This window comes from Ictidomys tridecemlineatus, chromosome 3 (assembly GCF_052094955.1).
Source record: "Ictidomys tridecemlineatus isolate mIctTri1 chromosome 3, mIctTri1.hap1, whole genome shotgun sequence".
Taxonomy (NCBI): domain Eukaryota; kingdom Metazoa; phylum Chordata; class Mammalia; order Rodentia; family Sciuridae; genus Ictidomys; species Ictidomys tridecemlineatus.
Genome location: NC_135479.1, coordinates 97,751,719 through 98,040,076, shown reverse-complemented (window position 1 = coordinate 98,040,076; position 288,358 = coordinate 97,751,719). Strand labels below are relative to the sequence as shown.

The 288,358-nt window shown below is 45.8% G+C and overlaps 1 protein-coding gene and 1 pseudogene across 10 annotated transcripts; one reads left to right on the top strand and one right to left on the bottom strand.

The window, feature by feature from the left end:
• Positions 1-95,192: 95,192 nt before the first annotated feature.
• Positions 95,193-284,998, bottom strand: Plch1 (phospholipase C eta 1). Of its 10 annotated transcripts, none has more exons than XM_040269972.2 (25): positions 284,880-284,998; positions 253,129-253,246; positions 171,591-171,737; positions 168,407-168,650; positions 161,915-162,044; positions 160,452-160,622; positions 148,442-148,535; positions 146,672-146,875; positions 140,274-140,394; positions 136,981-137,152; positions 131,393-131,500; positions 119,992-120,153; positions 116,930-117,001; positions 113,399-113,478; positions 111,444-111,541; positions 108,646-108,825; positions 108,458-108,565; positions 107,785-107,909; positions 104,805-104,889; positions 102,821-102,967; positions 102,527-102,606; positions 101,534-101,593; positions 100,753-101,107; positions 98,617-98,644; positions 98,237-98,325 (listed from the first exon to the last, which is right to left on the bottom strand). In XM_040269972.2, the coding sequence occupies exons 2-24, from the start codon at positions 253,205-253,207 to the stop codon at positions 98,634-98,636; spliced, it is 3,033 nt and encodes a 1,010-aa protein (XP_040125906.1). In that variant the 5' UTR covers positions 253,208-253,246; positions 284,880-284,998; the 3' UTR covers positions 98,237-98,325; positions 98,617-98,633. The 10 variants fall into 10 exon arrangements, with proteins under 10 accessions (XP_040125895.2, XP_040125899.2, XP_077899653.1 ...); XM_078043530.1 differs by having other exon boundaries at positions 98,239-98,328; XM_040269961.2 differs by lacking the exon at positions 98,617-98,644 and having other exon boundaries at positions 95,193-98,328.
• On the top strand, positions 258,140-258,476 carry LOC101967098 (calmodulin pseudogene; annotated as a pseudogene).
• Positions 284,999-288,358: the final 3,360 nt, after the last annotated feature.

The window sequence follows — 288,358 nt, the reverse complement described above, 5'->3', positions numbered from 1 at the left end:
CAGTCCATGCGACCTTACATTTCACAAAGGAAAGCCCATTTCTAACATTTACAATAGGACAACAGGTGCCCATTTTCCTCAGAATAGCACAGTTCTGACACCCAGTTCTCGGGCTGCCACAGCCTTGGTCTGATCAAGATACAGTAGAGATCCATGGTCGCCAAGTCCTGCATGGGCCACTGCATTCCAGCAAAAGCTGACCCCTGTGGCACTGATTAGGGCATGACTCCCCCCTTAGATTTGAAACCAGGAGTAGCTAGCATACACCAATTTCATAAAGGGGCTATGTCAAGGCAGATTAGATGTCTTGAACTTATGATGCCCATTAATTGGCATTTCCATTGGCAAAAAGCACATTTTCATTATACCAAGCACCAAGAGAGTAATTTCTTAGAAGAATTTTCTTTTCCTTTAATTATTTTTTTCTTTCCTTTTTATGGCCACACTACTGATCTGTTCTTAGTATCATGTAACACGAATGTGGAGGACCCCGGACATCTCCCGTGAAGACAGCAAGTGCTATGGTCCACGGGTGTCTCCATCTGGATAAGTATCCCCAACATTCTGTGTGCTGAAGGCCCAGTGGACAGACTGCAGTGGTAGTGAGAGGGGTGGAGCCTAGTGGGAGGAAGTGAGGTCACTGGGGGCGGGATCACAAGAGGTACTCACCCCTCCCTCTCCTGGGGTCTCCTATCTGCTCTGAGGTGGGCCCTTCCTCCACCAGCATCTCTCACCATACTCCCACTGCCTCACTATGACCCAAAACAGCAGGCAAACTGTCCCTGGGCTGCAACCACCAAAACTGTGAGCCAAAATCAATGTTCCCACTTTCTAAATGGATTATCTCAGGCCTTTATTAAAGTGACAGAAAGTTGGCTAACACAGCAGAAATATCATACCAGTTTTTCTTAAATTTAAGTAAGTGCCCCTTAAGTACTTAACTTTTTATTTCTGTGGAAAGAAGTAAGGGGAGGGGGGGAATGGCCTTTCTACAAAATCATAAAACTATTAAGCTATAAATTATAGAATAAGAACAGAATATCATATGTCAATCACTTTTATTTTTAAATGCTCTTTTGTGGGAATAATTTATTGAATGATTATGTTGTGAATATAGAAAAATTACTTTGCTTTAAAATGCAACAATGTGTTTTTTATAAAAATGGTCAGTTACAAAATATTATTTTATTATATACTATTTTTTTTATTTTTGTTTGCTAACATGTCAGAGCCAATAGTTAGACATAGACTTCAATGTAAAACTTATTGATTATACATAAGTCAACAGTACTCCCCACAGACACCACTGCCAGGTATTATTAATCCATAAAATACTGCTCTGTCAAGCCATGTCATCTAGGGAGAGTTGTAAAAAGAAACTCCCTTGATTTTTTTTATTGGGTTTTGTTAAACAATATTTCCAGTGTTCATGCCCTTCAGAGCATAAGGTAACCAAAATGTGCTAAAAAGGTCTTTAATCAATGTTTATGGCAGCTCAATTCACAATAGCTAAGCTATGGAACCAACCTAAGTGCCCTTAAACAGATGAATGGATAAAGAAAATGTGGTACATACACACAATAGAATATTACAATAGAATATTAAAGAAGAATTAAATTATGGCATTTGCTGGTAAATGGATGGAACTGTAGACTATCACGCTAAGTGAAATAAGCCAGTCCCCAAAAAACAAAGGCTGAATGTTCTCTCTGATATGCAGATGCTAACATACAATCAGGGCCAAAGGGGAATGAAAGGAAGGGAGGGGGAATGAGAAAAGGAAAGACAGTAGCATGAATCGGACATACCTTTCCAGTGTAATGCCACATTGTATACAACCATAAGAGTGGGAAGCTATACTCCATGTATGTATGATATGTCAAAATATAATTCATCCAACATGGTCCCCATAACAACATCAAATCTCATAAAACATGCAGTCTATGCATCCGTTCACTGAGAAGACGGACTAAATTACTGTCATTTCTAAAATCAATGTAACTTTTTAAAGTTTTGAGATATAACTCACATGCCATAAAATTCACTCAATTATTTATTTTTTTAATTTGTATTATGTATTTAATTTTTTTCAGTTTTGTTGGGGTATTACTGACAGATAAAAATTACATTGGAGGTACACAATATGATTTTCACATTGATTTCCTAAAAGATTTATAATTTCATTCTTCCACATGTGGATATGGGCTTTATATATCTAGATTTTCCTCAATGCCTTTATGTTTAAAATAATTAATGATAGGTATATACTTAACTACTGCCATCTGGCTTTTTTTTTCTGAAATTTTTGTAGTTTCTTCCTCTTCCTGTTTCCGTTGTGATTTATAGATTTTTATGTGATGGTGCGCTCAGATTCTTTTCTCTGTCTCTTTCATGTATAGGAGGCCTTTTGTCTTTATGGTAACTGTGAGGCTTATATAAAACATTGTAGAATTATAATGGTCTCTTTGAAGCTGACACAACTTAACTTCGATACATTCAAAAATTCTCTATTTTTACTTCCCCCTGACACCCACATACACATTTTATGCTATTGATGTTCATGCTTTATATATTTTCATCTTGTGTATTAAGAAATTGTTGTAGGTATAGTTATTTTTAATTCTTTGTTAAACTTTTGTACTTGAGATAAAAGCACACCAGTGTTACAGTAACAGAGTATTCTGAGTTTGATCATATATTGACTTTCACTTGGGAGTTCTGTACTTTCATATGTTTTCATATTTGTAACTTAACCATCTTTATCACACCTTTGTTTCTAAATGATGGCTTTGCCCAGCATAATAACCTTGAGGGACCAGGTTTTGTGTTGTTTTTCTTTCAGTGCTTTGAAGGTATCTATTTTCTCTGGCTTTCAAGATTTCTTTCTATTTTTTTTTTTTAGGTTTTAATGTATTATATTATTATTTATTATAACATCATTTCTTACAACAACATTAACCAAGGGAAAGAAATAGGTCTTTGCTTCGAGTTATCTTCAATCCAGTCATTGGATGGAAACAAAATATGTGGTTTCTCAGAAAATATTAAATGTGTAATCAATGAGAAAAGTTGGTCCATCTGAAGGTTTGAGGAGCTTTGAAACACTGAATTTAACATCAAGTTTAAAATACAGTATTTAATGCCAATGGGAGAGTTGCAACAACTTCTGAAAATTTCCTCTTGGATTAGAGTGATCTGGCATGAGGATGGGAAAGAAACTGGAAGGGATTGCAATAATCAGAATATTAATCTTAGGGGTCCTCCCACCAGAAGAAACAGGAAATGTCTTTTCAGTTTTGTGATCAAGTTATTTAAAAAAAAACCCACAGTATTAAAAAAAAAAAAGCACAGCATAGACTCACAATCTCACTTCAATTGAGAAATCTACTAACAGCCTTACAGATTAATCTTGCATGTGACAAATCAATTATTGCTTGCTGTTTTCAAATTTTCCTTTGTCTCTGGCTTTTAACAATTTTATGATAATGTGCCTAAGGATGATCTTGGATTGATCTTGCTTTGTATCCTTCCATCTTCATGAATCCAGATGCCCTTGCCCTTCCTAAATTTGGGGAAGTTGTCAGCCATTATTCTCTGAGTTTTTGCCCCTTTCTCTCTCTCTTCTCCTTCTGAAATTCTTGTAACATATACATTGCTCTCTCTGCCCTTGATTTTTGTTGTTATTGTTTCTCTAACTGGATAATTGCAAATGTCCTATTCTCAAGTTTGATTTTTTCCTATTCTGTATGATCAAGTACATGGCGAAAACTATTGAATCTCACAGTTCTGTCATTAGACTCTTCAGTTCCAGGATTTGGTTTGACTGTCTATCCTGTGCCACTAACACACTGTCTTGATGACCATTGTCTTATAATTCTTTTGCAATCAGGAAATGTGAGCCCTCCCGCTTTGTTATTTTTCAAGATTGTCTTAGCTATTCTGGGTTCTTTATAATTCCATATGAATTTTAGAATCATCTTTCTACAAAGAATTCAGCTACTTGTTTTTAAAAGATAAGTAGCCAATAAACTACATCACACCTCAACACATGAATGACATTTTAAAGTCAGGCACACCAACACCACAGAACAGGACCTTTGCATTTGGGGCAAGGGTATATAAGAAAATGGAATTTTTTTCAACCAGGAAGATATCAGACAATTTAATCTTGTCTCCCTGGACAAAGGATTAACCTATAAGCAATCAGAGAAATGTGCTCAGATCCTGGAGGTAAAGGCCAGTGAGGATCATTTACACTCATTGTCTCCTCCACTGCCCCAAACCCAGTCTCCTCCCATAGGTCTAATGCAGACAGTAGATGTGTCATTTAGAAATGCTCACTCCCTCCCACCAGTCATCTATAATCCCATTGACTCAGGAGGCCCAGTAGGAGATGGCAAGTTCAAGGCCAGCCTCAGCAACTTAGTGAGGCCCTAAGCAACGTAGCAAGACCCTCTATAAAGGGCTGAAGTTGTGGCTGAAGAAGTGCCCCTAAATTGAGTCCTGGTACTGAAAAAAAGGGGGCGGAGGGGGGAGGCTGAAGTAGCTCAGCTGAAGAACACTTGCCCAGAGTGTGCTAGCTAATTTTTACCTATATTTTAAAACTTAGAGATAACACTGAGAAATAACTTGAATGACCTCATGCCTCTAATATACGTACTTGAGGAACATTGTATTGCAGGCTCTTCTGGTTTGGTCTTCTTCAAGGGAGTAGGGGGATCATTACCCAAAATATTTACTTAGCAAAAAAAAAAAAAAAAAAAAAACCTGCATTTCTCGTGACCTGCCACTAGATGGCATACACACACCTAACTAAATGGAGGGATTTCAGGGAGAAACCAGATCTGAGGTGAAAAAGGCCCGTGGTGACAGAGATGGAGGAAGGCAGGGCAGCGGCAAATCAACGTCCTTTTTACTTTCAAGAAATGATTGAGAAAATTATCACCTTGGCCATGGTGCAGTGTATTTAATTCCTAAGGTTGTAACATTACAATTAACTGTACTGTAACTGTAACAATAAAAACCCATTATCCCACAGTTTTGGAGGCTGGAAATCTGAACTCCAGGTGTCAGCAGGGTCTTTCTCTTCCTTGGGCTCTGTTCAAGGTCCTTGATGGGTTCAAGACACACTATGCCAAAACAGGGCGCCGTGGCATTTGTGTTTAAATTGCAGAAGTGTTTAAAGTAAAAGCAAAGGCAGTTCTATTTAGGGGCAGAATAGATTTGCAAATCAGGACATGGGCTCACCTAGACCAGACCAGTGTTGCAGCAAAACTGGGCTTGGGCTATCAAGCCTAGCAATTAGAAACTGACCCCACAAATGGGCCTCGTTATCATAACAAATACCAGAGGTAATCAGCTTACAAAGAGAAAAGGTCTGTTTGGGCTCCTAATTCAGAGGCTGCATCCCAGATCAGCTGGCCTGGTTGCTGGGGCTATGGGGGCACATCATGGGGACAGGGCACTGATAAGCAAGAGCACTCACCTGGTGGCTGGAGACAAGAAGGAGAGAGAGAGAGGAAAGAGCTGGACCCACAGCCCCTGTGGTGGGGAGTGGGCACACCCCACTGACCTGAAGAACTCCCACTGGCACCCCTCTTCAAGGTTCCCCCACCTTCCAGTCACACCACGCTGGAGACCTAGTCAATGCATAGGCCCTTGGGGGACTCCAAACTACAGCAAATGCTGGTCAATTCTGTCAGTCACTGGAATGTCCACTTCAAGAGCTAGTCACCCTGGTACTTGTGAAGCCTCGAGGCTCAGTTGGGCTCCATGGGGTGACTGTGGGGCGGGGGGGCTGTGGGGGGCAGGCTGTCTGTGGGGCCGGCTGTGTGTAGGACAAGCTGTGGGGGGACAGGCTGTCTGTGGGGCAGGCTACCCCAGGCAGTCAGATCTCTGAGGCTCCCGCAGGGCTGTGCTTTCTTGGTTATTCTGCAGCCATCCTGATTTATTGGTATTAGAAGATCCCTCTTCCTCTCCTATTTGCTCCCTAGAAGCAGGTCTAAGACCCTCATTCCAGAGATGCCCTCCCTACCCCCAGAGAAAGGAATACCCAGGGCACAGAGAACCTGAACAAGCAGGCTGGCTACACGGGGCCCTGGTGGGCACCTTAGGTCCTGCTGGCTTCTCCACTCTCTGCCACAGCCATCTGCCTTCCACCAAGCCTGGCACAAAAATACTCAGGTGCACTTCTCCACTGTCACGTAAAACATCAAATTAATGTGTGTTTTTCTCTTTTTAACTTGTCTTTCATTATCAATGTGTAGGGAAGTTTTAACTTCACTCTTATTACACTGGAGTTTGGATAATTTTAATCTGTGAAATGAACTGACAAAATTCAGATTAATAGAAAAAATACAAATTCATTCCCATGCATAAGGACGGGCGCCCTGCACAAAGTCAGACTCCAGGGGAGGCAGGGTGCTGGGTCTGACATGGAGCTAGCACAGGCACAGGGGTCCTGTGTGGGGAGGAGGCAGAGAGGTTGGGGGAGACTGGGGAGACTGGGGAGCACGTGCCCACCTAGTAAGCGATGAGATGCAGGTGAGGTCTCCCAGGTAACAGCCACCTCAGGTCATCTCTGTCTGGTCCTCGAGCTTCTTCCTATGAAAAAATCTTTCCTTGGCAGATAGAAAGGTCTGGCTGCACCCAGTGTTTGCTAACACAGAAAGAAGAGATTTCTTTTCTTTTAAAAAGGGCAGCCATGCAGAGTTAGGCTGGTTTCTACAAAGGGCTGCGATTTCTCTAAATAACCAACTTGAAATATGCCAAATAAATACATCTGGGTGAATATTTTTATCACCCTCAGATGCCTCCACCATACACCCAGAGATGGATGAGGGAAACTTTTTCCCTACCCTGCCTCCTAGCTGCTGGTGGGTGCCTGCACCCCACCATTCCTGGCCTCATAGCCACACCTTCCACTCTGCCTAGGTCTTGGTACAGGTGTCTCCTATCTCATGTGACCTTACTCTAGGACACCAGCCATTTGATTTAGGGGCTGCCCTCATCTTCACTACATCTGCAACAACCAGGTTTCCAAATAAGGTCACCCTCTGAGGTTCCAGGTGGACGTGAACTTGGGGGAACATCTGTCTGCCTCAGGGCATTACTGTGAGGATTAAACAAGTGCAATGCACCAGTGTCTGGCAAATGTCATTATTTATTATCACCATCATCATCACCATCATCATCATCATCAACACTATCATCATCATAGTTCAAAAGTGGGGCTGGGGATGTAACTCAGTGGTGCATACCAGCATGCACGAGGCCCTGTGTATGCACACACACACACACACCAAGTGGGGCCTCATACTTTATGCTTCACACCAGAGCCTGAATGAGGAGCTGTCTGGTAGCATATCCACGCTGTGAATGCTCCTCCTGGAGGACCTGGGCCTCTGTTTCTTGCCCTTCTTCTCTAGGCAAGGCCCAGGGCCCAAGAGCCTTCACTTTGTTCTCACACGTTGCATGATTTTATTGGATACATGTCCAAAAAGGACTTGGTGTGGCGGCATCCTTGTGTTCACCCTTCACCATCTTGGCCCAGAGGAGGTCTGTGCCACAGGAGCCCAGGAAGCAGGGGTGTTTGGGTAGATGATGGCCAGGGAAGGACCAGACGCAGCTGCCATCCTCTCCCCTTGATGAAGAGGCAGGTGGAGTCTCTGGAGGGTAGCAGAGGCTGTGCAGAACAATCCCACTTGGGGACAGAAACCACCAGAGCAGCAGGTGGATAAAAGGACTTGCAAAGACATGTGGAGGGACAGCCAATGGCAGCTGGATGGCCCACGGTATCCAGGCAGAAGCTGTGACTAAAGAAGCAACGGTTGGGGAGAAAAGTCTCATCCAAGCCCCCAGGCGGTGGAGAGACTGAGCAACTCTACCAGGTGTCCCCAAGAGCAAACGCTGCACCCCTCCATGGACCCGCTCTGGCTTCTCCCTCCCCTATCTCAGCAAAGTTTCCACCAGCAAGAAGCAGGGGACCGCTGGGACCCATCCTTTGTCCTCAGGAGAAGTGCCTCTGCCTCTTCCCATTGGCTGCTGGGTGAAGTCCTGGGCACAGGACACAAGGCCTCCACGGTCTGAGCCCTGCCTACCTGTCCATCTGCCTCTCACTCCTAGAAGTCACTTACCCACCCTCTGAGGGAACAACTGAGTGAACATGTGGGTGAATAAATAATGCATCCCCACAAACCCGGAGGTGAGGCACTTCCAAAGGAGCCAGATGTTTTCACAGTCCTGTTAGACACCACCGCTGAGCAAAGCACTCTGGGGCTCTCTCATTAGATGGGCAGCCGGCCGTGGGCTTCCAGGATCCTGTCCCCAGGGAGAGTGAACATTGTTCTCGTCTCTGTCCTGGGACAGCATTTCACACACTGGTATTTGTTACATGATGAGATTTAAGTTCCCAGCCCTGGGGACTTCAGGTCTGCATTTTATTCCAAGTCAGGCTACAGATGAGCTGCCTTGGGTAGGGGAGAAGCAAAAATAACTGATATGGACTTCTGTTCCCGTCTCCCCAGCAAGATCCCCAGGGCAGGCAGCTCTAATGCAGGGGCAGGACCTAGGACAGGGGCTGAAGCTACATGGGAGCAAAGTGTAAGGAAAGGAGATGGGCAGGAACTGGGGTTCCTGTTGCACAAGTCTAAAAGCCAGATTTCAGAGAGGGTGGCCAGGCCAGAAGTCATCAGAAAGGGATATAGGGGCCAGGGATCTAGTCCAGTTGGCAGAGTGCTTGCCTCACACACACAAGGCCCTCAGCTCAACCCCCAGCACCACAAAAAAAAAAAAAAAAAAAAAAAAGCATTTGGGAGGAAAGTAATGTGATTCACATATTTACAGATTAACTTATTTTACAAATATTCCTCTGGCTGCCATGTGAAGAATGTACGAGGGGCAAGAAGCAATGCAGAGAGGAAAATATGGAGGAAGACAGAGTTGCCTAAGAAGGACAGGAGGCTGGCATGGCTGTGGAGATGAAGTAGTGGAACTCTGCAGGGTCTCCCTGTGGACTGAACTGTGTCCCTGACATGGACTCTTGGGGACCTTGGCCCCAGGGTAATGGTGTGTGGAGACGGGTCTCCTGGGACGTGACTGAGCTTGAGTGAGGTGACAGATCGGAAGAGTAGGAGGTGCCAGATTGTTACTACCAACCGCACCTGCCCTCCCAGTGCACAGAGGCAATGACACCGGAGCCCAAGCAAAGCCCCCAGGGAGAGGACACCTGTGGTGTAACATAACCAGCAATGTGTGTTTGTTTTTGTCCCAAGTCCCTGGCACAGAGCTCAGAAAATCCTTAGAACCTCTGGAGCCTTTCTGGAGAGGAGTGATGTCTGTAATTCACAGGTCACTTTCCACCACACCTGAGTTTATGCTAATGAGGTGACCCCTGGAGGATGGGGCTGGTTGCCAGGGTCCTGGTCACGTGATCAGAGGGCTGGCATTTCAGTCTGGTCCTGCTCCTGTGGAGGTCCAGCTGTCAACAGTGGCCAGTGGTGTGAGCCACTTGCCTGTGAAAAGGACCCTCTGCAGAAGCCCTGGTCAGAGCAGCTGAGAGCTTCCGGGTGGTAGAAGCTCTGCCACCAGCCCCACAGGGAAGAAGCCCTGCGCTGGGCCCTTCCAACCTCACATGCATTCTCATCAGCCATTCATCTCTCGACTTTGTAACACCCTTTGTAAGTAAGAAACTGATGAACACAGGTGCTCACAGTCCTGAGTTGTTAGAACAAATTACAGAGCCCAAGGAGAGAGTCAACGGAGCCCATTTGTATCCATGTTGAACAGAAGTGTGAATAGCTGGGGATTTGCGCCCCATACTTGGCATCTAAGCTGGGGACAGGCTGGTGGAACAGAGCCCTTCACCTACAGAGTCAGGGCCAGGACCTGGGAGGTAATGTGGGCTCTCAGCCAGACTCCAGGACCCAGCAGGACTGGAGAGCAGCCCCTGTGGAAGACCCACAAGAGTTGCGTGAGCGAAGGATCAGTGTCTCCTGTTAGCACCCTTTGCAGTTTAGCTCAGCTGACTGCAATTTAATTGAGTTCAATCCTAGGATGCCCAGTTGGATTGGAGACTCGCTTGGTGTGGAAAACACATTTGGTGTCAGAAGAAGTGTTATGTGCACAGAGAGTCAGGGCTATCTTCTTAACTGCCATCTGCAAGTCAGAAGAGAGCCCTCCAGAGACCAAGTTTGCTGGCACCTGGATTTTGGACTCCTAGCCTCCAGAGCTGTGAAAAACAGGGTCAGTTGTTCAAGCCACACCCTCTCTGGTGCTGTCTTAGGGCTGCGGACCCTAGCACAGGCCTGTCCTGAAGGACCACACTCTGCCTGACATTTGGGGAATGCAGTGTCCATACAGAGAAGCCAAAGGGGACACACACAGAGCTATAGACTTCAGCGTGTGAGAAAATCCCAGTACTTTTGGATAAACAGGCTTATGGATAAAAGGTGTGCTGAGGGCAGGAGCCACAGCGAATCATGGTGGCGTGGAAGAACTGCAAGGAGCCCTCATGAGGGTGGGCCAAGCAGACAGTCTTCCCCAGCCTGCCTCCTACCCTAGAAAGTGCAGAACTGCCATGGGGAGGTCCCCAGTAGATGTTCACATCTTCACTGAGGCACATTCTCTGTCTCTCATGTTCCTTAAAGAGGCATACAAATCTCCCTACATGGAAACTTTCAGTTCCTGGAGGAAGGTCGAACAAAGGGCTATGTGTGGACGTGTCACTGAGTAGAGAGAACAGGTGGCCTCCTGCTCTCAACAGATGGGTGCCTCTCACCTGTCGTCTCCGTCCTGTCTGCCGATGGCCTGAGCCCCAGGGGATGTCTTCCAGCTACTTACATGGAACATGGAATCCCAGAAAGAGAGCCATCCACCAGCATGGCATGGCTAGTTAATGACAATAAACGAGTTGTCCTGAGTGCCATCCAGAGCTGAGCCTGGACACCACTCTGGTGTCCACCCAGGGTGAGGACACTGCCTCCCCAGAGATGCACCCTCAGCCAGACTCATCCAGCTTCTAGAGATGGGCCACAGCCATCTCAGTGGCCACGCCCCCTTCCTGGCCTTTCTGCTGGGCATTTGCCACCAAGGTTCTGGTCTCACTCTCCTCCCCCAGTGGTCCCTAGCTCCTCCCCAACTTTCAATAGTAACGTGATCTGCAGCTCTTTACTGATGACAATGCTGCCTAAATTCTGTCCTAGTGCCCTCCTGTAGTTGGGGACAACATGGCCAACCCTGTTGTACAAGTGAGGGTACTGACACACTGTGTTTTAGAAAACTGTCTGCACTTCATATGCCGACCTGGTGGCCCCGTGTGTCTGACCTTGCCTCCCGCCCAGTACTGCAAGGGCAGGGCGCCTGTCCTCATTCACCCTGAGCTGCTGGACCCAGCGGGTGCCGCTGTCTGCTCCCTTCCCACCTCTTCCAAATACACCAGTGCCCCTGGCGTCACGAACTTCCACCGAATGAGTAAACGAGCTTCCAATGAGTGAATGAGCTACCAGCACAGAAAACCAGGGCAGACTCTTCAGCATTACTCCTGGGGAAACTTACTTTCCAACACAACAGGATGATTCACTTAAACTTAATGGAGGATTTTTTTGTTGAGAAAACGTTTGTTGTCTTCGTTTCCCTTTCCCAAGGCCTTACTAGAAACGCCAACCAGACCCTCCTCCCTGTACTGGTTTGGAGGTACAGTGGGAGTCCAGGAATCTAAGTGTTTGAGCGAGTGTTTGTGTGTGTGAGTCCTTGAGCGAGTGTGTGTGTGTGTGTGTGCGCGCGCGCACACTCAGGCACGGGGCAAGTGATAGACAAGGCAACTCTAGAGAGAACAATTCCAGCCAGCCGCCTCCCAGCTCTTCACCACTTGCAGAAGTGGATGCAAAAGCAAATATATTCTGAAAGCTTTGCTTCCAAGGGCAGAGAACAGATTCCAAGATGACCAGGACAGCCTCAGAAAAAAACTCCTGGAGGTCATGTGGCCAAGGGTCTGGATGGTCGTGTGTTTTACAAAAAACCATCATCCCGGCCCTGAGTGTCTCTCTCTGCATATCTACATGAACAATCACTCCAACTTCACCTAAATTGATCCAGGGCAGGACTTCTTAGAGAATTGAACTGTTGATTCTTCATGAAACCTGAACAAAAGCCTCTCAACTTCGTTTCCCACCCCCACTTTATGGATAAGCATCTACTTATCAGAAATTTTTAAAAAACTATTAAAAAATACTCTCTGTTTAAGGGATATTTACAAAAGCATTTTAATAACATGGGGTTCACTCGACCCAAACTGGATGGATCAGACTGAATTCCAAAATCATTTGACAGAGATCAACGGATTTAGATACAAACATGCCTCTTTCACCTTGGCCACTCATTTTTGGTTGGATCCTCTTTGGTCCTGGGTCCCCTACTTCCCATCCTCTTTCCCCACTTCCTGGGTTGAGGAGAGTGACGTACAAGTACAGAGAGCTGTCTGTCTCCTGCCACCCTCTGTTAAGGGACATCTGGATGTGTCCCTGGGGTACAGAGACTCCAGGAGTTAAATGCCACCACCACCCACTGCAGAATCTGTCATCTAGATCGCCTTGGGGAATTGGGCCAAGCTTCTGAAAAATAGGATGAGATTGTCATTTTTAGGGGCCCAAAAAGCATGGTCACTGTTTCAGAGTGTTGTTTAGAACATGCAGAAGTGACATTCCTCACTGCCATCCTCCTGCCACTTCACTTGCCACTCACAGCCTTCCCCAGAGGAGGTGAACTGTTGGTTGAAATGCCAGGTTTGGCCTGTGGTCAAGGTTTTGTTGAGCTGCCCAGTATGTCATATAACCAAATTAGTTGCTATTGTTTTAAAAATTTACATAAAAAATTGGATTTCCAACTCCTTTTAAGAAACAGTAAGGTTTTCCAATACCAGGCCACGTTCCATCACTAAACAAAATCTCCTGAATTGAGTGGCAGGTGCTCTGTACAGACAGCAGGACAGTGACGATTCTTAATACTCCCCATTCTCTACTGTTTTGCACATAATTCATTAATATTCATTGGCATTATCAGCCTGGACCTTTTGCCTGTTTGCACTTCACTCAACAAAGTACTTCTGAAAATGTTACTTTTATTGCTGATTGGAAAGCCACCTTTATTTGTCCTTAGTTTATAAAATATGGTGCATCTATGCCTGATTTATCAGTTAAAAGCATTTTCACGGACCTGAGCTAAGGGTGTCTCAGTGGTGGAGGACCTGCCTGGAATGGTCAAGGCCCTGGACTAGATCCCCAGGACCACACGTGACATAAAGTACACCCTGATGGTGTCCACAGCTCATGCTTTGTCTTGCAACACCATAGGACATGGAGTGGTACTTGTCTCACTGTCTCAGAATTTTCTATTTAAGTCCCAACACTGAGGACATCCAGTGATGTCCTTACGTCCCAAAGAGAAACTGCTGACGCATTCCATGGAAATTACTGGGAGGTACAGTGTTGCTCCCCCCAGTGTCTCTCCCCACAGCGTCACTCCCCATAGTGTCATGGCCCCTTGGTCCCAGTGGGAGAAGGCAGGCAGCCAGAGGGAAGTCAATCAAGCAAAGAGGCCGGGAGGGGGTCAGGCACCTCCACCCCCTCAGACCAAGAAAGTGGGAGCTCAGAGAGCCGCTGCTGGAGACTTTAGGGGTGCTGCAGGGAAGGGATCCTGGCACCAATGACAGGCTGTCACAGGCTCAGCCCTCCAGAGAGGAGCACAGGGAGGGAGCAGCTAGAACTTGTCATGTGTCCTCTTTGGCTTGGGGGCATCATGAACACAGAGACTGGGCCAACTTCTCACCTGGACACTTATTCAGGCACCCGAACGTGACAGCTTGAGCAAAGAGGCCACCTGCACTGTCCCCCCAAATGCTCCAGGCCCCAGAGTCTAGTGGATGCTGTGGAAGGTAATAGGATCTTCCTTAAGATGGAAGCTCACAGAGAACCCCAGCAGCAAGAGCTCGAGGAGAACTAGGCAATGGGGACACAGCAGGAAGCCAGCCAAAGAGGGCACTGACCAGAGCTAAGCAGCACAGAAGCCCAGACCCTCACAGACAGCCCTCCAGACAAAGCCTGTCTCTGGACGTCTCTCACCAGAGGGGGCTGAAGCGGAATGGGTGGGGGGAGCACACAGGGCATTGGCTTCCCTCATCCCCCAGAGACTTTCCCATGTCGGCCTTCCACAGATGCAGTGGCCTTGTGCCCCAACGGGGGACAAGGACATTCCAGAGGCCTGACATTCCCAAAAGAATTCCTGTTAAGCTCTGGTTCCCAAATCCAGACTGCCTGCTGCCAAGAAACCTCTACATGCAGCTGAGAGTGACCTTGACACCAGGTGGTGCTGCAGGGCTGAAGAGCAAACCCACAGTGCAGGCACCCGTGTCCTGCCCGTCCATCTCCCTGCCTGACGATGCAGGACTCAGGGTGCACTGGCCCTCTCTTCTCGCCCATCAGCTTCAGGAAGCTGCCCTCTCCAGCTCTCTTAGTTCCTGCCATATGACATGGTAGAATTTATCAGCCCCAGTGAAGATCCTGAAGGATGCACCTGGCAAAGAGTGGTGACCTTGAGGCCACCTAGATAGCAGGCAGGAGACGTGTCACGATGCGTACCTTTGTAAAATGCACAGTGTACTTCCTTGTCTTTCTGTTTGTTCTGGAAATTGAGAGATTGAAGATTGCTAGAGAGTTTATTCATGAAGATGAGAAAAGTCTTCAGACCTCAAGTGACCACTTTATGGTTGATAGTTGATAACAGGCTACTTTTTTCTCTGTGCTCACCTCCAGACACACACCTCCACCTTCACATACTTCTCTAGGACCCCTACGTGGGAGGCTCTTCTCTAGTACATTTGGAAAATTCTAGCCATCTTTGCTTAGACACCACCTTTTCCATGATGCCTTCCTGCTGTAATTACCCACCACTCTAACCTTTCATCAGAACGAGCCCCGGACTCATCTTCACCTTGGCCTTGCAGTACTTCAGTGCTGATTTTATCTCTTCGTATTATAACATATTTATTACATTGTACATCCATCTCTCCATCCAGGCTGAGATCCCGAAAGAAGGTATTTTACTTTTCTCTATTTCCATAGCACAATATCAGTTGCATTAATGAATTAAAAACCTTAACGTTTTGAGCTGATTCTCTCATATTTTTTATGTCTCCTTTGAGCGCCGGCATAGTTAAGAGTTTTAGGGAGTTCACGCCTGCGCTCACGGGAATGAGCTGGGAGGCTGTCGCTGGGTTGAGCTCCTGGATGTCTCTGAAGGGAAGACAAGAGAAAGGGAATCTGGTTGCCAACAGCAGGTGCAGAAGAGCACCTCCTGGTCACAGGGCTGTATCTGGCTCTCAAGGCACTTAGAGGAGACACACAGTCGCTGGGTCGCCCAATGGCTTCCAAGCAGAAGCACATCTGACTTGCAGAGCCCTGGAGATGTGGGCCTTGGCTGAGTCCAGTGGGAGGCTCACCCACCTGTGTAGAGGGACCCAGTGGACTTGAACACTGCCCCTCCTGAGCCCAAGAGGGCACATCGACTCTATGGAGACCAACAAAGCAACAGGATTGAATGTAGTGAAATCAGATGGCCCTCCCACTATGGTCAGGCACCCCATGCACATTTCCCATCCCCACCCAACACACTGGAGGAGCTGGAGGCAGAAGTGGGAGGCTGGAGGAGGAGGAACAAGCAGACCACAGCCTACCCTGCGGACTTCTCAGCCAGGGCTCCAGTGCGAATGGGTGGAGGTTGAAAGTGGAGTTTGAACTCAACCACTTAGTGTTGTTGTTTTTTTCATGGTACTAAAAGGTCTAAATCCTCATGACATTTGCCAGGGCACAAGTAAGTCACTGATGGCAACAGTATTTTTTTTATTATTATGTAGAAGTGACTGCTATGGTTTGAATATTTGTATCTCCTCCAAATGTCATGTTGAAACTTAGCTGCCATTGTGGTGGTAGTAAGAAGTAGAGCAAGTTATTAAACCGTGCGGACTCTGTCCTCAGGAATGGAATGGTGCCTTCTAAAAGGGCTGGAGGGAATATTCACCCCTTTGTGCCTTCTGTCCCTTCTGCCATGTGGGACAGAGACATCCCCTGCAGAAATTTTCGCATCAGGCGCCATCTTGAAGCAAAGAGAGCAGCTCTCATAGACACCAAACTGCCGGCGTCTTCATCCTGGACTTTCTAGCCTTCTGAGCTGTGAGGAGTGTGTTTCTATTGTGTGTTCGTTATCCAATCTGTGATCTTTTTAATAACAGCACAGATAGACCAACCCAGTGTCCAGACAGCAGTGTGGTATATGCAGGATGTGGTACAGCTGAGAAGGTGCGAGAATGGAAAAGGGCTTCGTGTTTACTCCTGTGGGTTCAAGGCTGCTTAGTCAGTCAGCTACATGTGTTAAGTACAGCCACATAAGGAATAACACAAGAATGTGCAGTGGGACCACTCGACTCCTGCAGAGGGCAAGGGAGGCAGAGGGGCCATGAACCGGGTTCTGCAGAGCTCATCAAGGCAGAGGTGCTCCTCCCTACTAAAAGAAATAAGAGGATGTGGGCAGAGGTTCCACTGTGAGTTCCCAGGAGAGGAGGCTCGAGCCCTGGGTAGCGCAGAAGGAGGGCATGCAGCACAGGGAAGTAAGGTTGTGCAGAAGAGGAGGGGGGGCTACGGTGGGCTCTGTTTTGAGAATGCTGCCTAGACGCACACAGGTGTTGAGACCCATGGTTCCCTGGTAGCCTCTGAAACCCAAACCGCCACCTCCTGGGGACTGAGAATGGGAAAAGTCACAGGTGACTCTCAGACCCCTTGCGATACCGGCAGCTCCCCGAGCTCCAAGGATGGTAGAACCTTGCTGCTGCTGTGGGCCATGGGACCTCCTGTGGGTCAGGATGCTCATGTGCGAATCCTCGAAAACTCTACCCACGTGGAGGAAACCACAAGGGAATTGTCAACTCGCCCAACTAGGAAGTGGGTTCTAATCTAGCAGCTCGGCAGCGTCTCAGGATGCCTAGGGCAAGCCTGGCTCCCGTGCTGCTTCAACCAACCCAGCTCCATCCTGAAGAGAGAAGGTCTCAGTGGCACCCTGTCATGGAGGACCTCAGGTTCACCCCTCGGGCGTGGGCTGAGGGGGACTCCAGCCTGGGTCAAGGGGCAGAGGAGGAGCTGAGACGGCAGCACAGTGGCAAGTCCTTGGGTCCTTCCCGGGCTGTGCTTTTGCCTTTGAGGCTAGGGACGTACAGTTGAATGAAAATCATTTGGCAACAGAAAGCAAACTGAGTAGACAATCAATATTTGTTCCCTACAGACTCGATTAAAGGTGTTTAGTAGGGAGGGACGTGATTGAATTTGGGTTTTGAAGTCATCTGGGCTGCAATTTGAAGTTTACAAGGGAGGAGCACACGCAGAGGGGGCTCTTTCCTAGAAAGGAGGTCTTAGCTGTATTTGAAAGTAAAATCCTGACCTTTGATGTGCTCCTTGGTGCTTATATAAAAACTTGAAGCCATCAGGGAAGGAAGGTAAACATTTTCCTGATATTGTCAAACATCTCTAAGTACAATTGATGTGCTTTCAACCTATTAAAACCAGAGTTCTGAAAACCAACACAAGTATAATGTCTCATCCGAAGAACTGCAAATAAGTCTGTGTCATAACCAGAGCTGCAGAAAGTTGACTTGCCTTCAAATGACATAAATTCCTCAGCTCCTACCTGCACCTAAATGCATACGCATTCACACACAGTCACGTGCACACCCATGGACTCACATGTATTGTAACCGTCTGGGAAAAGCGACTGCCCACGTTCCGGCTTGTCCTGCTCGGCTGGTCTCAGCTGCTCTGCACAAGCTACCATCTCTAGAAGAACGGGCATCACTAGCTTCCTGGGAATCCAAACCGAAGAAAAATGTGAGCCTGCATTTTGACCACTCTATTGAAAGAGGAAAGGGTAAGGGTGATCACAAGTTAGTGACAGAAAGAGCAGAACAATCCGGGAAGAAGTGGGGCATCCCCAGCAAGGCCTGGCAACCTGAGCACGCGCCTGTCTCAGCCCCAGCACTGCTGCTAACTGGCTCAGCGACTTCAGCTAAGTCCTGTGAACACCTGTTTCCTCATTAAGAGATAAGTCCTTTTCAGAGGGTCTGGGCGTGGACGGGTGTAGACCATGTCTGTCAGCCTGACAGTTCCCACCCTGGCCCTCCAGGCTTGGATGGTCACATCCACCTCTGTCCTCAGCACAGATTTCCCTGCGGGAATGCCTCACTGTACAGCAGAGAGGGGCGAGCAGGAAATATGTGGGGCAGCTCTGCATCTGGTTTTCGGTGAGGGACTGAGAGCTCCAGCAGCATCTGCCCTCGGAGACTGGCTTCTCCTGCCGGTGTCGGGTCACAGGACGTTTGGTGTGAACAAAGAAGACTCTCTTATTACTGTTGGAATTTGTCATCCTTGATTTTTTTCTTTCTTTTGTGCTATGGCTTGAATAAAATTTAGCAGGTTAAACATGCCGATGTCAAATAGCAATTTGGCTCCATTGCAGTCTTCAGCGGCAGCCCAAAAAAAACCCCCAGGAGTATGTATGAGCTTGGGGTTCTTCTGTCTTTGCTCTTTGAACCTTTAACACAGGTTCCCAGAGGTTTCCACATGGCCCTTGGTGGTGGCGAAACCCTTTTGTCACCTTCCAGATGCAAGTGTCCTCTCTCCCTCTTCATCTGTGCCCAGCTGTTTGCCAGAAAAGCTATCATTGCCTGGAGGTGTGCATTTTTAACTTGTGCAAATGGAATTATGCTGTTAGAAAAGCAAAAGATACACAAAATTAAAGGACCAGCCTGCCGCAGCTCCTGTGCCACTCGAGGTAACAAACTGACCTGTTGTAAGAGCTTCCTGTTCGACCTCTTAAGAGTCACCTCCTATTTTAACAGGCTCTTCTGTGTTCAGTGCAAAACCGGAGTTGATACAGTTCCTATTACCTGTGGGATAAATAGGTAATGCCAGCAGGATGGCCCCACAGGCCTCGCTCCCAGCCCCCTGGTCTTCTTTCTGGAACCTTCCATACACTTTCTTTGATCTTCTGACCTCATATTTTTTTTTCCATTAAAATAGCACCAACTCATAGAAGTCTGAGTTCAAAAAATACCAAGAAACAGAAGCAACCCCTTTATCTTCTAGATTTTCAGGTGCATAGAGATGAAATCATTCCATATAAACAATCATATTTATCTTTTTACTTTTTCCCTAATACAACAGCATCTGCCCTTCTCCAGCGACTGCCTGGTAAGCACCATGTAAAAGGGCCAGACGACTGTCCATCACATGAGGATTTGGTGGTGCGCCTGGATGCTCAGCACTAAAACTGCTTCTGTCCACTGTGGTAATGGAGAGTGACCAGCGCACTCAGGGCTTCTCTGTCGTCACCCGCCTGTCATGTCTCACAGTTTAGCTCAGAGTTCTGGCAGCATGTGGTGGCAGAACCTTGCTGCTGCTGTGGGCGATGAGACCTCCTGTCAGTTAGGACACCGATGGTGCGAATCCTCGAGTTGCTCACTGCACAGTGACCGGGAAGCAAAGAGAAAGAGGAGAAGGTCGGTACCCCACAATGTCCTCCCTGAATGACCTAAAGCCCTCACCAGGTCCCACCTCTTAAAGGTGCCCCCCCTCTTTCAATAGTGTCAAGCTGAGGACAAAGCCTTTAACTCCTGGGCCTTGGTCTTTTCACATCACATCTTGAAAGCGATTCTGTCTTCTGACTCGTTTTTTTCTTCCCTTTGAAAGTTCTCCAACTTCTCTATTGGAGACCCATGTTGGAACTACCAAGTTCTAGGAACATGAGTAAGAGGAACTTAAAAAATTAAATGCATTGTTTAATCCCAGAAAATTGGGTATTTTTAGAATGCTCCCAAAAATTCTCATGAAGAAAGGAAATGGGCTCAATTGCATCCCCCCAAATTTATATATTCAAGTTCTAAGTTTTGATACCTTACCAAGTGACCATGTTTAGAGAAGGGTCTTCAAAGAGGTCATTAGTTTAAAATAAGGCCACAGGGATGGGACTTAACCTGATCTGAATAGTGTCCTTTTAAGAAGAGGACATTAGGACACACGTACAGAGGGTGGACCAGGTGAGACAGGAGGGGCCCTGGAAGAAGCCGACCCTGCTGGCCCCGATGACCTCGGCCTTGTAGGTTCCAGGTTGTGAGGAAGTGAAGTCTGTGACACCCAGTCTGTGGCACTCTGGTCACAGCCCCAGCACACCTGTACAGAGGACGTTCTGCCACAAATATGACAGATCAGTAGTGAGGGATCTGCAGTAACAAACTGCACTAACAAACTGTGGAGTCTCATCTGTTTGTTGTATTTTTTTTTCCTTGTGCAAAGAGAATGTTTTGAATGCAAAGTTCTCGCCGTTCAACCTCAAGACATTTGACATTTTAAATCTGTTGATTTGTCCAAGTGCATTTGAATATCATAAATAGAATCTGTTAACAGTTTGTGCATAGTCTTTGCTTTTGTATTTGTTTATCCTGTAAGCCAGAGGCCCAGGGAATCAGGGGAAGAGGAGGTGGACCCCAAGTGGGCACCGTGCCTTCTAAATTGCTTGGCTCTCTGACGACCTGTGCACCCGCTCCCACTACCAGAGGAGTAAGAGCGAGTTCTGAATCTGCAGCCATTCTGTCCGCAGGGCTCCTTGTGGCACTATCACAGAGGTGCCTCCCCTCTTGGGCAGTGACTTCCCAGCTTTGCCAACACCTCCCTTCTCCCAAGCCTTCCTGGGAGTCATGCTCTACAGCTGCCACCACAACCTTCTAGGGCCCTGTGGGACCCACCTGTCCCCAGTCATATGCCACCCAGGGAAGAGACAGGAGCTTTCTCCACCTGGCCTTTGCCTGGTTAAGGTAACATGATCTCCAAGCCAAGGCCACCGTGGGGCTTCACTAGCTGCTATAATATCTAGAAGGAACAAGGAAAAGAAATTTCCAAATTTCTTTAAAATAGCAACATAGGTATAAAAGTGGGGCATGCAATCCACAGAGAATGTAGTGAACATCACACATACAGACTCAGGTGTGCTAAAATACATCACAGGGTGCTTTGTGGTCCCAGTCTTGATACTCTCTGTGCCCACAAAGAGGGCCCATGACAGAGGCGGTTGCCTGTCTGTCCTAACAGGCACTCCCAGGATGGTGGGCAAAAGGCCCCTCCCTACAACTCTGAAGTAGTTAAAGAGCCATAGTGGTCTGTCCCAGGCCACTTGGCCGCAAATGTCCAATTTACCCTCATGTCTTGGTAAAAGTCCATCGACTGAAATTCCTTCCTTTATAATCCCACTCATAGCATTTAGCCATAAAAATCAAGGTCATTTAATCAAGAAATAATAAATTCAAAAGATGGTAGGCTAAAAATGTTTTAGGATTATTGGGATGGCAATGTAACTATTCAGAAAAAAGAAAATCATTAAACAAACAAGATGTGGGCACTGGAGGGTGACATAGACTGATTTCTGGAAGTAAATGGAGCAAATTCAATGGACTCATCTTAGCATAGAGCCAAGTCTAGGAATGTGTGACAGAATTTCCCATGTCTACGCTAGGAAGAAGGAGCTATTGTAACCTGCACCCCACTGACCTGGAAAGACAGACATGTACATGTGTGTATATAAACTTTAGTACATTTTTATAAATTTGCACAATTTATTACTGTCATGGTGAGTGCTGGGGATTGAACCCAGGGACTCGAGCATGCTGGGCACAGGCCCGACCACTGAGCAGACCCCAGCTAGATTTATGCAGGTTTTGCATGAGCCTCTGCATGTGAATGAGAGAAGCCTTGTCCCATGAACGCAGGACCAGTAACAGGCTGGGGGTGGCAGGTTGCCAGGATCCCACAAGACGCAAGGCAGTGGGGACCCAGCGCAGCCACAGACGTTTCACATCTGGGCGGGGTACTAGGAACGGAGGACATGGACAGCACAGTGGCAGCCTGTGCTGGCTGCTCAGGCCTGGCATGAAGCTGAAATGAGCCCGCAGAGAGATCTGCAAAGGAGCTGGGGGAAGAAGAACAACTGGTTTGTTAGTGGAATAAGATCATGTAAGAGTTTCCTCCTGCAGGATTTCTCTGCATTGACATCAATGTACAAGACATATTTCAAAACTGTTTTAACAGACTCTCCAGCAGCGCCAGGCACTGGTAGGTGAGAGTCCACCATGCGTCTGTTTGTGGCATGGAGTAGAAGGGGGTCTCTGGCAGCAGGGTGCCCTGGAGTCCACCAGCCAGGAAGGAGTCCTCTGTTGCCATTCAGCACGTTCTGACGTCTCCTGCCTTGTCCTTTCTGCAGCATGGTGTCAGGGCAGGGACTCCCACATGGACGTCTTGTCCCTCCACCACCTTGGGCCTCCTCCCACCATCCACCCTGCTGTGCCACAACCTCAGACTGTGATATGGCCCTTTCTCAAGTCCAAACAGCTGCTTCCGTCCAGGGCTCAAGCCCAGCTATGGGATAGCAAGTTCCTTCTGTGGTCCTTTCCCTTGCAAAGGCCAAAGCATGCCCACCAGCAATGAGGGTCAAGTGCTGATTCTACCAACCTGAGTAGCCCTCTTTCCTTCCAAAATGCCTTGACACAAAAATGAAAACTAATTCAATTACACTCTTCCTGGGTTTTATGTCGATAGCAGGAACAATGAGAGAACAGTCATGCAGGAGGACCCTGGCTGACTGAGAGCTCTCACTAATATTAAAATTCATAAAATACATGCAAATTTTTCATTCAATAAATATTCATTGAGACCTGCCACAGGACTGAGCAGCGGCAGAGCTGGGCCAGGATCCAGGTCTTGCCACTTCCCACACTCTGCCCTTTCCCCAGGTGCCTGTGGGAGCAGGGGCTGCAGCCTCGAGGGTTGGACAGTCTGCAGTCGGCACACTTAGGCAGCTAAGTGTTTTGGCAGCTCCCAGCTGTCCCTGAGGTCTGAGCTGCACAGGGCAATCGCTCCGCAGCCCCCCCACCCCATGCACCCACCTCTCCCTTTGTTTCCTATTTCCATACATTTAGCTGCATCTAAAAAGCTCCCCCTTGAGGAATGTTTTCAGCGACTGTGCTTCTTCACACTTTGAACTGGCTTCTCCTCCACCTGCAGCCGCCTCTCTCCCCTACTGTGAAAGTGACTGAAAACAGCATGAGGCTGACAGGTTTTTGTATGGAGACCGGACACAGCATAAGAGAATGTCTGCTAGATATTTTTCCTCTTCTAACACAAGGCACCCAGCGCATCTCTTTATTATCATCGTCATTATTGCCGTCATTGTTCACCAAAAGCTTTTGTTATCCAAAAAGGTAATTCAGACCTAGGGACTCTGTTCACCAATTGTCCTCAAGTGGAGCTCTCCCAGGGAGAGATTTATACCCTAAAAATACCATTAAGATGTTTTGTTGAAGAACAGAGTAAGTGAAAAATGGATTCTTCTGGTTTTCTTTGCATATTTGAGTTTATTCAGCCCATAGCATTTTTTTTTTTTTTGTAGAAAGTGGCAGGATATCTACCTTGTTTTGCTCATAGAGAAAAAAAAAATCACAGGAGGGGGATGCAGGGCTTTAAAAATAGAGTCAGTGGCAGAAAGAGACACATATCCAACTCAACCTCATTGTCACTGTTAAGGACAAGATCGCTCATGACATTTATTAAAGACAGCAGGCAGGCTTCCCTCAGCACCGTGGTGGTAGATCAGGGGCCATTGCAGTGGGGTTTGCAGCTAGGGAGAGAGGTGTGCTTCACTCTGAGCACAGCAGGGCACAGGAGGATTGTGTAGCCAAAAACAGGGGCGCAGATGGTCACAGGTTGGAAATTATCGAGAGAAACCTCGGGGGAAGGGCTCCCTTATCAGGATTCTCACTGAAGACAGGCCAGGGTGATCAGACATCTCAGGGGAGACGGGAGAAGATGAGGAACTGGCGCAGAGGTGGGGATCCAGGCTACACGCTGGCTCAGCAGCTTTCTTACTAAAATGAGACTGCAGAGATGAGCAGAGATCCCAAAGTCAGGGCAAGTTGAGAAGCATTCAGAAGAGCCTGGTTGGAGGAGGAGGTTCAAGGACAGATTCCTTTACACCAAGCCAAGAACAACACGTGGGCAGGAGAAGATCTGGGAGTGGACCCCTCACTGATGGGTGGACGCCTCCCTGATGGGTGGACACCGTGCCGGGCACCAACACAAGCTCTGAAGCAGAAGCTTAGGTGTCAGTCAGCTGTGCTCTTGTGAGTACTGGGGGGCCCTCTGCGGGAATCTCTGCGAGATATCTTGCTTGGAAAACCACTCCTCCTCAAGAACCCATTTTCATGTCACCTCTCTGGTCAATGTCCCCCATCACCCAGAACTGAGTGCTTTAATCACTTGTGGAGCTTTTAAAATCAAACCCCGGGCCTCCCATCGGTTCTCAACACTGATTTCTAAATCTACCCAAAAGATTCCAGAGATCAGCTGTGTGGGGGACCCAGTCCCAGAAGACTGAGTGTGAGGGCACAGCACCACAGGTAGGACAAGAGCCATCTTCCTCCCTCCAGGGGGACTGTGAATAGATGGACAGACATCCAGAGAATGCTGAGGGAAAGGAGGACATTCTGAGCTCCTTCAAGATTGGGAGGAGCCTAAAGAGATATTCCAAGTTTAGACTGGCTCCTCTGGGGACTGAACCCCAGCCCTTGCTCCAAGGAGCCCTGGCTAGGCTAAGGAGCAAATTGACTGCACTTAACTTCTGGCAGATTCTCTTTTCCCTTTGCACATTCTCCCCATCTTTGCCTGCTTCTCCAAAGGCTCTTGTAGGCTGGAAGCTCCCCCTTGGGTTCCCCAGTCCCAGATCAGCCATCCCCAAAGCCCACAATGCCCGGGCCTGAGCAACATGCACACCAACCTCGAGGCCCTGTGCATGCCTGCGCTGACTCTGGGCAGGGAGTCCAACCAAGCACGGAAGCCAGTTTCCCGAGGGCCAGGAGACCTGAGTTGGAAGTGCACATGGCTGGTTTCTGGCTGTGCAGAGGCAGAAGCCCCCTGAGTCCTGGGAGGCGTACTCTGTCTGTCAGAGGCAGGTGCTTCTCACCTCCTTCCGCTCCCCTGCCCGTCTGGCAGCCTTGGAGCCCCACAGGTACTTTCTCTAAGAGCCATTTGAATCCATAATTCAAGCTCAAGAGCACTTTTGATGTAAAAAGGAAGGATGATTGAGTTAGTTTTATCGCCTTGGGCTTCACCAAGAGAAGGGACCTGGGGAGGGAAGGAGAGACTGCACTTCTTCCTCACAGTGATGACATCTGCTGCTGGTAAAAAAATGCCCAGGGCATGGCCTGTCCCTGAGGTTCCTCCTAGACATAAAAAGAAAACAGCTCTTTCCCTCCTCCGTCTGCCAGGCCCTTTCTCCTTCTGGAAATAAGCTCTCTGCAGCTGGGCAACTTGACAGGCAGCCCTGCTACAGACCTCAGCTGTCATAGGCATAGTGCAACCATCGGGGCTCCAGGGCCAAGTGGAAGCATTCGGCACAGCTCTAGGGACTCTGGGCAACATGAGGGAGCATGGGGTAGAGCCCTGCGGGAGGGTCAGCAGGTGTCTCAATGTCTGTTTTCACATGAAGAAGTCATGGCTCTTTCTACACACAAATCTCGCCTTCTTAGAAAAACAGCAGGGCAAAAGCAGATGCACCTAAACCAATGCTGAAATCCTGAAATCATGCACCCTCCATGTCCCCAGCTCTCCCCTCCTCACATTCCCTAAGCTGAGCCAGGAGGAAGTGCAGGAATCCTGCAGTGGTGCAGCCTGGTGACTTCTGCACCCCTGTCACAGGGCATACCCTTCCATGATCCTGTCAGGGTCACATAGCTCCCAGAGCCCTGGTCTCTGAAGACCAGTGTTTTCTTGGAAGATTAGTGATATGAGTTAATTTGCACTTTGCTGAGTATATCATATTCCAAAGGGAGAGAGTTAACAGTGTAGCAAGTGCCAGCAATGGAGTCCATCAGCTTTCTGCAAAGATACTTGCTGAATGGCCAGGCCCCCTATGTGCCAGGACACTGTCCCCAGGGATTCCAGCCACATCTGCAGTTAGCCATTTCATACCCATCTCCTTGCCACCTGTTAACAGCTGGGTGGACCCAAGAGGCTGATCTGATCCCAGAGCAGCCTAAGAAGCAGCCTGGTTCAGGGACACTGCCAACAAGCTCAGTGGTTAAGCAGATCATATAGGAAAAGAATTACAATTGTTAAAGGGAATGAAAACATTCTGCTCACCAAAATAGGTAAAGTTTGTGCCTAATCATCAGGGGGCCAAAAAATGAGTTTAAAAAGAATTGATATTTGTTTTACTTTATAAAGCATTTTAAAGTGATCATCACAGGGGGAAAAATAGAACTCTTTCTAGACTCATTTATATATTTTGCTTTTTTATTCTTTGAACCTCTTTTATTCTTTGAATCTCTACTATGTGTATCTTTTACGTTTATGTTACTGTGGTTACCGTTTATGTTATTGTGGTTACAACACTTCACGTAAGACTTACCCTCTTAGTTCACTTTTATGTGTTTGCTGACTGGGGTATAAGGTGCTATAGCAGATCTCTGGAGCTTACACCTCGTGCTTTACTGAAATGGATATGAAAACTTCCTAGGGCATTGAGCTTAAAACTCAGGGGAGGGAGGGCGAGTGTGCCATACACATTTTCTGATCTATATGTCAAAATCTGAAAAAATACACAGAAAGGGAGCAGGAAGTAGAAGGCAGTAGAAGGCAGGGTCAAGAGCGAAGGCGATATGGTGCCTTGAGCCATGGAGCTGGAGCCTCCGTAACAAGGCAGCAGAGAAAGAGGGACAGCAGACACCTGCCTGCACCTGTGGCATCATCTGCAGAAACTCCCGAAGCAGTTACTGACCGACTTCTTCACAGAGAAGAAGACCCTGAGCTACTGACCTTCAGTTTGTCTTGATCTCCTGAAACCTAAGGAGCGTAACTAAAGCGCTACAAGATTCAGGTATCATCACCAAAACCCCAGGCCATGTGCCCAAAGGGGGTGCGCAGGATGCGTGTGTGGTTCTATTGAGAGATTCAAATCAAAAAAAGAGCTTTGAGATGAAGGACACAACTTCGCAGAAGAACGTGGGATAAACTCTGGAAGGCAGAGCTGGGAGGCACAGGTGAGCTGTGTCACAGCCAAGCCAGCTGGGGGAGGAGGCCTGGAAGGAGACTCAGGAGGCCCCCGTATGACATTCTGAGACAAGATTGACAGGTGGAGAAGGGTCAGAATTGTTTCACAGGACACAGGAAGAAACGAGAACAGAGCATAAGCATTATAGTCAATATTAGATAAAACTTTCCCCAAATCTGAACTTTGTCAGAAGATGGGCCGGTCCATCCTCACAGGTAATGACTTGTTACCTGTGTAAGGGTCCAAGGAGAAACTGAATGGTTCCTAGGAAGTCATGATTTAAACCAATGCTGAGGAACCTTCTGAATTCTGAGAATGTCCAGAACATCTTCTACCCCTGTCTTTCCTCTGTAGAGAACACCAGCTCCCCAGGCTTGTAAACTGAGTAAGTTACTTAGCCTCTCTGTGCAATTTCCTGACCCATACATTGAGAATTAATAAATAATACAGATGTTGTGGGCTGGAGATGTGACTCAGTGGTAGAGCGTTTGCCTAGCATAGGTGAAGCCCTGGGTTTGATCCTTAGCACCACAAAATATTAAGTTATTAATTAATAGATGTTGCAAAGACTAAATTCAATATAGCATTTAAAACAATGCTATACAGAAGAAGTACTCGATATATGTTGACTGTTGCTGCTAAGAATCTGTTCTTCATTTGAATTCTAAGTGCTCATTGTCAAACCAATTCCAACATCGAGTAGAACACGTTTTTGGTTTGTTTGTTCGTTTTTGTTTTGGTTTGTACCAGGGATTGAACCCAGGGGTGCTTAACCACTGAGCCACATCCCTAGCTCTTTTTAAATTTTTTTATTTAGAGACAGGGTCTCACTAAACTGCTTAGGGCCTCATTAAGTTGCTGAGGCTGGATTTGAACTTGTGATCTTCCTGCCTCAGTCTCCTGAGTCACTGGGATTACAGGTGTGAGCCACAACCATGTACAACTTTAAACACATTTAAAGGAACAAAAAAGGACATTCCCAGGGCTGTGGTCAACTTCCCCTGCTGGCTGGTAAGTAGCTACCTGGCACAGCCTACTCCCAGTGGAGCTCACTTCAGCTAGAGAAGCAGGTAGGCTCCAGAGAGCAGATGTGGCTGCCAGGAACGGATCGAGGCTGAGCCATGCTAGGAAGGAAAAGTCTGTTCTTGGGAAGCCACCAGGTCCTCAGGCCACCGGTGAGGTGTGCAGGCCACCCAAGTAAATCCTTTTCATGCAAAGTAGAGCAGGACTGACCACAGGGAAGGATCTCTGCTCAATGTTCCAGGTTTGTTGCTGTTATTTTTACAGAAAATGAAAACAGACTAGCCCTTTGTATGGGGAAGCGAAGCCCCTACAATGGTTAAGTCATGTGGCTTCAATTTAATTATCTATTCCATTTCTCTGCAGCCGCCTCAAAAATTAAATTTTTGCTTTTCTGATAGTCAATTCTACTTCAAGGTAATAAGATCACATTGGTAAATGAAACTAATACATAAGCCAAAAAATCTCATTGTAGTCAAAGATATCCAATTTCCTCAGCAAGCCTTTAGTAGCCGGAGATCTTCTAATGGGCTAAACGAAAGGAAACCAAAGATTAAAGAAGACATTAAGAAGTGCAAATTATACTGCTCTTGAGCTTTCTGCCCCCACATAGTAGAATCTTCTTGCTTGGGCTGTTTGCTGTTCAGGGTAAGCTTGACTATTCTTATAAAGTCTTAAAAATTCCCAAATCTCAGTGACTTAACATGACAGCCATTTACTTCTCTGCTTATTGAAGTCCAGTGCAGGCCCAGCCATGCCCTGGGGAAATGTTTCCTCCAGGCCTGGAGGCTCTGCCCACCAGGGTTTGTGGACACATGTAGTGGGGGAGAGGGAGGAGCTCTTATGTCTTCTTATTGCTTCTCATTAAAAGAGACACATATCCCTTGATGACCATTGGCCAAAACCAGACATGTGGCTTCAACTCCCCTGCAAGAAGACAAGGAAGTGTAGGGGACACTTGGAATAACTGAAGAGTGTCACTGTCCCTCTACAAATGGAGTACACAGTTCCAACTACAGTGAATGACCTCAGATGCCTTGGAAATCCAACTTCAGACCGATGCAGGTACTACAGCGTCCACATCCCAAAGTTCTAGAATTTTTAACTGGGCATAGTCAAAACTCATCAAAGGCTTCTTCATGTGGAGAGAGCACCTTGGCGGTTGGATGAAGTGTTACAGAGAGCAAATCAAGCCCCAGCTTTTGCAGAAAATGAAAAAAAAAAATCATCACTGCTCTTGTTGAACTTGGTCCTGCACCATGGATGGGGCACTGTGTGTGTGAGCCCTTTATCAGGTCAAGATCATATTGCTGAAATGCTTTGTCTCCCCCAAATTATATCCACAGCAAAAAACACGGAGGCTTTTCCCCCACCATAAGTATTTTCCAAGAACAGTGCAGTTTTGAAAATTGATCACTTTCTAAAATAAAGATGCACTGTATCTTAGCACAAGGTGTTTTGTTTTTCTCTCTTTATTTTCTTTTCCTGAGGTTAAGTGAAGAGAACTTTGGAGTCATTTCTGCCTAAGGGAAGAGAGACCTTGTTTTCTGTCCTAGTAGTGTCCTGCTGGTTGTTCTTGAGAAAGTCTTCAGGCTTGGAGTGGCACTCAGAATAGAGCAGGGTCACAGCCTGAGGGAAGAGGCGTGGGTGGCTGAGGAATGTGAAGTCACCCTACCAGCACCACAGCCGCCACTTGCTGGTTTTCTCACCTCCCTGTGCTTTATGTCTGAGCCGCGCTTGCTAACTTCCAGGTCCCCTCCAGTGTTCATATACTCACTGAATGTCCAGCACCTTCCTACCTGACTGCTGCCCTCATCCTGCACACCCAGAGCCCAGGTGGAAACTCATCCAACATGGCGGCTCCCACCTGGCTGGCCTCCTAGACTGCAGTTACCTTGTGAAGCTGCACTCCACCTCTATCACCCAGGCCAGTGTGGCCTGAATCTGTGAATACGTAGAACAACTCTACCGCTGGAGTTTAAAGCTCTGAATCTCATTTTCAAGCACAATTTCCAGTTATAATATTCTCACTCTATCCAACCCTGAGCCCACATTTGCACACTGATAGATGCATGGCAGGTAGAAAGCTGCTGTGTCTGTGGATATTTGGAAAGTGGCAGGATGGTGCTCTGTCAGGGTGACCATGCCTTTTGTCAGTCTACCCTGTCCTTTTGAGGAGATATGCTATTTCCAAAAGTAGAGGGACTTGGAAACTCGGTGGCGCTCACCTGTAATCTCAGTGGCTCCAGAGGCCGAGGCAGGAGCTTCACAAGTTGAAAGCTAGCCCTCAGCAATTTAGGGAGGCCCCCAAACAGCTCAGTGAGACCCTGTCTCTAAAACAAATACAAAATAGGGCTGGGTATGTGACTCAATGGTCTAATGCCCCTGAGTTCAATCCCTGGGACCAAAAAAAGAAAAAGTGGAAGGACTTTAGAATTCAAGGCATATCACGACTGTGACTTAAATGCCCGATTCTCTAAGTCACAGGGGCCTTCCAATAAACATTCCACTTTTAAAGAACTGAAGTTCCAAAATTTCACACTAATTGATCACAAAATAATAAAAAGGATAAATACTAAAAAAAAAAAATGTAGCATTGGCTGAGAGAATCGTGTATGCCAATTTAAATAAGTGACCACTGCTATGGCCAGTGCTTTGCACACACAAGTGCAATGTCATGCAAGAACACAGAGACTGTCCACATTAATGCAGCAGCCAATCTATGGAAGGAAACAGTGTTGCTGAGGAAGAACAGGCAGTGTTTAAGCTGAGACTTTTTAAGGCTGTATCATCCTTAATCGCTGAGATAATCTGTAACTTGCCTTGATTTTTAGAATCTCAAGTTAGATCAGATTCAATCAGAAGAACTGTATTAGTCTTAATAAAAAAAAAGATAATGCAAGATGAATAATCCTGAAATTGATATTTAAGTGAATGCACCAAAAAGCCAAAGAGACTGAACAAACGTGTGGCATCTGGAGTCTGTAAACAGCCATCCCCAGGCTGCAGCATGGAAAACACGCTTGCCTGGAAACTCTGCATTCATTTGACTTGGCGGTGTGAAGGCTGGTGATCCACCACTGGGTCATTTATGTCAAACCCTGACAAAAGGAGCTGGGTGGCCACAGCCAAGGGTCCTCGCCCAACGTGACCATGATGAGAACTTTCAAGAACTCTGAAAATCAGGTCGGCACGGGACCATTCCACCTTGCACAAGTATTGCTTCTATGATGCCACCTGACCACCAACTGTCCATGCCAACAATAGTGAAACCAACCTTATTTACCGTAATAACCAAGGATTATGGTTTCAAACTACTAACATAACCTTCTGCCTTTTGCCTTTAAAAGCCCTTGTCTTCTCTGCCTCCTGGGAAATGCCCGTGGTCCCCCATGGTATGTACATCCCAGACTGCAGTATCCTGCTGTGCCCAAGAAAACCTAATGCTGTGGAGGGTCCGTGTCTGTGGCTCATTCTAGGGGGATGGGGACTTATTGCTCTTTCACCTTCATGAAGGCAGACAGTCATTAACTAACCATCTTTATTCAGCCAAATGGGGTGATATTTAATGAATCAAAGAATTTCTCAGACACTGGTTACCAACAGATAGAATCAAGGGGTAGAATGTTAGAAGAGTTACCAGGAAATCTTAGGACAACCTAAGAGGAGCGCACAGTGGTTTTTCTCTTCCTCGGTGGAATAAAAGGAAGTTCATAGATCACAACCAACACTTGTAGGCCAAGTTACGGGATCTATGCACCTCTTTTCCTGAAGGTAAATACGCTGCAGAAGGTGAAACACAATGCCTGCTGCATATTTTGCCCCAAGCTCTCAGCAGGGCTGTACTAACTGGCTCTCTAAAATTCTTCCAGAACAGCAAAATCTTCATCTCCGCTGTCCTGATGAGCTACGAAAGGTTACTAGTGATACACACAATGGACCCAAAGTTTTCTTCTCTGAAAAAGGAGTAAAAATACATCCACCCACCTCTCTGTAAGTCCTGCTCCCCATGGGAACAGTGGTCTTCTTTCTGCAAGGGACAGGGACTCCATGCAAGCCCCTTCTGCTACATCCCATCACCCAGCCAGCTCTGCCACCTCCGATTCCCAGACGAGCCACTTCTTAAAATTCACATTGACAGAAAGCTAGAAGCAAAGGAGGGAATAAAGGATATGTCTCAACAACGCACTTGAGAGTGAAGAATGGGGAGACAAACGCTTTGAACTTGAGTCTTGAAAGGTCCCTCTCACTGAAAAGAGAGGTTCAGGGACTTCTACCCCTCGTTTCAGAGACATCCATAATTTTGGAAAAGTCCTTTGGCACCTTATTCGGTGGTTGAATGGACTGGCAACGACTTTCTTGCAACTTAGAAGCATGACACATGTGCTCCTGTGGCCATTGTCACATATGGCCACCAAATACTAATTAATGCAAGCATTTAAAAGGACAGGAAATGCAAGGAGAACAGCATGAGCATTCCACAAGGTCAAGATGGTCTTTAGCCCTGAACGGACTCAGGAACAAAGCACCTTCATCACAGTTTTGGTTTAATCCCCCTTTAAAAAATAAGGGTAGAGCTCTTTCAAACCTGAAAAAAAACCTGGAGGATGATATTTCAGTGTTTGAGGGCCGTAGAGAACTAAGCAGGTATAGAGCTGTTCAGATGAGGGGGAAAGAGTGTGTCCAGCTCATTAGCTTCATGCAGTACAGCCACTATGGCCACAAAATCTTCAAGAAAGTGATACAAGACTAAAAGCCAATTCGAAACCAATGTCACAGGGAAAAATAGTCTTTAAATAAGTTGAGTTTTAAAAGGAGAATAATGATACCACTGTCTTAGAAGCAAAGCAATATTTAAAAGATAGAAACGAGCCGGGAAGAGTCTGCATTTAAAGTGACTGAACTATTTCATTTCAAGTAAGCTGGTGGGTTGTTTATGCAAACCATTAGAAGTTGCCTGGAAAATATGAAATTCTAAGAAAGGCAATAATACATGCTGTGTGATGAATTATACAAAACTTCTGAAAATAAAAGAGCAGGGACAATACAAATTTGAGTTTCGAAGTTTAAAAAAGGAGAGATGACATCTTTGATAGAAGTCATTTTAATAATGGGTCTTTGAAGTCTGTATTAAAAATACAATAAGCAAGTCATCGTGCTTTGGAATGCGTAAGCCCACCTAGGAGACCCTCATTAGCTGAGTGTACCAAATGGCACAGAAATGATGTCCATCCCAAAGCCAGACAGGGGAGGAACCCAGTGTTAATGACTGCCTGTCCCTAGCCCTGTGGAGCCGTCTTTGTGACCTCTCTCTTGATTGCACTGGTCTGCTCTCCAAAAATACAAGCCAGATGCCCACGGGTTCCAGTGTCTAATTGAGCTGCACTGAGCACCAAGTGACCTGGAAACGTCTCATCTAGCTTTTGTCAGAACAAATTACTGGAATATTTTCGTATCCCCTTAGGGATTGATCTATGTTGAATACTAAGGTTCGTGCAAAGTGACGGGCCACAGCTGACACCCTCTTCCCCGCTTGCAAGGGCTCTGGTGTGCCTGCCGCCCTGCTGTGGGGAGGAACCAGTCCAAACTGGCAGGACTCATGGAGACACAGCATGCGTCCTGAGCCTCCGGCCCCCCAAGGGCTCCTTGTGGTGAGGCTCGCTCTGCCACTGCGTCCACGTACCCACCATGGTGCAGAGCACAAACCCAGCAATTCTAGTATTTTTATTATCAAGTGGCTCTCATTTCATAGACATTTCATTCGTATATAGGGCTCACAGAAAGAAAGCGGACAATGGGGTTTGATCTGGGGAGACTTTGGTGTCTGGTAGCACAAGCTCAGCCTGCTGCCACCTCTTGCCTCACCTCCTGCCAGGGCCCTGACGTGGGCTCCAGGCTCTCAGGAGTCTCTGCCTGCCCCTGTGCTTGCTCACCTGCAGACAGGCCTGTGGACATCTGCACACCTACTCGGTCTTGCTATTGTCCCTTGGATTGTGCACGGAGGGTGTCAAGCGCAGCGCGGTTCAGCCCAGTCTCACCATCACCATCCACAAAAGGCCTTCTTGACTGATTTTTATATTTTCCCCATCCTAACTGGCCCACACACTTTTTCCCGGTTGCCCATTTCTCTGACTCATAGGTACTCTTATTAGTAGTATTTTTATTGTTGTGTTTATTACTACTATTATTATTGTACAGGGGATTGAACCAAGGGGCCCTCTAACACTGAAATACATCCCAGCCCTCATTATTATTATTATTATTATTTTTGAGATAGGGTCTTGCTAAATTGCCGAGGCTGGCCTCTGATCCTCCTGCCTCAGCCTCCCTGGTAGCCAGGATTACAGGTGTGTGCCATGTCATCAACTCATAGGCATTAATTCTAATGTGTTTAAGGTCTATGCCTAGATCCATGTGTGTCCTAGGAAGCATATGTGAAAGCGATTTCAATTTACATAAATAATATTGGGCTACACGTGCCAGTTTCCTCCTATTTGTGCCACTCTGGTCTACCAAGAGCCCTGCATCTGTACCGTGTCTATATAAGTAACTTATTGGTCTGTCTCTCTAGAGAACCAGGACTAATAAGTGTCCTATAATTCAATTCAATTCTGACTTGTGTTAGGGCAGACCTGTGGGTTATTACTGTACTGGGGACTGCCAAAGCAGTCCCATACACTGTCCCTGCAGGTCATAGGTTTCCAGCTCACCCACAACTTCTGCTTAACTTGGCTGTGAACAGAAGGTTCCAGCGAGCCCCTATATATGTACCCCTATAGATGTACCTAGGACAAGATCAGGGAGGGTTCTAAGCACAGCACCTTCTGCCCCATGGAGCTGGATGAGCCCCCTTCCCACCACATGGCTGTGTGCACCAACCTAGGCGCCCCCTCCAACCCTGTCATTTAGGAATTTCATGGTGGCCGCATCACGTAGGCATGACTAATTATGAACTAAATCTCCAACTCCTCTCTGCAGGGGGCAGAGCACAGAGGTGCTAAAAGTTCGAGGTTTCTTGTCATGGCTTGGTCTTCCTGATGACCAGTCCCCATCCAGGAGCCCATCAAGAGTCAACTCATTAGAAGAAAAGATACTCCCAACACCCAGGAAACTCCAAAGGACTGAGGAGCCCTGCATTCAGAAGCCAGGCTCAAAGGACAAGCAAAAGATGCACCCAGCACCCCTGTCACTCAGGAAGTTGCAAGGGCTTCAGGAGCTCTGACCAGGATCTGGGGACAAAGATAAATATGAATGTATATTTTATATATTGATATTATCATAGCACAGTATCACAGGCCAAAGCAAGCGTTTCTTGTTTTATGCTCAACCTGTATGCATCTTTACTCACTGATGAACATTGTAATTACTTTGTTCTGAGTGCATCTATAAATATAATTATTTTCAGTATTGAATTTTTCCACTTATTAAGCTCACTCAGATCACAGGCCTCTTGGTGTTCAGAGGTTTTTGGTTTGAGCTTTGATTTTCATTCAATACATGGTTTGTCAGGATCACCATTTTTGCTTGTGACTTTATTTTGAAATCATGTCTATGGGTGACAACACACACCTTTTACTAGCACAGAACTGAAACCAGATAAACCAAGTGCAACATTATATTTTTCTTCTCCCTATTCTTAAATATAAGAGTATGCAAAAAAAAATGCTTATATCTTTAGATTGTAAGAGTTTGGCGTGTGTGACTATTTTGCCACCTATTTCTTTTGGATGTTTGTTGATGTTGACCTATACCAATTTCACAACTGGGGTCCATTTTACTGGACACTGAGGAACAGTGTTGAGCTACCTGCTGGAGATACTTAGGCATGGAGACAGGGAGCACCGAGGGACACTGGCCTCAACCTGCCTGCTGAGCCTGCCCGGCCCTGTGGGCTGGATTGCTTTCTCCAGGTGGGTTTTGGTTCCAGGACCCACTCTCTCTCTTAGCTCCCAGCTCCCCACCTTCCTGGCCTCAGCCAGGCCCACCCCATTCCCAGGCTTCATCCCTGTCCCTGGAAAAATCAGCAGTGCCCAGGCCCCAGGCCCGTGCCCTGCCCAGGAGGGAAGCAAGGCCCTTCAGGTGTGAAGCAAGGTTGGCAGGCTCTCCTGAACCCTGCTGCTGGCTGAGAATCAAAGCATCTCCACTGGTGGGGAGACTGGAGAGAAGCAAGTCCATTCTCCCAGGAATCTGAGGCTAAGGTCCAAGATGCTGGGGCCAGTAAGTCAAATGAGAGGTGGGAAGGAACCATCTGCTTACCGTGCAGAGTAAGCAAAGAGCAGACGTCTGAGGAGACAGGCAATGGGATGGAGATAGAGTTGAAGTGAAATGCTGGGGGCTTGTGTGACTGCCTGGCTTTGCCCGTTGTAACACAGAGTGATGTGGGGGGAGGTCATTTCACCTCAGAGGGTCTCCCTTGTCCCAGCAGCATGTCCAAGTTCCTACAAACTCAGAAGGTGTTCTCATGACCCCAACAACCTCTCTTACTAACAGACACACAGGAAACTCAGCCATTTGCTCATAATAGAGACTCAATAGTCTACATTAAACATTCAAGGGCAGCCTAATTAGGAAGGCAGTGCAGCTGTGGCTATTTTTGACATGACTCCAACACCCTTGAAAAATGTCCTTTGGTCTGCCCAGCCCTGGTCCTCACTGTCAGTGTTAATGTCCTTTTCTGACCTCAGGAGAGCAATGGCAGTACATGTGTTCAAATTCCTCACTGGCCTCACAGAATAATGTGAGTAGTTAATACACTTTACTCCACGTACAGAAAGTTTTGGGTTTCAGTTGGTTTCTACATAAGCTGAATTGGATCATTTTCCCAAAATCATTTCTTATGAGTTTTCGTACTGAGGCGCAAGGAGGAGGGTGGTTTCCTGAGACAGAATAGTATCACCCTCTGGGCCTTCACCAGAGAAAAGCAGAAGGCTGGTCTTAACACTTTTGGAGTCCTTTCAGGAGCCTGAATCCCATGAGAATAAAGCTCATTTTTTTCCACATACATCCACATAGAAGCACAGTAACATCCTTAGAAGTCATTCCCTGAGGATCAACTCACCCAATAAGAAAATTGCTATTAACTTATAGAACAAGGAATATTACCATGACTAAGTTACTAGTTCAGAAACTCTATGCATCTTGCAAAGAAATAAAATAGAGTTCCAAGTAGGATCATCTCAAATGCCATTGACCCAAACAGTTGGTGCCATAGAAACAGTGCAATTTCTATCCTACTGTAGATCAACCACTCAGTAATCTGAAGTGGCATTGAGAATAAAAGCATTTGTTTTGTTCTTTTATTTGGGTACTAAAAGCATGAACAAAATACAAGAAGAGCATCCTTTGAGGATGAGGGGCTGGACTCAGCACATGGTTGGTTAATAAAAATAGTCACTAAAACGAATCCCTGTTGAGAACAATGGTATGTATTTCCCTCTTCCATCTTCTCCTTTTCTATATGTTACGCTATCAAACCGAAATCAAGGACTAACTCAGGTCTATTTTTACATGATATAAAGAAATATAATATTTTTAATATTATAGAACCTTTCCCCAGGTCATTAGTGCTTATTCATTATTTAAGATTCTTCTATCGAATACATTTTTTAAATATACTACACATACTTCATTGAAGAAAGCACTTCAGAATTGAGTCAGTTGAAATAACTATGTACTAGGATGATTTAAACTCACCCTGATGAGTTTAAACAATATACAATTTGATTAAAATTAATTAATTCTCCAAAAGATCTCAGCAATCTAGGCATAAAATTCTTGCTTTGATCATTACATCCAAAATCCAAGTTGTATTTCCGTTTATTGTCTCCATTTAAAATACTTCCTGCACAAGTATGTCAGAATAACATGGAGTGTATTGTAATAAATTGTGTGGGTTTAGACCTTTTGAAATCCTTTATGTGCCTGTGATTTCAGTTACAGTTTGGCCATCAGAGTTAATGGGGCTTAGGCAGAAATCCTAATCCTGTTACTTATAAAATATGCAACTTGAGGCAAGTTACTAGGCCTTTCTGAACCTCAGTTTCTTCAGCTATAAAAGCAGGGCAATTGCATGCCCATCCCTCGGGGCTATAGTAAGTTCTAAAAGCCATCATAAATGAAAAGGCCTGGTACAACACTGGCCACAAGCGGGCGAGGTGGAGCAGTGCTGGAGCTGCCACCTCTGTCCACTCTGTCCAACCTGGTGGTGTGGGCAGCACCTAGGTCCTAACTGTGCTTCTGCCACTTTTGAGCTATGTGACTTGAGTAAGTCACTGACCTATCCTGAGTGTTTCCTGATTCGCCAACAGGGTAGTAAAATCTCCAAGTATCTTACTGCAGCCCTAAAAGGGGCCGGGGAAGGCGCTGCAGGTGGGCATGGGCAGCACTGCGTCCTCCTAAGATGGCACTACCATGATGATCAGGCCCAGGACTCACCAGCTGGTAATAGTTAAAATCCTTGCTCTCCCACAATTACCATAAAATGGCATTCCAGAGCCTTCTAAAGGAGCAGTACTTCTCTCCTCCCACCCTGTGCAGTGGCAGATCCCTGTTCCTAACCCTGAATGCAAAGCCCAGAGGCAGAGTCTTGAAAGCACAGCCCTCCTCCCACCTGGGAGATCCTGAGCCATCCCTTTGGGCTTTGTCCAGGGTTCCTGGCTACAACTCCGAGGCCTTGTTACTTCCTAAATGACTGGCACAGTAATGGTCATATACTTGACCTTCAGTCCTTGGAGCCAGAAGTGGCTGCAGAATGGCCTCTGAGCAATCAAGGCAAAGTGTTGAGAGCCGAAGAGGTTCCAAATGCTGCGCCGGAAGGCAGGGCGCCCTCTGAGGGCGAAAGCAGGAGGGTTAGAAGGGCGTCTCCCTCGTCCTGTTCCTGGGCACCCTGAACTTTCCCCAGACAACGCGGACTGACTTTGATTGGGACCACCAGGCAGAAGGGGCGGCTGTTCGGCCAGCCCGGGCCCTGCGCAGAACCCGCGATGTGAGCAGGTCCGCGCTCACTGCGGCTGGTGCCTCCAGCGCAGCGTTCGCGCCCGTCCCGTGGCGCTGCCATTGGGCATTCCCTTCCGGGTCCCTTTCTGCAGGGAGAGGTTGCCCAGTGACCTGTCCAAGTGCAGGAGGTGAATCCGTGCGCAGGAGCCTCCAGATCCGAGGAGAAAGGGTGGCACGAGTGTTGAGAGCCATGGCTAGTTCAAGATGGTGCCTGGCATTTTGCCAGAAGGGGGGCTCCTGCTGCCTTGGGTGCCCCGCTACTTTTGAGTTCTTGCAGAGTTTCCATGAGTTCCCATGGAGTTTTTGAGAGGTTCCCGTGGAGCTGGCGTGGGTTGGGGAATAAAGTTCTCCCTGCTTGAATCTACAAGTGGCTCCTGACCTCCCGGTTTTTGTGCCCAGCCAGACTGCAGCAGCAGAGGTCTTGTTATTTAGGTGTTTTGGACCACAGAAAGAAAAATCTCCTCTGACCTTCTGCCCTGCTTTCCCCCGCCCCTTTTCCTCCTAAAGCCAGGCCAGGGAAGCTATGAATATAATATTCCCCTGCTTTTCTGTCAGAGCTGGCTGTGGAGAGCAGTGACTTGGACCATAGTCTTTGACTTCCTCTGAGCTGTGGCTGTGCTTTGCCCTGGGGACTTTCTGTCAAAGGTGCAGGATGAGATTGCCCAGGAGCTATGGTGATGCAAAGGTACAACAATAATGGTCTTGACCTTGATCCCAGATACCAGTGCCAGGAGGTAGAGAAGTCTGAGCATAACAGGACAACCACAACATCCTGCAAGTGGTGTGATCTTCAACCCTGCCTGCCTCGCAGATACTTTCCCACAAATAACCTTTTGTGCTGCCCCAGCTCTAAGTCACTGTTCCCCCATCAGAGGTCAGTGTCCCACCTGGTCCCAGCTTTCTCTTGTAAATGTTTGTGTGTCTTCTGGCCATAACAAAATTATCACAAGATCCCTATTTTAGAAGGGTCCTGCGCCCTGGCCAGGAAGAGGGAACAGTGCAGAGAGGGCAGGAGGAATCTGATCAGTCTGGCCTTGCTGAGGTTCCCTACAGTCTGCGACCCCTCCATCCAGTTATGTGTCCACACATCATCCACACATTCCTCACAGTTTGGGACAGCTGGACCTGGGGAGGTCCTGGAGGACAGTGCGTGTGAAGAGGACGTGGAGGCTCTGCACCCCTCTCCCCATACTCGCCCCTATCATCTGTCATCTGTAGCCTTTGTAATGTCCTTTATAATAAACCCATAAATGTGTCTCCCTGTGTCGTGAGCCTTCAAGCCAATTAATCAAACCCAAGGAGGAGGTCGTGGGAACCCTGACTTACAGCCAACTGGGCAGAAGCACAGATCACAAATCAGGGTTTGTGGTTGGTATCTCAAGCTGGGGGATGGTCTTGGGGACTGAGTCCTCAATCTGTGGGACTGACTCTCTCTCCCCTTGAGCAGAATTAACTCATAGTAGAGGGCGCCCAGCAGATGCCTGCTACAGGACTAATTACTCACCCACTGGCGGGGAGACCTCTCCATGCCTTCCAGCCACAAAGTGGTCCACGAGTGGGAGAGACCGAGTCTGAGCTGGTTTGCTTTTCCTTCCTCAGACAGTGTTTAAATGTCACTTTGGAGACTCTGTTATCGGGAGACTTCATTTAGCCTTTTTATCATCAAAGCAAAAGCTTCTTAAAGGGTTTAGCCTTTAACGGAAGCAAAACAAGCCAGACTCAGCCTCCTCTTCTAAAGGAGCGAGGGTCCTTGAGCAGGTGTAAAGGGAGGAAAGGCGAATTTAAAAAGACACATTTCCTTACCTTGACTGCAGCGGCCTGTGTCCTGGTGTCTTAATCAGAATGACTCAAGCAATCAGTCCTCCAAGATGGACTACCCAGTGCCACGAAACTGACTTCAGCAGGTAAGCAGATACTGTCAGCTCAGGAGAATTGGCAGGTGTGAGGTTGGGGTCCCGTTGAGTGTGGGCAGAACAGCAGAGCTCTGAGGGGAAAACCAAGAGGTCGGCCAAATCTGCAGGTGACGTGTGTGTGCTGAGGAGCCACTGACCTGCCTGGCCTGACGGGGGAAGGCAGGGGCTGCAGCAAGGGTCAGAGCACCCACCGTGGGGGATCACAGTGGGTGGAGAGTTGAAGAGGGGCCAAGCTGCTATGGGTAAACAGAGCGTTCAGTTCAAACATAGAGCAAATGGCAAAGGTCACGGTCAAGCAGTTTGAAGTCCCCAGAAGGTTCTGCTAACATCTAACCCTTCCAGAGGGGAGACTGACCTCCAGCCAGCTGCCCACACCCCACACAGGGCACATGGTGTATTGATATGGACTCAATTGTGTCTCCCCCCAGACTGATGTGTGGAAATCCTTACCCCAGAGTCTTAAAATGAGACTCTATTTGGAGATAGATTTTATTTAAAATAAAATCTATCTCCAAAATAAAATCAAATCAAGGTTGCACAAGTTTAAGAACTAGCCCAAGATGACTACTAGCTGCTTTTAAGAAGAGGCCAGGCTGCCTCCATGCAGAGGAAAGAGTATATGGGGCACAGTGGGGTGGCGCCATCTGCACCAGGAGAAGCCAGAGAGCTGACACCTTGAACTTGGACTTACAGCCTTCAGACCTCGAGGACTTTCTGCTACCCCGGCAGTTTGTGGTGTTCTGTTCCGGCAACTCTGGAAAGCCAGTGCAGATATGCAGGTGGAGCTGATTCAACCTCAAAATACCAAGTTTTTTTTTCTATAGCTCCATTACAAGTAATTTCAGAATCTGAGCCCCTTCTCCTCCTACCCCAGGAGTGGAGAACTTAACCCCCAGACTACCTCACTGCCAGCTGTGGGGAAGGGCCTGTGTCCACCATGTGGAGCTCTGCATGAGCTGCCACAGGCCACCACCTGGACGCACCAGTACAGAACTTTCCTTTCCTGCTGTCTCCCACGTACAAAGCCTGGGAAGGGACAGTTCCCTCAGGAAGTGGGGTGCTGGAGAAGTGTCACCCCACTGCTTAAAATAAGGACAGTGCCTCACCACAAACATGCACACATTCACAAACATGCCAACACACACACTAACACACTCTCATACTAACACATTCACACACTCACACTCATACATACACACGCACACACACTCAAACACATTCACACTCACACACACACAATTCACATGCATTAACACATAGTCTCACATACTTGGATGTGCATGCTCACACCCACCTTCACACTCTCACACAAGCATGCACACCAACATTGCCACACAAACATGGACATACAGTCTCTATTCCCCCACATGCTAGCACACTCACACACACAATCACAAAATTGTTACTATGTAGAGTTAATGAATATGTGGTGATCATTTCAAAATGTATACATATATCAAAATATTACAGAGCTGGGCTGGTTAATTTTGTAGTTAAGACTCCAATTAGAACTGGTCAGCTTGGGCCAGTGGGGACCTGAAAGTCTGATGTCATCCTGCCATCAGTCAAAAGTCGAGGTGACCTGGGTGGGGCCCTCTGGAAACTTCTCTGAGATCCCCAATAAAATTGGAGTACAGGAGAAGGACAACTCCACAGTTGTCTCTGGGAGGACCCACTCTCTCCCTTGAAAGTGTCCCCTTCCCTTTTCTCCTCCCTGCAATAAACTCATGCCTGCTACTACTCTGAGCGACATGTCTGAAACCTTTCTGACTTGATTACAAGAATCGGGGCTTGAAGGGGGGCAGGTCTTCCTGCTGCCTCAGTTTCCCAGAAGGCCCCAGCTCTGGAACATCAAGCCCCACCTGACTGACTTGACATTTAAATAAGATTTTGGACTTTAAACTTAGAGTTGGTGCTACAGTGAACCGACTCTGGGGGACTGCTTGAGATGCATTGATTCTCACATACAAGCAATGTGTGAGTGGGGAGCCGGAGTGGGCTGTTATGGGCTGGACATCCTGTCTGCTGGGAGTGGTAAACGAATCCTTGCTTTGAACTGATCCCTGGACAGAGCTGACCCCGCTCCTGGGAATTTCTAGGTGAAATCCTCCAATTGAAAACTGCCCAGTTGATGGTGGCCTCTGTGAATAGGGAGAGTTCTATGCCTGCCACGGAATTCTTTAGTTCATAGCTTTGAGTTCAAATGCCAGCTCCCAGGGACAGAATCAGGGAGAAAGGATTCTGAACATAGCAAAATAACGACAATGTTTCACCAGCGCCGCTTCTCCTGAGCCTGCTCACTTAACAGCGACTCTAGACCATGAGCTTCTTGAGCCTGCACAAAACTCCTGACATTGCACATTGCAACCATAGAAGAGCTACAAGAGTGTTTCTAGCCCTGTAACTTTCTAGTGCACAAGAACAGTGCCTCTAAAGTCCTATACTTCTTGATTATGAGAACCTATGTCAATAAACTTGCTGGGCCAACTCTTGAGACTGTGTTCCTCCATCAGAGAGCAGTGTTCCACCTGATCCCAGCCTCTGATCCTCAAATGTGTGTGTATTTTTTTCTTAATCTCTCACCACCCCTCACCGGTACCTTAGGTTCAGCTGTGAAGGTTGCATGCAGCACGTGCCCCCTAACCCAGAAAAAAAAAATCATATTTTGAAGCCCTAACCCCCAGCATGATGGCATTTGTAGGGAGAGCCTTTGGGAAGTCATTAGAGTTAGATGAGGTCATGAAGGTGGACCTCAGATGCTCGCATTCTCTCTCTCTCTCCTCCATCCCACCCCACCATGTGAGGACGCCGGGAGGAGATGGTTACCTGAGGCTAAGAGGAGGACTTTCTTCAGCAGTCAGCAAGCTTAGACTTCTCATCCTGTGAACTGTGAGAAAATAAATGCTTGTTGTTTAAACGCACTCTATTTTACTGTTCGACATTTCGGGACAGCAGCTTGAGCAGGCTAACACAAGCACCTGCTGGGGACTATCAGAGATGCAGACTCCAAGGCCCTGCCCCAGGCCACTGAGTCAGAAGCTCTGGGGCCGCTGTGCAGCAGCCCATGTTTTAACAAGCCCTCCCAGGTTTATGGTGAGGCTTCTAAAGCTCAAAGCATAGTTTCTATTCATCTATCGTCCTCCATCAGGAATAATTTGGAGACTTTTTTCCCTCCTAAGATTTCAGCTCTGGACTTCTTAGAACTGAAAGTGCTCCTTACTCCGCTATCAGCAGGGTCCCTCTATTCCACATCAAGTTCATGAATATGAAATGAGACTGCTGATGTAAAATATGCTGAATTGTTATACCTGCTTAAAAATGCCCCCAAAAAAGTCCATCAGTATGATCTACCTGCAAGATTTTCAGACACATCCTCTTGTTTCAATTTTTTTTTTTTGCATTTTCATCTCCTTTAAAATTATGGTGATAAGTTTTTACAAAGGGTGGCTAAAAACCACATTTTAGAAAGACATGTCTCTTTGATTTATCAAATTTGTATTCATGTAGGCACAAAATTCATAAGGGAATCTGACAACGGCTTATTGCTTCAACCTCTTTCCTTGGCTTCCTGGGAGAGTCATGTCTCCATAGCAATATTGAAATGGGATGAGTTGGTAAGGAGATTTGGTATAGAAATAATAATTAGTACTTGGTCAGTCTCCTTATGTGTTCCATGAGGAGAGCAGGAGAAGGAAAGGGGTTGTCCTAATCTCCTGGAGGACAGCTTTGCCTGTGCTTCATGCTGCATGCAGCTATCACAGCATTTGAAGTTGGTAGGACTGTCCCCCTTTAATAAATTTTAAAAGGTAAGCAAGGACAGCGTACATGTCTTGCTGAGGCCAAGCCTAGGGTCTATCTCCAAGGAACCCCTCCATTTCCCTTGAGCATCGAGTGTCATTGCACCTGAAGAAGCGGCACCGCACCCTCCAATCTGACCCCTGGGGAACACGGCCAGATGGCAAGAGGCTCCTAAGGAGTGTCCAAGTCTCCAGTCCAAGTGTGTCCACATCAGGCCACTCCCGCCATGAAGGGTCTCTACCTCAGCCTCAAGATGATGCCCGCAGTCCTTATCACACTGCAGATGGCCTTTCCCAATTTGTCATCCACCCTATGGTCAAGTCCTTCTGATATCACCCCCACCAGCTCTGCCTTCCTAAGGCAGCCTGTGCCCGGCCCTCACCAAGCTGCTGCAGTCCTTGCTCAGGTCATGCTTCTTGGTGCTCCACCCCCCACAACCTCTTCCCTTTCCTGCCCTTCCTGACCCTTCTATTTAACTAGCTCCTGCCAGTCCTCCAAGGTCTGCTCTCTGAAGCTTCCCTCAATGGCCACAGCCTGAGTGGAGTACATCTCTGAGGTGTCCCCACTGTGTCTTGTAGCCCCTTCTATGGTGGCACAGAGAGGATACTGGAATCGTATGCTTTACAAGTGCTGTCTCCCAGCCACGCCAGCCCAGAATTGTGATGTGGGCTGTGGTTTTCTGGTGCTGGCTCACTGGGGCAGGATCTCCTGCACCTGGAAGCCAGGGTCCTCCTGGGAAGCAGCACATCTGCCCCTAAGTAAGTTCCACCTGCACCAGGCCTGAAGTCCCGCCTAGACACCTCCCCTAAGCCCTGTCCAGCACCACTTTCCACTGCTATGGCCCTGAGGCACCCAGCCCACCCTCCAGGCCTCGCCTCAAGTATGCCCAAGTCTATCATGTGGAGCAGCCCAGACACACTCCCAATGGCCACCAGCCATGTCTGCATGAAAACAGTCCCTTCATCTTATCTGGCTTCTCACTTCAGCGTTGCCCACTGCCAAAGCTTCAGGCACTGGTGGATGATGAGGTCTGAGCTCTGTTCTCAAAGTCAGCCTTCCACTTTGATGATGGTGGGACCCCAGGACATGCCACTCCAAGTACATTGCTTTGGTGTGTTTCAGGAGGGTTATTCAGAGAAATTGCAGGCAAAAAATGGCTCTAAAAATCTGCTCTTTTGTAAAAGAAATTTACATCTCCCTTACATTATTAGAGTAGGCAATGGATGCCAACAGAAGGTTTTCCTCTCCTGAGCTCCCTCCCCCTTAGTTGCCTGACAACTTGGGAAAGGAAGGACAGACTGCCTGAGGGATTGTTATCTGTGTGCTAAAATGAGCTTGTTCCACCTGCATGCCTCCCCTCGACCTCCCACAACTTGCAGCCACCAGTCTCCTGCCCCTAGTCCTTTCTCTAACTTGGAACCATGTTCAAACTTCAAATGTCTGACCCTTCTTTTGAAGTCTCCTGCTTTGTGTGTGGCTCCCTGCCTTTGCGCATAATGAGTTTTATCTGGTTTCTTCCTTCTGTTTACCTGTCTACTGCAGGTTCATTTCAGAGACTAAGGTTTATTTTATCAAAACTCCAGAGGCAAAAGAGGAGATTAAAACTTCCCTATCTGATTGAGGTTATAAATTTAAACAGCTTGTCCCGGCTCTTTATTCCTTAGAATTTCTTCAGTAGATTTCTCGCTTCCACATACAAATAGACTCCATGCAGTCCTATCCCACCAGTTATCACACTGGCCCAGAAAGTACTAAATCCCAATTTAGGCTCAAAACCGGTACCCCAATACTGTCTCGTCCAAAATGCCAGGCTGGGGTAAAAATGATCAGAGAACGTGGGTGTTATTCCTCTAAATTGAAGATGGGGCCATAATTAAATCCTTCACAGAATGAGAAAAAAATGCAGGTCTTCCAGATCCCTTTTTATGTAAAAGAGAGACAACTCAGGGCTCCAGTGGCCCATGTTCTACGTGGGCTCAGTCTACGACCTGGGCTTTCACCTGTTTTCCTTGTCGACCTTCTTCCTTCTTCCAGCCCAGGAGGCCAGGACTACCGAGGCAGGGATGGCGAGCAGGGCTGGCGAGCAGGGCTGATAGAGTCAGCAGAGGAACACAGAAAGCCACTGTGTGGTCAGACAGTGGTTCACCTCTCTGGAGAAAAGCCTTTCCCAGCTCTAGCCATACCCAGCACTCTCCAATGGCTACACCCCCTCTGCATCTGCTTAGAGTGCTTATGTTTTGGCAGAGTTGATTTGGACTCCTAGAAAAGACATAAAAATTTGACCTTTGATTTCCAAAATAATCGCTTTAAAAAAAAAAGAGAGAGAGAGAGAGAAGGGTGCTTATCACCAAAAATCTTTCTTTCCCTTCAAAACTAGTCTTTGCTAGATCCAGAATATTCTGATGAGTGTCTATCTAGGAAAGTCCTACCCAGAAAGTTCCACCCTGTAGTCTGAAACCACAGACTGTAGTCTGGGGGGGTCATCCACTAACAGACTAGTAACCACCAGATAAAAGTGAGGCCAGAGAACTCTGCGGCAGGGTTCAGGAATGGCCTTTACCCCAGATATGGAAGGCCAGTGCCCAGCTCTTAGAAAAACAAGCACATCCCTGGAGCCAGGAGTGCACTCGTTGCCATGGTACCCGCCCAGCCAAAGCCTCTGGTGCTAGAGAGATTTCACAGAGACCTGGTCCTCAGAGCAGGCAGTGACAGTAAGAGTCACCCACTGATGATACACTCCTCAGCAAGAAAACCCCCTCTGTGATGCCAGGCTCAGGGTAGACTTGACAAGATGGGAGCTGCCATGGCTAACTGCTGTGTGCCCTTTAAAGCTACACAATTCTTGATCACATCTGGGGCCATCAGACCCCATCTATGGAACACTGAGAGGGGGCACCTCCGTGGGTTGTCCCCCCAGTACATACTGGACTCTTCTCCCCTCCCTGGTTTTGTTGTGCTTTCTTTGTTTTTTACCTTTAGCACATTGAGGCACTATCTTTTATTTTCTTGGTATGACCTTAGCATCTATTTATCCAGGTGATGAGGAAATCAATGTTCCAAGATGTATGTTACCTTGCCCAAATTCTCAGGGCTAGTAGATGAGGGATCCAAGATTTGACCCAGGGCTGTCTGGTTCCAAATGAAAGCCATTCTCTGGCCCAGCAGCCTACAGTGCATCCCTGGACTCTATTGTGTCCTGGGTCAATTAGGAAAGACTTGGGCTGCAAGTAACAACAACAATAGAAACTCAGCTTCTCAGACTGTAAAGACATTAATGTAGACACAGGCAATTGCAAAACTGGTTCCAAAGCAGGATAAGGACCTGACCTCGTCCTCTGCAGTTCATGACCTTCCTCATGGGATCCCTGGTGGTTGTTGGAAATGCAGTCTCCAGGTTTTTAGTGAGCATGTGCAAATCCAGGGCCCAGGAGCAGCTGCACAGAAAGACAAGGGGGTAGAAAAGATCTACTGCCACGTTCTGACCGCTCACCAGGGAGTGAAGTCCTTTCCAGAATCCCGCCCTGCCCCAGCTGGCTTTCTCTGAAGTCCCACTGGACAGAACCAGCGTAATGCACTAGTCTGTTAGAAACAAGCATTTGGCTCTTCAGACCTCTGTGGTGGAAGGAAGGTAAGAGGAAGTGACCTGGGAAGGACACAGAGTGGCCTCGCTCTCACGTCTGTCCAGTGTCTGCCTGGCCTCCAGAGAACCACCACTGCCCGGCAGTCCCTGGGGCCAGTGCTCACAGCCTCTTCAGTGTTACCCTAAAAGCCTCCTGGCCAAGGTCCCGGCCGTGATCATCCCTGAGGTGGGAAGAGCTGGCTGGATCCCAGCTGGTCCCCCTCACACCCACCCATCATGCGTTTACCACATGCCCTTGGCAAACAGTGTGTTCCCTTCCCAGAGTGGGCACAGGGGAGGGATTCCCAATGAAGACACAGCAGAGGTTTGCCATGGTTGGGTAAGTGTCCCCCTATGTCCCCGGTGTGGATGGCCTGGTCCTTAGCCATGGTGCTGGTGGGAAGTGGTGGAACCTATACAAGATGAGGCCTAGTGGGGTGTCTCCCGACCACTGGGGGTGTGACCTGAGAGGGGACACTGGGACCTGGCCCCTTCCTCTTTCTCTTGTCCTTACCTTGAGGCCGCAGACTCTGCTCTGCCATGTGCTTCTGGTAACGACAAGCTGCCTGCCAAAAGGCCCAATGGCAGTGGGTCTACCCAGCCTTGGACCAAAAGCTCTAAAACTATGAGCCACACTGTTCCTCTTCATAAGTTGATTACCGGAGGCATCTTGTTACAGCAGTGGAAAGTGGATTCACACAGGATCAATCATATTCCTTTCTTTCCTTCCCTTCCCCCAGCTACTCACTTCTCCATTAGCCACCCCAGGGCCATTTCAAAGGAACTTTCCACATGAGCTAAATCCCAGATGAATTTGAAATGCTATTCCTTGTCTGGAGAGAGAAGTAAGCAAACACACACAGACGCACATTCATATAGACACACAGACGCACACAGTGGACGCAGACCCGCACACAGACCCACACACAGACACACACAGAGACACTTAGACAGACAGACAAGACACACGCTGCTAAAACCAAGAATAAGACTGAGATTTCCTTGCAGACTTACAAATGGACTCCCTGAGAACTCAGAGATTTTCTTTGTTTCTTTTTAATATAATCTATTTCAGATTTATTGACTCGAGAAATTAAAAGACTTTCCTGTGGGACATTTTGTGCTTGCCACTTCATAAAGTCCCACACTCGGAAACCTCATTTGGAAAGCCACCGGAGGATGCGGAATTTATTTTCCATTGGTAAACAAGCTGGAATGAGGCTGCACAGTGGCGCCCCTTCTGGGCTGCGCTCGCAGGTGGTGGTAGGAAGTGACCCGGAGCTGACAGGCAGCGTCCTGACCTCTGAGACACCGCGGGCAGCCTGCTCACCTGCCAGCTGCCAGCAGAGCCAGTCCCCACAGACCCGTCCAGGGCGCTGAGCCTCTGCCTTCTGCCTGTGAAGGTGGCTGGCTGCCCTGCTCCCAGCCCAGGCAGCTGCAGCAGCAGGCCATCATCCCTTCAGTCCCGGTCGAGTGGCCCCTAGCTCTCCTTTTAAAATGACAGACAGGAAAGCACCCCTGAGGTTCCCAGCCCTCCTCCCGTTGTAGAGAATAAACACACAGCAAAGAATCCAGGAGTGGGGTTTGTGCAGGTGACAGGCACAAGTGCCTGGACAAGACGGAGCAAACCTGGGTCACAGGCTGGGGGTCGCAGGGAGAAGTGCAATTTATTTTTCAGTAAGAAAACACGCTGGTTTGGAGGAGCCTGGGTAGAGCGCGCTGGAGCAGAGAAGTGAAACTCCAGCGCAGGTTAGACCCCCAGGGGGCTGGATCAGCAGGCGGAGACAGACCCTGGATTTCCATCATGCTTTTTGTTCACTCATCAACACTATACTGTGTGTCTGGCTTGTGGAGCACAGTCCTGTGGCATTCGGAGCAGAGGCAGACATGGTCCTTGCCCCGCAAGCTTCCAACCTGGCAGCCAGGCAGATTTCACACAAAGAATCACAGGGAGGAGTGTGTGGCTTGAATTGTGATGAGCACCGCAAAGGAAAAATACAGGGCACAAGAAGAAGGTGCACACAGCCAAACAGAAAACGCAGGGAGCGCCTCCAGGGAAGCCAGGATCAAGCCCAGGAAGGATGCAGGTGGGGTGCAGAAGTGGAAAAGGCTCTAGAAGAGGGAGGCCAGGATGGGAGGCAGGCTGGGAGGCCAGAATGCAAGAATTCACACATTTCCGGATAGAAGAAAGGCCAGTGTGGGCAAGAAAGGCTACAGGAAAGCTGTTGTGGCTCAGAAAACAATCCCACTAAGTGTGAGCTTGACCTGCACTGGGGGGCCTGGGAAGCCATCCTGGGGTCTCTCCAACCTCCCTTCGCCTCTTGCCCCTTCTCCAAGCACAGAAGTCCCCTGATCTGCCTGAAGGAGGTGCTTCCAAAATAAATGCATGGTCTTGGCATCCTCTCTAACACCCCCTTAACCAGGGAAGATGAGCTCACAGGAGACTAAAAGCCCTCCACCCATTTCCCGGGTCCTTCTGAGGACTTCCACCAGAGACTTCACTGCATAGCAGGGTGACTTCTGCTCCTCCTGCAGTTCTGTCCCTGGCCTGTCTGCTATTTGTCACCACAGCCCTCACAGCTCAGGATCCCTCCTACTGCAGTCTGTTCTTTGGGCCCATTCATTGCTCCTGAATGTCACTTATAGCCCTCAAACTTCCACAGTGGCCCCTTCTCTGTTCCCCTATGAAGAAGGCATTTAAGCCCCAACCATCCCACCTTTCTTTGAGTCTTGCCTTTGATGTGGACATGTACACATTAATAAATTGCTAATCTGTCTATGGTCAGTTTATTTCAGCAGACTTTAGCCAACCTTCTTAGGAAAAGCTTGCACTTCCCACAGTGCCTTGAACAGCAGAGGCTTTTAGAGAGAATTCTTCCCTTGTTCAGTCCTCAGCCATTTCCATGGCAGGAGTGTCCCACTACAGTTCATCAGCTACCAGGCAGGAAATCACTCAGCTCTGAGGGCACATCCCCTGCCTTGAGCCTTGAGCCAAGTGTGAATTCATCCTGGAAAGTAATTTACAGGTATTAGTAGAGAAAGCACAGCTCAGAGCCGACTGGGGCCATTCAGATTGCTGAATGCAGCACCACGTCATCTTCCCAGGGCCTCCCTGAAATCACACACTGTGACCACAGCAAATCCAGGTGCAGGGGCTGGAGGGACCCAAGCAGTGGCATTCACTGAAGACACCAGATCTACGTGGAAGATGCCACAGATGGCTTGACCCTGGCTGGCTAGCCCCCCGTCCGCCTCCGATCGTGGACTGATGGCATAATGTAGGCTGAGACCTAACATTGTCTTGGCTGTCCTGGGCCTTTTGGTCACCGTTTCCCTTTACTTCTGTGACCTAACATTCTTGGAACTAACAGATAAGCTCCTCAGAACGTAAGGCTAAGCTTAATGGATCTCCAACCCAGAAGCTAAGAATGCGACAAGGTCACACCTGAGATCCACAGATGAGATCCCCCTGCCTGCCGACCAATGCCCCGTCAGCACTTGGTGAATGTTTTGGCTTATGAGTTTCTTTTATTTGGTGACTATAAAAGTCCACGTGACCTCTTCCATGGTGAAACAGGTCACTCAGGGTCACTTGGATCTGTGCTCCTAGGCCATGGTCACTCACATTTGGCTCAGAATAAATGATGTTCTCATTTCCTTTAAAGCAGAGTCATTATTTGACACCAATAGCAAACATGCCTTCCTTTGTCCTCCAGCTGCAGACTATTAACAGCCCCAGGCATCCTGGCTTGCGGCTGTAAGATCTCTTCAGTTTTATTTTCTAATATTTGGGAACAGTTTGTATAAAGTGAGTTTTCAGGATCCTAATTGGGCCAGTCACCTATTGTCTGTTGCATTTGTAAGCCCTCCTCATTGACAGAAGAGGAAAAGATATCTTGCTTGGCAACTGTAATAATCCTGGATGCTGCTTAGAGAGGCGACGAGCTACCCCAAGGAACAGAGAGCCTCCTGAAGTCTCTAATATGCATTGCAAGCTCGGAGCCAAGGGATGAGCAGTCCACTAGGAAACACGGGATAACCTCCAGAGAGAACATGCTCATGTCCATCAAGCAAAAATGGGCAAAAGATTATTCATTCCTTGCATTGTAAAATCTAGGCACAGGCTTGGCATTCAAGGCTTCAAAAGAAACCCACCGCCACCATCACCAATTAACTTCTACTAAAATGCTAATGTGGAACTAGCTGGAGCACTTGAGATCTGGCTATCCCTGAAGGGAAGCTTCCAGAAAATGCAGAACAGCTCTGGGCAAAACAAGAAAGTGGACAGCACAACTCTTGCCAGAGTTAGGATGAAAGCCCCAGTTCCAGGAGCCCCCATGGACTGGTCCAGCCACCTTTCCCAAAACACCAATTGGGGAGCAGCATGAGGTCAGGAAAGGAGCTTTGTACAGCATGGCCACACTGAAGAACCGTGCATTGGAAACAGCGGTGACCTGAGATGTGTCTTGGGGGATACCTACAAGAGCTTCAGGTTTAAATGGGAGAAGGAACAAAAGAAGGGTGCATAGTTCAGCAGTCTTGGTCTAACTGGGGCCTGGTAGATCATGTCTATGCAAGAGCCTGCTGGGTCCTGGGAAGTCAGTGTCCACTTCCCACCATGAGATGATCACTCCTGTTCACGGAGGTAGCCTCAGTTCTGATCCTGTCACTACAGGAAGACTTGAGGACTTTTCTCCAGAGAAAACCATATTTGGCAGAGAAAACCATATTTGACCTTTCTAGGGTCTCAATTTAAGGATATGTCAAGTGTTAGCAAAAAGAGGAAGAGCTTCGGTAGAAAGTGAAAGGAAAAGACACTTTCTTAGAGCAAAATGCAGATCCTTGAGAGCAAGAAACTCCAGGGCACGTAATTAGGTGGGGTGTGTCTAATCCAAAGGGGTGGATTTTGGATTAGAAATAACGAGCAATACTGTGCATCCCCATTGCGGTCCTGGCTAGCACATAGGTGTCAGCTCACATCAACATCTCTAGCCAGCAGGTAGGTGACCAGGCCATGGGCCCATAGGGTCATGGTCCAAGCAAGATTAGCCCTGATTTTCTTGAGTTTACTCGTCTCTTTCTGTCTTGTTTCTGCTTTGCTATATCCCAGAGAGGTAGAAGCTTACAGAGTAACTCACAGGCTGTTGGTGCACTGAGAGTTGGTTTCCTTCTGTGACCCAGGTTCCTTTGCTCACAACCCATGAGTTACACGCAAGCAGCCCTCTCCGGGTTCTGTCTACAAGGCACTTGTCTTGATTTTGTCAGCCTGGAGAGGGGGATTACCAGCCGTAGGTGACAACATGGCTTGTAGGAGGAGAGGGCGCTGCTGCCCCTTTGCACGGCTTGCTAATGCTCCTTCAAAATTGCTGGTTTCTGCTCCAGCTCAGGCCCTCCAGGGAGGCTCATGAGGACCCGGGAAAAACTGCCAAGTCACTCTGATTCACCCTTTTCATGTGGCCTCTAGTGAACTTGCTCATTCTAACACTGAATTCTTTGCCCAGAGGTGTTCTAGCCCACTTCTCAGAGCATGGGACATGCAGGCTGAGCACAGGGACCCCAGGAGGTGGAGTCTCTCCTGCAGGAGTCCATGCAAGCCCCTCTGAAGGCCCCCTGGGTTCAGTGTGGGAGGCTCTGCTCTGAGAACTGCAGGTAGCAGACTGTCTTCCTTCTCATGCCCTCCCCCACTGGTGCCCATGGGCCTTGCCCTCACCAAGGGGCTGTGTGAGGCCAGGAGGGTCAACAGAGGAGCCTCACCCTGCTCGCTCACACCTCCCTGGGCCTCTCTCCTGGTCTTCTTCAGCCACATTTTAAATGCTAACTTCTTCTCCACTCCAGAGATCCACTCATTTCTGCACGGTGGTCTCCCATGTATACCCACGTGGTTTGTTTTTCTGTTGCTAATCTTTGTCACTGGGGTCTGTCCCAACCAGGAGTGATGAAGGATACAGAGAAGCCATGTGCGGGAAGCCACATAAATGTGTTGATTTGAAATGTCACTAATAAAGCCATGTAGCAGTTTTCACCTTGGCTTTGCCCTTTACCTCTCTGCCTGCCCACCCTCTATCTCTCGGGCCCTCTGCTCCTCCACTTAAGTTCCTTCTAAATTATGTCTTTGGGGCCTTGAGCTTCTCTTATTCTTCCCTTTCCTCCCTATTGGTGATTTTTGTTCTCTGGTTTTACATTCGAAGATTTTCAAAATTATGAAATCCCGAAAGTTTTCCCTTATTTGAGCACAAATATTCGTCTAGAAGATCCAAGAACATTCTGAAAGAAATATAGTTTCATTACATCCAAGAACACTGAGATAACCGCAGTTGGAAAGGGAATAAGAAAGTCTTACACTTTAATGGATCTGAGTTGTAATTAGCCTATTCATTGTTTGGACGCAAATTCAGACTCACAAAGAGATGAGCATTTCCCTTGTTTGTGCTCTTAATTCCATTAGCAAATCTTATTTTCTTAGATGCAGAAAGTCCCATTACAGAGTAATATTCATCACAAAAATTAATCCCAGGGTCTCCTATGGTTGCAAATTTTAATCCCTGGGACTGGCCCAATGCTTTGCTGATGTGATTACAAGAAAATTTCCACACACAGCAAATTCGTGCAGTAGACACTGTCAATACAGGTGCTCCTGTAGACCTCCAGCCATGATCCAGGGCAATGGTTCCCAGACCTGAGCCCATATAACAATCTGCCCCTCCCTGAGTTCCTGAGTCAGTACGTGCAACACTTTATGATTTGCATTTCTAAGAAGTTCCCAGATTAATCTGCTTTGCTGATCCAGGGATCAGGCATGAGGACTCCTGCTTTAAGGGACTGGAACAATCTGGAGTCCAGTCAGCCCTCCTGCATTGACACGCTGCCAATTTAAGCAATCCATAATGGGAGCCAAGCCCCTATCCTTGGAAAACAGATGATAATCAAGGTCAAGTTCATGGTAGGGTGCAAATGATTGACATCAGCTGCCACCAGATTTCACCTTGAGAGGGATTTGGGGGAAGGAGGACAACAAGTCAACAGAACCACCAAGGTCAAAGGGCCAGGGAGAACATGAGCACTACAACTGCACCCACACCACTGTGTCTCTCCCCACACAGGAATGCTGGCTTCTGTCATCTTTAGGTGAAATGAGAAAGGACATCTGAAAAGTCAGGGTGTGCTGGAAGATTCCAGAAGCTTGCTGCCCCAACCTGTTGGTGCTCTGTAGCTACCACCCACACAAGGAGCACTTACACATCATTCTAGATGTGGATCTCTCCCTTGGCGATGCTAGAACCAGAGGATGGAGTGGTATTTGATAAGAGGTGTGTTTTGGCTTAGCTGGCGAATGCACTGGAAAGAGGTTCACTGGTGCAGTGGGTTCCCAAAGGGCTTTAGCTCCTTAGCACCACTACACTGTACGCACTGAGCACAATAAAGCAGTTGAGCTGACAATAATTAGGTTGCTACCTCTCTGAGGAACAAGGGAGGAAGAAAAAGGCCCCTGCTGATGTACTAGCTTGGGATAGAAGGACTGTGCAGAGGAGGATCCCACAGGCTTGGAGCAGGCTCCAGAAGAGGGCTGAGTCCAGACAGGATGTCCATTGTCCAGAGGATGGTTTGAGCTCCCCCAACCCCCAAACCCTCGCTTTCACTGGGTGCAACAAGAAAACCAAGTGGTCAAGACATGTGGGCTCAGAGACAAGTGTGGCCCCGAGAAGAGCTACAGGGGACAGGAGCAGCTGGGGAGCAGAGGTGTAGACGGGGAGAAAGTCACTACTCAGGACACTCTCCAGGATCAGGGCTGCATTGCACCTTTTGTAGGCAGTTCTTAGCTAATGACAAAAATATTTAAAAATGAAAGCAAGACTTTCTACGTAGGTTTAGTCTTTCAAGTAACTCTTTGGTTCATTTGTAAGTCACCTAAAGGGGGAATAGGAATGTACACACTATAATAAGCCTCATTTATAGGTTGATTATCTAGAATGCCCAGGAGAGTGGTGAAAAAAGCATAATTTCCAAACCAGATGCTAAGAGTGCAGCTGCCTCTGGGAAGACTTTCAATGAGAATGTAGGCCAGAAGATTCAAGTGCATCACATTTAGATTGGTATGGACTTGATATTCCTGCAAATATGTTTCACTGTGGTCACCAGAATGAGATGATTACTAATATAGAAGTCAATGGTGTATTCACTACTAGTGATTGTATTAAACTATCTTGGGTTTATGTCAAAATAACTGATTTAAGGCAGTATACTATTAATATTCAAAAATAGGCTTCAGTACATGAAGAATACATAATGCATAAAACCGAGAACATGAAGGAATCGTCATACAACATCTACAAAGGGTCCAAGAAGGCATCAGCTTTCATCTGAAGCTCTGGTAACATGTGCAATGGATTTGAGTTGCTGCGGGGGTGGGGGGTGGGGGGTGGGGGGGCTACAGGGCTGTACCGATGTCTGTGTGTCCGCTGACAGCCTCCTTCTCTAATAAGCACTGGGCCATCATGCTGTCAGAAAAGTGAATCTCTCTCTTAATATTCTGAAGCTTGTAATTGACAGGCCTGCTAAAATTCCCTAGCTACTCAGGCCCTTTGTGCTGTCACATGTCTCTACAATGCTTCGTTCTTCATCAAAATGATTTAAAACCCTCAGGCTTAACTGCTTTCATGTCTTCGTTTCCCTAAGAAGGTCCTCATATCATATAAAAATAGCAAATATGTGTTTATGCTTTTCTCTTGTTAATCTGTTCTTCGACATTGTGCCCCAGCCTAGAACTCAGGAAGGTTAAGAGAAGTTGTTCTTCTTCCCTTACATAACGTAAGCCCCTAGAGCCACTCTGATAAGCAGTGCTGTAACATTCTTTGTGCTTTCTCTCTTTTAAACAGTGGCGGCTCTGGTGAGAAGACCAAATGCTGGGAAGATGGAAGCATTAATGGATGCCATTGGAAAACACCAGTAGTTGGACAGCATCGGCCAAGTTCTGATATAGGGGATAAGTTTGAATGATAGAAGAATCAGAAAAATTCTCTGATTTTATACAACTGATGTGTGTTGACCTTGGAAAATACATTTTTGTAGGATGTTTTGTCATTATTGGCATATCACTGCTGTATTAGTGAATAATCCTGGTATTAACAGGGTTGATGAGTGCTGAGGGCCATTACCAAGTAGGAATGACGCATCGAAATTTCCTTGCCAAGCGTACCCCATGCTGCTTAGAGGACATTCGATGGGACATTGCATGCATGCTTTAATAAGGTGACCTTGCTCAAGGACCAAGGCGGATCCGGGTTTAGAGCTGATCAGGTTTGAGGAAGTAACCGGCTCCTTGAGTTTAAGGCGTTGCCAGTTTAAGACAATGGGTTTTAGGGAAGTTGGAAGTTGAAGATTATTGCTGGGATTAGGGTGTTCCTGTTGCTTGTTCCCGTTGAGTTCTCCTGAGATTAAAATGGGATTTGGAGAGAGCCTCGTGGAGTAGGTGAATTGTGCGGGAGACGGGAGAACGCGTTTGTCCCTGGACCTGTGTGGAGGCGGTGTGAGAGCTGGAATAAAGAATTGCTGTTTGAACCTACAAAGCTGTGAGTGCCTCCTAAATCTTGTGCCAAGCCCAGACATTGCCAGATGAGTTGTAATGGAATACTATAATCAATCTCAAGGTCATTAGAGGTGATAGACTCAATACCACTCCTATTAATGGTCCAGGGCTTATGTTTTCTGTATGGTAAGTATACATTCAGTGAATCCTGGGACTTTTTTGTTTTTTGAGAGAGAGAGAGAATTTTTTAATATTTATTTTTTGGTTTTTCGGCGGACACAACATCTTTGTTTGTATGTGGTGCTGAGGATGGAACCCGGGCCGCACGCATGCCAGGCGCTAGCGCGCTACTGCTTGAGCCACATCCCCAGTCCGAATCCTGGGACTTAAGACAACTACTAACTCAAACTATAAGAGGTACTAAAATAATAAGTACAATGGAGAATACCAATGTCTTACTTATAGCAAGACTAAAAATTCTAATTAGGTGCATTAATTGTCCATCTGTAACATTTACTGTCACATTTACTGTAAACTGCATGACAAGAAAGATTAGTTGATCACCAATATAGGACAGAGTAAAGCAGATGTTCCTTAGGTAGAACATCCACCATGAGAGTTTGGTTTTGTAATGGAATCCAGCACTAACTGTTCCTACTAGGAGCAGACTGCAGTTTGCATGGCTGTTGTAATTTCAGTGGTTGGGGAAAATGTCTGGTTTGGCACGCCAAATAGGTTTGTAGTCACAACAACTAAAATAAGTGACATAAAAATTAGAGATCGAGTTTGTCCGCAGGGGCTATAAATTACTTTAGTAGACTTTAAGGCAATTAGACTAAGCACTGCTGGAATATAATTAATTAGGCAGTTGTTAATAAGATGACTTGATGAGAGGAATAGAGTTGTGGAAAACATAATCAAGATGACAACAGGTAATTCCAATACTGTGGAGTGAAGAAGGAGGCGAATACATGTTTGTTTATTTAGTAATTTCTCAAGGGGCTTGATGTTTTGGTTATTTCAAATATTTTGAGTGAGGGTGATAATGGAAAATTGGAACCAGAAAATTTTAATGGAAAGTTTCTAAATGATGGTAGAATTACTGATAAGATGGTGATAATTTCTGGTTCTATACAACAGAATAATATATAATAGGGTTCTATATTTAATTGCGGCACAGAGCATCTAATTAGAGCAATAAAAACTCTCAGTACTTAGCTGAAAAGATGAATGCTATATGAACTCCTCAACGGACATATATTATTAATGCAGATCAGCTTTTCAAATATTCTGTGTGTGCTATTTCAAGTGCTAGACATTGAATCACAGTGTCAAAACACTGCCTGTTATGGTTTGGATATGATGTGTTTCCCAAAATCTCCTGTTAGTGCAGGAAAATTCAGAGGTGAAGTGATTGGATTGTGAGAGCTGTAACCTAATCAGTCCATCATAATTTGAATGGACTGGGGGTAACTGTAGGCAGGTGGGGTGTGGCTAGAAAAGGTGGGTTACTGGGGTGTGCTTTGGAAAGGCTCACTTTCTCTGCAACCCCTTCCCTCCCCCATTTCCTGTCCACCATGAAAGGCGCAGCACTTCTCTACCTCTCCCTTCCACCATGATGTCTTACTTCACCTTGATCCCAGAACAATGGAGTCAGTCCCACCGTGAACTGAAACTGTGAGCCAAAATAAACTTTCCCTCCTCTGAGTTGTTCTTGTCAGGTATTTTAGTCACAGCATTGCAAACCTGACTAACACAGAAATTGATACTGAGAGTGGGGTTGTTGCTGTGACAAACCTGATTGTGGGGTTCACAAGCTTTGGGGGTTGGTATGCAGGAGGAATTTGGAATAGTTTAGAGATGCAAATTGGAAAAGCTTTAAAAATGCTGTAAGCAGAGCTTAATAGGTGATTCTGGTAAGAGTTCAATGGACCAGAATGCCTATAGGAATGTGGAATGTGCTCATGAGATTTCAAGGGGAAATAAGTACTTTATTAAGAATTGGACTAGAGGCCACTTGTGTTACATTCTGGCAGGGAAGTTGTCTACATTTTTCACATGTCCTGAGACTTTGTATAAAGCTAAATTTAAAAGTGATGAACTAGTTAACCTGGCAGAGTAAATTTCAAGGCAGCCCAGCATTTAGTAGTTGGCATAGATAAACACCAGACCTTGGTGTTTAGCCATGTTTACTGTGAGAATAGGAACTAAAGGTTTTTATTACTATTGCTCTGTAGTAGACCAGAAAAGTGCTTGTAAAACTGGAGCCAATGAAAATGTGCTCGTTAAAGAGATTATGGTGACTAAAGAGATGCTGAGTACTTTGCACAGAGGCAATAGAACAGATGCCAGGAGGACATCTCAGGAATTTGCAAGACCACACTCACCGCAGGCTTAAGGGTATAGAAGGAAAAATTCCTTTGAGTTAAGATCATGGGGGTGTCCTAGGAAGTTGTTTCACTGTACTCAGCTACCCAGGCACTCAGGAGCCCCTGAAGTTGTGATCCCAGGAGAACCAACTACAGCACAAGACCCTGGTGTTATCCAGGAGGTACTGGTTCTGCAGGAGTGCAGGATGCTGAAGTTAAGGGGTCATGAAGGTTTCCACTGAGATTTCAAAGGAAGCCCTAGGAGGCCAGGCAAAGTGTTGCAGGATTGGAGTCCCTGCAGGGTGCCCCTAAGGGTCTGATGCATGAAGCCATGAAAGTGAAGCCGAACTGGAATGGAGATTCCAAGTATTAAGAGGTACCAGTAATTAAGAAAAGGTGCTGGCTGCAGGCAGAGCCAGGCCATGTGAGGTACAACTGGCAAGAAGGGTGGCCACCTGAGCCTTCTGGAGATAACATCTCCCAGCCATGTGTCCTAGATGCTATACATGGAGTTAAGAGACCTGTTTGCCCCACTGAGTTTGGCCTTGTTTTGGCCCCACCCCTTCTTGCTATTTCTTTATTCCTCCCTTTTAGAATGAAAATGTTTAACTTGATTTTGATTTTTACATGTGCTCATGGCCAAGTGTTTGCTTTGAATCTCAGACAAGACTTTAGACTTGAACTTTGGGCACTGCTGCAGCTGGGTTTGTTTTGTTTTGTTTTGTTTTGTTTTTGTGCTAGGGATCAAACCGAGGGCCTCACAAATGCCAGGCAAGTGGTATGGAGCTGAGCTCTATCCTCAGCCCCAGTGATGAAACTGTTAAGACTATGGAACATTTGGAGATGAACTAAATCATTCTGCTATTGTGAGATGGACATGAGTTTTTGAGAAACAGAGGTGGAATGTTATGGTTTGCTTATGAAATTTCCTCCAAAAGCTACTATATTAATTCAGGAATATTTAGAGGTGAAATGATTGGAGTATGAGATCTGTAACCTAATCAGTCCACCATGGTTTGAATGAACTGACTGTGTGCTAACCATAGGCAGATGGGGCATGGCTAGACAAGGTGGATTTCTGAGGGCTGCCCTGCAAGGTCTCCTTCCCTGTATCCCCTTCCCCCAGCCCTGCTCCTTGTCCTTCATGGATGCAGCAGTGTTCCTTTACCCATGCCCTTCTGCCATGGCATGGCCAAGATGAGGGCCTCACCTTGGGCCTGGAGCAATGAGGTCAGCTTGCCATGGACTGAAACCATGATCCAAAATAAAGGTTTTTTTCCTCTAAATTGTTCTTGTCAGGTATTAGTTTCATCCATTAAGTACAAAATTAATCCAAGAATTCACAAAAATAAAAACATTACAATATTCGTAGGTAATATTTATTCTGAACTTGATGAGTATCCGTTGTATTTATGGGAGATTATTTTGCACATAATGAAACATAATTATGAGGGTGCAGTCATGGAACCAAAGAAATTTTTCTGTAAGAGGAGAAGATGTGTCTTGAAACTATAGTTTGAGTGGATACACCCTTATAGCATAAGGAATTTTAAGCAATAAATCATTTTGACAAAGATATATAGTAACTTTTATTAATAACTTACCTGTTTTAAAAAAAAAGTCATGGTGGTATCAAAACCAATTTGAGGAACTGAATTCTCAAGGAGTATTTTGAGCACTTAAGCTTTTACACAGGCTGGCTCTTCACTTTTCTTTTTAATATACTCTTATTTATTTATTTATTTTTATGTGGTGCTAAGGATCGAACCCAGTGCCTCACCCGTGAGGGGCAAGTGCTCTACCACTGAGCCACAGCCTCAGCCCAGGTTCTTCATAGTCTTTTAACGTGCACATATCATGTTTTAATTACATCCATGTCCCTATCGCCCCCTCACGTCTTCCCCTTATCCTGCTTCCCTAATAGACTCCTTCTCCTCTTCTGCTTTGAGGTTTTTTTTTTTTTTTTTTTTTTTTTTTTTTAGTTGTCATACATGAGAGAAAACATACTTACTTTTCTGTGTCTGGCTTCTTTTGTTCAATCTCCAGTTCCCTCCATTTTCGGGCAAATGTGATTTCATTCTTTATGGCTGGTTCTACAATTGTTTGATATACTAGAGGAGTTACCTCTTGTTTTTAGGCAAATATTTCTCCAGTTATAAATATCATAGGAATTTGTTGTTGGTGAAATAGATGCTCTTGTAGATGAGTCAGTGTGTCTTGTAGTGGATGCGTGTAGAGGACACATACTACATAGTCTGTGTATTAACATGGCATACCACAAAGATTGAGAAATATATAGGGGAAGAGGTATATCACTACTTAAGACTATCACTGTAAAGTGGCTTCTGGCTCATGTAACATGCAATTTACAACTTGAAAATAAAGTTAATCAGTCCACAAAACCATCTAGACAGACGGTAGTGTAACGGACAAAATCTTCCTATGTATTGTTGTGATATTAATGGTATGTCACTTCGGCTGGGCCACAGTATCCAAATTGTCAAACACACCTAGATGTTGCTGTGAAAGTATTTTTTAGATGCGATTTGCATAATTAAAAGTAGACTTCAATAACCAGATTACCCTACATAATGTGGGTAGGCTTTATCCAATCAGTTGACAGCCTTAGAAAAAAGTCCAAGGCCCCCAAAGAAAGAGGAGATTGGCCAGTCAACTGTCTGGACTAGAGCTGCAACATCAACTTCTGTCTAGCCTCCTCGCAGGGCAGTTCAGGAATACAGGCTGCAGTTAACGTCACAGTCCTGAGGTAGATTGCTTCTCCTATGAGTGCCACAGATTTAATATACTTGCTGGCTTGACATTCATTTTTAGGTCTGACATGAGTCTTTTGGAACTGAGTTATAACTCATCATTTTTGGCCACATGAAAGCGTGCTCCTCCTGTGCGGTTGTGCGAGTTGCATTATTTCCTCATTCCACTGAACCAAAACCTAGTCCATCCCACAGCTGCTGACCACAGTGAGATTTGCTGGTCAACACCAGAATCATCTGGATAAGTCTCTGCTTTCATGCATGCTTTCTTTCGACCAGCCAGGCCACACACTCCATGGGGAGGCCTAAGGGTAACAGGTCTTCTCACTCTTACTCCTGCTCCCCTTCTTTGTGGAGCACCCAGCAGCCCAAGGCTTCCCACTGGCCCTCCCATTGGCACCCCCAAGTCATGCATTCCTGCTTTGTGTGTCTGGGCCTCAATTCCTCATTGTGTCCCACCCAACCATCACATCCAAGCCTATTTCTATCCCAGTCAAGGCTCTCCCAGAGTCCCACCGTCCTGGCACTTGGCACTCTGAGCAGAAGACCTCAAGCTCTCCACACAACAGAGATAAATCCCTGCAACAAAGAACTTCATGTTTTACTCATAAGGCCTTCTAGTTGATGGGCTTAGGCTCACCCACGCTATCAAGGGTAAACTTTACTTAAAAGTCATCTACAAAATATCTGCATGGCAACTCCGATATTAGTGTTTGGTTAAATAACTGGGTGCTATACCCTCATTGAGTTGACACAAAACTATCATCATAACCACGAGCATAAAAAAGAAAAATAAGGCCTAAGACTTTCAGTATGTATCAGAAAGTCATTTCATAGTTTTTCTATGTAAACTAGCAACTCAGCTCATGAATTTTTCCCTTTTTTTTTAGGAAAACAAGGGTTATGTAGCAAATGTGAAGTATGCTATTGTGTTCAGGACAATTTCCTTGGTAAATATCTGATGTTCATATAGAATACATCCTGAAAGTCCACTTGGTGGTTTTGCCCTGTTATTATTGTATAACCAAAAGGTTATTTTGCTTTCCTCCCAGCCATCTTGGAGAGTCCACACCGGCTCTTCAAGACCAGCTTCCAGAAGCCTGGTGACACCTTCTATGTCTCTGTCATGGGCACAACAGCATTTCATCATCCCATCATTTACTGCAAGACTTTTCTGTATTGTCTTTCTACCTGGTAACTAGAGCCAAAAAGGACAGGAGACAGGTTTCCTCTACTGGAGTCAGCGATTTGTCTTCTTTCTCTTGCTTAAAAAAAAAAAAGAAAAGAAAAGAAAAAAAAATACCAGATGCTGGGCACTTTATAAAGTAAAAAGATTTATTTGACTTAGGATTCTTGTGGCTGCAGAATCCAAACACCATGGAACCACAGTGTCTTAGTGGGGTGGCCTCGCTTTATAACAACCCACTCTCATGAAAGTTAACTCACTCCTCCAGACCAGCAGAAATCCCTTCCAAGCACAGCACCCCACGATCTCATCACCCTTCACCAGCCCCTCCTCTTTAAGGTCCCATCCCCTCAGCAGCATCACACTGGAGACCAAGCTTCCTGCACAGAGGCCTTTGTGAGACACACTCAAACACATCCAAATCTCAGCAAATCCTACCCAGAGCTCAGATGTCTCCCCTGTCAGATGACATCCAGACCCTCTGCTGGGGTCCACCTTTGTCTCCTGGGGGCTGGACCAAGACGCATGACATTTTATTCACCTTACTTTCTCAAAAGCACTGTCTCCAAGTAAACCACTGCAGAGTTTGACCATGAACTTGGCGTCTTCTTCATCCCCTGTAAGGCTGAGGACTTGTTCTACAAACTGAGCTTTCCTGTGGGTTGGCACGGGCATTTCAGTCCACAGAAATACCTCTCTGTTGTATTTCTGGACTCTGAACTTGCCAAAGCTATTTCACATGTACATTTACACTTGACCTTCACAAGCATGCTCTGTGAAAATAAACAGAGTGTAGATGGTCGTCCTACTTTGCAGATGCAGAAGAAGAAACTCAGAATTCTCAGCCACTAGTTGAGGACCTTAGTCAAAACTCAATCTCAGATCTTAGGACACCTAGCCCTGTGTTCTGCACACTATACCATGTCCCACACTGTCTCTCAGTGCTGCTCGCTCTATTAACCATTCCCTGAAACTGGGCAAGGAGCATTCAGCCTGGGATGCACACTGACAGCAGAGCATCCGAGAGAGAAACACCAGTCAGCCAAGACCATCGCAGCTAAGGTCAGGTGCTGCTGGAATAGGACACTGGTGCACTGAACGTTTGTTTTTTATTCTCCCTCAACTAAAAATTCCTTTTGTTTTCCTAGTGTCTGTCAAGGCACACTGTGGCCTTCAGGAGATGAGCAGAAGTTGTACATCACTGTCCCCCCAAAAAAGAGATCTCAATTCTGACCATGTTGCTAAGGAACGACCAGAGCCTGAATTTTGTTTTTACAATAACTAGAATTTAACAGTGGGGGAGAATGAGAAATTTACCTACTCCAAACTAAAGTGAATTCCCCCAGTGCTCTCCCCTTGTTTTGATGTCATGATTTCCCTTCTAATTGATCTCTTCCAACACCAGGACTCCATATTCACCACCAGCATCAGCTCCTCCAGTACGAACTCACCACAATCCCTCCCCAGAAACTTCCCTTCTGTGCTGTAGAAACACAGCTAGAGAGGAGAAAGGGCGAATTTCTTCCCCAGAAATCTACAGTAAGGTATTCTTTCCCACAACTCCCCCCCTCGTTTCGATTTTAGTTATTAGAGAAAAATCATCTCAACCCATTCAAAATGAAACCATAAGAATAAATTCATGGAAAGAACACTAATGAATAATAGGCATTATCAAAGAAAAATAAAATACTCTAATGATCATTCCTTGCTTTTAGCAAGATTTTTTTTTTTACTCAAAAGAAAGTTTTAAAAGTATGTGCTTTGCAAAGCAGAAGTGATTCATCTTAAACCTCCAGGGAGAAATGACCCATACCATGTTATCAATTCAAACGAGTAGCCATGCCTGAAATGATGATAAAATGTCTTGGTGAAGCTAAAACCCTAGTGCACCACAGGGAGAAGTCCTATTGTTTACCCTTACACCCAACTGTCCGGCATTTTTCCATCCTTTCACCTCCTATCTTTTCCCCGTTTGCCAGAATGAGACTCCTTTATGAAACCAAGTGGTCAGATGTGGGCAGGTATGCCTCAATTTGCTGAATATGAAAGATAATCAGTAGGGAAAAAAACCCTCAAATATCTACTTTGAACCCCTTGACACCCACTCTCCACAACTCAGGACACTGACCGTGTTGGTAAGGTATGACCAGAGCCTGGATTTTGATTTTACAATAACTATGATCATAACAGTGGGAAGGAGAATAAGAAATTTACCCACTCCAAACTAAAGTGAATTTCCCCAATGCTCTCCCCAATACATTGTATTTTGCAACCTTCTTACACAGGCAATTTAGAATCTTACAGGGATTATTTTTCTGTTTCTCCTTTATTTCTGGATAAATCTAAGGTTTGCTGGCAATGAATTCTCCTGATTATTGTTTGCCTAAAAAAGTGTATTTCACCTTCCTTCTCTCTGGTGATATACAGAATTCTAGGCTGGCAAAAATATTTTGTGGCATACTTTAAAAACATTCTCCAATTATTCTCAGCTTTTATTATTTCTTTTGAGCAGTCTGCTGTCAGTCTTACTGTTGATCCTTTGAAAGGAATGGGTCTTTGGTTCTCTGTTTTTAAGGTATTCTCTTTGTTTTGGTTTTCAACTATAGTACTATGTTACTGAATAAAGTTTGAAAATTTTATTTCATGGAACTAATGGAACTCCATGAATCTATAAATTGTTGTACTTCAAAGATTTTTGAAAACTCTTAATCATTAGATCTTCAAATATTATTTCTGAGCATTTCAATTTTGAAACCATTCAAGAAAATAAATACTAAAGAAATATACTTATTTTTAATTCCTTACTTTTTATTACATGGGTTATTACTCGTGTTGGTACTCATTAACATTTTTCTCTGTTTTCTTATTTTGATGCCATGATTTCCCCTTCTGATTGATCTCTTCCTGAGTCTTCTCATCACCAGGACTCCATCTTCACCATCAGGATCAGGACCTTCTGCTGTAACAATAGAGAACCTGGACGGAGACACCACACACTTACCACCATCTTCAGGACCTTCTTCTGTAACCATAAATAGAACTAAAACATGTTCTAGCATACTCAAGAGCTGTCATAGAAATAGTTGCAATAAAAATGAAAGTCACACATTCATTTCTTTCTGAGAAAGCTTGAAGGGTCCATTATCCCTAAGAAAAGGAATAATAAAATGTGTAAGAAATAACAACCATCTTTAACTCAGAACAGTACTCATTGTTTACCATAAAAAGCCAGAAATCAAGAAACAAAATTTCCTATACTTAAAAAGGTAACATTGTAACCCCCCAAGGGTCTTTTAAAACTTCTATGGAAGAGGTGCTTTTGCAACATATGAAAAATTTATAAAACTGCGATGTGAGAGAATATAAACCCTGCATTTCTGGGTTATTGATATTCCGAGGAGAGCTAGGTTCACTCTGGGCAAGTACATACAAGGTGGCAGCCGCAGCAGTGTTCACATTTATTTAAGTAATTTCTCCCCCTTAAGGAAAATACTCTGCAACAGCATTGGGGCAGTGAGGAAAAATTATGCAAGTTAAAATGACTTCAAGTACAAAAGGGCTTGGGAACTCTCGAGAAGAAAGCATGCATCACTGAACCCACAGCTTAGCGGCCCTGAGGACACCCTTCCCCAACAGGCAATGCCTGCTCCCCTGGCCCTCAAACATGGGCCCAGCCACTGCTCTGCTGCTGTTCTCAAACATGGCCCTACCTCAGGAAAATAAGGCAGAGCCTAGAAAAAGCTGAATTCATCCTGCAGACTGGAGGTCGAGTTGGCAGGGCTCGGGAAGTGGACATAAATGCCTCCATAGAGAAAAACATGGACAAATTTAGTACAAGCTCTCCTCATTGACTCACCAGGAACCAAAAATAATTTTTCCCTTCCTAGTTTCTTGTTAGTGAGCTACAGAGCCCCTTGAATATTAGTATTAACTATCTGCTCCAATTATACATTAAAATACGAAATTGTTTTAGAATTCCTAGCTCCCTGCTATTGTCTCCTCCATGCTCTGCTTTCTGCCAATAAGCATAGCACATTAAACATTAAACATTAACTGAGAAATGAGAAGGTTTCTCTTGAGCAGCCAGCACAGTGCTGGTACTCAGCACAACTTCCTAGGACACGAGAGACTCAGAGTTCCTTAGAAATCCAAAAGAATGGCAAGGTCTGGATATAGTAGCCACTAGGAAGCAAGAAAAATTACTGAGACTCATCTCAAGGTATGTTTACAGCACCAGACTTTTAGCACAAAATGGACAAGCCAAGGAAATGCTGATCTTCTTCCTGAACAGAGGCAAGAATGGCCAGACTGAGATTTTTTTTTTTCTTTCCCCTGTGATGGAAAGGCTTCTTAGCAACTAACATTTCCAAAGGTTTTGTTGACCACTGTTGACTAAGGGAAATTCTGAAAAGGGCAGTCACTGAAACAAACCAAATGGCAAAATAGCAACTTCATTACATGTAGCCATTTGGATTTGGATGTTCACTGAAGGTTATTTCCATCATCTCCCCTTACCCACCCTCACAGCTCTTCCTTCCCTCTTCCAGGCAATAAAATTAGTTGTTTTCAGAATATTCTGCATGAATATTTTTCTTCCTGTGAAGAAAGGAATTGAATAAAATATTATAATTGACAAATCTCACTTGGCAAGAGAGTGTGCACATAAATTACCATTTTTGATGAAAGCCCCCAAATCCTTTTAGTTTCCCACTGAATTCACTCAGTGTTCCGTGTGTGGATACATTCAGAGGAACAATGCACTTTGAAAGTGCCTCTCTTCATGAAGGCAGCTTTTAAAAATAATTCCACCAGATGATTCCAGCTTAAGCCTCCTTTGAGCTTTAGAGCTTAGAAATAAGATCCAGTCATACCACCTTCTCCTAAAACGGCCCAGGCAAAAGCCCGAGGGAGAAAGGACCCAGACCCTAGCCCATAAGTGAGGTCATTCTGCTCAAAGAGAGTCTACACCCTCTCTCTGTGGACATCATAGACATCCTTGGAAACAGTGCAATAAAATGAACAGGGCCTGGATAGGACTTGGGAGTGGACAGAACCACAGTTGAATCCAAGCTCTTCAGCAAGGTCAAATCACTCTTGACCTTGCTCAGACCATTTACCTTACCAAGCTTCAAGTTATTCATGAAGATTTGCTTCCTGGGACGTGTGAGTATGTGAAGACCTGCTGGGGCCTGCGTCCTTTCCTTCCCCCACTCCCCAGCCACGGCAGGCTGGCAAGCAAAATAAAAGACCCCCAAACTCAAATAATGGTTCTTAAATGACACCAGGTCTCTGAAGCTGTAACCATGTGTGTCGGAAAATACACACACACACACACACACACACACACACACATTCTTGAAATTCTAATGCTGGCTTCTGGTGGAAAGGATAAGCAGTACAGTCCAGATCCAAACTGTCTTACTATCATCCCACGAGACACACTGAGTCCAGGAGCATATACAAAACAGACCCTGTCCTCAGACCTGCCTTCTCCTGGGGAGGGCCTTGGTTCCTAACACAACCACAGAGCCACCACCTCAGAGATGGCAGAGACGCCTCCTCTTCCTCTGATTCCACCCCATCTTCCCCAAGGATCCTTGGCGCCCAAAGCAACTGCTCTTTAATTTCGCACTTTTAGAATAAATGTTTTTGTTTTGTGCAAGGAACCATCCCTGCACACCATCAAACACCATCTCAGCAGCTCTGGGGCAGAATAGTCTACTGGCAGAGGCCAGGAGGGAGGAAGGAAAGAGATTTTCATAGACAACCTTAGGTAAGACACATTGTTTTCTGTAGTGAGCACTCACACTGCCCAGAAATCCTGTGGGCCTCTCCAGTGTGGTTTCAGGCAGTTTTCACCAAGAAGAAAGGGTGGAGAGATGCATCTTGCTGTGCCCCAACCATGGAACATTCTCATAGAGGCGAGGTTCCCCCTCAGCCCACTGGGGTGTCTCCACAGACCCTTTGCCTGCACTGTCAGTCCTTAGACTTTTTACCACAGGTGTCCAGGACCAAGAGTGGGTGTGACCTGAGGACTGCTCTGAGGACTGCTCTGCCACCAACCCACTGTCATGCACACTCACCATGGCCCCCCTTCCAGGATACCATTTGCAATAGTATGTGAACACTACTGGCCCCAGATTAAGCTCTTTGTAAAGGGTTCTTGTTGTTCTTACCTAGGAATGGTGGACACCACCATACATCTCAGGAGGAATCACGGAGCCTCCAACTCTCCACTCTGGGGCCAGCAGACTCACTTTCCCAATGCGTATCTCTCCCTGTGCCTAGCCAGAATCATGGCGGGCACTTGGCTTTGAAATCCAGCCTGCTAACCTCCCCGTGGAACATAAGGTCTTCCTCCTGAGACATGGAAGATCCTCCCTCTATCAGCTCCCAGATGAAGAGCAGGAGGGTGTGCCGAGCCCTGGGTTGACCTGATCTTCAAGTAAACTTTATTAACTTGAAGGAATCCAAGCTGGCCTGTTCCATCTGCAAGTTAAGTTCAAGTCACGTTTAGTTCATGTCTATTAAACGTCTAGCTTGCTGACGCCTCTGTAGGTGACAATGCATTTTCATCCCAAATGATTGAAACTCCCTTGGTGGTAAATAGCTCTCAAAATTTCTTCCTGGAGAGAGAAAAGAGAGAAATCTTTAAATTGTCAAGATTTTCTTTTTCCTGAACTGCATTGGTATGAGTTGGGGAGGGGTAAAAAATTGTTTAGGCCTCTATTGCCTCCAGTGTCTTACCAAGATTTAGATATCTACCCCTCAGTCAGCGTGGATGAGTTCTGGGGGCTTGATTTCCAGATGAGCTACCTTTGGGAAAATATCCTCCTCCTTGAGTGCAGCAGACCCACTAGCCACATCTGTCACCTCACTGTCCATCATGAAAAGCGGAATTGCCCTGAGAACCCCAGGCTCTCTCCACTCCTCGTGACTCGAGTCATCATGCACCACCCCAGCACTAGGGGGCACTCTTCACACAGCCCACTTCTGGAGCTGAACCATCCAGATGCTGGCTTTCCCCTTCCTCCACTGCCCACAGCTCTGAGGCTTCCCTGGAGGATCTGCCTGCCCTCAGCCCAAACGTAGCAGTGAGGAGCCTCACCAGACAGATCTGTCTGCAGCCTCTGGGCCTCTGTCCATGGCCAGGCCAGGCCTCCTCCCTTGATGGCTGACTCCCTCCTGGCCTTCTCAAACCAGGCTCTGATTTTCTTCAACAGGAAACAACATCGTGACTCCTTTTCCAACAGCCTAAGGCATTCAGCACCTGCAGCATGGTGTATTGATCCACCTTCACTGGTTTGTTGATATTATGATACTTCCTTTAAAAGCCTGCCTTCCTCCATCATCCCGGTGTTCATTACATGTACAGAGCTAGGAAGGGGAAGGGGATGGAGGAAAAGCACACCCTACCACTCGCAGGATCTTGTTCATCATTTTAAGACATATGCTAACCACATGATTTGGTTTGTACAGCTGCTGTAACAAGGTACCACAAACCTAGTGGCTTCAACTGCAGAAATATTTTGACTCACAGTTCTGAAGATCAGAAACCTGAACCAAGCTGCCAGCAGGCCTGGTTCCTTCTGGCAGCCACGAGGGAAGGAGCTGTTCCAGCCACTCTCCTTGACTTGTAGATGGTACCTTCCCCTACAGCTCCTCACACATCCCCCCTTGATGAATGCCTGTCTCTGGGTCCAAGTCCCTCCTCTGTAAAGACACCATCATATGCAGGTTGGATGCCCTCTAATGACTTCATTTTAACTTGATTACTTCTATAAAGACACAAATAAGGTCACATTCTATGGTACTAGGGTTAGGACTCCCTCCTAGGGACCACACAGTTCCACCTATAGCACTGCGAATTTGCATTCTGTTCAAGAATCCTGAAGTTCTTCCTGCTGCATCCCTAAGACTCTAGTGTCAATTAGAAAAAAAAAATCTGATTCTTATACTGAGAGTCAATCAATAACAAACATGCAACAAAATATACTCCCACCTTCAAACATGCCCTACTGATTCACTGATGTCTGTAATTACATAGACTACAAATGTGCTCCTATTCCCAATTCTAGATTAGATGTGGACTCAGGCATCCTAAAGCTTGATGTTCAAATGGATTAATTTTTTAAATGATTTCAGTGGTTTTCCAATTATTACACTGATAATATTATGCATACTTATGGAAATATTTTTGAAATTTATTAACTCTAATGAATTAACAACATGTGATGAACGGATTGAGTTGCCAGTAGGAGCAAAGCTGCACAGAAAATGAGCTCCACTCCTGCCAATGATTTTCTGTTTTTCATTGCCTGGATAGTTACCAGTTGCTTCTGGATCCAACCAAGACCAGAAAACGACCGTTCATGCATGTACCCACTGGAGCTTAGGGCTGAGAGGGCTATGCTGCTTTACTGACTTTTAAAGTCATATTTAGTAGAAATTGAAAATTTTCACCTGCTATAGAATTGTATTCTTCAAAAACTACTCCTTCTTCCATTGTCCTTTAAACAAATGGCACCATCAGAAAAATCAAGTCAGACAAACCACAAGGCTTTTAGAAGGAGAATTGGTTTTACTCAGATTTGAAATTGGTTTTACTCAGCTCCTCAAGCTGAGTCTCAGAAGATCCTGGAACTATCTTTGACTTTCAGCTTTCAAGGCTTGAGAAAACCTAAATCCCACCCCCCTTCCCATCCCCGCATCCCCTATCCTAGGAGGATAATATTATCTTTTCATAAAAGTCTATTCTTTCAGTTTTCCATAGAGACCTAAAAAATAATTCTGGAGATTACTCTGAAATAAAAGACCAGTGATAAGAATTGATGCTGAGAAGCAGCAGGAGAGTTTTTTCTTAACCTTTGGGGGGACAGCCTGAGCATTTAGTGGCCCAGTGATTCAGGAAGGGCAAGGCCACCTGAGCCTCAGGTAGCCTGAGCCTTTGGAATCAGGTCAATTCTAGGTGGTGAGATGGGTGGGGTGCAGGATACCCCATGCACTCAATCAACAAGGAGGCATCTTGGAATGTCCAATATCACATTGGGATTGACCCCTTTGTGCTTGTGACGTAGGAGGCTGAGACTTGGGCAGTCCAGTCACCTGGGTCCTAAAGAGCACCCTTATTTCTACCCCTCCACCTCTACTCCGGCTCCCCATCCCCAGTTCCTATCTCCTACTTTTCTGGGTTGCTCTGTGGACATGGTCATTAGCATCTCCATGGTCTAGCATCCACTTCTTCCTCTGGAAAGTTACAGATGATGCATAGCATTTAGCAGTTACGTAAGCAATTTAGTCACCTGGATGATTCGGTGAGTGGCCTTTCTAAGGGAATGCTGACAGCACAGAGACATCTCCTCTTGGATCAGGGCTCCATGGGTTCCGGGTTCCCCCTTCACTCCCTGTTTCAGAGGAAACTGGGAAGTGAAATTGGATCCCCAACATCTCCTAAATAAGCAGATCACCCTGGGTTCCGTGACCAGGTTCTGTCCTCTTCTGGTGCTCTTCCTCGGATGCTTATTTGAAGTTGGGGATTGTTTCCTGTGGTCCATGGCCCTGGGACTGCTGCATGAAACACAGGAGCTGACTTCTCATTGACTTGCTCCTTCTCAGTCAGGGAAATGGGGACATATTTCTCATGGGCACACAATCTGTGCATTAATTTAGAAGCCAGCAAGTTTCAAAAATTAGCTGTGCTGGGGACGGCATGTTTGTAGTGAGCAGTTGTGCTCCTTTCAGGTTTTTCCTAATGTCTTTGAGTGATACGAGCCACTCTCGGTTCATTCCCTGACCTTCTAAGGCAAGATGATGAGCAGAGCATTGTGAATCCCCAAGTTTATTTAACTTGTCTGGAGCTTCATTCTTGATGAAGACATGAGTGAGAAGGAACACCAACCTCAGAGAAATGAAATGAAACAAGACAACATGGGGACTCACATTCTTGCAAAAAAAAAAAAAAAGGTCTGATTGCCCTTCCACAATTGCATACAATTTACACCATCACACACAGAACACTGAAAACCCATTCCAAACAGCAACCAACCCTTAAACTACTAAAATGCAACCCACAGCATGGAACACATCCTTCCTGCCTATTCTTCCTCTGCCCCCCTGGTACATCCCACTTGGTATTAGAATAAAGAGTATTCATAAGATTGCCGCAGATGATACTCTTCATCAGATCTCACAGGGAAGTTCTGAAAACAATGGAAACAGACACAGAATTTCAGTCAGTAATACCAATGGAATTTCAGAGACATTTAAAATTTTTATGGGGAGAAGACAACATTAAATCCAGCAGTTTATAATTAAAGTGAAAGATCTACTTATTGTTGTCTCATTTAAGAGTAATTTGTATTAATTACAAAATACTTGGCTAAATTATAATTTTCACATAGTTATTTCACAAAAAAGTCAGACATAAATCATATTATTAAACATTCTTTACTTAGATAGGAACGTGAATATTTTTTCTTAGTGATATTAGAATTTTTTAAAAATCGATCTACACAAAGGTTAATTTAGATATCCACCAGCATCAACGAGAATCTTTTTCGTTCCTAATCACTCTAGTCTTAAAAATAAAGATGTTCTTTATCAACATGATGACTGAAAAGGGGTATTTTATTGTTTTATTTTTAATTTCTTTGATTATAAGTAGGAAAATGTGCTATAAGTTTAATGACTATTTCCTTGGCATATATTCTTATTTGGTGTATTTACCTTCTTCTGATTGATTTGTAAGAGCTCTTTACACATTAAGGATAACATATATATTGCATTTCATATATAGCACTGATTTTTTTCTCTTAGTGGATTAATGTCTGTATATTTTAAGTATTGTTAATATCTTGAAGATAAAATTTTTCATTACGTCTCCTATGGTTTGGACCTGGAAGGTGCCTCAGTGGTTCATAGCTCAAGACTTGTTTGCCAGCTGGTGGCACTATTTGGAGGTATGATAACCTTAAAGAGGTAGGGCCTAGGAGTAAGGGTATGAGTTAATAGGAGGAAGGCCTGGGTTTGATCCTCAACACGACAAAAAACAATCAAAAAAAGAAAAGAAAGAAAAAATATGTAGGGCTTAGGGGAGGAATTGAGGTGATGGGTGCCAAGCCTCTGAAGGGAGGTAGGGACCCCATACCTTCCTCTCTCCGCCCCCTGCTGACATGAGGTGAGTAGCTCTGCTCTACCACAACATCGTGCCTTGCCTCAGGCCCCACGGCAAGGCACCAACCAGCTGTCCACTGAAACCTCCCAAACTGGGGACCCAACCAAGCCTTCCCTTCTAATAAGTCGCTTACTTACCTCTGGTATTTCATCACAAGGATGGAGAGCCAACCCACACAACTTCAAATCTATTTCTTTTACCTTATTGTTTCTACCTTTGATATTTGGCTGAGCTGAGACTTTTCTGCCTTGAATCTATATAGATATTCACCTACGTTTTTTTCTGCCATTTTATGGTTTTATTTTTTTATGTTTTATCTTTAATCCATCTGAAATTTATTTAGAATTAAAATGCAAACGAGCTCCCTGCTCTCCCCGACACTCCCATATAGAGAGTTGGCCGCTGGTCAGTGATTTATTAAATAAGTCATGCTTGTAACATAGACTTGACCCTTCCCATGGCTCCTCTTTAAGAAACAAAACAAAATTTCTCCCCTGAGATCCTTCCTTCAGACCATTCTACATTTTCTGTTGTTTTTCTGTTTTGTTTTTCCTGTGAATCCATCATTATCTGATTGGGATTACGTTATATGCTGGATTTATATGAAAAAAGAGCTTGGGGATTTCACAAAACTGCGTCTTCCCTTCACCGGCTTTCTGATCCAGTCTTTTACGCCCTTAAATAGTCTAGCTTTCTTACGTGGCACTGACTGAACTAGCCTCACTGTTGGGGGTGGCTCTTTGGACACAATGGCTTTTCCCTAGGACTTCCTACTGGAGGGATCACTGTGGAGAAAGGTGTCATGCCTGCTCTTTCTGTCAGCTCTGCTCCTGAAGATAGGCACCTTGGGAAAGGGCTGGGGCTGTGCCTCTGAATCCCAAGGGACTTGTTTCTGTGGCTAGCTGCCAACAACGACTAAGAGAAATGGTACATTTTCATGGAGACTTGTGTCAATAGGACGTGTTTGTTCCCATCCTCCAGGTTAAATGCGCCTGTGGGTCTGGCATCTTCGACTTTGGAGAGTCCTAGGAGCTTTGTGCTGGACCCCTGCCATCGGCTGCAGCACTATAGAGAGGAGCCACTGTTTGCTGGGACACATTTGCTGTCCTTGGTTTTGCCATCTTCCTGAGTTCTGTTGTTTCTGGGCTCCTGCGCACATTACCCCCTGTCTTCGGTCCAGTCTGGGAGTACCTCACAGGGTATCGACCTGCTTCTCTGAGATCGAGCCTTTCCTTAGTGTTTTTGTTGCTTTGTAATTATTTTTTGTTTTCTTTGCTTCATTTTATTTATTTATAAGTTTTGGATGTTTTTATAAAACCAGTTTCCAAAAGTTTAAAAATGCATATGAACTTATTTTCTATCAGTGCTCCCATCAATGGTTTCTTACAACCTGTCAGTAAGTGTGAAGTCCGGCACACCTGAGAGGAGGATCGTTTTCATCTCCCTTCCACCTAATGCTCCTGTTCACCCCCAGAGACCAGGAGGAGAAGAGTGGTGGGTGGGAGGAGCCCCATCACCTTCTTCTGATCCCCGCAGGCACCAAGGGGCAGAGCACATACTATTAATAGAAGAAGACAGAGCAGGCTTCCTCACACTGCTTCAGAAGGTGGGGAATTTCACGATCCATGCAGTGCCCAGGGTTTCTCCTGCCTGACCCTCTCACAGCGCCTGGCCTGGGAGTCCTGGTGGCCAGCTGAGTTCCAGAGCCAGTCTACACACTGCCTGTGCTGTTTCTCAGCCAGGAGCAGGTGGGAAGGGGTGTGGAAATTAAGGTGTCTGCAATGATCTGGGAGAAACAGGAATAAGAGAAGGATTCTTCCAGCCACGTTGGAGAAGTGAATTATCGATTGTTTGGTGGGAGTGGACTCCGGCTCCAGAAGCAGGTGGAGATACAAAGTATATTCCCACTGTTTTTCCATGCAGGCTTTGTTTCCAGAATAAAAGACAGACACTTTCCTCAGTCAGCTCCATTTGCTTTAGATTTATTAGACTTATTTCCAGTTTATTAAAATCATGTTAAGTTTTAGCTATTGATTGTGTTACAAGTGTATTTGCCTTTGATGATTTTTATAAGCGGGTTAAATGGGAGTTATTAGACAATTGCCATTTGAAATAGGAATCCCTGCTATGATCTCTTCTATGTTTTAACTGTTATTAAAGCCTCAGAAAATGTGTATGATCCTAAACTACCATATTCATTTATTGGCCTAGAGTCTGAGAACTCGATTCTTTGGAGAAGAAGCCAAGTTTTAGTTTGCCTTTTTATAAGGGAAAACTTTCACCATCAAGCCCTGTGGCCTCTCAAAAATGGCCTATGCTATTGAATATGCATTCAGAAAAACTCTGTACGGCAGAAACTTCTGTTAAATTGTTCTGAATCTAGAGCGCCATGATTTCTCAGCTGATCCATCAAGGAGAGGCCCTGCGGTCACTTGAAATGGGACCTCGTAAGTGCTCAGATGTTCTCAGGAATCAGCTGCTGTGACTGAGCACAACCAAGCTGTGGGGACTATGGGCTGGGTCCCATGTTACAGAGCCAGTGAGCAGTGTTTCCACGTGTGGTGAACTGACAGTTGTCCATGGACAGGGGGCTGCCGTCCCTGTCTCTTGCTCTAAGCTGACAGAGCCTGCCTGTCACAAGGATGAGAACAGCACATGCTTCCTTGTGGCTGGGGTGTCTATGTCTCCCAGTCCTGTATGGGGAAGGCTCTCATGAGCCGTCTAGGGAAGACTTTCCTCCATGATAAAAGAGAGAGTAGATTTACCCCACCTGATTTTTAATAAATAAAAATAGCAAAGCGACCCCAACCTTCTCTTCCTGCTATTGGATGTTGGTGTGAAGGAACATGACACTGGATGCTGAGGATATTTTATAACAGGAGGGTGTCTTGGAAAATTGGGGATGACTACAGGAAGGAGAGTGTAGGGTGGAAAAAGCTCCTCATCCCTTCCTCCTGTTACCAGGGTCACGGCTGATGCTCCTGTAACAAGACAGGTGGACAAGAGAAAGCTCAACATTCATCTGATAAGAGTTTTATGTGACACAGGGACCTTCAAAGCGAAGAATCAAAGCCACAGGGGAACATGTCTTTATTTTAATTTGGTGGTTCTGGAGTTGACCATGCTCTGCCCCATAGCTCCACCACAGAACCAAACCCACATGCTTTTCCTTTTGAACATCAAGATTTGCTGTCTTCATAATGAAACAACAGACCAGGCTTGGAGCGAGTTGCTCTGCCCCCTCTCTCCTCATCCCCTGCACAATCTTCTTTGGAGTTGTAGCCTTTTTTTTTTTTTTTTTTTTTTTTTAACTGGCGTGGTCTGCCCAGCATGATGGCTCTGTCCTGCCCTAGCTCCACCTTCTGTGCGCATGGGAACCCTGGCCTTTCTGTACCAGGTCTCTCCCCAGGGCTGGTGCCACCAGCTAATGCCGCCACACTTCTCACGAACATCCTGAAGGTTTTAGGAGCGTCCAGCAGGTGCAAGGGAAACAGACAACAGGGCTGCAAACAGAAGTTTATCTCCTTTTCAAGATTTTATTTTATTTATTTATTTATTTATTTAAAGAGAGACTGAGAGAGGAGAGAGAGAGAGAGAGAGAATTTTTAATATTTATTTTCTAGTTCTCGGCGGACACAACATCTTTGTTGGTATGTGGTGCTGAGGATCGAACACAGGCCACACGCATGCCAGGCGAGCGCGCTACCGCTTGAGCCACATCCCCAGCCCTCAAGATTTTATTTTTGAGCCAGGGTCTCACTAACTTGCCCAGGCTGGCCTTGAACTTGTGATTCTCCTGCCTCAGTCTTCCAAGCAGCTGGGATTAGAGGGACATGTGTGTCACTACCCAGAGGCAAAACTGACTGTTTCCTGCTTAGATTCCATGGAGCAGGCAGCCCCGAGGAATGAGACAGAAGGGGCCAACCTGGTGGTAACAGACCGAGTGGGAAACCCAGCAAGGCCTGGGGCAGGACCCCTCAGAAATGAGGGCAGGCAAAGAATTTGTCTGTGGCTAGCTCCTAGACAGAAAGGCAGGCAGGAAGGGTAGAGTCAGAGCTCTGCCCTTTATGGCTGGTTCTGGCTTCCACAGGGGTTCTGGCTTCCACAGCCTGCCTTGGAGAAGAAGAATTCTGGGAGTTTCTACCACTTGCTTAGGAGGAAGATGAGGAGCCCAAGAAGGAGCTTTAGGCATTGTTTTCTGAGCCCCAACAACAGGAAGCACCTGAGTCTTTGGGTATTTGCTGACCCACTGTAACAACCTTGGAACTAACTACCCACAGACCAGGGGCTGGTTCTTACCTCTGGTCAACAATGTCCTCACCTCCACTTGTGGAAACACAGAGAGCACTTCTTACCACGGAAGTGTAGTACCTGACTTCCTTTGACGGATTCGACATAACCAGAAGTGTCGTGTTGTATTTGGGATGTGACTCCTGAATGTTCTTCCCCTGCAAGGTCATCATGGAAGGCTGTGTATTAAGGGATCTCCCCTAAGATCCAAGCAGCCTGGGATGATGAGGCAGTGCCTACAACCAGCCACTGAGGAGAGCTGCCTGAACCCTCCACAGGCTCAATGAATGAGAAAGACACTTCTGCTGGGTAGAGCCATGGGCGGGTTGTTACCCCTGCAGTGATGGAGCCACCTGTGTCCCTTAAGCCCCCTTTAGCTTGATATTCTCCTCCTGGTAGCTGAACACATCCTACTTGCTGCAGTCTGCAGGGCCAATTGACATGCAAACAATTGCTTCCATAAAAGAGAGGGTCACCTTCAGGGTGAAATGACTACCTACCATTTTTGCCTGCCCAGCCTCCAGGCTCTTTCATGCTACAACATCCCAATTTTGCTGAAGAAAACCCCTGGAGCAGACCTGTCAGGCTGTGTGTGTCTTCTCAGTACTTGCTTCTCATCAGGGAGGGCTGCTCACTGCAAACCCCCAGGATTCTCTGCTTGAGAAATTTTGACTGGATGTGATAGCACAGTAGGAGCCCAGAGTGCCCAGGAGTTAAGCCCCATGAAGAAACGGCCCAGCTTCTTTGCCTCCTAGTTGAGACATCTGCAACACATGCTCAGCCTGTTTCCGGGGGAGCACCAGCTGCCTGGAGTGAAGGCTGGCTTAGGAAACCCACCCTCTGCTGGCTCATCTCCCCATTCCCCCACTTACCATTCCTGGGACCCCTCTCAGATGAACCACATGCTCTTGAATCCTTGCTCCAGAGTCTGCTCTGGGGAACTCAAAGCAAGAAAACATCATCCCCAAGTGGACCCAATTCTTTGGGGACTGTCAATCAGTCTTGGCTTCTGGATCTTGAAGAGAACTACACAAAAACTTCCTCAGAGGTTTTCTCAAAGGATCAGCCCTCTGTGTGGACTTCCGCAGCCCCCTCCTTCACTGTCTTTTCTGAGCCAGATTCTTTAGCCTACTCCCCCATTCCATGGGTTACCCCATATCCTTTCAACAAATTCATTTTGGAATAAGATAGCTAGAATTGCTTTCTGTGACTCAAAGTAAAAAAGAAAAAAAAATAATAATGAATATAGATGGTATGTTAGACCTCTTTTAGCTATAAAGTCTTTTGTGATGAAAATGAATGAATTCTAAAAGATAAAAAAGCACTAAATGCTATGCATTTATTATGCATAAAATGAAATCCACAGAGATCACTTTAAGGTGCCAACATTTTCATGTTTCTTCACATTTTACTTGAAATTGTGTCTCTGGCAAAGATGTCTGGGTGACATTCTGGCACAAAGCTCATGAGCAGTCATGGAGGAGGAAGAGCAAAGCAGCCTGGTGGGGGAGGGTCACTGTGGGAGGGAGGGTCACTGTGACTGCCCTTCTTGCCTCATCTTGCTTTGATCCCAGGTGGCCACTAAGTTCCCAGTATCCAGCGGAGTATCTTCAATTAAACATGTGCAGGAGTAAAAAAAGTTCTTAAGAGATTTCTAAGCAAAGAAATCTGTAATGCTGTAACCATACAGAAACTCTGTTTTTTACACTAATCCTACATTCCTGAACATAGGAATTCCTAGGGCAAAGCAGGAATGAAGTATAAGTATGCTGTTTAAGTATACTTTTAAAACAGGTTCCTAATACCCAAATCTGGGACACTCCAAGCAACAAAATAAATAGAATAATGGATTATAGCCCAGAAAATAAAGCATCTATTCATGAATCCATGGTGATATAAATAAATAAATTTAGTAGCATTCTAAACAAAAAATACAAAAGTAATTATGAACCCATAAAATCCTTATTTGGTAAACGTTAGAGTGTTAATAATCCCAGTCAAGAAGCATTAATGGCTTATCTCTTTTGATTTCTAATTTAAATCATTTTCTCCTATGCATTTCATGAAGACATTCTGTGTAATTAAATGGTACTAGAGGGGCTGGGGATGTGGCTCAAGTGGTAGCGCACTCGCCTGGCATGCGTACAGTCCAGGTTCGAACCTCAGCACCACATACAAACAAAGATGTTGTGTCCGCCAAAAACTAAAAAATAAATATTAAAAAATTTAAAAAAAAAGAAGCATTAGTGGACACTAAAATTAGTAGGTAGAAGTGTAATTAGCATCAGCCTATCAGAGAAGGCCAAATGTGTTCTCTGATACTCAGATGCTAATTCGCAATGGGGGGGTGGGGCTAGGGAAGAATAGAGGTGCTTTGGATTAGGCAGAGGGGAGTAAAGGGAGGGGAAGGGTGTGGGAGAAGGAGGATAGTAGAATGAATCTAACATTATTACCCCTTGTACATATATGATTACATGACAGGTGTGATTCTATATCATGTACAACCAGAAGAATGAGAAGTCATACTCCCTATGTAGGATGTGTCAAAGTGCATTCTACTATCATGTATAACTAATTAGAACAAATAAAAATATTTTTAAAAGATTAGGTCAAATGACAAAAAAATGAAGTGGAATAATGGGAAATGGGCTATTTACATAGTCTCAACTATCTTATCACAAGATACCAAATACAAGGAGAAAATATTCATGTCATAGTCCAGAAACATGGAGTACACTGCTTGTCATCAAAGTTAGTTCCACCAGTACTGAGACAAAATGGCCTCGTGAGCCTCCTGACCTGTGGTGTCAAGAGGACGTGACATGACTGGAAAATGGGGTGCCCAAAGGCTTCGTTAAACATTACTTATGGGGTATCCATGTGCATATTTCTGGATAAGGTTGGCCTCTGATTTGGTGAACTCTATGCTGGCCCTCCCCAGTGGGGGTGGGAATAACCAGAAGAAAGGCTAAGAAAGAACTCTTGTGTGTGTGTGTGTGTGTGTGTGTGTGTGTGTGTGTGTGTGTCTCTTCAAACTAACAGTGGCCTTCTCCTGCCTTTGGGCTCAGACTCAAGACCAGAACTTACACCATGAACTCTCTTGGTTCTCAGAACTTACACCATGAACTGTCTTGGACTGCAGAGTCACACTAGCACCTCCACCGGCAGCTTTCCCGCCTCCTGGGTCTTCGGATTCCAACTGGGATGGTACCATCAGCTTTGCGGTCTGCATCTCTCTGCATCATGAGTTGCACAAGCCAATTCCTTATTATGACTCTATCTATCTACCTATTATCTACCTATCATCTCATATTGGTTCTGTTTCTCTGAAGAAGCAAGGCTAATAATTACTCTACCAAGAAAAATTGGCTCTGGGCTTTCTGAAATTGGTTCCTAATCTGGTTACGTTTCAAGAAACTAACAATGCTATTTCCAGCAGTAAAGAGAGCACGGACAGTCCATAGCATAATGTGGTCATAGAGATACCCCAAATCTCTCCACTGGATAATCCTACTCGAGTAGTCTAAGAGACAAGGAGCTGGGTGACTACATATATGATTCTTTTCAACATTTTTGGAAACATAAAGAACATAATGAAGTTGACTGATTGCTCCTAATGTCACTGGCAAAATAGTAAAAGAAAAAAGAAACGGATGAGTTCAGGGATTCAACCTCTAACTTCAAGGGATACACAAATAACCTTGAAATTCATTGTGTATCCTGCAGGAGACCCTTATTTTCTAGAGCCACAGGACAAGGATTCTCCCAAATTAAATGCAGAATCCTTCATCCTGTGATGAGCTAAACTCCATACAAGTTGAATTCCCACAGGGCATCCACCAATAGAGTGAGGGCATTGAGCGGGGAATAAGGGGATCCCATCAGCTGGAATGGGGACAGGTGGGAAGGCCCTGATGAATCTGGGGACACTGAGCCTCTAAGCCCTGGTAAGCTCTCTTTGCTCCTGGAAGACCCATCCTGGCCCCATGGAAGTGCACTGCCTTCAGGTATGTGAGACGTTGGCCAATGGTGTACAACATGAATCTGGCCATGAGGAGACAAGAGCTAAACAGCACTCTTCAGAACCGTCAAGACCAGGAGCGACAGAGCCTAAGGACTGTTCAGAGGTGGGGGAGACCAAGAAACATGTCAAGGGCAAGGTGGAATCCTGGATGAGAATTTGATCCAAAAGGGGGCGCTGCTGGGAAATGGGTAAAATCTGAATGATCCCTGTGAACTAGTTGACAGTGGTGTCCACGTTGATCCTGTTTCTGATCCTTGTGCTGTGGCTGCATAGGACATCAGCACTTGGGGAGGCTGGGGAAGGGGATGTGGGAATTCTTTGTACTATTTGTGCCATTGTTTTTTCTTAAACTGTTTCAGGAAGAAAAGTTCAAAATTTAAAAATAAATAAGTCACACAGGCTGGGTGTGGTCGTATGCACCTGTAGTGCCGGCTGAGGAGGCTGAGGCAGGGGAGTCACAGGTTCAAGGTCAGCCTGGGCAGCATAAGCAACACAGCAAGACTATGTCTCAAAAAACTTTTAAAAAAATAAATAAATTACACAAATGAATACTGAAATACCAACTGGAGGTAGAGGACACGTGGAGGAAATGAAGGTGAAAAATATTCAAAACACTGAGTAGGCCTTCTAAAATCATACTTTGTTCTCAAGCTGTGATATCATTGTAAATAACAAAATGGAAATGAGAAATTAGATGTGAAAAAAAATCACAAGGCAGCACAAAGAACAATGTAAAATGACCACTTATTCAGTGCATAAACGTCAAACAAATTCAGAGTGAAGAACTGATAAAGAAGAGGTTTGAAGTATTAAGAAAATTGGAAATTGGAAATAAGAGAAGGATTTTGATGTATGAGTTATTTATTTTCTCTGTCAATTTCCAATAATAAATACGTAAATAAATATGTATTTCTCTGTAGATGAATATGGATATTCTGTTGCTTCTAATAAGTATGTATCTGCCCATAACTCATAAACAGAAATTTTTCTGCATCCTTACAAGGAGGAAATGGTAATATATATATATATATATATATATATATATATATATATATATAATTTATATAATATATAAATATTCTTCACTTCCACAAAGGAGTAGGCTTTCTCCAATTTTGCTTTTCAGTGCATGGGCTATCATTTGTTTTCCTGACTCTGACAGAGACTCACGCACAGTCGGCAGGACATTCAGTGATGGAAGCATGAAACCAGGGTGGACAAGCCCTAACAGAGAAATAAAGGAAATTGTGCACAAGTCAGAAAACTTGTGGAAAAAATATTGAAATTGTATTCCAAAGAGAAAGAAACTGGTATGCACGTGTGGTCCCAGCTACGGGGCTGAGGCTGCAGAATCAATTGCACCTGCAGTTTGGGGCCAGCCTGGGCAACATAGCAAGTCTCCATATCTTTTTTGTTTTTGTTTTTCGGGTACCAGGGATTGAACCCTGGGGCACTTAACCACTGAGCCACATCCACAGCCCCATTTTTAAAAATATTTTATTCAGAGACAGGGTCTCACTGAGTTGCTCAGTACCTTTCTAAATTGCTGAGGCGGGCTTTGAATCTGTGATCCTCCTGCCTCAGCCTCCCAAGCCTCTGGGATTACAGGTGTGTACCACCGTGCCCAGCTGGCTCCATCTCTTAAAGAGAAATTGATGAGCCCAATAGTCAGACAATAGTTAATAGAAAGAAGACATAGTAGCATGGCATTAAATGACCATAATAATAACAGAAAATAGCAGTAAAAACTTCAGTATTTACTATATAAAAACCACTATTAAGAACTTTTGCCTTTAGGCTGGGGATGTAACTCAGTGACAGACAACTTGCCTACCATGGGCCAGACTGTGGGTTTAATCCCCAATACCTACAAAAAAGGAGAAAGAACAGATGATTAAACAAGCCAACTGGCTCTGCTTCCCCTAGGAGATGAAGCTTCTAATTTATAAGACTATAATGTCCTAATATGTAACCAGTCCCCAGCAGTGGATGCTGTCCACCAGGAGATGATGGAGTGGGTGTGGTGAGGTGCTAGGTGTGGGGGTAAGGAGATGTGGGGCATAGAGCCCACACCTCACCCTGGCACTGATGCTGGGTGCAGTCACCAGAGGGAAGGATTCTCCGAGGCACTAGAGTGAGCTCCCACCATGCAGACCTGTTCCCAGGATGGACTGCAGCATGTGGGATAATTAGAAAATGGTCCTGCAGGCAGAATTTGACTTGAACTAGCATTGCCACCAAATTGGAAGCTGGGAGAAGGGTTAGTGAAGGACAGAGATTCGAGTGCTCCTAAGTTTAGATATTTTTAAAGATCCTCAGTTCATATATTCTGTGTTCAGAAAACTTGGGTTCCAACATGCAGGGCTCTCTGGGGTTAACAGAACAGGAGAAAACAGCATGGTGGAAACATTTGAGAAGGGTTTGATCTGGGCACAGCACTGCAGGTGAATGTGGATCAGGGTCCACTGGAAAGCTACAGCAGCTGGGGGCAGTGAATTAAGACTAAGTGGAACAGGCAGAGCTGTGTTGAACAGGCTTTGTTTCCTCACTGAGCACACAGAATATTCTTCACTTCCACAAAGGAGTAGGCTTTCTCCAATTTTGCTTTTCAGTGAATGGGCTATCTTTTGTTTTCCTGGCTCTGAAGAGACTCAGGCACAGTCTGGAGGACATTCAGTGATGTAAGTATGAAACAAGGATGCACAAGCCCTAACAGGGAGCCTGCAGGAGGGGTGCGGAATGGCGAGCTGCAGAGTGGATGGGCTGAGAAGCTGGCTCTGTGCCCACAGCTGCCTTTGACCTACAGATACTGCACCAGTGAGGTCAGACCAATTGTCCAAGAAAAGCTGAAGATGCACGTTGTTGTGCAAAATACCTCGAACTTCTAATATCTACTTGAAACTTTTAAAGTCCTTGGAGACTTCCTTCTTAAGATGCTTGTGTCTTTTGTTGGGTGGTGCTCCCATGTTTCTTCCTTACTGGGTTCTCTTATGCTTGTCGTCTAAAGCAAGGGGTCTCAGCCCCCTTCTCTATTCCATCTGCACCATCCAACTGGGCAACTGCACCTGATCCCACTGCATTAGCCACCCGGGTAGGATGCCCAGACCCACATCCAGCCTCACCTCTGCCTGCCCCCCCCCCCCAGGCTGTCAAGTGGACATCTCTAAGGAGACATCTCATGGGAATCTCAAATTATGTTCCCTTGTGGCCAAGAGGGGACTCAAGATTCTATGCTGACCTACCCATTCCTGTCCTTCCCATTTCAGAAAATGGAACCACCATCTACCAAGATGTTCACACAGGAAGTTAAAAAAGAAAAAAGCCCCAGGGCTGGGGTTGTGGCTCAGAGGTAGAGTGCTCATCTAGCATGCATGAGGCACCAGGTTCAATCCCCAGCACCACATAAAGTAAAATAAAGACATTGTGTCCACTTATAACTAAAAAAATAAATTTTGCTTTTTTTTAAAGCCCATTTTTATATGGATGGTGAAATTCTATGTTTCAAGTCCTCTTCCCACTCTCAGCCACTTCCCCCCTCTTTCATCTGGAAGATCCCTACTAATCCTCCGAGAGCTGCCAGGCACCGCTGCCTCCAGGCAGAGCTGGCCACATAACTCAGGAGGCCTACAGCCCAGCCCGTGGGCCAGGGGATTTTGCCTGGGCCAGGGAAAATAAGTACTTGGTCCCTGATTTGGGTTTGGGTAAGAAGCCCAAGGCGGGGGCAGCTGCAGCTCGGCCTTCCCCAGGACCTCAACCTCACTGCCAGGAACTGGGGACGATGGCAAGGTGGGCCACTGAGAACTAGAGGGATTGGGCAGCCCAAGGTGGGACTGTACACAGGTGAGCAGGGACGATGGCAAGGTGGGCCACTGAGAACTAGAGGGATTGGGCAGCCCAAGGTGGGACTGTACACAGGTGAGCAGGGGCTCCAGGTGCAGGCACCTGCTCCACTGTCACACTGGATTTCACTTATAAAACACAAATTCAAAGATAAACCAAAATATGTCCAAGGGAGGCCAGAAAGCACTAAGGCCCTGCACAGGTTCCTCTGACAGGGCCCTCCTTGTGTCTGGTCTTGCCTCTAGGAGACCTTCTCTGACCAGTCCCCACCTGAAGCCAGTGCCCTCTGGGCTCCCCATTCGCCCCAGGCCTGTGTTGACCGCTGCTCTGAGCATGTGGTCTTCACATGATCTGCTATGCACACACTTCACAAAAGAGCAACTTCATCAAGTTAAGCGATTTTGCTAAATCTTTTATTTCCTAAATCTTAGTGTTGAAACTGCTTTGTCGTGGTCTTCAGGAAGTGTTAGATGACCCGACTGCCACACTAGAAGAGTTGCACTCAGCCCAGGTCGACCTGGCCCTGACAACACTCCCCTCTGCAGCTGCCTCCCTTGCTCCGAGGCAGAACGTTCAGCTTTGAGTCCACAGTTGCTGCAGTAACTGATGCCCCACTGGCTGGGGAGGGCTCTGGACAGCCCCATGGGCAGGAGAGCTCGCCAATCTCACACTGGCCAGACAGTACCCGAGCTTGGACAGTGGCGTTGCAAAGGTCAAGTCCCAAGAGCCAGGTATGTGAACATACTGCAGAGGTTGATGTAATGACAAGAGCCAGAGACAGCGGACTCAGCCAGTGAATTGCTTGCTTTTCCCCAACAAATGCTGTTGTTTTCCTTGGCCTCCCTGAAATGTCCTCCAGATTGGGCAACCAGCTGTGTTTGTTCTGAAGCCACAGGCAGCCTGGCTACTCTCCACCTCCTATATTCTCTCCCTCCTGCCTTGCCTCCTCTGCTGCATGGACACATCTCCCCAGATGGCCTTCTCCAAGAACCCCAGGCCGAGACTGTCGGTACCAGCATGGGCAGTGACATCTGCTGGCACCCTGTGCGTGAGAACAACTGAAGTCTCACCAGTGACCAGCTGGGCGGAAGTAGGGCTCTAGGGTAGGCCTGGGGATGTCCGGTTGCCACCACCATGGATCAGCAGGAGGTAGTGACGATGAAAGGACTTTTGCAGTGGCTGGCTATTTATGATGGCCTTGAAGTCCTCCATAGCTTTGGGGCACTAATTGCTATGTTCAGACAGTCTGTGAAAGCCAGGGATGACTCTAGGCAGGTGGTGGGATGGACTATGAGTACCTCAAACAGGAACCAGAGAAACATCTGTGGGATAAATCCTGAGGACACGCAGCCAGGGGAGTGTAATTAAAGCCAAATAAGAGAATTTACTAAAATGGATAACTTGGAACTGTTCATCCAGCCAGGACACCTGTCCTAATAGTTTGCTGAGATGAACTGTTGAGGCTTGGATTCATAACGGTTCATTAAGTTGAGGTGAAAATTCCAGAGGCCCTGGGTAGGAGAAAGGAGTCAGGAAGCTTCGAGGAAGGTAATGAACACATAGGGCCTTGAGACCTGTGTTTGTTCTCCAGGGGACCAAGGACACTCCCTTCTCTAGAAATTCACTGACACATCGGGCTCCCTGACACCCGTGGGGATATGGGGATCGACCAGGCTGAGGCCAGATGGCTGCAGTGACCATAATGAGCTGTGTGGCCAACAGGGCAGTCAAGGTGCTTTGTCCCAAGGTGCCTATTACTATAGTGAAAGGAGGGTGGTTTCCCAGAGGTGACAAGGACAAACAGCCTCCTGCAGTAGTGGTCCTGAAAGTACGTCCCACCCATGACAGCACTGGTATCATCCGGGAACTTGGTAGAACAAGCACCCTAGAGCCCCACCCCAGACCACTGACACAGTGTGTGTTCACCAGCCCTTTGGGGACTGGGTGCACACTGGAGTTGGAGGACCAGGCTTTGGCTTGGTTTGTACAACCAGAGATAACAAACAGAGGAGATTAGGTGCCCTGGAAGGCTGCCATTTCCAACTCTTCCCTGGGTCTCGGCCCACAGACCCAGAGCTCACGGGCTGGGAGCGGAAGCTGGCTCCTGGTGACGCCACCACAGCATGTCACATCTATCTCTAATCCTGGCTCACGTGGCCAGTCAGAATTCACTGGAGCAAAGGCAGCGCCTGGACTCCTTTAGTATGGTTGCAACCAGGTCACAGCTGGTGCTATGGTGACGGGGTCTTCCAGTCAGAAACGAAGACTCCTGCGCTCAAGTTTGCTCAGATGCAGAGGGTGGCCCTTGGTTTCCCAACCTCTAAATGAAGGATCGTAATAATAGGAAGTACCTGGGCTTAATGTGGTGCCCCTCCCTTCAGGCCAAGTCAGTAGATCAGAGCAATCTCACTTCCCAGGAATGCCTTCGGTTTTTTTTGGTCTCAGTACCAAGAGAGACTTAAGGGGTTCAGAGATTTGATTCCTATAGTACCCTGAGTCATTGCATCTATCTGGCCTCTGCAGAAAAAAAAATATGAATCGTGACGGGCATCAGTGGACCACTATGAACCTAACCAGGGGGCCCCAGCTGTGGCTTCTCTGCCAGACATGAATTTTATTGGAGCAAATCAACCCCATCTCTGACACTTAATTCAGGGCCATCACATTGCTGAATATTTTATTCCTGATTCTCCTCAGTAAAGAGGCTCAAAAGCAGCTCACCTCCATGTCTGCAAGGCCAGCCCTCACCCTATGTCTGTGTTAACACTCCTGAATACAGTAGTGTATTTGTCGTTGTTGATCCCCGTCATCTTCACATTCCATGGTGCTTCATTCAGATGGACAGAATGGTGTTATGGTGACGGGGTCACTATTGTGTGAAGGAAGTAATACACTTAGAAAAAGATTCACATTGTTCTGAATAAAAAAAAAATGGTTTATTGGCTTGAACCTTCATATGGTCCCTGAGATGTGAAGCACTGACTGGTGCCACTGCCTCAGTTCATAGCTGTGGAGCCACAGAAAGTCCCCGCAACCAGCTGATGGAGAAGGGAAGCTCTTGAATCCAATGAAGACATCTGGTGAGACATGCTGGGCTTCTCCAGAAATTCATTAAATGCGCCTGGCAGCGAGGGGGCTCTTAACAACAAATCCTCTGCATGTCAACCAGCCTCTCTTCTTGGTCAACCCACTGCTCACACAATGGGCTCAGGACACAGCATCAAGATCCCACAGCAGATGGAAAGGCCAGGGCTCCAGGGCCCAAGGGGCGGAGCTAGGAAGAGCCCCTCTCAGGGCCCACCACCACAGGTGCTGAGCACTCCCTCCCTCCAGCCCTGTGTGGCTGCCTACAGATCCACACCAAGTGTTCCCCTGAATGGAAAATTGCAACTGTGTTGCTGGAATGCCTCCAAGCAAGAACAGAACTTTTTTTTTTTTTTTAAACCAGGGGTTGGATCCAGGGGTGTTTAACCACTGAGCCACATCTCCAACCCTTTTTATTTTTTATTTGGAGACAAGGTCTTGCTAAGCTGCTGAGGGTCTCACCAAGTTGTCAGGCTGGCTTTGAACTGGCTTTGATCCTCCTGCCTCAGCCTCTTGAGCTACTGGGATTACAGGCCAAGAGCAGAATTTCTGTACTGGGGGTTTAACTGAGACTGATTGTCATGAGGAGCTATAGCTGAGTTGTTGCTAGGAGCAAAAATAAGTTTGCATGGCATATAGGACTCACGGAGGCACTGCTTAGTGATCTGTGCCTTGTGGAGGTCCTAAATGGGCACTCACAGCAACTGTCATCTGCAAGGAAAAACAACAAGGAAACAACAAGGAAAAACAACAAGGGTCTGTGTCAGCCTCCCATTGCTATGACAAAGTACCTGAGATAAATCAACTTACAAGGAGGAAAGGTTTATTTTGGTTCACAGTTTCAGAGGTTTCCATGGCCACTGGGCCCATTCATTTTGGTCCTGTGGTTGCACAGCATATGATAGTGGGAATGAGGGTAGAAGAGGCCTCACGGCACCTCATGGCCACTGGGAAGTAAAAAGACAGAGGAAGGGACTGGGCCCACAGTCCCCTTCAAGGGAACCCAGATGACCTCACTGCCTTCCACCAAGGCCCACCTCCTCAGAGTTCCACCAGCTCCCCATAGCATGATGGGCAGGGACCAAGCCTTCAATACAGGGACCTCCAGGGGACATCCAAGATGCAAACTGTTAACAAAGAACAGGGGGAGGGCAGAGAGAAGGTAAAAAGAGGAATGGGGACTGAAATCAGGTTCCATGCATGTATGATTTGCCAAAATGAACCAACCTATAATGCTCTAAAAAAAAAAAAAATCCAAACTACAGCTGGTTTCACTCCATCACAGATGAGGGACCGAGTCAAGCCACTGGGAAAGCCATGTAGAGCCACAAATGTGTTGGCCAAGGGTGTGGGAGAGCTGATGGGTGAGGACGAGGAGATGGTGGGTATCAGCTGGGACAAGGACCAGCTGCAGCACTGGGGGCTTGAGCTGGTTGGCACGGCTTCCTGAAAGGCTGAGCCTGACCCCTACCTGGAAGGACGGGCCCAGTGCCATCCCTCTTGAGGAAGTAGTGAAAGTCTCTTGTTCTCATAAAAGATCTGGGACACCAGGGGACCAAACCAGACTGACGCGAGAGATACAGTTGCGACCAGGTCCTCTTGCCCCTACTGGGCCCAAAACTCAGGGTCCTCTGCCAGGCTTTCAGCCACTCTGCTGTTCCTACAGCCACTGGGTCCCAGATGCTGCTGCTGCTGCTGCACATGGAGGGTCCCCAGATACAGCCTCCCCTGAGCTGGCGAGATGGTGATCTGGCAAGGGTCTCCTCTCCCAGTAGCTGCCCGGAAGGCCATACACAGCCTGGGGAGATAGCAGCTGGCGTCACAGGACGGACCACTCCACCAGAGGAAGGAGGAGGAGAGGACACCAGGACCATCTCTCACACGGCTTCTCTGGAGGTTCCTGCACCTCCCAACAGCTGCCTGGCTTTGCTGTAAAGCAGTGGTCACCTCAGTCACTCATCCCCTTGGTGGTCCTCTTTCCTTGGACATCCCTCCTCACCCCCAAGGACCTGTCAGCATGTTAGATTGTGTTGTAGACACTTTCTCAATGACCCTGGGTTAAGATCTTAGCTATTTTAGTCCAAAAAATGAGTGGCGCATGGGTGTCATATACATAGCAACATGCCTCTCTCCTCCCCATATTTTCAGCGACCATATGTGCTATATTTCTGTTTGGACGTTTGTACCAACACCAGTATCTTATTTCTCAGTACCTCCACCAGCTGGTGGCTTCACAAAGATGAGTCCTTCTTGTCATAATCCGAACACCCAGCTGAGTACCTGGCCCAGAGCATATGCTAACTAAATGCTTATTAGAAGTCTTCAGAAAAAGCAATGGTATGCAGGGAAAAGAGGACTCATATAGCAGCTGGAATAACCTTGCTCAGCTCTTTCCTACCTGCCCATGTGATCCTGGGCAAATCACAAACTTATGGAGACTCATTTTCAGAATCTATAAAACAAGGGTAACGTAATCTCTCAATATTGTAAAGACTGAATGAGATGCACTGTATTTAATAGCCTCTTAATACTGCAAAATGTTGTACAAATATCAGCTTCTGTTACTCATAAATGACTAAGTAGATACTAAATTAAAAGGGGGGTGGAAACAGACTTGGAGACCAGAGGAAAATATGAAGAGAGAAATTCAGTCATTACTCACAAAACTACTGGGGGCAAGATCTCGTGCTTCTTCCTCCTTCCAGGCATGTAACCAGCCAAGATATCAGCGTGCTATTTTTTCTTTTTTGCATTTTCCCTAAATTTCTTTATTCATCAATTTGTCAGACATTCACCAAATGCACATAGGTACCAGCTATGTCTTTAGCCAGGAAAAGGGCACACGCATGGGCACTGCACTGGGAGGGATGAAGTCTAGTGAGGAGGCAGACATGCAAGGATTGATAATGGAGTGGAGTCTGGGCCTTTGCAGATGCACTGGAGGACCCCAAAGAGGACTGAGCAATTCTGAATGTTGGGTGCCACTGGGGAAGAGGAGGTGATGACCAGGGAAGGTTCCCTATGGAACGGGATCCTCTGGGGTGGCCCTTGAAGAATGCAGAAGGTAAAGAAGAAACATGCAGACCAAGGCAGGAGCCACCAGGAGCCACCAGGCTGCAGGAGCCAGGTAAGGGCACCAAACCAAGACCCCGCATGCAAGGGTGGGGATATTACTCCATAAGGGACAGGGGCCCACACAGCCATCTTCAGTGGGAAAAGATGGTCATATTTACACTGGAAAACTTTGCTTCTGTCCTCCATGGACATTGCTTCTGCTGCAGACAGCTCTTCCAGCTGGAGAGGAGGCACAGGAGGAAGCTCTGGAACTCCACGGGTTCATCTGAATCAGACCCTACTGAGAACAGTGGCTCCCTGGGCTCAGAGCTCTCAAAGTACAACCATAAGAAGGCCTGTTAATACCTTGATTGAGATCTCACTTTTGTGATGTCCTAGGGACTGGGCGAGTCCCATATCCATTCTTCAAACAAGTGAAAATCCTAATGAGTCTAATCTGAACATCCAATGCTTTTATTAAAATATCCGCTTCCTTGCTCCTCTAGCTCATCCCCAGAGGATTAGCATGGAATCACTTCCCTTCCTACGTGTGATCAGGAGAAGAAAGCCACACGTGTGGGTGACAGGCAGACACGGACGCAGGACTGGTCTGACACCCCCGCCATGTGGCCCCAACCACGTATGTGATGATCACTTTGAGGCTGGGTTGGCATCCCAACGTAAACTAGATTTCTTTTCTTTGTTTTATTTTACTTTTTAAAAACAGAGTCTCCGTTGAATCAGAAAAAGCAGTTAAATTCTGTTCCTTTGCAAATGAATTTCAACAACTTTATGTCAATCTCTTCTAAAATAAAGATACTTTAGGAACAAGACCTAAAGATTGAAGTTTAGGGGCTCAGAACCCCCCCGAGACAAAACTCGAGGGCTCACTAAGGGTATAGCAGTAAGTCTCTCTTCCTCTCCAAGACATTCTTGTCACAACCAGCTTTCCAGTGCCTGTTCAAATAAATGACCCCAACTTGGGGAAAACCAGTGGGGGTCTGTGCTCTCCCTCAACTGACTCCCCCATCACAACATGCCAGATACTAGATGTGCCAAGGACAGCATCTCTCCCCCCCTTCCCCATGTGCCCCCCACCCACCCACCATCATGGCCACCACCACTTTGCAATGGCAATACCAAATGCAAAAGGACTCTTGACCTACAAATACGTTCTTCAAAACATAATGGAAACAAATTACTGCTTAACACTGTGCTCTGTAGCGGAAGTTCTCTATGCTGCTACAAAGACACAGGAAGGAGAGTGTGTCCCTTTGGGTGCTCTGGGTCCCCTCTCAACACTATCACGTCAACTTCAACTGTAAAAACAAAACAACAACAAACACCAAGTATTTAAAAATCTGCTAACTTTTAATCATATTTTCATGAATTCCAGGAAGAACATCATTGCAGTAATGTTACAAAAAAACAAAGAGGGACATCTGAACATGCAATTTTAAAAAATGGATTCACAGTGAAAATAATGTAAATCAGTACTAAAATAGAGTTACTTGGTTTACTGAAGGGAAAAGGATTTTTTTCCTAATAATCTATTCACTTGGATTTTATTATGAGAATTTTTTTTTCTTGAAAGCTTTGAGGAAGTGTTCGATTTGTGCTACTATCGTTTTCAATCTGATGGAAGTCCCTCATTCTGGAAGCCATTATTTGCAATCTATAACTTATCAGAAAATTCATAAGTACGACAAAGAGCTTGGCAACGGGGTTCTTGTTACATACAAAGCTGTTAGCAAAAATATGTAACAAAATTTTTGTAAAACAAACCATTTTGTCCCTATATACAGAAGTTTTGCTGTCTTCCAGCATATTCTAAGGGGGGAGGGGCTTGGGAGCAGCCATGCCCTCTTTGAATTCTCCTTCTGGTTGGGGTGAGGAAGTCTTAAAAGACAAAGGGAACTCTTTTAAACTTCTTTAAACTGAATTATAAAAATGTATCTGGGTTTCTCAATGTAGAAAGAAAAATGATAATGGCTTTGAACAAAGAATCATCCCTTTGTAGTTCACAGTCTCAACCGACTCAACAGTTAAGAGAGTAAAACGAACATCTGACACAATCTGAGGACACAGGAAGGGCATTTTGGGAGTCACAAGCACACTGTAGCCAGGCTGCTGGGGTTTCACATCTAGGGCATGCACGCATCTCACAGGGCACAGTTCACAACACCTGAGGGTGGGCAGCGCCTAGGTACCCCGGAACGTCAGGGAGTCTACGTACAAATCCACACACAGGGGGACATAGGAAGTCAAGTGGAGACCAAGGTACAAGTTTAAAAATACACTGGAAAGTCATTTCAAAGCCAGGGATCACAGAGGTGAACACACTAACGTTCTGCAGGATACCTGTAAACATTGGAAATGCAGCTTTGTGGAATTCACAGTCTCAAAAGAAAATAAATCTCTGGTTTATCGTCATTGCTTGGCTCAGTCTGCAAAACAGAACTATCTGAACAAAACTGGTCCACGTAGCCGTGGCGCAGGGCCGAGCAGGCCCCCTCGGGGATGCCGCGGCCCTCCAGGTCGCCCCCATGGGCGCTGCGCAGGTAACCTGCAATGTAGGAGCCCGTGGAGTGGCGGTTCCCGGCCGGGGCGGGGGCTGCAGGCTTGCTTCGGAGCAGCACTCCACCCCCTGGGTGGCCGCTGGGGCTCACCACCCTCTGCCTGCTGGCTTCCTGCTTCTCCTTGGCACGGCTGGCGATGTTGCGCACTCGGCTCTGACTTCTGGATGACAGTTTTCTGACCAAGGCTCTGGGAAAAGCACTGGAGTCCTGCTTTGAATACAGCACCTGGCCGCTGTCTTCTTGCTCAAAGGACACCAGCTTCCGGAGCTGCTCCGTGAGTGCATCGGAAGGCCCCAAGGACTCTGCCTTCACGGTTATGCCCTTCTTATCTCTAATGCCAGTTGTAATGAAACTCTTGCTAATGCACTGATACTTGCTCTCGAAATTGCAGGCAATGTCCTCTGATGTTAAATCCCCCAGACTTTTGGATTTGCAAGGACTTGGCAACTTTGAAGCAGGCATAGGTGGACGTGCTAACTGCTGGGACACAGGGGCATGCACATCTTGAACACTGGGCGGCTGGGACACCCAGACAGGGTTCATTTTTGCATCTGAATTTGAGAAACAGTTATGAATAAAGCCAGCACCCTGGTAGGTTAGACAAGAAAGACTTCGATTTTTGACCTCTTGAATGTGGTTGACTATTTCGGGGACAGAAGGGTGGACAGTCTCTTTGCAGTAGCCATTTCTCAGACCTCTCTGACAGTGCTCCACCACACCCTGACTAAACTTCAGTTCTAATGGGGAAGCCAATTGACCTGTTTCTTCTCTCCTACTTTCATAGGTTGTTGGAGACAGGACTTCCGTCTCCCCATCAATTTCCACAAGGCTGCTCTCTCCAGAATTCACACAGAGAGTGGGGTCCCCTATTACATCTCCCAACGTCAGATCAGGGGAAAGGACAGGGCTGAAGCTCTTCAGTGGTCCCCAGTCTTCTCTGCCAGTGGGACTTCTTGGAAACCAGCCATGAGGAGCATCAGGGGACCCAAGCAGCTTGCCCTCCATGGCCCTTGTCCTGGTTGTACCAGCAAGGTCATCCTCTGGTTTAACTTTAGAGACTGGAGCACCTGCTGCCTCACAAGCAACTGTCGCCAGTCTGGTGATCTCAGGCCCCGGGAAGGCGATCAGTTCAGGAGACGAGCACAGGAAGGACGACGTGGGCTTTCCCCTGCAAAACCCAGGCTGGAAGGGTTTTTTGAGGCCCTGGGGAGTTTGGCCTGACGTCAGGCTGTTGTTGGGAAGATGGGACGCTGCTGTGAAGGTAGTCTGATTACTGGACTCATCAAACTGGCCAATCAGGGCTGAGATGGAACTGCCTGGCTCATTGTCGTTTGTTAAAGTGACATTATCAATAAGATGGGAAATGTCACTCTCCTGCAGAATGGCAGTTGAGTGTAACTCGGGGACATCAGAACAGAGTGCGGAGACATCCGACAGAGAAAAGGAGGTTGTGGTCCTGCCCCCACCCCGGCCGCCCTCCAGGCTCTTGATCTCCAGGGTGCTTTGAGACAGGGTGCTCCCCCGCAGCGTGCTTCTCCTCTCCCCGAGGCCCTCCATGTCCACCCTTCCTCTGGTTTTCACACCACGCACATCGCCACGCTCGACTTGTGATGGGTGAATGGCAGGATCTGGAGCCAAACGCTGCCTCGGGGAGAGGGACTTGCTGGCACAGTGGCTCTCCTGTCCATCTCTTGTCAGACTTGATTTGCTTCTCCCACCTGTGGGATCCCGTGCGCCTAGCTGCTCTCCTGTGACAGACACGTGGGCAGCAGAAACAGTGGCGGCCCCTTGGCTGGTGTCTTTGTGAAGGAGAGCACTGGAGGAGGAGGACAACTTTTTGTTGAAATTTGGAAAATGTGGGTCTTTTATACTTGCCTTCTCCTTTCTTCTGCCGTCCTTATCCTCTGCTGAATGAAACAAAAAACATTTTAGGAGACACGTATCACTTTATGTACGACTTGCAAACACGTTTGTCTTGAGACAGACAAATGAAGAATGTAAATCTGTTACACTGTGACAATATCAGTATGGATTGCATAGGCTTGCAACAGTGTCTGTGTGATGGATACATGGAAAATATACTGATAGGAACTCGCTGCCGCTTCCCTTTGAATGTCTATTACATCAGCCAGGGATGTAATATGCATTGTCCAAGACACGTCAATGAGTTACCGTACTCTCACGGTGAGGATTACCTTCTGGTGCTTCCTATTCAGATTTGTACTACACAGAAGCATGGCAATAAAAACAGAACAAGACAGCTCTGTTAAAAAAAAGCATTGCAGTACCTGTAAGCAAGAAGCTATAAGCTTTCAAAGTCACACCTGTATCAGCACAGAGTCACAAACAGCAACATTTAAAAACCACCTTGGCAAAAGATGTAATTTAGCCCATTAATTTCTAAGACAAGTGGAAGGTACAGTAAATGCAGGAAGCTATGAGGATCTGTCATAAAGATAAGGAAGTGTTCATCAATTCTATGTCATTACTAATATCTGATATTTTGTTGGTCATATTTTTATTTCTAGTAAGCAGATATTATATGGTGTTCTCCCTTAAGAATGGTAGGAAGATGTCAGGCACAGAAAGGAAAACGGTAAAAACCATAGTTTACAGTAACCTGGGACCTCCTTATGGCCTAGACAGCATTGTGTGAGTAATTATACTTCATCAGACTTTCTATTTTGGTGGAGAGGAAGGCACCAAGGATTGAACCCAGGGGTACTTACCCACTGAGCCACATTCCTGGCCCTTTTTTATTTTGAGACAGGGGCTCACTATGCTGCTAGGGCCTCACTAAGTTGTTGAGGCATGCTTTGAACTCACGATCCTCCTGCCTTAGCCTCCAGAGCCATGGGGATGACAAGTGTGCACCACTACACCCAGTTTGATCATACTTTCTTAATGCCTTCTAAGACTTTTAGAGTCACCATATTCAAGAGACAATTTAACTTCTTATCAAATATTTTCCTAAGAAATTCTTTATCATAAAAATTTCTAAACCCCCCAGATTATAAACAGTTAAATATCCCAGGATGTCACTGTTCAGAGATGGTCACTGTAGCTTTTGCAAAGGGATACAATAATGTCTGGCATTCTATATTCACTTAGTGTTTTTTGCTACAACTTGAATCACTGAATGACTAGGAATTGCTCCAGATTGCCATAAGCCCAATAGATAAGACTAAGTTATATAACTATTTTGAAATGTTGCTTTCTAACTCACCTAAATGGTATTAACATCTCAATTGTAGTATAAACAAGGTAAAATATTACCCATTTCTATTGAACACAATTTTATCTTCCTAAAGATAGGGCTTTGAAATAAAGTTTACAGGACATATTTCATCTCTTCTCTGACTCTGCTCAAGCAAAACTTCAAACATTTAAACTCTCTGTTTCTCCTTCAAATAAATGGTTCAAGAATTGGTTTTTCTCCCTTGAATATCTTACAATAAAAACTGACATAAGTAAAATGAGAAAACAGAACATTAAAATTAATTTGATAAGAGCAAAGGGTTTGCTAAAGTAATCAAGTATCACTTTCTGCTTGTATGAGACAATTCTGATTTAACTAAAATATATTTGTTCCAGAGATATCAGATGGATGTAATTTGGGCCCTTAAGTTACATAGAATGGGACAGAGAGTCACAGGCACAAGTCAAGAGCTCTTTGTCACCTTGAAATACAGTGAACACTCTTTATCAAGTTCTGGAGATGAATCTGTAATGCATTCAAATTAAGGAAAAGATGGTAGTGCCTGACCCTTATGCTTGTGGAGCCTATGACTAGGCAGGAGCCATAGTCAGGCCTCCATCTTGGTCAATACCCAAGATCAGGGAGGTAAGATCCAGGAAAACATTGCTTCAACCACCTCTGGAGGAAGCAAAGATTTTAAGTGAGGAGTTAGTTTGCTTTTACCATCTTGTTTTCTTTCCCCATAAACACTTTCAATCACAGAAGTGTGTATGTGGTAGGGAAAGTAATACAACCATATTCAACCTCAGAAGAGTCAATATAGTTCTATTCAACCTCAGAACCACCAGTACGTATGGTGCCACCTGGAGGTGTTGCCTCCCTCTGTCACAGACCCACAACCTCCAGGCCACCATGTGATGGCTCCCAGGGCCTTCACCGTCAATATCAAATGGCAATGCTATTGTAGGGCTTGAGGTGAGGGGGACATAACACTTTTACTACTGTCCTCCCCAAAGTGTGAAACATACCAAATCATCTACTTTTCAGTATATTGAACTTTGTATGCAGAATGTCAACCCTGTTAAGATGGAATACAGGCTGAAATGCAGGGAGAGAAACCAAAGCCTCTTACCCAGAGAGTTGTCTTTCCCATCAGGGTCTTTTGCCATTTCCGATGCAGACAACGACAAAGCCCCCAGGAGACTTTTATCCACGGGCATAGAGACAGGGCGGGCTTGCAAGCTCCGCGTGGTCCTCCTCAGGACGCCATCCTGCTCTCTTGTGGCCTCCGACACCAAGTCCTTGATCTCCACCACTTCCTGGAAGCCCATCTTGCTCTTCTTCCTGCCTTTGGCTGGGGCGCTGGCCGTGCGACGCAGGATTCTGTCTCCAATCGATCGTTTCCGAACGTACTGGGAGCTGCTCTCTGAAGAGCTGTGCCTGGGATTCTTATTGAACAGCCCCTTCAGGCCCTGCAGCTGCCTGTTCTGAAGACACAAAAGGACCCACCAGAAAGTCAGCACATGTGATCACACCAACCACTCGCTTTTGAAATGACAGCTCCATGAAAAATGAACACAAAACGAGGTTTTACAGCCACTGAAGGAAACTCAAACCAAGAAGACAGCCGCTCACAGCAGGTATGTACACGGGCATGCACATCCCGCCAGCCTCACGTCTGTGGGGGAGGCAGCCTCCAGCTTCACCAACCTCTCCCAGGAGCCTCCTGCCCAGAGATGCGGGTGGGAAGGTTCCCACCATGAACAGCCTGCCACAGACGTCAGCCGCCCTGAAGCAACAGATGTGTGTTTCAAAGTGGGAAGCGGGAAGATGGAGTGACGTGAGGAAGCATGCTATGTGACCGCCCAGAGAGAAACAGGCCCGCAAGAACAAAGACCATGCGGAGCAACTACCTTGGTGGCTCCTAGAAAGTGCAATATAGTGTAACTGGGGTTGAGGATCAGAGGGCTCCACTGCAGGGAAGAACAGAGACACAACAGAACACAGTCTGCGCTCATTCCAGAAGACGAAACCAGGGGACAAGGGAGAAAATGCGCAGGCTTCCGTCAACCCTTCTCCCAGCGCCGTGGTTTCTTCCCTTGGGTTTAGTCACAGTGACGGTAAGATTCATCACAGTGATGGTAAGACTAGCCACACTGCTGCGTAGTCGACACGCTGGTAGCTTTCTAAGGATAACAGAAGCCACGGGGGCCTCTGAGCAGTCGCAGGCCACGCTTTCTGTAAAGAGGAGCACTGGACACACCATGGCTCTAGCCGGTGCTCTTTCAATCCCTCCAAGTCTCGTCTGGGCCTGAAAGTCCACCACGCCAGGCCTCCATCACTGGGAACGACCCAGGGAACTGCCTGTCAATCTGCAGGCCTCAAGTTCCCTCTGCAAATGAGGACAGCAGCAGCTGGATAGAACTAAAATATACTCCTGGGTTCTTTTAAGTACTATGGATGGTTTCAAATCCATTTACAATTTTTAGGTTTTCAGTTAACACCAGCATCAAATGAACGCATCCTGCCTAGGACTGGCCAAGGTCCCAGCCCAGTGAGAGCAGGTGAGGCATCAAGTATCCGAGACTAAACATTGTCCCCTGCAGCTGCCTGGGGCTTTCTAAGGATTAAAATGAAATTCAATAAAATTTACCACTCGACTGATTACCTGAGAATTCAACAGGGCCCTCAGGTGTAAGGAATGCATGCCTGCCCCTTAACAGTGGAGATAGCAAGGGCGGGTGGGGACAGGGCTGGGACAGCAGGCTGGGTTTGCTGGGCTTCCCCACCGTTTTCCATTAAAGAGCAGCTTGTCAAATGTGCATGTTGCTCTGGTGCAATCTGCCAGTCAGTGACTTTGTTCAGGACCATGTTACTGTGGCTTTAAGACCCAGGGTCTTTCTCACCTTTCCATAGATTTCATTGATTGTTATGTGGACAAATATGGATGCTTCTGTGAGTCCTTCCAAATAGACATGCCGATAGCCTAAGAAAAGCAAAGAGAGTTGTCACCTCTTAGTGGAACTTGCATTTGCCTTTCCTAGAACTTGACTGCAGTTCTTTACATTTTGTGAAGCACAGTAATGGTCACAGTTCTCTCATGACACATACGCTATAGGTCCTGTAAACCAGGTCCCATGTTAAATCTTCCAGAGAAAAAGGAATGGTCAGTACAGAGAGAAAAGGCCACTCATACCTACCGGGCACTAAGCTGCTGAAGGTCACAGTCCTTTGTCCCACAAAGTCTCGCCCAATGGGATCGTGATCCCATACCAGGAACCGAACCAAAGCTATTTCCGGCATGTGCACTGTAAATGTCAGGGTTTCTTCCCACACGGGGTTAAATCCTCAAAGAAACAGGGAGAGAGAAATCAGAACAGCTGAGGGCTTTCCTGGAAACGAGCGGCAGCATGTCTGCAGAGCAGACACTGAAAATTGCTTTCAATGGTTATTACAGCCGTGAAGATGACCAAGCCATTCCAGGATGTCCTACCGAAGCCAAGCCTCGGAGTTGACCCCACTGCCAGAAAATAATGGGTAAGAAAATTGCCTGTAAATGATCATATCAATTCCATTAATCTCTGATGCCCAACTGTAGGGGAAGCACTTTAATATTCAGAATGCTTCAGTAAGTTCCAAAATTGTAACAGTGATCTGAGAATATTTTAGCAAAAACAAAAAAAGAATGTTTCCTCCCAAGAGAATGAGGCTTCTCTCCCACATAGTAACCACCAAAGACCTTCGCATGAGGTTCTTTGCAGTTAACACTGTTACACACATACTGTCCCCCTTCATTCCTACAGCAACCCTCAAAGAGTGGCTGGGTAGGATCTGTGGTTCCCAGCATGGTGATATTTAAGAAGTGGGGCTTGGAGAAAGGTCATCAGATCATGTGGGGTATTGCCCTGGGGAAAACCTGATGTTGTTCCCATGGGACCTCGGTCACCAACCTAGAAGGCTGGTATGAAAGAACAAGCCTGGCCCTGCCCTGCTCTCCTACTTCCTGTGCTCCCCTATCACATCTGCCCTGCTCTCTACTTCCTGTGCTCCCCTATCATATCTGCCCTGCTCTCTACTTCCTGTGCTCCCCTATCACATCTGCCCTGCTCTCTACTTCCTGTGCTCCCCTATCACATCTGCCCTGCTCTCTACTTCCTGTGCTCCCCTATCACATCTGCCCTGCTCTCTACTTCCTGTGCTCCCTTATCATCTGCCCTCCTCTCCTACTTCCTGTACTCCCCTATCATCTCCCACTTCTGCCATGTGTGCCATGTGACGCAGCCAAAGGAACTCTTTTGCTATTTGGACTTTCAGTCTCCAAATTTGTGAGCTAAATAAACCTTTTCAAGTAATGAGGCTCAGGCATTTTGTTATAGCAATAGAAAATAGACTATGACAAATACTAAAAGGCAAAAATACATTTATTTGTTGGTGAAATCCTCTCAGATAATTACAAAAAACATTAGAAATTTAAGTACTCTATTAGTTTCTGGTTTTTCCTTCCTAAAAAGTGAAAATAAGTCTTGTTAAATGCATGTATTCAGGAGGTATCAACCACTTTGCCCTATAAAAAACCTCAAGCTAATGAAATAATTATAGGCTAAAAATCACTGAGAGGCTCCTCCTGAACAATAGAGGAGATTCTCCTTTTGTTGACTTTGTAATGACCTCTCAGTTACATCTGTGACTAAGAAAAGAAAGAATAATTTATTGAGCACTAGTAGGAAAATACAGTATAGGAAGATGGCTTTCTTAAGCATGTTACTTGATAAATAAGAAGTGTGACCTGCTCTTAACTGCCACCATCAAGGTCTCCCGATGAACCACAAATTCCTCAAATGTTTGGATGAACGTGGTTTAAAAATTATTTTAGCATATTCACAACTAGAGATTGAGAAAAATAAGCATGTAAAATGTTTACCCAGTGGATGAACAAACACATAAAATTTTAGACTACATAGAGAAAAACTCTTTATGAGAAAAACGTGGCCCGTTGGCCACAGCACACATTGGGGAAGTAAGCTCCCAGCACATCTTTAGTTTCACATCCCCACAAACGAAACTAATGGCAATTGCAGATCCTAGGAATGTGCTGCTCTGCTAAACAGGAAGAATTTTCTCTTTCCAGGAAGATTCTAGTTCTAGAACATTCTTGCCACGAGTGAGCCCAGGTCTTCCCCTTACCATTGTCGTCCACCACTCGAGTCTGATCTTTACAGCAGTCTACTGGCAGTCCGATAATCTCAACCTCAACAAATGGGTCGATGATCTACAAGTGCAAAGAAAGTATCGATAAAAACAATACATGTCAGGCTGGGGCTGTAGCTAGTGGTGGCGTGTTTGCCTCATGGGGGTGAGGCCCTGGGTTTGGGCCTCAGTACCACATCAAAATAAATAAGTAATAAATACAGATATTGTGACCATCTACAACTTAAAAAAGAAGTAAATGTCAACTCGAGGGCTCGTTATTTTGGGAATATTGGCTATAATGTCCACATCTCAACAATAACCAATTTTACTAGGCAGTTGCTAGGTGTAGCAGAAGCAGATACAGGAGGCAGGAATAACAGAAAGGATGCTAAATCATTGTTAGGTGATATTTGTCAATGTTGCATACACTATACCCATGAACCTACAATTTCAGCCCAGGGTCCATACCCAGGAGAAAAGAGGTTTGCCTAAGGACAGATGCTCTTGGTGGCTGTATCCCTAACAGTGGAGCATTGGAAGCCACCTGGATGTACCATGGGAGATGACTCACTGTGGAATAGCCATTCAATAATGTTACACAAAAATTTTAAAACAGAACAAAATACTGCCTTGTGGACATAATGGTGGAAAGTCAGACGTAAATGAGCACTTACAAGGAGAATCCGTTTACATCAAGTTGTCAGTAGGTAAACCTGTTCTGTTGCCATGGGGCTGGCGTTCACTATGGGGTTGGGGGAGATGCCAAGGTGGGAGGTGGGTGGGGGCTTTCTAGGCCCCAGATGTACTCTTGACCTGGGTGGCTTAGAAACCCATTAAGCTATCCATTTATATATATACACAATCAATATATATATATACCTTAAAGGAGTTAAATTGATTGTGTATTTTAATGTAAACTTAAAAGTATTAAGATTAAAAAAGTTAAAGTTTAAACACGTATGCACATCTCATCTGCTGCACACCCTCTGTCCAGGTAGGAGGCTGCTTGCTGGTCCTCTGTGAGTGCTCCTCTGTGGGGCAGGTCCTGGGCGATGAGCAGGGAGGAAACAAAGACCCAAGACCAGGGGGAGCTGCTCTGGGAAGGCCTAACAGGGAGCGCCCTGGACGCCCAGGAGCATTTAGGAGCTCTGAGAGTGCTGTTGTTGCGGGAGTCTGAGGGCAGCCGTTGTGGGGACCAAGGGCTGAGCCATGACAGGAAACAAGGGGACTAGGCTAGGCACAGTCCTTTTCATTTCCAAACACAGGATCATAGTTCACTCTTCGTCTATGACTTGTTTTTTAGGCCACCATGTTTTCCCTTGAACAGAGCTTCGTGGTAACCTGGCTGCTGGGATTCTGGGGGACCTAACGAAAACATTTCTGGTCCAAGAATCCAGCACCGCAGGCCTGGAGAGCTACCTACTGCCTAAGACGGGGGCTCTGGTGCTGGCTTGGGTGTGTCCTGTGACCGTGAGCTTCAGCTTCCACGTCTGTGAGCCTGAGAGCCACGTCTACCAAATCCCCTGTAATCAGGTGAGACCCCCACAACACTGGACTCAGACAAAGGGAGCAAGGCTGGGGAGACTCCAGAGGCAGAAGTCCCCGGAGCCAGTGGCTGCAGAGATGTATGCTACAAGTGGGATAAGTGTCCCACAAAGGCCCCGGTGTTTAGAGCTTGGTCCCCAGGGAGACACTGTAGGGAAGTGGTGGGACCCTTGATGAGGACTTTGGCACAGGTCCTTAGGTCACTGAGGTGTTGCTTGGCAGGGGGCTGTCCCTGCTCCTCCTCTTCCTTTTGGTTTCCTCCTGATAAGGTGAGCAGTGTCCTTATGCCAATTCTCCTGCCAGGACATGCAGCCTCGACAGAGGCTCAAAGCAGAGGGGCCAACCAATCACAGCCTCCTAAGGCTCAGGCAATAACAGGATGGCATCAAATCAAAACGCTTCTGCACAGCAGCAGACAAAAGCATGAACAGAGCCTAGAGAACGGGAGATCCTCAGATAGGGGATTAATATCCAGAAGACACCAAAGAACTCAGAGAACTTAACCGCCAAGACCAGAAATTCCAATCTATACATGGGCAAATGAACGAAAGAGACACTTCTCAAAAGAAGAAAAGACATGGCCAACAAACATGAAAAACTGTTCAATATCTGTAGCAATCGGGGAAATGTGAATCAAAACCATACTGAGATTTCATCTGACTCCAGTTAGAATGGCAGCCCTCAAGAATACAAACAACATGCTGGAGAAGATATGGAGGAAAAGGAGCACTGTAACACAGCTGGTGGGATTGCAAATTAGCACAACCACTCTGGAAATCAGCACGGAGTTCCTCAAAAGACAAGGCATAGACCCATCATATGACCCAGCTGTAGCACTCCACGGCATCTACCCTAAAGAATTACAGTCATCATGCAACAGGGACACATGCACACCCCTGTGTACGGAGCCCAGCTGGAATGATGGACCAGCCCTGGGAGAAAGGACGAGAGCACAGGAAGGGCCAACAGGTGGGGAGAAGACAGACCAAGAAGGCCAGGATCAGCTGTGAGCCTGTGACCCTGTGGAAGGAGGCTGTGGTCACAGAGGGCAGCATTTCCACTGGACCACAGAGGTGCCGCAGGAGACAAGGAGCACGTGGCTGGCAAGAGGTGAGAAGTGTGGGAGGATGGACTGGTTCTTGGATGGTGGCTCTGTCGGCAATGAAACCATCCTCTGTACCTGGCCTCATTGCCAGGGTCAGTCTTGAACTCCGGGAGAGCTGGCTATCAGGGACTCAAGCCCCCAACATAGGCACAGTCCAGCAGGCAATGTGTGACGTGCCAGTGTGTCCACACCAGAGGAGCTGAGGCCGGCGCCCACCTATGAACGCGGCTGTGCGCACACGCCCAACTACGTTTCAGAGGAAACACCAACAGGATGGAACAATCTCACCACGAGCCCTCAGCCACTCAGGGCCCCCCGGCTCACCTCACCGCGGTCTCCGAACATGGAGTCTGGAGGCTTGGGCAGCTGCTGTCCACTGATCACTTTCAGGATGAGCTGCTTTTTGGGGTTGGCAGGAAGTGGATCGCCAGAGAAAGGGTTGAAAGTACCTAGGCCAAGAGAAGCGGAGGCCAGTCAGTGGGAGGAAATACACAGAGTCAAGCTCTCAAAACAAAGAACCAATATGCGCAAGTCATGAGTGTGCCCTAGGACAATAGAGTCATCACATATCTGGGCTCAGCTTGTGCCAGAGGCTGTGCCAGTTGGGTCTCATCAGAACCCATGCCCCAGAGGCTCTGATGGCCCAACAAGAAGCCATGACTGCAGTGCCACCAGGGTGCGCAGGAAGAGGAGCCTTCTCATGTTCTACACAGCACAGCAGGACAACCATGTTGACAACATAAATGAATATTTCAAAATAGCTAGGAGACGATTTTGAATGTTCTCAATACAAAGAAATAAGTCTGAGGAGGCAGATATGCCAATTACCCTCACTGGATCATTACACACCGCACCCCGTCAACATGTACAATTACTATATGCCAATTAGAAATAAAAATACTTTTTGAAGCTGTGTTGCACAACACTGGGGTCTCACAAGGGCATCTTTTGACAGAGTTCACCTGCACTGAGAGACACAGCTGAAGTTCACGCCCACCTTTGCACATTTGCTGGGGCTTGAGGACGTAGCCGCAGTTGCCATTGGTCTTGAACTTGGCGCGGTTCAACTGCATCATTCGCCCTTCAGACTGGTAGTTGAGTGCCACTGTGTAAGTTCAAAGTTTGAGAGAGTTAGGCAAGGCGGGCAGCAGTCAGAGCACAGAGCACGGCTCTAGAGGCACGCACCTAGCTGGCAGCCTGCGTTCCAGTAGGGCAGAGGGTTGAAGTTACTGGAGTCGATGCGGTAGGCCGAGGGGTAGATCCTCGTGAGCTGTTTTTGGTTGTAGATCATGAACTGCTCGGATTTCTGCTGGACCACCTGATGTGCTCTCGTTTCACTGAAGGATAACACATTTCCCGTGGTTCCTGGTGGTTTTCAATAAAGAAAATAGAAAAGTGAGAACTGCAGAAAATAAGCATCCCTCACGAAAGACTACAATTTCAGTGTTCACGGAAAGCAGTGAAAAGGCCGACTCCCCCTGCTCCGTGAAGAACCTTAGTCTTACTAAATTCAACAGAGTCTAGCTGCAAGGAACAATTCGCACATGGTGACACCCCCTAAAGTCAAACCAGGCTCAGCCACCCCACCCATCTCATGGGCAGGTCTGGTTAGAGTCAGAGTAAAGAATGTGACACACAGAAAGGCAACTGAGGCAGGTAGCCCAGGTAGTACAGCTCTCGTTTGTCATGTGAACGGTCACCACTATGACTGGCCAAGACTCGGCTACTGTCACAATGGTAGGTTACAGTCTGTTTGCATATCACGTGAGGATGCAGTTCACTCACTACACAAGGAGAAACCACAGGACAAAATTAAATCATCCATGAAGGCAATTTTAGACCAAAGTCGATTCATTTAACACCAGGGTAGAAGGGATTCCTGGCTAAGAAAGACCCATAAAATTCCATTCCTCTGACTCTTGCCAATCTAAGGCCAAATCAGAACTGTGCACTTGGTATGGCACCTGTCCATATCTGGGTCCCACGTTTTCCCCAGAATTCCATCTTCCAATAACACATGGCTACCTGGTGAGCATGAGAGGTAAGAAAGAAAAACTATTTCTAGATGCATGACTCAAACAGATAAAGACCACAATGGAGAAATAAAAGTACGTTCCTAACTTATTCCTGATAACCATGGACATTCATTTAAAAGGCATGTGTGAAACATGCACTAACTGATAACATCCAGGGTCTAAGAAAGTAAAGGAAAAAGACCATCGAGGAAAAAACTCAAAGTTGAGGTTTAAAGCTGATTTGAAATAGAACTTGGAAGCAAGAAATAATAATGGAAAAAGGACGATCAAAGGGCACTAAAAAGAAACACAGTTTCAGAAACAAGGGTGATCATCTACTTAGCCAGGCTTATAAAATGAAAACAAGACAGGTGAAACCAGGTGCCACCTTTCCCAAGGTCTCTGTGTTGACTATCATGGAAGGTTGGGGTTGAGGGCACTTCGAGTTTGGGGGTCATGATGAAGTAAACCTCCACATATGCCCCACCCTTTCTTCTCAAGCCCACATTCTGAACCGTGTTTACCGTGCCCTATCACCGCTCCTTCACAAATCTCCAAACCCCATCCCTGAACTGACCACTCCTATGTCTTCTGGGCCTGTTGGAAAAGGGCAGCCCAGAAGGAGACCCATAAGTGCCCACAACTCGACAGAGATAGAAAGTCCTTGAAACCAGGAGATGAACTCTGGTCTTGCCGAGCCAAGTGGGCCTGAACCACAGCTAGACTGGACATGTTTGTTGGCACACACGGCCCCTCGGACACCTGCTGTCCTCAGGGTTACTAACAGAATTGTGTCATTTTGCACAAGGATAAGCTACACACTATCTATTGCTTATTTTGTGGCTTAAAAAAAAAGACAAAAACAGCTGAAGTTTAAGAGCTAAACAGCACCAAAGATTATTTTCCATTCAGCTAATAGGTTTATGTTTCCCAAAGGCAATTACCTGAAAGATTCATTCTCTAAGCCAAATGTACCTTTAACTTCATTCAACTGAGTTTATTTTTGAGCTGTGGGCAATTTTAAAAATGTGTATTCACTTGCTGAGAATCTTAAGGTTTCTCATAATCTCACATGTGAAATCAATTTAAATCTTCAATAGCTGTCACCATCTGAAGAAGGAATCAACTCCAAGAGGAAGAAAGACAATTTCTATTCTTCAAATAGAAAAAGACAGACTCATGGAGCACAGCAGAGAAGAAGTCGTGGATGATGAATCCTGAAGATTTCGGAGACCCAAGCCTCATCACTGAGCTGCTGAGACACTGGAGACTCTGATCTACATTCCATTTTCACTAAAATCAAAATTAGTTTGAAGCACCAAGTGACCATAGGCTATTTCAATATGCACTCCATAACTCCATGCAATAGAAGACAAAGGAAAGAAGCAAGCAGAAGGCAAATCAAAGGTGAGAGAAGGCTGTGACTAGAATTTCTCAGCTTAATATGGCAACTGAGAAATTTTAAAAAAGAGTCGGTCCTGCTGAACTTTCTGCTTTGTGGGAAAACTTCAGTCTAAGGATTAAACGACTTTAATCAAAGTCAAAACTTTCAGTGAAAAAATGCAGGGCCTTCCAAAGTGCTAGTTTAGCCAATTAATTTGTTATTTCTTCTGGTCACTCACACTCAGAACAGCCACTTATGACCTATTCTTCCAGGCTGGGTCTCCCCAGCATCAGGGAAAGGCCCTGCCCTCACACACTGATCTTTTTATAATACTGAAATCCTCCTTGGCCCTGTGGGAACCTTCTCTGCCTGCCTGTGTGTCAATCAGGCACCACCATTATCAAGACAGCCCTCCACGGGAGCTCAGAACTATATCAGCAATCATTTTCCTGACACTCAGATCAGATTCCACATAGTCCCAGGAATGCGCAGCAATGATAGGATTAGCAAAGAATTAATTCAGAATTGACAAAGAAAGGTCAAGAGTGTTTCCACGGAGCGGGATGAAAACTCTCCGTCCTTACCGTCGTCCACTATGTCCTGGGCGGCCACGGAGTTTGTGTAGACCACCAGGTCGGAGAGCTCCCGGCACAGCTTCATGGTCTTCCTCCTGCGGCCCAGCCTGTGGAGCACACACCCACGGTCCCGGACATGTTAGAGCTGCAAAGGCTTAACTATGGGCTCCCCCACTTTCTCTGCTTAAAAGAACAAATAAGGACCTTGCCTGGTCCTGGTGGAGCCGAGAGGAAAACCCAGCGTATCCCAGCTGGGCGCCCCTTCCACCACATCGTCCTGCAATGTGTTACCCGCAGCTCTGCCATCCACACCAGCTTCTCCTGCGCTGGTGGGTTCTGTTGTGAAGGGCTTGGACCCCCCACACACACACACACACACCTGGGGTCAACTGCAGGGAGGGCAACAGAAACCCTGCACCGTGGGCCAAAGATGATACATCTAAAGGGGAAGGCACAGCCATTTCCATAGTGATGGCCTTATAAACATGTAATTACAAGTCCTTTTTTTCTTTATACTTTTTTTCATATATATTTTTTCTTTTGGGGTACCCAAGATTGAGCCCAGGGACATTCAGCCACAGAGCCACATCCCCAACCGGTTTTTTATTTTTTATTTTGAGGCAAGATCTTGCTAAGTTAGGCCTCTCTAAGTTGCTGAGGCTGGCTTTGAACTTGAGATTCTCCTGCCTCAGCCTCCCAGGCTGCTGGGATTGCAGGTGTGCACCACTGTGACTGGTTTCTTCATATTCTTTAACTTTCTTAAAACTATGTGAGGTCATGATTAGAACTTACAAGACACCTCCCAGACACCTCATGTATGCATTCTGCATCAAGGGAGGCTCTTTTTAGTCTTCATCTCGAGACTAGACCAGGTTAATGGAGTCCCAAAGGGACACCACCAGAGATGCTCGGGCTCTGGCAGCTGTAATGTGCAACTCCACAACTGACCCAAGAGCAGCATGTGGCATGACTCCAGGTGATGTCCACCATGATGTCTCAGGTCAACATCACGACTGGTGTGGCTCAACACTGTCCCTCCCCTGGCTGTGTTTCAGAGGTAAGCTTTCCTCATTCCTCTGTTCAAGAACATTTATAGCAGAGGTCTTCTGAAAGGTAATGCTATTTGCCTTTATCCTTTATTAGTATCTGATTTCTGTTCCCTCAGGGAACATATTCGTAGGATCACACACGCTTTCTCTGATCTTACTCATTTGTTACTATTTTATGTGTAGATATCCTGTTGGAGCTCAAATATATAGTCTAATTCAGCACCAAAGTTTTATATCTACAGGTCCCTGTGCTTCTAATTTCAACTTTCAAAATAAAGATACAGACATTCATGTATGTATTCATTCTATCTGGCTATGACACAATTTGCATTCCTTCGTGAAACTTGTTGTATAAATGAAACACCAAGAAATCCCATATCAGATCATGTCACAATTTGGGTTCTGAAAATATGGTCATTTCACTCATCACAAAGATTATTGGCAACAATAATTTTTAAAAACTGATAGCTAATATTTTTGAGCACTTATTTTGTGGGGCCAAGGCTGACTACACTATGCACTTAATCATTCTAATGTCCCTAAGAGAGAGACACAAACAAGGACCTCAACTTGCCCATGTGAGAGTTTGGAGAACGGAAACATGACATCTGGCGAGCTCAGGTCCCTGCCTATGAACATGAGGCCAGCACCCGTCATGCCCCTTGTCTCCAGTGGCAGCCCCTGTCCACTCATGTCCATTCCCCCTTCTCTGAAGATGCCTTTCCCCTACAGTGGCCACAGCTAGCACTTATCACCACCTCATTAAAAGCCAGGTCAGGTGAAAGGTTCCCTGCATGTGCTGCTACCTTGAATCCAGTTGACCTCCACCTTTCACCTGAGCACCATGCCCTGGGATTCACTCCTCCAGACACACACAACTGCACAACCAAGCTAGCAGAATAGAGGGCCTCCTACCTGTACAGCTGGCCAGGATTCTGCTGAGCGTCCTCCTCGTCATCAGTGCTGTAGGATTTAGACCGTGACTTTGAGGTTTTCTGTCAAAAATAATCACAGTAAACTTAATAAACTTACCAAATGAGGTGCATCTACAGCATAAAGGAAAATGACTGGAGACACACACACACACACACACACACACACACACACACACACACACAGGGGCTGGGGTTTAGCTCAGTGGTAGAGTACTTCCTAGCATGTGCAAGACCTGGGGTTCAATCCTCAGCACTGAACGCACACCTACACACTAACTTGGAAGGAAAAAAACTGACCAAATATTGCAGCTCGCTTCACTGTAAAATAATAAGCACTATGAAATAATAAACTATATATATAAAATGATGCAGGACTGAGGATTTTGTGTTCAGAAAACTAATTTCTAAGCCACATAAAACTGAAAACTTAGGAAAACCTTGTCAGTCATGTATTTTGAAGTTCTCTACAAGGGTGAGGGTCAAAGTTGCAATATATAGTTAAACAATTATAAGGGGGAAATTTTGTTTCATGTAGGAAGCCCACTATTGATTAATGAGTGATAAAAGGCAGTTTGGGCATTAAAAAAAGAAAGAAAAAAGAAAAGAATAGTTACCATCCCTGGCTTTGATCAGTGCATTCCAGCAACTATCCAAGTCACACTATTGTTTGGAGATCATGACCCATTTTATTTCCAGTAGCACAGTAAATACCGCCGGCCCAGGATGCAGGCTGAACAGCTCCAGATGTGACATAAGGTCTTCTAGGCGGATCAGAGCTCAAACACAAAGCCTCTTGGGTACCATGTGGTTTCATCCCCGCCACTTCAGGGACAGCTCTAATCCTTAGGCAGCACACAGTACAAGTGATGGAGAGGGACCCAGTAGTTGTGAAAACTTTGCCATCAAAAGCAAAAAAGCTTCCAGAGACAAAGGTCAGAACTTCAGAGTGCTCTGGACACCTGGAAGGGAGTCTATCCCACATGACACGACCACGTCAGCTTCCAGATTTTCTCATACCAAATAAAAGAGGCTACATGGGGGACTCGGCCACGGCCACACTGACAGGGACAGGCTGGCTTGGTTGGAACTTTCTTGGAGTTATTTATGCCTGAGCATGTTTGGAAGTGGGCGTCCATGTGCAGCGTCCACTCTCGCATCCAGCTCAGCCCTCCGCTGTGCTCTGGATAGCTGCCTTCCCTGGCTGCCTCCAGTGTCTCTAAGGCAGGCGTGGCAACTCCTGTTTTACAGGATTACAGTTGTGGTAACTTGAGTGAGAGGACACAGAGGCCATCCTGTAAGCCACGCAGACGAGTTTTCAACGCAAGAGGAAACCCTTCACACTGATCCACACAGTCCTGGGGACAACTCTTCACACTCGTGACTTAGATGTGCTAAACCCTCACATTATAGTAGCTCAAGTGCCCTCCTATACACCCATGTTGGGAGAACATCTTAATCTTAATGATATGTTGTTTTCAGAAGTGAAAAAGTCTCAGGAGCACTTCAAGTACAAGGTCAGCTGGGGCAACTTAGCAAGACCTGTCTAAAAAATTTTTAAAAAATAGGCCGGGGATGTACCTTAGTGAAAGATCTCTTGCTTAGTATGTGCCAGGCCCTGGGTTCAATTCCTAGTAACACACACACACACACACACACACACACACACACAGAGTGAAATGAAATATTCTCTAATTCTACATATAAAGGTTAAGCTCCCTTAATCCAAAAATTAAAAATGCTCTAAAATCTGAAATGTTCTGAGTGCTGACATGGCACTACAGGTGGAAGATTCCACACCTGACCCCATAAGATGGGGCATAGCCAGGACACAGGGGCACTGAAAATACTGAGTAAAATCACCTCAAGACCTTGAGTATACAGTGTACGTGAGACAGGGATGGATTTCTTGTTTAGACTTGGGTTCCATCCCCAAGGTACCTCATTATGTATATGCAAGTATCCCAAAATCCTCTCTCCCAAATCCTTAATCCAAAATGTTTCTGGTTGCAAGGATTTCAGATAGAGATATTCAATCTGTAGTTAGGAATCTGAGGTATTGCAATAATAAATCTGTAGTTTTTGTTATAAAAAATAAAAAGCAGAAATGAGAAATGAATCACCAATGACATATAACATCTGGAGATCTGATGATACATTTTTCACACTTTCAGTTTTGATGCATCAAAACTGGTTATTCCCCAAACCCATTTTTCTAAAATGGTTTTTCCAAAAACCCATTTTTCATATTACTTTTTTATTTAATGTTTCCATGTTGAGGTCTTCAGAGAAATCATCTTTCAATGGTTGTATAATTGCCCATTATGCAAATGAATCGTGGCTTACAGTCTTTATGAATGAATATTTTGGCTGCTTTCAATTTGGGGTTGTCCTGACTGATTTGTCCAGCCCATTAACAAATCACCCCACTGACCGGCAGGAAATCCCAGGATGACATTCCTTACAGGAGTAGAAATGGGCTCACAGGAACCCCGGAGGTAACTTGCAGTTCACAATCCCATAACTGATTTCTGGCACATTTTTTTGCCTTTTCCGTGATGTGTAACAGTCATGAGTGCACAAAGGGAAGACACTCCTGCAGGGACATGGACCATCGCCTGTCCCAGAGGCAGCCCAACCCTCCGATTCACCGTCAGATTCGGCTGAAGCAAGGAGGCCCTGGCTCTCCTCATCCTACCCCACAGGGGCCTGCTTGGCTCTGAACTCCTGCACATGGAATTGAGCTGTGGTGCTCTTAGGCCTCGTGCTTATGAAGATTGTCAACTGTTGCAGACAGTGTCCTTTTCATGGCTGTCAAGTACTCCCTAAGGTGAAGTTGCCCCTCCCTCATCCACTCTGCTGTGGATAGACATTGGCCTGCTTCCTCTCAGGACTATTTATCACAAATAAAGCCCTCATAAATACGGGTTCTGTATCTAGACCTAAGCCTGACAGTGGGACTGCTACATGGCAGTGTATCGTCAGCACATACTATGCAACATGAGAGCCTCAAAAGCACGCATGCCCCCTGGCAAAGCAGAGAGCCTGGTTTCCTGGCCTCCTCACTAGCTCTTGGTGCTGCCATCTTTGTGTCACCTCACCCTGTGGGCATGTGTGGAATCGCACCATGGTTGAAACTTGCATTTCCCAGACGGCTGAGAAGGGAGCACCTCTTCCCTTTGGCCATCTGGACAGCTGCTTGTGTGAAGTGTCTGTTGAGGCCTTTGACCCATTTTTTCAAAATGAGTTTGCCTGTCCCTTTTAGTGATTTGTAGAGACTGTTTACATATTCAGGATAGATTCCTTTCTTGGATATGTGCATTCAAAACATTCTTCTCTAGGATGCAACCTGATAACAGATGTTCTTCAGTTTTAAGGTAGTTTGAATTTTGATCTTTCTTCCCTTTTCTGGGTCCTATTTAAGAGAGCTGCACCTATACCAAGGCCACCACAATGGTCTCCTGCCACCCTTCAGAAACTTCACGTTCACTGAATTCTCACTCTTATGCCATACCTTGTGCTTTCCGAAGTTGGTCATGAGGGAGCGCCCATGGGACTTCTTTCCACTCTCCTTCACATCTGGATTCTGAGTAAATAAAGGCATGACACAGTTACCACCTCTTCTTTTTTTCATCCCGAGTTCCAGCAGGAGGGCAGGAGGACCCTTCTCCCACAGGCCCTGCTCATTTCCTCCTGCTCTGCCCCTCCACTGCCCCCATGGATCTGGCTCTGCTGCAGAAAAGGGATGCTGTCGTGGATGCAGCTGGGGCCCACAGCTCCCAGGCTCTCAGCAGGGACCCTGTGCTGGCCCTCACAGTCCTGTCCACCAGACTGTCCACAGTGCAAGTGTGAATGCCTCCTGGATGCCTGAGTGGGGACAAAGCGTCTCTAGTCAAGAGGTTTAACTTTGGAAAATGACCAAGAGTCTTTAAGAGCCAAATCTGTTGAATAAAGAAAACAGTCACACTGAACACAGCTAGGTGGGATTTTAAACTCTGACAATAAGTGAAATGCAAGCATATCTATGAGGTGACAGGCAAACAAACAAACAACAGCAATCCAAAGTGAACCACAGCAAAGCTTCTCTGTTCATGTAAATGATTCCCTTGGCAGTGATCCCGGGAGAGAGCAACAGGTTAACCACTGGACCCTGAGCAGGCGCAGTTCAGAAGAAGAAAGGACCAGATGCAAGAAGTTCTTCAGCCTGAAGGAAAACCTCATTCTTATTTTCCTTCAGGGTCTCAGGAAAAAGCACAAGCAGAACCCTGCATGGCCTAATGATGGTCCAGACAGCAGTGGCTGCTGGCTCACTGGGGCTCTCGGAGTACCCACGGCCGTGCATTTAAGCACATGTGCCTCTGGCACAGGTCTCCACAGCACCCTGTCATTACGTGCCACACAACCAGAACAGCACTGGGAAGTACCCGAGCAGTGCTAAAGACCTCAGCTCCGCACAGTCACGGGGCTCCAGGAATTGTACGTGTCTTCTGGAGCCCAGATTTAAGAGAAAGTGAACCATAAAACACCAGGAGATGGGTTCTGTGCATCTCTGAAACGTGAGGTTCCCTTTCCATTTTACCTGATGGGAAGTTTTCCTTAGGATCTCTTCGATGAATTGAAAAAGAAAGATGGGCTTCATTTACTTCTTCCAGACCTGTGGCTCCCTTTCCAGGGGACATGATCAAGTTAGGGCAAAGGCTTCCAAAGCACATGGGGAAATAATGGGCCCAGATGGGCAGCGTGAGTGCACTAAGAAGAAAAAATCAAGTGGGCCAGCCAATGTCACTTTACAGGCTCTGGGTGGCTGAATATAGATAGCTGGAGAGGACATGGCTGAGCAGTTTCACTATCTATTGAAATTTTAAGAAAGCCCAAAATTACATGAACTGTAAGAGCAGCAGCATCGCAGCTGACCTTTGGGTGGCTTGCCCAGACCCAGCTGCCCTCTAACAGGAAGCAGGGGAGGAGCCGAAGCTGCCTCAATTTCCAGGGTAAGGCTATCCTGCACCCTCGCCACGTTTCAGGAAGGACTCTTACCCAGGCCTCAGGGACTGGCTCAGCACGAAAGCCGATCTGTTGGTTGAGGCAGGTACAGGGCCTCACCCTCCCTGCACACAGACCCAGGGCTGCTGGCAGTCACCCAGCAACCACTAGGGAAAGGGAGCCAGACTTGGGGTGACAGAAATGGAGCAGGCGGAACACAAAGAAAGGTCCCTGATGACACTGCTGAGCCTCTGGATTGAGCCCCCCGGGGCCACTCTGCCAACAGACTTGCCAGGTCCCCAACCCAACAACTCCCTCCGTCTTCTAAGGCATTTTCAAGCAGGTTTTCTACAGAAGTGAAAGAGGCCTGAGGAACACCTTGGCTGAAGGGCTAGGCTTCTGTAAGGTCTGGAGGGCCACCAGCAATGCCAAGTGGTCCTGAGGGCCAAGCTGGTGGCCCTGCGGGGTCTTCCTCCTGCCTGGAGCCCTGCTCTCTGGAGGACAGGCAGCAGAAGCAGGGAGGGCTGTCAGCAGCGCAGCCAGCCACAGGGAAGCCTTCTGGGCCACTTAAATGCCCTCAAGAGCCTGCAATGACATTTAGAATCCCACTGTCCCTCTTCCTTGCCCACTTTTGTGGTATTTTTTTTATTAGGAAGCATAATAAATATCTCATCCAGGACTCAACCATTCAACAACTGTTCACAAAGCTCTCCCTAGGTCCCAGATACTAGATAGGCCAGGAAAATCACAGTTATCAGGACTGACGTGGTTCCTCTCTTCACAGAATCGACAGTCTAGACAGGAAGACAGGCATTAAACAAATAACTGCAAATGTGCAGACAAAACCCTCAGGAAAGAAAAGACATCCGATGACTAGGAACAAAGTAAAGGGGACAGCCAGTCAAGTCCAAGGATCCAGACAGGACTCGCCAATCACACTGAGGCTGGGGTTGGACGTTCCCTCAGAACATGAGGACGACCACAGCACATAGAGAAGGTGTGGCCAGAGTGGCAGTGAGGGAGATGATGGGACGGGGACACAAGGAGATCTGAGACTGGGCAGAGCAAGGACACCGTTATGTGGGACTTCCAAAGTCTGGTTAAAGCATTTGCAATTTATCCCAAGCCACTGAAGTGACATAATCGGATTTGCATTTTTAAAACATCTTGCTGATTTCAGAGCAGAGGTGAGATCAACGGGGCAAGAGGTCCAGGTGGGAGCTGAACTTGGCTTAGACTAGGATATAACCTTGGGAAAGAGAAGTGGGCAGGAAAAGGGCACATTTCAGAGGCGAGCTGAACAGGGTGGGTGCGGCTGCGTGGGGAGGAGCATGAAGCACAGGCACTGCCCTGCTCCCTCACCGGAGCCCAGGGACTCTGGGCTTGTCCTCAGGGTCCAAGGAAGCAGTGCGGGACTCCTCTCACCCCCACCTATCCACTTTCCCTGTTTCTCAGGTCATTTTGGAGTAGGGAATTTTCACTGCTCAAGAGAAAGGAGGATAGAAATGGGAGAAGTTGAAGAAGCATTTTCACAAATCACAGATGAGCTGTGTCTGCCGCCCGCAGAAGAAAAAGGGCAGGAGGAAGCCGTACCTGTTTCAGGTGTGCATTCAAGCCCTCGTGGGTGGCCTTCAGCAGCGCCCTCACGGTGAAGCTGTCGGGATCTTCTTTGTCTCGGATTTGGGATTCTTTCAACAGTGACTCCAGTTTTTTCCTTATGAAAGATTCTACCTGGTGCTCGGTGGTCCCGTTGTTCTGCAAAGGAGGTAACACATATGAATCCCCGAGGCACAAAACCAAACAGAACACATCCTCGGTTTGTTTTTTGGTGACTTCATTTTCTTAGCTTCCTGGAAGAAGCTCCGTGGTACTGTCTGGATCCTCTCCCAACAAATCCTCCAGCAGTCATGATCCCTGCTTATTAAAACTTGTTCCCCAGGTAACTGCATTCAATCCTCAAGAACCTCGTGAAGTTTTATTATGTTTCCATTTCAGGGATGCACAATCTGATGCTTAGAGAAATTAATCAGTTACTCAAAGTTACAAAGCGAGTAACTGAGGCAGGATTCAAACCTCAGGACTCTGAGCCTTTCTTGCTGGGCTTTCATGCTTTCAATAGAGGGAAGGCCAGGGAAATTTTGGAGACTAATTTTTCTAACCCTACATTGGTACATTTGAGCAAAAACGAGATTTTTAAAACAATTTCTTCTTTCCCCAAGGGGAAAGGAATGCTATAGACATTTCTAGAGTTGAGGGTTATTCTAGGATAAAGTTTGTTTCCTCTCTTGCTCCCAGTAGCTATAGAGAACCCAATGCAAACTTGTGCTATGATCTGACATAATTTAGGATCACATTATAGGATCACAGTAACTTCAAGGGTTTTGCATAACAAATCTATGCCCGTGTCCAGATGAGGACAACCCAAGACTAAGACCTACCCACCCAGAGGTGAGGAAAGGGGTCCTCTTCCCCCAAGAACAATTCCCACATTTTTCACCAAAACTTTAAACTGTTTTACCCACTGGAAAATTTTTCCCAAGAGACCATTATATTTGAACCCAGTAGAATGGGTAGCTTTCCAATGATGCATTCATGGAAATGCAAAATCCTGTAAAAAGCAAAGTCATACAAATACTGTGTGGGGAGACCCCACCTAAGTTAGGTGATTAAATTAATATCTCAGCACACCCAATTAACAAGGCCCTCCACCCCACTGGACACCCCTAGGGCCTCAGGGAGACAGAGAGAGGGAAATAGCCAACTCTTGACATCAGAAGTGAAGATCCCATTGTGCTAGGGAAGCCATCTCCCCAGACATCCCATCTGGTCTGCACAGATGCCTACAACAGCAGACTACTAGGCGCAGGCTCATGGAGTGGTGAGAAGGGAACATGGCATTCCTGGCAAAGGGGCCAGGTAGGCCTCCAAGAGAAGTGGGAATTCCGCAGTGGGGGAGGGGATTTACGTGAGCAAAGCTACTATATAAACACAAGCAGCACTTGAGCTCCCCTGGAGGAGCATGATGAGCGCAAAGTCCTGGGGCAGTGGAAGGGCCTGAGAGCAAGAGGTGTGGAGCCCCTGAGAGCCGCAGGTAGGGGAGTACCCTGGAGGGACTTTGAATATCATATGGACTCAAGAGGAAGTACGTCTGCAGATGGGGCAGGAACCCTGGTCTGCCACGGCCCCTGAGGAGCAATGCCCACTTTGTGTAACACAAATATGAACTGCTGTGTGCCAGGGAAGAACCACCTCTGCCAGGCATCCCCTGGCATGGAGAATCAGCCGCCACACACCAGTGGATCTCACACAGGTCCCAGGGGCATAGTGATGGGTGCAAGGGTACTCTGGACATACAGAGGAAAGGCAACTCTCACCTGCCCTGTGGATTCGGGGCAGACTTCAAAAGCAGAAGTCACCTGAACCAAGCCTCAAAGAGGAGAGGATTCATTTCCCAAGGCTACTGGAACTAATTACTCCAGCTTAAACCAACAGAGATGCGCTTTCTCAAGTTGGGAGGCCCAAGTCTGACTGAAGCTGTGGTAGGGTAGGGGAGCTTCCTTCCCCATCCGTCCAGCATGCACCAGTGTGCACCCTCTGGCTGCATCCTTTCCTCTTCTTAGGAGAACAATGGCCACTGGATTTAGGCCCCCTGGGTTAATCCAGCATTATGGCATCCCAAGGTCCTTAACTTAATTACATCTGAAGAAGCCCTTTTTTCAAACAAGGTCTCATTCACATATCTTTTGTACCTATCTTTTGGTGGTACATATCAACCTGCTACAATGAATGGGAGTTGATCCTGGCAAAGGATTCGACAGTATTTCAACATGAGCAAAAGCATGGAAAAAACAAATGGTATCAATAAAAACGACTACGAGAGAATCTGAAACAAAGAGCCACAGAGAACCAGCAGGCTCAGCTCCACGTGAACCTACAGAGCCAGTGTTTCAATAAAGCAACTCGCAGAAAATATTTCAGGTTCCCAGTATATACAAGTTATGTTTATACCAGACTAGTCTATGAATAGCACGGTCTTCAACAACAATGTGCATGCCTCAATCTAAAATATTCTACTGTTAAAAAATGCTAATGATCGGTCTGGGTCCTTGGTGAGTCAGGATCTCTTTGCTGGTGTTTGGCTGCTGACTGACCAGGCGGAGGGGTGGGGGGTTGCTGAAGGCCAGGGGGTGGGGAGTGTGGCCATTTTTTAAAACAAGACAGAAGTCAGGTCTGCCACACTGATTGACTCTTCCTTTCATGAAAGACTCCAGCGTAGCATGTGATGCTGTTAAATAGTATTTTACCCACAAAGGATCTTTTTCCACAATGGGAATGGATCCTCTCAAACCCTGCAGCTGTTGTATGTTTACACCTGTTCTAGTTCTTGGCCATCATCCTGCATCTTCAGTATCTTCACCAGGAGGGGATTCTGCCTCCACCTGCCTTGCTCACCACAAGAAGGAACTTCTCTTCCATTCATGTTTCATCGTGAGCCTGCAGCACTTCTGTCCCCTCCTTAGGCTCCTCGTCCATTCAGCTTCTCTTGTTATTTCCACCATCTCTGCAAGTTATTTCCCCCACTGAAGTGTTGAACCCCCTAAAGCTCTCATGAGAAATGAACTTGGAATGAACTTGAAAACCTATCTTAATGCTGATACTGAGACCTCCTCCCACCAGTCACAAATGTTCTTTTAAAAAAATTTTTAAAAGTTTTAATATGTTATATGATAACAGAATGCATTATAATTCATATTACACATATAGAGTACAATTTTTCATATCTCTGGTTGTACACAAAGTAGAGTCACATCCTTCATGTACTTAGGGTAATGATGACCATCGCATTCCACCATCTTTCCCTCTCTTCCCCTTTTTCTCTAATTGCTAGAGATTTTGAACATTTTTTCATATATTTGTTGATTGATTACATTTCTTCTTCTGAGAAGTGTCTGTTCAGTTCCTTGGCCCATTTATTGACTGGGTTATTTGGTTTTATTGGTGTTAAGATTTTTGAGTTCTTTATATATTCTAGAGTTAGTGCTCTATCTGATGTGTAGTAAGAATTTGTTTCCAATTAGTAGGCTCTCTTTTTCCCTCCCCTTTTCCCCTTTGCCCTATCTAGAGTTCATTTAATCCTCCTATCTGTATTATAAAAAATATACCCTGTAGCATATTATGAATCAGTCTCCTTAAATCAGAGAAATCTTTTGTCATTTTTTTTCAGATTGACTTATTTCTCTTAGCATTATATTCTCCAGTCCCATCTATTTACCTGCAAATGCCATGATTTTATTCTCTTTTACTGCTGAATAATATTCCATTTTCTTTATCCATTCATCTACTGAAGGGCATCTAGTTTGGCTCCACAGTTTAGCTATTGTGAATTGTGCTGCTATAAACATTGATGTGGCTGTGTTCCCGTAGAATGTTGTTTTTAAGTCCTTTGGGTATAGACCGAGGAGTGGGATAGCTGAGTCAAATGGTGGTTCCATTCCAAGTTTTCCAAGAATTCTCCATATTGCTTTGGAGAATTGGCTGCACCAATTTGCAGCCCCACCAGCAATGTATGAGTGTCTCTTTTTCTCCTACATCCTCACCAACACTAATTGTTGTTTGTATTCTTAATAGCTGCCATTCTGACTGGAGTGAGATGAAATATTAGAGTAATTTTGATTTGCATTTCTCCAATTACTAGAGATGTTGAACATTTTTTCATATATTTGTTGATTGATTATATATATTCTTCTGAGAAGTATCTGTTCAGTTCCTTGACCCATTTATTGATTGGATTATTTGCTTTTTGGTGTTAAGATTTTTGAGTTATTTATGTATTCTAGAGATTATGCTCTACCTAACGTGTGTGTGGTAAGATGTTCCCAGGGACTGGTGTTATGGCTCAGTGGTAGCATGTGCGAGACCCTGGGTTCGATCCTCAGCAAGGCATAGAAAAAAATAAATAAAATAAAGGTATTGTGTCCAACTATAACTAAAAAATAAATATTGAAAAAAAAGAATTTGTTCCCAATTAGTAGGCTCTCTATTCACCTCACTGATTGTATCTTTTGCTGAGAAGAAGCTTTTTAGTTTGAATCCATCCCATTTATTGATTCTTAATATTAATTCTTGTACTATAGGAGTCTTATTAAGGAAGTTGGGGCCTAATCCGACATGATAAAGATTTGGGCCTACTTTTTCTTCTAATACACACAGTGTCTCTGGTTTAATTCCTATGTCCTTGATCCACTTTGAGTTGAGTTTTGTGCATGGTGAGAGATAAGGGTTTAAATTTCATTTTGTTGCAGATGGATTTCCAGTTTTCCCAGTACCATTTGTTGAAGAGGCTATCCTTTCTCCAATATGTTTTTGGTGCCTTTGTCTAATATAAGGTAACTGTAATTATGTGGGTTAGTCTCTGTGTCCGCTATTCTGTATCATTGGTCTACAAGTCTATTTTGGTGCACAAATGTTCTTAATGGCATCTTAAACAGTGAGTCCTTTCCCGAAGGTTAACTTACTTGGCCTAGATCCATCAGAAACACAATGACGCATGGCAGTGAAACACTTGTAAAATGTACTTCTTAAAGAATAAGAATTGAAAGTCAAGATTACTCCTGACCCACGTGCTGCAGAACTGATCTGTGCTGTCAGGCATGAAGACAACACTCATCCATGTACCTCCCCTTCAGAGCTCTCGGGTAACAGGTGCATCGCCATTGAGGGGACACATTTAAACCATGCTGCAATCAGATGGGCTGCAGTGTCAACCAGGCTTGGACGCTCCAAGTACAGAGCACAGTAGAGTCAATTCAGTACAATTCTTGGCCCCTGGATTCTCAGAAATACAAATGAGCACTGGCTTTAGGGCCAAGTCACCAGCTGCATCAGCCCTAACGGGTGAGCTAGCCTGCCCTCTGAAACTTGCAGGCAGGCACCGATTTCTCTCTAGCTAAGGAATCTCCAGTGGCATCTTCTTCCACACTGGAGACCCACTGCTTGGCGGAGCCACCATCCCAGGCCCTGGTCACTGGCTCTTCTGGAGGCTGTGCGGCTTTCATATCAGCACTGCTGTTCACCTGCCTTTTATGCTGCAGAAACAGCTTCCGTCCTCCAGCCTCACCAGCTGCCTCTGCTGGCCTCGGATTCTCTGCAGCTTCCTTCCTCTCAGCCTTTACAGGGCTGAAGAGAAACGGGGCCTTGCTCTGGCTGAGGCTCTGGCTTAGGGGACGTCGTGGTTGGCTTGGTTTTTCTGTCCAGGACACTGAATCGTTCTCCATGTCAGCAATAAGGTTGCTGCTTGTTCTTATCCACATGTCCATCTGAGTGGCACTTTTCATTTCCTTCAAGAACTTTTCCTTGCTGACTTTGGCACAAGAGGCCAAGCTCTTGGCTGTCCTGGTTTTCCACATCTGCTCCCTGAGCTTTGTCATTTCTAGCTTCTGATTTAAAGTGCGTGACATGTAACTCTTCCATTCCCCTGTGGGGCTATTAATTGGTCTAATTTCAATACTGTGTCTCAGGGACGAGGGAGGCTCAAGGAGGGGCAGTGAGCTGGGGAGAAGCAGGGGAAACACACACATCCATCAGTCAAGTTCGCTGTCTTATATGGGAGCAGTTCAAAGTGCCCAAAACAGTTACAATAGACACATCAAAGACCAGTGGTCACAGATCACCATATCAGACATAATAACAATGAGAAAGTCTGAAATGTGGGAATTACCAAAATGCCACCCAGAGACATGAAGTAAACACATGATGTAAGGAAAATGGGGTTCAGAGACGTTCTCAGCAAAGTCGCCACAAGTTTCAACTGGCTAAAAAAAATAAAATAAAAAAATAATCTGTGAAGATCAATAAAATGAGGCATGCCTATTTAGAAAAAGCAACTGAAACCGTGTACCCTGCTGTCTCACTAGGCACTGTCACAAACAGTACTACACTTGAACAACCAGGTGCCCTTTACAGTACACACCGGGGCAGCTAAGACTCAAGAGGACAGAGAGGCAGGAAGACTCAGCCATACTCATCTAAACCTGCCCTGTGGGTGAGCAGAGCCTGGAACCTGACACTTCTGTCAGACTCATGTGTGCTTCACCATTCAATGCTTCGGGGATATAAAGAGGGTTAGAGAGCAAGGTGAATTCTTGGGTCAAGCTAATCCTGCACAGGTGAATGTTTTAAGCAACCTTGATTCCCATCATGAATCCTTGGCACACTCTGCAAACCCTCTGCAGGAAATGCAGGCCAACAGAGCCCAGGTCTCCAATCCCCATTGCATTTGCTCAACTGACCAGAGCCCGGTGGGGAGTGTGGGTGATGTGAGGACAAAGGAGAAAGCATGTGAGCACCTGGCGAGCCTGGTAGCACAGAGGGTTTCCTTCCCGCGCCGGGGCCTTGCAAAGTCGGACAGATAAGGAGATGTGCTGTGACACGGCAGAGACCCTCCTTCTGTCAGAAGAGTCAGATCAACTAGGGCAGGAGGTAGGAACACGCACTGCTCCCCCTCCACACCTTCCACACACGGGGTGTTGCTGAAGGAAAGATCTCTGCCTGTCCATCTTTTTTCTTCCCTGTGATTTACAGCCCCCCACCCCCACCCCCACCCCCCAAAAAAACTACAGTCATGGAGAACAAACAACCACATGGCTGGGCTTCATTACTGCATTGTCATTCCATCCCGGAACCCAATAGCACTGCGGAAAGAAAGCGGAGACAGACACTTGACCTTGAGACCCAGCGACCACAGTTGAGAGCTGTGTATCTCACTCTTGTCCCCCTGGCCAGTGAGGGAGGTAGGGCGCGGCCACCAGGGGCGGAGGTAGCGGCCATTTAATACAGTCAAGGGCAGTTTCCATCAGAGAGGTAATCAGGGTTCCCAATTTCCTTTTCTGAGAGGTGAAATTGAGCTAGGAATCTGTCTGCCACGAATCAAGCAACTGAACAGGAAACACAATCTTGTTCTCTCTCCAGCACGGAACTAAAGCATCGCTTGAAGAGCAGAAGGTGCACCTGCTCCTGACCCAGAAGAAGCAGGGAAGGGAGGGCCCAGGTCAGCGGGTGCTGATCTTCACCGGAGCACAGGGAGCTGATCTTCCCATGCACAGGGAGCCCCCAGGGATTATGTGGAAGTCCCAGGTTAGGGGTCTTTTTTTTTTCTTCTGAACATCCAAATAATGTTTATATATATTCCACCTTTCTTATTGGTGTATCATAGTCATACATATTGATGGAAATTTGTTTACATATTGTTTATATTTATATTTTATTTATATTTTTGTAAGTGTACATAATACAGAACAATAAAATTTGGCCAGTGTCACTCCCCAGCATGTCCCCCTCCCTCCCCACATCTCACCCCTTAGTCCCTTACTCTACTGATCTCCCTTTGATTTTCATGATATCCCCCCAACTTTCTTTTCCTTTCTAGCTTCTTCATGTGAGAGAAAACATGCTGAATCTTGATCCTGAGTTTGGCTTATTTCACTTAACATAATGGTTTCCAGTTTCATACATTTTCCTACAAAGGACATAATTTCATTCTTCTGTATAGCCGAGTAAAACTCCATTGGGCATACTTACCACGTTTTCTTTATCCATGCATCCATCAGTGGACACCTAGGCTGGTTCCATAGTTTGGCTATTGTGAATTGCACTGCTAAAATCATGTAGTGTGATGACTTTAATTCTTTAGGACAAATACTGAGGAGTGGGATATCTGGGTCATTCAGTGATTCATGCCTGGTCTTTTGGGACACTCCATACTGATTTCCATAGCAGCTGTACTAATTTACAGTCCCACCAACAGTGTGAAAGTATTCCAATTTCTCCACATCCTCTCCAGCACTTGTTATTGTTTGTATTCTTGATGGCTGCCATCCTGACTGGAGTGAGATGAAATCTCAGTGTAGCTTTGATTTGCATTTCCCTGATTGCTAAGAAGGTTGAACATTTTTTCAGGTATTTGTTGGCCATTGTATTTCCTCTTTTGAGAAATGTCTAATTCACTCACCCATTTATTAGTTGGACTGTTTGGCTTTTGGTGGTCCCAGAGTGGACATTTTCAGTAGCAAAGACCTCACAAACTTGAGGTAACCTACCCCCTCAGTGAGTGCTGATTAAGTTTTAGACTAACAAGATCCATGATTCCTCTGAAAGTAGCTCAAAGCCTGAGAGGACGACTTAGGAAAGAAGATGGAAGGCTTGGTGTTTGGAGTGGATGCTTGTGCCCAAGAGGTCAGCTGAACGCAGGCTCAGAGAGTGCAGGGAAAAAATACTGAAAAACTCAGCAGAAGAGGAAAAGAGCCAGTGATGGGTGGGAAGTCCGTGAGGCACAGCAACACTGGAGTCCCATAAGGATGGATGGTAGAGAGCTGGCCACCCTAAATCAAATCTATGGGACTACTGTACTGTAGGTGAAAGGAAACTGCACCCAGTGTCTTTGAGTCGTGATCCCTGGGTCCCTGGACACAATGCCTTTAGCTTGTGGCTTACAGATCATAAGCCAGATTTTCTCTATGGCTGAAGCTACAAAATAACACGAGGAAGAAGCTTCAAGGACTCAACTAATCCAACAACAGAAAGCACTTGTTGCATGAACAAAAACCTGATTCTGGTTAAGATACAGTCCTGCTTCCAACTTCACCTGTTAAGGTCCTCCTCGTGTACTGGCCTGGCCAACTCTTCACTCCTTTCTAGTCTGTGGTCCAATGTCTCTTCTCAGTGAGGCCTTCCCTGGATGCCTATCTCCCATGTCCACACACCCTTTACGTGCTCACACAGAGGTCTATGAGCTCTCATGCAGGCACGCCAGTGCACACCTCCCCTGGGCACCTAACGCTATTCTACATGCCCCTGTCTAGTCGGTCCTTCTTCCATGAATGTGTGACCCACACAAAGCAAGGACTTTGGCCTGTTCTGTTGATGGGTCTGTCCCCCAACACCTGCAAAGGTGATGAGTGTACTTCCAATAGGAGATGCTCAGGAAAAATACACTGAATGTACAAAGAGTCTTATATAACCTCATGAGAACTGTGTTGCAGGCACAATTGATGACCTCAAATCTTTATTTATTGCAGCAATTCAGATCTCACTTAGAAATCTAATCACACTCTTAACTAAAAACTGAGGTTCAGACCTTTCTACAAGGTAATTTTTGGTTTACGTAAACAATGCACATTTTGTACAGAAATATGATGGGGCATAATTCAATTCACTGCCCCAGAAGACAGCTGAACTCTCTGCTAACAATAGGACTACAGACGGCCTGATTATAAGATAATGTTTTGGCTTTCTGAACACAGAGTTGCCTATCTCCAAAGAGCCTCAGAAACAGAGATGGAAAAGGTGAGTAAAGATACAAAGCTTTATATATTTCCACTAAAAAATGTTGATTTCTTTACAAATTTTCCTTCCCAAAGGAAAATACGAGAAAAAGGCAACTGTAAACCTTTCCATTTAAGGGGATGTGTCCACTTTCATTTAGGCCAAATGAAAGATCGCGCTTACCTTTATGGAATCATGTGCTAAGCTATCTACTGGAAATCAGCTAAAGGACCAAACATGAGGGGAACCCAGATAAGGTGTGTGACCTTAGAAGAAAAATGGCACAGCAGGGCAGATTTAGGAGCGAAAACAACCAATAATGACAATGTTGTGACAGTAAATTTCCTCCACTCACTTTCACAACCAACAGCATTTCCTAAACATGCGACATGGTTGAGCCTGTTTCCTGCTTTTGAATGATAGAGTGGCTGAGGCTGGCAACCCAGGGACCTGGGAAACACCATACAAATAAAACACTAAGAATCAGAGAAAGATCCAGTTTCTGAAATAAAGCTTAAAAAAAAAGGCTAAATTATCCAAGTAATTAATTATAAAAATTGTTAGATAGAAGATCAAATAAAAAGCTATCTAAAATATTAACTGCATTTCAGGTGTGGAAATCTGTTCAGATTTTCTGTGACCATCACCCTGTTAATGAGGGATATAAAACTGAGCTAAACATAAACTATTAAAGGGCAAAAGATGAATGCAAATAACAATTCTCCTTTTTTTTATTTCAAACCGATCTTCCCCAATTCACCCCTGAAAGTGCATAAAAACCAGGAAGGCAGTGTCTACTGAAACCTCAGCTGCTACTGAACTCTTGTCCCTTTAAAATAATGCCAGGTCCCCCTTGACCCTTCAGGTGAGGCATCATGGTGAGTGTGGTCGAGAAGAAAACAGCCTACTGCTAAAAATGGAACGTGTCAGGAGAAAGCACAGGCAATTATCTGTTTTTCTGGGGGACGACACAATAGCCCTGATGTCTAAAGGCACGCCACTTTCCTATAGAAGTGAAATGCTAGGTCCTGCACCAGCCTGTGCCACTCTCGGCCCGTCCTGGCAACCAGGTGAGCTACAGAAGGCAGAGCAGGGCGCATCTCTGAGCCTTCCATCTCCCTGGACCATGTGGGTGAGTGGGACTTTCCTACAAAAGCAGCTTCTTGATCTCAGAAGGGGGTCTGAAGCCCCAGGCAGGTGACTAGCTATTTTGGGCCAAATTGTTTAGGATGTGGCAAGTCACACATTCAGCCAGGAGCCCAGGCCTGGAAGGGGTGGGAAATCCTCTGAGCGACAGTCCATTCTCTTCGGGAGGAGAGGGCCCCCTAGAGAAGCAGGCCAGGAAAGTTGGGGTTGAGGCTGGCCCTGACCAGCAGGAGGAGAGTCACAACTCACCTATTTCACCAAAGACACTGACATTACAACCTGAATGTGACTTTTAACCGTGTTGCAATAGGACAGCCTTTGCCTCTGGAGAGGATCAGGTGAGTGCCTCACATGCCTTCCAGTCCTGAAGCCTAAGGACCCTTGCTCATTCACTAACAGGCCACATGGGCACGTGTCGGACATGGAGGAGTTTCTGCCTTCCCACACCATGAGGCCACGCTTGTGAAGACTGACTCAGAACCACTCTACTGCAGTGCACCGAGGGTGACACGGCCCAGCCATCACTCACACATTGGAGCTTAAACTTGCACTCGTCTTCAATCTCATCCGCACTGTCCTCGTCAGAAACTTCCCCTTCCTCTGCGTCATCCCCAAGGTGATAAGGCAGCTTCTTGCCCTGAAACAGATCAAAATATCCCATTTAGAAATGAAAACAAATTTGCCACAGGCAAAAGGCAGAAAAACGTAATTATCCACTGGCAAATGAACAGATGAAATGTGATTTACACACACAGTGAAATATCATTCAGCCTTTAAAAAGATTGGATTCTGATACATATTACAAATTGGTTGAACGTTGAAGGCAGGGTGCTAAATTAAATAAGCCAGACACAAAAAGACACATATTGTATGATTCCACTTATAGGAGGCTTCAAGAATAGTTAAATTTATAGATACAAAAGTGAACAGTGGTGGCCAGGGCAGCAGGAGCAAGGCTGGGCCCTCGTTGCCAAAGGGCAGAGAGGTTTAGATTTGCAAGTTGGAAAGAGTTCTGGAGACGGGCTTACACAATGATGTGCTTTTAATGTGGCGGAACTGTTCACTTGAAAATGAGTGAGATCATAGGCAGATTTAATGTTATGGGTTTTTTACCACAATTTTCAAAAGTGCAAAATGAAAATAAAATGAAGTATCTCAGGCCAACCGTCACTTCAGACTCATCAGAAGGAAGACAGTTTGAATTGGAGGCAAAATAAGGCAGGACAGGACTTCTAGGAAAATGCAATCATATACTTTCAATGAAATGAAATTAATTAGGGATATTCTACTAAAAAAATTAAAAGAATCAGAACAGCTTCTTATAAAAGGCAGGTGACTGATGGCAAAAAGCCACTGTGCACAATGGCTGGCTTGATCTCCTTAGACTTCAGGACTAGGAGCAATGACATCCACTGCTCACCATCAAACAGGGAGATGTTTTATTGATACGCCCAAAGGGACAAGGCTGAGCCCCCAGAGCAGCTTGTTCTCCTGGGCAGGTAGCAGGTGCCCTCAGCAGTCATACACAGTTAGCAAGCCCCTCTTTCCCAGAACACAGTGAGTCTGCTGAGCAGCCTGAGCACAGCTCTCAGGACAGGCCATCCCTGACTCACTCGGAGAGCACTCCAGACACCAGGGGCTCTGGACAAAGGAAAATCCACACAGGACGGTGAGACACTCAAGTTGTAAAATGGCATCCATCCTAGAGGACCCACAAGAAACGGGCTCCAGAATTGCACTTGGGCACCAAAATCTGAAGATGCTCAAGCCCTTTATATAAAACAAGATAGTATTTGCACATCACCTAGCACAAAATCATCTCTAGGTTGTTTACAATACTTAATACAGTATAAATGACATGGAAAATCACTCTTTAAAAAATGACAGGGATGTCTGTACACGTCCAGGACAGAGACAACTTTTTTGAAGTAATTTTGATCTAGGGTTGGCTGAATCTGCTGATGAAGGGGGCCAATACATATGCACAATATGGCTACAGAGCAGACGACCTCAAATACTGCAGCTCATCAGTAAAGTATGAAGAGTTAGAGGGAAATATAATCAATTGTTAGAAATAATTATCTCTGGGTAAGAGTATTATGAATGATCACAGTTACTTTCTCCTTTTCCACACTTCCTAGTTTATATTCAGCAAGAGTAAGAGTAAATTTTAAAAGAACAGAAGCGGGCTCCCAGGGGTGGGAAGAGGCTCAAGCCCAAGGGGCCAAGGCCCCCAGTGTCCCTGCTTCCTGGGGTCCAGGCCCCTCCTCACCTGGGTTAGGCTAGATCTAGTGACCCACAACACAGAGGAGGGGACACATGTCACTGTGGGATCAGCTTGCTGCCCCAACTCTGCCTTCCCCTGGCCTGCTGTGCTGGCTCCTCTCTCAGTTTCTCTGTCCCCTTCCCTCTCTCCCCACTCCTCACTGTGCTATGGAGGACAAAGGCCTCTCGCCAATGACAGCCACTCAGCCATCTTTGAAGAAGAGCCCCCCCAACCTAGCCTTGAGACATCTGTGGCCCAGCGGATGCCCTAGGGACATCCTCAGGAGAGGCCCAGAGCAGAGGGCCCAGCTAGTCACAGCCAGGCCCCTGTTGAGCTGCGATATTTGGGGTCATCTGCTCTGCAACCGCAGATGCCTACAGTCCTGCACCAAACCTGTGCAGAATGAACCCAGCGAAGGTATATTCTTAACACAGCCCGGGGAGCGGTGGACTTCCATCCCACCATCCACACGACGGACAACGGGAAGATGCCAGAGAGGCTGGCCGGCCCTGCCCACCCCATGGCCTCCTCCCTGACTCCTCCAAGAGCAGCTGGCCTGAGCCTTAGCAGCTCCACTTCGACGGCAGCAGGTTCTCTGGCTGGAGCATCTGGATAGGGCGCCCACATTCCAGGCTAAGAAAGGCTGCAAAACAGAGGCCACCACAGCTGGCCCCTCCAAGGGGACTCCTTCACACCCAGGGAGGGGCTCCCTAAACACGGAGGGTCGGGCCTTGCCTGGCAGCCAGGCACTCTCTCCTCCCAGACCCCGTCCAGGCCGAGGCTGAGCTCAACCCAGCCTCTGCCCTTCACAGCTCAGCCCACTGCCCTCCGCATCTACCCTCCCCTCCTCCTGGGGGCCTGCCACCCAGCCAGTTCTCAGAGAAGTCTCCACCCTCTTTCCCACACCCTCCTCCATACCAGAGCTCTAGACCTTGGGTCTTTAGCACTGCCATGGTTTCAAAGCTGATTAGATAACTTACATAATAAAACTAAAATAAATGCTCACAATCAAAATTATTGAGATTTGGAGACTTAAATTTATTTTCTTCAACTTAAAAAGGGGCATTTAGAAGATTAAAAAGATGGGGAATAGTTTGTGTAATAACAATTACAAGACAGCCTAAAATTTCAATTACAAAACAGCCTAAAATTTCAATTACAAGACAGCCTAAAATTAAGGCATTTATTTCTCTCTTTTTTTTTTTTTTTTGACCAGGGGTTAAACCCAGGGGTGCTTAACCACTGAGCCACATCCCCAGCCCTTTTTCTGTTTTATTTTGAGACAGAGTCTTGATAAGTTGCTTAGGGCTTCACTAAATTGCCAAGTCTGGCTTTGAACCCACGATCCTCTTGCCTCAGCCTCCCTCCTGCTAGGATTACAGGTGTGTGCCCTGGACTCAGCTAAAACATTTATTGCTGTATATTAATTACTTCAGGTCTTATTGATGTAGAAGGCTTCTACAATACGAGTCTCTTTTCCTTTTATTCTAGGGAACATTCTCGAACAGTGGCTATAATCATATGGCAGCACCAGAAATAAGGTCCATAAATTAAGTGATGGTCAGCTCTCCCAGGAAAGGACAAGAATCAACACCTTTCATTTACTCCCCACCACCTTTCACTCAGAATCAACTTTATCTAGGGTACCATGGCAGATATCAAGAGGGACCTCTATACAAGACATTAGAAATGAGGGACAGCAATTTCTCTCTCTCTTTCTCTCTCTCTCTTACACACACAAACACACACACACAAAAATGATTACTTATCAAGCAGACAGGAAAAAAAGCAAAAGGATATTGTTTTTAATGTCTCTTACCAACAGTGCTACTCCTAAAGGTAACTCAAGAATAACCTTTGGTAGAATCTTGTGTAACTTCGTGAATCTGATCATAGACCAGAGGAGAAGTAAATGAGAGTGACCCAGGTGTCTCCTGAATCCCTTTCTGATAATACTCTGGAGTCAGATTACTTCATCCATGCATTAAGGAAATACTGCCAGAGACAGGAGCAAAGGCCACTCTTGGCTTCCAGTTACCTAGCGATGTGAGTCACACCCCTGAAAGTGGGAAACTGGGACCGCAGAGCAGTGGTTACTTTCAGCAATAAAATCCACGAAAAGTTGCTAAGTTTGTTATGATTTTTGTTCAAAAGCAACTCTTGTTACCTTTTCAGGATGTGTGTGTATGTGTGTGTGTGTGTGCATGTATTTGTGTGTTATATGTAATTGCACGTATACGCATGGTTGGAAAATGTATAACAGTCACAACTTGTCGACATACTGTGACTACCTTGCCAGTGAGTGCCACAGACCTGCCACTGGTTCTCCTGGTGCCCATATGACCCACACTTCAACTCATGCAGAAGGGACCCAATTAGTTCACATCAAATACCCACTTAAATCCCACCATCAAAGGAAAGACAATAATCAAATGGGCTCCCTCTACATAATCTCCTGACTGCTGGCTGAAGAATATTGAGGAAACACAGAAACAGTACTACGAAGGTGACATTTTATTTTCTAACCCAGAAATGATTTTTTGTGAGTTTTTTGGTTTTGGTTTTGGTTTTTGGGTGTTTTTTTTGTTTGCTTGAGGCGAGGGGTGGGGTTTACCAGGGATTGAACTCAGGGGGACTCGACCACTGAGCCACATCCCCAGCTGTATTTTGTATTTTATTTAGAGACAGGGTCTCACTGAGTTGCTTAGCGCCTTGCTTTTGCTGAGGCTGGCTTTGAACTCACAATCCTCCTGCCTCAGCCTTCAAGAGTCACTAGAATTACAGGTACAGGTGTGCGCCACCTTGCCTGGCTCAGAAATGGTTTTGTTTTGTTTTTCAGAAATGGGTTTTTAATGCAGGAGTTGGCATTAACAAGACTTGGGCACACTGGCCCAAACAGACTTCCCTCCTGTGCCACTTAGAGCTTTCATTCAAAATGCATTTTCACATACAAATGATGGATGACACCTCTTTAATTGGTTCTTAACCTTTAATTTTCCTTTCATGGATAAAAAACAAGCTTTCTAAAGAGGCACACTTTACATCTTTCCCTTACAGCCCAGTTAAAGATTTGCCTGGAAAGGCAAAGCTACTCGACTTCCCTACTCCGGGATGACATTCAGTGTTTGGTGCACACTGCTTTCAAGTACAGGACCCCATTTGAATATTAACAACCTAGTACTCTCTACTTCAATTTTATCTCAAAACAACACAATGGTCCAAAGTGGTTTTAGAAAAAAATATTAAATTCACAAGAATGGGGCAAAATCACAGAGTGAGGCCGTGGAAACTCGAACCACTGTCCCATGGTGTCCTTTGCATGGACAGATGGCGCCCATCATAGGTGATCTATTGGTGTCACTCATCCACCCACCGTGCCTCCACACAGGCCCATCCCGTGGGGGCAGGATGTCTGGGCCTGCTCCTGCAGAAGCCGGCGTGTCTCACTTACATAACCAAAACTGATCAACCATGAAGATGGGTTTTTTTCCTTTGACAGACAGCTCCTGGAGCTTGAAATGGGAGAAAAGCATCTGAACGAGATGCTTTCAGACGTGGCTTTGGGGAGCCTTGTCCTCTCCTCCATTCCTCCCCTGTGTGAACACTTCCAGACTAAAATGGTGCACACCTGGCTCGAGGTATTGAGTAAAAACCAGCCCAGCACAGGTGGTCAGCCAGCCCTTCCTCGAGAGCATGGCTATAAACTGAAATCAAATGCACGTTCAAGTAGGGCCATCCTTCCTTCACGTACTGCTGCACTTATTATCCCCCTTTTAAACCGGGGTTTAGTTGATGTGGGAACCAGCTCCGTGGGTCATCAGGAGTCTGCCTGCAAACCCTGAAGTACTAACCTTCACTAGGATCTTCCCCTTCAGACTCTGAGGGCTGGGGAGCTGCTTGCCCTCTCCGGCATCCACGGACGACAGGTCCAGCCTGTCCTGGAAGATTCCCTTCAGGTACTGAGCGATCTTCCTCTGCTGCTGGATACTGCAGTGGTTCTCAATAGACAATATAACAGGGAACCTGGGAACGGCAACAGGATCAGAGACAGGCAAGGCAGGGATTGGTGAAAATGGTTCTGTAGTCATTGTGCTCTTACAATCCTGGCGACATGGCCTGCCATAGTGGTGACAATTAAAATGCTTCTAAAAGGGGAGTTAGACATGCATTGAACAAATTCTCCTGAGCAAATGCACTTTTTAGGGGATAATGGCTGAACAAAAGACCAACCCACGTGGGATGACTTGATCTAATATTCTGCACCAGGGGAAAATAATGGTGGGTTTGCTATGTATCTTTTAAAAGAAGAAAAAAAAAAGGTATCTTTTAAAAGAAAAAAAAAGGGTTTTAAAGAAATGAGAAGCCTAAGGAAAGGAAAATCACACAATAGAATTTTTTATTATTTCTTCAAAAGTCTAGACATCAGCTAAGCCATCATATCAGGAAATGCAGTCATTTCCTCTTAAAAAAAAAACATAATCAGTTCTCAGCTTGAAAATTACTACTGAACATAAAATAAGATGATAAACCCTTGTGTTTTATAGCCTCTTATGTCAGGCATCTCAAAATCCTTTTTTAATAGAATTATATGTTGCTCTTTTACTAAGACAAATGGGCAAGCATCATTCTCCACCAACACACGGGTTTCTCTACAGATGTGGAGCCTGCGTACAATGACACCCAAGGACACCCTGGGGGCTGGTGGCCATGGCAGAGGGAGCCAGTGCTCACTGCTGAACTGCACTCCTCTCTCAACATTTTTCTTTTCTTCAGAATGAGAAATTACTCTGAAGCTGGGTGTGGTGGCGACAACCTGTAATCCCTGCAACTCCGGAGACTGAGGTGTCGAGCCTGCACAGTTTAGTGAGACCCTGTCTTAAAATAAAAAATAAAATGGGCTGGGGTGCAGCTCAGTGCAGAAGTGACCCTGGGGTCAATCTTTAGCACAACACACAAAAAAATTACTTTGCTTTCAGATCTATTGATTCTTTTTCTTATTTTGTATCTCCTATTTTTAGAAATAATAGGCAATATTTTTTTTCCTAGAGTATGCCAGAAACGTTTTGGAGGAGAAAAGAACAAATAATCCTGAGATGTCTTGCATTCACAGCAGAGAATTTAACAATAACATTTTAAAGTATCAATCTGTTTATTAAAAGCCTGTACCAGCTCATGCTAGAGTAAGACTGTGCTTTTCAACAGGAGATGAGATGATTTTGTGTCCCCTCCCATAAGGGACATTTGTCAATGTCTTAGGACATTTTTGTGGTCACAATTCAGAGGGTGCCACTTGTCATTTCGTGAGTAGAAGCCATCCTACAATACACAAGACAGTGCTCTACAACAAAAAATCACTCAGCAGAAACCCTGGTGAAGAGATGTGGCCACAGTGTGAGAAAGAAAAGGAGAAGACCCAATTTTTTAAATGTACTAAATAAGAGTATTAATTTTTTTTTAATTTAAAACACATTTCCTATAAGGGTTCCCAAGTTGCAGTGAGCAGTCACAAGGCTGGGGAGTCCTCCAAGGTGCTCAGGAAGCGTGCTGGGAAAGCATGGCTACTCCGCTAGGATTGGCAGAAGTCAGGGTTGTGGAGAAGACCGGTTGGAGTTTACAGCTCAAGATTCTTGAATGTAGAAGACACCATGAATTATACAGCAAGGATCTCGTATTAGAATAGCATTTAAACCTCATGGTTAATTAATAAGACCAAATATTAAAAATTTTAAAGGCTACTAACTTCCAAAATATTAATTTTATGCAACTGTAATTTTAATTTGCTTCTTTAATTCAAAAACCCTTTCTGGTCTGCTGGTACATTGCAGGCACCAGCGAGGCAACAGAGAGTAAATAAGAGGTGGCTGACACAGCGCCTATTTCCCTGAGTTCAGTCTCATGGCAAGTCACCAACCATTGTCACAGGCTGTTAGAAGACGCGGCAGAAATAGGCTCAGGGTGCTAAATACAGGGGGAAAGAAGATTCTATCATCTGGTGGGTCAGTAGTTTGCCAGAGGGACAGTGCATAAGTGACCCTGTAGGACAAGGAAGAATCCAGCAGGTGGACAGTGGGGAAGGGAGTCCAGGCAGAGAGATCTGCACTCACCCGAGTGCCAGGCCTGTGGGGGAGCTGAGGGCTGGTCCCTGAAGGCACAGAGGGCAGGCAGGGGTGCCAAGCACAGTAAGGAGTTTCTGACGGACGTTTAGGTGAGGATCACAGTGTGCGTTACTTCCAAAGGAAGACTAAGGCATGGTGCAGAGAACAAGACAGCAGGTAGGGTGGCAAGGCAGGGCACGGATGATCAGGGAGCAAAACTGAGAGGAGCTGGTTGCCAACAGAAGGACTGGGGGGGGGGGGGGGTCCCGGCCCAGCTGCTAACAGGCAGAGCTGCCCTAGAGAAAAGGAAATGGAGCAGGGGCAGAAGGAGCTGCTGAGTCCGGCAAGGGCCATGAGCCCGAGGTGGCTGAGTCTCACCTTCTGCTCAGCGTGTGGCTTCTGCACTGACAGGTAACTCCAACAAATACTTCCTATGCATTTTCCACATAAATCTTGGACTTAGGAAAGAAGCCTGGGCATATATTAAGTAAACATCCAAAAATAAAGAGTAACACCCAAGGAAAGAGTGACTGTTAAGGGAGCGAGGAAAGGGAGTAGAGGACCAGAGGCCAAAATAGGAGGCCGCACTGGCCCTGGAGAGGAGGCGACGGCGTGGGCAAAGCTCGCACCAGGGAGGAAACGCCACTGTCAAACGCCAATCAGCAGCACAAGACTGTCGGCCCCTGGGGACGTCCAGGTCACTGGTAGTTCCTCAGACCTGGATAGCAGGTCACACCAAAAACATAGATCCTGCACAGTAACTGGTTCCCAGCCTTTACGCACACCTCACACCCTGGGTTCACAGATTTACAGGTCGGTATTTGCAAGGACAACTTCAAGGAGGCCAGATGGAATGGGCAAGGAGTAAACTGAACACAGGAAACCAGAGGCTGAACCCTGTCATCTCTTGGTGACACCTGCTGGGGGAGGAGAAGACCAGGCGGAGGCGATGAGACCTGGAGCCCAGGGAAGGGCGCTGGCTGGCTCTGCGGCTCGGCCCAGGCAGTGTGGCAGCAGGGGAGCCTGGGTCCCAGGCCTGCGGTACTTACTCGTTCTTCACGAAGGCATGCTTGTTGATGGTCTCCACAACGTCTCGGAAGAGAATTTTTGAAGTCAGAGTGTAGCCATGGTGTACCACTGGCTCTCCATCAGGGCCATCCCAGCAGTCCACTGCCAAAAAACAGAACCTCGTATCAACACACAGCGTCTCTGGTACCTACGGACATTTCTGGAAATATCAGACATGTTTTCAGTTTGTCATTTGAAAGTATACCCATTGCAATCATGATTAAGATTTCAGATAGAGAGATGGGTGCTCTGGTGTGTTTATCAGGACAAAGATTCAAAGATAACACATGGTTTGTTGTTAGTTAGTGCTTATAGTTTACAAAGACACATTGCTTTTCAGTCCAGCATTGACCAAAAATTTTGTGAGCAGGTAATGCAAATCTTGCCAAGTGTGCCCCAAGAAATAATCATTGTTAGCAGAAATGTCCGAGTTTCTTCCCCAGGTTTCTGAGGTAAGTCACAGTGACTCTCAAATTGCTAACAAGGCTTTTCATGATTGCTCACTCAAACTCACTGTTTCCATTTGACTTACTCCTGTTTTATTAATTGTACAGTAATAAAAAGTAGCACTGACTCCGTGAGTTCAAATCCTCAGGTTCTTCAAAATCCATGCGACTACCTGCAAACGATCCAAGCATTTGAATCTTGTGAAAGAGAAACAACAACTGCACTTCCTGGTGATGACAAAGTCCCCATAAGGTGGCCATGACGCCGCGGACACAGGGTAACTTACATCCTGGATGTCACTGCTGGGTATACATGGAGGATAATGCTGGTTCCCGGGAGGAACTGCCTCCCTGACCAGGGGGCTTCCCGTGCTTTACCTTGGGCCCCACGTTGATTTCCTAAAACTCTGCTTTTGCCCCGTCACTTATGTGCTCAAAAGCCTCCGTGGCCCACTGCACAGCATCTGGGAGGTGCTGACAAATGTCCTGTGGCAGCTCTGGCTGCTGGCTCCATGTAGTTACATGGCATACTAGAGGCTCCTGGGCACTGGCTAGCCTGTGTCCTCAGTTGCCCAGCACAGCACTGCGCACAGTCTCCCACCTGCCCTTGCACTTGGGTGTGGCCCGAGAGACACGGGCAGAAAGGACAGTGCCACTTCCAGGTCTGGCCAAAGGAACCTCCTTCGGGAGTCATTGTCCCCTTTCCCCTGCTGTGGCTTTCAAGTCATGTGCTGAAGATGGCACGGCACCCGCTGGGAACCTGAGTCCTACATCACTGCTTGGCAGACTCGCACCTGCTTGGGCTCCACGGACACAGGAAGTAACCTCAGCTGGTGAAGCAGAGAGGAGCTCTGAAGGAGCTCGGACCACTTTCGCGTCTCACAAGTCACTTGATACCTCCTGTTCCCTCACAGCCATGCCCTTCCAGTCAGTGGACTCTCCCCAGAATCCCTCCTGCATGCCTCTGTGGTCAGCTGAAGCCCCTTTCACTCGGCTTAGCCAAGCCCATTCAAGGCTGAGCTGGGCCACCCCACCAAGCCTCCCGACCCTCCCTTATGGCAGCAGGTCACAGACAGACACCAGAGACCAGCAGTCAATAGCACCTGAATGGCAGCCCGACAGGAACCAGGCCAACACAAGGACACAAGGTAACTGTGCTCTCAGCACTAGATAGGAGAAAGAGTCCTTGATGGCAGATCTGAGAAAAGTAAAAACTCTAGGTTTCACTACTATAAAATTTCACAACATTTAGATATTGGCAATTAACTCACTTTTAAAAGCATAATATGATCTAAACACACACAGTCTGCAAGCTGGGTTTGGCTAGTGGAATGGCACCTCAACTCTGTCTTCTATCAGGACCACATAGGACCCCCACACCTGCCCTCTGTTTCAGCAGAACCTATCCCACATCTGAACCTACTTCCCTAGGAAACGGGTGACAGCTCCATTTCCTTTGCAGCAGTCAAAAGGCTCACATGACCATAAGGTGACAGTGACAACTTATTCTAGGTGTCAGCTGCACTAGTCAAGGATGGTCACTGTTGAGTCAAAGAGCAGTCGAGACCTGGGTATGAAGACACGTTTGGGTGTGACTGACATCTGAATCAGCAGGCTCTGGGGGAAGCAGATGACTGTGCGGTGGGTGGGCCTCACCCAGTCAGCTGAGGCCTTACTATGGCACTTCCCACAGCTGGAGAAATTCTTCTCAAGGCTGTGGCACAGAAACCTTTCCTGTGTCCCCAGCCTGCTACACTTTGGAATTCACAGCCATAACTACCAGGTCAGCCCTGCCAGTCTCCATCCTGCCAGTCAGCTACACAGGCTGCCAATGCCCACAGTCATGTGAGCCAACCTCTTCAAACCAGTCAACCAATCCCAATTCCAACCTCTTTCTCTAAACCTCATCTAAACTGCATCTCACATTGGTTTTGCTTCTCTGGGCAACCTTAAAGTCACCGGTGTAAATCCACTGAGCACTGGCTGCTCAAATGTCTTCCCCAGGGGCGGGGGGGGGGGGGTGGAGGGGATAAAAGAAAGAACTTCCAAGGTCACTGCACAGGAATCCTGGAAGCAGAATTTAAGGATAAAGAAGCTGTGCGGAAGACCACTGTCCTGTCCCATAGTGTCACAGTGCCCTTGGGGACTGTGAATGCATCAAAGACAGAGGTTGATTTGTTTTGTTATGTACTGGAGATTCTCCAATTTATCTCTGGATATAGGCATGGAAAGAACAGAAGTTTAAAGAATACAGTCATATGACTCATAATGGTGTTTTGATCAATGACAGACCAGCTATGCAATGGTGGTCCAGTAAGATTATTAAAAAAAAAAATTTTTAAGTTCTCCATGAAACAGCATGCCATGTTACACTGGCACAGCCTCAGACATCCAATGTCTACTGCATCTCTTGATTGCAACAAGAGGCCACTCTGGATGGTGGATCAGCACCACCAGGGATGTGTTTTATATGGTTTGATGAACACATTTCCCAGAACCTATCCCATCACCAGGTGATGAAAGATGGTGAATAATTTCAACAACTTTCTACATGATTGACGGTCCCATCTTAGGGATGAATGGATATAACAGGGTCCTCATAAATAACCTCGTGTCATTCCAAACTCCATGTGAAGGGGCAAGTCAAAGCCATGCCTGACCTGTTTTTCACTTCATGCAAGAGAGCTCCTAAAACCACAGCCATCGGGAAAGAGGGAGCGCTTGCTAGCTCCGTCACACGGGCAGAGTATCCCCCATCGACAGCAGCAGCTCTTCCACTGAATGTCTGACTCCATCAACTGTCTGTCAAATGAAGATGATGCCACTCCCGAATAGCACTGAGTCTGAACACACGGGATTCATCGTCAGGTCCCCTGGCCGCAGGGTGTCCTGCAAGGGTTAATGCTGCATGGGAACACCCTCCGCCTAACTCCCCCAGACACACATGGCTACACACTAGTGGCCCCAGAGACACCCTGACAGAGAGCTGGTCATTTCTGAAGCCAAGCTGCCAACCCCACAGCTTTTCATAATGGAACTTAGAGACGTTCCACCCTGGTAGGGCTCCCCAAGATAACAGGAAGAGTCATAAACCAATTACAACAGAACGCAACACTGGCCCCAGGATGAGAGCGAAATCCTTGGACAGAGCAACCATGTTCATTAAGCAGCTCAGGCTACGAAGCAAGGGAAGGAAGGCCAGGCTAGGAATAGCACCTGCTGGGTCTGCTGACAAACCCACCTCACCACCAAGACTTACTGGTCTCCCCAAGCCCCCGAGAACCTTGTTGCCACTGACGTCCTGGGAAACACAACGTTAGTGAAACCAAAGTTTGAAAGACGAGCGACCCTTCAGGTCACAGTACTCTATTTTCTCTATTATACTCAGCAAAAGCTACATCAAAAAACAACCTATGAGACCTATGACCTGCCATCTTCTATAAACCAGGTCTCTTTAAATCCCAGTTGTAGCTATTTAAAAATACAAACAACTTCAGATCTGAGGCAAACAAAGTGCTCTTGGCTGTAAAATACATGGATGTCCCCACCCAAGCTCTAAGTGTGAACTGAGATTTTCAGAACGTGGGGCTCATAAAAATTGTACAGAGACCACAGAGATCGTGTGGCCAAGTTTTTAGTCTGTGGGGAAGTCCAAACCTCAGGGGCGAGGCGCAGTCAGGACATAGCCTGCTCCCCCTCCTGTGCAGCGCTCCATGCTTTTTCTAGCTGTCTTCCAGGACCTGAGGGCCCTCGCTCAGCCCTTAGCCAGGTCACCCAGGGCTAGCTCCTCCGAGAGGTGCACAGGCCCCTGGAGAACAGCAGAGCTGGGGAGTATGAATAATCTGGGTTTAAATCCCAGCTCCCAGGCTGCAGGAACCTGAGTGATTCACCCCAGGTTAACATCCTGAAGAAATGGTTCCATACCCCATGGGGGTGTTGCTGGAAGAAAATGAGAATGTGTGCGAAGCACTTAGCCAGGACCCAACCCAAAAGGGACAAATCAGAGCAGCTCCCCTTTCCCTCTCACAATACAGTTCAAATCTAAGGTGACAACCGTAGTGTTCAACAGGAAATAGAGCAAGCAAAAAGTCTCCCAGAAAAATGCAACTCTTCTTCCCAAGAAAAACTTTCCAGGATAGTAGTTCAACTTTCACTGTCCTGCTACAGATCATTCTAATAGGAAGAACTGCTCTGTGACAAGTTCTGGGAGGGATGTATGGTGCATATTGGTGAGAGAGACAGAGTACTCGGGCGATCACATTTAAAATTGCCCCACAGCTGGGTGGGCATGGTGGAGCATGCCTGTAATTCCAGGGGCTCAGGAGGCTGAGGCAAGAGGATGGCAAGTTCAAAGCCAGCCTTAGCAACTTAGGGAGGCCCTAAGCAATGTGTTCGCAGTCTCTTTCTTCATCTCAGGAAGAAAGAAAGCCTAAGAGCAGGCCCATGTCCAGCATCCTCCGTACACAATCTCCACGCCCCCATTTTAGCACGGTAAGACAACTGAGAATGCTAGCATGAGGACTCATGTGGAACTTACCGTAAATTTAATAATCAGAGAAGTCTCATTTCTCAATACCCCCAACCAGAGCTGAAGGATCAGGAGTTTTGATTTAGAGTAAGGAGCCCATCATAGCAACGTGGTTAGATTTAAGCAGAACTCAGGTTGGGACAGGTAAGAGAAGAAAAAATAAGGCAGGCATCTGAAGAACCCAAAGAGCAGAGAAAACAGGGCAGAGGATGCAGGCCCAGCAAAGCTGCCAGTCATCCCGAGTCGATCGTCACTCATGGAGTCACTGAATGGTTTCTGTTCTTGGCTCCAAGAAAATGGCACAATTTTAAGTGATGGGCATCCGTCCATGTAAATCCAGCAAGGGCCATGTGCTGGACACCTCCATTGCCTGTCAAACATGCAAACCCCACCAAGTGCTGGGCCAGCTAAGGCAAACAACTAGCTGAGAGCAAAGGTCACCTCAAGACTTTTTGCTGCTGAAAGGTTTCTCCTCGTATTAATATTTTATCAGCATCTTCATTATTCAGCCACTCAGGCTGCTCAACTGTCAGTCACTATCGTAGGTTGGTATTTCCTGCAACAACATGGTCATAAAAACTAAAGCTTCAGAGCACTCATTTTGTAGAGGACCTAGTGGTTCTGTGTGCGCATAGTGTGTAAAGCCCGCCCAACTTTTAAACATGTTGATTCACCCTGATAACATTACTGTCACCTTCATAGCAAAAAATCCCTCAAGCTAGCAACTGTGTGACAAAGATAGCTGCCCGGCCAGTTAGCCAGCAGGAAGGCTCCATGCTTTCTTCACTTCCAACTCTGGCCCCCAACTAGAGGACAACCAGTTATCCTGCTGCCATCAGGTCACCTCCACCACAAAGCGATGCCCCTGGGCTCCAGGGCTTCTCTACTCCATCAAAAACAAACACCCTTTGCCTCCAGACCCTTCAGGATTCTCCCTCCTTGGTCAGGTTGCAGTTAGTCACCAGCTTACCTTGGTGCACAGCCGCCTCTGTCCACAGACGCTCTGTGTGAACCACAGAAGCATAGGCATACCCAGCCCCTGCTATTACCTGCGAACAACTGACCTACACTCCCAAAACTCTCCTCTGCCAACGATCACTTTACCCAATGCTGCCTTCTCAGGTCTTTCAAGCACCTTTCCTATAGCACGCTTTTTGCACATCTGGTTTTTACCTCCAACCCACCATCAGTGTCCCTTGTGACTTAAAAGCCCCTGTGGCAGTCCCCTCAGCCCTGACCATGACCCCCTCAGTGCCATCCATCCCTCGCCCTGCTCTATTTTGCCAGGACAGCTTCCCAGTGAACAGCCCAACAGCTCTAATGGGCACCAGGGTGTTTGAGGTCTGAGGCAGCCTGATCAGAGGATGTGTCTCCAACCCTGCGGGGCCCAGCCAGCGGCACCTACCCTCCACACAGCGGCAGCCCTCCTGCAGCACCCGCGCATACATGTCCACCTTGGACTGGGACAGGAGCTGGTCACCGGTCAGGTAGGTGTTGTGGGAGGAGGCGATGTAGTAGTTGCAGAGCGGCTGGTCCATGTCCTGGTACACCTCGTGGTGCAAGGGGTTGAACACATCGCAGGCAGGACTGCGCATGAAGTTCGTGAAGCCTTCAAAGAGAGAGAGTCAGGCGCTGGAATCAGAGCAGATCTACTGACCACTCCATAGACCCAGACGGGTGGAGGACGCTCTCAGCAATTAGAGTAGCCTCTGCAGGAAGGCTGGGCCCCTGAGCGATTTGCCTGAGGTCACAGAGTGCCAGAAAATGGAAATGGGACCAGGGGGAACAGCCTAGAGAGCTGTCATGGGCGGGGAGAACCCAGCAGTCCTCCTCAGTGCCAGAGACCCAGGGGCCCTTGACTGGCCTGCAATAGATAGGGGAGAAGTTGGTCTGAATAGCCATGAAGTGGCCTGTCAAAAGCTAAACATAGTCTGGACTCAAAGAGGGATGATTTGGGTGCTAAACTAGTCTGAGAAAAGGCTGTTAATGGCTAGCACATTTTACAACTCTGAGACAGTGCTCAAGGATTCCGCAGACATTCCCATCACTTTCCTACAACCTCTCAAAGTGTGAGAGGCCTGCAAATGCACGAACAAGGCACAAGTGGCCCAGAGGAATGATTATTAGGGTAAATTCATTCGAGTCTTTGATAATCATTTGGTGAAATCAGATCTGTAAGTCTCCTCTGAGACTTAAGACTAACGCTATGTCTCCCCACTGCTGGTCCACCTCTCTCTCTCCTGACTGGAAGGTAAGCAGTCAGAGAGGGCTGGGAGTTAAGAACAACTTTCCAGCCATCCAGGAAGCTGAGGCAGGAGGATCACAGGTGGAGGCCAATCTGGAAAACTTAGCAAGGCCCCACCTCTTTAAGAAAGAAATAAATAAAAGTAAAAAAAAAAAAAATTAAAACCCTTTTGTCCACACTGACCCCAGGTGCAAGGGAAACCAGGAGATTGGCAATAAGATATGGAAAGCCCAGCTATGGCTCCGGATGCTCGTGGGGTCCCTGGTAGTATCTGGGATTATCTGCTCTGCTCTAGCAAGCCTCCTCTGGGTTCCCACCAGAACTCATGTCCCCATATATTTTAAATGCACATGACTTTCAGATATGGTTAGCTTATTTACACCATGTGTACAATTCTGGGAGCCGATTCTGAGTGCATAACTGCAGCCTATTATTTGAGGGGGCCTCACTTCCTCTGCTATACAATGAAGTGTATTAGCAAGACTTTCGGTTCCAAAAGCTTCCATACTGCCACAAATCAGGAAAAACAAATCAGTTACTAACATTTTGTAAAGGAACATGTTTACTTTCAAGTCACTAGTACTGTAGATTAGGTTTTTTTAGGGCCAAATTTCCCTTCATGTAATCACTGGGAATGAGACCATTTCCAAAATTCAGCCATTTGAGAAACACCCAAATATCTCTTGGCACGCATCATACAGGGTGGCATCAGTAGGCTGCCTGAAGTGGCAAATGCTCATAGGCATTTGAAAGAGAGAGACCAACAAAAGGGCAGCTGCTCTATAGGAAAATGGGTGCTTTGTGGGGTTTATTTGAATCATCTGTAATTTCATTAACATCTCCCAATTTCTTTTTCCTGAAAATTGTTCTGGAATTTAACTCAGCAGATTGAATCAAGAAAGGAGAAATTAGGACTACTGGTTGCTTTACCTTCTATGCCAAGAACATTTTTCGCCTTATTTTCTTCTGAAACTTCGAACTTCTTTATGATGTCAAGACAGTAGTCTGTTGTCACGTTGTTCATCTAAGCAAAACAGAAGGTTAGCAAGGTTCTTGCGATTTCCTGAGGCCCATCCCTCCAGGCTATTACACAATGAGGTCTGATTCCTGCAGCTCTCTGGATACAGTGCAGAGAGCTTAACTGAGCAGGGCTGAGTCCTGGGGGGTCTATTGGTGGTTGACGTTGTTTTTGGAGAATGATCATGATCTCAACCTTCATACCCATCTTTCGGATTTAATAGGCAACCAGTCCTTCAACTATGAGACCAAGGCTCTCCATGAAGCATAGACTAAAATCAATAACCAACGCAACTCCGCTGACAAAATCCTGCTCACTATGCGGCAGCCATTGCAACACACTCCTCACACCAGCCCTGAAGCCTGATCATCATGAACACGGAGGAAGAAAACTGCCCTCTCCACAGCAGAATGGGACTCTACGGTCTCACCTGTGTGTGTGCAGGTACTGTGGTCATTCAGGAGCACAAAGGTCAGCAAGAGAAAAATGAGAACTAGAGAGGGCACCAGTGTAAGACGGGGGCCAGTGCCTGGGCTGGGATAGGGGTAGGTTAACCACAGCGACTTCATGCCAGTCACTCACCCTGGCCAGGGCTGGCCACGGGGCAGCCCTGAAGACTAAGGGAATCCACAAGAGTCAAACCTGTTATCCTACCAGGGAGGCAGCATGTGCTCTTATCATTGAGTCTCTCTCAAGGTCGCAGCATAAACATCACACATTGAGCATTAGAAAAAGTAAAACTCTTCAGGAATAATTTCTCTAAACCAAAACACACAGAACGTGACGTTTGGGTCTGGGGTGCAGCTTGGTGCTAGAGCACTTGCCTCCCAAGCTCAAGGCTCTGGGTTTGATCCCTAGCACTGCAAAATATAAAAGACAAGAGTGCTATTTTGATTTAAGACCCATCCTGCCTTACAATCTTCCCTTAACACTGACATTTAAAAATACTAATGGAGAATGAGAGAGGAGCTGATCTTGTGAGCCAGTATTTCATATTATTTCAATTATATTTCTCATTGTCACTAAGTCAATACTTATGTTTTGGTGAAATCTAAGTTTTCCTAAATAGTCTAATAGCACTGAAACTCTTCAGAGGAGAAAGAAGCTGTCATGTGGCTAGAGTCTCCCAGTGTGAAAGGGAACACAGCATCTTGTCCCCATTTGAATGGGACAATGGCAGATGCATCCTTCGAGTAAAGTTTATCTTCACCTCTCTGCCAGGCGGGGCACCGGAAAAATTCCACAAATAGTGAAAATTGCAAGTGACCTGCCACCATAGACTTAGCAGGTGTGGTCTAAAATGTCAACAATGTCTCACAAAAGAGAAAGAACCACATATAAAAAAATTAAAATTAACAAGAGAGAGAAAGAACCAAATTGATCGATCAGTGCCGTGAGAAGGCTGTTCACGTTCTGTGAAGCCATGTATTCAGGACTACAGGAGACGGGGACTACGAGGAGCCAGAGGATCCAAAACCACCAATCACAAGCCCTCAAGCTGGGATGCAGAAACGGCCAGTGAGCGGGAGAATGTGCTACTAGTTGAAGACACAAAGCAGAGCGTGGTGACAAAAAAAACAACCTATTTGAAAAATTCATCAATTCCATGAAAATATTAGCAAGCATTCTGTGAGTGCTCAGAAATGTCTGGACACTGCACAAGACATACTAAAGACAATACTGATGAATTTCTAGCCAAACTCAAGCAGTAAGGATTGACGCTTAGGAAAACATGGTAAAACCCCTAACAGTGAGAGGTGAAGTGTGAGCCCTACTCAGCTCCCAACCCTCCATCCTCTCCATCCGGGGCTCCTTTAAATAGCATCTTAGCAGCAAACTCCTGCAATCACACACTTGAATGCTGAGGCCCTCCTGGGGCTACGTGGTAGGTTTGCACTGCACTGACAAGTCAACAGAGGTCAATGGCCGCCTGCATGCTTCATCTTGATTTGCCTCCTGTCTGGAATAGGTTGGCAGGGTGACAGGACATAAAGCCCCCTCACTGTACCCTATTTCCTATGGACTTCATTTGGAAATTTTGTATGCTATTTAATATCCAAGCCACCTGCTGTCTTCAGCAACTGGAGCTAAAAGACAAGCCTAAGGTAATGTTTGATTTAGAGGATTCTTACATTTCCATAGTGCTGTTGAGGCCCTGAAGAGCTTTCACACACACCATCCTAAACAGTTCCCACAGTGATCTTATAAACCTAATATTTATCCCCATCCACAGACAGAAAGCCGGTTCTGAGCAGGCTGAATGTTGCCACCAAGACACAGAACTGGGAGAGGCAGCCCCAACAGTCAAGCCTGGACCTTCTCAACTTCAAGCCCAAAGACTTTGCTTTTTCATTAAACCTATTCTGGTTTTTTTCCTTCTATTTTTATTAAAAACATGAAATGCTTAATTGCAAAGATGACCGTTTTTTTCAATAATGCTAAATTGCCTGAATCTTCCCTAAGCTTTTGAACTTCTTGCAACTTTTGAATAAGTTACTACACTTTGATGTTTTTCATTACTCAAGACTAATCTCTGTTCTCTTTTCCTTATTCACTGTCGTTGTTCAATGTCGTCTACAAGAGACAACAGCCATTGGTCCTCTTGCTAAAGGTCGGTACACACCAGATGGGCAAGGTGTAGCAACCAGTCATAGATTGATAAAATATCCACATTGTGATGCTAATTTGTGTGTGTGTGTGTGTGTGTGTGTGTGTGTGTGTGTGCTGGGGATTGAACCAGAGCCTTGTGCATGTGAAGCAAGCACTCTACCACCTGAGCTATAATCCCAGCCCTCTGATGCTAATTTTTAAAAATGTATATTTTAAATTTATTTTTAGTTGTAGTTGGTCACAGTACCTTTATTTATTTATTTGTATGTAGTACTGAGGATCGAACCCAGCACCTCTCGCATCCTAGGCGAGCACTCTACTGCTGAGCCACAACCCAAGCCCTGACGCTCATTTTTATCCCCAGATTTCCTGTCAGTTTTCTTGCAAAACTTTCCCAGTGAGTGCAAATTATAAAACAAATAGAATTGTTTGTAGAGGAGTAAATAATTATATTCCTCAAGGCTATGGTTCTTCTAAACACAAAAAACCTAATTTGCAAAAGAATTTTAATATTGCTAAACTTCTAAATTTATTTTTATCAAGGAAGCTTATCCATGATTAAATAGGTCAAAACTAAGATGCTTATGACTACAAGCAGAATACCCTCCTACTCGCCAGAATCACTGCCCACAGGCAACAAACCAACCTCTCTTTCAGTTCTTCATATTACAAACTATTGCATTTTATGCTATTTTCTGTTTTATATACTTCAAAACTTATCTATTGGCATCTTATTGTGTTATATATTATGTAACATCTTTGGCTGACATAAATAAGATCATCCTTAGGGCCCGAAAACTTTCTCCCTCTGTCCATCTTCCCAGTACATATAGCATAATGTTTACTAAATAAAATAATCTGGGGTCTGGATTATTCCAACTACACAAATGTTGACAGTGCTGAGTCTTTATGCACTATTGCTGTTTCTTCTTTCTTATAGAATTTTTTTTATTATTATTTAACTCTTACAATTCCTATTTGTTTGGTTATTTATTCATTCATTTGAGGAGCCAGGGATTGAACCCAGGACTTTGCACATGTTGGGTAAACACTGTACTACTGAGCTATAGTCGCATTTGGTCAGTTTTTAATGTATCTATCACAAATTCCTCCAGATTATTCTGATGGTCTTTCAGTACTTTTCCCCCCATAACCAAAGGCAGCCAATGATCCATGAATTCCTCTTTCCTTTGGTAAAGGTCCCCTTCTTCGGGCTGGTTGCATTTCTGAGCTCTACCCAGCTCTGTGCTGACTCTATTCTGCACCCCTGTATGAACGCATTCAGGAAGGAAATTAATGTACGTTTGATGTGTTCCGGGTGCTTGGTGCATACTTACTCTGTGGCTTCAATTCCACACACACCTTTTTTGGATGGTTTAGTGAAGCAGAAAATTCTAGGTTGGAATCATTGCTTCTGTTTAGGGCTTTCCTGGTGCTGGGTAGTTCTGGGGCCACTCTGACCCCAATCCTTTTCACAGGACCTGTTGTTGATTATATGTTTGGTGAGTTTTGTTTATTTGCTCTTTCTGAAAGTGTTTAGAATCCCACTTTACTGCTGACATTGTGAGACTTCACTCTGGTTTGCCTCAGGGGATCTTTTCCCATTGGCTTTGAAGGGACTCTGTTTGGCACCATGTATCTAGAGATTCTTATCTTTCCTGCTAATACTTTTTTGTATCATTTGATAATTTCCTTGCTTCTATTTTCTCTAATCTTTTTCCATTTCACATTTCTTTGTTGTTTGTTCTACTTTCTCAACTTTATCTTACATACCCTTTATTAAGTTTCTCTCTCTGCTTTCACACTTTTGATTTCCAAGGGCATATTTTTTTTTTCCTCTGAATCTTCTTTTTTCTGTAGTATCCTTCTTTTGCCTATTGCTATAATTTCTTATCACTGATGATATTAATGACAGTTTTTTAAAGTGTCCACCTTCCTGCATGCCTCTATTTCCACCAAGTTTCTTGTTTCTACTTGCTTGCCTTAGTCTGCCTTTTTTTGGTGGGGATGGGGGGGGTGTGTGCTACGGATTGAACCCAGGGACTTGTACATGCTAGGCAAGCCCTCTACCAACTAAGCTATGTCCCCAGCCCTAGTCTGCTTTTAATAGTACAGGATTTCCTCAAATATGTGGTAGGCCTTGGCTTTTTAAAACCCATCTTTAAAGTTGTCTATTTTAAAACATTGAAAAATCAAGTCAATAATTTATCAGAAGATATGTATTTGTGAGCATCTTTATGGAGCAGTGGGCTCCCTGTAGAATTCTCTGGCTGGCCTAACTTATTGGGAGATTTCTGATATACAGTAAGTATCTTTAGGAAGTTGCCCTGCTCAGCTTAACATGCTAGTTTCCTAGAGTGCGGTAACAAATTACCACAAACTTGGTGGCTTACAACAACAAAAACATATTCTCTCCTAGTTCTAAGGAGTCCAAAGTCAAGATGGCGGCATTACTTCCCCTGGGGCCTTCCCAGGACAGCCTGGGCCCTGCCTCCCTCCCAGCCTCTGATAGTGGCCCGCCCTCGTGGCTCTCCAGGGCTTAGGCTTCCTACCAGTCTCTGCTCCCATCTTGGCCTCCTCCTCTGTGTGTGTCTCTCCTCTTCTAACCCCTGTAAGGATGCTCATCATTATCATTAATTTAATTACATCTACAAAGACTCTATTTCCTAGTCACATTCTCACAAATCTTCGGACAGATCTTTAAGGGCCACTAACCAATCCAACACAGCTCCTAGTATTTCCCAAAGAAAATGTTTCCAAGTTCCTCCCTGTAAGGGAGGCCTGGGGGTTCCTCTGGGGCTGAGTCCTGGGAGAGAGCCCCACTCCCATGCTCCAGTGCCCTTGCTCATTCTCCTTGGCATTCATTCCCTGGTCCTGTGAAACTCACCCCAAACTGGGCCTTACAAGGTCCACTGCTTCCTGGATCCCACTGCCCAGGCTGGCAGGCGGACTGGGCTGCGTGGTCTGCTGCCCCCACCTAGGGTTATCTGTGTAACTGCAGGCCCTGGTCCCATGAGCAGGGTGGTGCAGGATGGCCCACCTGCAGGTCTGTAGCTGTGGTCTGGGCCTCTTTTTCTGTGTGGCCTCTTGTTCTCAGAGAAACCAGCCTGGACCACCCCCGAGCTCTCATATGGGAAGAGAAGAATCCTTGAGGCCCAAGCTCCAGAATTCCTACAGCATGATCACAACTTATTAGTCAAAGCAAGTCATTGAGCCAGCCCAGAGCCAAGGGAAAGGAAAACAGAAGGCACTTGTGGATGGAGGACAGGCAGAGTCACATCGCCAGGGACACACAGAGGGATGTGGGAGCTGCTGTGCCATCCTCACAGTTCCCGTGTTCTCGGTGCCCATGACCAGCCATGCACAGCCTCCTGAGCCCAGCTCTTCCTAGTCCGCCCTCCTCCACTCCTGCTCTCGTCTTATGCCACAGGGGCAGAGTCACCCTGGGCAAGAGCAGGGGAGAGGACCTGGTACCCTGACCACATCTCCAGCCCATTTTCACTCAGCTGCTTCCTCTCCTGTTTCCTGGAAGGTCATGCAACTCTGACTTTTGAGCTTTCCTGGAGGTTCTTCTGGACAAAGAGTTGCTTCATGGCTTCTCACACTACGGGCTTGAGTTCAGGGACCTGGGGCCTCCTTTAGCTCAGACAGGCTTTAGGATCTTGCTGTTCCTCTCCCGTTCTCTTTGTCCCTATGGTTTAGCATGGGGTGCATTTTTGGATAATTTCACAGGGGAATGGTGAAACACTGATACATGAACGATCATGCCATCTGCAATGGAACCAGACAACTACCGTCTCTATGTACCTCCCCAAGCCAGCAACCTCCAGTCCATCCTAAAATTAAACCACACATTTCTCCACATTTGAGTCTATGACTGTTTGATAGACAATGTCATTTTGGAACTATAGCCAAGGCAACAAAACAATCACCAGATCTCAACTGCTTTGATGTCAAATAAGAAAAGAGATGCAGAAATTCAGAAAAGGACATTTTAAAAAATGCTTCCATCACGAGGAAAAGCAGAGAGAGAGAGAGAGAGAGAGAGAGAGAGAGAGAGAGAGAGAGAGAGAGAGAGAGAGAGACCGACCAGCACCTTAAGCGGGGTAGTTATAAGCAAAGAAGAGTTTGTAATTATTTCTTAAGAGAGGACTACCTGGATATCCAGCAATTCAGTGGGGGCTGACACCACCCGCCCAGAAGTGTGTGCAGATGCTACCACCCACCCAGAGTCAGTGTGCGGTCGGTCAGGATAGAGATAGCTCTTGGGTCTTGAGGAACCCCCCACTGCAGATGCAAATAAAAAGGGGCACTCTGGCTGCCCGTGTTTCCACCTGACTGTCAATTTGGAGGTTCTGTCAATGCAAAACCAGAGGCAGATGGTAGTTCAAAAGGTAAAACCAATTTTAATCAGGAACTGCTGGGATGGTGAAGGCCCCTCGGTGTGGAGCCGGGCTCAGGCATGACTACAGCAGGGACAGGTGGAGTGCAGAGGAGGAGCCGGGCGGAGGCCAGTGGGTACAAAAATCATTAGGAGCAAAGGAGGTTCTGGCTCAACAGACCCAACAGGAGTTCTGCTGAAAGCAGACGGAGGTGATCGGCATCACCTGATGGTGGCAATGGGATGTGATGGGCCAGCCCTGGTGGGAGTCCCAGCTGAACTGACTCACAGGATGCCTGCTGTGAGCCTTGAGGACAAGGCCCAGGAGCAGCCTGGCAGAAGAGGCCTGAGAACACCGTCCAGATTTAGAAAGGAGATGGTTTTCTTTAGTCCCTCATGTCCCCATCAGGTGCAGGGGTTCACTAGAGGGACCTGCAGAGCTGGGAAGTGGGGGTGGGGGTGGGAGGTGCTCTGCATGCTGTTGTCAATCCATCATGAAGAACACAACTCAGGAACAGCCAAAGAGGGGCATGCACCTAGCAGTGGGGGCACAGGGCACAGCATCCATGCCTCTCTGACGACCTGCCTCCCAGGACCTTGCTGTGCTCACCAAGGCAGAAACTCCCCAAACCCAGTGGGGCAGGGGGGAGGGGGCGGGTTCATTATGCAATGATAGATCATCGGCCATTAGTTAATATAGCCAGCCTCCTCCCTACCTTTCAGGTCCTGGGGTGGTTCCTCTGCCCCTGCTCCATCATGAAGCTATCTGGGAGTCCACAACAGCTACCTCATCAGCATGGGCTTGGGTCTGGTCCAGAGGGGCTCATAAGCAACAGAAGATTCTCCCATCATACAGGAAATCCCAAGGGCCCCAGCAGCCCTTGGTTCTGTGCCAAGAACGAGAGACGAAGACCAAATAGATTTTTTACTATGCCATACAACAGATATGGGGGAGGGGGCAAAGGAGAAGTAATTTAGAAGAAAAATATCCCAGTCATGTGTAGAAGAGATGGGGTCCAAGAAATGCTGCCAATATACAGCCTCTTGCTGTGCTGTTTCTCGAAGAAACAGCACAGCAAGAGGGTCTCTCTGGCCTCCCCAGCTCCCTCCCCTAATAATTATGCTGTATTGTGTAATTGGCCTTTGACTCCCCTGGAGCTCATCCAGGGACCCTTGCTGGAGAAAGGCCCTTCCTCTACCTAGAGCCAAGACACAGAGACACCAAGGGGAACCTGCCAGCACCACCCAGAAGATCAGACCCTCTGTCCTTTGTGGTCAGCTTCTCCAACATTGCCCATGCTTCCTCACACCTACCATAAAAGCACACAGGTCCCCTGTCTCCTCGGGCCTTCGTTTCCTTATGAAGCTCCCCGTGCCATGTAAACTTATTAATGTGTACACTTTTCTCTGTTGACCTGTCTTTTGTTGTACAGACTCAGCCCATGAACCCACCACGTGAGGGGTGAGATGTGAAGACAATTTTCCTCCCCTGTGTGACTTACAGCAGATGTGTGTAGGGCTACCTGCCCCTCGAAACCCCAAGTGGCCCCTTGGAAGTGGCTGGACATGCGCTATTAAGTCAAACGTCCATTTGTTGAGCAGTGGATCCAGCAGGCAACACATCAAGGCTTTCCATCTACATCTCTTTAATACACCCATTGAGCAAAGGCAGTATCATTAACAGGGCATTTTATGACACCAATCAAGAAAGAGGTTCTGCCAGCAAGTCACAGAGTAGGCACAGCTGTGTGTCCAATTCTAACACACAGTCCAGTAATAATAATAAAAAACCCATTCACATCAAAGCAAATGTTAACCTGCTTGAACAGAGGTGATTAGCACCACTGATAAAGGGAACAAAGAAACACAGTCTCAGAAAACATGTTTAATGCATTTACCTTTGGGGACTGAGGATGTCAAGAACAGCTTTAAAACTACTTCCTACTTGGGTACAACCATCTCTCCAGTCAGAGCTAACACTGCTGTGTTAGTGGCTGGTTCTTGAAAGCACTTACAGAACAGAACCCTGTGACAAAGTGGTCAGTATCGGTCTGTCCCTGCTGGTTCCTTGTCAGTAACCCCACCGGCTCTCTCACTCTAACACACACACACACACACACACACACACACACACACACACACACAGCACACACCCCCACACACCACAAAAACAGGACAGAATGCACACACATTTTCTGTATTATAAATGGTCTTTCAAATAAAGTCCAAAAAAATATGTTTTAAAAATATACACAGAGAAAAATACTCAGCCCTGCCATCCAAAGAAAGGCCAATCAAGCCAACTCCAAGTTGCCATTCTGCGGCCTCATTAGCACCAAAAATGATTTGCTTAGTAGCTTATGATTCATTCACTGCTTTCTTCATTATAAAATGAAACAAATATTTTGTGTTCATGAAGCATTAATGGAGATACATCCCAACACCATGAGAAGACCTGACCCTGCATCTCGCTGGTTAACAATACAGAGGGCCATATGTGGGGGGTTTTTTTTCCTGCTTTTTTTCATTCTTGCTAAAGCAAAAAGTTGGAGAATTTGATCACCGGATTACTCTACACATAGAAATAATTCAAAATTCTGCACTGAACTACCACAAAGGTGCTTATCCACCTCAGCCAGAGCAGAGTCTGAATCGGTGAGACCTTTTAGCCACTTAGGGATCTAGAAGCTAAACCTGCAGGTCAGGATATGAATTTTGATAGGTTTGCCTCTGGCAAGTATGACTGATAATCTTCTGGGTTAAGAAGGAGAAAATTAAAGAATGTTAAGAGCTGAAGGACCCTGGGATGGAAATCACTTCAAAACCTCAATTTAATTCAATTTAATACCAAAATTAAACAAGCATGACTTCATGCATATTAACAATGTGTAACTAATTAATATTTTCAGTATCTCAACAAAGGTACTTTTTAAAAACAAAAATGTCCAAAACCACAACATTGCATAATAATTATTAAAATTTTATAATTATTATCAATTAAATTATAGGTTTTATTTTGACTCAAAAAGGGAAAACCCAGCAAATCTTAAGAAATATGTGGTTTTACTTCTTAGCATTTTCTTTCCTCTTATGATAGACTCTCAAAATTGTAAAATATCAAAAAATGTGGTCTTTCTTTTGAGCTCTGAGTGTAGGATGGGCCCACTCCCACAACTGAGCACAATGCCTAGGATACACATAAGTGCTCAGATAGGGTGAGGATTAACCTGCAGGTTACTAAGCAAACACCCACTCGCGCTTGACTTCTAAGCAACCCAACCATCCTTGGCCCTCAAAGCAAGGAACTCATGGAAAGGACCAGGTGCACCCTTGGTTGGCTGTGCTTCTTGGAGCCAGTGACAAGTGATCTCCAGTCTGAGAAGACTGAGCCAAGGTTCTAGTCACTGAGGTGCCATGGTACAACCGTGCTCTGGTTCCCAAGAAATTCCTTCAACACCCAGAAGTACTGAAACCAAGTCCCCCAGGGCCAGCACTGGGCCTACAACCAAGAGAACTAAAAGCCTATGCACATATAGACCCACGCACCCATAGGTGACAGTGCCCCACCCCTTACTTCTGATGGCTGACCACCATGTGGAGGCTATACCCTTGCTTACCCCCCATCAGCTGACATGTGGGTTCTGTTTCTGGGCTGCACAAGTTTTGGTGTGGATTTGCATTTTCAAGAGGAACCTTGAAAACATTATGTTGAATGAAAGAAGCCAGCCCAAAGGCCATATGTTCTGTGAGACCCTGCTCACAAGCTGCCCAGAATGGGCACCTCAGTGAGATAGGAAGTACTACGCGTTGCCAAGGTCTGGGAGAAGAGAGGAACAAGCAGGGGCTGCTGCTGAGATTTCTCCTGCAACACTAAAAACACTGAATTCTGTGAACATAGGAACAACCACTGAACCATGCATTTCATAGGGAAACACTACAGTATGAGAACCGGATCTCAATCAAGTTGTCCCTTAAAGAAAGGGGAGCCCCAGCACAGGCTGGGGGCTTATTTGTGCAGGTGCTTAGAAGAGTCCCTTCCACCAGTTACCCAGTGTGATCCAGATTACTCAACAACATTACCATTCCAACAGAGTCACATGCCTGTGACTGCAAACCAATAAAGGAGATAAGAAGCTCTTATACTAAGACTACAAGCCCATAAATCTAAAGAAAATTAAAAGTAAATCTCATCAACTGCAGTAAACCCAAAACCTCCCCCCAAAAGGCTAATAATGTAAAATGTCAAGACCCTTTAACAAAATATTCATTGATTCCTATGCTTAATAAGAAGCAAATGGAGTTTGAGGATATATTAAAAACAGCACTGTGAAAAGACTAGCTGTGTGGACCGTAATTCAGCCTATATAGCATGGAATTAAAACATTCCAAATTAAATGTTTAGGAATTCCCTTTGCCAACCAGGACCCAATTTACTATCCTTTAAACATGATCAAATGTTTAAATTATCAATGACCTATTATAATGCTAGCTAAGAACTGCATCCCTAGTTCAATAGCTAATAATTCATATTCAGGCTTAGCTATATTAGTATAAATATAAATTTACATTATTAATACAAATGTATACTAACATAAATATATAAAATATAAATTATGCTATGGATTTTTCATTTCCATTAAATCTAAAACAATGGAATGTTTAATTAACATTCATTTCTTTGTAGAAAAATACGCATACCCTTACTCAGTATGCTTAAGTTAAAAATCGTCTAACCCAGTGTTCAATTTATCACTTCCTCTCTTAAAGCCTACTAGAATGTGTGAAATGATTCTTCCATGCGATTTCTGTGGGCTGGTGACATTTACCCCCTCTATGCTAGACTTAAAACACACCGAAACCCAGCTCCAGGTGAGAGCCACGTGTCTCATAATCATCTTTAAATGGACATTTGATCAGCAGCTGATGGATACCTTTTGCTCCACCTTCAAAAACTGGGCCAGTTCCTCCACGGTCAGGTGGTCTTTCTTATCACTGTGGCTCAGGAGCAACAAATAAAGGTCTCGTCTCAGTGACATCATTCGGTAGAAAACACAGAACTCCTCGAAGGTCAGCGTTCCCTGGTTCTCATCCGTGTCGGCTTCCTGGAAAGGGAGCAGAACAAGGGGCCGAGTGAGAGCTTCAGGGTGCAACTTCAGCGCAGGAAGACAGCACCAGTGCTCCAGGACCCACACTCACGCCATGGGGTGACATGTTCTCTCCAAGCACCCTTGGAGCTCCCTCAAGCCTGACTCCCAGCAGGCCACCAAGAGCGCTTCACCAGTTAAGAATCAACCTTATATAAGCTGAACCCAGGGGTACTCAACCATTAAGCCACATCCCCAGCCCTTTTAAAAATTTTATTTAGAGACAGGGTCTTGCTGAGTTGCTTAGGGCCTCACTAACTTGCTGAAGCTAGCTTTGAACTTGTGATCCTCCTGCCTCAGCCTCCTGAGCTGCTAGAATTACAGGCATGTGCCACCACACATGGCTACAAACTCATTTCTAACCACAGTAAACTTATAAATCAACAAAGAAAGCTATAAACAAAGCAAGACAAAATCCCCCACAGAAGCAATAGAATATTTTTACAAATAGGACATGAAACATACAGAAGTGAATAAATGTACTATATATTAAAACCTTAGCCCTCGGTTTAATCTACAGTGCCACAAATTAAAAGGAAGGAGAGAGAGAGGAGACACCGCATTTCCCTTCTTTTTGGACAATATATTACCTTCCTGTTCACTTGAAATGGACAGTCATTGCAAAACTTGGCTATTGTATATGACTTATCTGCAATGAGGCCCTTTGGAAATTAATATTCTAGTTAATTTCTCATAGCGTAGCATTGTCTTTTACTGACTTAAAGTTAACAGAGCTGGCTTCTGCCCTTAGACTGAGGACCACACCCCAGCAGGATGCTTCAAGGACTTCCTCGGTGGCTCATCAACAGGGCCACATGTCTCTTAACATGGATGCACACTAGAGGGTAGGAGCTCAGCACTGCCAGACTTCATGGGAACAGACAGAGAGCTCTGCAGGGCTCGGACAAGTGCTCTCAGTACTTGGTCTTTGCTGTCATCCTCATCCTCACAGCATCCCTGAGAGGGAGGCTGAGGAGGCAGCCCTGTCCTCCCAAGGGATTTGATGGAGGGCACTTCATTAGAGTCAGGAAGAGCACTTCTAATTACTCCCTAAAAACAGCAGCAATGAAAAAGCACCTGCAGAATCAAACTGGGAGTGTGTATTAAGTGCACGACGCTCTTTTTCTTTGATGAAGCAAAAAAGAACAAGATAGCCCAGACCAAGCTGTATTTGCTTCCAACCAAATGGCCCTTTGATGAACCCTAGTACATGGGTACATGGGTAAGCCCAGCGAGTGGCCACATCGTACCTGAAACATCTGCCGGACCTTCCTTCGGGGCAGGTTGACGTTCAGCTTGTGCATCAGCTGGTGTATCTCCTCGATGTTCAACAGGCCATCTCCGTTCTTATCAGCCTCCTCGAAGGTCTGCTTCACCCATGTGCAGCAAGGTCAAAGAAAACACTCAAGTTCGCCTCAAAATAGAAACTGCTCTGTCAGCGGCTTAGCACGACCAGGTCTCAATGAAAGGGCTTGGGATGTGTCTCCATGGTGGAGATCTCTGACTCAACCCCCAGTACCATAAAGAAAACAAAAAATGCAAACGACCTGCTGTCACAGATACTCAAGAGGACAATCATCAGTAATGTGGAAAAGACCTGGAGGAGAGATACCTGAGGGACCCTGCAGACGGAGATACTCCCAGCACCAACAGATGACCAACCCCCACAGCAGCAGGAGAGTCAAATTGGATGATTCCAAGACCTTCTGTCATCTAATCTCATCCAAATTAAATATTAAAACTTTTCTTGCAAAAACACGATATTTCATCAATTGTAAGAGAAAAAACTACATTCTTGTTTTAATTCTGCTCTAGCATTCCATTCACATTTCCTTAAGTAAATGCCATAAACTCAAAATATTTCCACAGCTTTAATCATCATGTCTCTCTCATTGCATGGCCAGTTTTCCTTGGTGATGCCACCTGGCTTAGGGCACAGACCTTGTGTCCTTATTAGCACACAGGCTGGAGCTGGATGGAGTTCTCCGCACAAGAGGCATAGAGATGGCCACAATGGGGACAACCAGTGTGAAGGCTCCATATGCTGGGCAGGGACCCCTCCACCATGCACCCCCACATAGCAAACATGGGCCTGGCCTTCTCCTGTGCCCTTCATCCACCCTCACTACCTTCACAACACTGCTGGTACCAGATTTCAGCTCTCTTCTCAGTCCCAGTCCTACACCAGCCCTGGCACAAAGTCTATCCTCCATGCTCAGGCGTGAGACCCGGTGGAGGAAGAAACGCAGCTGAGTTTAGACAGACAGGATTCTATCATAGGAGCTGAGATTTGACCAGAGCCTCCCTGGGATGAGCCTTGGATGGCTTTCCATAGTGGGAAAGCAAAACAAATGGTAAAATGACCACTTCCAGTTAACTTCTAGCAGGGGGTTTAAACACAGATGCCTCACAGTTGTCGGAGAGCCTGTTACAGACAGCAGGGTGGTGTGTGTGCTGAGAATACCAAGCCAAGCTTCAGAGTGTGAAAGGTGATGAAAAGAAAAGAATGAAGGCAGTGGAGAGGAACCAGAGGACCAGAGCGAGGGCAGGCATCAAGGAACAGCAGGCGGCTGGACAATCCGACATCAAGCGGTGACGTCGACGGACAGATTTCCATTTTGACCCACAGCATTAACTCGGCACAACTCGTAAGCAGCACACCTACGTTTCTTTTTTTTTTTTTCTTTTTTTTTTTTTTGAATTTTTAATATTTATTTTTTAGTTCTCGGCGGACACAACATCTTTGTTGGTATGTGGTGCTGAGGATCGAACCCGGGCCGCACGCATGCCAGGCGAGCGCGCTACCACTTGAGCCACATCCCCAGCCCCACACCTACGTTTCTTAAATGATTCAAATCAGGGCTTCGGAAACTGAGCCACAGAAAGAGAGAACAGAAGCCCCATCACCTTCCTTCTAGAGCTTTGGGGAAATGTTTCAGGCTGGGCTCCCTTTACACCATTTTTAAGTAGATGTAGGAGCCCAGTCTTTTCAGATTTGGTTTGTCCTTGCCTGGTTCAGGGGGGTCATCAACTGAGTCAAGAGGAGAGTAGCCAAGAACCTAAAGGGAGAGCGGTCAGGGTCAATGGCTAGCAAGTGCCGAACTCGTTTCTCTGTGCACAGGGTCCGCTCTGAGAGCTCCACTTCTCTTCATGGTAGGCATGATATGTCTCTGGCCCCACAACATTCAGCCGGAGCACAAAGAACTCACTTACTGGGTCCTATGACCCAGTATTTTCATCCTTTAATTCTCAAATTCTTTATCAAAATTTCTCTAAGACTTCTCCAGAAGAAGGCAGAGATGGCACACCCTGAGCACAGGCTCTGCAAATCCTGAGCACAGGACTCAGCACTTGCCATGTCTGGCCTTGGCCACTAGCTGAGGAGACCTGGGCTGATACGGCAAAGAGAGTGGACTCAGACCAAGAAACATGCCCTTGTGCTGTTCCCAAGCTGACCCGTGGAGCCTCTGTCCCTCCATCTGCAATGTCAGGAGCACAGCTGGATGACCTCCAGATCCCTTCAACTCTACGATTCTATGGAAGGAAAATCCACTTTTCTAGTGACAGTCACACTGAATGCAACTGCAGGTGTGGTGCTCCGTATCTCCTAGTAGTATCTCCTAGTATCTCCGTATCTCCTAGGAAACCCCGAGCGCCCAGAAAACCCTGGAGCAACAATTCAGTCAAGCACTCAACCACTGCAAGAGGAGGAACAGTCATTCTGCAGAGAAACCCGGGGGTAGAGCTGGATGGAATGGATTATGTTTCCCAGAAAGAAGCCGGAGGAGACTGTGCAGAGCCAAGGGCCCCATTAGGCCAGGTGGGTGGCTGCTCCTCTCCAGGGCCCAACCATAAGTCTTTATAGACCATTTGATCCTGGTTACAAATGCTGTGCTCAGCCACTGTCCCGTGAAAACAGTCCTATAAACAGTACATATGTGAATGTGCACAGCTGGGTTCCAATAAAACTATTTATAGACATTGAAGTGTGAATTTTAAACCATTTTACATTTCACAAAATTCTCTTCTTCTTTTGCTACTGTTCAACCATTTAAGACCCATTCTTAACTTAGAAGCCCTCCAAAATAGGTGATGGACCAGGCGCCGTGGCGCACACCTACAGTCCCAGCTACTCAACCGACAGAGGTAGGAGGATCTCAAGTTCAAGGCCAGCCTCCACAACCTAGTGACACTCTGTCTTGAAACAAACAAACAAACAAAAATAAGTGCCAAGGATGTGGCTCTGGTACAGTGTGTGGCATTGCCCCAGGCCTGGCATGTGTGAAGCCCAGGGTTCTGTCCCCAGTGTCCCCCCCACCCCACCCCCCACACACACAAAGGTAATGGGTCAAAATTGTCCTGTAGTTTGAGGGAAAAGAATAAAGCTCCATTAGACTTCAGGATGCCTGAAGCCTTCTAGGCTCAGGACCTCCATCCTGGCATCAGGGGACACGGTGGGGAAACATGAAGAAGAAGGGCCTCCCTCGGGAAGCGCCAAGGCTAGACGCCACACCACAGTCACCTCCGTCAGTGGGGAGGCTGACAGCTAGGACTTCCTATCTGAGTAGGAAAGCAAAAAATTGCTACTTCTGACCTCTCCAGCATAATGACTTCATCTATAAAGTGCCTACTGTGTGCCGGGCAGTGTTCTGAGGACGTGGTTTACACCAGTTGGTTCCATCTCCACATGCTTGTGCCGGGTCAGCTCTGTGACACGTCACAGGGGCAAGTCACCCAGACTCCACAGCACATGGCAGAGCAGGGCTGGACCCACAGCACAGCCCTGGGGTTGAGCCCCCACCCTGATGCTGCATCACTTCCGACAGACCTGAGCACCATGCAGGCTCCACACAGTGTGGCGACTGCAGAAACCACCGCTTCCTGCTGTAGATGCACGGGGCTTCCCCGTCAGCCATCTGCGCCCATCACTCAGGTTATTCATTCACTGGTGAACATTCTAGTCCTATGGGAAGTCTGACCATAAACATCCTGAATCTCTCCTCCTCAATTAGTGTAGACTGTCTAATGGAGGACATCATTCCATCATTAAGATATCAAAATCTGGGGCTGGGCTTGTGGCTCAGTGGCAGAGCACTTGCCTGTCATGTGTAAGGCATTGGGTTTGATCCTCAGCACCACATAAAAATAAATAAATTAAATAAAGGTATTGTGCCCATCTACAATTAAAAATTTTTTTAAAAAAATACTAAAATCTTATCAAACTTGGACAAGTCTGAACAAAAATGGCTCCCTGTCTCAAGATAACTTTCCCTGTTTCGAGAACAACAGTTTCATTACTGAACAATAGTTTCTACCCATTAATTTCTTCTTTCCTCTTTTTCACCCTTCACAGACACATCAACTGCCTCCAAGTCTCTCATGACATTGTTCCTTATGACATCTGGCTGTGCTTGCTGTTGGACAGTTTTCAATCTTAAGAATCACCACCCAGCACACAGTGAGAAGAGGCCCATCCTGCACAGTCATTGCAAAGGTCAGGACCTAGACTTCTCTAAGTGACCAAAGGCTCTGCAGATGTGCCCTTGATGGCCTCAGAACTGTGGCTTCCCTATTCCTTGCAGAAGAACCCCAGCTGTGCTCAGGCATCCAAGAGCCCTATGGCTTCATGTGGCTGGGAACTGAGGGGGACGGGTGGATCCCACCTCAACTCAGCCGTCCTCAGGACTCCTGGTCATCAAGGTGGCGTCTGCTGAGGCTGGGTGTCCTTAAGGAATTTCAACCCAAAGAACAGATCACAGCAGACTGAGCTCAGCAGCAGATTCCTCGTGTTCCATGAAGTCTAGCAGGGCTTCACACAGCGAAGCAATGGTTGCTCATTTGTTTTGCTTTGAAACAACAGTTCTATATCATGGGAACAGGCCAACCCGTGGTAGAGTTTATCATGGTTTTAAATGATTTGAGTTTTTAGATTCTCAGATTTGATGTCTCATGACAAATATTGACAGATGGATGGAGTTGGAGAACACAATGCTAAGTGAAGTTAGCCAATCCCCAAAACCAAATGCTTTCTCTGACATAAGGAGGATGATTCATAGTGGGGTAGGGAGGGGGCGCATGGGAGGAATAGAAGAACTCAAGATAGGGCAGAGGGGTGGGAGGGGAAGAGAGGAGGCAGTGGGTAGGAAAGATGGTGGAATGAGATGGACATCATTTCCCCAAGTACATGCATGAAGACACAAATGGTGTGAATATACTTTGTGTACAACCAGAGATAAGAAAAATCGTGCTGTGTGTAATGTGAATTGTAATGCATTCTACTGTCATATGTAACAAATTAGAATAAAAATTTAAAAAAAAAAAAAGAGGTGTGAGAAGCACCTTTGCTTCCTGGACAGGGCTGTGCTTGCTGCTGAAGCAGCAGCAGCTCCTTCAACCAGAGCTGGCCAAGCCCACATGCTGAGGGCACAGGACCTGGGAGGGCACCATCGAAGACCCCTCACTTGGGAGAAAACATGTGCCCTTGATCACGTCCAGCCCCGTCCTCGAAGCCTGTGCTGCCTGCACCCTCCGGCAGCCCTGCAGATTCTGTTTTCACTCATTTGTTTTTGTACCAAATGTTAAAGGGTAAAGGCTTAAACAGCCAGGCGGAAGCCCAGAAAGTGAGTCCTACCTTTGCACTTCATGCACTGTGATCCCACCTGCATCTACTGTACACCGTGAACACCGATGGCTCAGTGCTCAGCCACTTGGGCCTTCACAGCTGGGGCCCCTCCTTGGGTCTGCTCAGCAACACCTTGAGCCAGGCCTGAGCAGCACCAAGCTCTCACCATGCCTGGGAAAATGAAGCCAGACGCCTGTGACCTCAGGGGTAGCCACATCTTCTAAGGCAAAAGGGCTGAAAAGGGAGCCAAAGAGGCCAACTGATCCACTTGTCCCTTTACAGACAGGAATGTGAGGCCAGAGAGGCCATGCCACATGCCCAGCCCCCAGCCAGGCGGGGAGCTGCCTTCAGAAGACCAGGTTCATGGAGAATTAGACGTGTTCTTGTTTCTCAAGCAGTGTTGAAAGGATAAGTGTTGGAAAGTAGAAAATAACTTCCAGTCTGCGGTGTGACTCAGTGATAAGAGTATTTGCCTTCTTTTGTGTGAGGCCCTGGACTCAATCCCCAGCACTGAGGAGGGAAGGGGGAAGAAAAGAGGAAGGACAAGTAACTTCCTCCTGAGAATCAATCAGTTCAGTTTCCAAACTGAAAGTTAAAAAGAGAAAAAAGTCAAAGAAGCTTAATGCCTGCTATATATTGGAACTCAAAAATATCTGTTAAATTAAACTAACTTGATGACCAAACAAGATTTTCTCTAATCCAAATCAACCTACAAGTTACATGTAACCAACACTCAAAACAGGCAATAATATTTCATTAGAGGCAATATTTCATTCTCAGACTGTGAAGCCAACTTCAGTCTCTTTCAGAGAATTCTGCCCGAGCCCCTAGAGCCAAGTCTTTGTGGCTTTACATGTGCATTTTCTTGGCGGAGGGTGAGGAGGGGAGAGAAGGGTGCAGGGGGAAAGAAAAGAGAGGGGCTTCAAGCCTCACGGCCTGGAAGGAACAAAGCCAAGTCAACCAGACAACCCAGACACACATGCACAAAACTCAGAAATGAAGCCCTGGGAGGGAGGAGTGGGTGGACAGGTTCAAAGCAGGGATATGCACCATGGAGATGACACCATGAGACCCATTCGTCCACCCGATCACAACAACAGGTGCAGTTCTAGGAGGATATTGGTCGTGGGTCCTCTGCCTCTTGGCGAGAGAATCCTCATCACTGATGCCAGCCATCAGGTACTTGAGGCCCGTGATCCAGGTGCGGGCCTCCTCGGGATTGGAGGTGACAAGGTCCAGGGACTCCATGTGGTTGCCATGGTAGATGGTGAAGCAGCAGCTGGGATCGAAGCCCCCCTCCGCCTGCCGGTGGAATATTTCAGACTGGCGGCCCTCAGTGACTTTGTAAATGGAATCGATAAGGACTGGAGGGAAACAAGACACACCATCACATAGCAGGTGAAGTCAGTTACTGAAACAATTGAGAAATAAGAACAGCAAAATCATTTTAGAGATAAAAAAAAATAAGCACAAAAAAACTTCACTGCCTGCAATTTGTGGTTTTTAGTTCAGATACTGAACGCTGGCTCTGATGTCTTCTGTAGGGAAACTTCTTCAAGTAACACTTTTCTGAGATTTTTTTTGGGGGGGTACCAGGGATTGAACCCAGGAGGACTTACCCACTGAGCAGCACAAAGCCACATCCCCAGTGCTGTTTTGTATTTTATTTAGGCACAGGGTCTCCCTGAGCTTCTTAGGGCCTCACTAAGTTGCTGAGGATAGCTTTGAACTCATGATCCTCCTGCCTCACCTCCTGAGTCACTGGGATTATAGGTGTGTGCTACTGCACCCAACTTCTGAGAATTCTTGACAATGTCCTCCCTGAGCAGCGACTCAGGATGAATTGAAACTTACAGTAGAAAGATCAATCTACTCACAGGGCAAGAAGGCTGGTGGAAAAGGAGGCTGATGATATGCCAAGGCTACAGTTTACCTAGTTATGGACAGAAAGCAGAGGAAGACCCAGAACTGGTTGCTGTTTTGAAAAATGTGTGAGAGGATAGAAAATAAAAAGCAAAGAAACTTACTGGCAACTAAGTAGCAAGCTAGGAATGCTTGGCATTGGTAGAAAGAACCCAGGGTGGTGGGGGTAGAGGAGGGGGTGGAGAAGTGGCACCCCAGAGGAAGGGGCAGGAGAACACAGAACTCAGACCCACCCCAGGAACGCTGGGCAGGCCATTCATGCTGAACTGGAGAGCTCAGGAGGGAGGATAAGTGGAGATAAAGTTGGAAAGAAGTCAAAGGCTAGGTCTTGGAGATTCCGCTATTCAGGAATTCAGTGGCCCTAAAGCACTGAAGGCTTGGATCAGAGAAGCAGTGGCCAGGATAACTCCAGAATTCTTTGTTGTTGTTTGTTTATTTTTGGCTTGCTTCTTTATTTTTAAGCAGAAACCAGAAGCGAGGCATATCCTACCACCTGCCCATGTGCACCATCAACTCCTCGCTCTGTGTGAGCAGCAGGATCCCATTTAACTCTGGTATCCACTCAACCCCAAGTGACTCACAGGGAAAGGAGCCTTGGCTCAGCCCCAGGAAAGTCCTGGCAGGTCAAAGACACTGGGGCCCCATTTCTACTTCCTGGGGGGGGTTTAGGTGAGGGCATGCCAGCCGGTTCTTCCTGAGCAGACATGCGCAGTCGCGCAGTCTGTTTTGAGGGAAGGGTCTGGAAAGAGTTCTCTTTCCCTCAAGAGGCCAGAAGAGAAGGTCCCTTCTGCCTCTTCACAGTCACATCAGGTCGTAAGGCCTGGGACAGCTGAGGCCACACTGCTACTGCCTTGATGGAGAGAGAGAGAGAGAGACCAGTGCCCGCCGCCCAGTCCTGTCCATCTCTGGGCTTCACAATAGGTGGGGTGATAAACCTGTTTATCAAGGGAGCATGATTTAGACGAGATCTTATTACTGACAAACACAGAGGAAGCCAGCCTAGTGGAGACTGGTTAGGAGACAGGGCAATTGGCACCTCGAAAGGCAAACAGGCTCTGGACCCAGGAGTTGCCATGGAAACAGGAAGGAGGGCCGATGAGAGAGAGGCATGCCACAGGACTCAACAGGACTTGTTGCTAAGACAGGAGTGGTATACAGTAGTTCACTTAGATGCCAGTCTGCCTGGCCATGAGGGTCTCCAGGAAGCTGATAGAGCATTATCTCTGGTGTATTTGTAAGAGGTTTCATGGAAGGAAGTGGTATTTGAATCAATGGTCTGAAAAAGGAAGAGTCAGTCTCTCCCAAAATGAGAGGGCAACACCCAATCAGTGAGGGAACAGAAAGGCATAAGAAATGCACATTCTCTCCCTCTCTTCTAGAGCCGGGATACCCAATTCTCTCCTGTTCAGACATCAGAGCTTCAGGGCCTCAGGCCTTCAGATGCTGGGTCTTGCATCAGGGTCCAGGCTCATGGCATGGGACAATCTGAGCCATGCCATTAGATTTCTAGTTCTCTAGCCTGCAGATAGCATATTGTGTCATTTCTCAGCCTCCATAAGAAGGTGAGACAAATCCCCTAATAATCATCCACCTACTTGTCCATCCATTCATCCATCCATCCTTCCTTCCTTTCACCCACCCACCCATCCACCCACCCACCCACCCATCCTATTCATTATGTCTCTCTGGAGAAACACTGACTCACACAGTGTGGGAGAGAGAAGCTTTAACTAGGAGTCAGATCCAAACAATTTTACTTGATACCATAAAACAGTGCTGTTAGTCGGGCATGGTGGTGCATGCCTGTAATCCCAGCAGCTCAGGAGGCTGAGGCAGGAAGTTCAAAGTCAGCCTCGGCAACTTAGCAAGGCCCTAAGCAACTCGGGGAGACCCTGTTTCTAAATAAAACATAAAAAAGGGCTGGAGATGTGGTTCAGTGGTTGAGGGCCCTGGAGTTCAATCCCTAGTACCAAAAAAAACAACAACAACAAAAACAGTGCTGTTAATTCATTAATCAGTTTACTGTGCTCAGAATACAGCAATACACTTTAAAGCTCACTGGATTTATGACATCCCTTCCCTTTTATAGGAAAATAAAGGTCTGCAGCTATAAAACTCTTACAGTGTACTTAAAACACACACACACATCATACCTCAGCACAAGGGAAATGTTAGCATTTACAATATTCATGGATGAACTTTTATGGATTCAAATTCCCCAAACAGAGTCATCCTTTATGGACTCAATATCCATAACCAAGATATCCAAAAACTTGCAAAACTTTGGAAGTTCCACCAATGCAAAGCTCCCACAGGGTCCAGCCCACATTGCCCAGGGTTACCGTGTCCATCCAAGCAAAGAAATCAAAGGCTGCTTTTACTTTTTGCCCTCTCGCTCTTCCTAGAGGGTCGCCACCGGAGGCGGGTCCGGTGCTCATCCAGGTAAAAGAGCCGGACAAGCCCTTTGGTCCCACGCTTCAGCTTGATCATCTGAGTCCCGGACTGCATGACACTCATGCATCTTTCAACTGCAAAAGAGATCAGAGCAGGGTGAGCTCTCATACAATGCCCAGCACACTGGTGTCCAGACCCTACAATCGGAGATACCTCTGCTTCACCCCTAAAGACTTTGAGGCCCAGGAGACAGATTGGGCAGAGGTGATCTGAAAAGAGACTTGCTAAGGAACTGGCAAGTTCCTTGTTAGTTATAGCCACTAACAAGCCTTGTAGACAAAAATAAAATTCTATTTCCAGGTAAGTAAGGCATTATTTGTATTGCAGTCTGTTTTTTGGTATAAGACTGATGACCCCTTAGATATACTAAAGCAGGTTTGCAGACATGTTAAATCTGTGATTTTTATACATTCAGTTGTAAAAGCATCTTGTAATAATGTGGCCAATGACATTGTTAAAATTGGGCAGTGGTGACATAGGATTCATGTTATTATGTTTTTGTGCATATTTGAAAACAGCTAAATAAGTGTTTCAATGTAATCACGAAGCATCAAGTTTTCACAAACAACAAATGAATGAAAACATTTGTTAAAGCATTTAAACTGCTAAGATTTTTTCCTTCTAGAGGAATAACTTAGCACTGGAACTCAGGCAGCATTCAAATCACTTGCTGTCAGAGGCAAAGCTGTCATTTAAACCCAGCCTGCTTTGGGAAGAACCTTGCAGAGCGGAGGTATCTGCTGTCCTTGCCCACTCCCCTTGTTTGGCAACATTGGCCCCCTTTTCCTGTGCCACCGCTCCTCACCCATTTCACATAGCTTTGGTGGACTGCCAATCACCCAGCTTCAGCTCGCAGCAACTCTGACTCCCTCACAAGGGTAGACATCCTGAGCAGATCACTGAACAAAAACCAGAAGCAGTCATTTCTACAAGAGTGCATTCAGAGAGGTTCCTGAGGGGCCACCTCAAAATACCACAGGTGTCACCGGTCCTCTCCCAAGAAGGTCAAACGATTACACTTCCCCCTGACTCTGCAAGTTTTGCAATGGTCTTCCAAAACACTTCTTTTTCATCAAATCAGGTAGAAATAGAGCACTCCAAATATGAAGTGCTAAACATCCACCTCCCCCAATGGATGCTGTTGGAAGCCACATGAAAGAAGCACAATAAACAAACTTTGGCAGCAATGGACTCCAGCTTTCTTGACTCAGTATGTTGCCTTTACTAGGAATGAAGACCTGATCCAAGCTAAACCTCGATGCAGGGGGAACCCATCCCAGGTAACATCAGCACATCCCTAGATGTCCACCCCAGGAAGAGCCTTGTCCTCCCTTGAAATCGGGGAGGCATGAGCAAGCAGAGTGCCAGGATTTAGCAGAGCAGGAGCATGATGCACAGGTCACCTTCACTCATCCCATCAAACACTCAAGTCACAAAAATATTGCTTAAGAAAACTGTAGGAGGGAGAGAAAAGAAGGAGGGAGGAAGGGAAGGAGTGATTGAGTGAGGGAGGGAGACAAGAAGGAAGGAAAGGAGGGTGCAAACAAAAGTCAGGATAGGTAAGGAATGACTAAGTCAGTCCAGAACTTGGGGCCTGGTTTAAAAGGAAATGCTAATACCTTTAGGACACTTTCCCCTTCTCCAACCTGTTACCAAGGTTACCTGACTCCTGGGAATTGTTCCTCCCTGCAAGGGGTTGTTAATGAATGCCCCCTGGGCCCCTCCCTTGCTGCCTGTACCCTGGGGCAGCTTCTTCCAGCCCTTGGATCACTGTACCTTTTGACCCACCTTTTGGTCACTAGTCAGGTAGGCAAGATAAGAGGAGGAGAAGGCATAAGAAGGGAAACTTAAAATCTATAAAAGGGGCAGTACACCCCCACCCCCTCGGGCACCAGATTTGGACTCCCTCCTCTGCCGAGGAGTCTGTCTCTGTCTCTCTGTTCTATCCTTTAAATAAAACTCTTTGCTCTTACATCAGCATTTCTGGGGTGTTCAATCTTCACCCTGGGGAATGGGATTCAGCTCTGATTCTAGTTATCGGTATCAGAAGGACTTAAAGTGCTCATTTGCATGCAGAAAGCAACTTAAGATTGGTTTCCCTTGAGTCTGTGAGCTTCCCCCACTACACCAAGTTGGTTCAAGCAACAAGCACTCCAGGGTGGAATCCTGAGCTGGACATCTCCCACAGGCAATTACAGTGAAGAGTGGCATCAGGACAAAACCACCCAGTCAAGCCAAGGCCAAGGGCCAGAAAAGCCCTGGACCTGCCAACACCGGACAGCAGTCTTTAGCCCTAAACAGACAGTTCCCAGAGCAACTCCCTGCGGTGAGCAAAGGGCAAGGAGCCTTCTGGGCAGATGACCCAGAACTTAGTTTGAGAGAATGAGCATCTAAAAAGATAGATACTAATGGCATTTAGAACTACAGCTGGGAGAAAACTCCAGCTGTTCCACTTAGGAGCTGTCCTCCATGAGCAAGTTACTTAACCTCTCTGCGCCTCCATTTCCTGATCTGAAAGAGGGATCTTGATGTCATGTGCCCCCTGGTCATGGTGAGAACTAAATTAGCTAATTCATGACCAGAAGCATGGTCTGGCCGGTCAACTCTATAAACGTAGCTGATCATGATTGAAGCCCTAACCTTGTAAGAGTAAAAGAAATTGAAGTTAAAGTGTAAACGACCGGGCATTGTAAAGTTTTTAAGCTGCAAGGCCTGAGTTAAAAAGTGAAGGACCAGGTATTGTTAAATTCCTCCGCTACCCCCAAAACCTGAAATTCCTGTAGCTATTAGGACAATACCAGAACTGCCCAGTAAATATTCCTCCTGATCCTCTGGTTTAATAACTTAGGACCCTGTGTAGCCTGGCACGTAGGCATCCAGGGCCAAAAACCAATCAGTTTAAATGTGTACCCTGCTTAGGAGTGACTAATCACTCCTGCCCAGCCTGTTCCTGCCAATGAATGTACTAATCATGTCTAAGAGTTGTTGTTTGATTTTCCCGCGCCTCATGATGATTTGTCCTGATGTATGCAAAGCCTCCACCCTCCCCAAAAAAGTGTACTTAAGCATTGCTCAACCCCTGCTCTGGGCTGCTCTCCTTTCTTGAGTGGGCACGGAGTCCCAGCATGCTGGATCAATAAATCCCCTTCTGCCAATTGCATGAGTGGTCTCTGGGTGGTCTCTTTCTCTGACGCTTTGCCGGTCCCTTACAACCTTCCACATGCTGGTGTCTGGAGATGGGACCTTTGGTAGAAATTGGGTTTGAGGAAGTCAAGAGGGTGGGGCCTCAGCAATGGGACTAGTGTCCTTGCAGGAAGCACACTCTCTCCCTCTCTGTCCCTCCCTCTCCCCACCTTATCTCTGCCACAGGAGGACCTGGTAGCAGGAAAGCAGCTATTGGCAAGCAGCAGAAGAACCTTACGCAGAACTTCAGAGGTATCAGCATTGGCCTTGGACTTTCCAGCCTCCAGCACCAGGAGAAATGAACGGCCATTATTTAAGCCGCTTGGTCTGTGGTGCTTTTATACAGCATCTGAGCCAAGACACGACTGCTACAGGGTATTTTATTACTGAAATCTTCAAAAATAAACACCAAGTCAGAAGTAAAGGCAGAAATAAGAGGCAAAGCCCCAGAACAGAAGCCAGGAGGCTGGGACAGGGAGAAGTGCAACCATGAGAACAATGAAGACTGTGGACAGGAAACAGGAAGAGCAGCAGAGGTGAGGGAGCAGGCTGACCTCCATCTGGGGAAGAGAGACTACAAGACCGACAGGACGCAGGACCCCAGGGGCTGAGCACTGTGAAGCTGTGGGCTGGGGACATGGTACAATTAGGCTTGATCCACTGGCAAGGAAGACGTTTCTGAGCAAAGGACTGGCTGAATCAAGACATCGTTCAGGAATAAGTCTCTTTGGGAAGGAAAATAAATTGCTCAAACCAGCATGGAAAACTGAATTACTACACCATCAAGATCTCACAGCAAAGACCGCCTGTGTATCTGGCACAGGGTCCTCTACTGAGTTCACACTTCCCTACAGTTTGGATAAATGTTCCCCAAAGACTCAGTGAAAGCTTGGCTTTCAGCCTAGAGTGCTATGATTGGGAGGTGGTGGGCTCTTTAAGAGGTGGGGCTTTGGGGAAGAAGCTAGCTCATTGCAGGCATGAGCTTGGAGGAAACTATGGATCCTGGTCTCTTCCTCTTTTCTTCAGTCCCTAGCTTGTCATGCAGGAAGCTTTGCTCCACCATGCTGTGCTGACTCACCACAGTTCCAAAAGCAATGGGCCAACTGACCATGGACTGAAATCTCCAAAACTGGGAGCCAAATAAAGCTTTCCTCTCTTTAAGTTCACTTGTCTCAGGTACAAGTTACAGCAGAGAAAGCTGGCTAACACACTGCCACTGCTTTCCTCTCCCTTTCCTGGCTCCTTTGCTTTTCTCTGAAGGAGAACTGCTATGGCCACCACACCTCAGCATTTCAACAAGAAAAAGCACAGTGAGGCAAGAGGAGAAGCAGTTACTTGAGCTAATAAAAATGCCCCTTCCTGTTGGCAGGCATCACCCAGACGAACCCAGCATCTTAGAAAGTAGAGCTCCATCCCTCAGGAAGAGTACGTTTAATATTAAATACTCATTAGTTCCACCTTTATCCCACTGACTCAGCCTTGAACACCCGGTGGCAAAGACACCGGCATCACCCACTGCTGAGGGCTGGCAGGTAGGTCTGCAGTGTAGGGTCTGAAGCCATGTGTTACTTAAATTGTTTATGTGACTGCTTTACACTATCTCCCTAATTGTGCCCCCCCACCCCCCCACCCCCCATCGCAGATAAGTCTTCTGGTTAGAGTCAAATTAAAAAACTGAATCCAATGAACTTTTTAGAATCATCTAACCCATTTCTCTCTTCCCCAAACCTTGAACAATGGCAAAGCTAGCCAAAAAGGGAATTTTCTGTCAATCGTCCTTTGTAACTCATTCTAGCAGGTAAAAATCAGCAACAATGCAGTCAAACTATTCTTCCAGTCCCCTTTAAATCACTTATATCAGCCTAAGCCACTTTCCTCAAGTTCCACTTCCAGGATAACAGCAGTGACCACTCTGTATAGCAGTCCTCAAGCAGATAGTAAATGACAAGGAAGGTTTCACTCCAGGTACCCCAGGGCAGGGGTCCAGGAGCTGAGTGTGGCCTGGCCTCATCACACAGCTTCTAGTGCTAGAGGTTCTCTGCCAGATGCAGGCCACACGTCACAGCAGGTACTGATAAGTGCACAGTATATGATGCCCGTCCTTCCACATAGTGGCTTTAATATTTTGAGAAAACAAGCTCATTTGGATACAATGGAGCACGTCCAGGACTATTAGGAGCAAAACAGCCACCATCCCAGCACGAACAGGCTGTTTTTGCCCGTGAGCTCCAGACCTCCACGTGTACGCTAATCCGATGCCCTGGTTGGAATCGTGATATTTAAGCCACTTGGCACCCTGCCTTTTCCATCTGTATTATAAACAGCTTTCCATGTTTTCACACAGTCCTAATAATTATCTTAATGGCTGCCTACCGGAGCAGCATAAATAGTTAAAGAGCAGAGCAGATGAACCGAGGACCACATTCCTAACTTTATTATACAATTAGAGTTTTAAAACTCTTACCAGAATCTCAGCTGTAAAACAAAAGGCATAACAATGTGGTCTACAAGGCCCTGAGACTCCAACTCTGTTAGAGGATTAAATCAATCCCTTCTGGAACAATCAATTTAAAATAAGTAGAATTTCCCTAGGGTCATCAGTTTATTAAATCCCTCAAGCAGAAGATTATATATATAAACATGTATATACACACACACAGACACACACACAGATTTACTGATGTATAATTTAGATGTGATATGTCACCTGTTTTAAGGTACAATTAATTCAGTGATTTCAGCATGTACAGAGGGTATAACAGTCTTGTTCTAGAACATCTCCATCACCCCACAAAGGAGCCTCGTGCCCTCTGGCAGTCGCCCCTATTTCCACCCACAGCCCTGGACAGCATGGACCTCTATCCTGACAGACGCCCTTCCTGGGCACCTCACGGAAGGGAAATCGCACAATCTCTTGGGCCAGTGTCCCTGGCTTGGCACAATGTTTTGAGGTGTATTAGTGTCAGTGTTGTTCCTTTTCCTTCCTCCTCCTCCCCCACATCCTGTTGAACCCTTCCACTGGCATTTAGGGCAAAAATGGTCCTGAGCAGGAGACGGCGAGAGAAAATGATGCGAACATGCGAACAGAGTGCTGAGCAGCCCCGGGAGGAGGGAGCCTCTGAGGACAGGCTTGGAGTCTCTAGGAGAGGCCAGCAGGGCACATGGGAAAGAGCAGGTAAAAAGTGTTCGACCTTGGTGTAACGAGATACTGGAATTTCTTTTCTTTTTTTTTTCTGGTTCTGGGGATTGAACACAGAACCTCATATATTAGACAAGTGTCTACCTCTAAGCTACATTCCTAGACCTTTGCATTTTTTATTCTCAAACAAGGTCTCACTAAGTCATGGAAGCTGGCCTCAAACCTGCAATCCTCCTGCCTAAGTCTCTCCAGTCACTGGGATTACAGGTGGCCCAGGAACTTTTTAAAATATGCAAACTACTTATCATTACAAAAAAAAACATAAGAAGGATAAACCAGAAAATGATGACTCTGGTTGCCCATAAAGAAGGGAGAGAACACATTAGAAAGGTAAGGGAAGAGGGAAATCCCTCTTAGTGTCCTACTTACTTAAAATTAAATTAATAATACCATGAAGGGGGGGTGAAAACAGCAAGTAAGACATATATACAAACACAGAAAGCAATCTACACAAACGTGTATAGGCTTGTTTACATGTTTGTGGGTGTGCTTGTGTACTTCATATACTTCCTACCTCCATCCTCTGGAAGGGACAAGAAGCAAAATCACCCCTGCTGCAAAGGTCACCTTGAGACAGATTTTCACACGCAGGGTCATGGCCACGCCCCATGCCTGTTCCGGGACACTGATCACCAAACTGTGCATTAGCAAGCAAATATTCCTTTGCAAGAGATTCTTCTCAGCAAAAAGACACAGGGAAAATGTGAATTGATTTCCTGCCAGCCTCCGTGGATTAGAGTAAATCTGAGTGACTTAAAGGGATCAGCTTCTGTGAACAATTTCATTTCTATGTGGAAAGAGTTCCAGATGTGTCTTGAAAGGGAAAGGGAATTTTCCCAAACCAACAGATGAGCAGTGAGGGTGTGTTTAATGCTCAACACAGGCCAAAGCCTGCCTGGGTACCTGGAGGAACTGCAGCCCGGCTCACAGGCTGTTGTGACCTAGATACAAAGCATCTCTCAGAAGCTCACATATGAGACAGTGCAAGAGGGTTCAGAGGTGAAATGACTGGGTTATGACAGCCTTAACCTAATCAGTGCATTAACCCTGTGGAATGGATGGGTAGGTGGTGGCCATAGGCAGGCAGGATGTGGCTGGAGGAAGGGGGTCAGTGTGACCCTGTTGGGTAGAAAGCCCTCTCTCTGCTTCCTGGTGGCCATGTCCTGAGTTGCTGTTCCCCCTCCACATCCTTCCCCCATGATACTCTGCCTCACCTCAGGCCCAGAGTGGTGTAGTTGGTCATCTGTGGACCGAGACCTGAAACCATGAGCCAAAATAAACTTTTCTTTCTCTGCTATTGTTCTTGTCAGGTCTTTTGGTCACATTGGCGGAAAGCTGACTAACACAGAGGCACTGAAACAGGATGACAAGGAGAGGGTAGAAGGAGCTCGTCCTGCTGCCATGTGCATTTAGGAGGGCAGGAACACCCTCTTTTCCAGCCTCAAAGTGTCTTCCTTGAAGTTCTGTGACCTTAGGAACCAGCTCGTCCAACTTTCAAACACCAAGTTCCTGTTCCTGAAAGCCACTTTTTAAAGCTGATGGATATGTGGGTGACCCACTACCTGCATGAATTTTCTAGGAGATCTTCATATACAGTGTAACTGCTCCCCATGGTTCACCTTAGGCCTGACCTGGCAGCAGCCTGGCAGCAGTCTGTCCACTTGCAAATGAGGCTCACCAACATGCAGGAGCAGCTCCCCCACCCAGCAAGGGCTCCTGGGGAAGAGGAAGCACTATAGCTGCCTGGTTTTCTTGCCTAGTTTCTCTTGCAGAGAAGGTAAGAGTGTTGTAAAAGCTTTTAGACACAAATTGGTAGCTTGGTGCAGTGGCACTGACCTGTAATCCCAGCAGCTCGGGAGGCTGAGGCAGGAGGATTGCAAGTTCAAAGCTAGCCTCAGCAAATTAGCGAGGCCCTAAACAACTTAGCAAGACCCTGTCACTAAATAAAATATAAGGGCTGGGGATGGGGCTCAGTAGTTAAGGGCCCCTGAATTCAATCCCTTGTACCCAAAACAACAACAACAAAAAAAAAACTGATTGGTTAGCGGTTAACATTTTAGAATTTGTCTGCAAATTTTATTTATATGTACATAGTAGGTATGTTTGCAAAGTTGATGAATGCACCCAAGGGAATTTAGGTCAAAGAAAGGGTAAAATGAATAAACAATATTTAAAATGTCACAAACTTTAATTTTCTACATTTTCTTTAAAGTTATGCTATGGGGACAATGGATATAAATTAATTTTAAGTACTAAATATAGTTCCATCTAATATATGAAGAGTGCTCTACTTCAACAAGATTAGAAGTGAGTGTCACTGCCAACCTATAACAAGATTTGTAATGAACAGTATCTTTTCTAAAAGATAAAAGAGCAGACCCTGCTCCATCATTTATTTGGCAATATAACATTTTACTGGATATTTGGGAATAAAATTCTCCAAACACAGTAAATACTGGCCTCTAGGTACAGGGAACTGCATCTAGCAATGCTCTGGACGGTTGTCGCCCTGGCTGCCCGTGAAGATCAGCTGGAAACTCTCACAAAGCCCAGCACAAGCCAATCAAATCAGCCGTCTCTGGGGTGGTGGGCCTGAGCGTCTGCTGTCTGTGGGATAAGCCTCCCAGGGTCCTGCAGTGCATCCAGAATTCACACCATCAACATGGATCATCTTACTTCTTCCTGATAACATCTCTGTGAAATTAGTATCGACAACTAATTGCCCCTCAGTGAGGAGTGAATGTAACAGACTCTTGTCTAAGGTCACAAAGCCAAGGAAACACAGAGCCATGACTTGAAACCAGGTCCCTGGGTCCCAGAGCAGTGCCCCCAATGTGTCACTACATGTGACATCCCCCTCAAATCCTGACTGAGCCACTAACTGGCTGATCACTGGAGAGCCTTTAAAACTGTCTTCCCTCCAAATTTCTAATCTCTAAAAATATAAGAAATCAGACTTACTTGTTCCTAAGGCCTTTCTACCAAATACTAGGAGTAGGTAATATACCAGGTCTAGCTTTTAGGAACTTAGAGAGCACAGTGATACCACATCATGGGGGTGGATGTCAAGATAGAAGGGAGTATGTGAAAGTACATTACATGCATGTGCTGAAATGTCACACTGTATGCCAGCAACATGTACAATTCATACATGTTTATAAAAAATTCATTGGAAAAAAGTATATGAATCAAATCATAATGAAATGAAATTAGAAATCAATGATAAAATAAAAAATAGAAGCTACTCCAACACCTGGAAACTAAACAATATGGTACTGAATGAAGAATGGATTGTGTAAGACATCAGAGGGGAGGTTAAAAAATTCTTAGCAGCTCAATTCAAAATAGTTAAACTATGGAACTAACCTACGTGTCCTTCAATAGGTGAATGGATAAAGAAAATATGATATATATACTCAATGGAATATTACTCAGCCTTAAAAAAAAAGAGAAATTATGGCATTTGCCAGTAAATGGATGGAGTAGAAGAATATCATGCTAAGCAAAACAAGTCAATCCCAAAAAAACAAAGGCTGAATGTTTTCTCTAATATGCGGGTGCTAATTCACAATAAGGCAGGGGTCACTAGAGAAGAATAGTGTTACCTTAGATTAGGCAGAAGGAAATGAAGCAGGGATGAAGAAAGGTTGTGGGGATAGGAAAAATAGTTGAATAAAACAGACATTATTACTGCATGACCAATATAATTCTATAACGTACATACTCAGAAAAATAAGAAATTATATCCCATCTAAGTATGATATATCAAAGTGCATAAATGCATTCTACTGTCATGTATAACTAATTAAAACAAATTTAAAAATTAATAAAAAAAAAAAGAAAAGAAATTCTTAGAGGTACATGAGAACACTGATAAGACACCTTCTGGAACACTATGAAGGCAGTACTAAGAAGAAAGTTCATCACATGGAGTTTACTCCTTAAAAGAAGAAAAAGTCAACAAATAAATGACCTAACATGACATCTCAAATCCCTAGAAAAAGAACAAATCAATACCAAAAGTAGTAGAAGACAGTAAATAATTAAAATCAGAGCTGAAATCAATAAAATTGAAACAAAAGAAACAACTGAAGAAAATGACAAACAAAAAGTTTATTCTTTGAAAAAATAAATAAAATTGTATACTCTTAGCCATACTAATGAAGAGAAGGAGAGAAAACTCAAATTAATAAAATCCATGATGAAAAAGGAAATATCGTGACACACTACAAAAGTACAGAAGATAATTAGAAACTATTTTGAAAATTTGTACTCCAATAAAATAGAAAATCTTGAAAACATCAACAAATTTCTAGAGACATCTGACTTACCCAAAGTGAATCATGACGATATACACAAGTTAAACAGATCAATTTCAGGAAATGGAATAGAAGATATCATCAAAAGCCTAAAAACTAAGAAAAGCCCAGGACCACACAGATTCACAGTTGAGTTCTACAAGACCTTCAAAAAGAAGAACTAATACCAAGAGTCCTCAAATTATTCCATGAAACAGAAAAAAAAGGAACACTTTCAAACTCATTCTATGAGGCCAATATCACCCTGATTCCAAAACCAGACAAAGACACATCAATAAAAGAAAACTTCAGACCAATCTCTCTAATGAACTAGAAGCAAAAATTTTCAATAAAATTCTGGCAAATTGAATACAAAAACATATTTAAAAGACAATGCACTACGATCAAGTGGGGTTCATACCAAGAATGCAAGGTTGGTTCAACATACGAAAATCAATAAATGTAATTCATCACATCAATAGACTTAAAGATAGGAATAACATGATTATCTTGATAGCTGCAGAAAAAGCATTCAACAAAATACAGCACCCCTTCATGTTCAAAACACTAGAAAAACTAAGGATAATAGAAACATATCTCAACATTGTAAAAGCTACCTATGCTAAGCCCCAGGCCAACATCATTCTAAATGGAGAAAAATTGAAGGCATTCCTTCTAAAAACTGGAACAAGACAGGGATGCCCTCTTTCACCACTTCTACTTAACACAGTCCTTGAAACTCTAGCCAGAACAATTAGACAGACAAAAGAAATTAAAGGGATACAAATAGGAAAAGAACTCAAACTATCACTATTTGCCAATGACATGAATCTATATTTAGAGGATCTGAAAAATTCCACCAGAAAATTTCTAGAACTAATAAATGAATTCAGTAAAGTAGCAGGATATAAAATCAACAACCATAAATCAAATGCATTATAAAGAACTCAAAAAACTTTACCCCCCCCAATAAAAACTCAATCAATAAATAGTCTAAGAAACTGAACACTTCTCAGAAAAAGATATACAATTAATCAACAAATATATGAAAAATGTTCAATGTCTCTAGCAATTAGAGAAATGCAAGTCAAAACTACTCTAAGATTTCATCTCATTCCCACCAGAACGGCAGCTATTAAGAATATAAACAACAATAAATGTTGGAGAGGATGGGTGGGGGTGAGGTACATTCATACACTGCTGGTGGGGCTGCAAATTGATGCAACCAATCTGGAAAGCAGTAGAAGATTCCTTAGAAAACTTGGAATGGAACCACCATTTGACTCAGCTATCCTTCTCCTTGTTTTATACCCAAAGGACTTAAAAACACATTCTACAGTAATGCAGCCATGTCAATGTTTATAGTAACACAATACCCAATAGTGGAACTAATCTAGGTGCCCTTCAATAGATTAATGGATAAAGAAACTGTGGAATATATACACAATGGAATACTATTCAGCATTAAAAGAGAACAAAATCATGACATTTGCAGGTAAATGGATGGAGTTGGAGAATCTTATGCTAAGTTAGCCAAATGAAAAAATCCAAAGGCCAAATGTTCTGATAAATGGATACTGATCCATAATGGAGGTAGGGGGGAGCATGGGAGAAATGGAGGAACTTTGGATAGGGTAAAGGGGAGGGAGGGGAAGGGAGGGGGCAATGGGATGGAAAAGGGTGGAATGAGATGGACATCATTACCCCAAGTACACATATGAAGACATGAATGGTTTGACTCTACTTTGTGTTCAACTAGAGACATGAAAAATGTGCTCTATTTGTGTACTAGAACTTAAATACATTCTTCTGTCATGTATAACAAATTAGAAAAAATAAATTTTTAAAAAAGGATATTCTCACAGGGGATGGAGCTGGGGCTCAATTGCAGAGTGCTTGCCTGGTGCATGTGAGGCACTGAGTTCTAGCCTCAGCACCACATAAAAATAAAACAAAGATATTGTGTCCATTTACAACTAAATATATATATATATATATATATATATATATATATATATATATATATTTTTTTTTTTTTTAAAAAAGATAATCTCCAAGGTTTTTTTTTTCCTTGAAGTTCTATAGATTAAGTTTTACATTTTCGTCTATGGTCTATTTGAACAAATTTTTCTATGTGGATAAAAGTTCATTGGTTGTTTGTTAAATAGTTTTAAATTTCTTATTCTTGACACCAGCTTTGTACATATTTATGGAGTATAGAAGAATAATCTTGTGCATGTGTAAAATGTGTTATGTATCATCAACTGTTGTAGACCATAGTCACCTGCCATGCTATAGAACAATAGGAAACAAAGATTGTTTTTATCTATGAATGTCCACTTGTTCCATTAACCATGTTAAAAGATGTGTCCTCTCCATTGAATGGCTTTTTTATCTTTGTAAAACATAAGTTGTCCCTGAGCCCACGTGTCTATAATTTGAACATGTTTCTGATCCCTCTTTTCCTTTGATCTCACTGTTTCTATGCAGTACCACACAGTTTTGATTACTGTTGCTTTACACTAAAAATTAAAGTTAAGAAACATTGATCTAAAAAAAGAAAAAACTGTGAAATTTAACAATAAAGTAGAAAATGGGATGCAGAACAGACAAATGAAGAAGGGAATAAAAACTAAGGGGAAGGGGATAAGAGGCAGCCAAGGAGACGAAATCTGAGCCTGGCTTCAGGGAACATGGTGACAAGACTTGGTGGCTCTTCATGACTATCTCTACACACGTCTTTCCCCCAGCAGAGTGTGGCTGCTGGGTGGCTGATGGGTTTAAGTGAATTGTGAGAACTCTGTTCAGCACATTTAAAAACTTAAAACCTGATACTAAATAAGCAATGTGAGGTATTAAACCCACAACACCCCAGTAACTGGAAAGCCACCTCGTGTCCCAAAGTTCTCAGCTGTCTCCTGGGTGACCCTGGAAGGGACCATTTACTCAGGCCCCTCAGCAAGTTTAACCTTTCCTAAAGCCAGTAAAAATATTTTCTCTTAGTTCTACAAGAACTGTTTTATCAAAGCCATAAAAGTATTTCTACTGGACTTGTTAAAAAATAAAAATAAGGAGTTCACCATACAACACACCTACTTCAACAACTAGTTCACCGGTTGGGTGGCGGCTGGATCAGGATGAACTGCTGCAGCTGGAGATGCACACGGCGCTGAGGAGACAGCTCGGGTCCCCACGCAAACCCAGCTTCTCTTAAAGCAGCGGCAAGGTCCCAATTCTGGCTCCATTTAAGACACTCCTAGACTACATCTCCAGAGATAGCCATTGCCTGAGAATCTGCACTTCATAATATTCCCCAGGTGTTTCTGGTGTAGGTCTGGAAACCACAGCTATGGGCACCAACACTGCTCGCCCTCCCCAACTGGCCTGTGGCCGGTAGATGCCAATCACAGTTCCCCAGGCATGGCACTGGGCCTTAACTGGGGCCACTTAAATGAAAGAAGTAAGGGCCTACAGCTCAGGTGCACATTTGGTCACTAGCATAGAATCCTTCCTGTTACTGACAAGCTGTGAAAACCCTCAGTTAGAGCAAGGGTTAGGAGACGTGGAATCATGGCATGTGTGTGATCACCACCCACGGTTCTCCCCAGGTCTCCTCGGGGGTTGCTCCACGCCACCCCGCAGATCTGCTCTATCTTGCACAGAGCTGCCAACTAGAGCAGGGTGCTGGCTCACTGTGAGCCCTGAAGACCAATGCCCCCGTATCCAATTTCACCCACTCCCGAGGGCAGCTCTCTGGGAGGTGAGACGGTGCACATCCAAAACACAGACCAAGCGTTGGGTGAGGTCATCACTAATTCACTTCTTAAAGCCCCTGAACCTTTCCATCTACCCCTCTGTCCCCAAAGGGAGTGCTTATTCTACACTCCCACAAATTCACCTGACCCAGGGGTGCCCAGTTAGTAACTCCAGCCCTTGTTTCCCTCACTGACTGCTGGTTTCTAGAGCTGATCCCTTTCTGCCGAAAACAGTGACTACAAAATAAGGGGGAGCTTCGATGGTTCTTGTGCAAACTGACCTAATTGTGTGCACAGATGTCCTAATTCTGTGTGCTGCTAGAGCTCTGCACCCACGAGTCAAATAATAAAAAAATGGAAGATGTCACATTTTCCCTAGAAAACAATCCAGACTATCCTTCTTGCTCTCGGTCCAATGTCCCATGGGGGCTGAAGGCAGCAAAGGCGACCCACTCCACTGAGGCTGACACCTTCTAGCCCTGCAGGTTGGGATTCAGCTACTGGCATGGGCTCCTGTGGCAGGTAGTCATGTTAAGACAAACCCCCAAAACAAAAACCAGGCCCCTGCCTACTCTGTGGGTGGGCAAAATGCCCCCACCAGGCTTACTGTTTCAAATTCATCCTCATCCAAACCTTTGTCCTAGTGTCATAGGCCTCCTTTAAAACACCACAGAACCCATAAACGCCACTGAATCCTTCGTATGTGTCACAGCCTGTGTGGCATTCAGAGTGGGCTGTATCCCAAATAAGTAACTGCAGGTCCTACAATCTTTTAGAAAAATAGAGAATCTAAAAATAGGAGAAAGGGCAAAACACACTGAAAACTTCTTAAATGCAAAGCATGCACATGTAATCAGGGCAGATGTGCCCCAAGTTCTCCATTTAGCCAATCACAGAGGAAACACAGAACCAGCAACCAAGATTTCTGGAGTCTCTCTGAATTAAAAAATGATTACAGGGCTGGGGATGTGGCTGAAGTGGTAGCGCGCTCGCCTGGCATGCATGCGGCCCGGGTTCGATCCTCAGCACCACATACAAACAAAGATGTAGTGTCCGCCGAGAACTAAGAAAAAATAAATAAATATTAAAAATTCTCTCTCTCTCTCTCTCTAAAAAAGAAAAAAGAAAAAAAATGATTTACACACGCCAAGGTACGCGTGTGTCCGTGGACACCCACATGCTTCCTGAGCTGCATGGCTGAGCACCTCGCAGGGCTAGAAGTGTCCAAGGCCCCCCATCATTGGTGGAATCTCTCAAGGAAAGCAGAAAGGGGAAATGTCAAGGAGGCCAGGAGGAGGTCAGGGATGCATCCAGAGAGGAGGAAATGTTTGAGACAATGGCGGAGAGACAGGAAAGACAGTGGGGTTGGGGGTGCATATGGGCAGCCACCTCAAAACTCACAATGTCATACACTGGGAGAGAGACTCATGTGACAGGGCCAGCCAGTGGAACACTGGGCACACATTTCAGTCACTGGAATGAACACACTTGCAAACACACAATCAAGGCCATGTGGCCAAGTCTGTTCTAAAACCTCCTAGAACAAGGATTCCTACTTTCCCCTAAGGCAGGCGAGGACAGGGTGCCAGGGGCAGAGGATGGTGAGGTTAAAGGGAAAGCAGCTCGGCAGCCCATAAACAAAATTCAGGACAAGCGACGAGTATTTGCAACATACTTAATAAAAGATGAATATATATATGATATAAAGGGTCCTGCAAGCCAATAAGAAAAAGAATACAAACAACCCAGTTAAACTTAGGCAAAAGGACATGGAGACCATTACAGCCACAACCAAGAAAAATACAGAAGAAAATACTTAACTTTACTTATGGTCAAAAACATGAATCAGAGAAAAATAATATTCTGTCTACTACGAAAAAATTTCAATAATCTGAAAAGCCATGTGGGGCTGGGATATGGCTCGGAGGTGGAGCTTGGTGGCCTGTGCAAGATCCAGGGGTTGGGCCCCAGCACAACTTTTTTAAAAAGTCATGGCGGATGAAGTTGGGAAGCTCGTAAAACTGAGCTGGGTGGCATTATTTGAATCCATCTGGTAACATGTATCTAAATTTAAAACAAACATGCATTTTTGGCTTTGCAATTACAATATGGGGATTTATCCTGTAGAGATACTGACATAATGAAGCAAAATTATACATATGAATGTAGATAAATAGAAAAATAGTTGTTGATTGCCACCTTGTTACAAATGTTTAAAAAGAAACTGTAAATAGTCTAAATGTCCATGAGTCTCAATTAAATGAATTATAACTTAGCCATAGAATAAAGTATTATGATGTTGTCAAAAGGAATACCAGAGGGCTGGGGCTCAGAGCACTACATATTTGAGGCACTGGGTTCAATCCTCAGCACCACATAAAATTAAATAAAATAAAGGTATTGTGTCCATCTATAACTTAAAAAAAAAGAAATACCATAAATCTAAATTTGTCCCCCCAAAATATCTATTTTTAAGTGAAAAACGAAAGTTAGAAAACACAACATAATTCTCCTGGAGTTGTTCGTTGTGCAGAAATAAACACATGCTGTCCAACGTTGGGGTTCAGGACTCCGTGCCCCAGAACACAGGGCCTAGGCATGTGAGGGACCAGCAGAAGCAAGGGGGCTTTCTGAGCTCTCCTGCCTTCTCCTCCAAGCAGGTCTGCATGAGTTATCTGAGCTTCCTCCGAAAGACTTTATTCCAGAGGTACCTTCTCTGTCCCCAGAGGAAAGAATCATCCTATCCTCAGAGACACAGAGACACTGAGAAGCATCTAACAGTCCTTGCCAAGCTCTTCCCTGTCAATCACCCTCAGGCCACATCCTCTGCCCAAGTGTGCATCAGCATGACGGTCCATGAGCAGAGACAGGCTTATCTTTGGGCTTTCACTTCTGAAGTCTCCCTTGTCACAGAAAACTGACAAATTAGTTGCTATGTATCTGTCTTGTTGAACTGTCTGCTATCATATGGGTCTCAGCCATGAATCAAGCAATGAGTGAGGAAAGGCATGTTTTCTTCTTCTTTTTGCGGCACTGAGTATTGAACCCAGGGCCTCACACATGGTAGACAAGCACTCTACCAGCTCTTATTTTTCTTTAATTTTGAGATAGGGTACCACTAAATTGCCCAGGCTGGCCTCAAACCTGTGATCCTCCTGCCTCAGCCTCCTGAGTAGCCAGGATTATAGGTGTGTCCACCACACCTGGCAGGAAAGCAATATTGTCTCTCTGAAAACAGGCTTGGAAATTTTCTGGCACTTATGGACTAGGAATGGTACTGAACGAGTAAAAAATGAGGGTACTTTAACTCCCACCTTAAAACTTATATGTGGTTGAGGAATTTTCTTTTTATGAGTGAATGTTGCTTTGATAGTTCTAGTTATGTTCACTTTAAAAATGCACATAATTTGCAAGAGCAACCACAAGAAAATATTTCCACTCCTTTGCAACTCTGCAGTTTGCAAATGTGACATAATAAAAAGAAGAATCCAAAGACCTGGATTTAGGTCCTGGGAGCACAGGTCAGTGATATAGCCATTTGGTCTGCCAAGTTCACTGAGCCAGTTCTTCCATGTGTTAAAAGAAGGAATTATGAAGATGGAGTGAGATGACATATAAAAAGTGCCCTGGCCCGCTTCTCCACACGCATTACACCTTCAGCAGACACAGGTGTCTCTGCTTTTCTCTGAATGCCATCAGAGCCCAGAAAGCACAGGAGCTGGAGCACTGGCACATTCTGTGGCACTGAGAAATTCTATGGCAGGACAATAAAACTGCTCCTGAATATGAAGAGCTTGAGTTCCTACCCACCCTGAGCAAGGTGGCCTCATCCCAGCATGGATTCCAGTCTGCAGGCAGGTGACTCCATATGTAACTCTCAAGCACCCCACTCTGCCTTTGAATCACCACAACAGCTGGGGTTGGGGGGTGGGGTATCATCTAAGATGTTAAACCTGATGGCAAGCTTAAAGCAGCTCCCTCCCGCCTGGGCATCTCAATGAGGCTCCCACAGGCCCTAGTCCTAAAGCTGGAGCCCCTTTCTCCATCCTTCACTGTCTCGACTCTTCATCTGAGTCACAAGCCACTCCCACCACTTCTCCCCACCAACGTGGCACCCCCTCTCTCCATGCCAGAGCCAAGGGGGTATTTTCTTTCTTTTTTTTAAATAATTTTTTTTAGTTGTCCACGGACCTTTATTTTACTTATTTATATGTGACGCTGAGAATTGAACCCTGTGCCTCACACATGCTAAGCAAGTGCTCTACCACTAAGCCACAACCCCAGCCCCCAAGGGGGTATTTTCAAAGGTCAACTGGACTTTCCACATCTCCAGCAGCCCCCACAGGAAATGGAATTAACCCGACTCCCCACAGAGGTCTGCAGGTCTCCTCCGACCTCCCTAGGTCTCTCTCAGAACAAGGCTCCACAGGGTCCCCACAGACTCTCTGCACTGGCAGTTCCTTCCTCTGTAATGCTTTCTCCTCGGAGGAGAGAAGGTCTTACTCCTCTTGATATTCGGGTTTAATAAGGGATTTAAAGGACAGGACCTGTCCATGCGATTTTGAAAGCCCTGCTGGTAGCCCGCCATTACAGCCGCTCCATAGGACAGAAATGTCTTTTCTCCCACACTTCCCTTGCCTGGAACAGTGCCTGGCCATGGTAGTGATGCTGACATTTCTGCTCCTGGGGCTAATGAATTTATGGCACCCAGGGAACAGTTCTGAAGGAGCTCCCCAACTCCTGTCTGTCATTGGCCCACGAAGAGAATTTAAAGAGTATTTTATGGGGGCTGGAGATGTGGCTCAAGTGGTAGCGCGCTCGCCTGCCATGCGTGAGGCTCAGCACCACATACAAACAAAGGTGATCCTAAGCACCACATACAAACAAAGATGTTGTGTCTGTTGAGAACTAAAAAATACATATTAAAAAATAAAAAATAAAGAGTATTTTATGGTTGAAAGTTGGGATGGGGACTGATCTATCTCAGGAACAGTGAATTTCAGCCTTTCAACCTAATATTTGACAAAGGGTCAATAAAAATGGTGAAAAATGGGAACTACTAGCTTCAAAGGTAACCAAGGCATCACTTCGGCTAACAGGAAAGAACACAATAAAGAGTGTTTTATTAGCCGGTCAGAATGCAGAGGGGTCAGCCAGTTGGTTGGGAAACTTTCACCCAAACTATCTTCCTAAATCCAAGTCTCGGCCCAGATGAGACCCCTGAAGCAAGTGTGGCTGTCGGTGAGGATCCCTCATCCCCCAGGAGGAGGCACATTAAGAGCCTCCATCTTTCTGGCAACTCTCCCCACCCAACCCTCTGCCCCACATTGCCCAGCTACACTTCCTTTCTCTGTAGTGAGCCACACCAAGGTGAGGCCCCATCACTGCATCCAAAAAGAACGAAAGTCAGAAGGCTTGACCCCCAAATCCAGCAACTATTGTTTCTGGATTCCAGATTACAGATGAGTCAAAATCTTTATTCACTTCATACTTTGCCATTTACTTTCTCAAAAAAACAAGTTAAGATGTCTTAAATTAAAATTTAAACTGTTTTACTTTATAAACCAATGTTATGGTTTGGGTAGAAGGTGTCCCACCAAAGCTCCTATTGGTGCAGGAATATTCAGAGGTAACATGATTATGAGAGCTGTAACCTAATTGGTCCATGCTAGTTTGAACGCACTGACTGGGTGGTAACCATAGGCAGCTGAGACCTCTGAAACCATGCACCCCAAAGAACCTTCCCTCCTCCAGGTTGTACTTGTCAATTGTTTTGGCCGCAGTGATGAAAAAGCTGAAACAGAAATTGGTACCTAAAAAGGGATCATTGCTATGACTATTGTGACCATATGGTTCAGAAGCCTTTATGGCTGACTTGCAAGAGGAATTTTGCAAAGTTTAGAGATGCGGGCTGGAAAAGCTTTACAATTTTACAAGCAGAGATTTATGGATGATTCTGGTGGGAGCTTTGAAGACCCCGATGCCAATAAGAACGTGAACCATGCTCATGAGACTTCAGAAAATTGAGTACTCTGTTGGGAATTGGACTAGAGAACACTCATGTTATATTCTGGCAAAGAACATAGCTACATGTTGCCCCTGTCCTGAGACTTTGTACAAGATTGAATTTAAAAGTAATGAACTAATTAAACTGGCTGAGGAAATTTCGAGGCAACACAGCATCTGGTCAGTGGAGTGGATGTTGCATGCAGGGTTTAGTCAGGTTTATTGTGAGAAACTGGAGCAGAAAACAAAGCTAAAGATATTAAAAATTTGCAGTTTGGCCAGAAAAGTGCATGTAAAGCTAGAGCCAAGGAAGGTGTGCTTGTGGAAGAGATGGAGTCCCTAAAGAGACACCAAGTACTTTGCACTGAGACAATGGGAAAAACAGGGGACCTCAGGAATTTGCAAGATCACACTCACTGCAGGCTCCAGGCTACAGAAGATGATAAAATTCTTTTGAGAACAGATCGTGGGGGCACCCTGCTCACACGAGGGCCTAGGAAGTTGTTTTACCATGCTGAGCTGCACAGCAACTCTGAGCCTATGGCAGACTTGATTCCAGTGAGTCCAGACACTGCATAAGAAGGCTGCAGACCCTTGTGTCATCTATTTGATGCCAATCCTGCAGGAATGCAGGATGCTGGAGCTAAGCCATCCTGGAGACTCCCATTCAAGATTTCAAAGGAAGGTGTGGGAGGCCACGCAAAGTGTAGCAGACCCTGAGAGGATGGTGCATGAATCCCTCAAGATGAAGTTGAAATGAAGGCCTGAGAAGCCAAGAGGTGCCAGTAGTGGGGACTGAGTTCAAAAAAAAGCTGCTGGCTGCCATGAAAGCCTGGTCTATGAGCAGCACAACCACAAGGTCAAAGAGGCAACGCTGCTTCAGCCCTTTGAGAGCACACCTCACAATGAGTGTCTTAGATGCTGTACACGGAGCTAAAGGATGTGTCCTCTCAATTGAGTTTTGGTCTTATTAGGGTCACATCCTTCTTTCTGTACCCTTATTCCTCCCTTTTGGAATGGGAATGTTTGCTTTTTGCCATTGTATATTGGATTTTGTATTTGCTTTTTGATTTTTACTGGAATTCCCAGCAAAAAGTTTGCATTCAGTCTCAGATTAGACTTTGGGGTAATGCCAAAACTGTGAGGACTAGGGGACTCTTAGAGATGGACTAAAAGCATTTTGCATTGTGAGATAGAAATGAGTTTTGGAGAGGCAGGGACAGAATGTTATGGTCTGGATGTGAGGTGTCCCCTAAACATTCCTGTTGGTGTAGGACTCTTCAGAGATATGACTACCTTATGAGCTGTAACCTAGTCAGCCCATGCTAGTTTGAATGAACTCATTGGGCGGTCACTGTAAGCAGGTGCAAGGTGGCTGGAGAGGGTGGGACACTGGAGATGTGCCCTGGAATGGCTGTTCTTCCTGAAGCCCCTTCCTCCTCCCCTCTCTTTCTGCTTCCTGACCCTACCATGAGCTGAGCTGCTTTCATTCTCCACTGGCCCCTCCCCCATGATGTACTGCCTCACGTCTGGCCCAGAGCAATGGAGTGGGCCACTGAGAACTCCGAAAACGTGAGCCCCAAGTAAGCTTTTCCCCATCCAAGTTGTTTTTGACAGGTATTTTGGTGGAAGTAATGCAAAAGTTGACTAAAACAAAAACCTAATATGTGTTTGTCTATATGAAATAAGAAGAACTGAAAAGGAAACTTGAAAATTTAAAGCCAAAAACTAGGATGCTTTCATATGATTAAGCAAATTTTTAGAATTTAAAATATTCTTTTATGGCTCCCCACAAAAACTTGCCCCAAGGTCTAGTCACAGGACAACTATACCCCAGTCTGCAGCTATTTTGAATTTCTGCAACTGATTCAGCTCTCCAGTTGCTGATAAATACTGTAATCAGAGTTCTTTCCCTCCAACCAAAGCAGGGAAATTGAAATATCAGGGTTTATCTCCATGTGTCAATTGGCTTTCTGTCCCTGTGACTAAATACTGGAGAAAAAGGACTTAGAGGAGTCCTAAGTCCTGGTTAGGACTTGGGCTCATGGTTTCAGAGGTTTCAAACCATGGTCATTTGGGTCCTGTGGTGAGACAGAATGTCATGAAGGGAGTGCAGCGAAGAGCAGATCTGTTTATCTCATGGTGGCCAGGCAGCAGAGAAGAAGGGCAGAGGGACAAAATATCTCCCAGAGCCCTCCCTCCTCCAACTAGGCCCCCGACAGTTTCTACCACCTCCTAGCAGCAGCACATTGGGGACCAAGAATTCAACACAGGAGCCTTTAGGGTGCATTTCTGATACAAGCCACAATATTCCACAGCCCAGATCTGAAAGTTGAAAGAGTAATAAGTAGGTCTACATCTTCTTGAAGTCTCAGGGAACATCTGCTCTGTGCAAGGTTGGTGTTATGCTAATGCCGGGGAAACTTCTGATGCATAGCGCTGCTGCAGGCACTGAGAAAACCATTACCACTGCTGGCCACTGAGGAGCCCATCCCTGGGTCAACAAGGGACCTGTAGTGAGCAGTCAATGTGCTCAACAAGGATGGTTTAATGTTAGAGTCTGTAAACAAGTCAAGATGGTGCCTGGCATTTTGCAGAGGGAGTGGTTTGTGAAGTAATGCCAGCGAGCCATTAAGTGTGGAGATTCCTTATTGGTTGACTGCTGTATCTAGTTTATGTTAATTAAGATAAGCTGTGTGGAATGTATATATACCCCTCCTGTCCTACAATAAACGGCTCCCACTCCTGCTGTATCAATGTACACAAGTTGCTCGTCACCCCCGGGTTAGTTTGCCCAGCCACCCGGGCTGCAGCAGTTTAACGGAAATCACACTCGGACCAGCATCATTCCTTCAGGTCTTGGAAGGTGGGGAGCCGAGGCTCTGAGCTAAGCCAGTCTGGCCAGCTGATCATCCAAGGCAGCTTCCAGTGCTGTCACAGTGGCCATCGGCTCTGTCAGAGGCAGATGTGGCTTGACAGGGCCATGCCAGCAATGGGTAATTGTTGTGTCTGAAAAGAGTTGTTCCCAACGGCTGCAGCCACCCAAAGCTACAAGAGGAAAACCCATAAACCCAGCCAACTGATCCCAGGCACACGGGACCCTTTTCCAGCTCACTTGAGCACACACTGCTCCCTAGATCCTATCTCAGCAAAGTGTCCTGTGCTCTGTATGTCAATGGCTCTGCTGTAATCCTGAATTAAGAATTACTCATGGAAACCGAATCAAGTATCTGTTACCCTCTAAAACTATCATCATATCCATGAGGAAATCGGCTGTAAAGCAGCTTATCTTTAGGGATTAAATATTCCCCAGTTCAAAATGCAGTTTTTAAAATACAATTTTCTGCCTTTTGTTCTATATTCTGAGATTACTGGGCCTGAGTCAATTCAACTATGTCTCTATAAAGCCATGTGCATGTAGGCACTTTAACATGATTGATCACAAAAGATTTTTAAGGTCTTGAAGATATTGGGAGGGGGGACTTCCTGATGCTCTGATGTTTGTCATTGGATGGGAACCTTTTCTTTTTTCCATTGGTATTGTCTTTGGGGGGTTTTGTTTCGGTTTAGTTTTTTGGTGCTGGGGATCTAGGACCTTGAGCATGCTAAGCATGAGCTCTCCCATGGCACTACACCTACAACCAGGGGAGGTTTTGTTCAAGTTATATTCAGATTTGTGGAAATCGCCTACTAGTAAACTACAGAGGATGGGGTGCACAGGTCTGCATGGCCAAGGCAATCACATTAAGGAAGTAATCCCCGTTTGAATTTTTGATATTAATAAAAAGCTCATTTTCAAATTGCCAGATGCCCACATTGACCTCCATGCCCTTATTCCACTTGAGACAAACATACATTCTTTCCTAGAAAAGAAAAACACTTTCACTTTTATGCTGCCCATGAGGTTGATGGTCCCCATGAAACACATCATCCCTTCCGAGTGTAACAACTTGTTTACTTTTCCTCTTTTGCTCTAGATTCAGCTGTTCACACCAAAAGGGAAGGGGAGGAGCCACGCATCTGAAGTGTCTGAATCCTACTTGGCTCCGTGCACTGACTTAGACACTGCAATGTCTTCCTATTAGAGGGAGTGTAACAGGAAAGTGCTATCTTCTCGTATTTCCTTTAGTATTTTCTTCACTACTTTTTTGGGGGGTGGGGGTACTGAGATTGAACTCAGGGGCACTCGACCACTGAACCACCTCCCCAGGCCTATTTTGTACTTTATTTAGAGACAGGGTCTCACTGAGTTGCTTAGCGCCTTGCTTTTGCTGAGGCTGGCTTTGAACTTGAGATCTTCCTGCCTCAGCCTCCCGAACCGCTGGATTACAGTGCGCCCAGCTCACTGCTTCATTTTTCCTCTCAGCACTCATTACCTAGCCCTTTACATATATGCAGATATACACCTTTCATACATATAAAATGCTATCATCCATTATCTTCATGAATACATACACACATACCCACATAGCACATGCATACACACTCTTACTTGTTTTTATTATGCCTGTCTCTCCACTGGAATGCAAACTCCATGAGGGTAAGAATCTTTATCTGCCGTTACTATATATCTCCCATACCTGCCAATATTTAGCAGGAAGTAAATACTTAATAAGAAGTTGATGAATAAATCAAAGGATAAATTATAGCCATGACTCCATCTTTTTTTATAACTTGAGGTAAACACACACTTAAAGGCTTATAGACTAAAATCCGTATCATCTCCAAATTCCTTCAAGTTGTCCTCACAGTATTGACAGCTAAGCCTGATGCAGACTCCCTACTGCTTACATCTGTGGATGGCAGGAAAATTTGCTTTTCTATGTCAAGTTTGCTTTCCTATGTTCAAGTTGCTCTGAAAATAATTTCATAGATCCTTACAAAACTAGTTATACTAATTTCTTGAAATCAAAACAACTCAGAACAGAATGCTTATGATAGAAAGGGAGCTGAACAGTAAATCCAAGAGCCAGCCAGATCCCTCAGCACCTGCGGTGTGTGGGGTACACCTGGCCCTGAGCAGAGGCACCATGTGCTCAGTCATCAACCCCCCCCCCACACACACACCTATGACCTTGGAAGGAGGAACAGGAACTAGCCAAGGCATAGCTGGGAAGACTCTGCCCCGATCCCAAGGCCAAGGCAACACCACTTCCTGCCTGGGTACAGGGCTCACATGCTGAGCCAGGGCCTCAGGTCCCAGGACCATAACAAGGAGTGGGGCTGGGTGCTGAGCTCAAGGGGGAGACAGGGTTGAGTGGGGGCCAGAGGTGGCTCACATAGAGGCTGCATGGCGGCAACATGGCTGCGGGCTCAAAGCAGGCAGGAGGACACTGGTGCCAGTAATCGAGGCCAGCAGCGGGCAGAGACAGGCCCGGCTCCCCACCACAAGCAAACCTCGTGCCAGAAAGTAAGGACTGGCAGGAGCCCCACGAGTCCTGCCTCTGTGACACCCTCCTAAATGGCAGCGGGGACAGGAAACCTGGTGCTCCTCCACTGCTCTCTGTGCTTCCTGTATAGTCGAAATAGTCCGTGGAAAAGCTCCACATGGGGCATGGGCTTGGGCACTTGGATCTCAGGCAAGCTACTGGACCTCCCTGGACCTCCTTCCCTTCAGTAACCAGCGTGAGGATAATACCTGCTTGGTGGGTTGTGACGGCCGCTAAGGAAAGAAAGCATCCAGTCTCGGGAAGGGGCAAAGCACTCAGGCAGCCATCAGAAATGGGGGCACTTTAGAATACGGGATGTCCACAAAGTGGGGAACACCCAGCCACAAAAGGAATGTCCTGCTCACACGTGTCAACAGGGACAGCCTGGAAAACCCACCGAGGGACAGCTCATGGATGGAAGGCCACGTTGCGGGTGACCCCAGGTACATGAAATGTTCGGCTGGGAAACCACCAAGGCACAAGCAGGTGAGTGGCTGGGCTGGGAGGGAGGAGCAGGGACTTGTGGGGCTCCCTGTGGGCAAGGGCTGTGGTGGCGGCTGCACTCACAGCCACTGGCTGCGCCTTCAGAAGGGTGACAATGGTGGGTCCTGATACAAGAGAGTCACCAGCTAACAGGAAGGAAGGAGGAGAGGAAGGGAAGAAGGGAGGAGAGGAAGGGAAGAGGGGAGGAGAGAACAGCAAACAGAGATGAGGGACATAATGGCAGACTCCTGAAATGCCATTTAATTAATAATAATTTTTTAAAAACTAGATCCTCCCAGTGACACTGCAGCTACACTCACTGGGCCACACGAGCACCCCTCCCTTCCACCACCCGCCACACCATCCAGCCCCCGCCCAGTGCCCAGGGACAGCTCTCCTTGTACAGGTGCTGGCTTCCTCCATCAGAGCCCTTCAGCAAACCCTGGAGGCCAGAACAGCATGCCCAGGAAGAAGAGCACGATGTGGTGCCTCCATCAGGGCTTCCCTTGGCTCCCACAACCCAATCTGCAGACTATTGGAGAGGAGCACACAGTGCCCTTGCTATCCACACTCAGGAGGTTCAAGCTGAGGGTGCAGCTCAGGGCAGAGCATGTGGGAGGCCCTAGTTCAGTCCTCAGTACCAGGGAAAAAACAACTCCAGCTTGATTTATCTCCTACACCCCGAGGTTAGAAATGCCCCATGTCTCAAAGCGAAAGCAGCCTTTAGGACCGCAGTGACCTCGTGCTTTCCCTAGGCTGCAGCACGAATCCTAGGAATGTGCCTTGCAGGCTTTTCAACTGTAGTCCAAGAGCGACCTGATGAGAAGCCAAGGGTTAGGGAAGAACTACACACAGGGATGGATCCTTAACCCTCCAGCCAATTACTGAGTTTCCTTAAAAACTGGACTTACATTAAAATACCCACTACACTGAGGATTTGGCCACAAGTGAGGGAAAGACAAAGTTCAAATCCCTTAAACAACAGAGTTGTTTAGCTCCTAAGATGAGAACTCAGGAAGACAGAAGATGGGAGTTTATTTAGCAGTTCAATGTCTAGTAAAAATGCAAGTCCTGTCCTTTCTGCTCCCCCTCCCCAGCTGACACCACCAGGCCGCTCAGCAGCACTAAGCTCCAGGTCCAAGATCACTATGATGTATCTTTTTCAAGAAGAAGGAAAACATTCTCATCAATACCCCCAATTTCCCTCATCCCCCGTCCCTACCTACATCAGCCATTCAGCAGAACCTGGAAAAATCAACCTGCTCAAGACTGCCCCCCACCCCAACTTCCCAGGAACAGGATAAAGCTGTGATCCTCCGAGAGAAAGGGAAGATGAGGCCGATGTCTGCTGTTCAGGAAAACAGGAGTGATACAAGCCACAAGACAATCTGGGAGTTCTTTACCTGGAAACCTCTAGGTAAGATTTGACTTTTTCAGCCCCCACAAAATGTGATTATTTAGTTGGTCCTAATGCAAGATGCAAGAGAAAATCCTTAGTGGGAGCAAAATGTCACAACAAGGAGTGGCTTCAACGTTCCCATTCTTTCCTTCCAACAGGAAAATATCCCCTACAACAAGCACTTTCGCTCAAGGCAGTGGGAGGTGTGTTTGGTAAGCAGTCTCTCGTCTCAGTGCATCTTTTTCAGACAGCAAATCATACAGATTCATTCATATGCTTCTCCGTAGGGAAGGACAGGAAAGACCCATGGTTAATACTGAAGATTACTGGATCCCGTTGGCCACAGTGAGCATACTTCACTAGCATATTTTCAAAACTAAAGGAAAAGAACCTCCAACTTACTTCGATGTGTTTATCAGTGGAAAGGTCACCTTTTAAATCACCCACTGGGGGGATAACCCTCTATCTCAAGATCTATTCAAACTGGACTCTTGAAGTGGGTGTTTTTGGAATGGCTAGCATGCCCTCTTCTCATGAAAGGCCCCAACACCCCCAAGAGCATCCTGCAGGGCAGACAGGGGACACAGGGTCTCTGCAGCTGAGAATTCTAACAGACTCTAGCTGAAGCCTGACACTGAAGAGGGTGCATAAGAGGGTGCAGGGGTCCTGCACCCCACCTGGGGTGCACGGCGGGAGTGCTTTCTTCTCCTTGTTTACTTCACTCTGTTATCATTACGCTGCTCCCAAGGGCTTTTTTCTTTCTCCAATTATTCATTTTAAAAACACAAATTCAGGTACGCTCCCTCCCTCCTTCGCTGCAAAAGAATGTTTTGTTTTGGGGGAGGGGAGTACCAGGGATTAAACTCAGGGGCGCTTGACCACTGAGCCACATCCCCAGCCCTATTTTGTATTTTATTTATAGACGGGGTCTCACTGAGTTGCTTAGCACCTCTGGCTTTGAACTTGTGATCCTCCTGCCTCAGCCTCCTGAGCTGCTGGGATTATAGGCACGCCCGATGGAAATGTGGTTTTAAATATTCAACAAGCAGGCACCCCAAAGCTCTCTTCAGGTCTCCCTCCTTCCACTCACATCAAACCCAAGAAAGGCTCTAGTGATTTAACCCCATGACTGAACTTAAAAAACGCAATGCTACATACTTTCAACCATGCACACATCCCCTCCCAGTACCAGTACCCCCACCAGCTAAATATGACCTAACAGAAAAGGCGCCAAACTCAGATGCTGCTCTGTACACACTGGACATGCAGAAGAGCTGACTTTGCTATCGGCGCCCGTGCTTCTTCCTGAAGCAGCCAGCTGTGGCTTCATGTTGCACTTGGGAGACAGGGTTTCTAATTTTTCTCTTTGCATCTGAATGTTTATTTGTGAAGTCTTGAACTCTGAGCAACCTCCAACTCTACAAATTATTTGGGCAAGCTGCCGTGACCATGACCTTGGAGTCTCCAAGGTTCCAGGCTTCGAGAAACCCACGTCCTGTTATTTAATTAGCACCAAGTCCCTGTGTCACGCAATGCTGCTGTTGGGGGAGTGTTGTTTCTCTGACATGTCTATTTTCCTAGTTAGTAACTACTAACTAGAATGAGCAGAGCCTCTAAATAAACCAGAGGCATCTGCACAGGCAAGGGATGAAAGGGTGTGATCCGCCTCGATACTGGAGCAGATCTGAGCAAAAAGACTCAGGAATAGAGGGTCATGATCCTGGGCAAGCAGGTAAGTGCATCTTAAATACGTAAATACTAAGTCCCCAAAAGTAAATTAGAGTTGAAGCTACATATACTTACATCCCATTCATCTCAATTTTATATTATTTTAAGGTCTAAATGATCGATGAATATTCAAAAGATGGATGAATGAATGAAATCCACAGGATAGCCCACCTGGTGGGAAGGTAAGTTCTTGCGCATTTAGCGTCCCACAAGTAAACCATGTGGACAGCTCTCCCAGTCCTCGGTAAGGAAGACAGGGCCCTAGTCTACTGGAAGACACCCAAGATCCCAGGCTTGGGTAGGGGACGCAGGGGTGGCCAGGACAGGGCAAGAGGTACAAGGAGACTGTCCAGCCCAGCATGGAGAAGGCAGAGAGATGGTGGAATCTTTATGTGACAGGTGACTGTGCCTTTGGAGGCACTGTCCACAAAAGGGATTTGCAAGACTCTGGTTAGTTCCCATACAGTGAGTTATTCATAAGAGAGAAAGACGGGCCCTGTCCTCTCCCCAGCTTCCTGCCTCATATGACATCTCTTCCACACTGTTGGCCATTATGAAGCCAACCTACCACGTGGCCTCACCAGAGGCCAAATGGATGGGGCCACCCAATCTTATACTTTTAGCCTCCAAAATAATGAGCTAATAAACAAATCTCTTTTCTTTATACCCAGCCTCAGGTATTGTTATAGCAATAGAAAGTGGACAAGGGCACTGTGCTTTTACCTGGGACACTTTAGATGCTCCTACCCTGCAAAATGGCAGCTGCCTTCACAGCCCCTCCCACCCATGTGGCCTCTGCAAGGCTTGAGGGGCTCCTGGGAAGCCACTGTACTCTGGCCCACCAACTTTGCTCTTTCAGAACCTGCAGTGCAGCCCAAGAAACCAGTCTCTCTGCTGGCCACCTACAGGAAAGCTGTCCACACCAGGGAGCTGTGGGGTGGCCACTTCCAAGCATGCCAAGCAGAGAAGGACCACAGGGAAAATGACAGGGAGAGCCATGGACATTGTGGTCGGGCAGTGAGGACAGCTTGTGCTGTAAAGTCTGGTCACTCTGGAGTCCCTCGAGTGACTCAGTATCCAGGATGTCTGAGTAATAAAATAGCAGGATGGAATAAATTTTGAAATGGGAGAGAGGAAGACAGAAGGGGAGGGAGAGAGGGAGAGAGAGGGGGGAGACAGGGAGGAAGAGAGAGGGGGAGACGGGGAGAGGGGGAAAGGGGGAGAGGAGAAATCATAACAGTCTGGACTTCCTCTGAGCCAGAAAGGGTCTGTAGCAGAGCAGCCCTGGCTGCGAGCAGAGAGGGCGAGATGGAATCAGGAGCTTCTGTGGTAACTGAGCAGCCTGGGGTCCCAGGGAAGTGTCCGCTGCTAATGCACAACCCGCCCACTGGCGGATTTCGCCAGATGGCCACTGCTCTTAAGAAGGGCACGCTTTACGTAACCCCTCTAATGTTACATGAGAATTCACTCTTTGTCGCCTGGCGTGAGTTATTACATTGTTAGTCAGACGAAGGCACCAGGGAGGAGTCATCACCAGCAGTACCTGCATCACCTGGGGAGACAGCCCTGCCTCCATGGCTCCACAGCCGGGGCCCAGCACTGCGCCCTTATAGCCTCTCAGAGCACATTTCCACCAAAGAGCGACAAGGTGACACTTGGTGGCAGGTGCTTTACTATCTCACAAAATCTTTCTAAATCCTTTATGATATGGGATCTCTACAATTCTAAATATAACTGAATATCGGGTGAACTGAGGAGTAGAACGCGAGGCAGTGTTGAAGGCCGTGGCTGGAACGTGTGTTTGAAATGGACCTTCAACCTCTGTTCATTAAAAATTTTCACAATTCAAGTATTTCTTATAACCTGCTTATTTTGATTTTTTTTTCCTTAGACTTAAATAGTTACTATTGTTATACTGTCTGTATTTATGACAAACGCAACTAGCCCCTCATGATGGTTAAGCTACCCAGCAAAACTCAAGTGAAGGCACTTGGGTCCTGCCAATTGAAAATCCATACTAAAAAAAAAAAAAAAAAAAAAAAAATCCTAACTGCTTCTCTGGCAGAGAAGTTATTAAACACAAGGCCAGAAATTAATATTGTTTAATCTGTCAGAAATCTAAATAAAAATACGAATTCAGACTCACCAGCTGCTGAAGGTTGGCATAACCAAGAAATGGGTCCAGAGTAGCTTTTCCCAGTTACAGCAGCGAAGCTGTCACCATGGTAATGAGCAGAGGACCGAAATAGCTCTAAAGGTGCACCCACAGCACTTGCCTACAGGGCCTGGCCTGCCCGAAGCCACTGGGCAGCAAGCCCCAAGAGGTCTCCTCTTCACCAGCCCTCCTCACAGCAGAAGGCCCCACCCAGGCCCCAGGTAAGCCAGGCCAGTTCCCAAGCAGTGCACAACCAGAGTTGGGGATGATCCCAGCACACAGGCTCGCTTCCCAAGGCCCAGTGCCACCCCAGGTTAAAATCACAACGCTCTTGGGTACAGTGAGAGGTCAAACAAAAGAAAGCACCAGGTCTGCTGTGGACTCTGCCATGCTGCCCCTCCGTGGCCTGTGCGGAGAGGACTGAGGACTGAGGGCCTGCACCTGGGTGGTTAGTGGTAGGTGTCCATGGGCGGAGTGGGGGACGACACAGCATCTGGCCACACCCTGCCTGTGGAGCTCAGCAAGGTGCCGACTAGGGAAGCAGGTGTCCCTCCCCGATGTGGATGCCATCACCCCATCCTCTGAGGGCCCAAACAGAGCAGGAAGGGCGCAGAAGGCTAAACCACCTGGCCCCTCTGCTCTTCCCTGGACCTCAGCCTGGGACTGGAGCCTACAGCCCTGGCCTTCCGGTCCCCGGTTGTAAGGACAGATCCTGGGTCTCCTTGGCCTCCATGTGAGCCTGCTCCTTGTAATCAATCTCCTTTCACACAGAAAGGTTCGCGATGAAGAACTGGCTGAACATCTCTACCGGTTCTGTACTGTGGACGACCCTGACACACTGTTCTCTGCGACAGCCAGCTTTAAAGAGACAAATGGACCAACACACGCCCTCAAGCCTCCTGTGCCAAATGACCTGCAATAGAGTCCTGGGATCTGGAGATGCCGGCTTTCCCAATGAAGGGTCTCAGGAACCCCCACCCCCAAGCCAGGATGAACTACCAGTGCATGAGAGCCAGGAGGACAGGCCACTCCATTCTGTGTGACACACAACCTAGACCTCATGTACACGGCACCCCCTAAGTACACCGAGGGCAATCTCACAGCAGACAACAGGCCAATATACCAACAACCTGATCATCCAGCCAGGATCAGCTGTCGGGTTTTCCCTATTAACGTTGTTAGCTTCCTTTACCAGAAATTTAAGAAAATGCATGAGCATGTGCGTCCACCAGCAGCCATTTTTCTACATGGGCACAGAGGGGGTTAGCCAAGCTGTAACTACCTGACCTGACCTTAGTTCACCGAGTCCCATTTTATGAGAATATGGTTTGAGGATCACCGATCTAAAGCTCTTTTTATCCCAGGGATTAAGCTAACAGGTTCCTCTAAATAAATTCTGTCTTGCATGCTAATTTTGGAGAATTCTGCCTTTTCACTCTTGTCTCCTAGGCATCAAATTTGTGTCTGGATTTTTTAGCTAAGTAAGGAATTAGAAATAAATGTAGAAGACCAAAGATTCTTATTCTCTGCTTCAAGGAGATAAGGCCTTAGAAAGCAAAAACTGCCATGGTAATTAGCTAACCAGACAGCAAACACCAAATGGATCCACACATACGCACTCGCCAAACTTCCAGACAGCGCCAGGCACTTGGCTGTAAATGGGAACTTCATCCACAGCATTTCAATCTCTATGGGCATTAGAGGAAAATAAATTCTGCTGGTAAAACAGTTCCCAAACAATGGGATCCTAGAAGTCATCTTTAAAAAAAAAAAAATACTTATTTTTTATCCCTTAGCAGACACAACATCTTTATTTGTACGTGGTGCTGAGGATCGAAGCCGGGCCGCACACATGCCAGGCAAGCAGGCTACCGCTTGAGCCACATCCCCAGCCCCTAGAAGTCATCTTGTAGAAAGAAATATTCATTTCATTGTTATTTTATTGTATGTTTTCTTAAAGATAAGAGACAAGCGATCAGAAACTCACATTTTCCAGCTCTGTGGGTTACTGATAACAAAGGTGGGTTTAGTAATCCACATTCCTCACAAGAAGTAAAAGAACACAAGATGCCGTTTTCCTGTGACAGCCACTGTTCCTTGCTTACCCAAGTTCTATTCCACCCTATTCCTTATGGGCACTCAGAGACCATATGTCTGGCTTTAAAACATTTCCCAGCATCCCTTTGCACATTGTTATGTGACCCAATTCTGGCCAATGTGAAGTAAACACAAGTACACAAGTGAGTTTATTTGTAAGTTATTTCAAAAGGCACTATGTCCTTGACCCTTCCTATTATCTAAATGCAGATTTGATGGCTGGAACTGCAGCAATCATGTTGGAATCAGAAGGCTTCCTTGAAGATGAAAGCTAGTCCCTTTCCTCACACCATACTGCTTAACCATCACTAAAGTCAGAAGACAGAAAGAAACCTAAGAACTGAAAGGGCCCAGAGTTTCCACACCCATCCTCAGCACCTCCAGGAGGATTTTCACATTAGAAAGTGAATCTGTACCTTGTTTAAGGCATCATTATTGGATTCATGTTGAATACGCCTGAACTTAATTGCACCACAACCCCCATGGTATTCAGGCCCCAGAGAGCCCACCCATTTCCCAGGTCACACCAGCCTGCACTCCAGACACTATCTCTGAACAGCCTCCCCAGTCAGATGGTCCACACGACCCAGAGTGACAAGAGTGACAAGTGGCTCCCAATACTAGGCCAGCACAGGCCTTGCAGCTCTCGTTGGGTTCTGGAATTGCTCCTCCCTGGTCAGCGAGTCCGCGTCCTGAGGACACCCCAGTAGTCCCGCGGGGACGCCCACACCAAGAGGTACAAAAGCCCCTCCTGGCAGCAACGCCACCCCTCGTTACCACGCTCAAACCTTTTGAAGGCTTCTGTCTTTAAAAACTCTGTGAAACGGCACCTTCAGCTCCCATCAGACCCCTCTGCCCCAGCGTCCAAGAAACAGACCCTCCTGACACTCCTCCAAAACCAGAGAGGGTGAGCCAGCTCCCTGGGAAACCAGGACCCCGTGGAGGGCAACCCCGGCTCAGCAGCCCAGCTTCACGTGCTCACACCCAGCCCACTGTCCTGCTCACATCCTCTGCACCCTGACAGCTGTAGGAGGTGACCCAGGGACATCGTGTGCCTGGGGCACTGTGTTTTGCTGGGCTTCTGGGAAGTAGCTCAGGGAAGCGATGGATGTGGGGACGAAACCATCCACACCAGTGGTATATCCACAATTCTAGGGTGCTCCCTTCACTGACAGAGGACGTCCACTTCCCCAGCCCTGGGGGGGTGACCGAGCCTCAGTGACTGGATTCTAACATAGGCCACGCCACCAGAACAAAGGCTGACACAGCCATCCACCCTCCTCCCAGGGAAGGGGCCAACTGTGTGCGAACCCCACACCACGCGGGGCCTATGCATTTGCTTCACTTGTTCAACAGGCTGAGGATGCAAAAGCCCAGCTAGAGGAAGTTCATGCATTTTAGACCCAAGGTCACCAAGGAACATGGACACGCTCTCCCACCAGAAAACTACACATCGGAGCTGCAGACAACTTAAAGGGCTCCTGCAGCACTTCAGCTGTCACAGGACAGAAGACCCTTGACTGCCACATGCAACGTCACCCTCCTCAGAACATTCCCAGGGACAGGACCATCCAGCCAGGGCACATTTCCCAAATCTCTTTCTTCCAAATTCAGGGCATTGTAGATAGATCCAAAGACACAAGTAACAGAAAATCTGCAAAGAAAATGCAGTTATTAACAAAGTAGCCAACTGTGGAGACCCAAAAGGAAGAAAAGACATCCATAGAGCTGTAGGGAAACAACAGCACAGAGGCCCATGGTGTGAGGTGACGTCCAGGTGGCCTGGCATGGAGAGGGTTTTAACTGGGTAGCTGCAAACAACTCCATCCTGCCACCTTCCTCTTCAGCTCCCAAGACTCTCTCAAAGTCTTTTAAAAATAAGTCAAAATTTAAATTTCTTTAAAACCTATGAGATAAGCGGGAAGGATGAGGAGCATGCACAACAGGCATTTCACGCACCGGGCAAGCAGCATTGGGCACCCAGCACGTCCTCCCTGGCACCGAAGATTCCGGGCTGAGAGCAAACTGGGTCTTATGCAGGGCCCCTGCTCCCTTCCCCTTCTCTGTGCATTGGGGAGTTTTCACAGGGTCCTGGGAAGGAGCACAAGTGTGCCTTTAATCTGCCACACTCACCCAAAGGCAATAAAAAAGGAATTTGCACATGTATACAAATTGGAAGCCCAGAAGACTGGGAAATGCGACTCCTGGATCCAGAGGGAGAAAATACATCATTTCATCAGGGTGTAGTCGTCTTAAAAGGCCCCAACCCTAGGAACAGCCAGACTCTGATTCTAAGGCCACAGCTCGGGAATTTAAGCTTCCCAGCTGCAGGAAGTACTGGGGCAGTGCTTCAGGGGCATCTTGGTGACCAACCTCAACCTCACAGTCCTCCAGTGAGATTGAAGACAAAGACACAAAACCAAGCAGAACTGTCACCAAAGACGCTGGCAGCAGGGCTGGGGTTGTGGCTCAGTGGAAGAGCAGCTGCTGGTAAGTGCAAGGCCCCGATTCCATTCCCAGTATCCAGGCAAGGCAGGCAGGGGGGCTGGCAGTGTTGTGACAGGTGGGACTATTTACAGGCCTGGAATTTTACCAGCCTCTAGTCTCAGGGCCTCCCCAGTGGAAAACCTCATGCCCCTTGCGAACATCCAGCTTCCAGCAGGGACAAGGGGCCACACTGAGACCTCCAGTGGCCACAGATGTTCACACACTCCTAGGTCCCGTTTTTCAGCAGCTCAACAACAAGCACCTACCACATGTGAGACGCATCTCCAGGTGCTAAGGATACGACAGCGAGCATGACAGACAGATGCCCATCTCCATTCAGGGGTGCACTACGGGAAATGACAAAGGGAGCACAAAGCATTTCAGGACATTTGTCATGAGTGCCACAAACAGGTGCAGTGGGACCTGACACAGCCTCAGTTCTCCAGGGAGGCTTCTCTCAGAGGTGGCCTTAAGTCTGAGCTGTGCAGCTGGCCAGAAACCAGGGGGGACACAGGGCAGGAGCAGCCCATCATGAAGGATGAGCACTATGGCAAGAGCACTGTGACCATGCCCGGCTAGAGCACAGGGCCCCTGAGGCCATGCGCAGGATGCTGGGTCTCATCCCACTGAACCGCCCAGGCAAGCTGCTGACCTGAGGAGCCTGATGAGCCTGGCCTTTCTGAAGGTCAGCCTGGCTGAGGCTTGGGGACAGGCCAGGAGGTCAAGAGTGTGCTGAGAGGACAGGAAGACCCTGGGCACACCAGGGGAGATGAGAGCAGGACAGACCTGAGAGACAACGTGCTAACACCTGGGGCTGTGTCCAGCCAGCAGGCTTGGACCCTCTGCTCAACACTGACTTAGAGACCACTTGAGGCTGCTTGAGGAAGGGGAGGCAGGAAGCCCTGGGTGGCCGCTCCAGCCCGTCTCCAGTGGCCCTGCATCCTGCGGGGCCTCAAGTAACACAGAATGACATGGAAGTTTATTTCACATACTTCTATACTATTACACTTTCCAATGATGTGCATAGATTAATACTGTAATTTTTTAAAGCCAGTAAGAATATTTTATCATGAAACCTGGAGCAGGTACTGTTGTGAGCAGGGGCTCTGGGGGCTGGGGAACCGCTCCATTCTCACAGCGTTTTGCTCTCCTTCTGCTTCAATATGAAGTTGCCACACGGTCTCTTGTGGACATTAACATGAGGACCCCTGTGTTCCTCTTCAAATGTTATTCAGAGGCAGATTAGACATTCCCATTATTGTCTTTGAAGTCATCCCCAGGGGTGATAAATTATCTGGGATAAACTAAAAGAAAACCAGAATACCCACTGGCTTCCATTTTTCAAGTCCTAACTCCCTGGGCTCTCCTCCCTCCAGGGGACTCTAAAAATATGCAAGTTCCACCTCCCAGCCATAGACCCGGCCACGCAAGATGGCCACGCAAGACGAGCTTGTTAATCTGACTTTCTTGGTGAACATAATGACCAAGTCGCCCCACGGTGCAGGAGGGCAGAGCAGAATGGGCTGTGGCACTGATATGACCTCACACCCGCCCCACCTCTCCATTTCCAGGCCTTCCAGGAGCTGGGGGGGGGGGGACAGTTACCTTTGATCAGCCATGCTGCCAGGTCCCTCCAACAGCTCTGCCGCTCACCTAAGGCACCTAAGGCACCAAGAAGGCAACAGCAGCCAGACACCAGATCACTAAGGTCCTGATCCCCAGAGCCCAGAATCCCGCTCCGGGTCAGCGCAGGAGAGCACTCTGTTCTGCCGCATGTCTGGGGCCCTGTTGAACACACTCGCATTTTATGTGCCAGTTTGAACACAGCACATTTCAGGATCATTAATTCACTGGGGTTTAGTGGTTACCATCTGTCACTCACAGAACACTTCTTACACACAGGAAGCGCTCTAAATGCTTGATATCCTACCCCTGGCCTCCTCACTACCACTCGAAGACCACCGCTCTCCCCCAGTGCCCACACCCAGCATGAGCTCCCATTTTGGCGCCTGCCCCCTCTGACCATCTCTTGGGCACTCTGCTCATTAGCCCAGAATTGCCACAATACACCTGACTCCTTCAGCTTTGTGACGATGACTCAAAAGTGGGTGGTGCACTGTGCTCCCACAGTTCTGTTCCTGGACAACATCACCTGCAATAACCTTGACCTCCACCCACCTTGGCCTCCCCCTTCAATGACCCCAGTGCAATTATATAATTGCCACCAACTGTATAATTCTCTAAATTTCCACTTTAAGATTCCCGCTGGAATCTACCTATCCGTGGCTAAGAGTTGGTTTTTCTCCCTTCCTCTGGTATCCCAATTATTTGACCCCACTGAGAGATCCAAATCACTGGCATTTGAGGGTGAGGGGACACTTTATCACTGAACCACACCCCCAGCCCTCTGCCTTTTTTGCAACAGGGTCTTGCTGAGTTGCTGAGGCTGGTCTAGAACTTGCAACCCTCCTGCCTCAGCCTCACTGGCATTTTTAAAAACTTTCCATCTGCCTCCTCATAGGTCCCCAGGGTTGGTTCCAAAGCCCTGAGGTGCCCTCAGCCCTCACCCACCCTCCTCATCAGGGTGAGCCCCAGGGCTACATCTTTGCATGTACATAACGCAGAAGAAGGTTCACCCTACAGCTGTGTCCTCAAGTGGCCTGTGATGTCCTTGGCAGTTCCTGGATCCTTCTAGCTAAAATATTCACCTTTAGTGAATCCACAATGACCTGGACCCAAACTTCCTCTTCAAATCCCTTCTCACTCTCATTGGGTCATTTTGCTTCCAATGCCACCAGGACAGGGACATTCCTCATCCACTGACCGTCCTCATCTATGCCCACATTCTCAGCTTCCTTGATCTCCTACATCAATTTGTTTTCTCTCTACTGGATCCTTCATGACAGCCTTCAAGCACACTATCAAAAGTCCCTTTGAAAATCCCACCCCTAGAGAGAGGTGGCACACACCCGTTGTCCCTGTTCCTCAGGAGGCTGAGGCAGGAGGATCTCTTGAGCCCTGGAGGACAGGGCTGCCATGTGCGATGCCAGCTGAATGAACATGTCACTCCAACCTGGCAAAACAGTAGGACCACAGCTCTTCAAAGTCTTCCACCCCTCTACCCACTTCCCTGTCTGGGGGCCACCCCACATCTCTATGTGAGTATTTTTCAGAAAATATTCCTCCAAACTTGTCATCTCTCTCCACTTCTCTTCCTCTCTCTCCTCAGTCCATTCAAATGGGGCTTTGACTCCACGTCTCCCCTGAAACCCTGCCCATCAAGCAGCTGTGGAGTCCGGCCCTCAACATGAGGGGGCATCTGACCCACAGCCCCACCCTTCTCCTTGGCACAGCACCTCTGGCTGCTAGGCTGTCACATCCCCTGGTGGGCAGCCCTCCTCGGCTCACTTGGCTGAGTGATGCTCATTTCCCAAAACTCTGAACCAGAGGATCCCAGGACAGTTCTGTGACCTTCCTCCTCCTTCCTCCTTAGTGACCCTATGCAGATGATTCTAACATGCCTACTTACCAAGCCACAGCCTCTCTCCTAAGTCCTAGGATTGAAAACTCAGCACCTCCGTATCTCATACATCTGTCGATCTTAACATGTCCTAAGGATGGTTTCTGTCCCTGACACACACACTGCTCCTCCCCTGGCCTCTCCGTCTCAGAAACGACGACACCACCACCAGGTTCCTTCTAAATGGTTCTCTTTCACACTCCACATCCAACCAACCACAAGAGTCCCTCAGGTCAACCTTCAAAACATTCTAAGTCAGATCACATTCTCATCACCTCCCAACTGTCGCCACAGTCCCTGTCACCATCATTTCATGCAATAATACCGTGATGGATCTCCCTGCGTCCTTCCAACTCATAATAAGCCTGTCCTCCGTGGAGCAGTCTGCAAGTCTCTCGAAGTAAAACCCTGTCACTGCCCTACTGAAGTCCTACAATGGCTTCTACTTACCCTCAGTACAAAACCTAGAGCCCATGGTGGGACCGTCCACTGGCTGCTTCTCTAGCTCATCTTCTGTGGCTGCTTGCCCTGCCCGGCATCCTCACCACCCTGCACATGTTACTCTTGACCTTACCTTTGTGCCTGCTGTCTCCTCTTCCTAAACACGCTTCCTATAAACAGTACGTGACACCCTCACCTCATTCAGGCCTCTACTCAAAGGTCTCCTCTTAAAAATATCTTCTTGGATCCTTCTAGCTAAAATATTCACCTTTAGTTTCTATTGCACTTCTTTGTCTTATTGGATCATTCTCACACTTTGAGAATCTTCAGATAATCAGAAAGTCTGAATGCAAATCTCCACGTGCCTCCACTGAAGGATAGTAAATAAAACTATCCAACCCACACCCAGAGCCAAACTAGAAGACAGAAAGTACCACAGATTTCAGTTGACATGTAAGCAATGAACGCAAAACCCAGCCTAGCCAACCCCAGGATCAACTGCATTGGAGGTGAAGAAAAAACGATCTCTCCCAAAGGGCTGGGGTATGTGCAGCTCAGCGATAGCTCACTTGACCAGCATGCACAAGGGCCTGGGTCTCATCCCCAGCACCACAAAAATAAAAAGAGCTGAGTATGGTGGTATACACCTGTAATCCCAACAGCTCAGGAGACCGAGACAGGAGAATCACAAGTTCAAAGCAACTTAGACCCTAAGCAACTCAGCAAGAACCTCTCTCAAAATAAAAATAAAAAAGGAGTGGGGATGTGGCTCAGTGGTCAAGCAACCTTGGGTTCAATCCCTTGTATGAATGAATAAATAAATTGGCCAAAAGAAAATACTTTTAAAATCTCTGCCTGAAAGAAAGGGTCCCATCCAAAAAACTAATAAACCAAGAAAACTTTCAGAAAAGAATCAAAATTTTAAAAAGGAATAAAAATTACTAAATTTTAAAATGTAGATTATCTAGGGTAAAATAATTAGCAAAATAGACAAAATATATTAGTGAACCTGTTGGAAAAAATCAAAAAACAAATTGATAAACTATAAAAAAGAATACCATCAAACAACATTTCAACAACTCAAAAAATGCAAATCTAGACAAAAGAGATGATTTTGTTTAAAAAAAAAACAAACTATTTTTTCCTATCTGACTCCAATATAGATGATCTTCAATAATTCAATTTTTATAGAAAAAACAGAAAATTATACCCCACCACCCCCACCAAGACACCCTAGATCAACATCATTTTAAGAAAAAAATTCTATAAAATTCTATAAAAGAAATTCAAAGAAAAGTTCATCCTATACTACTTATGTAGAAAAAAATGCATTCCTTTCATGAAGCAGATATAATATCTAAACTGGATTTCACAAAAGATTGCACAGAAAAAATACAAACCTCACGTTTAAATATTGATGTTACACAAACACACACACACACACACACACACACACACACACACACACACACTCTCACACAGCAATCACATATAAAATAGTACTATATTAACAAGTGAATCATTTTAGGAACACAAAGATGTTTCTTTTTGGGGGAATACATTAATGTAGTTCCCCATTTTACTAAACTTAAGGAGAAAAATCATGATTATCACCAGATATTAAAAAGGTCTTCAGAACCTTCAAGAGAATTTAATATCATTCATGATTAAAAAAAATATTCAATAAAATAGAAATTGGCCTTGGGTTGTAGCTCAGTCTTAGAATGCTTGCCTAGCATGCACAAGGCCTTTGGTTTGATCCCAGAAGTGCAAAAAAAGAGAAATTGATGGGGCGGGGGTGGTAGTGGTATGTGTGTCTGTATGGCTGTGGGTCCCTCAGACATAAAGCCAGCATCTTAATAGGAAGACACTGCAGGCATTCAACTATGGCTGGGACTAAGGACAGAATGCCACTATCTCTATCTAACATTTTATTAGAGGTGGTATTAGCCAATGTACTCAGATAAGAAAAAAAATGCATAAGAAATGGAAAGGAAATAAAACTACAACTATGTAGATCATGCAATTGCATTCCAGTAAACACTAAAATAAAAAGAATTTATGAAGATAGGTAGAAAGTTATAAAATTAACATGCAAAAATAAATAGCCTTCCTATAATTATACAGTAACCAGTAAGAAGATATTATAGTAGAGAGAGAAAAACCTCACACAGAAAAAGAAAAAAAAAAGCCTTTGAAAAGATGTTTCTGCAGCTAAAGAAATTGGTCCTTACGTACAAAGAAAAATAAACATGCAATAGCAGCTTGGAAAAGGGACTTCGTTCAACAAAGATGACGCAACCTACCCAAGACAAAAAAAAAAAAAACCTGACCCAAATACATGACACAATCATCTTCAAGACTTTAGCTATGGGGCCCCCGAGAACTGTGAGCCACAGCTGCTGTGGTGGCCACAGCTGCTGCCCAGAGAGAGTGTCCAGAGTGCAAAGCAGAAGAGGGTCCAGAAAGATGACAATGGCCTTTCTGAGCTGGAAAGACAAGGCTGGGAGACCAAGGTGATCCAAGTCTATGGGACAGGCCCTGGAGAGAGGCCGCCCATCTGGCTCTGGAGAGACTGAGGGGGCTCCCCCTCCTCTGGTCAGTGCTAAGCACTGCAGCTAAGTCTTGATACATGAGAAAACTCCCAGGGTCAGAGAGGAACCATCCCAAAAGATGAGTGGAGACAAAAGCTAAAGCTCAGAGCTTAACTTCACAATAATAATCATGACAAATTGTTTCTAAAATACTTATTGAATTATAAAATCTGAAACATACTAATCAAGAAAGTGCTAAAATGTTCCCAATTATCCTCCATTTACTCCTTAAACTTTGCCAGGAAAGCACAAAGTGAATCATATAATAAAGGATATTCCTTAAAATAATTCAAAATCACTTTTAAAGAAGTTTTGCTTTTGATGCTACTATTTCCAGCTGTCTTGACCCAATGGTCAAATAATTCTATTTCTAAGGACAACTTTCATATTTAGAAAGAAGTAGTCCCACAGTGAATTGTGCTCTTTCTCCCTGGCTTCCTGCCAAAAACAATCACACTTCAATCTTGCAGCTTCTCCTTCAGAAGTAATTAAGAAGTTAATTTTACTTAGAAAACATAATGATCCAGCAGACTGTAAAATCAACTTAACTACTGACATGAGCTCAAGATAGAGAGGCAGCACACATCCCAGGATGAAGCCCAAACAGTGTCCCTGGCCACCACACGGCCACCATGGGGAGACGTGTGAAGTGGCCCACCCATCAGTCATGGGAACCAAGCCTCACAGCTCTTTCAGACCCTCCAGAAGTAGCAGGCATGCTGGGCACTGGGCACAGTGAATACCAGGAGGTCAGGATAGATGGGGACAGTGTCCCAGTCTAGGAGCCTTCCCTATCTCAAAGCTTTGGAACATTCCCTCCCAGCACCTGGCCATACACAAGAGCTGATATGTCCACTCACTCCTGATCCTCTACCAACGCCAGCCAGTCAATAGCAAAATGGAACTTCCGCTTCATATGACACTGTGATGTCGAGTGCCCACCTGTGGCTTCTCCTGCTCAAGGTGGAAAACATGTCTGACGTGAGCTTGCTGCCTAGATTTGTGAATGTGAGTGCCAGGCACTCTCTGGAAGGGACAGATCTTTTGACAAGGCACCCACTCCCGGATCACGAGGGCGACTGCCTGCTCTGGGTGGTGGTCGTCAGTGCCCAACAATCTGAGAGTCAAACTTTCCCTAATCCAGCAGGCTCGTGGCCACCCTCACGCTCCATCTTGGGGGGAACTGCATTCTTTTCGAAAGTCAGCAGCCCTTTTACTAACCAAGTGTCCCTCCAAGTTGACTCTCAGAGAGGATTCTGGAATTCAGAATGCTGCAGAAACTGAAGGCATCTGTCATTGAGACAGCGACAGCAGACCAACCCAGGCTGCTTCCGGCCAGCAACAGGGAGTCCTGCAGTCAGGACTTTTTGGAGTGAGTAGCCCTTGGAAGCCCTGTGCACAGCACTACACTACAGAGTGAGGGAACATACAAAGAAAACAGCACTATTCTGCCCTGAGAAGGAGACACTTATCCTAATACTCTAACCCTGAAGTTGCCTAGTTCAACTGAGCCTGTGCATGAGCTAGATTATTTCAACCACCAAGAGCTGAAAATAATCCCTTACCCACTTCCATATCGCCCTCTGCAATTCTACCCTGTTTTTGGTGCATTTGGATTTTACATTATCAAAAGAAAATCAACAAGCATCCTTTTAAAAAAAAATTGCTTGTTGGAAAAGAACTTGACATTCTTTTCCTATCGGCCTTAGGAAGACTGACTCCCCTAGAAGTCTCTGCAGGTCATTTAATTTCATATGAAATTTACCAAATCATAAAAGTCTCATGTGCTTTGCTCCACAGTCATGGAGCCCAAATCCCTGTCCACCTTCCTGCAGCTTTAACACGATACCAGATGGAGAGCTGGCACATGAAGAGTGGGGAACGCCGTATCTGCTGAGTGCCAGCCTCACCCACAATGGAGGGACAGGGTGAGCTCTGCAAAGACCATAAAACAGGCGTCCCTACCTGAGCTTTCAGCAGGTGCACATAGTACAACCTCCTTAATTTTCAGCTAAGGAAACAAAGGCCTTCAAGTTCAATTAACTGGACTCAAGTCAGAGAGAGGTAGAGATTAATCTTAATCCTGAGACTAAAATAAGAGACCAAAGATCATGGAGAATGAATTGCAACTGAATGCCTTTAGCCCCAAAGAGAACTCTGAATTGTTCTAAATTGATGTTGGTCTTCCTTTTATTGCAGTTAACTAGAAAAGGTATTAAATCTTTGTTTCCAATTCCAAAATTCCCCAAGTTTTAAAAGTAAGCCATCATTGAGCACCAACCCCAGGTAGAACACTATTATGGATCTAAGGGTATCAAGTGGAATGATCCCTCTTATAAAATTTTTTTGTTCTTTTTTCCTTTCTTTTGGGGACTGCTCTATGGATGGCCAATTTCTTAGGAGTGACTCATTCTAGCATTCTCAGTGGTTAAATTCTAGCTAGGTTTTCTGGGTATATGGCTGGTGTTTCCTGCATCCTTTGAAAACCCAACTGCTCAAAACAAAAAGACAAAAGAGAAAGTAAGCTACCAACATGTATGAAGTAAACACAGCAGTGAAAACACCTCTCCTATAATTGCAATTAACCAGCAAAGACTGCGCCTTTGTGCACTTTCTTACTTACCCAAATCTGACCAAAGAAGTAAATCCTGACCCAAATCTCAGGTCCACTGCTGCTGGAACCCAAGCGCTCCCCTCTCCTCTCTCCTCTTCTGCTCCTCCCCAACCTTCCATACACTGGCCCATGTATTCAAGCTCCAGATTATTCCTGTTGAGCAGACAGCTGCTCCAGATATCAATATCTATAGAAATTCTATCTTCAGGCAAAACTCTCCTCTCTCTAAAGGTAAGAAGGGATCTTCCCACTTGTTTTGTCTTCTCCCACAAAATCGCATATGCCTCAAGCAGACATATGGCTTATTTAACCCTCACTGTGCAAGATGCCAAACAGCTCCCAGCAGTTGGTGCATGCAGCTTAGTGAGCCTCTTCTCCACCACATAGTGTGCCATCTCTGCACACAGAATGCGGGACTTGTGCTGATTGGCAAACTAAGAATTTACATCAGCCAATCACTGGAGGAAAAGGGATACTTAAAGTACCACTGTAAGTTCAGGCTATTGTGTCTCCAACATTATCAAGGATGCAAACATTATCCAGCCAGTGCGCTTGAACTCCCAAAGCTCTCTTGGGCCAGCTGTCCTTCACTCTGCCTTTTCATCCCTGAAATGATCACTCACTACATATTTACCAGCCACAATGGGCTTAACAACAAGGCACCACACAGTTTAGTGACTGTTCCAATTATGAAGATCAGAAGAGGCATGAGCATGCATTCAGAAAAGAATCTGGCAAAGGCAGCACCCCAGAGGGGACTCAGCCGGGGACCTGATTATCTTGGCTACTTGGCAAATCAGAGTGGGAAGAAACCTATGGTACAATCCACCCTGGTGAGAGGCATCTTTCCTACTGAAGTGACCTTCAGCCGTATAATATTTGAACCCAGGGCTCTAAAAGGAGATTTTCAGTCCTGGCTAAAGATTCCCTGAGTTCCTGCTAGGTCTCAGACCCTGTGCTAAATGCCAAGTGAACAGAACCTCAGACACTCACTCCAGTGCAAAGGATAGCAAATGTTTTCCAAAAAGACCTGGATAGTGAAGGTCTTCAGTTGAGCTGGGTATTGAAGGTTTTCAGTTGAGCTGGGTAGTAAAGGTTTTCAGTTGAATACCACAATGTCTCTGCGGTACTCACTTGACTTTGTACATAGACCAAAGGCAGCCTCCAAAAATATGCCAACTACTAACCATGGCTGTGTTCCAACAAAACTTATTTATCACATGGTCAGCTGCCAGATTTGGCCCATAGGACATCATTCACCAAGGCCTGGTCTAGCCACATGACAGGTTCGGGTAAAAATCAAGTGTAAAACACTGAGATGTGAAGCCCGTCAAAGCGCTTGGGTGACACTTCACAACTTGTGGAGCTATGGGTTTTGGTTACATAGTATCTAGGCAAATGAATAAGTACACAAGGCTGAAAAGAAAAGAACAAGTAAAAAATTCCATCTTCACACCAGCCCTGGTAGTAGGGAGGTCTTATCGTCATGATTTCAAATGGGAAAACTGAGCCTTAAATAAGTGGCTTCCCTGAGTCACCATCCCCAAGTCTAGGCAAGGAACGAGTACCCTCTTGAGAGTAGAGACAGCCATGCACTTCCTCTCCCTCCAGGGTTCCCAGTGGGACCGCACTTCCCAGGACCCTCTGTGATCGGGGAGAGGCTCCTGGACCTTGCTCATTCAGATTTCCTCCCCCAAATCCACTGCATGAGATTCTCTACTTTCTTTTCCCCTTCATCCCCAGAGGACATATCTGGCAAGAAAAGAGGCCTTCAAGAAAGAAGAAACTGTTCTTAACCAAGCTAGTGAGCCGGTAGACAGCACAGAGACAGCAGGGAAGAGGGTAGGAAAGGGGACTCCTCCGGAGAGGTGACAGCAGTCTGCCATGCACACACCCAGCCTGGGGGAAAGGAGGCTGGGCCACCTCTGGGATCTCAGGTCAGAAACGAGCTGTGAGCCACGCAAAGATATTTCTTTATATGTCCTGATTTGCAAATAGGTTTGATTTTTTTTCTAATTATAAATGTAAGGCATGCCAATTATACAAACAGGTATGAAGAAAATAAGTCAAAAATAATCCCATAGTTAAAAGTAACCAGTACTAATATTTGAAGCATAAACTTTGAAGCCCATTTTATATTTCTCTTAAGAACTACGGAAAATGGGAATACAATATTTTCCCCTGAATGGAACCATAGGCATCTTCTCATGTCAATCCACACAGAACTTCACGTGAGCTGTACCGCATGGTGTAGAGGTGCATACATTTTTCTAAAGTCAGCTGCCCACTAAGGTATATTTAGGTATTCCCCTTTTCTTGCTATTGCAAAAAGAAAAAAAAAATCCAATAAACTTTGTTATACATTTTTGTACAAATGCACAAGTACTTTTGTGGGACTAATTTCTGAAAGTTGAAGTGCTGAGCCAAAGGGACTGTCCACCATCAAGCTGCTCTCCAGAAAGATGATGCTATATTCATTCAGATGCCCACCAGCAGCAGTGTAGAAAAGCACCCACTTTCCCACAACTTTTCTGACACGCAGTAGCATCTTATTTTTCCCTAATTCTTTGCCAGCTCAGAAGGCAAAATAACTTGTGTCCCGATCATTCAATTTTTGGAAGCACCGATAAACCATTTCTTACTCTTCTTTCCTTGTATTTTCCAAGAACATCCTCTCTGTTCTAGGGAAGAGTCTGAAGACATTTGTCATCTTCGGCAAGGTTCCAGTTTGCTTATATAGCCATGCTGAGTAGCGAGACACAGAGCCACTTTTAAATTGGAAAGACTTAGCATAACAAAGAAGTCAGCACAAATGACTGGATATTAATTCTCCTCAAGGAGCATGGGTATTATGGGTGAGCTGGGATTATCAGAATACAGTGGATAATCTGTTTCTGCATTTATATATTCTAAATAATAACCTGGGTGCCAATGAATTCAGCCAAGGCCTGAAGTCATTGCTTCCTTGGAGTTTTTTTCCATACCTTTATCACATGCTTGACTTCTTTGGGGTTTTGGTTACATAGTATCTAGGCAAATGAATAAGTACACAAGGCTGAAAAGAAAAGAACAAGTAGAAAATTGATGCTGGTTGTCCACCCTGAGAGAAAAAGCATGGCAGGGAGTATGTGGAAGACACACCATAGCCAGCAGCTATCCCAAAGGCCCCGGGGCCACTGGGCAAGGCCTGCCACATACACCATCTCATCTGTGCTCACAGGTCTTTCAAACACACAAAACCTGCATTTTTTACATAAGAAAACTGCACATCAGAGGCACTGACCATGCGACTGGCTAAAAGCTCAGCTGCTCTCAGAACTTTGGCTTATCTTTGCTGTTATTTTATTCCAGATCCTATAGTCTCACCCACTGCAACAAAGCACAGGGGAAGTCCCGAGTTAAACTCCCAGCACTCTCCCTGGCTCTGTCCAGTGTCCCTCTTCTCTCACTTGACAAAACAAGCACACAGGTGAAAGGGAATCAGATACATACCTCTTGCTTCTAGAAAAATAATAATAATAATAATTACACAGACTGAGGGGAACTGGGGAAAGAAATCCAAAAGCAAAAAAGGAAGAGTTCCTGAAGGAGCAACCCAACCAACAGGAAAGCGGATGCCCAGAGCAAGAGGAAAGAAATAGAAGCAGAGCAGAAAGGCCCAGTCCCTGAACACGGCCACCTGCGTCCCCTGTGCTCCCACTCTCCACCCACCATGGCAAGGCCTAAACCTGAGGTTCAAAGGTGAGAGACTAAAGCAAGCTGGGCACACGTACACACCAAGATGGGACCCGAGGACTGGCCAGGCGAGTCCTCACCCAAGTTTGAAAATTAAATGATAAATAAAAAACTTTCCAGCACCCACTGAAATGTGTTTCCTCCTACTTATTATGCTCCCCGTGTTTGCCTTTTCTCATTTTCTTAGTTGATTTTCTGGCCTCTTTATTTTTTCAAACCATCAATGAGAACCTGAGGAAAGAAATGAATAAATAAAAATATTAAAATGAGAAAATAAGGAAGGTATAAAGTCATTGAAATGAACCTCAAAATCTCAAGTTCAGGGGGTGCTCTCTACATGGGAGGCAGCTGCTGGGGTCCATCTTGCATTCAAGAGCAGAAACAGGGAGGTGGGGTACACAGCGGCCCACGCAACTCACTATTCCACTCTTCTTCATTTATATGTAAAAACCCAATTCGCTAGGAGACCCGCAATAATGACATGACTCTTCCGTCCACCGATTGTGTGCAACACACACACACACACACACACACACACACACACACGTGTGCACACACAGCCCTGGCAGGATGCAAGTCCACAGGCCAAAATATCGACTTGGCATTGCCTGAGGAGTCAGGGACACAAGAGGGATTTAATTTAGGATTTAAAACAAATCACTGTTGCTTGATTTAAAAATAATAATAATAATAATGGAAGAACTTAGACACGAGGGAGAATGTGCAGATGGAAACTGTAAGTGACAGGAGCACAGCTCTTTGTCCCTTCTTTTCTCTGCCAACTTCATATCTACATTCAGGCAGGGACAGAGAGGAGGTGCCTGGGCCCTGCTTGCAGATCCTGAGTTTTGTCTTTGAACACTCTCCCTGGGGAAACGGACTGTCCATAGACCTTAAGGAAAAGCTAGAAGCAACAGGTCTCCCAACAGACAAAAGCCTCTGCCCCACACATCCCCGGGACTTGTCTCTAACAGAGCGTGGGGGCAATCACTCTCTCCTCCTCAGACAGCCAGGGTAACTCTAGCTCACTCAGGGTAGCTTCTGTTTTGCTGACATGTCATCGGAGAAGTAACTATCAAAGCCTCAAGGACCAGGATCATCTATCAAAGCCTCAAGGACCAGGGTTCACGGCCTTCATACGCCTGAACCAAATTCTCAAGTAGATCACAGGGTCCTTTACCTCTGACTGCTGGACCTACTCTTCCCAGCACCTCTGGGCTTTCCCCCAAAACACTGCTCTATATCCCCCGTCTACTCTAGAGTGCTCCATCTTCTTCCTTGCTCCCTGGTGCCAGCCCAGCTCCTCAGAGGGACACTGAAACCCTGCAGAGCGAGGCCCACTCACCACTCTTACCCTATGAAGTCCACCAGGCAGCTGCCTTTGGTCTCCGTTCAGCTCAGGAAGAACTCAACAAGGGAATGCCAGCTTTGCAGTGCCTCTTGGTCTGCCCTATGTCTGGATAAGTTTGCATTGTAAATATTTTGAATTATGTATGAGAAGTTGAGTGAGACATCTTCAGAGGGACAGCAGAGCACCTTGCAATCAGTTGGAGATGGAGATAATACCTGTACCCGCCTCACAGAGGCATGACAAAGACTGCCAGCTGTGAATTCAACTCCATCATCTGCTAAAAAAAATCTCCAACATCTTTCCTTTCGTCTGAGGCAGAGTCCTGCGTTAAAATAGCTTGGCAGATCACTTTGCTCTGGTGAACATTTATATATTCACAAGAATGTGAAGTTATGTAGTTACAACAATGTAAACTTGGTCTCCTAATAACTTTTTTTTTAAAGAGAGAGAGAGAGAATTTTAATATTTATTTTTTAGTTTTCGGCAGACACAACATCTTTGTATGTGGTGCTGAGGATCGAACCCGGGCCACACGCATGCCAGGCGAGTGCGCTACCGCTTGAGCCACGTCCCCAGCCCAATAACTAAACTTTTAAAATCAGCCAGGCATGGTGGTACATGCCTGTAAATCCCAGCAGCTCGGGAGGCTAAGGCAGGAAAATCACAAGTTCAAAGGCAGCCTCAGCAACAGTGAGGCTAAGCAACTCAATGAGACCCTGTCTCTAAATAAAACACACAATAGGGCTGGGGATGTGACTCAGTGGTTAAGCCTCCCACCCCCAATGTTCAATCCCTGGTACCAAAAACAATTAATTAATTAAAATCAATCTATGACCAAAACATGGAAATAATTATGAATACAGAAAAAAATGGGGAAATTATTATACTGAGAGAAGTTTGGGGTAAAAAGAAAAAGGACTGGTAAAGGGAGAGCTGCAGTCCTAGGTGAGGAGTTCCAGCAGGCACATGCAAGTGAGGACCTGGTGGGGGTTCAGTGGCCGGGAGGCTCAGTGGTCGGGTGCTCAATGCCCAGAACCAAAAAACACATGAACCATTAGTGACAAAGGCACCCATCAGAGTGGTAATCCCACAAGTCAATCCCTCAGTGGCCATAGGAGAAAATCTAAGGTAATATCAAGAATTGACAGGTCAGCAACCAGCAGCCATTGAGACACAGGAAAGCCACATGAACCCTTCAGAAGGGAAGGTGAGCGAGCTGAAAGTACCCTATTTAGGACAGAGATGAAGAAGGCTAAGAGGAAGAGCCATAGATTTTGCTGCAAGTTGTTCTATACTGTTATATTTCGATTTCATGACTGTTTTCCTAATTTAAAAATACATAATTCAAAATATTCACAATGCAAACTTATCCAGACATAGGGCAGACCAAGAGGCACTGCAAAGCTGGGGCTGCTCCGATCACGTCAAAGGATGCCAGTGTGGACTTGAGAGCCCAGAGTGTGCTCATGAAAGGCCACAGGGCTAACAGGCCGGGGTGGACATCACCCGTGCCTCACCTGCTGCTGCAGCCGCCTTCTGGTCTCCCTTGCTCCAGTCTCACCCTCCCACTGTCTAGCTCTAAACTGCTGTCAGGGAGATCTCCCTAAAACTGAATCTGATTAATCTCTCCCCAGCTCAAAACTTCTGCCTCCCACATACTCCCCACCACATTTTTAATAATGTCCAAATCCCTTCCTCTGGATTACCAAGTCTTATATTATAACACCTGGCCTTAGCCTACTTCTTCAACTCCAATCCTGGCTTATCCACCTGATCTAATCCTCCTGTCCTTCAAGGTTCAATACAAACGTCACCTCCAAAAATCCCATGCCATCTCCTCCACACTTGAGGCCCTCAGATGAGCCTCTGTTACACATGAGCCTAAGATAAGCCTGTGTGCCCCCAGACCAGGAGTTACTAACAGGGAAGCAAACACTTCCATTCGTCTTCATATCCCCAACTAGTACCTTGTACATAAAGAAGCACTACATCTCTGTTGACTGCACCAATTAACTATTGGTTAAGAATACCACAAGAGCTAAGAATTTAAATGATACATCAATGAAATCACTGCATCAGATGTTCTCCTAAAGAGCAAAGATCAATGCAACTGAATAGAGAAAGTCTAGCCACCAGGACCTGGGGACCAGAGGGCTCGATTCTCCTGTGGGTCCATTGTCTTCCCGAAGCCCTACAGCCTCTCCATGCCCGCTGCCTCTCCTCATAAAGGAAACAGACTGCTATTTTCCTCCTGCTGAGCTCTGGGGCTTGCTCCTATATTGACATTGCCCTTCCACAAGGCGTTCAGACACAGCGTGAAGGCGTGTGGGCTACGCTGAGCCATGGGGAGAAGGAGCGGCAGATGGTACCCAAGTGCTAGGTCAAAGTGTTTTTTATTGGCACCCCAAAACAAATACACTTTCCTTTCAATGAAAGTAAATGAAATGTACATTATTCTAATTTCTGTGACTATATCATCTTACATGTCTATAAACCTTTTTCATCATCCAAATGCTTTCAGGGTCTACCAAGAGTTCTTTCCACAGCCCTGAAAGACAAGCAAGGAAGTACTGTCTCTAGTTCTAAATAGAACTTAAAGTTTCTGGACATAAAAAGGATATAAAAGCACTCGTCCTACCTGCCTCAAGCTTCCTCTGACTGTAGATTTTATGTTACAATTCAAGTCCTTAGATTCTGTCAGTATTGTTCTAAGAATCATTGAGATGATTCTCCAATCCTAGCTCAAAGATTGAGCACAGGACACTAAATTCTATGGCAAATAATAACAATAGTTACTTTCTAAGATATACATAAGACAAAATGTAGAAGCAAATACATAGTTCACACTAGAGGCTATGCCATCAAAACTTAGGCTTCTTCTCTTTGGTCTTCCTGCCTCTGAATGAACATTTCTCAACTTTTAATTCAGTCACCTGAAGCTATTTCCATTTATGCTACTGTTTAATAATGCAACTGAGACTTCATGAAGAGTCAGAATCTATTCATTATACATATTCTGCATCATTTAAATAGTCCTCTTAAAACTGACCTGGGACTCATAAAAAATGTTTCTTGAAAAACAGTCTTGCTACAAGACTGAGATCATTTTAAAATGAAGATGGTCAGTAAAGGGAGTTTTTTACTCAGCAAAATAAAGTATTAAAACTATTCAAAGAACATCTATTCTGTAAAAATATGAAATGTATGCTCAATTTGGGAGGGGAACCTCTAGTAAGACCATCTGGATGTGAAAACATCTACCTTGAAATACGACGCCTTACGTTAGTTGACTTTGAAAGCTTATGACAGAAAATAAATTCCATAACATTAATGGATGAGAAATTAAGAAGAAGCCAATTTCCATAACGTTTAAGAATTAGAGCTTTGGGCTGGGGTTGTGGCTCAGCGGTAGATGGCTCGCCTAGCACGTGTGAGGCACTGAGTTCGATCCTCTGCACCACATGAAAATAAATAAAATAATTTTTAAAAAAAGAGAAGAATTAGAGCTTTAACTTTCATCATAAAGATCACATGAGGTGGGGACAGTGATTAAAAAGTCCCTGTCGGCGTTACTTTCATGAAGGCTAAATCAGGACCACCCCACAGCAGGCTATGCCATTCAGTTAGCCCCACATTCTGTAAACAAGAGTTCCTGCACACATTTAAAAACAAAACCCTCGACAGGAATCCTGACCAACTGCCCACCGAGTAAACCAGAATCTACCCTACACCTGTGGGAAAGCTCCCTCCAGGCTTAGAGAACTCAGATTTTCTCAGGAAATCTCAACCATGGTGCAATCTATATTTTTTGAATCAAAAGCAAGCATCCGTGTTTGCCCTGCGAACAACACACTGACAAAGGTACCACGAACCAGCAGCAGCCTCCAGACAGCTCTCAGCTGGAACAGGGATGTGATAAAGTTACATGTGAGCCGACACATACAGTAAGCAGAAATGACAGACAAATCTCAGTTTGAAGATAAGTTTAGCAGACATTTTTTGACATGTCATTTATTCTGTCTGACCAGGCAGGAACATTTCTTATGATGCAAGAACAATCTCCATATATTTAAAATTTCTGAGCTCCTACTTTAGGATGTTTCCTCTCAAGCTCCTGGAGCCAAAAGACCCTGGGACATGACACACAGCTGCTGCCTCCATTTTATCTGTGCTGAATGCCTGTGCCATTCCATCTCATAAAGCTAATTATTTCACTGTCTGTGACCATCGTTAGTTGATACAAATCAGGAATCATTCTCTCCAGATTACTGTAGAAAAGTCAAAATCCAACTTTATCTATCATTATTCCAATTGAGTAAGACTTGACAGTGTTTAAATTACAACCCAGAGCTTATGAGTGTCAGACAAATGAAATTTTGAGGCACGTCTGTGTCCTTGACTTATAACCCAAGAATACAAATGATCTTCTCACTGACCACTTTACTATAATAATTTCAATCCGTCAGCATGCAAATTCTTCCATGATGAAAATGCACATTCACAAAGGACAAAACACTTCTGCCTCATCAAAACCATCTTGTTACCTTTTCATTTCAGATGGAAATGTGATCTCTCAAATACATTGTCAAGAATTCAAATAATATTTAATTAAACATGAAATAAGAAGTGTTCGCCATCGTTTACCAGAACTATCACTTACCTTGAAATCGGTAGCATGGGTCTTACCTTTTTCTGGACTTAAGTTTTTATACACTTCAAGGTCTGCCATTAAATTCAATACTGCTACACATCATTAGCCAGAGCGGTAAAATCTCTCTTTACAGGCAGAGCCCTTTTCTGATACACATCTCCAAAAAGAGGGGAAAAGGCAAAGAGATCCTTAGCAGCCCCAAGAACTTGGCTCCTGCTGCCCTTTACAGCATGAGATCTTCACAGTCCGGGCTTTCCAGCGTGGAGGGAGGAAATCCATGAGATGTGACTATAGAACTTTGTCCCAAAGTGAAAAGCACAGCCAGATGAGCACACTGGCAGCATCTGCTCAGGCTGCCGCTGCTGCTACCGTGGGAACGCAGGCGCGGTGGCTACTTGGGGAATGAGATGTGCAGGCTCAGTGCAGCGCGAAGCCCTCGGGCACCATGCACATTTAATGTCAGGGAAGTGTCCGTCTTAAACCATCAAAGAACCCCCACCTCCGAGGTGACCGAGACACGGATTACCATAGGAGTGACGCAGGCTGAATGCAGCAGAGGAAGATGCACACACCCGAGACCCTCGGCGGCACACAGAGGCGCACAGGCACGCACGCTCTCGGCAGAGCGCCCGTCCATCACCTGCACACACAGCCCGTGCAGAACCAGCCGCGTCCGCCTGCAGGCTGCCTCGGTGCCCCTCAGGGTGAGCCCGAGCTCTGGCTTTTCCTCCCCATTCCACACGCAAACACAGCAGGGACCACAGAAAAGGCAGGAATATTTCCAACTTAGGAGGAATGAGGTTATAGTTTCAAAACCTTTCTGCAGCGAAGGCTTCCCGGGTCAAAGACATCACACCTCCATGGGAAGGTGAATAGCATGACTGGAGCTGGGAAAAGCCCATTGTCAGTAAATGCCCTAATACATTACCACTCTGTTTTCCCTAAAGTATATAAAAGCTTTTTTTGCAAGTTCAAACAACTTATTTGAAGAGGTAGGTAGATAGACAGGTAGGCACATATCAAAGCTATTTACTGGCATCTTGAGTTTAAACACTGTAACTAGGTCTCTCCATCCTGATCATTAACTCCCTCAGGGACCCCTAGTACCATTATCTTCTCCCCACCATCAACTGATCCCACCCATCTGTGGCCCCTGGGACTCCCAGCACCTCCACTCTGCACAGGCCAGGGCTAGACTTTATCCATTCCTGCAGACCCTCAGCCCAGATTGCTAACCCACCCCTGTACTCCCAGGAGCCAAGTTCATCCCCAGTTCCCACTCACCTGTTCCCCAATTGCATAGTGCTTCCACCAGTCTCCAAGCCCCACTATTTACCCTTAAAGTTTCCTGAGAAATTTGAATTTCCAAGGTATCTGGCTGCACATAATTATAACACCATTCTTACAAAATTGAATGTGATATGCATACATCATACACACACTCTATTAAAAAAAAAAGATGCAGTTAAGAGTCAAGAAGTCCATCTGCTCAAGTTCAAATGCTCTCTCTACCACCAACTAGCTGAGTAACTGGGCAAGTGACTGGGCAAGTCCCTTAAACTCTCTGCTCCTTGGTTTTCTTATTTGTACAGGGGCATACAATAATTCCCACTTCAAGTGTTATTGCAAGAGTTTAGTACACATGAAGCTCTTAGAATTACATTATATATCACTGTCATCTCCAATATTATAATTAGCCTTTGGTTTGGTTTGGTTTCTTGGCTTAGCAGTGTTGGAGGTCAAACTCAAGTCCTCACACATGCTGTGCTAGGCAAATTCCCCACTAGTGAGCTACATCCCCAGCCCTTTTTATTTTGAGATAGAATCTCACTAAGTTGCCCAAGCCAGCCTTGAACTTATGGTCCTCCTTCTTCAACTTCCCGAGCAGCTGAGATCACAAGCACGTGCCATGCCCCCATCTTGTTATCAGTCTTGAAATTCTTAATACCCATCCAGAAAATCAGTGGACTTCATTGTTGCTAACCAATAGTCTGAACCAAATAGCACCCAAAATTTAACTGAAATGTTTAATACTCCCAGGTAATTTTATACAAAAAGACCATGGTGTTTCCATAACATAAAATTAATAGTGGGTAATAAATTTCTATTTCCTTTGGCTGCCCATAATCAAAGATGTCCAGAAAAGCAAACAGCATCTTTAGCTGACAGCCCACTCCCTCTGAGTAAGAGATGGAGACCACAGTGCTCCCAAGGGATGATTGGAAGGCTTTCCTTCTCAAGACCCCCTACTCCAATCTTGTGATACCACTGCAAGGAGGGTGGGGAAGGGTCACCCCTTGGACACAGGAAGTAGTTTTCTTCTCACAGGGTCTTCAGCCCTCTCTCCCCCCGCTCACATGAAGTGTGCCTGGAAAGGTGGGCCTGCATCTGATATGCAGCAGCTCCACAGCTCACAGCTGCTGATCACTGAGGGCCAACCCCCGCAGCCTGGGGAGCCTTCCAGGGCAGGAGGGCTCAGGGGGTAGGAGAGCAAGTTCTTTCTGGGGGTGGGAGGGTACTGGGGATTGAACTCAGGGGCACTCGACCACTGAGCCACATTCCCAGCCCTATTTCGTATTTTATTTAGACCCAGGTCTCACCGAGTTGCTGAGGCTGGCTTTGAACTCACAATCCTCCTGTATCAGCCTTCTGAGCAGCTGGGATTACAGGTGTGTGCCACCACGCCCAGCAGAAGGCAAGCTTTTAAAACAATGGCATGGCCATGAGTATGCATTGACCACCAAGGACCACTCACGAATTTTTGAGAGCTAGAAATAGCTACTCCTTGTTAAATATCCAATGGTTCTACAGTGATAATCTTCTAACCCAAACAGCCTGAGAACTGACGCTTCTCGACTGGAACCCATGTTTGAAAATGTTGGCTTTTTCCACATTAGCTCCAGCGCCACACCTGGCGGGCAGAGACCCTACAAACCCTCATTAGCCCCCCTTAGGTTTACTATGAAATGGCCTCCCCCAGTCAGGCCATAGGGAAGAGTGTCTGGGTTCAGCCTCCATGTTCACAAGGAGTGAAGAACTTGACTCCACCTGACAGCATTTCCCTGGCCTCCCTCTCCCGAGTTCTACTCCAGGTGCTCAAGCAAACATCACAGAGGAGCAAGAGACGGCAGGGGCTTGAGGGCATCCAGCGCCAGGAAGAAGATCTAGACTTTTGTAACCTCACTGCATCATCTTGAGGACAAGATGGGCAGGGGTGCTGGATAAGGTAACACGGTTAAATCTGACTTTCACATAAACAACAAATAACTTTTTGCATAAGTATCTCCCATGTGATATGTCCCATATTTGTATTTCTTGGATCTGATGACCCCTCTAAACATCAAAGCCTGGGATTGTAGTGCCCGACTCACAGGATAAATGAGTAGGTAGAGGCCATGGGCCTTGCCCCTGTGCCCAGACCAGTAAATATTCAGAATATAGAAGCAAGGGAGCAAGTGACAGCCACCCCAACTATTGGTTTGACATAACTTCATTTAGTCAAGTCTGGAGTGAAAGGTTCTAGGCTTCCTTCTTCCAGACCCACCCTCTCCAGGTTTAAACCCGAAGAGAGACCAACACAATGAAAACATGGAGTGCCTCAGCCCTTGGGACTCCCCAGTGCAATTAGAAAACCCACTTATGAACGTGGCAACTATGTTACCTTAAGATGATCAGAAAAGCCACCATGTGTCAAACACCTCTGTGAAAACAGTCTTCTCTGATCTTCATAAAAATTCTGCAAGACTGTACATTAGTATTCATATTTTAAAGGTAAGGAAACAGGTTCAAGTTGGACAAGATGTCCAAGACCACGCAGTTCTGATGGAACCGGGATTCAAACTAAGCTGGGTCTAGGCTCTTCCTGCCAGCTCTGTCTTTGGGTGACAGGAATCATTGGCCAGTCTGCAGCCCTAATTTCAGAATTCCTCCGACTCTCTGTCACAGAATATACCTGCACACAGCCAGAAGCTGTGAGCGTCTCTAGCAAGGATCCTCATAAGGAAAACAGTCCATAAGGCCACGACCCCAAGTCTCCAATCAATTTTTAAAGCACAGTCACTGTTTTTACCCTAAGGCACAAAGTAAAGCAAAAGCAGGCAGAAACTCTGCCTGGGCCTCGCCGGCCACTGTCCTCTCCTGAGCCTGTACCACAGCACTGCACTCAAAATGAGGTGCCCAGATAGCCATGGACAGCACAGGAACGTTCACACAAGGGTGGAGTACAGACTTGGAGCAAGAATTGTCACATGAAAAGTCATCAGGCAAGATGCTGCAAGACTTAGAAAAATGATTAGTTTTAGTGAATTATCATCACTAGAACACTATCCTAAAGAAACCATCAAAAATACGCAATTCTATGTACACAGATGCTTCCTTGGTATTTGTCACAATAGTAACAAATCCAGATGCCAACAATCCAAATGCCTATCGGTAGGGAATAACCAAACAAGACGCACACACCCTTGGGAGCAGTGTCTGTGACACTGAGGTTACCTGGAGGACATGGGACACGCTAGTGAAAGAAGGAAGCCGCAGACTAAACATGCAGCATGACTTCAGTCATGGAAACCTGTGGACAGAATGACCTAGGAAAATACATGGGAAAGGTAGTCGATGGTCGTTTTGTTTTGTTCTTGATAATTGACTGTATTTCCATTTTTAGAACAAGCACTTACTTCTTTTAACTCAGGAAAAAAAGTAACATCATATTCTAAAAGTACAGCCAGTTTAGTCACACTCAGCTAGGAGGTGACAGCCCTTCCACCAGTGTTGCCACAGAGGAAAACTCTGAGTATCACGGACACTCGTGGACCACTACATCCCAGACACTGTTCCCAACGCTGCCTGTACCTTAGTCAATGCCGGTGGTGCCCTTATTAGTGAATCAGGTACAATCCCTCTATAGTTTCAGATGTTGAAACTGAGGCAGAGAGAGGTTAAGTGACTTCCCTGAAGTGGCCCAGAAAGGAAGTACCAGAGCTAGGCTTGGATTCCCCAGAGTCTGGTCCCAGCATCTTCACTAGATAAGGTATTACTATATCTTGGATCTGAAATGTCCCTCAAGGCCCAGCATTGAAGGCATTGACACCAGCATGTAGCACTCTATCAGGAGACAGTGGAACTTTCAGGAAATGGGGTATAGTGCTGAGAGCCATAGCCAAGTAGGAATGACGCATGGCAATTTCCTTGTCAGCCTACCCAATGTTGCTTAGAGGGAGGACTCTCCATTGTGGAAATGGGCTTGCCTTGGACCCAGGTCATTTGCAATGACATTGCATGAATGTTTGAGAGTTTTGATTTGAAAGGTGACCTTGCTCAGGGATTAGGGCGGATCGGGTTTAGGGTGGATCCTGCTGGGAATAGGGCATATCCTGCTGCCTCAGGTGCCCTCTCCTTGAGTTCCCGTTGAGTTCTCCCGGGATTCAGAGGGTATTTAGTACGGGATTCAGAGGGTATTTAGTACGCAGAGCCCGGTGGAGAGTGTATTTTCCCCAGAACGTGCGTGTAGAGTGCAGGTTAGAGTTCGGGAATAGTTGCTGTTTGAATCTACAAGGCTGGGAGTGGCTCGTGATTTTGTGCCCAGCCAGATTGCAGCAGCATAGAGGGAGGAATCTAAGACACTAGGGGACATATCCTCAAGAGAGATATTAGGACCCCAGCCCCTCCCTCTTTGCCTTCTGAACCCCATGAGCTGAGCAGCTTCCTGTGCCACACACATCCACCATGATGTTCTGCATCCTCCCCGCCACAGGCCCAAAGGCAACAGGCAAACTAAGGGCTGAAACCTCCAACATTGTGAACCAAAATAAACTTTTCCTCCTTATAAGTTGCTTGCCTTGGGCATTTTGTCACAGTGCTGGAAAGCTGACTAGCACAGGTAAAATGAAGATATTGAGCATTGCACTTACAAACTTCAATCTCTTTTAACATCTGAAGTCTCATAGAAGCCCTGTTCAAAAAACAACAAGAGCTACCAGAGCTTAATTCCTTTTCAGAAGTTCACTGTGTACTCAACTACATAGGAAACGCCAAATTCTCAACATAAATCATGTAACTAATGTAGCTAATGTAGCTACACGAACATAGGAAACCTCAGTGAGAATCCTCCAACACGCACACAAATCCAAAGAGTTGGATGCAGGGAAACTCAGAGTGGATGCTCCAGAGAACAGTTCCCAGGATAAGCGAGCACGCTTTCACCTGTAAAACTGAGGGTACCAAGCCCTGAAGCAGTGTCCTGTGTGGAACACTAGTGTTCCAGATCCTTCTGGGGACACCGAGCATGGATCCTTCTGTAATTCCCCTGACCATCTGTACTAACTAGCCTTCCTGAGCAATACCTGGCTTGCGGCAGGGGCAGTCCCCTCCCATTACCTGACCTGTGCAAATCATAGAGATAGAAAAGGAACTAATGGAAGAGTCAGAAACATTAGCTTGTCTACTGATAATCCACAGGATAAACAGAAATCTGCTCTCAGTTTATATTTGCAATGGACTTAACTCAGTAGATTAATGCCACAATCACTGTAAATGTGAAGTTAACTAGATGAAGGAGAGCAGACTCCCAAATCATTCAATTCAAACACCACCAGCACACTGGAGGCCTGTAAAGGAAATCGCTCTCACGAGAAGCTCAGAATCCCCGACACGACCATACCAGGGAATTGTAGAACTTTGGTACTAAGCTCCGAGGTAGCAAGATGGAAGGCTACTGAGAGTGCATCTTAAAGAGATTCAGGTACCCCACAGAGGGGGCAGGTGGCACATGGGCCACCCGTGCAGCAGAGTTCCCTCTGGGGCTCCTCAGAGCCCTTACAGGAGCACATCCTTCAGCCACCCTGCTCTCCTGGAGGAGGAAGCCGAGCCTGGGGTCTCCTTCAGGGCTTGCCCCACAGTGAAAACCAGGTACTGGCGGAGGATGACCTGAAACTGGGATTCTAACTTCACCACAGCGTTCTTTCCCCAGCCCAGGCAAACATGCTAATGTACTAGGGTCAGCAACAACCAGAGGCCAGACCACAGAGTGTGACCAAACACTGGAGCTGCAAACCCAGCGACCATGAAGTTCTATTTGGGGGCAGCTGCAGGCCTGGGGGGGCACGGTTTCCAAGGTCACCTGCTGAACAAATGCCAAGGAAGGTTGTCCAGACCCCAGGCTCATCATGTGCCCACTCATCACTGAAGAGAGGGGACCACCCATCCCAACAACACAGGACGTGTCCTGCGGGCCACGCACCTTTGTCAAACAAACCAGTTTGGACTTCCCCTACACGCACCAGTACACAGTAATTGCTACACCTGTTTAAGCATCTGACTCTCAAAACACAGTATTACCCATATTTATTTTGCTGTGTACTGCAGGACAGAGACGAGGCCCTCGTAAGCCTCACTGCCCCTGTGTAATGATGTCTCATGGATGATTTATTGATCTCCCCCTTCAAGACTCTTGGCTTTAAGGTAAAATTTTTTTCATTACTTTTTTTAAAAGACCTGACTGCTTATTGATCATGTCACTTTAAATTTTATAGGTTAGCATAAAAATTTACAGGCACATCACCACCAATGATGAAGCTGTCAATATAATTGAAGGTAAAATCCTTGATAGGCTCTGTGTTTGATCTCAGCTCGAGCAAACCGTAAAAACCACGGAGACTTCACGGGCAAGATTTGACTCACAGGCCCTGTAAGAAACCGGGAGGTTGCAGCTGGTGGCCACAGAGAGAACCTGAATGGCCTTGGGTGGAGAGTTGGGAGTGTGAAAATGACATGATGTGGGGCCTGTGAGTTCCCATCCACACATGATAAAAAAACTCAGCCTCCACTATCTGGATCTCCTCCATCTGTTCTCATCAGTGTTAATTATAACATTAACAGGGAGGAATTAACTAGAGAAAGGTAGACACAGGGGACTCCCTAATGGTTTTTGACAGTGACATATATTAAAACAAATATCTGCCCTGAGGGCTGAAGTTTTAATTAGATTCTCAGAACTTAAGTATTCACATGTTCAAATTTTCCCCACGCGCTGGGATGTGGTTTTCCCCTGGATGGGGAAGACCTTCTTCCTCTTCCCGGGAGAGGGGGGGTCTGGACACGAAGGGTAGAAGTCCAGGAAAGCCCCTAGGACACCAGCTGAGGGTGAACACGGCCTATACAGCACCCACCCACGGCAGATCTGATGGCCTGGGACAGGACACTTTGCCAGGAGTCTAACAAAGAGTAAATGACATGATCTGCCCAGCTCATCGCAGCTCACAGTCTGCCAAAAAGGGACCACAATACAAATTGGAGGCCGCGTGGCCACTGCAAGGCAAACCTGCCTATCTGGAACACTGCCCACAAGACTGGCCCCCAAGGAACATACATAAAGCTAACCACACGGGTGGGCAGAAGATGCTGGATTATTAAACACCTTCCCCTCTGCAAAGCTCTTCCGAGTAGGAGGAGTCCAGGATGGCACAGGTCCCCTGAGCACATGCTCAGTACCCAGAGAGCTCAGGCCAAAAACACAGCCATCTCTGGACAGTCCCTCCCAGCTGCCAACGTCCAGGTGCCTCAGGACCAGGCCACCCCAACCCCAGCTTCCGCCTCCACACCACTGAGCAGAGGCCTCCCGAGGGAAGTCCCAGGCCTCTGAGGGAGCTGGATGACCATGACCCTGGAGGATGGGAAGAGAGACCCACCGTCCTCGAAATCCAATCCTACAAGGCCTGGGGAGGATATTTCAATAATAAAACACAACTTTGAGGGGAAGGATGTCCAAAGAAACAGGCAGGACTGGTCAGCCCCTCTAGAAGAAGCCAAGAGGCCACACTGACCCTCTGGGGGCGACTTTCAGTGTGTCACAGCTCACAGTTCATCACCAGAGGCTGGACTCCTGACCTCCATGGCTCTGCAGAAAGGAAACATGGACTCCACTGACTCCTGCCTGATGAAACGAAGGGGCTGGCTCCAGCCGACTCCTGCCCAGTGTCCCCCTCCCTCCTGAGTCCCTGCCAGCTTTAGCTATTCTGCAACCTGGGGCCAGCTACGAGGAGGCCAAAGCCAACATCTGACAGGAGATGGTGACTTCCTGGCATGTGCTGGAGCCTAGAATGGGTCAGAAGATCAGAGAGCCGCAGGAGGTGCACTCACCCCCACTAACTCAGAGTTCAGACCCCAGGTAGCTCCCGGTACTCAGGAAGACCTGGGGCACCAACCAGAACCCCAGGCCCAAAGGATTACGGGGGGACTCCAAAACCTGGGTGTCTGAAGAAAACCAGTGGCTGGGATTATGATATGTGGAAGGGGAAATGAGAGAATGAGACCACAGACAGCCTTTCTCTATAAACCAGGGGAACACAGACCTGTGAAAGCTGCTGATAGACAGTCTCTCAAGACGGATCAACTTACTAAGGTCTTCCAAACGGCCTGCTAGTTAATGTTTCAGCCAGGCCTTTATGACAGAGAGTGCCTGCGGTGCCCAGAGAAGGCAGATTTCCTTAGGAGAGAAAGAAATGGCACGTCAGTTCCCAGTCCAGAAATAACTGGACCTGGTGGGCAGGAGGTGAAGGGCATGGAGCTGCTGGAGGTGAGGAGACACCAGCAGAGGTGAGATGAGGAGGAATGGAGTTAAACCCTGGGTTCTCCCCAACACAAGCCGAGCGACTCTAAATCTCTCAGAGCCTCATTTTCCTCCTCTACAGCAACACCTGCAATGACAGATGCCAAAGTTCCTGGCCCAGCGTGCAAGAATCCTAGGCAGGACCAGCTCTGTAATTTGGTTGGGTACAAAATGAAAACACAGCCCTTCCCACCCCACCCCACCCCACCCCTGCCAAACACAAAGAGAGTAACAGCAGAGGAGCATCAGAACAGCCACCTATGCCCTCTCTACCCTGAGGAATGGGGGGTTTAGAAGCCTTCACAGTGACCCATGTCTGTTACTTTCCTTCTTCTCTTTCCTTTCTGATCCTTATAGAAACAAGGACCAACTGAAAACCTTCCAAAAATAAAGGGTTTAAGGAAAAAAAATAACTAAGGGGCTTTAATGATGTTAAATTGACATAAGTTGATGATTACAGCAAAATTATATAAGAAAATATGCCTGCATTAAGAAATGCACAGTGAAGTATTTAGGGCAAATGGCCATGACGTATGCAGATTATTCTAAAATTATTCAGAAACAATGTGTGTGTATGTGTGTGGGGGCACATGTGAGTGTAGAAGAGTGTGAGTACATAAAGAAAATGAGGTCTGGGGATATAGCTCAGAGGGTAGAGTGCTTGCCGCGCATGCACGAGGCCCTGGGCTCAATCCCCAGCACCACAAAAAATAAAATAAGTAAAGCAAATGGAGCAAAATTATCCTTAAGCAAAGGTCCTGCAGGAGCTGGAGGGGAGGGAGGAAGGCAGAGAGAGCCAGACAGCCAGGATTGTGAGCTCTCCATACTCAGGGCCACTTCAGCTGAGCTAACTGCTGCCTCCCAGCAGGAACCCAGGTCAGTAAATAGTCAACGCAGGAGAAAATGGCACAACACCCCTGCTCACACTCCTGGGAAATGAGGACTCAGGGGGAATGACTGGGAGTTAGGCCAACGCCTGGGAATCAGCAGGAAGAAAGCAAAGAAATCTTGTGACTTCGTGAACTCAGGCACATGGTGCAGCACGGTAGGGACCAGCACCTGCTCTGCCCAGGGACTGGGTTTTCAGCCCATACCAGTCTCCAGGGCAGACCCACCTTAGACCCTCCTGCTAGCCTTCCCAGGCCTCAGGGCCTTCGCTGATAAAAAATGTCAAATAAAAAGGTGGCCACTAATCCAGTCACCAAATACTAAGTCATGTCTCCCGTTCTCTAGAGCTTTCATGCTTGAAGGGAGCTCAGAATATTTTCTACCAGTCCAGAAAATTCTATAGAAAAGCCATAGGCCTTTTTATTAGAAAAGTAAGTTTGGTTATAGTATAAGCACTCTCTAAAATACAGCAAGTGCATACTGTCTTAAAGGTGAGAGTATATTTGAGATATCCTAAGTTTCTGATCTTTAAAAAAATATATACCTACACACATAGGGCAGAGAGATACCTGGAAACATACAATAATCATATTGATTTTAGCTTCAAATTTCTTCTTCATTGATAAAATCATTCCAGTAGCAAGGATTTCAAGAATCTAACGAGGCTCAGTAGATAGCAAAGACATTTTTGAAAGATTGAAATCCTTTCTAAAGCCATATATTTATCAATGAGAGAAATAACTGTGAAGTGTAGACTAGTGATTACTATTAAAATTAAAATATCAAAAGTATTTTAATTTTCTGCTTCATTAGTCCTCATCAATTAGCACAAAATGGTTACAATGGCTGATTTTATTAAAGACCTTGGAGAAAAGAAGAAAGGATTGCTTCTTCATGAATAATAAAGGTAATAAAATAGGAAACTAATAACATTTTACCACCTTATATACATTAATTTAATTTAGAAATAACTCAGTACTATGACTTATGCCAAATTTGTTCTCAGCTGAGAAAAAAATCATATATTACTAGTATCAGAAACAATGTGCCTACAGTTGTTAGATATTAACATGCACCTGGAAACACGGCCTCAAACACAGGGACAAGTGGAGAAGTGGAGGGAAAGTGTCTGTCCCTAAAGAGCAACCATCTTCCAGCCCTGTCTGACAGCCCAGGAGGATCTGGACACTTAGGTTCTGGGAGGACCATAGGAGAGGACTGTTTGAAAGAGTGTCCTCAGAGGCCATGATTCTGCAGTGGTACAGAGCAGCAACTCGAGAAACGAAAAAAATGTTGTGAATGTCCTCTGGGTTCATGGAATTGATGCTTCACCAGATGATAAATTTCCAGAGAGTGAACTGGTGGCTGGATTTAAATGCCACGTGGATTACAGTACTGTGTAAAGGGCAGCACCTAGCTCTCTCAGAGTTAATAATCATTTATTAACTACGAAGGTGCTAAAAAGTAGTCTTTGTGTGGAGATGCTGCCACACAAGGAGAGTCCAGCCTCAGGGACCTGCTGCTCTTGGTGACAGGTCTCAACACCTGTCCCCAAGGACGGTCAGGCCTATGGCAGCTCCAAAAAAGGATACTTCTCACTCACCTAGCCAAAGCGCAAGGCCCGAGACACTGTCATGTAATATTCCAGCACTAGAAAGAGCTCACCATTTCTGATAATCAGACGCATAGAGATTTGCAGGAGTTATCCCATAGAAAATCGTCTTAGCATTTCAGAGTGCTTAGCTCAGATCAGGAAGGCCAGTTGGCTTGCATGATGGCTTTTGGAATTAACTCTGCCAGCTGTCCCTTACCTTCTCATCTACAAAAGGAGAAGGGTTCCATGAGAGGGTTAGAAAGGGGCAAGGAATAACACTATTTGAAACATAATGGAAGCTGAGGGCTTTGTTCATAGGAAGAGGGTACACAAATGTACATGCACAGGTTTCCAGAGGTGACACAAATGCCCTCAAGCCCAGCCGCAGGCTCTGCTCATATCCCTTCATAGGATGGCTTCTCATGGCATTGGTGGTTCTGATATGCCCCATGTCACTGCAGCCAGAATGCTGCTGCTTTCCCTTACTGCATCTTCCTGTATTTCAAACACGGAGTATTAACCCACTGATACCCACTGATTAACGAGGTGCTAACTGCAGGCAGGTAGGATGTGGCTGGAGGAGGTAGGTCCCTGGAAGCTTGGTGAGCAGAATTCCCTCTGCTTCCTGGTTGCCTTGTCCTGAGCTGCTTTCCTCTGCCACACCCTTCCACCATGATGTCCTGTCCCACCTCAGGTCCAGAGCTATGGAGTCAGCCAACCATTGACTGAATCTCTCAAACTCTGCCCTCTGATCCCATCCTTTTCTCCTGTTTCCAGGAGAATAGGGACTAACTAATCCTCACTTCGAAAGACTCACACCCATGCCCAAATGATCTCACTCATACTTAACCAACCTGGTCTTATTAAAATGCATGATGAGGAGGGGGGATAGTAGAGGATAGGAAAGGCAGCAGAATACAACAGACATGAGTATATCAATATGTAAATCAATGGAAGTGTAACTGATGTGATTTTGCAAGCTGTATATGGGGTAAAATGGGAGTTCATAACCCACTTGAATCAAAATGTGAAATATGATATATCAAGAACTATGTAATGTTTTGAACAACCAACAATAAAAAAAAAATTTTAAAAAAATGCATGATGATGCACGCCTATAATCCCAGCAGCTCTGGAGGATCGCAAGTTCAAAGCCAGCCTCAGCAAAAGCAAGGTGCTAATTAACTCAGTAAGACCCTGTCTCTAAATAAAATACAAAATAGAAAATAGGGCTGAGGTTGTGACTCAGTGATTGTGTGCCCCTGAATTCAATTCCTGGTACAAAAAAAAAAATGCAGATTCCAACTGAAGAGGTCCCTGGTGGAGCTGAGAGTCTGCATTCCTACCAAGCCCCAGGACCTCTATAGAGCCAGCTCCCAGCCCACCCTTGATGTCCTCTCTGCAGAACTCTGGCAGCATCCATAGATTCCTGAAGCTCTCCTAAAACACAACACTTTTTCAAAGTGGATAAATACAGTTTATAAATACCCTCAAGGTTATGTCTGATAACCTCCAAATGGTGGCACTGTTCTCCCAATTCCTACATTTCATTTTCGTTTCTGTCTCAGTTCTTTAGTTCTTGTTCCGTTAGTAGCTTTAAAAGAAATGTATGTGATATATCACCATGTCACAATGGTGGGAAAACACTGGATTTTGGAGTCTAGAAAACCTGGGTTTGAACACCACAATTTAACAATGCAATTGATATGAAACTTGTAAACAGTTTGCTCTCTAAAATAGTCTTGTTGGCCAGGTATGGTGGCACATGCCTGTAATCCCAGCAGCTCAGGAGGCTGAGGCAGGAGGATTGCAAGTTCAAAGCCAGCCTCAGCAAAGCAAGGCACTAAGCAACTCAGTGAGACCCTGTCTCTAAATAAATACAAAATAGGGCTGGGGATGTGGCTCAGTGGTAGAGTGCCCCTGAGTTTAATCCCTGGAACCCAAAAATAATAAGATGTTCTTATTGGAGATTTAAAAGGGTTAATGCTGCCAAAGTGGCTAGTCACAATGACAAACTTGATTCAGCATCAACTCTCTAAGGTGCCTAAGAACATTCAAAAATGTCCACTGACTCCTCCCAACAAGATCTGAACATATAGTCTTAGCATCAGCCCCGTTCCTCTCTGGATTGTCACAAAAGATCCTATATGCCAAGAAGAGGAGGTCATGCAAAGGAGAGGGATCTGAGACGGGTTGATCTCTCCTTCACAGCTCTGAGGCTACGAGGACAGGAATAACAGGGATCAGCTGCCTCACGGGTACCATGATGGGGGCAGACCAAATGTCTGCACAGGCTAACAGAAAATGTGCGAGGCTCTCCAAGGCTCCGATACTGCTCACTTTTTCAAAGTGGATAAATACAGTTTTGTGGGAGGCCATCCTCGCACGTGATTTGAGTTACCTCCCTGGCTGGGTGAGAGGCGCTTAGACACAGCGGTGTCAGAGCCTTCCCCACCCTGTCCCAGGTATGAGGGCTTGTCGTGTAGAGGCATGCCTGGCCACTGACCCAAAGACCCAATCATTGGCCCTGACCTTGGGATGCTGCCCCCTTAACCTTCATTGGATGGGATTTTCCCTTGAATTTTTTGTTCCCCAATAAAAGCTCACTCCCTGGCTCGCTCGCTCGCTCGCTCTCTCTTTCTCTCTCTCTCTCTCTCTCTCTCTCTCTCTCTCTTTTTCTCTCTCTCTCTCTCTCTCTCTCTCTTTCTCTCTCTCTCTCTCTCTCTCTCTCTCTCTCTCTCTCTCTCTCTCTCTCTTTCTCTCTCGCGCGCGCACACGCGCGCGCCTCTTCTGTAAACCTCGTCACCACATTATGTGGCTGGAGGCGGGAGGTAGGAGAAGCCGTCTTAGAGCTAGGAATAAAGGTAAATGAGAGTCTGTCTCTTTAATTTAAAACTCACTAGCAATTTTTTATGCATCGAACCTTCTTTTATGAAGCTCTCGCGCTGGTCGCATGGCAGACAGTTTATAAATACCCTCAAGGTTATGTCTGATAACCTCTAAATGGTGGCACTGTTCTCCCAATTCCTACATTTTATCTTCGTTTCTGTCTCAGTTCTTTAAATGACCCCATTGTGAACTGTGTAGTCACCACTGCAGTTTGATCAAAATACTACAAACAGGTGTTTTGTCGTAGGTGGTAAGAAACTTCCCAAAGTGTTTCAGCTCATCACCTGGAGGCCATGGATAATGCCATGAAGTCATTTGATGCTCAAAGACTGAGCGTCTCGTAGCAGATCTGCACCCCCTTCACACATCCTTCAAGAGTCAGTACAAAACAAGCCATCGTCATGGAAAATGACCACTGTCCAGTATATAAATTCAAAGCTCTGTTGAGATGATTGAGCTGTGCTGGTCACCTCACATCTGGGGATTTTAGCCAGCCAGCACTGGAATCACCTGGGGACTTCTAAAAACTTCCCCATCCCCAAACTATGCCCAGACCAACAAGAGCAGAACCTCTGGGCTGGGATGCAGGTAACTTTCCCCTGATAGCTGATTTCAATGGGCAGCCCTCGCTGGGGTCCACTGGCCTAAGGCATTAATTAATCGCCAAGCTCCACATCTGGAGACAAATTTCTGCTTAGCTTGAAAACACAGACCATGAAATCCTGCCCCTGGCACCGTTTCAAAGAACAGTCATTCTCAGATACACACTGATGTTCCATTTTGAGTTGGCCGGGAGTCAAGTAGGACGCTAAATAATAAATGTGCTCGTTCTTCTTCCTTTTAATTGGGCATATGCCATTATCATCTCCATCTAGTTAAGAAAAATCTCCAGACACATACCAAGAGACGAATATAGGCAAAACAAAATTGGAAGAAAAGTTTTCACAGATGCTGAGCCGGGTGCGGTGGTACACGCCTGTAATCCCAGCAGCTCGGGAGGTGGAGATAGGAGGGCTGCAAGTTCAAAGCCAGCCTCAGCAATGGTGAGGCACGAAGCAACTCAGTGAGACCCTGTCTCTATATACAAAATAGAGCTGGGGGTGTGGCTCAGTGGTTGAGTGCCCCAGAGTTCAATCCCCAGTACAAAAAAAAAAGTTTTCACAGATTCTGCTCTTACCCTGCCGGGGTAGGGGCCAATTTCTCAGCCATTTTGCAACCTGAAAGGTGGTGTCAGGATGGACTCTCCTGTTGCTCGAGGTCCTGAGGTGAAAGGATTACACACTGGCTACGGTTTGGTTACAAAGCTAAAATAAAAGTGCATCTCTCTCTCTCTTTTTTTTTTTTTTTTTTTGGTACCAGAGATTGAACCCAAGGGTGCTTAGCCACTGAGCTACCTCCCCAGTCCTTTTTGTTTTTATTTTGAGACAGGGTCATCCTAAGTTGCTTAGGACCTCACTAAATTGCTGTGGCTGGCCTCAAACCTGCCATCCTCCAGCTTCAGCCTCCCGAGTCACTGGGATTACAGATATGCATACCATGCCTGGCCATCTCCTTAACTTTTGAAGTAGCCCTCTGCGGCTTAATCACTCTCATCATGTCCCCCTAGCCCTCTTGCTCCTCTCTGAGATAGCTGCTGCTGCCTGTGCTCTGGTGCAGGTCTTGTCTAGCTGTCTGCAGTAAGAATCACCAGTCAGACAGCACTCACTTCTGCAGTTAAAGAATTTTAATAGCATGCAAAACACCACAATTAAGCAGCTTTTACTAACACTGCTATTTTGATGAGGGAAACCTCCAGCTTCAGAGCTGAATAAAATAGCATTTAAGCAACAGGAAAAGTCTAGGCGCTATCATTAAATAATTTTAAAAGCCAAAGAAATTCTTATATAGAAATCAGTCTGTCCTTACTCTACCTGAGGTGTTCTGAATTTATGAAAGTCTCTCTAAGGCACACTTGGTTTCTCAGAGGCGCCCTTCATTTCCTCCTCCACCTTGGGAGGAAATGGCTGATGGGTCTTTTTCCTGGGCTCTTCAAGAGAAGGAAGGAGGGGGTACAGTCTGAGAACAGAGGACTCCACAGCATGAGCTTAAAACCCAGAGTCAACAGAGGGCAAGAAATGGAAATGCTAGATAGTTCTCAGCCAGCTGATCAGTTGAAAACCTACTATAAGCAATGCCCGTGTCCTATGTCCTGGAGACCATCACAACACCCTCTGCTCTCCTGGAACTTATGGGACAGAAATGGAACTAGCTGTCACACAACTACTTGTCCTTTGGGATAGCCCCAAGTGTTGAGAGCCTGGCCTGGTCTGGGAGTCAGTAAAGGCTCCTCTGCAGAGGATCTTGACCGTGGTACTGCAAGGAGGGACTGCAGAGGTGAGTGGAGCCAGGAGGAAGGGCAGGGCAGGGCAAGGCTGAGAGATCTGCAGGAATCCAGGGAGGCAGGAGCTCCGCTCCACTGGTACTGAGCCCAGGGTCCCAGAGGACAGCAGGCAGCAGGAGGGCGCTGGACATGGTCAGCGTGTGCAGCTGGAGGGCAGGTCTAAGCCAGGCGCACACTGCTGTTCCCAGTGCATGCAAAGCCGCTGGGCCAGGGGCCTCTGACTGTTCCTTTGAAAGCAACTGTTTACATTTTGTAATACACCAAACTCACTTGCTAGAAGGAAGGAGCCTTAACAGTAAACATGTCGCAGGTCTACTGGGATGACTTTAATTACACAGCTGTTGGGATGAACTGCAGCTTCTCATCTTTGTTTAGGTGGTGGGGGATAGGAGGTGTTCATGATTACAAATGCAATCACTAACAATTACCACCTTGGTCCAAGGAAAAAACTCCAGAGCTTTTGTGTAACTTAATGAAATAATTACGCTGCCCTGGAAGACCCTTGAATCTTCTGGTGGGAAGATACTGGTTCTCCTGTCAATCTCTTAGGCACAGGGTAGGAAAGACAATTAGGAAAATGAGAGCATGGAGGAGAGTTAATTATAATTATGGAAATGCAGCTTCAGGAACAAAGGCTTAAATTTGCAACACAGGTCTAAGGAGAAATCATTCTCATTAAGAAACCACTTAAAACGTGAGAAGTCTGCAAATCTGAAGGAAACGTTGACTCTATTAAACAGATTATTCCCTCTTTCTAATGGAGTCATTAGATATTCGATATTCCCAAGCAAAGAGAAATCAAACACTCAAGGACCTTTCTGTTTGACTGACCTCCCACCATCAAGGGCTGCAAGAGTAGTGTGCAAGCCCGGCCAGGCCTCTCCAGAGGCAGTGGGCTCGTTCCCATGACGCAAGCTCCAACTCTGAAGAACAACCTCAGAGCTCCCTGCCTCCTGGGCTGCCCGCACGACCAGACTGCCAACTTGCCATTTGGCAAGCACTCTGCAGAGACTTCGTCCCCTATTCATGACAGAATATGAAGGACCTTGATGTGGAAAGCATGACAGAGAGATCAGAGGAGATGCAGTTCCCAGGCCAAGTCCTCTCCCTGCATCAGATTCCTGATTTAGAAAAGAAGTCGGGGCATCGAAATAGGATTTCCATGGATGAGATCACTGCTCAGTTCTGATCAATCCAGCTACATCACCTTGCAAAAGAAGACCCAGTGAAGAATATCCTTAGGGACATGAAGCCACCCTGATCTAAAATGCTAGCTGACAGCTGCCTGGGCTGGCTCTAGAGAGTCCAAGGACGCCTGTTGGAGAGATAAGGGAGATTCCATCCACTCAAAATCACAGACTGAACGCCATTGTGTGGGCAACATCCGGGCACTCGGGAGCCCAAGTGCTGGCTGGCACTCTGAGGAGAATGGAGACATACAGCTCACCCCAGAGACAAGCAGGGAAGAACTACAGAGACTTCATAAGATGGAGGCCTAGGGGCTGCCCCCAATGACAGTGAGAGAGGAGACTATAGTCAGGGGTCTAGGGAGAAGAAAGGGTGTCCATCCCTACAGTCCTGGGCAGTCCAGAGCTCTGCAGGAGAAACAGGAGCTGAGAGGAAGGCAGGGGGTGGGACAGCTGCCTCAGTGCCTCCACCATGCGCTAGACAGATGGACCTGTGAATAGAGAAGGGGCCAGGCTGAAGGGACACAGCAGGTCCTTTCTCAAGAGTCATCGGTATGCAACCCTATCCACAAATGATGAAGGTTCTGACCACTTTGCCACCAATGACATGCCAGCAGGTGTGTCCAGGTAACATGGGAGAAATGTGCCCCTGCCTCTCCATCCCTTGAGGAAGCTGGGCCTTGAATTCCTCTTGGAGGAACGAATAGCAGCCCCTCCCTCAACACCACCAGCCAGCTGCTGCCCTGGGGTGGGGGGTACTGACTTTCAGATTACGGTTTTCAAAACGAATGGGACCTCAATAACCAAAAGTAGCCAGAAAGTCAGTCTCCCTAAGACCGCGCCATGAGACAGAGTACTTTGAGAAGCCTTCACTGGAGGAAAAGGAAAGAATTTTACATATATACTATGCCAAGTTTAAAATGCTCAATAAATGGAATGTCAATCACAGAGAATGACAGGGGAAAAAGGAATAAGCTTTAAATTTTGAAATATAAACAGCATCCCTTGAGGTTTTCATTGAGAATGTTCTACATCCCCAAAATATCAAGGAAGAGCATGTGGTCCCAAAAGATGACAGAACAAGCAGGCTTCAGCCAGATCATGTGAAAGGTCATTTCATGTTGTCCCAAGCTCGACAAGAGTATTCAGTTCTGCCTCTGGTGCTATGTGGTTGCTGTGACACATTGTGTTTTTGTGGTACCGCTCCTGTTGGGCTGAGTGAACATCTGCAACTTGCCTCCAACAGGGGAAGCAGTGTATATCAATAAATCTGGACACTTAATTCCCAGCAAGTTCTCCAAATATCCTCTGTGAAAATGTAGGGTGTCAGGAGCCATCTATGGGTTGCATGTGGGTCACTATGCATGGAAGCCTCGTGGATAGAGACATGTGGTGTCTGGGAGTGACCAGTGGACACTTCCTCTGGTTAATATGAATTGCTCAGGGACAATATGAATCCCTATCTGGCTCTGCCGTGGTGTGGCCCACACAGCATCTGAGATGGGTGTGACCTGCCAAAATGTCAATCAACCTGCTGACTGCAAGACAACAGGAAGCCCTTGAAACCTTATCCCTGCTTTTTTGTAAATATATTTCTGAGTATTTGTTTTGTTATTCACTAATTACTTGAGATTTTAAGTTTTAAGATTTTACTCCCTCCTGGGCAAAAATAAAAACCTCCAATGAGACGCTGGCCATCAATCCTCAGATAGGTGAGGGCTGGGTTTGTGGTTCAATGGCAGAGCCCTTGCCTGGCATGCATGAGGCACTGGGTTCCATCCCCAGCACCACATAAAAAAAAAAAAAAACTAAATAAACAAACAAAAAAAATGTAGAGTGAGCAGAGTAAGTAGAGAACAAAAGCATTTCATAAAATTGTAGCACTTAGCAAGAAGAATACCACACCCAACAGCCACTCAGCAGGAGGGCAGCCTGAAGGTGCCAGGTGGGTCAGGCCATGCCTCCCAAAACTGGGAAAGGACACCTGCCCTCCATGCTTTCTGCCTTGGTCACCATTGCTGGGCCTGGGGCCACTCGAGGGCAGGGATGAGAAAGGGACCTACTGGGCAAGGCCACCTCCAGAATTAGTTCCATCAAAACTCAGAAACTTTAACATACTCAAGTGCCTTTTCTTTCCTGGGACTTGCTTTCATCAGCTTTTTTGCAGCTATGACTAGAGGACCCTACAAGAACAATTGTAGAGGAGGAGAAGTTTCTTTAGGAGCTCATGGTTTCAGAGGTCTCAGTCCATGAGCAGCCACCTCCATTCCCCAGGGCTCCAGATCTGGCACAGGGAAGCAGCTCACATGGTGATCAGGAAGCAGAGAGAGAGATCTCCATTCACCAGATACAAAATATATACCCCACAGCCACGCCCCCAATGCCCACCTCCTCCAGCCAAACCCCACCTGCCTCCAGTTACCACTCAATTAAGCCCATCAGGGATTAATTCACTGATTGTGTTAAGACCCTCACAACCCAATCCTTTCTCCTCTGAACCCTCTTGCATTGTTTCACACATGAGCTTTTAGGGGACATCTCACGTGCAAACCATAACAAGACTATTTTCTTTCTTTTCTAACCATTTCTCTGAACTCTCCTTTGTAATTTCCTCCCTGCAGATAACACCTGAGTCTGCAGATAACATCTGAGACCTAAAGGATGCTCACAAAATCCCAACCATCTTGCATAAATAGAAATTCTATATGCATAGGGATTTCTAAACCTAGAAGAGAATGTTTATAAAGTTACTAGTTGGCAAGCTAGGCTCTGACCCGTCAAGAAACGCTATTCTAGCATAAAACCTAGTAATGGCCCAAGCCCTAAAGCCAGCAGGCTGCTGGAGTTATAAATGGTAATAAACTGGCCTAAATTAATTGGGACTCGAACTCACTTGTCCATAATTTCATGCTCCCTTTGTGTTTACAGCCAGGATCTGGGCTCCTTCTCTCTTCTTCCTTTGAGGGGACTTCTCCACTCTTCCCTTGAATGTACTCACATTTGTCCTGAAAGCTTGTGTGTCTGCCCTGGCTACCAGTCTATCCATCAGCAGGGTAAACTATGACCAGTCCTAAACACACACACACACACACACACACACACACACACACACACACACACGACATCTTTATAAAGAGAAATGGAGTTTGTTTGCCAGTGCCACACTAACTACAAAGTTTGCAATGCAAATAAACAAACTCTACCCTCTCTTCACATTCCCACATTCCCACATTCCCACATTCTCATCCTGATGTGACTGCAGAGATTTCAAACATTGATGCTAAAGGGAAACTTTGGAATCTGGCACAATCCTTCTTGGCCAATAAAAAGTATCCCTTTAATTAATTAACTAAATCACTTGGTTTCATTAGAAGTTGGTCATGAGGCAAAGTACATGCAAGGCAACTTTTTGAAAAGACAAACTGTGAAAATATTTCATCACAGAATTACTCTTGCCTTCATCCCCAAGAAGTAGGAGACACTCATGATCCAGTCCAAGATGTTTTCTAGTAGAGACTGGTGGCAGTCATTCAGAAGCATTCACATGACAACATGACAAGCAAAAGAGGTAAATGTCAACAACAAGTTGGGCTGGTACTATAATAAACTTAGAAGAAATTTTCCAATATCACAATTATAACCAGTGGTGCATGAAAACAAATATTAAGTCACTTCCGAGGATATGCTATTACGGTGCTCAAATGTTTACAAAAGCTGATATGCACAACAAATTGTGCATATTAATTGCAAGTACACAGATTATCAGTATAAGAATCAAGACCACATCCAAGCTTGGGGAAAAAGAAAATATTACAATTCATTACCATGAAGAGAAGAGCTGAGGGAATAAGCAACTTTCAACCAGAATAATTCATGAACAGTGTACACCACTAAGGCAAAGTTTATACTGCACCAATTATTTTGTGTCCAGGTTTTTTCTCTATTACAAACACATCAGCAAAATAAAAACCAAGTAGAAAGAGAAAAAAAACAGCAATTAGTTTATTTGACAGGTGCAAATCCCTTCAGATTCAACAGGGTCCCTAAAAATCTGGGCCACAGGCAGACAACGGGAAGTGAGGAGATTCCTAATTCCTAACAGGTTCTTCTCTCACTGAATTCAGAACTAAGTCAATTCGACCAGTTCATCTCCACCAGCCAGCAGGCATCTCTCAGCCTTTCCAGAGGTCCTGCCCTGCCTTAGAAAAACAGTAAAGATGCAAACTATTCCCAGTGGGTGTAACTGTCTCTTGAGGGGGTTTGAGGGAAATTCTAAATTCTCTCCAATGAGAATATACCACTTCTTTACTCTGAAAATGAGGGTAGGAATATGCGTTCTGAACTGCGAGACCGTATAGGAACATGACGTTCTCATCCTTACTCTTATCCTTACTCTTATTGATCATTTTACCCCAAAGCTCTGACTTCAATGTTGCTCTTTTCTCCTGGGAAATAACTTAAGTGTAAGAAAAGAAACCTGGCCAGTACAGCCTGCGCATCCAGGTCTGCACATGCCCAAAGCCCTTGATCTCGTAGGGAAAAAGGCTTGACTGAGTGGTAACTGGAGGCAGGTGGGGTGTGGCTGGAGGTGGTGGGCATTGGGGAAGTGACCATAGGATATATATATTTTCTGTTTATAATGGACAGGGTAGTGTTTCCTTTTATTTAGGTTCTATAAGGAGAGGTTCAACATAAACTAGAAGCCAGGTTAGGGTCAGGATGTTCACCTCCTGCTCTAGAAGCCCCTCCAAGAGAAGTGACATGTCTCTTATCTCAGAAATGTTCTAAAATACTCAGCAAGGATATTATCACTATAATACCCTTAATATAAAGTTAACAAGACTGCTGACAAGTGTCCCCACGCTCAGAAAGCTCCCACCTTCACAGGCACAAAGGCCTGCAGAGGTAGGGAAGAGCAGAAGGCAGTATCTGTCCTGATGACCGCATCTGCTGGGGCACAAAAGTCCTGAGCGATACTGGACATTGTCAGAAAAATTTAAAGCTACTGTGTGATAAATAGATAGAATCATAATTCTAATTGGCTTTGATCCTTTTGATCTTGAGAAAATTTACTGGTATCTCTTAAGTCCTTTCAGAAGTAATTCTAGAATGCAAAAATGCTACTAATTCTTATTGGAAGGACTATGCTGCCCCCTGGTGTTTAGTGAGAGGTGCTCAGAAACATTTCAAGGGAATCTTGGAAATTACAACTAGAAAGACCCCCAAAACTCACTGTGACCAAGTGCTTATTTCACAAAGGAGAGAACTGATTAAATAATTTGCTTGTATAATTCAGACACAGCTAGTAAATGACACAGAAAACACAGCTCAAGATAGAGTAAACCTCTCGATGTGAATTTTGGTCTTGGTTGGTTTTTGTTGTTGAGCTTTTTACTGTTGTTCTTGTGAGGTTTTTTTTTTTTTTTTTTTTTTTTTTTTGGTACTGGCGATTGAACCCAAGCATGTTCTACCACTTAACTACATCCCCAGCCCTTTATATTTTTTATCATGAGGCAGGGCCTCACCAAGTTGCCCAGGCTTGCCTAAAACCTGCAATCCTCCAGCCTTGGCCTCCAAAGTCTCTAGAATTACAAGTGGCTGCCACTGTCCAGCATTAATTTCTTTACTGACATAAAAAGGCAGCCTGAAAGAAAATAACAGTGGGAACAGGCGCACTGACATGGGCCTGTAATCCCAGCAAATAGGAGGCTGATACAGGAGGCTCACAGACTCAAGACCAGCCTCATCAACTTAACAAGACCCTGTCTCAAAATAAAAAGGATTGGGAATGAAAGAACTTTGGGGAGTCAGGCAAACCAGATTTGAATTTCAGATCACCAACCACTTCATGCTCTCCCCAAGCTTCAATTCCTCCATCCACAAAATGATAAAATAGGATGAAGAGTGACTTGCAAAGATATTGGTTGGAAGGTTCGATTATCAATAAGCTCAAGGTTCTCATGTAGAGTATCTGCAATATGGTAAGACACTAACTGGAATGTAACTGTCAGAACACATTAAAGTGTTCTCAAGTTATAGCCATTGAAATTTAAATAATAAAAACAATAATGATTTTAAGACATTAAAATCTGCACCTTTTTGAAACTAGAATAAAATTAAAATTATGCAAATAAAGCTAGTTCTCCTAACTTCTGTATTTCTTCAATTGTCATACTTTTTCGTTCTTTTTTTTAAATACAAAAGAAGTTAAATGTGGTGTGGTGGAGCACGCCTGTACCCTCAGCAACTCAGGAGGTTGAGGCAGGAGGATTCCTAATCTGGGGATTCAGGTTCAGTTTGGGCAACACCAAGAATTGCCTCTTAAAATAAATGAATGAATGAATGAATGAATAAAGCCACTCAAACAGGGAATACCCCAGGATAGCCATGAGTGGGAGAAAGGAAGCCACAGAGCAAGGTGAAGCAGAGCCCATTGCCAGGCACAAGATCGCAGTCTCCTGCCAAGGGCGCTTCACCCCAGCGATGCCAAGGGCGCTTTACCCTGACAATGCCAAGAGCACCCGCCTGGAAACAGAGAGGCAGCAGTGTTGGTTTCAGCCTCGAGGGTAACTATTGATACCAACTGAACAGCCACTGCCCCTCTGCTTCCCTTCCTCTCCCTGTGACTTGAAGCCACCTCTGCCTGGAAAGTCCTGTATCAAAGTGATGAGAAGAATGTTGAAAAGCACCATAAACGCTAAAGCACCAAATAAACATAAGTCACCTTTGTTATCTTAAGCTCGATTTAAAGCAATACTACACATTAAATCTGTCACCAAATTGAGGGGGGAAAACCAACCCTAGAGGGTTGAAGGTGGCTTGGATCACAGGATTGTCAAACAGCACCCTGCACCCCTGCAATCCCTCACCCCCTCTGCAGGCCACAGGCTTCTGGTGATTGCTCCAAAAACTCTGGCGCCACATAAATCTCTGACTCTTAAATGTCACCAAAGGCATCCTGATAGTGGGATTGACAGAGCTTATGCTGACTGTACACCACCACATAAACAGACCTCAGAAGGGGAAAGGTGAGTCCTCTAAGTGCCCTGCAAATGACTGATACCGATCACTCCCTGGGGACAGCAGAGCGCAATGTAAACTGCTCTGCCCTGCTTTAACAGGTGGCCGGACACACAAATAGGTGAGCTGGCTTTAACAGGTGGCCCAATACACAGACAGATAAGGCTTTCTCTCCCTCTGCTATTGCAGGGGCACTCTATCACTGAGATGTAGCCCCAGACCTTTTTGTTTTATATATATATTTATATATATATATATATATATATATGTATCTCAAGTTCAAGGCCAGCCTCAGGCTCCCAAGCAACTGGGATTAGATAAAGGGCCTACAGATAAAGCCCCACAGCACATCAATAAAAATAAGTGGATTTTTTGTAATTGGTCTCAAACAGGTGGCCTGTTTAACGTGTGAATTTGGAAGACACACCATGTTGATAATAAGCACTGGCTGATGATCACAACGTCACCTGAACCCACACCATGGGCCTAGCAAAAATGGCCCCAAACATCAGAAAGAGTTGGCAGTGTGGTAGGCAGGGAGGGCCTGGAGAATCAGCTGTCAGGGACAGGGTGGGAACCCTGAGGCTGAGAAGGGCCTCAGCAACACCCAGGGATGGTGGGCACCACGGGACTTTCTGGATAATTAACCATAAACAAGTTAACTCGGGCGCTGGTTCAATCCAACAATGGTCCCATATTTGCATCTAGAATGCTGGAATAAAAGCGCTGTCAGAAACCAGGCGAAGACCCGCAGACATGAGCGCCGCGGACAGCTCACCATGAAACACGCTGTTGTCCACCAGAAAGTGCCTGCGGTAGCGCACACAGCTCCGCTGCTCCACGTTCCAGTAGCTCATTGTCAGGAGACGGCTGGCACAGCATCAAAACCAGCTGTCCTGTCGAGGGAAACAGAACAGGACACGATGAAGGGGACCCGGCCACACGCTCTCACGGGTAGTGCACATGCTGGCCTGCTCAGGAGGCCCAGAAGTGAGGATTGGATCCCACAGGACGTTTCCCACAGTCTTCCCAGGGCCAAGCGTGTCACCAGGAATCAAAATGGCAATTCTTCCAACAGCACCTTTCAGGGCTCAGAGCCACTGCTACCTCCCGGGAAGATAACTCCTCAGGAGCAAGTTCCAGGATAGTTTTGCGGGATCCGAGACCCAGTCCTATCCAGCCTGGACCCAAACTGGCCAATGCTGGTGATTTCAGTTGAGGTGGGTGCCCCAGGGGATCACTGTATGGAAGCATTAGAACCATCACGGCCATCTGGCCACGGACAGGCCAGACACCTGACAAAACCCGAGGCCTCTTCTGGGCTTATTGCAGCATTTCCCAGGATGACCAGCACCTGGATGAGCCGGTGTAACCACAGCTGGGCACAGGCCTCAGGCACAGTGGCCCAGCAGGCTGCTCCTGCCTGAGAGGCCCACCTCCACAGACACAGAGAAACACCAGGCTCACTACAGCAAGAACTTGAACACAGGGTCCGACCGGTGAATAAACTCCTCGGAAAGAGACGGCAGAACCTCGAACAAGGCCCCAGTTGTTCACAGGATTTGGTGAAGGAACTTTGTAGAATTCCAACCTCCTTCCTGTTCACAGGATGAAACCAGGCAAGGCCATGCAGGACTGGAGAGATGGGAAAACCACAGGTGAGAGCAGGGTGGAGTTCTGTGAAGCGCTCCAGGGCGAAGCCACAGCTTAGTTTAGTACCCTTCATTTGTTAACGCCCAGTGAAGGCTCACAGCTGCTCCTTAGCTCCCAGGATCCTCCTAATCTTCCCCTGAGGGATCCAGCGACCCACCTTTCTTCAATCTCCCCTCCTGGCTAAGTCTGGCTACTCATCCTACTCTCTCAGGCTGGGGGAGACTCACCACCGCAGGGAACCCTCAAAACCAGTAGGAGAGCTGATACTCTGGCACTTGCCCATAATCTCAGCAACTCAGGAGGCCGAGGCAGGAGGATGGCAAGTTCAAGGCCAGCCTCAGCAACTTAGTGAGATCCTCAGCAACTTAGCAAGACCCTGTCTCAAAATAAGAGCAGGCTGGGAATGTAGCACAGTGGTGGAGTGCCCCTGGGTTCAATCGCCAGTACCACACAAAAAAGAAAATGGCTGATGACAGAAATAACCCCACTTCTGCTCTCTCCTTAGCCAATACGCATGCTACAAAGACCTCTTCTTTAAAAAGTAGTTCTAGCTATAAAAATAATGCAGTTAGGGCTGGGCGGTGGAGCTCAATGGTAGAGTACAGGCAATGTGCAAGGCCCGTGGTTCAATTCCCAGCACAAGAAAGAAAGGGAGGTAGGAAGGGAGAAATTGTATATGATCATTAATATAAAAACAACATCAATGCCAGGCATGATGGTGATACCTTCAATCCCAGAGAGGCAGGAGGTTCACAAATTCAAGGCCAGTCTCAGCATCTTGGCAAGGCTATAAGCAACTTAGGAAGATCCTATCTCAAAATTTTAAAAAATTTAAAAAGGAGTTGGGGTTGTAGCTCAGTAGTTAAGCATCCCTAAATTCAATTCCCAGTACACCCCCCCCACCCCCAAAATCACACAATACTAAAATTTACCAGTTTTTAAAAATCAGAAATCCCTTCTTCCCTGTTCCATGTCTCTCTCCTAGAATGACTACTTTTGTTTGATGTGTATCATTATAGTTCTTTTCCTATGCATTCATATACATATCTATCTATATATTGATACAGATAAAATAAATAGATATGTAATTTTGAAGGCTTCTATATTTTGAGTAAGAACACCTTTTTTTCAAGAATTGGCAATAATTTTCAATAATAACAATAGTCACCCACAGCTTATATAAATCATAAATACACTTCTTATAGGAAACTACAAAAGGTATATTTGTGATTTACATTAGAAATTGTTCGATTTATGTGGAATTAAAGAGAACGCAATGTTGGTCATGCCATTTTTCTATATTAACTTGATCTGGTAGTTTGATTTGTCATTTTTATTTTGCCGTGTCTGATCACTGTCATTCAAGGAACACTTAAGAGAATCAGAAGATGAATCCACAGCACACAATTGTTTACAGCTAGCAAAACCCATGCATACACACAACTCTACCTGACCCTTATTCATCTTGAAATGTGCTAGAAAATGGCAGAAATGGGGCTTGAAATCCTGTCTTCACATTTCAAACCTGTGTTCTAGTCAGGATGGGCCAGAAGGAAGTAAGCTGTTACACGATGTGGTAGTTCTAAAATACGTCCTACAAATCCTTATACACAAGATTTTAAAATTTAGATTCTACCTTTAAAAGGTAGAACCTAAATACACCTCCCTTGACTAAGGACTGGACTCAATAACTCACTCACAATCAAACACTCCAAGAGGAGCCCTGTGATGTGTGAACCCTCCAAGAGGAGGAGAAGGTACACATCTGCCAGATTCCCAGAATGCAGGCCCTGGGCGCGTAGCCACGGGAGGTAAGGAAGCCCAAGCTTAAGGATCCAGCTCACAGAAGCATCTGGGCCCTCCCACAGCCAGCATCAACCCAAGAGACACGCTCAGATCTTCACGTGTATCCCCCAAAACTCACACTGAAATCTTCATGTGAGTCGGGCACAGTGTCACATGCCTGTAATCCCAGCGGCTCGGGAGGCTGAGGCAGGAGGACCATGAGTTCAAAGCCAGCCTCAGCAAAAGCGAGGCACTAAGCAACTCAGTGAAACCCTGTCTCTAAATAAAATACAAAATGGGGCTGGAGACATGGTTTAGTGGTAGAGTGCCGATAAATTAAATCCCCAGTACCCCCCCTCCCCTGCAAAAAACCAGGAGGAGGGACGTTTGGGATGATTGGGGCTGTTGTCTTGGTAAAGGGAGCCCCAGAGAGCTGGCACACATCTTGTACCACATGAGGACCTGCAAGAAGTCAGCACCTGTGGCCCACAGGAGGCCCTGCCCTCCAGAACTGTAAGAAGCATCTACTGTTCATGAGCAGCACAGTCAGTGGCCTTTACTACAGCAGCCCACAGGGGTCAAGATGACACAGAATGGGTGGCCTTGTGGACAATCCTGACCCAAGTCCTCCAGGTGAAGGCTCTGGTGTTCCGGACAGAAAGAAGCCATCCCTTCTATGCCCCTATGGAAGCACTGAAAGTTGGTAATCACTTGTTTACAACGCCAAGAGCGGGAGCACCTTACACCACCGTGTTAGTAATGAACGAGGTAACTTCCCTTCGTACAACCAGTCAGGGTTGGGAAAAGCAACCCTTCGGGCACCAAGGTGGCTAATACTGAGACAGCAGAGAACTGGCTCACAGCCAGGGGCCAGGCCCTCCAGCTTCAGGTCTTTTCGTTCACCCTATAATCACTGCCCTTTTTGCTAGGGGTCTCCTCTTCTCTTTCCTTTTCTGCAGGGTCTCCCTATGTTGCCCGGGCTGGTCTCCAACTCCTGAGCTCATGCCACCTCTCACCGTGGCCTCCCAAGGCTGGGACCACAGGTGCACACCATCATGTCCGGCAAACACAGCCCTTTTAAGAGGTCAATGAAATGCCACTGCTTCATGAAATGCCCCCAGGAATCTCTCCCTCCAGCTTATCTAAAATTACCTCATGTATTGAACTACATTCTGTCTCCCAATTATTGAGGACCTACTATGAATCGGGAACTATGACCAGTGAGTCTCGGCCTCGACCATACTTGAGAATCGCCTGGGAAGGCCAGTCACATCAGAAGCTCTGGTGGTGCTGCTGGGAGCGTACCTCAGTGGTGGAGCGCCTGCCTAGCACTGCGGGAGGCCTGGGTTCCATCCCCAGCACCAGGAAAAAAACTTTTTTAAATCTCCAGGAGTGGGGCACAGGCATCAGTGGGTTTAAAAGCTGCACTGGTATGGGTGCGGTGGCGCACACCTGTAATCCCAGTGGCTCAGGAGGCTGAGGCAGGAGGATCGTGAGTTCAAAGCCAGCCTCAACAATTGCAAGGCACTAAGCAACTCATGAGACACTGTCTCTAAATAAAATACAAAATGGGGCTGGGGATGTGACTCAGTGGTGGAGAGTCCCTGAGTTCAATCCCCAGCACCCAAAAAAATAAAATAAAATAAAAAATAAAAAAATAAAAGCTGTACTAGTGATTCCACAGTGCCCAAGGCTGAGAACCACCACTGAATGTCACCTGCACTTCTCGAAGACACTCTGCTGGACAGATTTTAGGAACAGGGCTCACAGTGTTTGATGGCTGTATAACAGTATAAAGCATGAGTAGCAGAACCTGTGGCCTCCAGGCTGTGTGCCTCCTGACTGTAGCCAGCTGTAGGTCTTCCTCTGCGCCAGTATTCGCTGTCCAGGGTTGAAGCACTACAGCCAGCCATGCACACACTGCAGGCCCTCAGTGGACATCATCAGTTGCCCCACTTCCTGGATTTGCCAGGTGGAGACTGGTGAAGGATGCACTTGCTCTGGCCTCCTGAATCAGGGCAATGAGTTCAAACTTCAGAGACAATGAAGGTGGAGGCTATAATTAGGATCACCAGGGGAAGAGAGAGTTGCACAATAAACCCACCTGAGCTTCAGCCAGATTTTCAAGAATCAGGGCCCAGTACTCACTAAGGGGAAGCTGCCCAAAGGAATGTCGAACCTCAACTCAGATACCAAGTAGAGTGAGTGGTTGTGTGGTCGCACCTCGGAAACTGTTAGCGCTTGCAGCGTGGCTGACCAACTGACGGAAGAGCAGACTGCAAAACTCAAAGAAGCTTTCTCACTATTTGACAAGGCTGGTGATGGAACTGTAACAATAGAGGAACTGGGAACTGTAATGAGGTCTCTTGGGCAGAATCCCACACAAGCAGAGTCACAGGACATGATTAATGAAGTCATGCTGATGGTAATGGCACAACTGACTTCCCTGAATTTTGGACAATGGGATGGCAAGAAAAATGAAAGACACAGACAGTGAAGAAGAAATTAGAGAAGAATTCCATGTGTTTGATAAGGAGAGCAATGGCTATATCAGTCAGCAGAGCTTCACCTGTGATGACCAACCATGGAGGGAAGTTAACAGATGATGAGCTGATCAGGGAAGCAGGTGTTGATGGTGATGGTCAACTACACTATGAAGAGTTTGTACAGATGATCACAGCAATGTGAAGACATTGTACAGAAGGCATTAAATTTCTTGTACAAAATTGTTTGTTTGCATTTTCTTTGCAACTTATCTGTAAAAGATTTCCCCCTACTGTCAAAAAAATATGCCTGTATAGTAATTAGGACTTCATTCCTCCAAGTTTTCTTCCCTTATCTTGCTATCATTGTCTTGATACCTTATTTTAGAAAACTGACCAAGTAACATGGTACATGTGCTTACTCTGGGTATATCTAAGTCCTTCTGCACACCCAAACTTTAGATGGAGTTGGTCAAATGAGGGAACATCTGGTTTCCCTCTGTGTTATGCCTTTTTTTTTTAAGAAAGAAAGAATTTTTTAATATTTATTTTTAGTTTTTGGTGGACACAACATCTTTATTTTATTTTTATGTGGTGCTGAGGATCGAACCCAGAGCCTGGCGCATGTCAGGCAAGCACGCTGCCGCTTGAGCCACATCCCCAGCCCCAAGGGTTATGCCTTTTTTTAAAGTAGTTTTCTTTAGGAATTGTCAGCATGTTGTTGTTGAAGTATGGAGTTGTAACTCTGCATGGACTGGGGACAGTCAACAACAAACACTTAAGAGTTGCACTATTGCAAAATGGGTGGATTATCCAGGTACTTGTACACTATTTTTTTGTACTGCTGGTCTTGTACAGGAAACATTTTCTTTTATTATTACTTGCTTTTTGAATTTTGTCTAGCCACTTAAAGAAAATCTGCTTATGGCATAATTTGCCTCAAATCCATTCCAAGTTGTATATTTGTTTTCCAATAAAAAAATAACAATTTACATAAAAAAAAGACCTCAACTAAGCCAAACTTCTCAAGGTGTAGCCAGAGGGAATCTGAAGCCCAGAAAGGATGTGTCTGTCCCTCATGAGTGACTGCTGCTAGCTAGCAGATAAACTGGTGGGAAATCCACCATCGCCAGCCCAAAGCAAGGCTCTTCTGAATGTTTCCATGAACAAACAGGACGACAGGGACTTCAGATGCAACTTCCAATATGAAGTTGATTGTCAGTATTCAGGCAAAAGCAAAGATGCTTTTAAATGGGTTACTTTTTTTTTTTTTTTTACTTTCTTTTGGAGCTTACAAAATACTCCAGGTCCTAGTCTTATGAAGTAAGACTCTATAAACATTTATAAATAGAACATATAGATTTATGTTCTTTTTAGAACTTTTAGATTCCTAATCCTTACAATGATTTAGGAAATTAATAACTTATAATGACTAAGGAGGTGGAGTGCAGAAACAGCTGGTAGTTATTAAAACAAGTTTTAAAATTAAAATTAAAATTTAACAACAAGGTTAAAACAGGACTTTTTTTTTTTTTTTTTTAAGATGGGGCTTCACTATGTTGCCCAAGCTGGCCCAGAACTCTGGGCTCAAGTGTTCCTCCATCCTCAGCCCCCATGTGGCTAGGACACCTGAAGTGAGGCTCCCATGCCACCGTGCTGGGGACACCTACCACGGACCTACCAAGTTCTTTTACTTTTTCTTTTTTTCCAACACAATCAAGGTCTCCTATTTGAGTCAACTCTTTTTGCTTAATAATTGCTGATGTGTTGTGTCAGTCTAGCCATTCAATGAACATACTTCCAACAGAATATAAAGGTGATTCTAAAAAGAAATGTAATCAACTCAAAGATACCATGTCCCAAAAATTCTAATGCCATGATAATAACTAAAAAGAACTATATAAGAATGTAGAGAGGATTCATGCACCACATGGACCAAAAGTATCTAAGAAGGCTCATCTCATAAATGACCAGTAGCTTCCTTCTATTTTTCTTTATTTTTGTCATTTTTATTTGTAATTACATGATCAAAATTACCAATGTAAAACTACAAGACAAGAAACTGGGGCCTGTGAATACTAGCTACAAGGAAATACTAGAAATTCCAGGATGTCACTCCAAGAGGATATGCACCAGGTCCAGTGGCACGTGCCTGTAATCCCAGCAATTAGGGAGGCTAAAGTAGAAGGATCCCAAGTTCCAGGGCACCCTCAGCAATTTAGCAAGGACCTGTCTCAAAATTTAAAAATTAAAAAAAAAAAGAGCCAAAGATGTGACTCTGTGGTTAAGAGACCTTGAGGGCTGAGGATATAGCTCAGTTGGTAGAGTGCTTGTCTAACATGCATAAGGCCCTGGATTCAATTCCCAGCACCACCACCAAAAAAAAAAAGACCTTGGGTTCAATCCCTGATACAAAATATATATAATAAAATTTATTTTTAATTTTTTAAAAACACTCTTTTTAGCAATAATGATCATAAATAAATTCTTTTAAATCACTACACAGAAAAAAAAAATCTTTCACACCCACATCTACTTAATTTAACTGAAGTTCCGAAGTGGTGGACACCTGTGGACTCTCTCACCAGCTCCATCTCCTGGCTCTGGTCGCTCAGGTGGTAAACTGGAGAACTGCATCTCAAGCCAGTGCAGAACCTCCCAGCCACTCCACACCACTGAACTAGGCAGATTTCCGTGTGAACTGTTGGGGAAAAGAAATTTCTTTCTGTTGGACTTGGAAGTTTTGGAGAAGTACACCTCAAAGCCTAGAGCCCTTGGCCACAGTCTTGTCAGCACAAACGAATTAGCTGTATGAAATGGGATCCACCCAGGAATGGAAAGAAGCCAAGTAACACCTGTCGCTCTTCTGCCACCTGAGCCAGTAAGGCTCCCTTCTGTGCTTTGTTTGGCTTTGTTTAAGCCACATGAAGTTCAATTTTCCTGCATCTGCTACCAAAGAACCCTGACCCTTGAAATATGTCAGTAGAGCAAAGTGTAAAGAGAAGTGTGTGGAGTAGACTTCCGTCCTGGTTTCAACTCTGACTCGCTGACGACCTGGGGCACCTTCTTATCTGAATCTCTGAGTTCAAAATATGACTGTGTTTCCTGGACCTCCCTAGAAGCGTTCTGCATTGGAGATCTCTGTTCTATGAAAAAGAATTCCCGCCCCTGAAAAGTCACTGACAGCAAAACCCAGCGGCTGATCTTTAGCCTTGGAATTCCTCTTGCTGTGCTTCAACGTGGGCAACCTGTGCTGCTTAACAGGAGCTCTGTGAAAGGCTACAGCTCTGTGTAGGTTGCATGGACGTCTCCAGACAAACTGAGTTCTGATAATGTGCTGAAGAAAAAGGAAATGGGAGACTCTTAAAGTAGAGGGATTTTTCTTCCACACCTTGTCTGAGGTCTCCACCTCCTCCTGTCACACAGGTGGTGTTCTCCTCTGGCTCCCCTCTGCCATGACATCCCTACTCTCAGTCCTCTACAATCTTCTTATGTATCTTCTTACGTATCTATCTTATGTATCACTGATGGCTTAGTCAATATTTCCTTTTGCATCTTTTTTTTTTTTAATTATTCAACAGGTGGATTGCTGCTCAGTAGTAGAGCACTTGCCTGGCATGCACAAGGCCCTAGGTTCAATCCTCAGTACCATAAAAAAATATAAATAAATTAACATAAAGTTACACAATAGGCCTGTGGGTAACACATTATTGAGCCTGAGCTCAAAGAGAATAACAGGAACCAGTAAATTGCAAAACCACATCTACTGATGCCAAATGCACTGTCCCTGGTCCAGGACTAGACTCCAGGTCCAATGCCACTTCCTCTTTAACCTTCTGCTTCTCTGTGGAAAGGGCCTGGACTTGTATTACTATGACAGACAAGTCGCCAACTCTGCTATTCAACCCAACTCCACTACAGACCAAGGAAAGGAGGGAGGGAAACGACACCATGAAGCATTAATGACAAAACACATACCTTACACCTCCAGCCAGGAGCCCTAGAGTAGGGACTGCAGTGAAGTGTCTGTTCTTTGGTATCAGATAGGAAGAGGCAGCCTTAAAATGAACTTTGAGTGAATTGGGGCTACTCAGACCAAGTTCAGAAACAGCAAGGCCAAGTTTATCAGCCAGACATCACTGTAGAAACCATTTGAGGGGGCTGGGGCTGCAGCTCAGTGGTAGAGCACTTGCCTTGTGAGTGTGAGGCACGAGGCTGGATCCTCAGCAACAAATAAAAAATAAATAAAGAGAGTGCGTCCAGCTAGACCCAGTAGCACAAGCCTGTAATCCCAGAGGCTCAGGAAGCTGAGACAGGAGGATCACAAGTTCAAAGCCAGCCTCAGCAAAGGGGAGGAGCTAAGCAACTCAATGAGACCCTGTCTCTAAATAAAATACAAAATAAGGCTGGGGATGTGGCTCAGTGGTTGAGTGCCCCAAGTTCAATCACCTGTTCAAAAAAAAAAAAAAGTGTGACCATTTACAACTAAAAAATGTTTTAAAAAAGAAAGAAAGAAACCGTCTGAGAGGCTCACGTGTTCTCCAGATTGCTAACAAAAGGAAACTAGGCTACAGCCAGGACAAAACATAAGGCCTACCGACGCTGGCTCTGCTGTCAGAAAAGGAGCGCTAGTTCATGGGACGTCCTAGGCAATCAGGACCAAGGGAAAGCACCTGGCTGGACATCACAAGGCCAGAGCAGAGCCCAATCCTGCGCCTCACCTACGTGCCAAAGAAACATGGTGGTGACTGAAATGTACTCCCAGAGCCCCCCAGCCTCAACAATCCTGTACTATTAGGCCACTCTCTAAGACCCCCAGGCATCCAGCTTTAATCGCACATTTAAATAACCATGAAAGGGAAAAAAAAAAAAGAAACAAGGGGGAGAAATGAATTACAGTAAATGGGGTAGAGAGAGAAGAGGGGAGGGGAGGGGAGGGGAGGGGGGATAGTAGAGGATAGGAAAGGCAGCAGAATACAACAGACACTAGTATGGCAGTATGTAAATCAGTGGATGTGTAACCAATGTGATTCTGCAATCTGTATACCAGGTAAAAATGGGAGTTCATAACCCACTTGAATCAAAGTGTGAAATATGATATGTCAAGAACTATGTAATGTTTTGAACAACCAACAATAAATATTAAATAAATAAATAAATAACCATGAAAAACCGCAGACCAACTCTCAGTCTCAATGCATTTAACTTTGGGAGAAGCACTGGGTCCTTGTCCTTAAGCCTTACACAGAGAAGAGGCAACTTGAACTGGCTCTGACAGCGACGTTCATAAAGCAATAAGCACTTAGCAATGGAAGAGCTGGGAATGGTCTTCAGACTCCATCCTGCCCCCACAGCCTCTGACACAAGGGGTGTTTTGTTTGGTATCCCCCAAAGGTGAAGGTTCAAACTAAATTCAATGAAAATGAAATTTCAAAGAAAGTTGCTTCTCCTTCATTTCTCCACCAAAACAAACACATTAAGAAAGTTACACAGAGCAGGTCTGGGTTGGAGGGGCCAGGGCTCCTACTCTGGTTCTAAAGCAGTTTGGAGGGCCTCCTGGCCACTGAGCCCCAAGGGGCCTCCCCCAGGGTGAGTCCTGCCCCTCCTCCCCAGGTGTCCTGATAACCACCAAATTGGTTAAGTGCTCTGCATTCAGCCTAATTCCACAGCCTGGACCCCTCCCAGCTATGTACACAAAGGCAAATAAATAAAAGGCACTTTGTTCCTTTCTTAAGGCTCTCAGGAGACACCAGTAAACCCCACGTTGTTCCTTGTGTGTTTTCTTTTCCTTAAAGCAATCAGGAGCCAAAAATGCTCTGAGCTAGTTGAGCAAGGAGATTGGATCTGCCCTCCAAGAGGCCAGGAGGCTACATTTGAAAGGACTGCTTTAAACTACACTAAGTACCCTGAGCTTGAGGAGCCCTACCTTCTGGTCCAGTAATTCATCTTTTGGAAATATATCCAAAACAAATAAACAGGCACATCCAAATGAATACACATTCACTATAACCCTTTTTATGACAGAAAAATCAGTACACCACTGTTGGGCAGCACTGATTGCTGTGTAGATAGCAACAAATGTTTTTGCAAAGGATGAGTAAATGAAGATGGGAAACACATTAAAACAAAGAAAAGGAGCTGGGGATGTGGCTCAAGTGGTAGCACGCTCACCTGGCATGCGTGAGGCCCTGGGTTCGATTCTCAGCACCACATAAAAATAAAATAAAGATATTGTGTCCACCTAAAACTAAAAAAATAAAATTAAAATATTTAAAAGAAAAAAAGAAAAGAAAATGCTCCTTCTGTGGGAGGTGGGAGTGGGAATAGATACAGTATTATAACCATGAAATACAATGTTGCATAGAGTAAGGTCCCCATCTTAACAAGAATACTCTCAGTGTTGGTATCTTTGTAATATCTACATCTGCTTTTCCATTCCTAAACATTATTTGTGCCACATCTTTTTTAAAATCAATCTCACCAAATGTTCATCATTTTATTCTTAACCCTGTTAGCTAGAAAGTGATCTATCCACTAATTTTAGGTGCTTGCCTCAGAAATTCCAACATGGACGATTCACTTACCAAAGTCAAAACAACCAGTATCTCTAACCCCACCTCCCACCATCCTCAACCCTAGAACCCATTTACTCCTCTTGCTCCTCAGCTTCCTGCTGCCACTCTTCTCACTAAAGACGTGAACATTACTATTTTATACAGCTAACAAGTGCTTTCACTTACAACCCACCCCCTTCACTCTCCATTGCTTCTGAAACCTTCCATTTGAGATGCACTTCTGCTTGAAGTGCATCCTTTTAGTAAGGTCTCCAGCACAAACTCCAGGTTTTTGTTATGTCTGAAAGGTCTTCACTTCACCCTTATTTTCTTTTCAATTTTTTGTTGTAGTTGGACACGATATCTTTATTTTATGTATTTATTTATTTTTATGTGGTGCTGAGGATGGAAACGAGGGCCTGGAACATGCTAGGCAAGCGCTCTATTGCTCAGCCACAACCTCACCCTCCTCCTTATTTTTTAAAGGTATTTTTAATGGAAATAGGATCCTAAGCTGATAGCGAATTTCTTGCTTATGGTGCAAGAAAGTCTTCTGACTTTTATTGTTACACTGTCAGAATGTTCCTGGTGTCTTTGAAGATAAGCTTCCTCTTCTCTCTGACTTTGCATAATATCCTCTCTTCATCTTTTGTGTTCTGCAATTTAATCACATCTGTCTACCTTTTTTTCATCCTGACTGGGATTCTTATGACTTCATAAATATGCAAAATGATGGTTCTTATTGGTCCTTCAAAATTCTCAGCTGTTACCTCTTAAATGTTGCCTTTTCTCATTTTCTCCCTCTTTTTATTCTGAAACAATAATTAAAATTCTCGTCAGATTCAATTAGCTAATTCCCTGTTCAGCTTGGATTTATCTGTTGTTGAATCCTTTGGACTATCATATTTTTATCATTTCAAGTTCATCTTCAAAACCACAGAGCCATGCAGTCTGGCCCTGGGCCAAACTGAGACACAATCTATCCCCACATTGCACATTGCCTGCCACTTTGGACTTCCTGGGCCAGGAAGTCACTGCCCTCAGACAGCTTATGAATCTACCTGATCCTTAGAACTATCCCAAGGACTGGGCTTCATCACTACTCCTATTTTACAGATTGAGAAATTAAAGCACAGAGAGGTTAAAAATTATCTAAGGTCCTCGGCCACTGAGTGACAGATCTAGGATTTGAACCCAAAAAAATATAACTGCAAATATTTCACTCTTTAAGATTCGTGTAAATTTGCTTCCTAGCAAATAATGAATAACAGGAGGGAGAGAAAGACACTGAGAGAGCCCTGATAGGCATGGCTGGCGGAAGCGGTGAGCCCCAGACTCCCAGGCAATGGTCCTTGCCACCACCTTGTGCTCAGTCAGGGCACATTTTCAGGTTTATGTACCCCTCATCTTAAAAGTGGGCACATGGTGCAGCCTGGATATTAAGAAATACACTGTAAAAAAAAAAAAAAAAAAAAAAAAAAAAACACCACCCACCAGAATGAAAGGCCTCTTAGCGAAGAGATTTTTAACTCTAGTGAAGATCAACTTGAACTCTGGCCTAATATTCACCTGTGATTGAATCTTAAGAGTCTTCTTAATCACACAAAAATAAAGAAATAAAGGACTTTTTGTACAATTCTTATTTCATCTATTTCTGTGTAAGTGTAACACAGAAATACTATCATCTCCAAACCAATGATTTCCAAACATTTTTAAATATTAGAAACGAACCTCAGAAGAGCTTTTCCCCGAATTCTTTCATACAGAATGGTACTTGACATACAGTTTCAGAAGGGAGGACAGATGTCCTGGATGCCAGTTCACCTTAACCTTAATGCCTCCAGCTCCCCTTTCTCCACCCACCAGTAAGTGAAGGGAGCTCATCACAGAGGATGAGCTAGATTCTCATCATTCCTGCTCCCCACCCTCCACCCAGCAAAGAGCTCAGCTCCAATAAGAAATATGCCTTGACTGGTGATTCAACCTTTCATCCAAAACCTTCCTCCTTCCCAACTACACAGCAAGGTGTGTGGGAGAAGTCCCTCCAATTGTACCACACAGCACGGAGAGTTCTGGAGCCCTAGGTGCGAACGGTTGTCACTGCCCTCAGACAGCTTATGAATCAAATGACCCACCCAAGGCACTGAGCCCTGCTGCAGGCACCACAGTCACCAAAAAGATGGAGAGGTGCCTGGACACGGTCCTACCTGCTCTGAGATGCTCTGAGGACAGGGCACAGAAATAGAAGAATGTTTACATAAAACTTGCCCAGCAAGGAGCAGAATATCAACAAGGCCTATTGCAGGAGTTCAAAAAAAAGGAGCCAAGGCAGTCAGAGAGCACATGCCTGTGATTCCACCTACTCAGCTACTCAGAAGACTGAGGCAGGAGAATAGGGAGTTAGAGGCCAGCCTGGGCAAATTAGCAAAACACTGTCTCAAAATAAAACTTTAACAAGAAAGAACTGGAGGTGCATGTGTGAGTTCCTAGTTCCATCTCCAATATAAGAAAGGAAAGGAAAGAGAGAAAGAAAGAGAGGAGAGGAGGAAAGGGAAGGAAGAAGGGAAGGAAAGAAAACCCTAAAAGAAGGAATGGAATAAAAATTACTATCTTAGTCTATTTTCTGCTGCTATAACAAGAATACCTGAGCCTGGGTAATTTGCAAAGAAGAGAGGTTTAGTTTGGGTCACAGTTCTGAAAGCTGGAGGTGGAAAGTCACATAGCATGGGTAAGGCCTCACCTGTTTCCTCTCATGGTGGGAACAAGACAGGAAGGGTATACTTGCTAAATCACCTGCTCTTACCATGACTGGTCTGGACTCTTTACAGCAAGAGCTCAGGCCCACAAGAAAGATATTGATCTTTTTCTTTTTCTTTTCTCTTCCCCAACCCAGGCTGAGCAACCCAACCCCAGCTCTAGCCCTTTAATCTCTTTTAATGCCCTAATTGCCTTCTAAAAGCCCCACCTCCCAACTCTGCAAAGGCAATCAAATTTCAATATGAGTCTTGGCAGAGACTCCAACCATACCAATTACTAAGGCACAGCATTCACATGCTGCGTAAATACAAAGTAATTTGATGAAAACATACGAGGAAATTGGCAAAGATGCCATTTCACTAAGAATGCCAACTCATAAATTATTCAGAATATAAATCCTGAGATAGACCTCTCTTTAGAAGAATAATAGTAATAAGAAGAACAATAATTTTATAAAGATTTTGGCCTAAAATAATGGCAATAAAGAAGTCTAGTTGCTCTATAGTCAGCAGAGATGTTGTGAACCCTGACAGATCAATAGACAGCTTATGTTATATGCAGATATAAGAATATCTGAAATTATGAGAAAGATGGGCTGGGAATGGGATTCCATGGTAGTGCGCTTGCCCATGAAGCCCTGGGTTCAATCCCCGACATTGCAGAAAGCAATCAAAAATTATGAGAAAGAAATATAGAAGTCTTCAAAGAATCTGATAAAGAGATGGAAGAGCAAACCTGATTTGGTCATAAGAATTCTCAAGTTCAAAAGAGCACCAAAAAGAAATCTAAATCTAAAAACATAGTTTAAACTGTAGAAAATCTGCTTGGTCTCTTATGTGCAGAATTCTTAATTCTTAAAAAGCTCTGGAGAAAATCGGGAGTTAGTGGAGGTAGTCCTAGCTAAACAGATCCACAACACACTCCAGGAGCTAATCCCCCACAGGCTTACAAGTTCTTGATTCTTTTTAAGTCTAACTAATAAGAACATTTGAAGCTGCCATATGATGAAAAATGAAATAGAATTATAGGAGACAAAATAGGGAAATAAAATCAAACACTAGCACAGATTCCTCAAATGAGATGTATAATGTGGATTGGGGGATCTTAAAGGAGTATAAACATACAGATGTGATTACACATACACATTATGTACACACACCCACACACACATACTTAATTTAAAGGTACAGCAACTAAGGACTGGAGGTGTAGCTCTTGGTAGAGTACATGTTTAATGTAAGCAAGGGCCTAGGTTCAATCTCTAGCACCAAATGCAGGAGCTAATTCCTGGTGATTTGTCACTGGCCCCTATGAATCCACCTGCCACATCCTTGGATGGTTTATTCCCTTGGAGGGGCAACACAACCATCCAGTGGATGGGTCCTGGCTCACTGTCCTTGTCATTCCATGATAATCCTCCCCCTTCAAGGAAAAGCAGGGGTCTCCTAAGTGTCCATGCTAAAAGCATCACATCCACAAAGTCTGAATGACAAGTTTTTCTTCTTCCTCTCAGAAATGCTAAGAACCCGGAACTCCATGCAGCCTTGACCAGGGACAATAAGAAATTCAAGTTAGCTTTGATTGCAGGGATAGAGTAAGAAACCGGGCAGCAAGACCACCAGCCTGTTGGTGCCATTCTGCCAAGACTGGAGATGCTTCAGGTGCCAAAGAGCTAAGGAGACAGGAGATAGGTTAGGACTGGGAAGAAAGCTGTGAAAAGCAACTAAATGCACACTACTTAAGAAAAGGAAATGTGAGCTGGGGATGTGGCTCAAGTGTTAGCACACTCGCCTGGCATGCATGTGGCCTGGGTTCAATCCTCAGCACCACATACAAATAAAGATGCTGTGTCCACCAAAAAATAAAAAATAAATATTAAAATTCTCTCTCTCTCTCTCTCTCTCTCTCTCTCTCTCTCTCTCTCTCTCTCTCTCTCTCTCTCTCTCTTTTAAAAAAAGAAAAAAGAAAAGAAAAGGAAATATGCTGACCCGATTCCACCACGCAGTCCTCAAAACGCTACTCATTTCTTCTTCTTCAAAGTTTATTTTTTAATCCCTACTGGGGGGTAGGGGTGTGTGCAGAAGGTGACCCCTCCTCCTCTGAGGATCCAGTCAAAGTAAAATTTATGGGCTGGGGATGTAGCCCAATGGCTGAGCTCTTGCTTAACACACTCAAGGCCTGGTTTGAGCCCCAGCACTGCAAATAAAATAAAATTTATAAAGTCACCCATGAGTAAATAAGACAAAAGCAAATGTCATTTGTATGAAGATACTATTTTTTACGTATCAGATTAGCAAAAATAAAAAAAAAATCCATAAAGCTTCACAGTATGAGGTTGGTGTAAAGAAACTAACACTGTGATACATTTCTTTTTATTGTACCATGCCTGGCAACACTGTGATACATTTCTAATAGGAATAAAAATTGTACAAACTTTAGGAAGGTCAATTTAATAATATTTACCAAAATTACAAAGCCAGCATGGTGGCACACGCCTGTAATCCCAGTGGCTCTGGAGGCTGAGACAGAAGGATCTGAGTTCAAAGCCAACCTCAGCAAAAGTGAGGCACTCAGCAACTCGGTGAGACCCTGTCTCTAAATAAAATACAAAATAAGGCTGGGGATGTGGCTCAGTGGTCGAGTACCCCTGAGTTCAATCCCCAGTACCACCCACCAAAAGAAAAATTACAATCCTACCTTTAAAAGTATATCCTATGGCTATATATGGAACATACACAAACTTGTGTACATATAGGATTATTCACTGTACCATTGTTTGCAAAAGATTAGAGAAATCCTAATTATCAGTTCATATGGTAAAGTTGTAGTACATCCGTGAAGTAGAAATATGTAGCCATTAAATAACAAATAAATACCCTGTAATGGAATAGGACTTTCTAGTTTCTTCTACCCACAGATACATCAATTTGAAAAACTAGCAATACATGGAAGCTCTAAGGAAACCAGGTGAGAGATTATAGCACCTGAAAATAGCACAGATATTAAGAAAATAATGGCAATAAAGAAGTTTAGTTGCTTTAAAGTCAGAAGAAATGTTGTGAATCCTGACACATCACATCCACAAAGTCTGAATAGGACACATTAAATAGGATAGGAAGAGAATTTTAGGTCACCCAATCATCACTCCCCAGACCCAAGCAGCACAGCATGGAGAGAGAACCTCCCTGTGGGGAAGGTGAGGGAAATGAATGCTGGACTTTGCATCAGACCCAACACTGGGCCTATACCAGCAACTCAACAAAGCTGAGAAGGCTCCCAAGACCTCAGACTCCAGCCCCAGTGCCTAAGATTGACCCTCCAGACCCCCCCTGGTGCCAGCCCCAGGCTCCAGACCTGCCAAGTAGACTCAGCCTCCACACAGGTCTGTCACACTGGTCCACTAGACTGACCCCAGCTGCTAAAGGCTCTGGATTGGCCCCAGTATTACAAGGCTTGTGACTCTTCCATGCCAATAAAACCCCCATGAACTCAGGCTCTAGGACCACCCTCCTGAACCCAAGATCCAGGCCAAACCCCAAGGATCCAGATGCCTGCTGACCAGCCTGCACCATACTACCATGCATGAGGACTCCAGCAACAAGCCCTCCCACAGACCACACCAGGCAACCTGTGCAGAATCTCTGAACGGCTGGTTGGTGAAAGGGTTTCTCAGACAAAGCCAGACTGCAAAAACTGGTGTAAGTTCCTACTTCTTCAAATAGGCAGGCACCATTACCTGACCATATCAGGGAAATAAGATACCACTAAAGAACAAAATAAAGCACCAGTAATCAACAATAAAGAAATGGAGATGGATGAACTGCCCAGCAAAGAATACATTATAATTGTTTTAAGGAAACACTGTGAAATCTTTTTTTTTAAAGAGAGAGAGAGAATTTTAATATTTATTTTTTAGTATTTGGCGGACACAACATCTTTGTTTGTATATGAGGATCGAACCTGGGCCGCACACATGCCAGGCGAGCACGTTACCGCTTGAGCCACATCCCCAGCCCAAGAACTCTTAAGAAAGTTCAATGAAATCAGAAAAAACAGTAACAACCAAAAGAGAAATTTAACAGTGACTGAGATTATTTTTTTTTAATCAAACAAATTTGGGAAACTAAAAATACAATTAAATAAATGAAAAAAATGCAATAGAGAACATCAATAGGAAAACTGGTAACAGAGAAAGAAAGAATCTGTAGCTGGGCATGGTGGCACACACCTGTAACCCCAGTAAGAGGGAGGCTAAGGCAGAAGAATTGCTGAGTTCAGGGCAAGCCTGGGCAACTTGGTGAGACCATAGCCCATATTATTTTTAATTGTTTGGTTTTGTTTTTTTTAACTGTCCTAGGGATGTAGTTCAGTGGTAGAGCACCCCTAGGTCCAACCTCCAGTACCACAAAAAAAAGAAAAATTAAATCTGTGAGCTTATGAACTCAGAGACAGGTTACTTGATATATAGAATCAGAGAAGAGGGCTGGGGATGTGGCTCAAGCGGTAGCGCGCTCGCCTAGCATGCGTGCGGCCCAGGTTCGATCCTCAGCAGCACCACATACCAACAGAGATGTTGTGTCCGCCGAGAACTAAGAAAAAATAAATAAATGTTAAAATTCTCTCTCTCTGTCCCTCTCTCTCACTCTCTTTTAAAAAAAAAAAAAAGAATCAGAGAAGAAAAAAAAATAATGAAAACAAATGAAGCAAATTTATGATTCATGGGGCAGCATCAAAAGAGCAAATATTTGAATTATAGAAGTTAAAGAAGGAAAAGGGAAAGATAAAGAGCCACGAAATGTACTTAAAGAAATAATAGCACAGAACTTTTCAAATTTGGAGAAAGATATAAATATCCAGGTATGGAAAGATCAAGGGTCTCTAATCAGATTCAATTCAAACATGACACTAAGACATACTACAACCAAATACCAAAACCAAAGACAGAACCAAGCAGGAGGAGAAAAGCAGCTTATCACATACAAAGAGTCCAATACCCCTCACAGTAGACTTCTCAGTGGAAACCTTAGAGGTCAGGAGAGAGTGGAATGATATTTTTAAAGTACAAACAGGAGAAAAACTGCCAAGAACACTTTACCCAACAAAGCTGTCCTTTGGGAGATAAAGGCTTTCCCAGATAAACAAAAGCTAAGGCAGCTCATCACCATTACAGCTGTCTTACTAGACAAGCTAAAGGCAACTCTTCAAAGTGAAAAGATAGTAATAAGTAACACAAAAATATGGAAGTATGAAACTCAACAGTAAAATTAAGTACCCAGTTAAATGCAGACTATTGCAATGCTATAATGGTGGTGTACAAATCACTTACATCTTCAGTAGGAAGATAAAAAGACCAAAAGAAATTTAAGCAATATCCAATGTAAAAATATAGACTGTGGCATTCAAAACAAAATGAGCTGGGCATGGTGGTGCATGCTGTAAGCTCCTGACTATGGAGTCTGTGAAAAAGGCTGGGTGTAACTCTGGAGTAGAGTACCCCTGGCTTCAATCCACAGTGAGGAAGAGGAAGAGGAGGAAGAACAAGAAGAAGAGGAGCAGGAGGAAGTGAAGAAGGGGGCGGGAGAGAAATAAGAGGGAGGAAGAAAAAACACTATGATTGGAGGAGGTAAAAATGTTGAGTTTTTTGGACTGGGATTGTGGTTCAGTGGTAGAGTGCTCATCCTCAGCACCACATAAATGTAAAATAAAGATATTGTGTCCACCTAAGACTTAAGAATAAATTTTTTTTTAAAGTCAAGTTTGTTTTTTTTTTAATGGGATCAAAATGATCACCTCAGAGTGGCATACTACAACTGTGCTTTATGTAAGCCTCACGATAAAAAAGCAAAAAACTATTGTTTTAGTCAGCTTTTTTACTCCTGAGACTAAAAAGACCCAGCAGAACAATTGTAGAGGAGGAAAAGTTTATTTAAGGGCTCATAGTTTCAGAGGTCTCAGTCCAGGGACAGTTGGATCCATGCCTAGGAGTTTAAGGTGAGGCAGGACATCAGGTGGAGTATGACAGAAGGAAGCAGCTCACATGATGATCAGGAAGCAGAGACTCCACTTGACAGATAAAAATATACCCCAGAGTCCTACTCCCAATGCCCCACCTCCTCCAGCCACATCCTATCTGCCTTTAATTACCACTCAATTAATCCCATCAGGTGATTGATACACTAATTGGATTAAGGCTTTTACAGCCCAATCATTTCCCTTACGAAACCTCTCACATTGTCTCACAAGTGAGCTTTTGGGGGATACCTCACATCCAAACCATAACATCTGTAGAAAATACAAAAAAAAATTTTAAAAATGTATCAATCCATACCAGTAGTAAAATCACCTAATCACGGGCTGGGGATGTGGCTCAAGCAGTAGGCTCAACTGGCATGTGTGCGGCCTGGGTTCGATCCTCAGCACCACATACAAACAAAGATGTTGTGTCCGCCGATAACTAAAAATATAAAATATTAAAATTCTCTCTCTCTCTCTCTCTCCCTCACTCTCTCTTTAAAAAAAAAAAATCACCTAATCACAAGAGATACACCAAAAGAAGAACAAATCAGAAAACAATTAAGAAAATGAAGTACTAAGTCCTTACCTAAGAGTAATTACCTTGAATGTGAATGGATTGAATTCTCCAATCAAAAGACAGAAAGGCTGAATGGAACTTTTAAAACCAGACCCAACTAGATGCTGTCTATAAGAAAATCTTCCCAGGTGTGGTGGTGCACACTTGTAATCTCAGCAGCTTGGGAGGCTGAGATAGGAGAATCTCAAGTTCAAAGCCAGCTTCAGCAAAAAGCGAGGCGCTAAGCAACTCAGTGAGACTCTATCTTTAAATAAAATACAAAATAGGGCTGGGGATTGGTCCAGTGGTGAGTGCCCCTGAGTTCAATCCCCAGTACCCAAAAGAAAAAAGAAACACTTCTCTCTAATAGACAGACAAATGGTGAAGGAATAGGGGTGCAGGAAGACATGGCATGCAAAGAGAAACCAAGAGAATAAGGCCGTAGCTTATGCTTCTATCAGATAAAATAGACTTTAAGTCAAATCTGTAAGAAGAGACAAGGGAGGTCAGTATACAATGGCCAAGCATCCAATTCTTCAAGAGAACATAATAATTGTAAATATACATCCACCAACAGAGGTGCACATAATAGATAGAGCAAGTAACAATAGATCTGAAGGAGGGAGAGGCTCAAGCCCACCTTCAACAATGAACAGATCATCCAGAGAGAAAACTGATAAGAAAACAGCAGACCAGAAGAACCCTTCAGATCAAAGGGACTTTAAAGATAGACACTACCCACAGCAGCAGACACACATCCTTCTCAAGGACATGTGAACTTTCTCCAGGACAGACCAAGGGTTAGGCCACAAAACAAATTCAAGAGGGCTGAAATCATATCAAGTATCTTTTCTGACCACAGTGTATAAAACTAGAAATCAACAACAGAAAGGGGCTGAGGGGAGAGCTTAGTGGTGTACCATTTGCTTAGCATGTATGGCTCCGGGTTCAGTTCCCAGAACAAAAAAGAAAAAGAGAAAAAGAGAGACAAAGGAAGGAGGGAAGAAAGAAGGGAAGATGGGAGGGAAGGAGGAGCAGGGAGAGAAAAGGAAAGGGGAAGAATAATGGAAGAATTTCAGAAAATTCACAAATACATAGAAATTAAACAGTATACACTGCTTCTGAACCAATGGGTCAGATAGTAAACAGGAAATTTAAAAATATCTTGAGATAAACAAAAATTGAACATACAACATACTAAAACTTACAGGATGCAAGAAATGCAGTAAATTACCCTAAGAGTATTGTTATTATTATTATTATTATTACTATTACTATTTAGTATGGGCAATTGAACCCAGGGGAACCAGACCACTGAGCCACATCTCCAGCCCTTTTGTAATTTATTTAGAGACAGGGTCTCACTGAGTCCCTTAGCGCCTTGCTTTTTTGCTGAGGCTAATTTTGAACTCCCAATCCTCCTGTTTCAGCCTCCAGAGATGCTGGGATTACAGGCAAGAGTAATTTATGGCAATAAGTGTCCACATCAATAAAGACAACTTCAAATATACAACCTAATGTTATACCTCAAGACATTAGAAAACAAGGACAAAATAAGCCCAGAGTTAGAGAGAGAGAAATAACAAAATTCAGGGTAGAGATAAATGAAATAGTGACCAGAAAAAGAAGAGATCAATAGAAATTAAGAGTTGATTTTCAGAAGAGATAAAAAGACAAACCTTCAGCTAGACTGAAAGAAATGTGATAAACCTAGAAATGGAATTCTGTTCACCCCACAGGAGAAGGGAGTCCAACAGCACAAATGCACCAGGAGGGCACTGTGTTAAGGAAAATGCCTGGCAAAGAAAGGTGAAGGCCACAGGACCTCACATCTCACCCATCTCTCAGACTGGAGAAGAGTGGTCAGCAGGGGCTGGGGCAGGGGCTGGAGGTGACAGCCGAAGGATACAGATTTCAATTAAGAGGACTATGTTCTAGAAACCTACAGCACCACATGACCACGAAGGCAGTCATCAACAGTACACTGCACCAAATCAGAAGACAGAAGGTGCTCTCTCCATGGAAGAGGTGAAGTAATACTGCCACTGGTCAGCTCAACTTAGCCACAGGATACACACATCTTAGAACAGCCTATTGTACATGACAAATACCTACAATTTTGATCCATTTACATATAAACCAGACATGGCAGCACATGCCTGTAATCCCAGTGACACAGAAGGCTGAGGCAGGAGGATCTCAAGTTCAAGACCAGCCTCAGCACCGTAGCAAGGCCCTAAGCAACTTACTGAGACCCCAACTCAAAATAAAGTAAAAAGAGAAGGACTGGGGGAGTAGTTAGTGGTAGAGAGCTTGCCTAGCATGTGCAAGGCCTCAGTACCACAAATATAAAAGAACTTTTTAAATAAATAAGAAAGTTCTATGTGCCAATATGGAAGAATAGACAAAATATATTGCTGTAAGAAAAATGCAAAAAGCAAAGATTGTGCTGGGTGAGGGATATACCTCAGTGATACCAAGCCTGCCTAGCAATGCACAAGTCCCTGGTTTGATCACCAGCATCACAAAAGAAAAAAGAAAAAAACATGTGGGTTATGCTAACATTTGATTGTTTTAAAGGATGAAAAAGGCAGAAGGCACACATGAGTATTTGAATATATATAGATATATAAACCTCTTATGTCTGGGAAAAATGCACAATAAACTAACAATGCTGTTGGTCTATGAAAGAACAAAGTGGGGGGGCATGGGAGGAAAGGGGTATGGGGGAAACTTCACTAAATGCTCTAAAATCCTAAAATGTGTAGTCCTGAGAATGTGTGTGCTCGACTCAATTATTCCTTCCCCAAAAGTAGAAATTAACATAGCAATAAGAAGAATTCAGTGATAAATAAATGCTTTTCGTCTACTCGCCAAATGGCCAAATGCGAGGTGACAGATTTCCAGGGAACACGCTGGGAACTGGTCCTGAGGAGTGTCTGCCTTTGACTGGAACTTGGACACTAAATAATAGATTTCACATTTCTCTCTTTTGACAACTGAAAAAGAAGTTGGTACACAGTTTGTGTTCACCCTCTTCCAAGTCTGGATTTTAATGATTTGTCCAATAAACAGAAAAAATACTTCCAACTCACAGCCCATTAAACACGAGAGAAGAGGCGTTGTTCCCCACTTTGGGGAAGAAAAGATTTCTCTGACATTCCCATCGGGGCACTGCTCAGGAAAACACGGTAATAATCACACGGGAATGATTTCTCTGTAGGGGAAAGAACAGCAGGCAAGAAAAGAAAAAGGACACTTTCTAGCCCTTGCTGCCCCTCTGCCAGCACCAGCCGGCAGAGTCGCCCAGGCGGAGCGGGGCCGGCTCCCATTGGTCCGCGGGTCCCGGCTGCAGCCAATAGCGATGCGCGAGGAGACGGAAGAAGAATATGAAAACCGGCAAAGCCCTCCCCAGAGGTTCTGAAAACGCGGTGGAACTCAGCGCGCTCCAGCCGGGCAATCGCCCAGGTGAAGTGGCGGAGCCTTCCGCAAAGAACAAGAAAGGGAACTGCTTCCAGTCCTTCAGGTCTCACTCTTGGGAGCCGGAGGCAGTTACTGATTTATTCCCTTGTTACTGAAACCCAAGACTTCCTTTTCTGTTTTTAACTTTAATTTGGCTTATTAAGTTGAAAGTTTCAGAAGTCACAAAAAGGGTATGCAGTGAATAGTAGCTGTCCTGTCCCCCAGCATCCTTAGTTTCCTAGATTTCACATTTCTTTCTTTTGACAACTGAAAAAGAAGTTGGTACACAGTTTGTGTTCACCCTCTTCCAAGTCTGGATTTTAATGATTTGCCCAATAAACAGAATTGTGCATGACAAATACCTACAATTTTGCATATAGATACCTCTGGAAGGAGAGATTCTATATGCATATCAGAAAAGGGTTTGCTCTCAATCCTCTTTTCTTTTTTCTCCTTTCTTTTTTGTTTTTACACAGTCACTTGTATGGAACCATCAGTCTTTAAATTGAGGGGGCTAGGGGGAAAGCCAAAGGATAATCCTAACTCCTTACATGAACACATTGCCCTTTTCTATAGAGAAATCACTTTTTTTCTTGCAGTGCCAGAGATGGAACCCGGGGCATCACCCATGTTGGGCAAGCACTTTCCAATACCTCCTGTATCACTGAAAGTTAAGGAAAAGCAGTTTAGCAAAAAGAAAATAGCATATCTAGAAAACCAAATGCAATTACCAGCAAATCAGCTCGGTTCTGGTCCAGGATTCTGAGCCCTGAAGCTTGTATGGATCTTCCAAGTTCCCACCAGGAATAAATCTGCACAGGTTTTCTCAGCTCTCCAAGATCCGATGTAAGGTCCAGAGGCCTCTTCTACTAAATTGAAGAGGGAGGGAAGTGGGGAGCTGCATTCGGGTATTTGATTCTTGTGGACTAGCAACAAGGAAGTGAAGAAGATGAAAGAGAAACTCCCGCCTTCCATTGGTTAATCAGTAACTCACACTAAACTGGACAGCCTCTGGGGACAACGTAACAGGTGGGCAAGGGCACCTGGATGGCTGGACAAATTCATAAGTTCCTTGCTAAACTCAGAAGAACCAGTCACAGAGAAAAGAGGCTGCCTGCAGGATGGGCCACAGGTAACAACTCAAGAAAGCAAATCCCAGAGAGCCCCCAGAGACCTGGCCAGTGTCCAGAGCAGAGGCTGAATTCTAAGGTGGAGTCCACACCCAATTTGAAATCCTCGTTTTTGTCCCTGCAGTCTGAGATGCAGGGAGGAGAAGAGGCCAAGAGGGAGATGTGTTTTCAGGAGTACTGTGCTACTAGGAACCAGGCATCTGCCACCCTGGCCACCAGTCGGCTGTGTGGGCATAAACATTCCTAAGCCTCAGTTCCTCCATAAGTAAACCAACTCAAAACTACTGCAGACATAAACCAGTTCAGGACAATCCAACCACAGCTCCCAGGAATCAGGCAGAGCTGTCTAAGGGGCACCCAAACTGCTGGCATAACTTAGCCATTTTCAACAACTGCCCAAGGTACTTCTGGTCCCCAGTTTGAAAAGCATTAGAAGAAAACATCATTGCAGCCGTAAGTCTCTCCACATGACATCAAGAGACATAAGCAAGCACAGTTTATATAAGATAAAACCAGTATCTGGAGATGCCAGAAAACACAAATTAAAATCATGAAGGGTCCTCTTAGACCCACCACAAGTTGACAGCAATCCAGAAGTGATAAGTGGGCCACTTTGATGTGGAGAGACCTCTAAGGAACAGAACCTAAACACGGCTCACTTCTAAACAAATAGCCAACACAGTTTATAAACAAAGTCCTGAATGTTCTCCTGGAATCAGGCCTGACTTTATAACCTCCTGAACTCCAACGCAGGGAATAGAGCTTCTCCACCACCAAAGAACTGATCAGAAACACTTTGGCCTGTCTGTACTTTACATATATTTTATATGTACATATGTATATATATGTATACATACACATATGTGGTAATTTAGTCCTGCCTTAGTGAGTAGTGACTTGATATAACAGACCATGGAGGAGACAGACTTGGATTCAAATTCCACATCAGTTCCACACTCAGACCTTGGGCAAGAAACTAACCTCTCTTGGCCGCATCAAGAACGGGATAATTGCAACTTCTCCTGATCATTGTGAGTACAAAGTGAGTGCCATCATTCAGTAAATGTTTATGAGTAACAAGTTTGTATTATGTATGTTGGAAACAAAATGATTAGGCTCTGGTCCTCGGGTACCTCATCTGGTGATTATCTGAGTTGGGAAGATAAAACATACAAATAAAAACAATACAAGGACAGGATGTCCTAATAGGATACAGGATCTAGGTTATACAGAAAAATATAATTTTTCTAATAACTGGAAAAAATGTACAAATAAAATGTTATGTTGTTAAAAAAAAAAAACAAAGTGAGTGCCATGCACATGTTAAGAACATGTGTTCATTTCATCCTTGTCTTTCAGAACATTTTAATATATTTACTGGACAAAAGAACTATCAGAAAAGCTATCCCCCTGTATTAACTCTTTTTTTTTACATTTTTAATTTTACATGGACAACAATACCTTTATTTTTGTTTATTTAGTTTTTTTATGTGTTGCTGGGGAATCAAACCCAGTGCCTCCTGCATGCTAGATAAGCACTCTACCACTGAGCCACAATCACAGCCTTGTATTAACTCTTAATCAGGCCAAAATTCTTCAGGCCAACTTAAATATATATATACTAACTGAAAAAGGACTCTTGCACCTCAGGAGTTCTCGTGATACATGTTTACAACCAAATATATTATCAGAAGGTGACTATTGACTAGTTCCACTCAGTATTAAGGAAGATCACATGAAATTGCTGACGCTTCGCCACTTCGGATTTACCATTAGAGCAATTGCCTCAGATTGCAAATACCAAGTCTGGAACAAAGATTTGATATCTGCTCTCCCTAGATTCTCTGAAAACAGCAAGATTAGAAATCAGTAACTTTGCATTTTCATCCCATCTATTAGCTATGTGGCTTTAAGAAAATCATTTAAGGCAGGGAAGGTAGATCAGTGGCAGAGTCCTTGGCTAGCATGTGCAAGGCCCTGGTTCTATCCCCCTCCCCCACATAGCAAAAAATAAATTTAAAAAAAAAAAAATAGTAACCTTGGGTTCTGATTTCCTGACTTTATAATACATGTGGTAGAGTCATCTTTTCCTGCTCTGTACTTCAATGAGCACACATCATGGGTACTAAGTACATCACACTAAGTACCTATGCAGAGCTGGTAAGAATGCTTTTAACTTTGCTATAAAAGTTCTCTTGGTTCTCCCTTCTGCATCCATCCTGTCCTCTTCCACTTTGAAGCACAGAAGACAGAAAGCTCGAGGATAATCACACAAAGCTGTGTAAACTTCTTCAGGGGTTTCTAAAAACCCACTTTTAATTTACCGCAGCCTATCACAGCAGTGCTGGATTTCTCCTTCAACAGAAATGGTCACGGTGTCAAAGAGATGCGAGCAAGTGTGCACTCAACTGTGTCTAAACGATTTTCCTTGTGACCAAAGCCAGGCTGGAATAAGCTCCTGCCAGTGGGAAGACAGAACATGCTTCCCAGGCGAGGTCCATTGTCCAAAGACCTGAGTTCTGCACCACTGCTCCGCCATTCACAGCCCGCCCTAGACAAAGAGCCTGCGCCAAGCGGGACACTGCTCAGCAAGCCGCCCGGAGCTGATGAGTATTGAGTATTAGACTATGAGCAGGTGAGGGAAGAAGACCAGGCTCCCCTTAGCCTTCTGTGCCCTAGAAATGACCAGTCCCAGGTCAGATTTTGCCACAGGTTTGCCGCGCCGTACTGGATTTCAAGAGTCTAAACTCACTGAAAGTGCCTAGAAATTATTCCAGCTCAGGTTTAAAATGTTTAACGCTCTACTCTGCCCCTTTTATCCTTCTATAACTTCATGCCCCTTCCTTTTCTCAGGGAAATATCAGTGATGATCATCCAGGTGTACAGATCAACACTGTTCCTAGAAGAGGCTGGTTCATGATGTCAGGAAACAGGGAGCCTAACAAAGGACGGCTGGACTCTCACCTTATCTTCATCTAAGAAACCTGAGAAGGCTTCTGTGGGTCTCCCAAGCCCTGCACTTGCCGGCACTGTGAGTTTAGGGCAATCTGTACTACAAAAATGTAAGCAGACAGGTGCATCCAATGTTTCCTGCCATATACAAAGTTTTCTTTAATTGCTCAAAAACTTATTTTTTTGCAAAGTTTTCACGTGTGTTTCTGAATCTAGAAGTCTGATCAGCCCCAAATCAGCTATTCTCTTAGGAGCATCAAAGGTACAGACCGCGCCCTGAAAACCTGAAGTTACATTAGAATTATTTCAAAACTCACAGCTCTTAATTGTGAGAGGAGGGATCTGGATTTATCTTGCTTTGTATATAAGTTCTGGATAAATATTTGTTAACTAAATTAATAAATTAAATACAAAACGCTGCATTAAGAATTTGTACAGGACTGCCAGTAGCTCAGTGGTGGAGCACTTGCTTAACATGTGAGGCCCCAGCGCTGCAAAAGAAAAAGAAACGATTGTCCTGGTAGTTTACATATGGCAACCGAACAAGGATCGAATTATCATGTTAAATTGTTTATAATTCTATCCATTATGAAAAAGATTTTTTTTTTAATAAATTGAAGCTGATGACCTGAGAAAACGTATCAAACAGGAGCTGTGACTTTTAACACATTTCATTCAGAGACCAATCCTGACTCCGCCCACCGCCCTCCCCTCCTTTTGTCTCCTTAGGGCCTCCCCCAGCCTGCCTCCAAGCACTCCCAATCTTCTTATCCCACTGCCTCCTGGTACAAGCAGAAACACAAGGCACTGAGAATCAGGGCGATAGAGACAGCAACAAGCCACCAGAGGGTCACAAATACCTGAACCTGAAAATTAAGTTTTTCCATTTTTAAAAAATATTTTTTTAGTTGTTGATAAACCTTTATTTTATTTATTTATACGTGGTGCTAAGAATCGAACCCAGTGCCTTACACACACCAGGCAAGTGCACTACTGCTGAGCCCCAGCCCCAGCCCCAGCCCTAAGTTTTTCTATTTCTTAATAGGAAAAGAAAGGAAAAACTCAACTGAGCTTTTTTAAAAAATATTTAAATATTTAAATATTTTTTAAATATTGTGCTCAAATATTTGAGCACCATGTCTAGCATTAGTAACAAAACCAATGGGAGAGAACTTCAACAGCATGTTATTTGCTGTCATGTGAAAAGCAATATGCGGATTATATTTGCTGATGATAGAAGGATATTATCTTAAAACTTATACCACTAATAAACACTTGCTATTCTGGAAAGCAAATTGTTTAAAAATCGGGTACCACATCATGAGGCAGGCGGATCACAAATTGGATGCCAGCCTGGGCAACTTAGCCAGACCGTGTCTCAAAAACGGCTGGTATACCTCAGTGGTAAAGGATCTTGGGTCCAATTGGGGGAAGGGGCGGTGGAATGGAATAAATGACACCCATCTTACTTCATCCAAGGTATTTTTTCCTCATTTTATTTCAGGAAAAGTATCTCCATTTTAGCTTGGTGTGGTAGCCCATGCCTGTGATCCCAGGGGCTAAGGAGGCTGAGGCAGGAGGATCTCAGGTTCAAAGCCAGCCTCGTCAATTTAGCAAGACACTGTCTCAAAATGAAAAATAAAGGGCTAAGGATGTGGCTCAGTGGTTAAATACCCCTGGGTTCAATCCCTGTTTAAAAAAAAAAAATCTCCATTTTAAACTTCAATTAGCAGTTACATTAGTTCTAGCCAGTGCTTATTTAACTGCAACTAGGACTCAATCACTCTGCCAAATATTGATGCAGTCTAAGAAAAATAAGCAAGCAGCAGCAGCTACAGTACCCACCAGATACTCTTGCCAAATGCTCGCCTGTGTGTAAACAAATGGGATTTAAAAGGCAGGATGGGGCTGTCAAGACCCAATTTAAAGAAAATGAAAATGAGCCCTACGAGCTGGAGCGCGCCTGCAACCCCAACTATTCGGGAGGCTCAGGCAGGAAAATCACAAGATCCAAGCCAGGATGGGCAACTTGATAAGACCCTGTCTCAAAATTTAAAAAATAAAAATAAAAAATACCTGGAGCTGTGGTTCAAGGGGAAGCGCCCCTGAGTTAAATCTCCAATGCCAGAAAGAAGAAAAAATAATGAGAAGGAGAGAAAATGAAAATGACCTCTTGAGATGGCTAAGTGAATTTTAACCCCTGAAAGACCAAACCATAGTAGCAGGTGGAAGAGCAATGCCTCTCCTGGGAAAGGCTCGGCTACGGACCGGCGCCTGCTCTGGCGCACCCTGGTGGGGCCACCCTCCAGGCTCCATGGTAAACCAAGGACGCCGGGCTGCAGGTGCAGGAGCTTAGCTCCGCGGAAAGCGGACGCGAGCTGTCCCGACGCTCCAGGCCAGCCAGCTGAGTTTTCAGACAGCCTTCACCAGGAAGCAAGCGTTTTATTCGTCTCCCCTACTGTGGGAGAAAAGGGGGGAGGTGCTCAGCTACTGGCCCGTAAGCAATTTTCACCATTATTTTCTATGATCAAAATGACAAGGGAGAGGAAGGGCTCCTTTCCGTTCTGCGTTTCATTCGGCTGCTGTTGATTCAGTGCTAACCTCCTAAGGTAAAGGAGATCTAAATAGACGCCAAGTTGCAAACAAAAGTCCCTGCGAGGAGCAGGCGCCGGGCCACTAGCGGTGGCGTCCCAGCCGCGCCGTCGCCATGGGAACCGCGCAGGCGCACAGCGCGCCGGCTGCCCCCGCGCGCCCCAGGAGCCCGCAACCCTCAAGACCGGCCTGCGCCCCCGCATCGCGTCCTTGGCGGGGTTCCGAGCTGGGAAGACGCTCCGAAGAGCCCAAGCCACGAAGCATGTGGCGGACACCGCGCTCCCTCGCTGGAAGCCCGATCTGCCCCCCACCGCGTCCGCGCTCCTAGGGCTCCAGCAGCGACGCTCGACCCTCCCTGCCACCGCTAGGGACCAAGAGTTTCGTCCTAACACAGTCGCACACCCACATTCTCTGGATGGCGGGACTCCACCGGCAGCGGTCTCTTTTCCCCCACCCAGCACTCGGGCAGCCGGTAGAGCGCGTCTCTCGGCGGCTGCAGAGAGCAGCTCCGCCACCTGCTCCCGGCGCGCCAGCGGCTCACTAGCCCCCCTCGCTGTACCGCTCCTTCTGCTCCCACCCTATACACACACCTTCCCAAAAAGTATGGACCTCCTCAGCTGTGCGTACTCTGCAGATGAAGGACTCTCGGAGTTCGAGGCACGTCCCGGGGCGATGAGTTACCGGCGCGTCCGCCTCCAATTGCAGACCTTACAGCAGGCCAGGAAAGACCCCCAGAAGGGCGCTTCTCCGCGTCGGCCGGCCGGACTCCAGGAGGATGGGGGAAGAGCAATCGCCGCGGCCACAACCTGCTTTCTCATTCAAATCCTCACGCTGCACTGGAGCCCCCTCCCTCCCCGCCCCGCAGCTCCCGAGGAAATCAGAACTGGAGCTCGGGGGAGTGGACTGGAGCGCCGGCGCCTTGCTGGCCCCAAGGGCTGGGCAGACCAGCGGGGGCTGGACCTGGCCCCTCCGCCTATGCCCCCTGCGGGCTCCGAGTAGACAAGGGCAAGGAGCACTGGGATTGAAGCACCTTCTCCCCGCACCTCGCAAATTTAAACAATTCCCAAATCCAGGGAATCCCCCTTGATGCTCTACTTGGGGCTGTAGTCGGGAGAGCCTGGGTGGTGGGAGGGCAAAGGAGTGCGGAAACAAAGTTGGAGGTGAGAGGAGCAGGAGCGGGATTTATGCAGCTCGCAGCAAAGTGTACGAATCACACGCGCGCGCGCGCCGGTCACCGCCTCTCCCGTTTTTTAACCATTCTAAGAAAAATAGAATGCTTAAATCAAGGAGATCTATTTTGAGTAAAGTGTAGCTAAAATTGAGGAAAGGGATGTAGGTGGTATACACTTTGTTATCTACCCCCTGGTCTTTTCTTCCGTGCCACTCCTTGGCCAAATAATCAGATTGATTTAGTAATTGGCACACTCGAGCAGTCAGCCGTGGGGCACAAGAGCACACTGGTGGAGGATGGGGGCCAGGAAAGCTTGCTGAGCAGGTGCTCGGTGTTCACGAAAAGATGAAATCTGCTGAACGTACCGGGGCAGATGCTGGAACGCTGAGTCGCTGGCCTGAGCAGCAGCGCTGTAATCCGGCTTCGAGATTCCAGGATTTGCATTTATCAGCCTTCATTCAACCTGCCCTATTGTTAGTTCAAAGCCTGGCTGGGAGGGACTGAGGACGTTGCTTCTTGCTCACCTTTCAATTTAAAATTCTCCAATAAGAAGGTCCAAGGAAAGCTGGCAGCAAGGGGTTGGCAGGGATTTTCTGGGCTTAGTGACAACGCAAACCAACATGAATTTGCTCAGAAAGTTACAAACTAGTGCCTAAGATTGGAGGGCCGGGCTTGACTGCCAGTCCACTTTGACAGACAGTTGGGGTAGGAGTGGATAGGGTTTCACCTTTTCATCCCACTTAGCGGACGCCATAGAAACAACCCATTTGTATTATTCAGTTCAACAGAGGCAATTACAATGTCACAGCAAAGCACCATGGGCCAGAAAAAACTTTATCCTGAAAGTAATCCTGAACTCTCAGAAAAAAAGAAAAATGCCGCCGCCGGCCTGAGCCACTTGAATTTCTTCCTGCTTGAGTGAGGAAAATATCAATTTAGGGGAGAAAAAAATACATACCATCCAAAGAAAGAAACCTCCTCAAATTTCTTTCTTTCTTTCTTTTTATCATACCCACACACAACCCCCAATTTACAAGAAATTAAGTAGGACTGGGGCTATAACTGCTTAGTATGCTCTGAGGCCGGGGGCTCAACCCCCAGCACCAAAAAAAGAAATTAAGCAAATGATTCTCTGCCTCCCAATTGCTTTTTGTTGTGTAGACAACCGCTTTTTAAGGACCTGTTTTACTGGTAATCTCCATGGTGGTTAGGAAAGCCAAAAAAAAAAAAAGAGAGATAGCAAGATAACCCCTCATCCACCACAGTTATCTACCCCAGCCTCCTGTGTTTGTCTTTGTGGAACTGAAAACACACATATGTTAAAATAAAGTCAAACACAAAGTTCATTGTAAGAGTCTTGGTTTCTATGTATTCTTCATTTGGATAGTTATAGTTTCCATAATGTTGTGAACTTTTGCATTTTAAATTATGCAGTATTTCAACCCTACCAAAACCAAGAGTGACACCTTATAATCCTCTTGCTCCCCCGACTTTTTTTTTAACCATTATAGATACAGCTAAAGCCCTATCCTCTGGCCCCTCCAACCCTCACCCTTTTCCAAAGAAAGAATTTCTGAAGTTGGTGTGAATTATAAGTGTGCCAAAATGTTCTGTGTGTGTATGTGTGTGTGTGTAGTGTTGGGATTGAACCCCGGGCCTTGCACACTCTAGGCAAGTAGTATACTACTGAGGTATAATTCCAGCCATTTGTAATCTTTTAATATAGTTTTCCCTCTAAGTTTTCTTTTTAAAAAAATCCTTAATCAAAGAAAAACCACTGATCAAAAACAAGAAAATGTTGTCATGTTGCTAAGTTTTTGGAAACAAGACAGAACTATTTTCCCCATTTGTGGCAATAGGAGGAAATAATAACGGAGTTAGACTGAGGGTAGTAAACAGCCTCTCTAGGTTACACAGACCTTCCCTGGTTACCAGAGTACACAGAAAAACAAAACAAATGACACCCCCTCCTCTGGCCACGGGAAATTGGAGAGAACAGGAGCTGGGAGAAAACTTCTTTTGAACAAATGTTCTACATGGTGCAGAGTACGTTCTCTGGGTGTTCATTCATGCAAGCTGTAACCTTTTAGTAAGGACTTACCACTTCATGTGGTAGGGACCCACAGCTTGCTCAGCTCTGCCAAAAAGATCTCTACCAAAAAGCCTGGGGTTAAAGCCGCCTGCCCCGCCCCCCTCCCCCTATGCATGCACAGGGCCTCCCATCTGCACAGTAGTTGTACAAAGCCCTTTAGAGCGGTCCCTAGATTTAATGTCCCTCCAGCACTAAAAGGGCTAAGAAGGCACCAATTTTTCTTAAATACCAGGGACTGGTGAAAGACCTCTTTCCCAACCCCCACCCGCTTCACTTTCCTAGAGATGACTCTCATTAATTATACTGACACATGGCTGCCTGGCCTCCCTTCTAAATAGCTGCCAGATTTCTACCTATCACCTTTGCCTTGATACAGAATGTACACGGACATCAGGATCACAGAAGATCCTGTAGGACGTGCCTGATACACAGAACGATGATGGATGTGCCTTTTGGTGAGCCTACCGCTGCGCTGCATCTCCTGGGGGAGGGGACCAAGGAAGGGGCTTTAGGAGTCTTGGTGTTGGAAGGAGATTGTTCTATCTGTGCAAAATTGTGCTTTTTGTTGCGAAAATAACCATGTTTAAGATACTCTGATTTCACCAGCAATAATCTTGAGTTACATCTACAAGCAATAAAGGAAAGAAGATATAAAACATCCTTATTTTAACCAATGCAGCAGGAAGTAGGGGAAACCATGACCAAAAAGCTTGCCAAGGACAAGCCACCCCTCTCCCAACACGTATCTCTTGAGTGCTTGGCACACCAGGCTCCTCTTAGATGGTCAGTCTTAGCTTCAATATAGA

Excerpts from the sequence above, each read along its gene's own strand:
- Plch1 (XM_040269961.2), bottom strand. The coding sequence starts at position 253,207 with ATGAGCTACTGGAACGTGGAGCAGCGGAGCTGTGTGCGCTACCGCAGG. Across the intron at positions 146,876-148,441 it reads AAATGTTCTTGGCATAGAAG|GCTTCACGAACTTCATGCGC; the intron begins GTAAAGCAACCA and ends CTCTCTTTGAAG. Across the intron at positions 108,566-108,645 it reads GAACGCAGGCTGCCAGCTAG|TGGCACTCAACTACCAGTCT; the intron begins GTGCGTGCCTCT and ends GAACTTACACAG.